Consider the following 258,965-nt stretch of genomic DNA (forward strand, 5'->3'; position numbering starts at 1 on the left):
CCTGCTCCAGAAGAAAAATGTTGTGATTTTAACATGTTAACAAAATATTCTGGTGACTGTTTCAGTTAAAAGAGTTAGTAACATCTTCTGTTTGTGGTTTTTGCAGACATTACTACCTTTACTTTTACCTTTGTGCTTGAAAACAAAGGTAGAAAGTAAAGTAAAAACAGTAAATGTAAATCTAAATACATAGCATAATACATAATATAAATACATGTAAGATCGTGATAAAATCGAAATCGTGATTTTCTAATTAAAAAATCGTGATATGATATTTTTGCCATATCGCCCACTCCTACATTAAATTATTCTTTGCTTCATAATTACTTAACAAAATATAGAACATAAATAGCAGGTGGATAATTTAATAGCTCAGATTATGTGCTTGCAAAAATATCCTTTCTGTCCTGATTCTTGTTCAGAACTTTGGGACTCTAAATTAGGGAATAACTCAGTCTTATTTCCCTCCAACGTTTGTTAAATTTTTGTCCTTTTGGCCTCTTAAAAACAGGAGTTTTTCTCCTCACATCACTGCTGCAGGCTGAACAGAAGCAGTCAAAGCCTCCCCGTCTCTTCAGTCACACACTTGAAGATAAGCACGCTTATTTTTTGTTTTTGTCTTTTTTTAAATTACTCTCCATAAATAAAAATCTAGAAAAAAAAAGAAAATAAAGACACCCCTCCTATAAATAAAATAAAACAAAGATTTCCAGCAAAACACAGAGATAAAGATCTGTATACAAAATAAATAAAAAAGAAAAACTTTTAAAACCCATATGAACAATATACAGTGTTACTAATATCTTGTTAAACCTCTGCAAATAGATTAACGTAGTGCATTTTTTTCCATTCACCACAAGAACTACGAATTTTATTTTTGCCTTAGCTTTTTTTTTCTTCGCAAATCTGCAGGCAAATTAAGATCCTAATGATTATCCAAAGAAAATGAGGAGATGCGAGGTTTTTTTTAGCGTCACGCGGACGCTTCGTTGGCATGTTTTTGTTGCTTACAGTTTGCTTGAGAGGATTTACAGCTGGGAGATGAGTGTGGATCTGTGTTTTTGTATTTTCCGACGGGTCTGACTTTGCGAAGACACACACAGACGTCTCGGGAAGGTTTTTCATGTTGCTCTGCGGGCTTTTCGTGCTGCGATGCGTCTAGGTGTTACCACTGCTACTGACGACGGCCTATCATCTACGATACAACGTCACGACAATCCTACGACACGGCGACTCCCGTACGCGACAGCTTTAGCTACAGAGAACGACCCTCACCCCTTCCCTCCCTGATCCTCACCTCTTGGTGTGTGTGTGTGCGTAGTACCGGATGGGTTGCTGCTGAAACAGTCCAACAAAAACAGATTCTCTACTGGCCTCTTGTAGAAACACACACACTCGATCTTCTCTATAGCTTTAAATAAAACGCCTCTCGTCGTTTAAAACAAGAGTGCAACTTAAACGCGAACATATGAAACTGCACTTGTCTGTCCTTAAAAGGGGGATGAAGACCACTTTAATGGACAGTTTGGATTATTTGAAGAGGGGCTGTATCAGGTAGTTTTTGTAGTCAGTGAAAAAATATTTTTTTAGCCACCTAAAGAAAAAAAATCTAGATCTCCTTTTCCCATTTTACCTCACAGAACACAGGAGTTACTGCCTGGATCTGTTAGTTTGCTCTGTGAATCCAAACTATCCTTTTAAGTCAGAAGATGACGCAAACAAACTGACAGATCGAGGCAGCGGCAGACCAGATCTATAGCAGCTCGTACACTGACTATGGTTAAGTACCTCACACAGTCCCACCTCAAATAATCTGAACTATCCCTTTAAGTCTGTGTCAGGAAATGATTAAACTTCCAGAATAAAAATCTAGACATCTACGTTACATGTCCGCTCTCGTCACTTCTGTCCAGAAGAGAGTCGGTTACAGTGTAAAACTGGGTTCTTCTTGAGCCTGTCCATTAGGCCGGGGACAGCCCCCCCACCCCGTGTGTTTGTGTGTGTCTATGTGTGTGTATGTTTGTGTGTGTGTGTGTGTGTGTGCGTGGCCTTCAGGCATGCCAGTCCAGTGCAAACCTACCTAAAGAATAAACAGTTTCAGATTAGACCAGGGGGAGGTGGATGGAGGGGTAGAAGTGGAGGGGGGGGCGGGGCAGCTGTCAGGAAGGTGGGCGTTTGTTTGAGTCTCCTTGGTCCCTCGCTGCCCTGAACCTGCTGACAAACAGGCTGGCAGTCTCTGATATGTGCAGTCTACCAAGGCGGCAGCAGAGAGGAAACTCATCTGCTGCGAGTTTAAAGTCGAACACGACTCCCTTTGTTGATTCAAGTAAGTTTACACGGCTTCCAGGACCTGCAGCGCCACCGCTGGTGAATCAGAGGGGTGACGGATGCTCGGGTCGGCTGCTCTCACGTCCGGCAGCTGAAAAAACAATAAATATGATGAACGTACGCGTCCTGTGAATGTTTCTCTGACCAGACAGCTTCCCACAAAAACAAAAAAAGTCTTGTGTTTGATTGACAACACTCTGACGTCATTTAGACCCCCAAAACCTCCGCCCAATCCTCCGTCAGCGCCCCCCTCCTCCCATCAGCCCGTGTGTTGCTGCTATAGGCAGTCCTTGCACAGCGCCACCTGGCCCTTCATGTAGTCGCGGCAGGGGCAGACGCGATGCAGTGACTGGTGGGCGCCCGCGCAGCTGAACAGCAGCAGGTCGGACTGGAAGATGCAGTGGCGGCGAGCCTCGCTGTAGGCCGGGACCACCGTGTCGGCGCTCGACTCCACCGTCTGACAGTCCACACCGAACCTGACACAAAGACAGAGAGGGAGAGACGGGGTTACATTTAGACTTTTAAAGACCTTTTTAATACCGTGTAGGATGAAATTTAATGTCAACTGACTAATCTGGATGCATGAAAATTAAAAAAAAAAGACAGATACCAGGGAAAACTGAGTGGATTCAATTATTGTTTATAAAAATTCTTCATCAATAAATGTTTAAAAGTGAATGAGAAGAGAAGACATGTTCCTCTGCATCATTCATTCATCCAGTGAGCAAACTGAGCCCTCTAGTGGTCATGATGTGACACTGCAGCTTATAACACTTCATAAAAAATTCACCCCTCTGGATGACAACATATGAATTCAAAACTGGTGCAGTGCTGCCACCTAATGGACGCTTTCAACATAACAACAACAACAACTCAAGAGAGTGTCAGTGGTGTGTGTGTGTGTGTGTGTGTGTGTGTGTGTGTGTCCGTCCTACCTGGCCAGGTCCTTGTCCTTGTTGAGGTGTTGGAAGAAGGACGGCTCACAGATGAGCTGCTCCTCCTGACACACCTGCTTACAGGAGCGTCCCGGGTCGGCCAGTTTGACCTGCAGGGCGCTGAGGGGGGGCCACATCACCTGACCGTGGCAGAAGTCCTGACGACATGACAGAAATTCAACACTTCTGCGGCACAGACAAGCTCTCAAACAGCTGCCATATCGCTGACGAAGAAAAAGCTCGACTTTCTGTCTGTGAGCAAAGGTTTTCTATCTGCTGTGACACAAATAATTAAAAATCATTCATGCAACACCTATTCTAAGAATTAACGGAATTAAAATTACAAATCCCCAGGCTGCTAACAAGATAATATGAAATAATGTCACTGACAAAAAAGGTTTACAGCCAGGAGGGTTTTCTTGGAAAGATCATATCAAAGCCATTGTATGGAGAAGATCAGGTCTTATTCTTCTTACATTATTGGGTTTGAACGCTGCAAGCAAGTTTATAGTTCATTCAAAATTATTCACCGTTTTCTGAAACTTGGTTATAATGGAAGTCAATGAGAAAATCCTTCAAACTCACTCGACTTCACCCTGTCGCCATGAATTCATACATTCACGCAGAAACTCCATTCCAACTCTCAAACGCTTACAATCCTGTGGACTTTCAGTCACCAATTCAGATTTTCAGTATCTCTTTTAGTTTTTCCACAACAGCAGTTTAAAAAACATGAAATTTTCATCTCTTCTCAGACTTTATAATGGGTGTGCATTTTAACCAGAATTCAAATATTTTACTAAATTTAAATATTAATTTATTTTCATGGCAGCTATTCAGTGTGGCGTCAGCCTTTCAACAAACATTTAAATCTTTCAGACTTCATTTTATTCAGGGCAGCATTGCAGTTTGGCTTCAGCTTGCGGCATTCACACCCGCAACTCCTTCAGAAATTGCTTTTCTAGTTATAATTAATATTCATCTGTTTACACATTCATTTATTATAAATCTTAACTTGATATTTTCCCCACAGTATTTTTAACCCTTGTTGTTGCTTTAGTACTAACACATACTTGTATAAATGACATTTTGATATTCTATATGTCCTGTATATGAGGCAGATTTGACTGTGACATCAGTGTGTTGTGACGGGGTTATTAATCTATGCAAGTGACTCAACAGAAACAGCTGACATGTTTGGCGTTCAAATCTTTACGGCCCTGAAGACGCCATTTAAGTTTCTGCAGAGCTGAGAGATGCAGAGGAAGTACCTGGTTCTCAATGAAGGCGTTGACTCTCTGCAGCATCCCCTCACAGGTGAACTCGTAGGGCAGGTAGGGCTCAATCTGATCACACAAACACAAAACACAGACAGGTCAAACACTCTGCGTGAGTTTGTTTCACTGTGTTTGGTGAAACATCTTTGCACTCCTGTCTTTGGAGTCCTGTGGACGTCCACTGAGGAAAACCTCAAGCAGGGAGGACCAACAACCGAAGCCTTTGTTGTAGCACTAAGTCGCTCGCTGCTCTCTCTGTGTCTTTGTGTGCGGGGAGGAAGACGAGGAGGAGGAGGAGGAGAGGGAGGGAGCGCGAGCCAAGCTGGAGCCTGGTAGGCTGCGGCTCGCCACGGATCACAAAGCATATGAGGCTCGGCAGGCTTGTCCGGTGAACAAAGCCATTGTTCCGACCCGCTCGGTGGAGCACAACGCAACACGAGGTCCCGAGCCCGGGATTTAAATATGCATGGGCCCGGATGTGAAGACGGAACAGGATCTCCCTTTCTTCTCCCTGCGCTTTCACTCAGCCTCAATCATCCTCTGTCTCTGGTCGTCCAAGAGTTTGTGTCAGTGTATCTGATTTTGATCATCGATTCCTTCTTCTCACAAAGCTGCCTAACATTTCCTCGTTCCAGCTCCTCAGCTCTGATGATTTGTGGCTTTTCGCTGTCACAGATGATAATATATTCAATATCTCTGAGTTTGAGGAAACTGTGGCCGCCATTGTTCACTGTTTTCTGACATTTTATAGACCAAACAATGATGTAATCAGCAGATTAATCGATAGTTATAGTCATACGTTGCAGCTCGACAGCAGTAAATGTATTATGGATTAATGGATTATGTATAATTGAGAGTATACAGTATATGTTAATGTATCTCTGCCTGGCCACAATGATTTCATGGACCTCCAACATTAATTATTTGTGTTATTATTCTACTACAGTTCTCATTGTTTGTTCTGTCAACATTAACTAATAAAAGGTTGCTACCAAACAAAGAAATCACAAGGCATTTTTTTTTCTTTATGTCTAGATAAAAATGCCTTTGTACTTTTAAATATAAAAGTCCAATCAAAAATATGAGGTGTGTTTATGTTGGCTTGAACCAACCAATTTTAAACAATAATATCATGACATCTATTCATCAATCTTCAGCTTTTAGCAGCACAGAGCTAACATTAATCAGTTAGCTTGCTGGCAAGAGCACGGTACGTTTCATTATGACACGCCCACTTTTCAATTGTCAAATCAAATATCTCCAAGCATCCTGTCCCACCTGCCCATCCTGTTTAACTTGGAAATGTGTCACGCTGATTAATGGACTGAATCTCTATCAAAATATTCTAACAATTATCTCGTGCGTCTTCTTTTGTGTTTACCTTCTGGCTGAGGATGGAGCGGATGGCCCTCTCCACCTCAGCAGAGTTCTCGATGTCCACTGTCCACACGTGGGGTTGACCGATGTACACCTCGGCGTACGGATGTTGGGAGGTCAGCTGCAGAGGGAGCAGAGGTTAGCAAAAACAAACACGCCTTCTGAACGTCACATCTTGAGCCTGCAGAGTGATGGCGTCCTCTTCCTCTCACCTCTCTCAGCGTGGGTTTGCCCTTGAAGAAGTCGGTGTTCTTGCTGCTCTTTGGCGGGTTGAATTTGGGGTTGAGGAAAGCACAGCCGTTGGCGATGGCCTCCAGGGGGGCGGGACCCTCGTAGGGGAAGGACAGACCCACGAACAGCTGCAGAGGAGAGAAAACCAAACTGATCAGCCTCCATATGCTTTTTTTTTTTTCTAAACAAAATGAAAGTAGAGCTTAACTGTAAGGATAATCATGAATTACAGGAGTACATCTGTGCAAAAACTGCTGCTAATCTAAGTTCAGGAAGGAGGCGGCTTGTGGGAGCCAACAGTTTGCAGCTAATGAAATAACCAGAAAAACAAAAACGCCACTTAGAGGAGAGATGGGAGGTGGAAAAGTTCACTGGCTGTGTTGAAGAGTTTCTGTTGTGTGCTGATAGCAGCAGTTAGCCCTTGTTGAAGCAAACCTCCCATGTTATCAGCACAAAATACAGTCGAGGCAGCACATTTTCTCTATAAAACCACGCAGGAAAAACAAGCAGAATAATGTGAAGACACCTCTCTAATGTTTATTCCTCCCAAAGGCCGCTGGAAGTTTGGTAAAGAGGGAGTGCTGTGGATAATTTGCAGATGGAAACACAATGAACCTCAGCAGCCCGACGGGAACAATTAGAGTAATGCACAAAGATGTCGACAATAAGACCATTTTACAAATCGGAAATGACTCATTTAAACCAATATGTACACACCTCCTGAGCTCTATCATTAAATCTCAAAACAGCCGTGATCTGATCTATTTTTGTTTTGTTGATTTTATTTGTTGTGACTCTTTAAAACCAAACAGACAAGGGATGTTTACTTGCAACAAAATCATCCGTCATTTACAGCAAGTTTGTTTGATAAACACTTTGGTATGTGTATATTGCTTTAATTGATATTTTTGTGTCATTTAAAGCCAAGAAGAAATGTCCAAATTCTCTGATTCGCTCAATTCAGCTTCTCAAATGTGAATATTTTCTGGTTTAGTCATGCATTAAATATGCGTTGAATGCATGCATTGAATATCTTTGGGTTGTTGGGTAATAAATTGTTGCAGCCTTAGTTAGGCGCCTTGCTGGAATGAGGGAGAAGGGCAGGTGCTGCTCTTTTACTTTCCCCACCCAGATTTATCTTGCGGGTCCAGGGATCAAACCGATGACCCTTTGGCCACAATCCTGCTTTTCTTACAGTTAAAGGAGTGGCTTCATATTTACTGTCACTCATTTTACAAATCTGCTGGGGATTATGTCTGTGTTTTAAGACAGACTTGAAAAAATGTGAACCTATCCTTTAAAATGTTAATTAAAACAAGCAACTGTGGTGCTTCGTAATCAAATAGTTCCTCTTCATGTTGTGTCTGTATTCAAAAAACCTCCCACAGTGGTGCTCAAATATTTAAAGTAAATACTGTATGTATAGAGAATTAGAGGGGGGAGCTCTAATAATAAGTTCACTCCTCCTGGATGTGAAGAGCAAATATTTGTGAGGTGGCAGCAGCTTCTCAACATGAGCATGAGACAGAAACACAGGGTGGAGGAGGTGGTGGAAATGGGCGAGTGGCTCATTTACTGGAGGGTCAGCGGAGTCTGGCAACAATGACGAGTCTGTGTGTGAGAAAGACCACAAAGTGTGACAGGCCACTACTTTCTTTCTTTAACGCACAACGCAGTGCTGCTGTACCATGAAGTATCTCTGCACGGGCTTGAATAACCTCAGCTGTCAGCAACAGACTTCAGCCAACAGGTGGCAGCAAAGCACACGTCTTCTTCTCTGTGTGTGTATGTTATGTGTGCATGCAAAGGCTCCTCAATGCTGAGAAACAGTCACCCACTATTTATAGGGAGTGAGGAGGGGAGGGGATGGAGAGAGGAGACACCGAGAGTCACGGAGAGACAGAGCTTCTGTGGTGGAGAAGAAAAGAACCCATACAGGCCGAAGGACTCAAAAGTAGAAACGAATAAATGGTGCCTGCGTCTCCCATGTGCCTGTTGAAGACGGTGTGGTTTTTACCTGAAAGCTCTTCATTAGTGTAGAGAATTCATGTTCAAGGACATTCTGCTTGTAAGATCCAACGCTACACATCAGAGCTGCAGTTCTATTGATTTGTCCTCCCTGTCTTCGTCTTAATTCATTTCCTGATCCTAACACACTGGCATACGCAAGTGCAATAACATCCAGGAAGAAGGATGACATACTAGAGGAATTTAGTATATTTATGTAAAAATGTGTAATATAGAAGAAGTACTCAGATCATTTACTTAAGCAAGTGTAAGTCCTGCATTCAAGATTTTATCTGAGTGGCTGCACATATTTCAAAATGTTCTTAAAGTATGAAAAGTACTCATTATGCAGAATGGGCTCCTCTAAAGTGTTAAATTGACCCTTAGTAAGTCCTGCCCCGCTTGAGCACTCAGCGGAGCCTCGGTCAGCTTTCTCCTTTCCTGTTTCCTGTACTTATATACGCTATGTGCTGGAAGACGGTGCTGAGGGACCTTAAAAGACACATATATATTGTCACATATTAAGTGAGGCAATTTTAGCAAATTTCTAGCTAACTAGCTAACTAATCCACATCAATCAGTAGCTAGCTAGTAACATTTGATAGCTAATTGTTAGCAAAACCTTCAGCACGGCACATCTAAGTACAGGAAACAGGAAAGGAGAGTAATGACAGAGGTTCCACCGGGTCTCGACCGTCATTAGAAAGGGTCGATTATGACGCCCTCAAAGTCCTTAGGCACCGCACACAAATTCTTGTGCAAAATGTTGAAAAATTAATAAATAAATAAAAACAGTACTGCATACTGACAAAGAGTACAGTCTATTAGTGTGAAAACTCTCGACAGTGTTTTATATTACTTATAAAGTTTTCCTATAATCATTCACCTGCAGGGCTTCAATTATCAGTTAGTTCACAAAAGCATTTGTATGTGTGATTGTCTCAGCTGCACACAGATAAGGACAGTTATCACAACTGACAGAAAAAACAGGCAACACACACAAAAGGTGAGGAGCACACATGGTGATGAAGATTACACAGAAAGAGGAGCCTCTGCTATGTATATCTGTGACTCACATGTAAATTTAAGTTTATGAGGTGACCCGACTGAGGGCTGTAATGCAAATGATGAAGAACAAAGACGAACCAGCTCGCTGTTGCGCTCCCACACAAGATATTTGGAGCCCGTGCCACATCTCATAAAACATAGCGGTCGCGGAGTTTAATGAGCCAGTGAGTTAATTAGGCTGTTTTTTTTTTCTTGGAATTTTCTAATTCCAGCACCTGTCATGGGACGTGTTTGTTTTCTATTATACGGAGTATAATGACAATAATGACGCATGAGACAAAGGAAGAGCTGAAGTTGGGATTCTTCCTTCTGTTCCATGCAGTTCTATGGTTAATATACGATGCAGTGTGTGTGTGCAGGAGTGAGAAAGTGAAAGAAAATACAAAACACATGTAAGACAAACCGGAGACAGACAGTAGAAGGCAATTAAGCAGAGTTAGACAGACATACGAAGTGAAAGAGACGCAAAGTCAGAAGAATCAAAGACCTCTGACTCTGTCAGCCTGCAACATGACGCAGTAAAGCTCTGCCTCACTGCAGCGGTTTGATCACTGACACTCTTCCCCCGATACAGAGCAGCACGTCAGAGTTTATTTCAGGAAATTTTTGTTTGAGAGAAAAAATCAAATGTCAGTCGTCAACGGCGACACGTCTTTTCACAGAGGTATTTTTACAATACCTCTGTCAACAGTTAAACCCCCCCGAGGCCAATTAGCTCAGGCAGTCTGATTGCAGGTTAACAGAGAATGTGTTGTTTAAGCAGCACGAGGAAAAACTGCGCCTGCAACACCTCCCGTTCTCCTCGTGAGTGCTTAAACAACACTGCGGCTGAAATGTTGGGGTTTTGTGGGATTTAATGGGCCGTTCCCCTATGGGTTTGCATGCAGAACCACGTGTAATGAGAGGATATGGAGGCTTATGCTGCATCCACGAATCGAGGAAAACCAAAATTCACTCTGGCACCGATTGTGAGTGCTGTTTTCTCTTTTAACACTTCAGTGATCTGCTCTACTGCTGAACACACCTTTGTTCTCCTCTCTACATGCCTCCAACATCACTGGCTTCCTGGCTGTAGGTGCTCAGAACAGAGCTGGATTTGCCGGCCAAGAATCTCTTTCTGACTGAAATAATGCTCAGAATCTTTTTGGTACAAAAGGGGGTTTAAATCTCAATCCATCTTTTTTTTCTATAAAAGTCTGAATCATGATCTATGGCTCCCTTTCTCGTTTTTTTTTATCCCTGCTCCAGCTCTTGTCTGATATCTCTCTCCTCTCTCTGTCTGCCTCCCTGATAGGAAAGCGTCTGGTTTCAGAGGTTACAGAAATCGAAGCTCTCTTCCACCTTATTGTTCTGGAAAGGATGATGACTGGAGCCAAAATACAGACTCTGTCTTTTGATGCCAGCTGCACTAATGATGGTTTTCACCTTCAGCAGACATTGTTTTTAAGGACCCTGTAATCTTAATTCCATTCCCCGATGGCAATGGGTAGGGCAGCTCCATAAAATTTAGTGGAAATTCACTGCTTTCCCCGCTGTTGTGAGCATAAAAGAAAAGTAGGTCCTGTGATTTAATTGATAGTTAAATCCTTTCCTTGAAACAGCAACTGTCCGATCTTAGCTTAGCAACTATAACTAGGCACAGCGGCTCTGTCAGTGGTGCATGAGGCTCTAATAAGATTTGAGATTTCATAAGATTTGAGCAGTTCAGAGAGTGATGTCTTTTTATAGCCTTTCTGCTCCAACATCTTCAAATATTAGCATGTGTGACTAACTGACACAAAGCCTACAGCAGCAACCTACTTCCAAGGCAAAGCGGCACATCATTAAATAACTACATTAGTTTGTAGGATTACAGCTTAGGTAAAAAAAAAAAAAGCCATGTTCACATCTAGCACATACGCTGTGTTGTATTTCCTCAGTGTGTGATAGAAATTCTTTGACGTGATCAGAGTTTTAGCTAAAGTTAACAGCGCTGTCTTACTCTTAATTGGATTTGGTGAACTTCAGCTAACTGTGCCCAAGAGAGCCTTTATGTTAGCCAAACACATCAGTTAGTTCTCATCCTGAAAGCCTTTTCTCTAAGAACATTAAATGTGATAACGCAGTTATAAAATACAGTTTATAAGAGGCTAAAAAGCCAGATGAGGTTATGTTAACATGGCTCTAATTAAAAAATGAGGCGGCATGGATCACTATGAAGCCAGCTGTTTTCAACCAACTTAAAGAGCTAACTTCAGTCTTTCAGCGCAATAACATGTAGCCATTAAGACCCCTTTAACATGACAACTTTTTAACATTAAAAATTCAGCCAGATGAGGCTTTTTCAATCATCTTATGGAGCTAATTTTTGCGATATTAGCTAGCTAGCTTCATCAGTTGTAGGAAGGCAGGAATTTTCATAATTATCGTAAACTGTTAATTGTACACCCTGAGATAAATCTGCATAAAAATAAAACAGAGCTGTTTCTGACATTATTGATACCTAACTCTGTTTGGATGTCTTGTTTTTGCTCTAACAGCCCTCACTTTTGTGTGGCATATATTTGATTAAACCGGTTTAAGGCGACATGCTGTTAACTCTGAAGCCTTCAGTGCACAAAGCTTTTCATGCTTAAGAACTGAATACACATCCTGAGAGCTCGCTCCACGCTGTACAATCCAGTGTGGCTGCAGTCTCTGTGGCTGTGTCCTTGTCTTTGTGAATGAGAGTGGTTTGAGTCGTGAGAGGAAGGGACGAGTCATGACATGAATGGAGAAGTGCTTCAGCGCTGTGCTGCTACAGCCACTCGGATCAAGGTCCTTTCAGAAGAGGACCTCTGTTTACCCACAACAATACCCAACATCTCTTTTCAGAATCGCATTTTTACTTGTCTTTTACTCTAAGTTACATTTTAGCACTGGAATGTGCTTAAAAGTTACGACTGCAAGTGAGGCATCTTTTCATTTTTAATATGATAAAAAATGAATTCCTCAGCAGGTAACAGGTAAAGTCTTTTGTAACTGTTATATCTGAGTGATCCTATTTATTCCAGTTCATTCAAAAAAACCTTTTCAAGCTAAGTGCCTCATAGTAATGTTCAGAGCAGCATCCACAGCCTCGGTACATAATAAAAGGCCACGGTTTGTGAAAATGATAGTGTGTCCTCAATATTCTGCAGTTTCTTGGTCATTTTTAAAGAAAACGTCTTTGTGGTTGTTTTGTGGTTTTCATTGCTGTCTAATAAGCAGTGTACACTCACACTTTTATTTCCCTGCAGGGTCGTTTTTTTCAGCGTGAGGCCATTTACAGCAGGGCAGACTCACCTTGGTTTCTCGGAGGAGGAACTGCAGGTCTCGGCCGCTCAGGATGCCGTGGTTCTTGACGTAGCTCGGGAGGTGCACGGTGCTGGTGCCATGGACGGTGCCGTGGACCTCCATGTAGCTGTGGATGGTGTCCAGGTATTTCTTTTTGTCCTGAAACAAACAGATATATACACTCAATTTTTACACTCACTATTCTTTCTTAAGAAAGAGCCACATAACACTACTACACTACACTACTACACTACTACTTTTAGAAAATTAAAACCATTTAGGTTAAACTGGTGTAATCCAGAAAAATCATCCTTGAATGAACGGTTTTGAATTCTATTTTTCTGAAAGGGGATCAGTACAGTATCATTACTTTGTTAGGCGGCCCGGTGAACTTTTGTTCGAGCTACCTGACTGACCATCTGGCCACAATGGCAGGCCGAGCTAAAAATAACCCTGTATGAGGAGCATCAGCGCACACAATACCCTGCTATTGTTATTAAAGTCTACCTGATCCGCTATGTCCTTGATCCAAAAGACAATAAAGCATTCAAAGCGTGCCAATAAAACCTGTTTCCTTTATCTGAAAAGTCATGTCTAGCCTACTTCAGTCTCACAGGAATGTCACCCAGCAGATGTTATAGTGGACGAGGTCAGAAGTAAAACTAGGAAATGAAGACACGTTTCATTTAATTGTCATTTCTAAAGGGGCCCTCCGCCTACTGTTTCACATCAAGATAAGTTTACTTGTCAGCGGGTGTGTTTCAATGCTTCAGTGGTCTGATAAAGCAAACCTGATGATCACAGTGATGTCATCAGGGTTATACAGCGGCTTGGGATTGAGATTTATCAACAGTTTATCGTCTGGGGCGAATCCAGGAACCACACAAATCAGGGAGCTCATGTTTCATTTGCTCTGGCAGGTATGTCTGGCCTACCTCCTTCAGATTTCAGACCGTCTTCGGGGAAAATCACAACAGTTTATTCAGTATTGACTGACGGAGGAGCGTCACCAGTCCAGATTTGAACACACAACATTTCGCATGCAATGCACCAGGCACTCGAAACCTTGATCAGCACTTCCTAATTTGACATTTTTATCTAATACGCATCCAAATTCGATTCAATTTGCATTATGCCAGAAGCAGGCTCAAGCAGTTTAGGGCGGCCCTTCATATTGAGGCAGTGTCATTCAGAACTTGTGTGCCTACTATTGAGGAGAAAATATACAAAACATAGTTTACGGTAAGGAGTGTGCCTGGAAAAGTGTAAGGGGCGAGGGTTTGTTGGTGTAAACTCTTGTTGCTTCTGCCAAAAGTGCAGAACTCGAAGCCCAGCTAGATGGATTTTCAAGTGACACGAATCCAGCTGCCTTGCAAGGTAAGTATACTGCCTCTCCAGTGTAGGTGTAATCCACTGGTTTTTATTATATCCACCCTGACAAAGACCCTGTGAGGTCAAAACCGCTCTTTTTAAAGTATTGATGTGCCTCAAAAATAGATGTTTTTATTACGAATTTTAATCTGCCTTTCATCTTCAAGGGCACCCCGAGGATTTCTGAATTTACTGCAGTGATTGCACTTTGCCTCTGCATTCTTTCATGTGTTTAAAGGGTTGTGAACTCAGTCCAAGAAACAACAGTCCAGCGTTTACTGAAGAATAATTCAAAATGATATCAAGGATACTGTAAAATATCGCAAGTGACTCAAATGTGTGGGTGAGTTGGGGTTAAAATGTATTAATGAAATCTCATAAAGGCGTGGAGGTCAACAGTTTATTGGACTAACCTATAATGAGTTTGAATATCTATTTAGTTTCTAAGTTTCACTTTCATAGAAGCCACACAAGCGCTTCTTTTAAAAAAAATATGAGTCATGTTAATCAGTTTGGATGGATACATTACTTCCACAATAAAAGGCCTCTGATCGTCCCCACGCTGAGATTGTCACAGCAGGTCTTTGATTTTCAAAAACGAGGACATGACTGCCGTATAACCCAGCCAAATTTGCTCACAAAATAACTGAGCTGAAATGCGGCGCAAAATATGTCTTTTTCAATTTGTCCTGTACCTGCTGAAAACACCGAGCCATACGGGAGCAACACACAGCACAGTTGAACATCCTTAAAGCCGAACCCTTCAGGGAGGCAGTATAGATGAAAGCTGACCGTTTTCTCCATAATGACAAGATACCTCACAGGCAATGCTCACACACAATATTATTGATTACCAATGGTTTCCACACTCAGGGGGCAGCAAGATCTCATTATTGTTACAACCTACCTGCTTCGAATTTACACACAACTCCTACACACAAGCCTGCCTTTGAAACTGTTCTGCCTCCAGGACATTTCCTACTCTGTGTTTGTATGTGTGTGTGTGTGTGAGAGAGAGAGAGAGGGTTTAAGTGTGTATGTGTGTGTCTACCTCAGTGCTTCCTTTTCGGGTTTAAATTTCAGGTAGCCGCTCGTCAGGGTCCCTGGAGGCCTGGCTATCAGATGCCTCCAGCCAGCCTGCTGTAACTAAAGCAACCTGGTGTGTGTGTGTGTGTGTGTGTGTGTGTGTGTGTGTGTGTGTGTGCATGTGTGTGTGTGTGTGTGTGTGTGCGCAGGAGAGATGAAGTCCTAATTAGAGGGTGAAATCACTATCCTGTAATCTTTTCACTCAGGAGGGCTGAGCTAGGATTTATGTGTGTATGAAGGGATTTATAAATGAAGGTTACCTGAGGAAGAGGCACACCTACACACACACACACAAACACACTTTAAACAAATCTATAGAGGATTGTGCTTGAGATCAGAAAAAAGCAAATGAAAAAATCATAGCTGAGAGATCTACATTGTGTTACAGTAAGAAATCATACTGGTGACACATTTACAGTATTTTCATACGTGACGAGACGAGTTGAAACTTGCAACTACTTGCAAAGCGTCGTCCTGCAACATATTTCAACACTAACTGCAGGATGTTCCTTTTTTTGTGGTTGGATATAATTTATGCACAGTGATGCACCGTGAAGTGAGTTACTTGCTGCAGTTGCATTTTTAGTATTAATTTAACAGCGAAAACAAAAAAGGTGGGAGGGAGTTGGCCATTAAGGTAGAGACTGAATAAGGTGAGGGAGCGCTTGTGGTGAGAGAGCTGGTGAATCACGCAAATAAAATTTTACTTTCTGATTGTTTCACAGCCGTTGTGTTGTCAGCATGAATAAAGACCCCTGCATAGTTAAAATAAATGGAATTTAATGAATAATTTGAATGACTACTGTTTTTCATGATGGCTTTGATGCAGAAAGTGGAGAGAATTGAACTAATGCAACTGTAAGATACCATCAAGATATAGGAGAATAAAATCAAAATACATTTGCAGTAAAAATGAAACTCTTAATATCAATATTTAGACTGACAAACTCCAACACAAACCTTTGTTTAAATGCCTTAAAGAATTTGTTTAATTAAAGGCTGCAGAATACAAGTTTTCAACAAGCTACCAGCAGCATTTATTAATGAAGTTAACTGTTAAGTTAAATAAATAAACCGAGTTTTTATAAAGTAAATACACTAAAATAAATAAAACTAGTAAAACTTCAAATTGAAATTTGAATCCGTCTCTCAAAGTCCCTGTCCTCAATTTGTAGTCCCAATTCAGCACCAGGCTGTGGGGCAGAAAGTAAAGTTTCTCAGCAGGCTCTCCGGAGACAGCTTCCACTCTCATAAATATCTGTGGGTATGACTTTAGGCATTTGCATCGGTCTAACCGGGGAAACTGAGAACGCTTGTCATCGCTGAAATAGCTTATAAGATTGTGATGTTTATTGCAGCTTCAGCAGTATCATCGCTTCACAGGCAGAGCCTCTGCGGATGCATTCCTCTTTGGCCGTTTGTGGCACAGTATCCTCCAGCATTGATAGGCTGTTAGTTGTGATGTGTGACCAATCAGATCGTGTTGTGAATGGGACACTGATAGAGGCTACAGACAAAGAGAGGTGGCTGCATCAGAGACAAAGTAGGCATTTATTTTACCTGATAAAAAGAAAAAATATTCTGATAGCTGAATATTTGCGCTGATAATCGAACAGGACAATAACCTGTCAACCCCAATATGTGGATTATAATGAACATTTTAGGGTAGGACTGTGGCGAGCTGCTGCACATGTGACGTGACTGTGATCGCCTGAAGATGAGGGACTGAAAACACTACTAAAGGAAAGACATGATAAAGTCTCTTAAGGCAGCAGGATGTGTGTGATGTGTGTAATTTTGTCCGCTTGAGTGGATGTGTGTGTACAGGAGAGTGGACCGTGATCGCGATGACCCTCGGAGGCAGACGCCACACAAAGCTTTTACGGTCAGAGGACATCACTTGCCAGATGCTCCCTGGAGCACGTCTCTCTCACATTCACAAAAGACACACTTTAAATAAAGGTGAGTGTGTTTAAAAAAGACAACATAGAAACAGTTTGAAAAAAGAGTCCTGGCAAAGACCAAGAGGAATACAGAAGTGAAAGAGAACATGGAAGAGAGGCATGTTTCCAAGGTGCATTGCCAGTTTTAGATCCAATGTGGATTTTCTTTGCTTTTCCTTCGCGCAATGATTTTGTTTCAACTTCAATTCATAATCCTGTCTCAGCTGTCAGCACCCTGTGAAGTAGAAAGAAGTTATGACTTTGTAACACTAACAGGCGTGAAGGCAGACTCATAACATTACAAGAGAGTTTTTCCTCTCCATGTCCTTGAACAGCCCACGTGGTGTTCAGCGAGCGGCGTGCGCGTATTCATCTGTTCCCTATGTGAATGTATACATCTCTGAGCGCATGCAATATGCAATCTGAAACCAGGAAGCAGATCGATTGCGGCAGCCTTGTACAGGAGCATGTGCTTAGGGAGTTATAAAATAACTGCTTTAGCTGGAGAGGTTGATTGAAGCAGGAGAGACGGAGGAGGAGGAGGTGAGTTTTATGACCTTGTAAATCAGAGGGAATTTGTAAACCCTGGCTCGGAGAGGAAACAGGAGAGGCGGTGGCGGCGTCTGCTGCTTTCTGTCGGTAGAGGGAAGGGTTGAAGGATGAGTGTCCGGGGAGGAAAGCTTACTGGCTAAGAGAGACAACTCCTGAGATTCACAACGAGGAAGTAAAGGCAAAACGATTGAGATACAAGGCTAACTCGCAACTGATGCTACTAATCTTTCTTTATGACTGCATCAGACCACTTACAAATGAAAAGCTGCAACGTTTTCCAACAAATACATGCCAGGTTTACTATTTATAACCAGCTGATATCACAGAAAAGCAATTCAATAGACTGAATATTCAGTTAATGAAGACTTTAACACTTTAACGCGCTGACGTAAAAGCATCATAGTGAAACGTTGTACATAGTTTACCACATCACCATCTTCAATTAGCCTGTTAGCATTATTACATTACTATTACTATAGTAACACTTTGTAATCTGGTGATTGGTTTTATTTATTTTTATTCATATATATATATATATATATATATATATATATATATATATATATATATATATATATATATTACCAGATGATGTAAGTTTTATAATATATATGATAATAAGGATTTTCTCCTTCTCCATTTTATAAACAGAATAATTGTTGTAGAAACTGTATGTGTAACGGACAGGACAGAAAATATGCATTAGACTTACTTTTGGAGTGTTATGATTGTATTAAATATAAAAGAGTATTTATGTTTTCTCATTAAAAATTGAGGAAGTGACCCTTCAAAAATTGTATTTCCACACTTAGTACTGTTTTCTGAACTTGTGGATTGCCCCTGGTACCTTGTTATTTTATTTCATCTATTTATTTTGTTGTCTTTATGTTTCTATTCGTGTTCTTTTTTCAGAGAGCAATACAACTAAAGTAAAACAAAAAAAATTACAGGCAAAGAACAAAGTGTTACCTCAGCCAAAGAGACTAAAGGTATGTTTATCAGCTTTTTAATAATGGATTACAGAAATGAGGACGAGATGTATCAGCTCTCTGAAATAAACAAGCTTGACTTGTGAGTGAGCAGCACCGTTTTGCTTTTTATTCAGAAACTTCTGCTCGCATCCCTGCAGCTACGTCCCTATATGAACACACAGAGAGGAGATTTTGATGTTTCAGCACTTTCTCTTGACAGGTAGGGGTGTCAAGACACCAGGGATGCAGCAGATGACGCACATTTCAACAGAAACAATCAACCTGTCCCACAACCTGAGATTATATTTGATACAAACATATATTGTCTTCCTTTTGTTCACTTCTTATGTTCTTTCTTTAATATAAATTTTATTGTATTTTGTCACCCTTTAGCTTTAATGTTCGTCTTGACAGTGATTGTGCCGTGGTCTTGAATAAAAAAAAAAATATGAGCAAAGTATCTCATGTGCAATAGTTTCTGACACCACTGCAGTGCCCTGAAGAGGCGAGAAGAGCTTTTGCCTCATCAGAATGCAGACAGGTGCGCTTGGTTTGACTTACTCAACCCTCAAACTGCCTTCGACATCAAACATCAAACGCACCTCTGATCATCTTCCCATCAGAAATAATTTCCAACTCGCAGGCTCTGGGGCCCCAAAACTGGAAGCTTGTCAGTCATGACAAAAATCCCTTCACCCATTCTTCAGAGAAGGGCGGAAAAATCTTTTTTCCCACATATTACTCTTACATGCAGAGGCAATTATACGCGTCTCTGCAGTGATGTCATAATGTCGGGCCGGTCAGAGGTAACGGTTGGTAGCGCTGATTTGCACAAGGGCACTTTAGTGAAGTTTTGGCGTTATCAGGCTTGGCACTTCTGCAGTGTGTGACCTTTTGTCCCCATGGTTGACCTCCATCTATATGATACAAAGCCGCCTTTGACAGTGAGGACAGAGGACAGTGAGACTGATGCTTTAAATATTTATGATGATCATCTGAACTTTAACTGATTCCTGTGCAGCAGCATATACCATTAATATACTGTAATAAAGCTTTTAACAATCCTTTATGTCACACTTTAATTATTATATGACTGCACACTCACAGTATCTTGTAACTGTATACAGCAGAAAAAAGCCATTCTGACCTTAAAATGCTCAGTATGACAAACCAATTAATTAAGTCGCATACTGTGAATAAGCTCATTCTATTTACCTCTTAGCTGGATATGAGATGCATTTAAGTCTGATGCTTGAGTATTTTCACGTCTATCGCATCTCTAAGTCAAGCAATACTTTAACGTCAAAGAGTGTTGATACAACTAACAGCATGTCACACAGCATAAAAGCTCACAGCATGTTCCTCAGGAAATACTTTTGATTACCATCAGTAGAACTATTGCACAATTTCAGTGTGTGTTTTTTTTTAAATATCTGATCGGCAGAAAATGTTTCACACCACAACAGATAAAAAGATACTTAGTCTAACAGATGAATGTATAACAGATGTACTTGTAAATTAACAGCTTAAAGGATGAACTGTAAAACCCAACAGACACTTTGACAGATACTTAAGAAATCCCCAGGGGAACATGGCCTGGTAAAACAGTATCCAGAAGTGCTTGGAGCGCAGTCAGGAGATGTTATTTACTTCAGTGCCTTGCCACGCCCCATTAGACATAACAGTGTAGAACCTATTGGAGTTTGGTGGCTGGCCATGTTTCTGACTGTCAGACAGTAAAGGAGGTGCTACGTGATTGCTGAAAAGTGAGTCCCTGCTTTCTACACGTGGGCCGCGCGATCATCCAAGTGTAACAGGCTGAGCGCATATGTGAGGAAACATCAAGCTGTGAGCCCAGTTCAAGAAAAATAAAAAAGAAACACATGCAGCAGCTATAATACTCCCGCCTGTCCTGCAGCGATGGAAACACCTGTAACGTCATATGCTTCATTGGGTGCAATTAAAAGCTTTGCACCTTGTATACGGAAGCTAACGGCACCAGGGGGATCTTAACACCAGCGCCATACATTCAAACTACTACTTAGTGAAGCATGCATTGAATAAAACAAGTGCCTTCAGGAGGAGTCTATATTATTTCAAGCCTAATTATCACAAAATTTGCTGTCTTTGTTCAATGTGGTATAAACAGACATGGGCTGCTTGCTCAATAGCCATTACACTTTGTGTAACTGTTAATAATAGTGCCTTTCTGTTGCACGCTCATATTTGTTGGTTGCATCCTGCCTTCCGCTCATAAATCTGGGTAACTCATTTACTGCTTCTGTGAATTATCATGGAAGCAGACAGAGTTGACATTCAGTGCTCTTGTCCTCCTTTTGCTCAATAAAATCAAAGTAGATGGAACACGATGTCACTGTGTCCCCATGCCAAGAAAGGAAATGACTCGCCTAAATGAAATCAAAGTTCAAAATGTTCAGCTCATTTGGGACATCTGTACCTTTCTGTCATCCATGCTGTGCACACTCAAAATATTCAGCTGCTCTCAAATCTTATTCTTCAATTGATATCTCTTTATTTTCCAGGAACAATTCAACCGCTTTAAGCACTCGCACGTCAACAAACAGTTTCACTGATTTAATCGTGTGTTTCCGTAGCAGAGTTTATCTGTTATCAATCTTCACATGTCAACTGAGACTCAAAACCCTTTCAGAGCTTTATCTGAGAAACAACAACAAAACCTGCATCATCTCTTCTAAGTCTCACACTGTTCAATCGGGTGTGGACTCAAGTCACATGACTTAGTCTCGATAAAATCAGAAAAAGGCTTGCTATTCATATTGCCTTGCTATGGGCCTTTAATACTGATCACTTGAGCCAAAAGATTAGATCATTTCCTGAATCAACTGACATTACTAACACTAACACTATTTATTCACATTTAATTCTCCTCTCTTCTGTGCCAATAAAATTATGTGTTGGTCAACAAAAATAAATTGCAGCAGGTCAAAAAATACAGACGGAGAGGCCACAACTTCAAACTTCATTAATATTTGAAGTTGCACAATAAATCAACAAGTCGAGGCTAGTTTTATAGTTAGCAAGCTAATGCTTAGCTAACATTAGCTTAACAGCTAAGTGACTGCAAATCGATGAAGATGGAAACTTATTGTTACATTATGAGCTGTTTAGGTTCAAAACTACCTTCAACTACATTTTACTATTTTACTATTTCAAATTTTAAGCAGTGAAAATGGCCTTTCTGGTTGTAATATACTACAGATATGTGGAAAACATAATAAGATCTGAGTTGAAAAGTAAAGCAGTAACAAACAGCACCTTCTGGAAATGCATTGGGTCTAATTCAATAAAACATCTGTGACAGAAAGAGTCGATTTAATAACTGCAATAACATTTCCCACTCCAACCCTGCTCCTTCCTCACACGTCAAATCCAGGTTTCTGCACTGGCACTCACGCTACTTTAATGGCACAAGGGATTGCTTCATCAGATCAGACAGCCACAGTAAAACTAAAAGAAGGTTTAATGTTCAGCTCAACTTGGTTATCCATTATGAAAGGGGGATGAAACACACTGTTGTCTGTTTATGAGCCTGCAAGGGTAAGAGTGTGGGATGGTTGCCCTTCCTGCTCTGCATATGCCAGCACTGTGTCTATGTGTGTGTGTTTGTGTGTCCCTGTCAGCTCAGTGTGTCTTTCTTCACCACGTCCTCTGATCTGCTGCCAAGGGCCTGCAGCTTTCCCTCTCCGTACATCCTACTCATTCTCACCTTTCTCCCATGTTCCCTTCTGCCTTCATCAAATACTTTCTTACACAGTGTACGCTGAAAAACAGGGACACTGACCGATTTAACGTAGAAGTGCACTGATGAGGCGAGTCCAGGTAAAGTGCCTTATTTGATCTATATCATAGAGAGAGGCGATGTAGATTGAGATAGGCTGACAGGATGACAATGTGACTTCACTTGAAGTGGCAGAGCAGCGTTACACACTAACGACAGAGCGAAACATTAGCTGCTTTGTGTAGCGTCTGTATGTATGGAAAGAGACAGAGAGAGGGAGAAAAGACAGGCAGTCGCTCTCAGCTTCCTCGCTCTGCCTTTCTACTCCTCCTACTGGGTCGCCATGGAAACGGCTCCCTCAGAGGTGGTCTGGCCATTTTATTTCAGGTCTCACCATCAATGCCGCCTCTTCAGCAACACGATAATTACTCGCCATGCCAGTTCTTCAGTCCGCCAGGATCCCCTTCAGGTCAGGCGAGCGGCCGGCCGCGCGAGGAGTCCATCGCAACATGAAATCTAATTTCTGTCTGGATTGATTCGCTACAAATGATCCCACTTTAATCACAGGTTTGACTTTCACCACTTTTCCCTCACAGACAAGTGCAGACACTCTAAATCCTGCATGAAGGTGTCACCTAAGAACACTATCAGATGTGGCCTTCTCTAATGTGCACAACTGTGTTTTTTTTTCTTTCCTAGTGCATATCCTCTTCTGAAACAAAATCTACAACAACAGTCATGACAAAAAAATAATTCCAGGACCTGGTTCTGAAAAATCAAAGTACAGTATTGCCCACTAAGAAACCTCATGCACAAAAAAGTGGATATATGGTCCAATTTAATTTTTAAACACAATTTCTGATTTTTATCCATTTGCTTTAGTAACTGGGTGTTATAATTTATGAGCACCCTCGCTCCATTAAGGAATAGCTCACTGCACAAGCCAGAGAGAGAGAGACGTTGTTGCTATGCAGGCAGATGTGCTAGCAATCGATTAGTAGTTAACTGTGAACACAGCAGTGAATGTAAAGCTCAAGCTGCAGTTAATCAGTGGATAAATGCTGCAGCGACTCAAGAACCGAGCGAAGTGGCAGAGTTTTGTTTGCCAACTGCTGAGTAAAGCGACAGTATCAAAGTATTACAGTATACCAAGATATTTACACATGCTGAAGGTATGACTTTCAATAACATAACACTCCTCTTCTCTCTATTAAACTGATACTGAGATGCTGTATTGAGGTGAGATGAAACACTAACTGACATTATTCACTATTGTTTTTTGACATTTTACAGACCAAGCAACCAATAAATCAATTGAGGAATCAATCAACAGATTAATCAGTGATGAAAATAATCATTACTTGCAGCCCTAGAAAGTATGAAAACACAGAACCCACCTAAGACCAGTGATGGGGATTAATCACAACGTTAGGTACAACTTCAACCCTGGAGCAGACAAAGTTTCCCCTGTGCTTCACAAAAACCGGTTAATTAGCTCACAATCATTTCCAACTGCAACCATTCGGCCAGGCTGACCTTAACAGGCATTAATGTTTCATGACACAGGATAGCACCTCTGTCCCAAGTCCTCCACTGTCCAAATGAGACACCAGACACGTGTCCTCTCCTGAGAAGAGCTGTATAAAAAAAGGACTGAGAAAAACAACTAAGGAGAGAAACGGCAGAGGACATCTAGGACAAGGGTTGGAAATGTGTTAATATCTGTTCTTCTTCTTCTTCTCTTCCCTTTTGACTTTCAGTCGTGTAAAAAACTTGCCATAGTCTCCCTCACAGGCCGGTTTACTCCATAAACTGGTGGGACGAGTGTGACCTGAGTACCTTTGCATACTGATCAGGGAGAGAGCGGGCCTTCCAATAGGCTGCCACATTAACCTACATTAACCCCTTCAAATTAATCTCCAGGAACGAGACATTATTTGGCGAGGGAACATTTCTGGAACGATGCTGGCTCAGGCACTCTGATGTGTCCTGTTGTGTCCACACATTTCCAGTTTCAATATCCACAATTTTCCACACTGTTTTTGTTTTATAGCTCAATAAAGCAAAAAAACGTGATAAGCATTACCTGGAAATATTGCTTCCAGTGCACAAAGTCTATATTGATGAATGCTTTCCTTATCTAATGTTTATTTTAATTTGTTTTATGAAGCCCATAATGCAGACAATAAAAAGGCCTACGTGTGAAATTGCAAATGTCGCTATTAGGTTGTTGTATAAGAGGCTAAGCGCTTGTGTAAAATTGTAGTTTTTAGAGGGGAAAAGAGGAGGAAAAGAGATTGGAAAATGTGAGGCAGGTACAGTAATGGTGGCAAAAATGTGGAGGGAAAAAAGGAGGGACTAATATAATTCAATTGCTATTTAAAAAAAAACTGACTGCACCTTCTTCAAGTGCTAGTTGGTGAGTCTTCAGATCATTAATCTCATAACCTGAATATAATTCCATTGTGAATTTTACCTTCATGCGAGAAATAGTTTTCTTACAGGGGTCCTACTCTCTATTTTAAATAGTGGATACATCATTTTGAAATGAATCCTCTCAAGCGAAGTAAAAGAGATCGAAGGACAGCACCATTTGAAAGGAAGAGGGAGGGAAATGGAGTAAGCCAGTCTGCTCGTTATCAGGCGGCTCCAAAATGGCCCTTTAATTAAAAGCAGGAGGTAATGAACACGCTTGGGAGTCTGATTAGTAGCTAATGCCCCTTGCTGTGAGCTGATGGGCTCCTCGGTCTGCCCTTTTAAAGCTAGACTGAATGGTTCTGACTCAGTACTAGAAGTCATAAACCACAACAGCACACCAGCCACTTCTGGATTAAAAAAACTGTAACCCCTTGAGATTTAGAGCCTTGAAATTCAAACCGTATAAGTGTTGTCCATGATACATTTTAGATTAGGTATGTTTTCATTTTGGTGCCGTTAATAGCAATAACACGAAATGTCCTGGTGCTGGTTCAGTGACCTCTCAGGACAATTTGGAGGTGACATATATGGTACGTCTGCAGTAAAAGAAAAAATAATGAGTCTAAATTTATTGGCATCACTTTTCTGATCATTTTAAGGACTTTCTCATCCATGTTTGCTTAAAAGTGAGCATAAATGTTTGAAATGGTAAGCCAAATATATTAGATAAATGGTTGAAATATCTAAAACAATTAGTTAAAATAGTACTTATAACAGTAATGTATACGGATCAAATGTTCAGCTTTTGCCACTTTAAACAACAACTTTAAATAAGTGTTAAATAACATCTAGTTTCAGGAGTTAATCTGACTGGAACGTGGGGTGCTGTGAACCACCAGGGAGCCCCTGCTAAGTGGTTTATGATGATTGATTTCTGTTTTAGAGTGTAACCGCGTAACCTATCCTGTGCAAATAATGCATAAGCTATCATTACCAGCCAGTCAGAGGTTTGAAAGTCAATGAGTTGGTGAAGTTGCATAAAGCCAAGTGGAAACAAAAAACATAACTGCCTGATGGAACAATTTTTGCAGGATAAGATCATTAGTGAGTTATGTTCTGCTTATTATCTAATTCTATACATTGTCATCACGCCTGATGTGAGAAGGCATCTGCGCTACAGGCATGTAACATGAAGACAATTCTCTCTTTTGGTCTTTATCGTCATTCCACCAGAGTTACTCTGTCAGACATCTTAAGAGTCAGCTAGATGCAGAGCGACCCTGTCTGAAACATACATGGTGTCGGCTGAAAGCTCATCAAGGCGCGGGCAGTAATCCAACCATCCATGGCATGCCAAACAATGTGCAAATCTCTCCAAGTCTCTAAGTCGTTTTTGTCTAGGATACAGTAATCCCTTGGTCTCTGTGCCGCAGTGTAAGCATGCATTTGAATATATTAAAAACTCCACGGAGAGGGCGATAAGCTGAATTTGAGCTCCTAAACCAGACTGTTATTAAGTTTCCTGTGAAAGTTTTACCCAAGGTTGTTCAAAGAGTTTCACTGCAGAGCTCTCAGAGGTCTGAAAATGGGTTATCCTTGGTGTGCTGGTGTTCTTTGGCATGCCTAGCCTGTCACTTTCATCTTCAGAAGGAATGCATATGTATATATGTGTGAATGTTTGTGTATGTCAGAGCGTATGAGTGTGTCTGTGTCTCTATCTGTATCCATCCTGTATGGATGCTTCTGTGGGTTTTTCTCTTTATCTCTGTGGTAGACCTGCAGAAGTCAGAACTACTTTCTCCTCGGTAGCATGGTTTCATAAGCCTGTTGGTAACTAGAAACAACAAAAATACCAAGAATACAGTGCAGTGAACGTGGAATACAACAAACTTAACTCTTTCAAAAATGTCAATAACTAAATATACTCAAAAGTAACCCTGAAAGGGAACAAAACGTCCTTTGATGCTGGTTCTAAAGGGACTGGTACAGTCTGTCAAAGCTGTATTTCGGATGGTTGAATATCTTCAGACACCCCCTTGTCTGGGCTGTGTCCTTTCTAGTATAATAAAAACCATAAGTGTCAAATGCACATGGCAATTAATTCTCTTTCAGTCGACTATTCTTTGCAGCTCTAAATGTAAATCTTTCATGCATGCGTGCAAGTGCATAAAAAAAATATATTGTACCTTCCAGAAGTTGTCAACCTTCCCGTAGACTAATGACTGGTTCTGTCTCTTGATGTCATCGATGTGCTTGATGTCACTGGCGTTGAGGTGCTGCTCGACCACGAAGCCCAGGAAACTGTTGTCCGGGGTGTGAGCTGCAGTAACATAAATGAATAAGAATATATAAATACACAGAAAAACTTTTCTATTGAAAACCACACATCCTTGAGAGTGTTGCTAACTTGGTTGATGTTGATTGATTAATAATTGATTAATCATTGCAGTTAAACCAGCAATTGTTTCATCTCTACACAAAAATAAAAGGAAATGTCGGCGGTCTCAAAGGCCTCGTTTCCCCTTCAATATGATGTATTGAAACATGGTTTAATTGTGTTTCAGCAAAGCTAAAGTAAGGAATGAAAGACTAAGAGAGAATAAAGAGAAAGAAAGAAAGAAAAAGACGTCAGGAAAAAGTCAGTGATCACCTCTTTCAGTATAAAACGACAAATGCCTTCAGGCCATTTTCCTTAATTCATGCATCACTGAGGCAAAAACAAAAATACCTCAAATAAATCTTACACAAGTGTCTGCTTTTCAGAGAGCACAATTCAGCTGAATAAATAAGCCCATTTCATCCTCAGCACAGATCATAATTCCAGAGAGAGACGGGAACAGTTGCACAACACGACTGGGCTTTACAGTGCTGCAGAGACTGTAATGCCCCTTGAGGCAAATTTGTGATTTGTGATATTGGGCCGTATAAAAAATAAAATTGACTTGACTTGACATGTCGACAAGCACTCTGGGTTTTTGTTCCCTTCCTTCCTTATTGCCCGGTGATGACTAGTTACTATGGGAACTGCAGGACGAGCAGGTCAAGTGTGGAGCTCGGAGTTGGCAGCACTTTACCTCGCTGCCATCTGCCTTGTAAAACCAATGTGAAGACATGGGTTTGAAGTGTGGACAGCAACGATTTAGCCACAAATTAATGTGCTTAATAATCTAATTGAAAATGAGTAAGGAATAGTGCAAGCAGACTGAAACGCTGCTCTCGTCATCTCGAGAAGTGAATGAAACGGGCTGTGAGGGAGGTGTTTTGGTCCACAGTTGTGGTTTGTCTCGGAGCCCCGGGGGAGCTGTTGTGGTCAGAGCTCGTTTTTTAACCACAACGTTATTACCACAGAGGTAAATTAAGGTCAGTCAGTCAGGGGAGATGGAATTCACTTCAGTGTAGTAAATAAAAGGATTTATTGAGACCATTTCGGCAGAAAAAGAATCTCGACACAGCAGTAGCAAATTAAGCCACCTGGCAGCATTTAAACATGTTGAACTATTGCAAGTATCCTCTGGACTCATCTCGCCTTATATAATCAGTGTTTCTGCAGGTTTCAACAAGTTAAATATACATCTTTTGAAGTATCCCTGCACTTTCATTCATGCATCTTTGTTCTAATGTTACTTTACTGTGCATAAATAATTGCAATGATTATTCAGTTACAAAACTGCTGCATGAACAAAGTAATGTTTTTACATAAATATTTCAAAGTTTCACAGTTTTAGCTACTAAAATGTAAAGTAATGTTTGCAATTAATAAATGTCTACTATCAAAATCATCTATCAATAGCCAATCAAAAATTAAGTTTGATGATGCCTCTACATGAGCAAACATGGATTTGCCTTGAAATCAGATGAAGCAAGTCTGTGTTTCCATTTTCCCAGGCAAGGTGACTTTAGATAAATGTATTTTTGATTATGTAATTTGTGGTTATTATAAACAAAACAGCAAAGTTCCTCATAGTAGCTTTAAGGACATGTGGAAGAACTGTAACTGTAACATAACAACAGAAACAACGGCCAATTGTAGAAGTTAAAGTACACTACAGTAGTTTCAGACATGCGGTTGATATGTGGTTATCAGGGTGTTGGCTGGAATGTGACATTATCTAAAGCCAGTGTTTGCACATTTGATCCCTTCAAACAGTTCCAGTTAGTGTCTTTAGGCAAACATAAAAAGGAAACAGAGAACAGGAATGGAGTGTTATGCAGAGCAAATGAGCCCAGCACCAGTCCAAGCAATTACTGAACAATGACGAAAATTTGCAGCGTCATTTTTTCCTAAATGACTCTAAAAGGGCATGAACAGAAGTCTTTTATACAGCCTTGTACTGATCATAACTCACATCACATAACAATAACACATGTTTAAAGTATCACTCAAGTTTCAATTACACTATTGAAATGTTTTTGGATGCTTATCAGGTTGCAATGAGTGTTACACTATCATGATTACATGTCTCCAGGATGCAAATTGAGTCCGACTCCTAATCCCTTGTATTCAAGTACTGTTCCTGTTCTGCACCTCCGAGCATTACAATGCACAGAGGAACCTTTCACCCACTGATGACTGTTAGTTCACTGTGTGTTGTGTGTTGTGTGTGTGTACGAGAGCACAGGAATGTGTGAGTAGATGTTATGAAGATATCACCAGATCTGTGTGAGGTGTCAGTGTGGACAGGAGCTGAATGTTCCCAAATTACCTGCAGTGTTTCTCTAATGCTGCCTGATAAAACAATAACATTAACAATAAGAATGTTAATGGCTCAATAACACTGCTGATTGCACAGGTTTCAAGTGTCACTCCACAAATATCCAAAAAAAGACATAAAGGAAATAATAGTATAATAAAAAGATGCTATTAAGTTGCAATATGGGAATCCAATTTTGTTGAAACTTGGCCCATAACAAGAAGTAAAAGTCAGAGTATCTTTGCATCTGCTGCTACGATTATTTTTCTCTTGTGAGTGTCTCCAAATTTCATGGCAGTACAATGTAAATATCTGGAATATGCCTTTAAACTATTGCACAGGGAAGAAGCAGGAGTGGGTAGATGGCTGACAGCTGATTCACAAAGAATACTGAACATGTGCAGAGTGACTTTTATTGTGTTTTACTTAAATTTGCTAGTTTTTCTAAGGTATATAACTGTTCTTCTAATTAAAAAAGAAAATAATTAAACCAAAGGGTTAAGGTTAAGTAAAGACAATCAAAGTCCTTGCTATATGGGGCTACAACATACTAATTCAAAGATTATGGTAATTGGATACACTCAGAAGAAGAGGAATAAAAGAGGGAAACCAATTTTCAGCACGTTTTTAAACAAATCCACGCAACACCTCAGGTGGTTACTAATAACTGAGATGTGTTCCTGATGGCAAAGAGGCAGAGATGGTCCTTGGCACTGGGAGGAGGCAGCACTAACACTCATGTACCAAACTAACTGTGTAAACAGGACAGGCTGTTAATTAGTGTTCAGCCCTCTTGATGCATTTGGCAACAGATGCCTCCTCTCCCACTAGAGCCGCCACTCAAAATGTCACTCAACGTGCCACAGCTTCATTCGCCATTAGCTAACAAACAGCCTGGGAGGACAGCGTTGCCGGAGAAGCAGCTGCTTTGTCGCTCTTGACAAACTTGTGAGTGGGGGGAACGAGTTTGTTTTGTGAGGAATCTTTACTTTCGGCCCTTTCAGCCGAGGCCGTGCAATACTGCCGGTCGTCATTACTGCTTTGTGTTTTTACACGGAGCCAAACAGCGCAACTATAATGCCGTCTCAGTGTGTGATTTTAGATAACATGTTGGCGCTGCAGAAGCAAAAGAGGTGCGATGTATAACAACACTATCAGTGTCGACCACAGCGGTCAACAAGAGATTCTGATCATCTGCTCTTTTCTAATCTCACATAGAGCTGATAACCTTATGGAATTTATAAGTCAAGTGAGTTTTATTTGTACAGCACCAAATCATAACGGGGCACTTTCATACAGAGAAGGTCTAGGCCGCACTCTTTATCATCTAATCTATGATGAGAAACCATTTTGGGGCGATGCTTTTTATGTATTCTTCAATAAGCAGGAGCCTCCCTTCTTGTTGCAAAATCAAAACTATTTTTTTTTTTCAGATATTTCCCTCTGACCTTTAGTGCTATTAATGCATACAGAGGTGCCAAGTTTTGGTGATCTCGGCCATAGAGATGCCTGCCTTCTATCAAATCTAATGGAACTAGATGGCACTCGGCACCACAAGGAGCTTCTGATAGACTGGAGGTCAATACTAGTATAAAATCTATGAAATGAGTGGAGGAAGAGGGCAGGGCTGTATGCAGGGTTTTAGAAATATCAAAGTCTGGCCCTCAGTGACCTCAATGGTGGGCACAGTCATGCAACCGGGTGAGGAAATGTCGGTAATACTTAAGGCCAGGATATCCTGTCAGACAGGGTGAGAGTGACTGTTCAGGAACTTCCTTTGTGCCCTTTAAAGAAGCTGTGAGTCTCACTAAATCAGACTATACTACACCATCACACAATGGTACCTGCACAAGGAAATACACCAGAAAAAGTAATCCCAAGTCATAGACTAAGGATTATGTGATTAATGTTGGCCCAACACTTGAGAATGCAGACTGCTGGCCAGACAGGAAAAAAAAAGACTTCAAACTTTTAAGATGCATCATCAGCACTTTCCAACACTTTGAAAACTCTATATCAAAGGCTTTGTGGTTCTACAACTTATCTGAATGGGCCTGAAGGGTAAGGATAAATAAACGAAACCTGAAACGCTTTCACACGAGCACCTTTGAGATTTTAACTGATGAGCTTTTCAGAGATCTCTGAAAACTTCAGCGTGTGGTGAAGCTAATGCACTGAATCTCGCAGGCAGTCCCACAGTCCTGCCAACTTCACAATGATGAAAATTAAGTGAGTTTAATCTCAAAGTTATTCACTGTAATCAGTAGTTATTTCCATCTCTCTAGTAATTAGAATATAAATGTTACCATCTGCCAGAGAACTAATGATTGATGATGTATGCCTATTATACCAGCATGTCCTTCAATACTGCTGAGCTTTGAGTTTAGTATCCAATTCTGCAGCAGCAGCTGGGTTTTGAACTTGTCTGTCTTGGAAATGAAATGTAAGGAACAGTTTGCGTTCTTGCCAAGATTTAGATGAGAGAACTGATACCACTCTCATTATTTCACACTAACTATGGAGCTAGAGCCAGCAGACAGTTAGCTTAGCTACAGGAACAGCTAGCACGGCTCTGTCCAGAGGTAAAGCTCACAAAATGTCTCACAGACTGTCTCATTTAGCTCAAGAGCAAGGTATATGAGCATATTTCCAAGCTGAGCTGTTGCTTTAAAACATGAAATATGAGACTATCACAAGTCTCAAACATATCTGCAAATTGTTTGCATTGTCTCTGTTACTGTTGTTCTTTAGATTTAGCTAATGCTGGCCATATTTCATACAGTCTGAGGACAAAACAAAGACTTGGCCCCATTCTATGCATCAACTAATAACCACACATCCATGTAACTGGATCTGACAAACAACATTTGTAGGCACAATATGTTTAATTCGCTTTATAACTTGTAAATTAAAATACTAAAGTTAAGTATTTTTGGAAAATGTGCAACTGTCTTGTAATGATAATTCGTAATAATGTAACAGCCAAATTCTGATTAGTCTTCTAAGTGAACACTGTTGTTTTATGCATAATGTGTCATGGGATTCCTGGGTAGTAGGGGAATGGGGTTGGGATGAATGGATAAGATGTACTGGTAGTTTTGCATTGTTTCTTTTTGTGTTCATTTTTTGTTCTTATCTATATGTACACTGCCTTGCAGGACTGCAACTAACAATGATTTTAATTATAGATGGATCTGCCGAATATTTTCATAATTAATTGTTTAGTCTATAAAGCCCTCCTCCTCAGAGAGCTGCAAGTGACGTCTTCAAATTGCTTCATTTCTCCAACCAGCAGTCAAGAACCCAAAGACTCTTAATTTACTGTCATAAATGTCAAAGAAAAGCAGCAAATCGTCACATTTAAGAAACTGGGAGCAGCACTAACAAACGTTGACTTTTTTTATTGAAAAATGATTGAAATGATCGAACGATTATCAAGATAGTTGGCAGCTCTACTGCCTTAGTTCATCATGCCAGGGTTGGAGTGCGGGGGTGGAGTGAGTTGGCAGGAAGAAAACCAGGTAAAAGGGGAGTGAAGAAACTGTGGTATTAAACTTTGCCTTGTTTGTGCCACTTCAGTGACCGTGATGTTGCCTCCCCTTCCTTATATAAACAGTGACTAATTGATCACAAAAAATCTGATTACTGCTGGTCCTTGCCCTGCCCACGCTTAGTGAATACATAAAAAGACACACACACAGCTGGACTAGATTCAAGTGGTCATAATATGTGTCTCTCCAGCATTTCTGCACTTTAGTGTTGGAGCTCTCTGCAACCCAACCATTATGCTAATCTGCCGCGATCAATCAAAGCAAGCATCTGAAAAGGTTTCAACTGGAACAGGGTAGGAACATAGCAAGAGGTGCTCAATTACAGCAAAATTACATCCTCAGTATTTCCCCCCCTGCTATGAAACAGATGTAGGCAAGTGTCCCGGGGTCGGATGTTCTTGTTTAGCACCAATGTATCCAAGGTGTTTCATCACAAGATGCGGTGAATGCAGCTGAGTATACAGACAGTATATACAGGTAGGGTGACATCTTGAAAGCCATTAGTCTACATTTCAGTAGCTTTTGATAGGACGTGTCAAATGATGTTTAGCTCATTTTCAAAAGATTCGTCCTTTCTGCCAAGCAATCCTGGTGATATCATTTGCTGGAGCACATTTTTGTTTTTGAGGTGTGTGAGAGACACAGTCAGAGAACACAGAACAGAAGTCTATTGATCCCATGCAGATGGAAACAAAAAAAAAAGATAACCTTTAGCGAGTGGGTGCGCCAGCGACGTTATCAATCAAAGCTTTACAGGCACTATCAGCCTGGCAGATCTCAGGGTCAATTACGCAGTTGGCAATGCTTCTAAGATAAATACTATCTGCTGCTATGTTCAACCTCTGACCAGTATTATTCATCGTTTCCATAAGCATTCAGCAGCAGGGATGAACACGGAAAAAAATGTACATCAGCAGCCATATGGTAACACCTGCTACTGTGCAGTATGTTTTCAGTGGACACAGACTTTCTGCAGCAGCCTGATTTCTTAAACCTCCTGCATGAAATGATGTCTTTAATTGTGGCAGCGGTTTAAGAAACACCTGGTTAACGAAGCTGAATTCCATCCTCGGCCATTTCTAACCTTCACCAAGTTTATAGTTTAGAGTATAGATGTCAGAGAAAATTTCTCTGTGACAGTCATGCAGAGGATCATTATTCATAGTCGTCCTTGTTTCAAAAATAATTCAATATCAAGTCTAAGCATCCCTGTAACAAACTTGTTTTTAAGTTGCTGCAGTCTATAGTAAATAAATCGAACCTGACAGGACTTGAATCCTTACGCATCACCCTGACCTACAGGAAAAGTTGACTATATCACATTCCAATTATAAATGACTTGTTTGAAGAAACGGAGCCAACTCAACTAAGACGAGCAGCCCATTCAAACACAAATAGTACACCAGAAAACAGTCCCTGCTATCCAAACTCTGATATGGATTAATGAGGTCAATTTGGCCTTGTCTTGTCTTATTGGCCAGAGGCCACATACTCCCAATTCCCCCAACCAGTGATTTATGGACCACTGCCTAATCGTAACAAATGGACCAATCCAAACCTAGGATAAATTACCTGTGAGCACCTGATTTGTCTATTTTTACATCTACATTAAATAGGTGAGAATCCAAATTACTTTTGTTGTTGTTGTTGTTGGTGAAAAAGCAATGTTTTGTTTTCTTTTTTAGCATAAGAGAATATTGCACGATCCACTTATTTCTGGATTTTATGAAACTTAAATTCTGATATTTGTAAGCCTGTATATTGGATTGAAATAATGTGGGACTTACAGGCACCTAAAAATGTCAGTCCATGCTTTTCCTGCAAAGACTGAAAACTTTGTCGTACACTTTTTTTTGTAAATGACAGATGAGGTTCTAAGCACTCTCCTTCTTTTATCTCCTCTGTTGGGAAGAAATTCTGTATCTTAGGCACAACATCTGAAAGATTTTAGCATACTGAAGACTCCACATGACTGAACCACCTTCTGCCACCACATATGACATTTGGGTGATTTGTATTAAAATACTCTTATATTTCTTTGACCATGCTTGCTGGTGGGATAAATGTGGGACTTAAACACGCCTCTAGACAACTACATTTAGGAGTTTCAGGTCCTGACACCATGACTAAAATATCCTCAAGCAGTGAACTCCACCCTCTGTAAATCCAAGCAACACCTGCTCAGAAATATTCACAACTCGTATGTTTATCTCAGTACCTTCAGACGTCTGTAAGTCTCTTTGCACTGGCCTTAATTAATTCTCCTCTCTCTTCAAACCGTCTAAAATGCTGCTGCTAGGTTCTTAACACAATCCACCAAATGGTTATTAAACCTATTTTATCCTCTTTGCACTGGCTTCCCGTTAATTTTAGAATTCATATTAAAATTTTGGTGCTCTCTAATAGAGCCACACTCTAAAAGGTTATTCAGAGAACCTTTTACCACCACTTCATTAAATGGCAAGTTTCAAGATAAATATTCTAATTTACTGATTTAGATACACCATTTTCAGTAGCAGACATTTAATGTTGGCAATTACATCAACTTAATATTGTGTGTCATTTACACTCTAATATCTGTGTTTCTTGATTTAAAACAAAATTCAAGCTGTGGTAACTGAATGAAACTGGCTGTATAATTTATTTTTCTACACAAACTCAGTTCAAAATAAAAAAAAATATTGACTAACAATTTTGCTGGTGAATCAATAAATTTCCTCAAAGCTATTACATAAAATTACTAGATGTAGCAGCTAGTAATTAGAGTTAATTGAGAGTGTACATGGCCGGGCTCCACAGTATATTACAGACCTTCTGCACCCGACACTCTCAGGTCCTCCACCCAGGCTTTTCTAAGTTTATCTCGGAAATGTTTCAAGGGAAATCGTTCTTTCCAATCCCAAAATCTGTTCAGGCATTTGTGCAGCATATGGTATCTTATGTTTTAATCTTGTGCCTTATGTCTGTTCCCTCTTTATATTTTATTTAATCAGGTGTATTATTTAATTCTGTGATTTTATGTCTTGCACTTGACTGTGAAAATCTTTGATAATCCATTTAATGGGGAAATAATAACCACGTTCTCTCAGGTTGGAGTAAATACATCCTTTCTGCATGTCTGACCCACGTGGGAATCTGTGACATGTCACAAACGAGTTTCCAGGAGGGATAGAAACTGATCAGTAGCAGATACAACTTTTCTATTAGAAACCTTAAAAGATTTAAAGACAGTAATATTTGTTCCCTGGAAACAAGGTCCATCTTGAAAATTATCAGGCGGAAACACTCACTGGCTGGTGGAAAACTAAAAACCACTTCTTCTTTTTCTGTTAAATTTCCAGCAGGTGAGACGTTTCACAATGGGCAGTAACAGTTTGCACATGTCAAAAAAGTTATATTCTGATTAATGCTCTGGGGCATGTAAAACACGTGTTTTATCTGATCACTTTATTTAGCAACAATGCAACAAATTATTTTAATCAGACTGAGGAAACAACATCCTTGAAAAAGTCAGTGATAGGTGCTGTATAAATAATCCGTGCTTGCTGATTTGCTAGCGACGTGCAAACATTAATTATGGCTGCTCTGATAACAGTAAGAAACTTGAGATATCTCCTTCATCACTCATGGAGGTGTTAATGTAATGCGCTGTTTGAGTTGCAGGGCACACATACGACTCTTTAGCCTGGAGCTAATGTGTTGAGCAGCACAATGCAGAGAGAGAAAAAAACCCAAGTCTCTGGTGCCTGGAAGTGATGCCATTCTGTGGTTTTAACACTCGGCCAAGCCGCGGTGCACTTGTTTCACCAGTGATATCATCTAACCTAGCGACTCTTAACTGGATTTTGTGCAAAGGCCCCAGTGTGCTATGAGAAAGACATACCCTATTCAGAGAACAAAGGGCCCATTCAGGTGCAGTGGTATTCTGGATAGCTCCGGGCCTCACCTCGCAAACGGGGACTGCCGGGGTAACATTTCACTTTCTCTTAGCCACGGGGAAAAGGTCAATACCCCGGGGGGGACTGGCGCCCCTCTCTTCTCTGCTGCACCGCCGCCACCGCTCATCCACCTCAGCAAATGTGGTTGACTCCAGTTACAGAGTGATCTCACAGTAGGAATGATGAGCACACACACAGAGCAATAAAACCCCCACGTCCTACATTCATAATCACAGTAAAATGAGGAGCTGAGGGTCTGACCTCTTACTTTCCTTTAATCTGCTTGATGATATTCCATTAGCAGAGCAACGTGCTGGTTTTTCAGAGCCTCTTTTTATGACTCTCTTCCAACCAAAACATCTAATTTGAAGGAGAGAATTTAACTGGAACTATGGATAGGAAACAGCCTTGGGTGTAATGATAACAAAAAGTGATTTATACAGCAAGTAGCCATGTTTGGCAACTTGACCTTATTTAAACAACAGAGTGTGGAAACTTGGTGAGGTGGTGAAATCTGTGAGAGTCATGTGGAGAAGATGAGTATTTCTCAACTTTACAAGGCAACATAGTTGAAGAATTTTGTATTTTGGATGGATCAGGGATCTTTTTGCACTGATTTTTTTATGTGGGGTTGTATGTGGTACTTAGACAGTGTATTGGCTCCAGCTAATACCAGTTTACTTTACTGTCAGATTAATATAACAGTGGTTTCCCACCAGTAAATGCTGTCTAGCAGCAAAGTAAAGCAGTGAAAATATTCTAAGTATGGATGTGGACCTTTTTTAAGTGGCTAAAATACCTTTTGTTGCTGACCCTGTCCACAGCAGTTCATTGCTTGCCATGTTAGTACTCCCTTCTCTGCTTCTGCATGTCAGCAGTCATCTACTGCAGCCAATACACTGACTACGGATAAGTACCTCATACAACCCCACTTCAAATAATCCAAACTATCCCTTTAACTGCAAACCAACCATCAAAGTTCCCTGCACTGGTCTTTATTACACAAACTGTGGTAAACTGTTTTTGTAAATCCTGCACTCAGGCCAAATGTCCTGTTTTTAAGCTAAAACCTTCTATCGCTTTAATGATGGCTGACAGTTGGCACTTTTTGGAGAGAGTGTGCAGCGTGTTGGCCGACTTACGGAACATGGTATTGAACTGCTGCGGGTTGAGGTTCCACTTCCCCCAGGGCGTCTTGTGACCCTTGGACTGGGCGTAGTGGGCGTGGTTGAACTCTGGTTCCGTCCCAAACGAGTCGAGCACCCGCAGCATACACCTACGACGTCGCACAAACACAAGAGCGTTAATGGCTGCTCTGCGCCGGAAGCACAGAAGTGTGTGTGATAAGCTGCTCAACATTAACACCAAACTGTATATTTCAATTACGTTTGCTTTGAATCCTGTGAAATCAATGAAACCCAGAAACACTGTTATAAATCATCTCTGCACAAATGGACTCAGTGTTGTTATATTATGTGCTGCAAGAAAAAAATGTTCACACCTTGTGCACACAATTACAGTCACCAAGAGAAGCTGGATTGAAAAACAGAAGGCTTTTCTCCCAGTTATCTTCACAGCAGTCCAAAAAAAACAAGGTTACTTCATTTTACATCCATTTAAACCAAACCAGCAAGCCTGAAGACCTAGAAAATGAACTAACCTGTTCCAAGGTGGATAATACTGTGGAGCAGTTACAAGGCTTTATCGAAAGAAATACACACTGAGGTTTTCTTTATTTTGGATGAAGCTAAAGATGAATAATACATCTATTTCAGTGCTGTAGAAAATGTGTTATTTGCGCTTATTTGCACGACTGTGGCTCGGTACCATGACATCTGAAAACAGGGCATTACATTAGTACTGATGAACAAGAGAGGCTCTGTCTGTTATGTGAGCCATTCAAAATAGAAAATGAAACGCACTTCATTTTACACTGTTTATATCGTGATCTAAGAATGAGCTAGGACTAAAAAAGATGACCTAACACTTTCTATGAATGACATATCAATACTCCACTGCATTCATAAGACATTATAATTCATATTTAAGGCTTCATAAAACTATTTTTAAATGTTTCTTATCATGCATGACAACTTATAACAAGGTTTATTAAGTATTATAAGTGGTGGATATATATATTGTGAGTTCAGCATTCATAACGCTTTATACCTTCATGCAAAAGTGTCCTGGTGACACAGCACATTATAATTACCACAACTTGAGCCAGCTATAAAGACAAATAAAGGACTGCTGTAATGTATCATAACAGATTATAAATTCAAAGTTTCTGAAATGGAATAATGTGTTATGATAATCAATAATATGCCATAGCATGACTTTGTAAGCTTTAAGTCAAGTGACAGCACCGTAGGTTATTAGCAATTGCATGATACTACTACACAATTATGAAATAAAAATTTCCGGTGCTTTCATACGGTTCTTAGTTTATCGGATGCTTGGTTTCAAGACAGATTATAGGTTGAAAGTGGATTCTCCCGACTCTGTCTCGTCTGAGGATTTCACTTTTATTTTACCCAAAAGGGTTCAGTACCTTTATGACGACATAACTTCACACAGATGGAAATTTCATGCTTAAAATGCCCAATTTCCTTTGAAATAAAACAAACTTTAAGAGCTGTCAAAATCAACTTTTTCCAGAGATGTACATGCACCTTTCTTCACTTTTTTATACAAGCATTTGTACCTAGGTTTTTTTTGTTGTTGTTGTTGTTGGAAAATTTGAAATGACAAAATGAGGGCATTTTTTGTACTGTGTTTGATTTTTATTTTGTTTCTGTGTAAAAAATATGTTATATCTTATTCTCTCTGGTTCAAACGTCACATACAGTATGTGGTCTTCAGCAATGATTTGTATTCTATTAGAACATGCATCTCAACTACTACTGAGTCATTATTTCTATGAGGCATTATTGTGTGCCATGTAATCCTATGTGGGAGGATCATTTTATTGGCAAGAAATAAAGAATTTATTTATTCAAATTTGTTATTTTTGTAATATCAATGAATTGTGAGTTATGACCGGCTAAAACAGTCCTGTGAATACACTGCGCCAACATCTTTAGTAATATCTTTCATAATGTCTGCAGTAACACACAAAAGTATAATGTATATATATATTTGATGAAAAAATGTCTTTTTAGACAGTTTCCAGGCAGCTCCATACAATGCGATGAAACCACGAGAATTAAGCCTCCACTCTCCGACAGAGTGAAAGCCTGTCCTGTGGAGGTGTGAGACTGTGAAAGGACATCATGGCTGACTCAAAGGTCACAGCAAAGGATTAATTAGACCACAACCGGGAGAGGGGATGGTATATATGCAGAGAACCACGCGCTCATGACCTTAAGCTCCATGTGCTGCATTTACTAACTGGCTCATTGTTACTCACTTCTCTCTTGGAGATGCTGGTTTGGTTTATGTCTGATCTGCCCTGTCCTTCACCATCTACATTTTTCCATTAGGAGGGCAGAAGGCCAGAGAAAGAAATCTGTTGCCTTGGCCACAAATGCCTAAATCTGTCTCTGCCTCTCACGCTATTCATCTAATGCTTTTTACTGATCTGTTTCTCATAGGAGCTCAGTCTCATTCTAATTCATCTTGACTGCAATAAAATCCTAAAATTGTGAACGTCTTTTATTGGCCATCTTGAGCCCAGGAACAGGAAAAAAAAAAAAAAGTTGGGACATTGTGTAAACTGTAAATGAAAACAGAGTGCATTGCTTTGCAAATGCTTTTTCAAACTATATTCACTTGAATACAGCAGCCATTCCCAAACTGAAGAATACGACGGCCCGATTAGAAATCTGCAAATCTTCTGTGGCCCACCCAAACCTTTAATCACAACTGTGATCAACATACCAACAATGAGATATAAGATGTGCTCCAGTGTTAATGTGCCACCAAATACAGTGTAACCCCTGCTAAACTCAGTCAGATGAATGAAGTTTTATTTATTTATTTTTGGTGACCTCTTCAGGCCCATCTACACTGAAAATTAAGCGACTCCCACTTTGGGTTACGGTGGAATAGTCAGCTGTAATCATATAGTCAGAGGAAGGAGCCAGGTGTAAACAGGCATGCATGCATATACACACCCAGTCTCACAAACACAACGACATCTGCACCTAAAAATTCTCCCTCAAACTCAGTGATCGTCTCCCCGCCCAGGCAGATGCTGTGCAGCTGGCTGTGTGAACTGTGAAAGGCCCTGAGAGAGCGGGGAGCTGGGAAACACATCCACCATGAGGAAACTTTAGACCGAAAGCAGAACAACAACAACATGCCCACATGCCATCTCCACTCGCTCCAGAGAAAAACAACCTTCATCTGTCCCCAGTAGATATATCCTCAACAGATGGGGGAAGTGTTGTTGGTGCCATAACATGTTGTAAATATAGCTGCAGCGAGGCTTTCAGCGCGTATTCGGAGTCCGGTGAGTTGACAGTGGGCGTCATGATGTGGCAGGAGTTGAGGCTGTTCAGCTCAACAAGTACGCACTTAGTAACACTTGCTGCAAAATCACAATCGAGCAGGGCTGAGTGGGGATGCTGTTGTCAAAGTAAAAGTGTAATTTATTTCACGACAACATAATGCACCTGAAGTGATCCCAAATGAATAATATAGAACTGTGGCTATTATAAATGAGAGGTTTCTCTCCTGCTGTGATTATCTCCCATGTGCAATCAGCAATAAATAAAATGGCTCCATATGGGCCATTACAAAGCAGTGCTATCAGATGGGAATTCCTGTTTATATGAATCCACCTGAGGCTCTGTCACGTGTCTGCACATCCCTAAGGCTAAACACAACAGCTGGAGACATATGAGTTAATGAGTTGTCTTATAAAAGCATTAGGCTGAATTACTGCCCAACATCAGGGTTTGGTTTAAAGCTGGCAAAGATTTACTCCAATATGTTATTGATTATATTACTGGGATAATAACATCTGATTATTTTCAGATACTTTTGGATTAGGATTCCTCCTCGTGAACCATAAATATTCCATTTTCTTGTTCTATCCAACAGACTTTGACCTCACAGCTATTAACAAGCAATAAATTAACACCTATAAAACTTTGATGAGCTCACAAACTTTGTCCTTAAAACATGAGTCATTTGAACAACTTCACTAAACCCCACCCCTAATTAGCATTATGCGATGTTGTGACACATTTTTACAGCTCCTGAGATATGAATATTCCACTTTGCCATACTGTGATTTTGACAATATATTATACTAGGGCTAACACAAGAAAAAGGTCATGACCTGACATGCCATGCTATTGCTCGCTAGCTAGGTAATGATTCTTAGCTTTGTGACACTAAAATGTTAAAAAGTAAAAATCACGTCCTGTTTGTCATTTTGCACAGACTTTTATACTGTTTTTAGCACCACTGTTTATCACCCTGTCTACCTCAGTCATCTCATTTGTATTCTTTCTTCCTCTTTATTTATCGAACTTAGTTTCTACCATATTTTTATATTTGTAAAGAGAATAATTGAGAGAGAACTAAGAATTGCACTGCATTGTTGTTGTACTTGTTTCTGCATATGACAATAAAGCCTTTGAGTCCTTTGAATCCTTGAAAAAGGCATGTTTAATTCCATCTTACCACAAGTTTTGAGTGGTAAATCTGCCACTCTTATCATTGCAAAATTGCATTATGTGCTGTGCTATAAAGGCTTAGCAACAGTAACTAAGGGAAGCACGGCTTAATTGTGACATTAGTAACTGTGCTACTATATGATGTGAACGATCAAACACTGTGGCGTACTAATAAATGTTCACGGGAGCATTATCTAGTGAGAAAACTCTATTTTTCCATGTCTGACATGTACCGCTGTCTGGCACCTAGTGTTTATTTGGATCTGTATGCTTTTGCAAACCTTCTGCACAATCAAACATTCGCCAAAGCAAGTTGTTGTCTTGACAGCACCACAAACACCTCAACAACTGACACTGTGGCATAAAATCACACACCCACACACACACACACAGGCAATACACACAGACAGTGGTGTGTCAAAACAAAGTTCTTGGCAAAAGAAAAAAAAATGAGGGAGAGGCAAAAGGATGAAATCAAACTTGTGGAACACACGCAGCTGATGACTAACTTTTCATTTGTCCAGTTTCATTTCTGCATTATTGTAGAACTATTTTACACTGGCGCGTTTTTTTGCAGCCTGGCTCATGCAGATGACAGTGCATTGCCCGATTAAGTTATTGGATGAAAGGATTAAATGAAACAGAACAATAGGGCAACACTGGCTCTGGTTTATACCCAGAGAACAACAGCTCAGAGTATTCCCATTCCTCCGGAGTAGTATGAAACACAGCGATACCGTACTGTAAGACAGATAGCCAGAAGACTGGAGCCATAACAAAACACATTAATCACAAACAGGCCTGACAGACTTGGCTGCTTTGTCCCCAAACACAAAAAATAAACTAGAAAAAAAAGAACAATAATGGCACAGTTCATTGTTTGCGAGAATTTGGGGTCTAATATGCAATGTCTGGCATGGTCTGCCCATAGGATATCTTTCTCCCTGCCTTCCTGTATGACAAATAAAGTCAAGAGAAGAATGAGATGGTTTCACAAAAGCAGTCACAGGCCACAAAGGAAAGGACTGTAATTCACTTACTGCAGACAGTAAAGTAGAAGACGCTTTGGCAGAAAGGCAACACAGGGAAACTGACTGGGTTAGATTTAGTGAAAGCAGAAGGAGTAAAGAAAAACCTGAAGTTTAGGTCCTCTTTTACAACACTCCTAGAATGCATACAGTGCTATAACGTGCTCTGACACAAGTGTTCAATAACGGTAGGAGAAATAATGCAGAAAATAGCATCTGGACCTTACATTGCGCCCGAGGCTGAATCAATTTCCTCAGGGCACAAAGGGAGCGGATGCAGTTTAAGGTGTTATGTCGCGGACAAACAAAACCTGGTGACAAGCAGGAGGAACCAGCGGGGCCATTAGTGCCCCCAGACTTATTGTTCCTTCTCTTTTCCTGTCAGTCGGAGCTGATGAGAGCTTCTTCAAAACAAACTAGGAAGGCCTAGTCCACAGTCCTCAGCGGAGCAATCAGAGACAGAATAGCCTCAGTGGGTGAAAACATCACGAACAACAGACACCGCCGCAGCCTTTTGGGAAATTGCGGTAATGTATGAGCGGAAAATAGACTCATTGTCCCGCCGATAGCCAGACAAGCGTCAACCCAATGCCCTCTGCACATGTGAGAGAAGCTGTTAAACGACAGTTGGCAGAGGCGGCATAAGGTTAAAGAACTGTACAAATGCCTGAATTCACTGAGAGGCTGGCGTGACGATTTGAAGAAGAGTAAGGCCTTGCGCAAACATAAAAGATGCAGCGCAAGAAAATTAACGGTCGATAGCACAAGCAGAGCCACTTTTAGAAAACTGTGGGAAACGGAGTGGGAAGTTACGCAGTGTGAAAACGTGCGGGGAGTTTTGAAAGAGGCTGCATGCTCAGCAAAATCTCCCTGGGTAAATAAAGTTAAAGATAAAAATCAAATCACAGCAGCCACCGATTTCATGTGTAGATTTGGCAGGCTGTGCAGCTGCCTCACTGCAAATGGCTTTGTTCCTAATCAAATCTCGTCTTTGACAGAATTTACAAAGTGAAAATGTTTCTTGCCATACAGAGCTCGAGTTGTGTCTTACTGAAATTACCACACAATATCAGACACAGTTATACTGCTTCCCATATCAGATAATTAAAGATCCCTCTACTTGTTTTGGCATCGTAGGCGTGCCACCTGCTGAGAAAAGGCATCAAAGCCCCCACAACCTTGATTTCAAGTAATCTTCTGTGCCATGAAATACATGAATAAGCAACAATCAAATTTAAAGCTACTACAAGGGGTTTTAACCGGTTCTGATCTCAATTTAGTACTGATACTTCTATATGACCTTCATAAGTTCGGGAGACTAGCTGTATCCAGGATAGAAAAGCCAATGTGGCTCGCATCCCAGTCACCACAGTCTGGTCCTGAACCCCGACTCTCCAGGGGATGAGTCCCACGTTTAACTCACTCTGCAACCACAATCACAATCTGTGCAGACAGTTTATTGGTATTTATAGATAACCTAGGGGGGCTGGGTGTGAATAGTTGCTGTGTGCCTATTTTCACCTGTGTGCAAACAGACATTCAGTAAAAGAAAATACAATATGAATGTACTTACTGGTAGTGGACCCATGAGGGTCCCAGCGTCTTCTTGAACTGGGTGAGGCCCACAATGTCAATGTAGATGAGCTCAACTATTTTGTCACCCTGGGTCGGGCAACTGGACTTGTTCCCCATGACCTTGCGCATAATCCTGAGGAGAAGAGTTTGGAATTAAATTCAACAAATGTAAAAAAAAAAAAAAGTCTGCTGCTGTTGGTTCTTTGTGGCTGCATTTCATTTTACTAAACATGGTCAAATGTTTCTCTAAGAGGCCAGTGGTTAAAGCAAAGCAAAATACAACTGCTAACAGTAACATTTTACTCGTCTACTCCTCTGGAAATAGAGCTCAGAGAGCCGCTTTGGGAAGATAATTTTGTTCACTCTAATAGGACATGAAAATTTCAGGCTTTTGGATATAAATATTTTAAAATCTAAACAGACGAAAAAATCTCTGGTCCAGTTCTTTGTCTAATGCAATTTTTAAGATGTGCTGCTATTTCTGAGCACAGACCTTCAGGAATTATGGTGAATTCAGGTATCACGATCATATAATACAGGTTTAAAACATGCAGGTTTACAGCACGCAGTAATCCTGTTCCCAAACTGAATGCATGATCATCGGCATGTGATAAAATGGGACCAATCTACAAAGTTGTGGAGAAATATTTGTTCTGAAGTGGACAGATTATGTAATAGCACATATGTTGACATTAATACTAAACTCCAGTCAAGACCTTTGAACATTAAAAATATATTTATTTCTTGCCTTCATGTGTATATGTGCCTTAACAGGGAGCAAAAGACAAATATCATCCTGGATATAGTGAGGACAGTAAAGGAGCCTTTAAAGCAAATAGTATGCACCCACTAGACAAAAATACATATCAAGACAAACAACATAGAAGCTACCTTTGTTTAACCTCAGTCAGATAACCTTAAACAAATACTGAGAGGTGGTTCACCTGAAGAGAGGGTGGTAAACTAAAAAAAAGAGGCACTGTTAGTTATTGTTTAATTTCAATTTTACCAACACAGCAAATATGATTCAAAACTCTTATTTGGAATCGAGTGTTTCTTCCCTCCCAAACATTTTCTATATTGGACCAGAAGTACATGGACTTCTTATGAAGTTTAAAAATCAAATGAAAATCTATGCAGCACAACCAGAGATACAGTTAGGTAACACTGCATGAGGTAATTTATCAGACTTATCTAGCTGTGATTTTTGTCGACTCTGTCTAGAGCAAACACTAAACAAAGCTGAATCTTTTGAGACTATGCATGATTATCTCCGGCAGTCCCAGTCCATCTCAGGACAAGAGGGACGTGTATGACAGGTACATTTTCTTAACAAGGTGCGACTCTAAATGGACAAGTTAATATCCTGGTACTGGTTGCGTTTGGGACTCACTCTTTGAGTTCGGCCAGGGACGCCGAGATGCGAACATCATGTCCCAGCAGGTACAGCGTGGTTATGAGGTCACTCCATTGGACCAGCTCGCCCAGCGGGCCGCCGCTGAAGGCGTTTTCTGCTATTTTGAAACCAGACTCCTTGGTCAGCAGGCCCAAGTGCACCAGGATCTGATAGAAGGGAAAAAAATATGGAATTAATTAAGAGATACTAGTACTACTAATAATAATAATTCAAGGACAGAATAACACATTTATTTAATGAGACAGGTGCGTAGGAGAGGGACGAGTGGATCAAAAGCTACAAGCAAACTGTTGTACACTGCCCAACCTCAGGAAGGAATAATAAGAGGAATAATTCAAGGAAACACTTGATGTGAAAGTTGCACACTTGCTGAGGGAAAATACAAGTTCTGGTCAAGGCTAGCACAAGAGAAGCTAGCTTGAAAAAAAGCTACAGTTAAGAGTGAGCGATGTGGGTGTTCTTTGAATTCAGGGTGAATATTTAATGTAAGGGAAGACGGAGCAACAGTAAAAGATACCCGTGACATCTGGACACCTTGACTTTCCAACACATATGAATGAGGGGAAACACGAAGAAAAACTGTGGACAAATAATTCAAAGACGCCCCACTGGTTTTGTATTTGAAAAGACTTAAATGGAGGAGAGTAAAAAACATGTTTATCCAAGCAGGGGAGCGTGAAAGCAGTTCCACTTTTTTCCCCTGTATGCCGTGAGGTGCACAGTGCACATGCTGAGAAAAACACACGCAATTTAAGTAGCGCACACAAACACACACACACACACACGGATGATTTTCAGTGGCAGAGGGGAACACAGTGTTCCACGGCAGGAGTAGGAAGTAATAGCGGGCTTTGTTTGAAGTGACCGACGCATTTTTCATTGTTGACAGCCAGCCCCAGTCCCAGAGCGCACACCAGTCAAGGATTAATATGTGCGGATTAATATCCAAAAGAGATTAGCGGCTGAAATAAAGAACTGGCTTTGAAAGTATCTGGATGAGGAAGGGGAAAAAAACACTCTTTGTTTAATTATGCACTAGACAGATTAAACCGAGAAACGGAAAAGTAATGAAAGATAGATACAGTAAGATACCATAGATAGATTGATACATAGACGAGGGTTCTTGTTTCTTGTATGCTCTGCTTTGCTAAAGGGGATGCTGCTTTGCATCAGCACCAAGGTATCATGGGAATGTGATGTGAATTATTCACAAGGCCAGTGGAAAGTGTAGAGTACATTATTCAGTGCTGGGAGCAGCTACCAGCTTGGGACACAATGGAATATCCATGTCAGTCCTTTTCCCACCACCATTTTTTCCCTGAGCAGAAGTGGGGCGGTCTACAAGTGTGAATAAGTGTGTGTGTGTGTAGGAGTGGATGAGTGTATTTCAACAGGCTGAAAGCTAAGGGGATGTGTTTTCAGAAAGTTCTTGACAGGATCACATTGCTCTCACTTTTAGGAGGATAAACATGAAAATTTAATATAATTGGTTATCTAAATTTGGAATTATGCTCATTATATCTGCTTGCACTTGGTCTTGTGGCTGAGTGTGTGTCTGTTGGCTGGCTAAAGTAACAATCTGTGACAATTTATATATGGTATTATGTCTCCAGCTGATCTATTAAAGGGATAGTTTGGATTATTTGTGTGTACTAATTGACATTGATAGTTGGTGTACTAGTATCAGCATAGAAATTGTGGACAGGGTCAGTAACAAAACATACTTTTGTAATAATACACAGACTATCGATAAGTACCTCATACAAACCCACATCAAATAATCCAGACTATCCTTTTGAGCCAATAGCTTTATTAATATTCACTTGTGATATTTTGTGCATGAAGAGGAGTTGTTTAAACAAGTTGCCTAATTTTGGAATTGCACTCATTATAACTGCGAGCACCTGTTTCTGTGGCTGAGTCTGTGCTTGTTGGCTGGTTGCGGTAACAATCTGTGAAAATTTTATATGGTATTCTGATCCATTATTATACCTACAGTACATCTAGTTCACAAAAGCTTTTCATTCAGTATATTTAACACTGTGTCTTGTACGTCTTTCCTGAAAAAAAAAAAAAATGCTCTGGCGTAAGGGAAGTGACGCATTTAATGTTTCAGGAAGCAAGAACAATAGTTTGTTGGGAATAAGCTCAAAACATGAATGTGAACAACCTAAAAAGAGCAGCACAACACAAAACTCATGGGAAAAAGAACTTATAATAACAGATGGGCAGTGATCTGTGATATGTGACAGATTTTGCCAATAAAAATGTCAACAAAATGCCACCCAAGTGCTGCTAACAGACTATCTCTTTGCCGGGCTCCCACTTGCTCTCTCCAGTGCGGAGCGGTGTGTTGTGTGTATTATGCCCACCTTCTTCCTCCGACGTCGGGCCAGGTTCTGCTTGGCTGCCAGCGAGCGGATGGCGCTGACCCACGGCTCAGCCATGCGTTTGATCCTCAGCATCATCCAGCGGAACTCCTCGCGCTGTGACATCACACGGTAAAGCTCCTCAAAGCTGGTCCGGATCTCCGCCTGCACACACCGAGACAACGGCGACGCAGTGAGTGTGACCCCATACTGTAAAGGTATACGCGCTACTCCTGAACAGCATCTTCCTGTCAACTGTGACATTTAATTCAAAGCTGTGAGACACTGTAACATTATGTTTAATTTGTTATCCTGTTACTTGCTATATTATCTTCAATAACTGTATTTCTCTCAAGTGCTTTTATCCTTCTTTCTGCTGCTGCTGCCATGACATAATCCCATGAGGATCTTTAAAATTGTATCTTATCTAATCTAATTTAAGATTGCAATGTTGACTGTGGCACGTTCCAAATGGCTAAAGGCTGTTTTCTTGGAGGGAAACCCCTTTTAGAAAGCGCTCAAAGTCAAACACTGCATGCTTAAGGATAAATGGTTTATCCAAACTGCCTAAATCTTCTATTTTACCCCCCTTAGACTGGCAGATGGATAAAGAAAGGAAAGTAGGGGTGGATGAATGAATGTTCAGTGTTTAATATGTTGCACCATTTGTCAAACTCTATGTGTCCTATTTTTTCCTCTCTATAATCACTGAAGCTGGAGTTCAAGTGGTTCTGTTCAGGTAATAATAACCATCATAAACTGTCAGAGACATCCGTGGAGGAAATTATACATCGAGGGCACATAAAAATGTGTCTTTGTGCTGACAACGAATGTTTTAGATCTCTCCTGAGAGCAAGCTATCAAAGAAACCTTCGTATAAATCTGTAGAGGAAAAAAAATTGTGAATTCAGAAAGGCTCCGTATTTATGGTGACACGAACAACAAATATGGAAACATTCAGAGTGCCTCGATGTTACGACGAGCCAACAGGAGATCTGCTCCGACTGTATAGTCTGAAAGGAGTGAATACATCAGTCACACCATTAATAGATCATTTATGAGAATGAGAGGAGAGGAGAGGAGAGGAGAGGAGAGGAGAGGAGAGGAGAGGAGAGGAGAGGAGAGGAGAGGAGAGGAGAGGAGAGGAAACAGGTAATGAAAAAGGTAAGGAAAAATAGAGGAGAGGAGAAAACAGGAAAGACGAGCAGAGGAAATGCATGAACACAGTATGTTTGCTTAGGGAGCCAAATTAAAAGATTTTTATGAGTAACAGTAGGATACATTAATGGACATTACGTCCAAATGTTTATTAAATGAGTTGTGATGGGAAGCAATTCAAGCATCCAACTGTGTGTGTTGTCCCAAACCCATCCTGTGTTGTAAGACTGGTGACTAACTGGAAGTCAAAGTAATGTGACACAAAAACAGAAATGAAACCGAGGCTACTGCTGGACACATTTTCAGCATTTGTTGAGTCACACTACACCACAATAACAGCTCGATGCCATTATGGTAAAAAATACATTATATACACAAAGTACATTTGATTTCTGCATTTTTCGGATGTTGTAATTCAAGGACTCGTGGACGGCCGAGCGAAAAGAAGAGAGAGAAGCAGTGAATGGTTCAGAGCCAGTGAGAGAAAGACAGAGCGTGCGGAGGAGAAACCACAGTGCCATTACCAGCTGCTAAGGTGGCTGAAACAAGGCTGTTGCAGGGCATTAGCATCCCTCATCACGACAGGAAATCACTTCCGCAGACTGAACCTATTAAAATCTGGGCCTGAATTAAAATCTCCAAAGCCTGTCAAATGGCATCTCCCCACCACCGAGAGCTCAGTGCTGTTGATGCATCCAGAGAGGGGGATGAAGAGTGCTTAATATTGATTCACCCGCAGCAGAGGGGAGGGCAGGGGAGGGTGTGTTTTCGAGGAGCACTGATACTGTGGACTGTGCACAAGCCTATCGGCCCCGCAGACGCGCTCTAAGTGGGATTTGAGTGAGCTGCCGCATTGGCAGGGATAGAAGATCATTATTCCAGATTTGTCCCAAGGTCCCGTCACTCCGGCTTTGGTCTGCGAGAACTGCTCGGCTCTTTTATGCCATCGAGGCATGTTGACACTGTGGATCAGCCTCAGCCCGCCTGTTCATTTGCTGCCTCGTTTTGAAATATCACACCTCTCACTTTACTGCCATTTGAGCACATTTTAAACAATTAAATATTTAAAAAAATACCCATATTAGTGTTTCTTGGAATTAAATATCCCATTAAATGGCATTTTCTTCTGCGGTGTCTCGGCATTAAACAGGATGATGGAGTGGGACTTAACGTCGAGAGGGACTCAAGTTTAAAAATTTATGCTAATGGAAAAACTCGCTGTCACAAAGTCGGAAGTTGTCACACACACATACAAGCCTCTTTGAAATTAATACATTCAAGCCACTTGGACCACAAGTGTGACATCTGATATGTAATCTGACACCTAAATACATCCATTTTCTGCTAAAAATGCTATTTTAAAACAAACCTACATCAAGAATGGCTTTGTTAACTTTTACCGCTGAGTGTGTATTTGGACCTATAGCGGGTACAGCAGCAAGTGCAAGTATCAGAAGAAACCTGTGTTAGTGTGGAGAGAACTTTAAGTGTCTTGGTACAAGCGACGTCCTGTGATGGGAGCCCTCCAAAGACCAGCTGAAGCACTTAAAGTGTCCATTATGTTTCTAGTTTACAGTTAACAGAAGCTGTTTGCTGTGTTTCTCACCTGTCCCCTCCGGTCTATTTCTTCATTCAGGGTCTTTGTCCTCCAGGGCAGACGGGGACACCAGTTCTCCACCTGCAAAACCAAAAACAACTATGTAGTTTCCTGGAGACTAAAAAAAAAATGAGAACATAGCAACAGAGATGGATAAGTCAGAAACCGTTGTTCAAATTGAGGCCTTGTTAGAGTCAGAGGAGGATATTCACTAAGCCTGCTGCGAATTACTGCCAGAGGTGCAAATATTTGAAGACAGGGATGTACCGATTGTAGAATTCTGGACAGATGTGACCCAATGCTATATTTTTTATTGCTGTTATCTCTTCCTCTTTTTGTGCAAACAAAGAAATTGCCATTGTAAAAAAAGCAGAGCTCCTGTTGCCATCTTCCATCAAACCAGAGTTGTGCTCCACCAGCGTCTTCTCGTCTAAAACACAGTAACTAATTTTTGGTCAAACTGAGTTATAACTAAAAATTAACTTCTTAATATCTGGTTTATCTTATGACAGTACATTTCACATTTCAATTTTGCTTTGTTTTAGAGAAATGGCTGTTTTAAAATTGTATTTAGCTTTAAAGCCATTTTTCTCAGTTTTACCCTTTCTGTAGATACTGAAGTTGGGCTTTTAGGGCAGGTTTAGTGCAGTGCAGTTTCATTACAGCAGTCAACAAGGCCAATATCAGCCAATACAGATGTGTCTGATGTTCAGCTGATAATCAGGAATAACCTTTAGAACTGCAAAAATGTGTTCATCCTGCAAGAAGAAGGCTACATGTGAGGAAATATTAGTTACACAGCCCTATGCACAGCAAAATGATCACTGATTGAATGAGTTACAAAACAGAACAGAAAGTATTATCAGTATTGCGGCCTGGTTTAGTCAGATGTTACTGGACTTGAGCTGCTGTGATCCATTAATGTAGGAGGCCACTGAGGGAAAAGAGTTTCCTGTTGTTGTGCTGAACAGAGAGCTATGTTAAAGTAATTCATGATTCATCTTTTAATTTGTAACAATATTCATGACTACGTGTCACTATTGTCTAATGTCTGATGTTATCTTTCTCTCACTCACTGTGTTGTCCAACAAACAGGCTCACCACCTGTGTGTGTGTGTGTGTGTGTGTGATAAAACACTGCTGCAGATTTCCTCAGTAAATATCCCCCATAGACCATAGAAGCAAACAAAGACGATGCTGGTCATGGTGACCCGGTGTAAGTGCTTATGTCTCAGCACAGCTCAGTACCAGCATGAACATTATAAATGCTTACAAATGCTCAAAAAAAAGGGTGGGACACAAGCAAGAGAAGACGGTATTAGGTGGATGATTTATTAATGTCAAACATATGGCACCCATTAAATTGTAGGAGGCGCTCCCTTTTAAACAAATAAATTGTCTTTATTGTTCCTGCATGGTCGTGTTAAACCATGGTCTGATATCTGCTGTGACAATAAAGACATTTTAACTGTTTAAAAAGAGTGCCTTGGATATTTCTTGTGATTTTTTTGTGTCCTCAAACAGACTTCTACTTCTTCTTCTGCAGCACATCCTTCCTCTTGTATCAAGCATGATGGCTGTTTGACCACAGGCAACCTGCCCTTTAGGGAAGTGGCGTGTGCGTTTTGCCTATCTCAGCATCAACAGACTAAAAAAACTACCCGAGACAAGGTGTGTTTATTCTCCTTCACACACACACCATGCGCGTTGAGCCCTGACCTTCTACAGGCTGACATCCATCATGATATGCTGCCCTCTCTGGTTTGCCCCTTTGCAAGGTTAATGCGGTGGTCGACAAGTATGAATTATACATGGATAAGCATGTGTATTTGAGCGCCCGTGTCCGTGTCTGTGCTCTTAATAGACGAGTCTGATCGCGGCCGTCTCTAAATGGAAACGCATGCTTATTGCCATGGCAACCGCTGAGATCACATGACCAGGAGCGGAGGCTGAGGGCTGTTCAGATTAGCAGGATGGAGACGCACAGAGAGAGAAGATGCATTTGTGTTTCTGTTTGTTTCCTGTTTTCTAAGCCGTGGACGGACGTGAAAAGAGAGCAAGAGAGAAAAAAGGTTTCTCTGCTCCTAATGGATTTTGCTGTTGTCCATCTCACTTCTATTTCCATACAGAGCAGGCCAGGCTTTCTGTGTGCCTTCTTAATTCACTGCAATGCTTTCAGCTCATATACAATATTCATAACAGGAGACTGACCTCTCCAGAGCTGAGGCCACGGCAGAGATCTCACTTTTCTAAACAAACAAAAAGACAAGGAAGAGCTCTCCAACTCTCCAACATAAAATGTTGAATCTCACTTGAATCAGTGCTTGAAGGAACAATTTATTAGCATGGACGTTTTTCCAAGAGAGGAGAGGGAGAAAGAGAAACACACTAACGAATCAGAATCAAGCAGAATAGTAATCACGGCTATGATCTGTGAAGGATCTTTGAAATGATAAATCGCTGTTGGATCTCATGGGAAGCAGAGATGTTTTGAGAATCTGAGAATGAGTATTTAAAGAGTCATGAAACCAGCAACTCATGGGAGTGGGATTTGTATTAAAGGGATAGTTCAGAGGTTTTCAGAAATCGTGGGTGTTGTGTCCTCCAGCGCTACCTTCAAAAGCCAGCATCTGTGATGGTACGGGTGTGTGTTAGTACCCATGGCGTCATGGGTAACTGTCACATCTGTGAAGGTCCCATTAGTGCTGAGAGGTACATACAGGTGTTGGAGACATATGATGTCATCCAGACAACATCTTTTTCAGAGACATCTCTGCTGTTGCAGTCATCAGATTCAGAATGAGTGTATATTTACAAAAATAATAAAGGTTATCAGTTTTTTCTTAGTACTGTATTCAATTGAATATAGGTCACAAGGATTTGAAATCACTGCATTACATTTTTATTAAATTTTTACAAAGAGTCCAAACTTTTTTTACAATTGGAGTTTGTAATACACTGATTATGGAGAAGTACCTTACACAACCTCACTTCAAAAAATTCAAACTGTCCCTTTAAGGATGATGCTGGGAAACGTGTCACAGCAAATCATTATGAGATCAGATTTTAGTTTAGTTTCAGGGATGAATGAAAGTAATTTCAAAGAAGCTGAGAGGAAAATATTAAAATCTTTCCCCCAAACTTGATCCTATAAATCAGACTTTCATTAGAATTAACGACAAGATTGATTTCATCGCTATCGAGATGAATTCTGGCCATGTTTGCTGGTCTGGCAAAGACAAATCATGCAAAATTGAAAGTCTCAAAGTGTCCCTTGAAGGAACACAAGCTTCTATATGTTAGTGCTCGTCAATAATGTACGACTCCTCCATGCTGCTTTCCCCTCTTTGCCAAGGATATGAGGAGACTGAGGCAGGGAAGCAAAGTCATTCCACGTCTTCCCTTGGAGGCTGAAAACTCATCTCTTCAAGAAGTACCTCACACCACCCCTCCGCCCCCTCCCTTCCCACTGAATCGTCTCTACTTTCTCCCACACCGTCCTCCTCAACACACTCTAATTTGCTCTCATTAAAAATGAAATCCCCTCTACCTCTCTTATTATCTTATTTTTAGCGCTTCATTCTTATGTGATCATTCTCAGGTTACAGGGAAGTTGTCGGGGCGCTCCGCCTCTGAACCAGCCATTTTTCTGGGTTGTCTGTGCCGGTGTGCTGCAGAAATCCCAGCGAACTCAACTCGTGTACTCACTGTACTCCTGATACTGGGACTAACGGGGGCTAAATTATTTAAATGTTAAATGCAAATGTTCCCATTAGAGTTCCACTGATATGGCATTGTTGAAGGTTGGCAGACGTTTTAGACTTAAGTTAAAGGATGAGTCAGATATTCAACATTTTTCTTATTATCAACAAATCCCAAGATAAGACCTAAAGCATTAAGAGACAGGCGGACACATTTAGAGACTCAAACATTGCCAGACATGTGATTTAAGTTCGGCAGATACTTTTTATGCCAGAATATTAAATTTCTTCTCCGTTGCACTATGAATTTTATTTCAAACCCATTTCTGACCCATTAATGACTTGTTGGTGGTTCACTTAAACTGCATTGAGCACAGGTCGCCTGCACATCTGGATTTAACTACCTCACAGAAAATGAGTTTCCCTCCACCTGCTTTTATAAACATTTTCAATTTGCGTATAAAAATATTTTTACTTGCCAGAGGTGGAAAAGCTGGTGCATCAATAAAAAGCGAAATCACAAGGTGCAATGGAAAGAGATTTAGCATGTAAATCATGAAGCATCGGACTTAAATATCACAGAGGTTTCTGCTCTACTGGAGAGAAAATGTTAAGTGTTTATAGACGCGAAAGGAGAAATGCACAGGGTAACGTGGACTTGCTCCCTTTTATGGCGTCTGTGGGTAACCATAGCAACAGGCCGATTTAGAAAGTGAAGTTAGACGACGAACACGCATGCTATAACACACAGATTGCTCACCTCACTGAGGTAGATAAAGAAGGAGCAGGTGGATCCATCCACGCCGTAGTTGCCGTAGCAGGAGTCAGAGCGCCACATCTCCTTCATCCACTGAGAAAGAGGAAAAGATGAGATTAAATGTGAGCCCCACATGCGTTTTTAGCCAAATCGCCCCCTCTACTCACCAAAATTTGAATATCAGTAAAATTTATGAGCCCACTGTGAGACTTAGTGGCTGTAAAATAACTCTACTCTGGCAATCACACTGACAGTCAAACAATTGTCATTTGGAGATTTTTTCATTCTAATAATGGAGGTCTTTGGATGGATACAAAAAAAGTTGATGCTGAACTTTAGCAGCGTCTGCGGTGTGTGTGTGGGCAGGTTGAGATTCCGAGAGAATACATAATGCACAGTTTCAAAATCTATAACACTAGCTACTTATCTAGTCCTCACTATCCTCATGGAAATGGTCCAGGCTGTTTTTCGTGGCTCAGATGTGAGAGAGGTAGGATTAAAAGTCATTGGCTTCAATCCCTGGAATCAAATGGAAAATCTGGGCTTTGAAAAGAAAAGGGAGATAATTTCCCTTTCATCAAATACATGTGCAAGTCATCCAGTGGAAGTGCTGCTCAGTGGCCAACAGGAAAAGAGTGAGGTTGTTCTGGAGTAGCTCTCATGTGTGGAAATAAATCAATGTGAAAATGTGGCATTCTCCACTAAGATAGAAGAACACGCATCCTCTGTAAAATTTTCTAAATAAATAATAGTAAAAATCAAAAATGGAAGAAGATGCAACAGCATTTAGACATGGACCTCGAAAGAAAAAATGTTCCACCGTCTTTTCTCTTCCAATTTGATCCCTGGCAGGCAGATTTCCATGGCACTATGGTGAATGACATGCCGGGATACATGCAAAGTGGAGGGGCTGCTGAGCCAAGATGTGGACTGACAGCTATCCTGCTTAGTTCATAGGCTCGAGCGCATCATGCATGCTGACTTACAGTAACCTAAGGGAGCAGTGTGCAGGGAAATATAAAATCGAGTTTTCAAAGCTGTTCACAGAGGGGAGACCTGGCAGATGGGCTTGGATCAGAGTCGCTTGGATGGCAAAGGCATGAAGATTGTACTATATTTGTTTAAACGACAACCTAAGAGCTCTTTAAACTGAGAAAATGAATTTGTCAGATGTTACAAACTGTGTATCTGTAGTAAAACTGCTGTGGAAAACCAGTTTAGTCGATTCTGATGCCTTTCTGAAAACACTATGTGAGTATGCATGTGTGTGTGGGCTGGTGTGTATATGTGTGTGTGGAGCACGCTTTGGCATCGCCTGGCGCCCAGTTGGAAATGCTGACAGTATCAGTGGAGGACTGGGACTGGCTGAGCAGATGGTGTGTATGATAGGGCCCTATCAGCTCCAGGGAGACCCGCGCACACACACAGAAAAACAGAAACATTGGACTGGAAACATGCGTACATCTGTGTGTGTGTCTGTGTGTTATTTGTGTATGCACCTGCGTCTGTGTGTGGGCGCAACAGGGGCCCTAAAAGTGAAATTAAACCTGTCTGATGTAAGACTTTCCTGCACACTTTCCTGCACATGGACTGCTTGTAAGGGGATTTAAATTTGCAGCAGGAGTTGGTCAAATAAACTAGAGCTAACATTGGTCACCAGTCAGGCTGCAGTCCTGATGCTCAAGTGTTAGGATGGAAATAAACAAAATCATTGTTTATATATGTGTTGTTTTTGCTCTGCTCCTCCCAGAGGATCATTTGTCAGTCAAACAGTGTAGGCGTCTGAGTACAAAAAAAGTAGGTTGAATTTCTGTAGCTGGTGCTCTTTTTTCTTGTTCAGGTTACATATCTAGTTGTTCCTTTACTTATTTCAAACTGATCTATTCAGAGATATGAAAACAGTGTGAGAGAGGGACACAGAGAGTGAGATGGAGAAGCTGTCTTTATGTGTGTTTGCTGAATATGTGCGATTCACCTTGAGCTTGCCCTCGCAGTGAGGGAAACCTTCCAAAGGCGGCAGCTCACACTTCTCCTGGGCTCCGTTTAGGAGGTCTGGAGGAAGACAGAGGAGGAGAGAGGGAGATAAAATCGATAAGGTTAAGTCAGTCGGCTCCAAAATTCTTTAACTGTCTGTTGCTCTAAAAGGATGTATGATCCTCTCTCTGGAGGTGAGGCGGATGCAAACTTTAACATTTCAGGAACAGGAACACACATTTCTACCTTGCAGTTCAAAAACATTTTCCCTTCAGAGTTTTGAACAGGAAGAAAGAAGAATCTGTGTGTGTGTGTGTGTGTGTGTGCATGGAGGAAGGGGAGAGCTCAGTGATTGATTTCTATATCAGGTGTGTATATATATATTGGATGTGTACATATCTCTGCAGTTGTGAGCGTTAGGTTAGACTTAGGAACCACTGTAGACCAACAGGATGCAATCAGCCAGTAACAACAAGCGATAATGCAATGGACTGAACTGCAGCCATCACAGCTGTGTCACAAATGTATCATTCCAGCCTCGAACCAACGTCAAAATCTTCCTTCACAAAATGTTGTGTCTGTATTATATTGCCTTTTCTGATCTTAAATCTCGCTCCTGACAAATACTCCACATATTATTGTGTTTTTGGCTTCGGCTGTTAGATGAAGAGCTGAACATTTAACATCAGTTATCCAATACTTTGTTTGGACTGAACAGCAAGATCTGATCAAAATCCAAATTTCATCTGCTTTTTTTCAGTTTTATCGCAGCTCACCAGCTTTTTTTTTAGAATTGAAAGGAACCTGCAAACATACAGAGTGGCTGCCTGCCAACGTAGCTTGTACATAAGCAACTTGTAGAATAAATTGTCATCCCCTGGCCAAGATATGGGGTCATTTGGCTGCTCGATAGTGTCAATTCCCTATCCAGCTGTTTTTGTAAAGCCAAGGTGATACAGCAACATCTGACACTTTCTTCTTCATGGCTGTGATTTGAAACTCGAACTTCTTCGTGTTTCCTCTTGCGAAATAACAAAGAGACACACAAACACATCAGTAAGGTATAGATAGAATAAGATAGGAGGACAAACATTGTATGCAAAGTGACAACCAACATAGTTATGTGAAGAGGCGAATGAGGATGTGTATCTCCCAAGACTCAGCTTATTGCTTCAAAACATCTCTCAGGATTTGTAGGTGATTTGTATTATGAGCGTGCTGACATTAGCACTTAACTGTAAGCACCAGTGTAGATAAGTACAGCTTTGCAGAGCTGCTAGCATGGCTGTAGTCAGGCGGTGCAATCTCAGCACTTGAGGCCTGTTGCATCTCTTTACGCTAGTCTTGGAGTGACAGCTGGAGACTGCCCATTACACTGTGGTCAGGGATGACTGTCAGCCAACAGGATCACCTTTGGCTTGGCAATCTTAACTGCGTAACAGCAAAAACCACAAAGAGCTAAGAGCCGCGCCAGTGGAGTCCACAATGATGCAAACACGGGTTGAAAAAAAGCATTTAAGACCATTTTTTCTTAACTGTTTGCTTTCTACAATGAACAAAGTTCATGCTGCTGCGCTGGGGGGAGGGAGTCACTGATGTCTTTTCCATGTTGCCTTCAATATCACCATAGGATTAACATTCAAGGCTTGCACGCAGGCTTCCCTTCCATATAATCACCTTTTTGATATCCCCATTCAGAGACGTTAACGTCATCACCACTGACCTTTATAGCCAGAATATAAATAATGCATTATGGTAGACTGTGCGGTGAATAGATAAAAGCTCAGAGGCAAACAGCAGACTGATGTAATGAATTTGTGGATGGTGTTTTTGTGTGCATTTACAGAGGTGTGTGTATGAAGCTGATCAGCGTCTCCAAGACTGGTTCAGATGTCTGTCGGGGTGGGTGGAGGGCGGAGCAGCAGAGACTCCTACACGATGTCCATCGCTGATTCTGTTTATTTGCACCAACATGCTGCTTCAGTAAACAGATATTCTACTGGTAAACTGTTTGTTTCTCTCTCTCCATCTTTCTGCGCTGCTCCCAGCGAGTAGATTAGTGTGAAAAACATATTTCACTGATGCTCTCTGGCTCACTCCCTCAGCAGAGTGTATCAGGGAAGAATGAGACATAAAAGAGCGGCAACGACACAACACAGAAAACTGGAGCTAGAAACATCACCGGTTAGATGGAAAGCCACAAATAAGTTTCCATCCACTGTTTAAGTCACTGTCTGGAAAGGGAGAAGAAGGGATATAGAGTCTACACATGATTGTATATGAGGCTTGAGACACAGCATGACATTGCCAGAATGACCCCTGTAAAACTTAAATGTCCCGTCACTACAACCTCTCTCTGCCTATAAAACCCAGAGCAGGATCAATGCTGTTAGCAAGCCTCTGATGTTTAGATTTTATGATCTGTAGTCAGTTAACATCAATATCTAACTACAAAATGAAACTGTTGGCCGTTATCTAGTAAACATATCACAAGCCGGTGTGCGCCCCACCAAAGATGGTTTGTTATGGAATGAAATACCACCCTGATTCATCTTGATATTTAAAATTATGGTAAGTTCAGAAAGCATCTTCCTGTCAATAAACAATCTAGCATTAGCTGCAAGCATACATACACTTTTTAGCTAAGTAGTGACCAACAGCTAACCCTGGTGGGTACTTTTAAGCACATCCATATGTTGTTGATATTGGAGGCCCCTGTGGACAAAAGCAGTAGAATTTCCACCACCATAACCAAAAAGTCTAACATAAACAAACATATATCTAAAAAAAATAATTGGTGAGGATGCACCATTTTCTCTTAATTTGTACATTTTGGGTGTTTCCTGACCTCTGTCAGATTGGATACAAACAGCTCTTATGCTGATTCATGGATGGAAGTTGCTATGTTTTTTATCAAATGTGGAGTGTAGCAGCATATGAGAAACTATGTTTCCTTTTATCTTACAAACGGTGTCATTTGCTTATTATGTAGGCTTAGGCAGGCTTTAGTATTCAACTGAGACTGATTCATAACCAGTTAAAAACTCCTTATAGGACATTTTATCATTTTAATCAGGATCTGTGGAGCAATCAGAGCTGAGCAGCAGCTCGTTCTGTCAGTCTGTGAAACAATTATTAGCTTAATGCACCTTTTTCCTTTTAGCTCAGCAGCAACAGCGGAGATTGAAAGATGTTAATGGAAGCAATTTACCAGATATCTCATATCTTCATTTTTAATTGTCAAAGGTAACTACATAGCAACACTGCATTGTCTATATATGTGGCACCACAGTCACCACAGTTGCACCAGGAAATATATATTATTTAATGTATTGTCGTGAGGATATTTAAGTTATTACTAAATGTTAGTGTCAGTAAATTAGTCTGACTTTGTAGCTTCACATTTTGAAGTTGGCTTCCACTAAAGAATAGATAAAATGTGTAAGCAGCACAGTTTAGCCTTGATTAAATGTAGGGATCACAATGTTTTTTCACCTTATGTCCAAAAATTAATATTTCTTTTGTGTAACTGAAAAATGCCATTGGTTATATGTCTAATACAGCATGTTGAATATCTGTTCTCATATTATTATTTTATTGCATTGAACAGGTGTTCATTCTTGCAGTATTGTGTTTTTGTCCCTCCTGGGTTGGATCAGTAATCCCCCAGATAAGTCCTAATGGGTTCATTGGACCCCTTTCCAGACAAGCCTGGCTCAGACACGGTTATATGCTGTGTATTATAGTTGGTGTATAATGTAAAATCAATTGCGCCTATTATCTCTGAATATGCTCTGTTCCTGCAATCAAATGTATTTTCAATGTGATCTCCAGCTGCAAGAAAGAGGAAATTACTAGTGTCAGAATAGTGGAAGTACTCCCACTTCTTTGATTTTTATCAAACAGATGACAAGTACATTAGACGTCAACACTGTTTCCATTACCGCCCATTACCGCTGGTCCTGATAGGTAGATTTACGGGTACAATGGAAAAGTAGTCTGAATTACAGTTCTTTGAGAGCTGTAATAACCAACTAGTAACACCAGTTTTGAACTGAAAAACAAGAAAAGTGTTTTTTCCATTTCTGGTGATTAATGCGATTTTAATGCTTTAGGGTTAAAAGAGAGAAGAGGTGGGAGGCCCGTGAGCCATTCCTGATGGAGTCAGCTAGTCACAAGACGAATACAGAACACAGTATAGGCTGCTTATTGTTTCCAAGGGCTGCAGGAGTCGAGCAACAAATGGGAGGATTAAAGCCTTTTTTTCTACCAGGACAGCTCCTAAAGATCTGTATCGTGCTGATTCAAGCATATGGATCAGTATTATCTAAAAATAAAGCTGTTTGAAATCCAATCCTTTCTTTACTAAACTCCACCGCGTTTCGTCCACCTCGGGCTGCTCGTTTCGCAGCACTTCACCACAGCTGGGCTCTGCAGTCGGAGCATTTTCCTGCATACAGGAAAGTGAAAACTGAGTGTTAATGTGAAAAATTATTCAGTTGCATCTGTGACTGTCTCTGTTCTGACACCCCGTTTGTCAAAATTCACTCAGCTCTGATGGTGACAACTCTGTTATCTCTCATCTGTCTTTGTCATTAGCACAGAACAGGTCACAAAACAGGCGGAAGCTTTTCTTTTTTTAGCCGCCACTCATGTTTAATCATAGGTATCTGATCATATTTGATGAACACTCAGGTAAATATAAGAATCGGATGGGAAGCTGAATCAGACACACCAAATATTAAAGGATTTAGATCAGAACGGGGTTGTTTCACAGACAAACAGCTTTATTATTAATTTGATTATTTTGTTGGGGGAAGAAATTATTTTTAAAGCTGCTGACGTGGATATCTTGAATATTAAACATGTTTGCATGTCTATTGAAAGTCTCTTTATTATAGAATAATGCACTGATAAAAGAAATTATGACCTTAAAAACACAGGGAAAGATGGGGATTTATTGAAGTTTATGGCAGGAAAAAATAGATAACATTTTCTCATTCTTGCTTTATATACGACTTCAAGTGCTCAACAGTCAGGGGTCACTGTCGTCGTATTTTGTGCTTCATAATGCACCACAAATTTTCAGTGGGAGGCAGGCCAGTGAAGTACCTTAACTCTTTTATTACAAAGCCACGGTGTTCTAACATTGGCATTGTCTCGCTAAAATATGCAGGAACATCTTTTGAAAAAGATGGCATTGAATATCGCCCCAAAATCTGGATGGCGCTTTTCCTCTTAAGTCCTTTAGTTTGTATTCATTATTTAGTTTGTCCTTTGGTGAGTTATGTCAGGACATTTTTTAACTGTGAAAGTCAAAAAGAAGAAACATGTAGACGTGGCGTGCATGTAAACACTCTCACACAGACTCCAGCTCCTCTTGTCTCATCTTGTTCATTTGGTCATCCTTCTTTATTTTTAATGCCTTTCTGTCCCCTGAGTCTCTGAAAAACACACCGTGGCAATTTCATTTATTGAAAGTGCTGCCTAAATAAAACCTGACTTGTGATTAGTTGTTTGGTTAAAGGGTTGACTTGTGTAGCGCACAGGAGCCACACAGCACCGACTGAGTTGCCGCTATCTCATCCTTCAGACGCCCAGTCATCCCCGCCAACCGACCAACCGAACAACAACCAACCAGGCAGCCTGTCATTCACATTGTCACTCAGCCAGTCGGCCAGCGAGCGCCAAAGCCACCAGGCAAATCTTCTCCTAGCTTTAATCAAGCAGAAGAAGCTGCTGCCAAGGAGAAGCTAAATATAGCTCCCTTCATAATCAAACTCAGCAGAGGGAAACAATTCCTTGTCATTCACCTCCAACATGGATGGACTTCAATCCAGCCCAAACTGTTCACCTGCCAACTTCACTTCATATCCATTTACACTTTACACAAAGTAACCTCTCCAGTCACTAGTTGCTGTGCATTAAACCTGAGCGAGGCATGGTTTACGTAACACACCCTGGCAGAGCGTCAGGGAGAATTAGTAGAGCCTGTACAGACCACAAAATTCACAGCCACACCATGGAAGCTGCCCGTTTTACTATCAGACATACAGTTTGACCCTGAATAGTGTGAGACGAAGTGTGACTGACACGCTTAAGCAATGTTATAAATAGAGCACCAACCCACACCTCTGTGCAAACACTGCAACAAAGAAACCAAGGTAAAGAAACACAAACAGTACATACAACTAAAATGACAGACATTCTTCAAATAGTATTCTGTCAACAGCACAGAGTGTGCAATGGCAATCAACTGAAAGCATAATAAAGGGGTTAAAGCAATAGTTCAAATGTTTTGAAGTGGTGTTGTATGAAGTACTGATGGATAATCAGTGCACTTAGTAAGGAGAAACACAGAAGAGGACCAGCACAGAAGTTGGGCAATGTGCTGTGGACGACGTCAGTACCAAAAGGTATTTTAGTTACTATAACACAAACTAAATAACAGATTAAAGCAGCAGTAGACCAGCAACTCCCGCGTCGTGCAAGGTTAAATTACTGATTTTGCCTATGGAGTTTGGTTGGTGTGGAGAGAGCAGTGTTCGGTTTAAATATAGGCAGTTTCCTGCTGTCTGATGGCAGCATAAAGCTGTGAAAATATAAAAAAAATAGTGCATAATTAAAGTGTTATAGTTTTTTTTTAAGTGGCAAAAACACTTTTTGTGGCTGACCCCGTCCACAGCAGTCCTTTTCCAAACTGGAAGCAAGCCGTCGAACCCCACTTCAATAATCCGAACTATCCCTTTAAGGTGTAACAGATAAACACATGACCATCACTATGGGGTAAATGCTATAAACAGAGGGTAAGCAGCATATAAAAGTGAAAAATAATGAGGTAAAATACGCATTAAGACTTGAAATGTACAGAGGGAACCAGAGGCAGAAAACAGATGAGATCATTTAAAGTTGCGTAAGACGTCCAAGAGCCTCTCACAGTACTGAGGTCACCACTGGCCAGTTCCTAGCACACACTGTTGGCCATCTGATAGCCCTTAAATAGCATCATCTATGAACAATAAGCGATACTACACACACAGGGTTATTTTTCCCTCCAACTCCCAATGTGTGTGTGTTTGTCCAAGTCCATGAGGTAATCTGACATTTGACAACTCCAGAATTGGATTGAGGACATCTGGTTTATGTTATTTTCTCTTTTGTGTACTTTCTCTCACTCTTTTTCTCGCCACATCTCACTCTGGCCCTCATTGATTTCATTCTCAACCACACTGAAGTAAAAACATGAAATCTGCCAAGGCCCAGCTACAGTGACACAGTTAGGGCAGTGGAAACCAAACAAGTGTGATACTGACTAAATGTACTGGCAGAATCTGCGTTGTTGAAAGGTTGTGGCTATTTTGAGACAATTACACTACAAGTTCTCAACAATACAGTTTTCTTAACAAAGATGCCTCAGCAACGAGCAAATGTGACTTAAAGTAAATTATGTGTCAGTTGTCACCATGGTGATTCTGTAGTGAAAAGCTTGGAAAATATTAAGAAAAAATTCTAGGGTGAAAAGTGCAGCTTTCCTCATCTCTCCGTCCTCTGATCCACTGGCTTTGAAGCACTAATTTTAGATGCACTTTGCAAGAAGAAGCAGAGGTATCGGCATGTGAGTTTGTGTGTATTTGTTTGTGTGTGTGTGTGTGAATCTCTGCAGCAGCTCATCAATTAGACAGAAGGCGGGCTGGCTGATGGACGGTCTCCTCTCGGCTACAGAGTATCAACAGCTGTGCAAGGTGGAGGGGAGTCAGCGAGATAATCGCATCACTGACACAGAATGAGAATAATTATTATATAGTTTTTTTTACATACAGCTGGCCTTTTCAACTCATTCAGTTTTATTTTACATAGTGCTTTTTTGTGACATAATGGACTTGAATCAAAACAGTGGAAACCAATCTGTTCCTGCCGCCAAAGCAGAAAGGAAAAGACAAAGTTTGTTCCACAAAAGGCCTGAACAGAAGACACGAATACCTGACGAGGTGCATATGATCAAAATTTTGCACTTGTATTATATAATTTACTGCCTAAATTAATCCTTATGTTTGGTAGAAGTCCTGATTTAAACCCAGAGCTGCCATGATTAGTCAATTAATCGATTAGTCGAACAAAGTTAATATGGACTAAATATTTTTAAGATTTTTAAAGCAAAAATGACTAATAGTTGCTGCTCCCAGCTGCTCAAATGAGAGGATTTGAGGTCTTCTTCTTTCGTAGTAAATTACATTTTTGACAGTTGGTTGTTACAAAACAAAACATTTGAACACATCTGTGGAAAATGATAGCAGGTATTTTTCACTATTTTCTCATATTTAATGATTAATTAATTGATAGAGAAAATAATCGGCATATGAATCCATAATCATTAGTTGCAGTGTCCCAGTGGACATTGTTTCTCCATCACTGACATAATAACCGTAGTAAGTGATTTTACTTATGTCTGTATTTTTAACCTGTAATTGTAATAACTTGTAATTTCATTGTAAGCTCAGTACTTTTGTCCATGTTGGGATCTTGCAGGAATGATGACTACATTTTTCCAGTGAGTTGATTTGTCAGTGGTATAATTTTTGCCACAGAGTCAGTTAGTTACTGTATGGGCTACAAACTTCTTTTTAGTCTGGATTTGTTTACATTTTTGCAAAACTTGCACTGTTAAAAGTAAGACAAATTAGCTATTAGCACTTCCTGTTTGTAAATTGATGTACAGACAAATATCACTGGATTACTCTGATAGTGAAGAAAACCTGAAAACATGACAATTCTTAAGCATGGTCTGGATTTACAGGGAGTTTCTTTTTTCTGTGACGTTTTCTATGATCTCTAACCTTTCAGTTTAAAAAGCTGCTCCAGAGAAGGGTAGCCAAAAAACCCAAGTTAATCCCAAACACAGCTTTCTGACCAACTAATTTCTCTGTCATACAGACAGCAGCTGAAGAGATTTTGTTTTGTTCTGGTTGGGCCATTAAATTTTCAGTCACTTCCTTGTCACTTTTATCGCCTCTAAGGAGTATAGAGAGGAAGAACATGGAAATAGCTCATGAAGCAACACAAAGCCCAACTGTTTCTCTGCGTGTGGTGAGATTTCATTGTACACATCTGATGAAAGCCTCAAACCTTATATTACCCAAACCCACTGGTCCAGGCTCTGCCACCTGAAGGCACACAGTGGTGTAGCACACACCAGAGGGGCTTCCCAGCATGAGGGGGGCACGTGTTTGGAGCTGGTCAAAACACATGTCTCGCTCTGCCTCTGGTCCACACAACTGTTCCACAGAGAAGTCCTGGAGGCAAAAAACCAAATCCAAATTTCCCCATGCAACCCTGCTCTCCTCTCCGGCCCACGTTGAATTTCCTCTTTCTCTCCGTCCCTCTGCTGCACAGAGCACGACGTCTGTTGTCTGGCTGTAATCAATCCCTCTTTTGTGCTCGATGCAATCTGATCAGCCCACTGTTCTCTCTCCGAAAATATCCGAGAGGACGATTCAGATTTTGCACCAAGAGTGGCGCAAGGACACGAGGCAGCCAGAATGCCTTGATTAGCTCTCATCATTGCAGAGCTATGACTAATGTTCCACTGTTGATTTGTGACAAATGGTGGAAAGCTGTGAGTTTAAGCTGTGAGACACGCTGGACTTTGAAAGGTTGTTGTTGTCATGAAAGGGGCTTTAAATGAAACAAAGAATACTCAACAGGGTTTCTAAACTAAAAGCAGCTACATGCAAGTTGCATAGACATGTTCCATTTCCTCTGAAAGGCTGAAATTAGATAAACATTTTTTCGGTCACCTGTCAAACATGTGCATTTCCTGTAAACAGCCAAATGAGCTTCAGTTTAACTCAGGCACTGGAGCTGAAAATATTCTGCGTGTTGTCATTAGCGAAGCAGCCCAAGAACCACAGAGCTGCGTAATGCAGAACCAGAAATACTACCTCACTCTCTTCTCTCTTTACCTTCTTGTGAAGTGTGAATGCACATGTGAGCCTATAACACATCTGTGATCAAGTATGACATTATACACTTATCAGTCAATCTGTATTTTCATTCTTCTCTCGATTCAAGTGTGCATGCATCTGCTGCTATATCGTCTGATTTGGATCTCCTGCCTAGAGAAAAACTATCCGCAGTGAATGTAAGATGAAGCTGGAGGTGCTGTGGATGTTTGTGTATATTTTGTTCACATGTGCGAGTGTTTGCATGCGGATTTGCCTGAGGAAGTGGATGATATTTGGGAAAAGGAGGCAGATTATAGCCCTACAGGGCCCAGGCTGTGGCTTTAAGCAGCATGAGAACAATAGTGCCACGGAGAAAGAGAAGACAATAGAGGGAAAGAGGATGCAGAGGGAGTTGGAGTGCAGCATACCAAGAGAAGTGAAGCTGTACAGTATGCAGAGAGGACAGAGACAGAGAAGGGAAGCACAGAATACAATGAGAAAGAGTGTATGAGGGGAAGAACAGTGCCACCATACCTCTCATGTTAAGCCATTGCTATAGAGGCCCAAAACACACCCTGAAATTGCACAATATCCCTGCAAAACAGTCACTGGTTTGAGCTAAGGAGGGAGGGAAAACATTAGTCGAGAGTGAGACGGTGAAAAAGTGGGGTGCACGTGTCCTAGCCAGTGGTGTGTTAGCCCCAGATGTTCCTCCCTTCCCACCCCTGCCTCTTCAATCAGCCGCAACCTCAAGAGGGGACGAGCCTGCCTGCCTGTGGGGAGAGGAGCGGAAACAGAAAATGTGCGTGTGTGTGTTTGTGTGGATGTGGTGTCAGACTATGGATATATGTGTGTGTGTGTGTGTTTTCCTGGAATGACCTGGACTCACCTGTGATTTGCCTGATTCAAATTGATTTTACAGATGAATACCACCATTATGCCGCAGCTTGCTCTGACCATTTCTCTCTGTGACACAGCCATATTAATGCTGATTACCTGATAATTATCATTCATTGTGTCTGATAATCAATTCAGTTCTAAAAACCTTTAAATCAGTGACACAGCAAGTAACTTTAACTTGAACTTTTGCACATTCCCTGATTAATTCTTTGCACATTCCTAAACAAAACTGTGCAGCCTTTTCATGTAAATAACATTTTGTGAATAAGTATGTTTTAGTGTAGTTTAATTTTTTGGTTCAACAGCTGCATTTGCTGTACAGCAGAGAGCAGTGCCCCCTGCAAAAATGGGTCAGTGGAATTTGCTTCTGCTACTCAGATACATTAAATATGATTTAACACAAAAATGGCTCCATGAGCATAAGAAAAGCCTTAAAAAATTGCTAAATACAGGTTTCAACTTAACAGAGAGTGATTGGGCTTTGTTTATAACCACGTCTGTACTCACTTAAACATCATGAATCAAAGCGAATCTGCTCCAGCTAGGGATGTCACAATACCATAAATTTAATAGATAACACCAAAACTAGTGAATTTCCCCGATTCTCGATGTCTTATTTCAAAGAATAAAACAGCCGTTGTTGCTTTTTCTTTGCCAACTAAAATAAAAACTGTTCTGAGCTTCGAGGACAAAAGACTGAGGGGGAGATTTACCGAGGCTGCCACAAATCACTGTCAGGGGAGCATGTTGCCATGTCTGGAAAGTAATGCGAAAGTGATTTCTGTTCAGATATTAAGTCTGATGCTTTTTTCCTCTCATTTTCTCCCTCTTTTTCCCTTCAGATCTTAACAGTTAATTTTAATGATAGTAGAATTAAATATCTGCAGGTCTATGCTATATTTCTAGTCCACTGTTTGGCTGCACAGTTTCAAGATTCAACTTGATTTGTTGTTTTTGGAGCACTGATCAGCTGCTCAGAGCTACAGCACTATGCTGTCCCTGTCATGTCCAGAAGAAATGCATCTCTGACTGTAACACTTACAAAAAAAAGTGGCTGCAATTATACTGGTATCTCTGGTATGAACTGTATGAATGAGAAGCTTGGTGCTGCTAGAAACAGGGCATATCCTCAGTTTACCTTTTAGTCTCCAGATTAAACAACAGCTCCTAACATGGCTGTGGAGTAGCATTTAAAATATGTTGTATATATTAACATTCCTGTGCCAACATTTTTTTGGGATTTGACTGAATGCTTTCTTCCAGGAGTGGTGTGATTTAAAGCATTAATGTGTGAAAGATAAGCGTGTGATGATGGAATGAGCCCTGTCAACAACGCCTCAGGAAGCATTCCCAGGCTCTGTGCAGTGCCAGGCACAAAAACTTAATGAAAGCAACACTGTCTGCACTTTCTTGCTGTTTGTTTACAACACTACTATAAGAAGATCTGATGCACTCCATATGGGAGGGATCTCGAGGGACCTGCAATAGCTCAACACAAGATGCAGGCACAGATTCGCTCTTGAGTGTGGGGTTTGAATGCGTAAATGAAAATGTGCACACATACTCTGACGGTCGCAGTGGAAGAGCTTGTCTCTGCTTGTCTGTTGGAAAGTCCGGGAGAGGCTCTGTCCTCTCTATTGTATCACGTCAAGCTCTCCAACAGGCAGGTGAGCACAAGATGTGGAGGCTCTGGAGCAGAGAAACACTTCTCCAGATCTCCGCATCAAAGGCATCAAGATTCAGGTCCAGTGGCTCCAATTACACGCTCTGATTTTCATGACATCAAACCCCATTTTTGATACTGTTTATGACCAATTTTCTCTTTCCTGTCATGTTGACATTTGAATTCTAAATCAACATTTGAATGGCACTCAGCTTCTTTTTTTGCATGTCAAATCATGTAGTTTAAACCCAGTATTTCTGCACAGCTGAAGATAAATATTATTAGTATTATACTATTTGTAGAATTAGATTCAAGTGGTGGCTGCATAGGTTTGTTTCCGACTCATTTCTAAAGCGTTGTTAAGGCTGAAGGTCAAAATTTAATGAAAAAATAAGATGTGCTCACTTCCAAAATTCACAACATGTTTTCATCTAACAAAATATTCTGCTTCAGTCCATAGCTGTTGGCCTTTAGCCTTTCAAAAATAAATTTTTCATTGTGTTGAAAAAATATTCCCTCAATCACTTGCTGCACACAAAGGGAGGCACACATCTGTATTAACAAGGCAGTCTAGCAGCAATCTAACAGCACCGATTGCATTTATGTTGACAAAACTGACGAGGTGTGTTCATGAAAGAAAGTTAATTTAATTAAGCAAGTTTTACTCTAAAGTTTTGGAAAAGTTTCGCACCAAGCCAAATCAACAAGGACTAAAAAACTCCCCCAAGCATTTCCAAGTGGAATTATTGTTTGTGCTGCCGTCACAAAGACAACACCTGTAGACAACACCAGATCGCTTTACATTTTCTCTGAAAGAAGATAGCAGCATGTTCAATGAGGAGTTAAATTGGAGACTACTGGAATGATGTGCACTGGATAGTAAAAACACAGTGTATTGCTTGCAAAAACAAGTAACTACAGCAGGGGTCAGGGTCGAGGGGCGTAACATTAGAAGAAAGCATTAGGAGACGAGTTTGCTCATTAATTAAGTCTATAATGGAGACATAATTTTTCTGGGAAAAATCGTCCCCAGTGGCAGAAGGTTTTCACAGTGGGTGCTTTCACACCTAAAAATCTAAACCAAGGTTCATATTTTCCATCTGGTTAGTTTTGGTTTCACATTGCAACTGACTGGTTGCCCGGAAGACATTCCGACATGTCATTCCAGAAAACTCACAGGTGTATTAATGACTGCTGCATTACACTTCAGGGAGGTCCCTCTATTGTGCATGCTGGCTCACTGTTGCTCTTAGTGGCACAGTTAATGGAACTGAGCCACAATTACCGTTATGAGGTCCACCTGTGTTTGTCCAAAATGTCTACTGTGCAACCAGCCCATTATCCAAGCAGACTAAAAGAACTTCACATGGTTCAGTTTGATCCGGACTGAGACTGGCTCTTTTCTCCAGACCAAAGTCCAGCTTCTTGGCTTGGACTGTGATCCGAGGGAGGTTTCACACCTGTAATTTAGGTCTAAAACAAACTGAAAAGTGGCTAATGGGAAAGCAGTTGAAAAAAGGATTACATCTTTAATCTGCAAGAAAAATAACAGCTATAAATAATTCCTCTGATTAATGTCTTCCTGCAGTAACTTTGTTGCGGCAGTACAAAAACATCAAAGGTGAGCAAAGTTGAAAAAATAAAACACTATTAAGTTTAAATCACTGTCGCCACAAAACTAATGATTCTAATTCTGCTTTCAATTATGCTGCTGCAAAAATTCACATTAAACTGTAGAGTGATGAGTGTCGATACTCATGCGAGTGTTTGAAAATGCGTAGGAGCAGACAGCATCTCTCAGCAACTTATTAGCACTGAGTGGGTTTGTGTGTGTATGTGTGTACTTTATTAGTATTGATCTGCACGCTGAAGAAGTAAACAGGCCTTTCAGGACGTAATGGAGACCACAGACTCTGCTCGAAATCGACAAGAGTCCCACAAGATGTTTTTGACATTAAAATGGTAAATGTACAGTGGTCTTGCATTGATTCAATTTTTCAGGTTTTGCAGGAAAAGAATCAACCTTCTTGTCCTTGGATACTGTAAAGTGCGAGGACCAATGAAATCACAAGGTAACCAGGTCACCTGCAATCCCCAGCAGAAACTCTGTCCTTGTCCCTTTCCTTTGTTGACATTGAGACCTCGGATCTCATCTTTCACTGTGAACGGCGAACAGAGATGCGAGAGGATCAATAGTTGAAAGAGACAAAGCAGTGAAGAAGCCCTGAGCTGTGAAAGCGCAGGTCTCTGTTTACCAAAAAAAGCAAAAAAAAAAAGACAGGAGGCTACAAATCATCCAAATGTCACCAGCAGCATGGCTGATGTAAGGGACGTTGATAACTTTAAACACTCGCAAGGGGTGGAGAAATACATCATAGAGTGTACAAAATGGAGAAAGAGGGAAGCGAGGGTCCTCTTGTTAGACTGCTGTAAATCACCACCTGACCATTCATTACATTTGTCTCTACGCCTGTGTGTGTGTGTGTGTGTAGGGGGAGATTACATTTCTATGCCACGGGCCAGCCCGCAGATGAAACACTGCTGGGGATGTTGATTAGCCACATCAGTGAGACATGGCAAGACGAGGCATCACAGACCGCTGCTGGAGCGAGTCCCATCTGCCTCCTGCTGAGCAGCAACCAAGGCCAGATCGACTTGTTTTGATCCTATAAGGGGCTTCTGTGCCCGTTGTCCTTGGCTAAATGCAACAGCACACAAAGCAGAAGCTATTACTGTGTGTACACAGAGCTAGCGTCGCAGCAAATACAAACGTGGCATGTTAAAGGTCCAGTGTGTAAGATTTACAGGGATTTATTGGGAGGATTGGGCAGGAATTAAATATAATATTCATAAGTATGTTTACATACTGTACAATCTCTTAAAAATAAGAATCACTGTATTTTCGTTACCTTAGAATCAGCCATTTATAAATACAAAGGGGCACACCGGAGGCCACCATAGTGTCCAGAAAGGACAAACCAAACACAGCTCTAGTTTTGGCCTTTTGTTTTTCTCAAGTCTCACGGCCACTGTGGATTTTCCTACAAGCTCGGAAGAGGAGGGTGACATGAGGTGTTCACAGTCTGCAAGCTCATTGCTAGATGCCGCTGGATCCTACGCACTGATCCTTCATAGTCAGATGAAATGACAAGAAAAAAGATAAAGGAAAGACAAACAAGACATACTGGCTTGTCACTATTAAGCACAAATATGTTTTGCTACACCCACTCACTTGGATTGAGTGCAACTGCTGGAAACGGCTACATGTCTCCAACGTATACTGACATTTAGCAGCTAGACGCCTTCAGGGCACAAATAACGCAATAGTAAGCAATCTGGGACATTAGTTTATGAACACCTTATTAACATAGCGTAGCATTGTATTGTATTGCGCAAATTATATTCTTTGAAAGCTCTCATAGGCCACGTAAAATGAGGTAGCAGGCTGGATTTGGCCGACAGGCCTTCAGTTTGATACGTGATCTAGAGTCTAGTTTCTATATCACATGGTGGATGTCATGATATCACTGCCTGAAAATGGTTGGTTCAAGCCAACATATGGCATTTTTTGTTTTGTAGGATGAAACTGGATTGAAGAATAGGATTTTGATACAAGAATACAAATTATTTAGTATTTCTTTGTCAAATATTGTTTAATAATGCAAAATATGATGTGATCTGAGAGGGTTAAAAGACATTCATTCAGTCATTTTAATGCAGTTTTCACTGCACACACAATGGTATGTGACTGTAAAGCGATGGGAACAGACCACATTTTTGTGAGATGACAAAAAAGGAGTGTTCTACAATGTGCACACAGCTGTTAGTTCACAACAGCAGCAGGAAGAAGCAGATCACACGTCACAATGAGGCTCAGTGTGAAACTTGAGGTTTTGTTGTGGAGTATATGTTGGAATGATAAACCAGTCTGTACTATGCAGGCGTCACAGGATATCCGATGCATGTTTTAAAACTTTTGTCAGAGATTTTTGTCATTTCAGCACCGTAAGGAAATCAGCAGAGGCTTTGGGACTCGTCCCAAAACATTTGCAGTGTTTTTACTTTCAAAATAGCCTAAACCATGTTTGTGTGATGTGGGATTTCAGAGAGCGAGCGCGGTGGGAAATTAAACCGTGAACATGTTGGGCATTTTTTAAGAAACAAAGAAGTGCACAGAATTACACTGTATCATCCTCTGAAAGGGCATGTATGTGAGCTCTTGTACGAGTTTCTGCTGATGAAATGTGCAATTTCTTTGACTCACATATTTTTCTAATTAATTACTGAGCTGAAAACATATTTGAAAGTTGCAGCATTCCTTTCCTTATGAAGTGCAGGTGTGATGGTGGTAATTTAAAAGTCACTGTAATCTATAGTAAATGTCCTTCCATCGCCATGTTTTCATGTGCATCATCAATGTGCACATATTAAAAAAAGCCAACATATTAGAAAAAAAGTTTTTTTCCCCACTTGGCTGAGATGGAAAAGCTGGTGTATCAATAAAACAAAATGCAGTGTGATGGAAACGGAAAAATTAATCATAGTGTAAATGAATGAACCATGTGACTTTAACGTCCACTGAAGCTTGATGAGATTAAAGATGGCAGCAGAGCAAATCATCAGAGCTGAGGAGACCGTAACCTCCTCCAAATTGATACATGAAACAAACGCCAAAGCCAAATTTCCACCACGTTTCCCATGTCATTTGTGTTCATTTGAGATTTGTCTTACACTGCAGTGGTTCACCATGGCAGAGTCCTTGGCTAGGAAAATGTATACAATCGAGGTGAAAACAGTGCAGTCCCCGGGCTGCTGCTCAGCTCCATCTTGATAGTGGCCTCTGTGAAAGCCAGGCGTGTTCCCCTCACTGTCTCGATTCTTATCTCTGTAATTGCCTTCCAGTCAGGGAGGAGCACTAGCGGAGCTGGCAACGGCGCTGCCTGCCATCCACTCCAAGACAGGAGACATGCTCCAATGGAGGCTCTGGAGTGCTGGGGCCTTTAGTTCATTGCCAAGAGAGATGCGGCTGCTGCTTTGTCAGCTTGACCTGCATTCAGGGTCCAAATGTTGTCTCTCAGGGGTACTGCTGGACGTTTTAAGTGAGCAGGGCACTGCGGGTCTATTGACATGTGTCACGGGCCCAGGTGCTGTAGCTCAACAACACAGGAGCTCAAGCCAAGAAGGCCTCGACAATGCTGTATGAGATTAGTGTCTCATCTCTAGTGTCCACAATGGCCTGATTGAGACGGGACAGAGAACCAACACATGTATACACTGACTCCTCAGGCAGAGACTAGGCAGCCAGTCACTGTTTTTAACTGATGACTTTTTTTTTTAGCCATTTGATTATTTCTTAGTTTAATTTTTATGTATTCTTAAATAAACTTCTTTTGCATAATTCTTATTACTTACACCAAGTAGTGTTTTTTTTTCGTGGCCATTTGTCTGTTTATCTGTCTGTCTACTGGCTCGACTTTAATGAAGCTTGCGGTGCTTTTCCATTGTCACTTTTGGCCATTTCAAGTCAAACAATGGCATGCCGATTTGCATTTCCATTACCTCTTATAATGTGCCAAGATAAATCGTGCCTGAGATGGACCGTCTCCAGAGTTGGACCAAAGCGCACCTGACACACCTCCAAACCGGCTGCTGTTTTTAAATAACAAAATAACAGGGAACTTTTTATTGTAAAGAACTGGCAGACATGTCGAGTCAAACCAAGCCAGCACACATGTATGGGCATGAGGTAGTGGTGGAAGCGTGCAGCATGGGCCAATCACAGGGCAGATACACAAATTATTTTTCATTTTCATTAACATTGCCAGATAAGGCTGATTTTTGGTAAGTTATTTGGTCTATAAAATTTAAATAAACAACAATAAACAAATTACATTCACAGTTTACAAGGTGGCATCTTCAATATCTTGTTTTGTCTGACAAACAGTCCAAAACCCAAAAGTAGTCTGCAGGATTTTTTAGTCCTTTATAATATTGAACAAATACTCACATTTAAGAAGCTTGAACATGTTAATCTGGCATTCTTGCTTAAAAACATGATTAATGGATTATCAGAATTGTTGCCAGTTTATTTCTGGTCGATCCACTAATCTCTTAATCAACTTATTATTTAAGCTTTATGATAGTTGTAACAGCAGTTAATGTGTTTTTAAATCAGAATCAGAAATACTGAAATACTGATTAAGAAAACATGCAAAAATAGAAAACAGACTGTAATTGCATCTACCAGAGGAAACAAGATAAACACTGCACTAGGTGCAGATAAAGTGAAAGGATGTGGCATTATAGGTTTGCCGGTGGCTTTCAGCAGAAACCAGGAAGTCTGACTTTCAAAACAAGGTACTACATGAGTCAGAGGGCTGAATCTATGTCGTACATTTTCTTGATAGGGTAACTTTCACATGTCACCCATTTATGACTAACTTATTTCTATTCAACTGAGGGACTTAAAAGGTAAAAAGTTACAAGGCAGCATCAACATTTGATAATAAATGGCAGTGCAGGAGTTGTCATTAGGATTAGATCCATTCAAATGTGACTGTTTGTAAAACTCAATCAGTCTAATCCAATTCTACATATATTTCTTCAGAGCACAGACTCTACATTCCTACTGTTTAATGCCGTGCAAACAACTGAGAGCAGGTCCCAGGATCCCAGAAAAACCAACACCTCGCTGCCTCAACTGGGCTGAATTCATCATCTGAAAGCTGGCAGGAAAATCAATGAAAACTAATAAAAGGGTCATGCAGCGTGAACGGAGGCCTTATTTGAATTATGTCCAAGGATGCGGTCTGGTCCTATAAAGTGCCTGGTGTGCACTGTGCAATACTGGCAGGGTTTAGCTGGTTGTATGCCTCGGGAATGTTTTTCCACTACAGGAATTTTTTTAAAGGAAACAAGGGTCCCAGAAAACAGCTACCATCATCTTATCATCATTTCTTTAATTGGTCCCAGCTATTATATGCTCACTGTGCACTTTCAAACCCTAAATAATAGGGTTTCTCTGGAATAATAAAATGTAGAAACTTCAAGATAAATGAGTCACAGTTCTGGGGAATAGCAGTGTCTGAAGCCAACTCCCTCGAAGAGGATGAGTCTGGACAGAGGCGGCTCTTTTGTGCCTTTTCTCTTAGAGCTCTGATCCTTTGGGACGAGATTTCTGCCTTTATCGAAGACCTGTACAAATCCAGACTCAAGACAAATCCCTTCAGCTTTCCTTCAGCGACCCCCTCAACACAACACGCATGCAAACTCTCCAACAGAAAACCTAACGCATACCTGCTACGTTAACTTTCTCAGAGTTTGTGGCACTGGGCGTGGCGGTGCTGGTGCCGTTGGTCAGGTTGCCCCCCGTGCCGTTGTAGATGTTTTCCACCTTGGACTCAAGCTTGCCCAGCCTCAGCATGATGTTATCCAGCAGCACCGCGAGGGTCTTCTTCAAGTCTGCAAGTAAGGATGGGAAACATGTTTTTTAATTTTCCACCAAAAACCTAGACCTAGTGCTATCTCAGCATCTACTTCTCTCTTGCCAGCTCACTAGTCCCAAACCACATACTTGCTTAAAGCCATCCACAACATATCAGCATGCAAAGAAATGCCTGGGTTACCATGTGCACTGCATACAGGGTATTTTACAGAGAAGATATCAATTATTAGTAATCAAGGAAAATGATAACCAATATTTGGAACTACTGTCAAATTTAGAGTAACACAAACTCCAACACAAAACATTGTTGACATGCCTTTAAGCATGCATTTAATAAAAACTAATTTTTTCAACATCATCACAAAAACTGCAGGGAGCTGCCAGCAGCATTTCTTAAAGTTTTAATTTTAATAACAAAATATCTCTCTGAAGTTTTATAAATTAAAAACAAATAAAACTAATAAGACTTAAACTTTTACAGAAATGCCTGCAGTTAGATTTTAAAAAACACTGATTATACAGGCAAATGTGCAAATGCTGAATAATCAGCCAGCCGGTCCATCAATCCCTTATTTACTCTGAGAAATCTTCGAAACTAAAATGGTTGTTTAAGAGGGAGACGTGCATCATCAAATGGAGCAGTCAGCATCAGCCAAGTAACGCTAGTGTGGGCAGCTACAGCTCCTTACAACTGAGTCTACATATGTGAACTATCTGAGAGGAAGAAATGCACACTGCTAATCATAGAGGGTTTTTTTATGTATTCACTATTTCTCTTTTTTTTTTTTTAATCAAACCCTGCAGTTTAAATAAATGATAGCGCAACAATGACATCAGGTTGCCACTGATTAGTCTGGAAATGGATGGGACATTAAAACCCATGCAGAGGATTTGCATTATGTCATATATAGCAAAGCTATATGACACTTTGCTCACCTTTAACCAGCAAAGACCCCCAGAATTTAATTGGTTTAAACAAATTCTGAATGATACATTACTACTGGAACAAATTAAAAAAAATAAGGGAGTATCTCTCTGAACGAAAAGGCCTCTCACCATCCACCCAGTCTAGTTTCCTGCTTTTATTCTTAATTTAAAGCCAACTGTTTTGTATTTTATTTGACTTTGGCTGCTATCCTTTTTTTATCTTATCGTTATAATGTGTGTACTTTGGATTTGTTTGTTAAATGATGAAAATAATGGATTAATTTAACAAAAAAAGCCTTTTACAATAACAGCATCAGAGTGGTCGTACAGACTTATTAAATAGATTCTTATCTGTATCTGATTAAATCAGCAATTCATTCTGACAAGAAAAAGCTTGCAACGCTTTCATTATCGCCCAGCTAATCATTACAGTGAATACATGCATGAATCTGGCTCGATGACAGTGTGTCTGAACAAACTGGGGACTCTTTATGTCCCACTACAACAAATCGTTGGACTTCAGGCGGTCGGATTGAGGCTCATTTAAATATAAAACTGGAGCCGGGGCGTCTTTGCGAGTGACCTTACTGTTTAATTTGGGATTTTGCATTTCCGTGGGCCTTTTTATTCCATGAGCATCTATCTGCATAGGACACAGCTAATGCTAGAACGGGCAGGAGGGCCGCTAACCAGTAATGAGATGGACAGGGCATACATTCAAAATGTTAAGGCATGGCATTTTTTGTGGCCTGATTTATTGTGGTATTTGTCAGATACAGTAGCCCGCAGCGACTGTAATGACATTTACAGAGAGATGTGAAGTTGTTTCAAGCTGCTGTAACTGCTACATACAGTACAACAACATTTTTTTACGATCAGCACAGGCTCAACGTATTGGCTTATACAGAACCGATCCCGGGTGCAACACGCTTGCTTTCCTCAGATGATGATAATTGCAGCTTGTCTATCACATACAAGCGCCACATTTTCCCTCACCGTGCTGCATTTGACACGCCAGCTTTCATCACGTCAGAGAGATTGGCAAGGGCACAACGAGGCCTGGCAGAGCACACCAGCCTGATTCGTGTGAAGAGGAACGCCAGAGCATTCGTCTGATTTGGGCGAGCTGTGTGCTGGGAGGAGCAGATGCACATGGGAGCAGCGCAGCGAGGCTGGGAAGAAACCAAACGGAAAGCTTTGGAGCGGCGGCCTTGCCAAGCTATTGGGCTGAACATAATTAGAAAAAAAAGGGTGAGCCCAGAGTTAATGCCCCCCTCTGTTCACCTCTGGCACACAGGCATGTGCCCACTGACTTCAGGCTGTGCATCAGAGAGATTCATCCAGCTTATTTAATATCTTAGCTCACACCTTAGCTAATGGCAGCACACTGCACCATGGGAAACTTTTTGAATCGGCTTCATTTGTTTCTTCACAGATCCGTTCATGTGACGCCATCTTTTTGAAGACAATAAATCTTAAGATACTACACTTTTCCTAAGTAGACTAAGACAATAAGACTCTTCTCGTTCATGTCTGTACTTGTGTTCTTATGGACCTGTTATACTTCAGTCACAGCCCAAGTACTGTTTCAATTCAAAGGCCACACTGAGCCATCTGAGTCCAGAAGTGTTTTTTTCTTTCTTTCTTTCTTTTACTGAGCCAACTTGAGAGAATTTTCAATAGCCAAGAGTCCAAGCATGCTGTTATGTTTTGTTTTACGGATATTTTTTCCCCTCCGTCATTTAAAAAAAAAAAAAACAACTGTCCACACCTTTTTTTAACAAAATATCTCAGTACAGACAAGAATCCAAAAACAATAACCCTAATATTCAAACAAGCCTGCCAATTTCTGAAAAAAAGTAATAATTTAACTGTTGTATCATCTCACATTATTTCACGTCACGTCGTATTCTTTGCACCAATTTTCAAAAAATAAATTGCTTTTGCTGAAGCTGAGGTTAAGCTTTATGCCTTTACTAGACAACTGAAGGTTGTATAACAGTGATACTTCTCTATTTCTGTGGATTTTTGACTCCTTATACTGACACTTCATCATACTTAAAAAAAAATGAATAAATATTTAGGAATGTCAACAATCAGAGGATATTAAGGCGTTTTTATTTCCCTTCCAAAAAAGTCTGTTAGTGGACTTGAGTTGCAATTAGTTTGGTACACAGTAGATCTACAGCTGTGTACGACAACCTGAGTGAACTAAATCAATGCTAAAATACATAGAACAGTTTGCTTAAGAGAAATGTGAATTAAAAAGCTCTGTCGATCTTGAGGTTTCTTCAATTTTTTCCCCAATATACGGTTTGTTTGTGGAGTTTTTCCTCACCCAATTGAGGGTCTCAGGGACAAGGGGTGTCTGTTTTCTGCAGTTATTTAAAGTGTAATAAAAATCTGTGCAAGTTGGTTAAAACAGACCATTATATGTGAGATGTCTAAAGTATATTCTCAAGTTTTTCATTAATTAAAAGTGAGGCATTTACTCCGAGACCTTCATTAGCCAGTGTGTTAGAAAAGCATCCATGGCCCTGTGAATAATGCTTCCACTTGTCCTTCTGTACACTAACAGTGCTGCCAGGTAACCAGATGAGTAATAGCACACCTAGGGACACATTTCTGCCTGTCACAATATTTCTTAGTATGGTGATGCAGTTGCAAAACAAATCCTGGAGCGATAAACACACTGAAATTCACTTTGCTTTTAATAATACTGTCAAATAAGATAATAATCTGGGCTCACAATGACCTGGGATTTTTCATTAAGCCCGTGAGCATTGAAAAAGAAGTGATTACAAGGGAACATAAGCCCGAGGCATTCATCGGTGATCCCTGTTGTTTATTGTCATATATATACACAAGGCTTCAACCCAGCCTAGCAGTGGTCTCCATATCCACCAACGTAATATAACAAAGAACAGACAGAAGAAGAAGCAGCACACAATGACCTTCCACCCAGGAGAGGACGGAGAGGATTAGACCAGCAATATAATCTGACACCACACCCAGACCTCGCTGCAGGCAGCTGGATTCTTCTGAATTCTGATAGTGGCCCTACGGTGCAGGGCAGGGGCCAAGAGTACAAGTGCGCTATGTGTCTGCGCCACAAAAGAAATCCACAATAGCCGCTGAAGTGTGCGTTAACAAGGCGCGGTGTCAGGTGGCTGGTCATGCCCGGCTGCATGGGTCAGTTTCAGGAAGAAGGGGATGGACGGAAAAGATCATATCCTTGTCACGTCCCATCTTACTGTGGGGGAGGAGGGTGTTATGACAGCGCCTTGATACAGGCTTCAGGAAGAGAGATGTTTTTGGTGCAAATGTAATGGGTTGACTTCTGGAATCTGTTGAATAGTGCTGCTCTTTCTTGGACTATAGATCTATAGACAGATTTTTGTCTCCTTCCTACCCAGATCACTGTCAGACAAACAGAAAGATGACACATTGTCATATCTAACTCATCCTTATAGAACCCTTGTACAGAATTAAAGTCTTAGGGAAGCTCAAACCATGATTATCAACGATTTAGCCAGATCAATCATAAAAGTGATCATGTTAAAGCCCATGGCAGGCAAAGTAAACTAAAACTAAATCAAAGTGCATATTGGACTGCATCAAGCATAAATCCTGCTTAACACGACTGAATGAACGAGGAAATGAAACAGGGGTGTGTCAGAAAGCTGCTACAGGAGGGGAGAGGTCAGAGAGTTTGTAGAAGAAAACCTGCCAGCGAGCAGGTTAGGTTTAGTGTCAGTTACCACCATCACAGACCCAGAGTTTAAGTTATCTCTCTTTCTGAAACGGAAAACCCGGTGTTTCCCTCATCTCAGGCTTAACAAATGCAGAGTTTTCACTTAGCTTGCTTTCTGAAATAGTAGGTCTGACAAAACAAGCAACTTGAAAATGTCCATAAAGTGGATGGGCACTTAATTTCACACTGTTTTAGCACATTTTTAGCAATTCAAAAGAATAATTTGCAGATCAATCAGCAGTGAAAACATCTGGTAACTGCGTAAAAGTTATCTAAAGACAAATGAGTAATTTACTGCATTTAAGGTGGATCGAATGGTTCGCAAGTTGTTTAAATACGTTACAAGAGATATGTCTTCACGCCCGCACTTATTTCTTTTCTTGAACAATACACAAACTGAATACAAACTCAAGAATTTACAAGTAGTACTTGGCAGGCGGTTGAACAGATAGTTAGATGGGTATTTCCCCCTTTTTTCAGTTTCCTTTTTTCTTTCTCTTCCAGTTCTTTATCTTTGATGTTATGTTTGTGAGAAGTTATAAATAGACAGTCCCAATTCTGTATAAATGTCAGGCTTTTCAAACAAATGCCTCTCGACAGAGAACAGAGTAGACTCAGACTCCATTTAAAATGTGGTCATCCTGAACAGACTCTAATAGAGAGAGAAAAGCAGCACCGTCACCAGCATGATTCACTATCAATTAAAAAACAGCTAGTGGTATAAATACACAGCAATATAATCACAATGTCCTAAGAACAAATGACAAAAAACTAATTTCAAAATTAATTTGTTTACATGCTTCAGAGACTAATTTATCGACATAATTGACATTCCTATTTTCACTTCCTGCCTCAGCATTAAACCACTGTGTAGCCAGCTGTGCAAAGGAAGGACAGAAGATAATTTTCTAACCAATTTACTATCAGCGAATCAAGTTTCAAAAAGTAATTGTCATTCATGCAAGACATTTTTTTCTCTGCTCTACTGATTTCCTGATATATTTCCTCGAGTGATAATTATGATGCACTGTGATCAGAGCTGGCACGTCGAGGACACTCATTCAGGTCAGTTCACCTATTAGACACAATGACACACAGACCAGAGACCCACGGCAGTAAAACCAGACCCTGAGACTAATTTGGACCAGGTCCATCAAAAATCCTGGGTTGGTTCTCGGTTCTGTGGACCCATGAATAAAACCCAACAATGTTAGACAGTTAAAAAAAAAAACTGTGCCAGTATTTCTTAAATGGACAGCTCAAGCTAAAACCAAAAATACACATTTTTATCATTTAACTGTATTGTTGTTTATCCATCTAGATAATGACACTTAGCTTGTGGTGCTCAAAGCGCCAAATTCAACAGCAAATGTCTCTTTACAGAAATCAGTTACTTAAAATGAGAATATACAAGTAAATTTTGGCCTTTTCTGATTTGGTAAGATGTATAATCTTGAAATGAAAGACTTAAGATGATGGAGGAGTTAGTTCATTAAAACTAAACTTAAAAAATTATTAACAGGTTGTAAATTTGGTTCATAATAATTCTTAAAAGGTTCATGATTTAAAAAGATTAACACATTTATTTCTGCTTTTTAAGAGGTTTGTTTCTTACAGCTGACCCACCCTAATGAAGCAACGTCCAAACTGAGCTCCAAAGGGCTTTTTCACTAGACACAATTATTAAATTCAGATGCATTAAGATTTTATGGGTCATTTATGGGTAAGCAAAGGAGAAAACCCTGTTCCCCCTTAAACTCATTACAAATCTTATCAAGGCAAATCACTGACCGAGTGAGTGAATGCAGGAAGCACCAAGTATCCTGCTGCCTCCCTATCTAATCAAGGACATGAAATGGATTTTGATGTGATATTGGACGGCGGTCAGCAGGCTGTGCTGCAGCGCCAACAGCACTGTGAAGAAAAAAAAAAAATCAATCCATCATATAAGGGAACAAAGCGATCTGGATAGGACGCTGTTCCCTGGATCTGATCTGATGATATTACAGGGAAATATATGGACAGGAATTGGATCACATTTACTCCAAATTATTCATTTGATTAATGAGGAAGATTACTCTTGTGTAAATGCAATGTAGTGTAATAGTTTCTCTTCTTGGAGAAAAAAAGTACATGTCTGAGGAATTATAGCTGTACAAAGCTGTTCTTCATCTTGAGTCATTAATGCATATTGAATTACACATTACTAATTGATTAAATATGCACAGATGTTGAGGTCTGATTTCCTTCAAGCTGCTCAAGCAAAACTGTTGAGGTAAAAGGAAAAAGTGCAGCCTGCTAATAACAGTTTGGGTACGGTGGTACTTTCCATAGTGGGTTAAGAGTTCTCCTTTTATTTACATGTACCTTTAAAGGGGTGATACGGGTTATTTGAAGTGGGGATATATAATGCACTTAGCAATTGTCAGTATATTCAGTCAGGAGAAGCAGGGAGGGGCACCAGCATGGAAGATAAACAATACGTATTTTAGCCATCTGAACAAAGGTCTACACCATAAAACTCTGCTTCAGTTTAACTGTATGGAAACCATACAGTGACAGGAAACCATTGTTATATAAGACAAATATGGCCCCTAACCAACCAATTGTATAACTTAACTTTTAAAGATTAGTTCACACTCACCGAAGTCATACAGTAACACAAGCAACCGAGGCAGCGGTAGACCAGCAAGTCCTGTGCTCTGCGAGGGGAAAATTACTGATTTCGCCGATAGAGTTTGGCTAGTTTGGAGAGATCAATATTTGGCTTGTATAACCGCGGTTTTCCTTCATGAAAGGTTGTCTGACAGCAAAAGAAAGCAGTGAAGATACACTAAATATAGCATACACTTAAACTGATATTGATTTTTTTTTAAGGTGGACCATTTTAGAGGCTAAAATGCCTTCTGTTGCTGACCCTGTCCACCGCAGTACATTGCTTAGCCTCCCTACATCACATAATCCCAACTATCCCTTTAAATAAACACAAGCAGTTTGATGCTCCTACAAAAGAAAGACCTGTGCAGCTTCAAATGCAACACAAGTGCTGCACTTATTCCTTTGTGTTCTTCAGCATCTTCTTTCTGTTCTCTGACTTAATCTCCAGGAGCTTTACTGTATCCTGTTGTTTCTCTGGGTATTACAGAACAATCAATTCCAATCTCAGGTTTCTAATGAAGCCTCCCATCGAGCCATACAGGTCTATTAATGGCATGAATAACTTATTGATGGGTCGTCTGGACCTATGCTATTACAGTATTATGCTCCAGTGCAGCCGTATCAGCGTTAAATCTCCCACGCACATTTTTCTGGAATATAGGCAATGCTGTGCCTGTTCAAGAGGTCAACAAGTGGAACCACTTGATGCAATTTAAAGAAGATGTAGAAAGGGAGGAAAGTTTTAAAAAAAACTGCCTCACATCATTAATCTGTTAAAAGTCTTGTTGTTTCATCGCCTGGTAGTGATCCAGTGAAAATGAAAGCAGTTGTGGCCAATGCAACACCAACTATTATATTAACTTTGTTATGCTAATAGCAGTAAAAACAAGAAACCTTTACACTTAACATTCACCAGCCTCCAACTCCTGCCAGATATGTCAGGCACGTCTTAATATTCTTTAACGTCAGGCCAACTGATAGACTTTCCCACCTGTAGTGACAGGTGACACTTTCAATGTGGCACTGTACTCAAAGTCACATCAAAGCAGAATAAAAGAAAGACAAAGCAGGTCAAAGACCCTGGTGTGGCTGTAAAACACTACGTGAAGAAATTAAATGAAAATATAAATTGTCAGTAACTGAGCAATGTGCCCTAAATTCTATATAGTGCAGCCTGCAAACATACAGGACTACAGTATCCATAATCTGGGGGAAGTAAACAGTAGAGATGGGAATCTCTAACCGTGGAATACCTGATCCATCAGAGTCATATGTCTCCGAACTTAACACGATGTCCAAGTTTTCTGTCTACATGCCATAAACTTGCAACAAAATGGCAGAGAGGAAGAAATGTCCCAAAGCATGGCTTCCTTTCAGGAAGAAAGATGACAACATTGCTCAACTGTAAAACGATCTTTTCAAGAAGCGTGGAATCACCAGCAGTATGGTGAAACATCTTTCTATGCAACATGGGCTTCAGTTCCAGAAACGTCATTTATTTGACACACAAGTGCCACTGCTTCCCAAGCAAGCAGCCTCACATTAACAAGGGTAAAAATCCAGTATAAAAACATCAGCACCACACAGAGAGACGCTTGGCAGATTTTTCTTTCACTAAGAAAACCTAAATGAAAATAAATGCTATATTCTCTCATTAATCCATTATAGACAATGACAGATAGACTTTTGCAAGATCTAGCTCTCAGGCTACAGCCAGCTCGACTAAAACTGATCAGGAATCAATAAAGGAACCAATAAGGAATCGGACCAATGAGCAGGAATGATTATGCCATTTGTATTAATAAAGCTGCATCACTTCCCATCCATAGTAAACAGTGAGGTATAATGTTGTCATGGATTCAGCTAATTAGCTGTGGGCTACAACTTATGGCCTGTTTTTTCAGCCTATACTTTAGATTGACTATTATATGCTGAATTCACTATCAGCAGTTCCTGTTTGCAATGTAACCATTATTTTGATACTGAAGAAAACCTAAAAACACAATGATTTTCAGGCACGTTGTGAAGTCATAAAGGTGTCTTTTCTTCTGTAATTGCTACACATCCCAATTAAAAGTCCATCAGAAATGATGATATCCACGGAGAGTACTACATCTAATTGAGCAGTATGTGCAGTCTGTGTTCAGATTTGACTGAGTTATGACTCTGAGAAGAGTAGTGTTTGAGGCAAGCTGCAGCAGTTGTTCACTGAGGATTTTTTAATATCTTAATTGCCTCTGTGAGCAGAGAGTCTCAGTCACTGCTGCAGCTCCAACTCTTGACAATGTTGATGAGTGAACCATATCAATGAAATAACTAACTTCTGTTATTTTGGTAACACTGCAACGCCCCTGTCAAGCGCTTGAAACTCAGGATGTCCAGTACACCAGAAATAAATTAGAATTCAGAATAGCTGCAGGAAACTGAGGAAAAAGCCCTGATGTCTGCCACCTCATAGTCTGAAACTGACATCAATCATGAACTGCAGCTACTCACCATACGCCGTCATGGTCCCCACATAGGGCCCGTCCATTACACTTTGGTTCTCCTCAGCCAGGGCCTTGATGTAGCGCTTGCTGAGGTCCAGGATCTGCTGCCTCAGCACAGCGCTGTTCTCATGGCTGGCTCGCTGCTGGATGGTGAAATGTAGCAGCATCATGCCCCAGATGAAGCCGAAGCTGACCAAGAAGAAGCCCAGCTTCTGGGATGACAGCTTCCACAAGAAGGGTGTAGCCATGTTGACTCGACAGGGGGGTTGTTGGGTCTGCTGTGACTCCGATGTGACAGAGGGAAGGTGCAGAGGAGAATCAGGAGGGCAGGCGGGGCATGGTCGTGTCAGTCGCTGTAGCTGAGGTGGATTTTGGGGGGTGGTGTACGGCTGGTCTGCCTCACCGGCGTGATTTCTTTTTCTGACCCATCCTCATCGCTCAGTAACATCTCAGTGGACTGAGTCCGACCTGTAACATCCTGCTGCAGAGAAGACAGACAGGGAGGAAATAGAGATGAGTGGTTAGCTGGGTGCTCACCTAAACACTGATAATGAGGGAGTTCCCTCTCCCAACCCAATCCCACATGTACATGATTACAATAAAAACACTAATAATTGCACAGTGAGTCAGCAGCGTTAGTCATAATTGAGAGGAAATTGAAACAAAAATGCAATAACTCAGGAAACAATTTAACTTGTCTGTAAGCAAGGTGATATATGATTAACTAAGTGAACAGAACTATTGCAAAGCCTGCTATACATGATAAAGCACAAGCTTACAACTGCTACGAGGAAGCATCATGAAGTTTGTTTGAATGGGTTACAGAGAACGAGGAATCAGCCATGGATGGGCGGAGGTATTCAGTGTGAGCGTAGTACAGCTCTCCAGCCTGTTTATAACTGCAAGCAGACCACACAGCACAGAGGCACACTGTACCCGAACTGGAGGCGGTTGTGTGTGAAGCTCCTGTGGCATGCACGATGTGTGACACACCAAAATGTGTTAATTTTCCTGGATGAGAGAGGTTCAATGGAGCCACACAGTACAGTGAGTCAGGCCGAATACACGAGGAAATCTTGTTTTGTCAATAACGCATGAATTTTAATTTAATAATTTAATAATAAGATTGTACAGGTCCACATCCGACTAAAATCGTCCTTCCAAAAAGGAGAAATAAGTTGATGGAGGGTGGTGGTGTATATTATGTCTGGTGTGGAAGCAATACAGACTTTAAGCAAGAATCCTCACTACCACTGGCTAAAAACAAGACAAGTAATTTAAAGTTTAATGCTTCTTTGAGTCTTGAAAGAGAGGCTACACAGAACAGCCTCGTCTCACCCAGCAGACAGTGTGATCTCTATGATTGATGGGGCTGTATGGAATTTATGCAAGAGAGTTTATAGTTCCCTCAAAATATAAACATTTGGATAGCCGGCAATTTATCTTCCTGACTGACAAGCGAGAACACAAACGGAATTTTAAATATGTGCCTTTTCTATTTTTACAGTTTCTTTTTTCTTACAAATGTTCAACAGGTTTTTCTGCGAGACAAATGAAGGAGAATGCCCCACTTGGACTGGGTTGAGCATGTGTGAAAAGGTTGAACTTTTACTTATTTACTCCCACTAAAGAAAATAATGTGTGGGAGGCGAAAGATCACAGAAAAGGTTTAACTAAGTTTTGTTATTCACAGCACCAACTCTGAAACTCAAGTAAACATGGTGTGGAAACTAACAATTATTTTAGGTTTAATGAAATTATTGATTAAATGGTTGATTGTTTGTCTATAAGGTAATGTCAGGAAATAGTGTAAAAGACCCATCACAAGTTCACAAGAGCCCAAGGTAATGTTGACAAATGGTTTGCTTGTCTAATCAATAGTCCAAAATTCAAGATATTTAATTTTTTTAATGATATAAAACAGATAAAAGCTGCAAATTGCCATATTTTAGAAGGTGTAAGCAGAGGATATTTGGTATTTTATTATCAAAACTAGTGGCTTTGGGGTAAAAGTGCCAACCGTGAATCTTAATGCCCCCGGCTCACATCTGGCTGATTTTATCTATCATTCACTCTTCCCTCGTTTCCTCTCATGCATCTTCATCTCACTAAAGAAGATATAAAAAGCTGCAGAAAAGAAAAAGAAAATAACATTTCTTCCTCTGATTAATTGTTTCAGCACTAAAAACAGCTGGTATCTGTAAAGAAGTGCTCATGTGGTGTCAGGGTTGAAAAATAACAGCAGGTTCTCTTTGCTCAGTAAAAAGATAAAAATCTCTTCCATGAACTAGACTGTTGCCCTACACAGTATGTGATGTAGAGCTGCAATGTGGACAAAACAAGACATTTGAGGACTTCTCCATGGGCTGTTGGGAAACACTGAACCAGAGGTGGTTTGATGCAGAAAAGGTGTAAATGTGTTTAACCGTCCAAGATGCATGCATGTCCAAGATTTTGCATGTCTACGATCTTTACTACGACTCTAACTTTGACTGTGTCAGAGTCTGTCTGCAGTGAAAATGGCAGCTGAGGTTATGAGTGAAATTAGTGGTTGTTTTTCCCCATTTCATTAAAGCGACAGGACAAAGCAGCTCCGGCGATTTCAACACATACAATCGTACAGGCGGTGCTTTTCTATCACATTTATAGTCGTACAGTCACATGCATTTACAGATATAGACCCACGTAAACCGCAGCCACGCAAATGCAAAAAGAATAAAGTGTAAATGAAAGTGTCTTAAATACCATCTGGATAGTATCTCTTCAAATGACGAGTGTAAACGGGGACAGAGAGTCGCATTTCGTGAGGAACTGAGTCATTTTGAGAATCACCAAACCACCAAACATTTCTTCATTTCCTGTCTCTCTGCGGTGCCTCGTTACTGTTGCATTTTATTGCATCTCAACACAATCTTAAACCCTTTGAGGCTGCTAGTAATTTCTACTCTCCATATATCAGTGCAATGGCAATGAGGTGTCTCATTTTACTGTTGCTCATCAAAGCTGTAGACTAAATTTAAAAAAAAAGAAATAATAAATACCTATAGATAGAGAAATATTCCTAAAAAGCCATCCATATCTCCATTGTGTGAGCAGCACCTTAGATCTGTGAGTAGAGCTGCAATAATTGGTTCATTAATCAATTGAAAGAAAGTTAGTTTCCAACTATTTTGATAATTCAATACGTTTTCCAAGCAAAAAAAATGCTGGTTTCATGCAAGGATTTGTCATTTATGGTTGTAAAGAAGAAGAATTCGAAGACATCAGTTTGGGTTCTGATAAATAGTTATGAGCATTTTTCACTTTTTTGACATTTTATAAAGTAAACGTTTGACTGATTTATCATGATAATAATCTGCAGAACTGATAATGGTATTAGTATCGATAAAATCTTTTTTTTTCCATCCTTTCCAATGAATGAGACGGCTCTGTTGCAATTATGAAGTTGTTAAATAGTTCATCAGATCTTAACTGACAACCTCAAGACAATCTAATGCACAGATAAATATATGCCTATGGCTTTAGGCATTAAGCAACCACAAAAGAAAAAACAAAACAAAAAACAAAACTTTCTAGCACGCAATCAAGCCAAAAGGAAAAGATGTTCTCTCATCTGCATTCAACCACTGTAGCTGTAAATGAGGCTAAGTGTGGGGAGGGGATTTCCGCAGCCTTGCTTTTGAACTGCGTCTCTCTTATGCTCCTTCAAAGCGGCTCTAACCAGGTCAGGACCACAGCCGTCTGCATGGACGCAACACCGCGAGCGAAACCCAACAATAAATGAAAAGTCATTCACTTGACTTGTCCATATTTCAGTTATTGTATTTATTGATCTCGGTGGTCAGCGCTCACAATGAGGCACAGCAAAGATACATCTGCATCTTCCCAAGAAACACAAGAGGCAGCTACACAAAAGACTCTTTTCACCTTACATCCATCAGCTTCATAAATAGGTCAGAGACAGCTGCAAGCAGCTTCCAACAGGGCTGGAATCTCACAGCAGGTTATGACACACCATAATTGTTCAGTCATTTAAGACAATAGCCGACACAAATCTTTTCATACATCTTAACAAAGCACAGATAAAGATACTACATTGTCTGGATTCCTGCATCTTTTCGCTTCACATTTAACTGTGATTCGCCTTATAATGTGTGCAAAACAGGATTTTTGTTGAGAAGAAAAAAATCTCTGCACCGCACTGTGAATTCATGAGACAGGCCCTTGGCAGCAGCGCTGTGCAATCTGCAGCGCTGATAACATCGGATGTCTCTCATTGCTCGGGACTGACTTGCTCGGAGGAGAGTAGGAAAAGGCTGGCAGCGCTCGCTGGGTTGGGTTGGCCGACAAGGATGGGGAATTTTGGGGCTGTTTATCAGAGAGGAATGCTGCTCAGCCTGCCCCGTGGTGCATCGCCATAAGAAGCACTAGCCAAAACCTACACAGAACATTGACTAAAATGCTTCACTTTCTGAATGCATACAATCTCAGTCAGAGCTGGCGCTCTTGTCTGGCCTGATTTTCTGCGTCCATCCATCTTATTTAACAGTCAAACCGATCACGCCACATCACTCCTTTGTTAGGAAACTTTCCAATTGCAGGCTGTGTCCTATAATCTGTAGACAAAGCGGCGACGCAGCCGTTCAGCCCCCAGCAGGACATATATCTCCTCTCAGTTACCTTCTGGTTTCTAATTCGGGATCTTAATTTGTCTGGCAGCGAGCCCTCTGGCTCTCAGCGGCAACAGCCCGGTGAAACTCTGCGTGTTGACAGCCAGCTGAGGTTGCCGAATATATGAGCCTTCACAACTTGAGATGATAACGTAACAACCTGCTGAATGGTTTTTTCATTGTTAGGAGAAGCAGCAGCAGCGCACAAAACCCTGCAGGTTCAAGAGGCGCTGAAGACAGAAACAATTGAATCATTCAGGCCTGGGAGTAATTTCTGTCCTCCCAAATCTGCTACAAAAGAGTTTTCCTGCTGGGGACAACAGAGCTGAAATTTCAGCTGTAAGACTGTATCTGTTGTTCAGTTTAGTATCGACCACATTGGAGTAAAGATACGCTCAGCTAGCCGTGGGAAAAGGAAGGTCTTTCTGACTAGAAAATAACAAAAAACACACACACACTGTTATTTTGGTCGACAAAAATTTTGACAATAAGTATTTGTTGGCATCCTTTCATTTCATGACTAAATTGTGACAACGTAAATTGACGTTTGACAACAATAATTGTGATGAAATCTGTGTTCATTACGGCTAAATTCCACCAGGCACAGCTGCAATACGCACCAAGTCTATTTTTGATGGATGCTGTATCAACCTGCACAGAGCAAATCGAGCAGGTAGCAAATCACAGACAGACCTGGTAGAGAGAATTCAGTTTATTTTGAAAATGAAAGACCCTGTGCAGACTCTCAATCGTAAAAAATAGACAAAAATGAAATGATTCAACTACAAAGCCTGTTTAGCAAGTCAACACAATCAGGTGGGCAAAATTCACCACTACTGAAATTATTCTGAAACACTGCTGGTGGCGTGGAGGATGGATCAAAACCAAAATCTATCAATCTTAAAAAAAAGTGTGTGCCTCATCTTCACCAGTGGCCTGTCAGGTGGGATGAAAAGAAAAAAAAGACAAGAAAGAGGAGAGATGAGCTGCGGACATTTTTCTTTTATAATGAATAAGAATTTGTGGATTAAAGATGTGCAGACAAAACAAATATCAGTTATGTAAGTTGATTGATTACATGTATGTTGATATCTTTGAACTAAATTTAATATTAGTATAAAGTTATACCAAAGTTCTATATGTAACATACTGTTAACTTTAACAGAGCTGAGCACAAAGTAAAACATCTCCTCCTTCTAAAAGATCATTTATGATTTCTTACAAGTATGTTTGGTCAGGTAATAAACATTATCAGCTCCTGAAAACCAATAATCATGCATCAGTAATGATTTAGACTATACATGTTTATATTTTCAATGTACGCTTACTTGTCATTGGAACTTTTACAGTCAGGAGAAATATCCTTCAGCAAAATCCATTACAGTATCATGAAACTGGCCGAGAAAATTATTGCTACAACATTGACAAGAATTAGACTAAAATTAAATTGACTGAATCTTGACTAAATTTGAAAATCATGGTTATTTCCACTCTGAAATTACAAAGTGGGTTCAAAAAGGTTTCGTGAGTCCTATTTCACAGCTTCCACACTGTGCTCCTAATGATTTTTGGGCTTTAATTGTTACTCTAAATACCTTTATATTTAAGCACTGCAGAAAGCCTCTACTCTACCAGAACGGAGTGGAAATCTACTGTAGGAGAGCAGCAACCAGGCAGCAGAAAACTCCAATTAGTGTTCAAGTGAAAAACAAATTAATCTAAATTAAATACAAATATAAAAACAAAACACACATAAATCATTACTGGTGCGGCTGATTGCTTTTTAGTAGTCGCATAATAAGTTGAATGGAGACCATCTGTTTATAATGAAGGTGTGACAGCTGATGTAAATGTTAAATACATGTGTATCTGGAAGGTCAAACAGCTGGTGGGTCGATCTTCCTGTCAAGAGCTGCATTATGAATGCTAAAAATTTCAAATAAATCCATTAAATGTTACTAGACTTAGAACAAATCAGGGAACGAATCCATGGCACCAAATGTGTCTGAGGATACAGTAACTCCACAGTGACTAACAGACTCTGCAAAGTGGGAGACAGACGCACTGATTAACCAGAAACAAACATAAATAGAGCTCATTATTCGGCTGAAAGTTCCAGACAAACTTGAGACAATTTCCAATGCAATGGAACAGAGAAGCCCCTGACTGAGCATTTACATAACAAAGCAGAACCTTGTTTTTCCAGTTTCAGCGTCTGTTCAGATTTACGAACTCCAGCAGGATTGCTCTTCGCCACATCAAAATCCAATATGAATGTTTAGAACGTATCTGTCTACGTTGCAGCTATCATACACACTCTGTATCTTTTTCCAGTGTACGCACATGAGACTGGTCACAGGGATTTAGAGACAACAATGATATCGCATCATTGTTAAAATAATCATCTCAGGCTTTAATATCTCTCCAGCAGAGTCCTAATCACGTCGCCTTTGCCCTTGTTCTGTCATATGCTGAATTGCTGAGACCGGGCCAGATGGCTCGGCGAGGTAAAGACTGTCCATTTCCTTTGCATCTGTGATTGGAGCTGAAAATAACTTCCTTAAAAGTGTAGCCAGGGGGACAGTCCATAAAGGTGAAGCAGGCTGAGGGGAGGTCCAGATTAATTCCAGTGCATTACTCCAGGTCTAAAAGACAGCGCATTCTACTGAACTGAAATAACATACACTAAGAGCTTGTTGCATAACCACAGAAAGCAGGGAAATATGCTCTAGATCTAGCCTTGGTCATCAATTATAGATCAGCTTTGAAAAAGTATCTATTTTTCTCCTGAATATAAATAGGCTTTCATAGAGCTCGACTTCTCACACTCAGGTAACGTCAGAGCTCTCTGGTGGTGACAGCCGAGCCAGCAGCCTTATTTCTCACACATGGTATGATAGTCTGTCCAAAACGAGCCATGCTATAATCCAGGGCTGCAAATAACAATTACTTTCATTATCGATTAATCTACCAATCACTTTCTGGATCAACTGACTTGTTGTTTGGTTCATAAAATGTAAACCCAACATCGAAAAATCAAACGCAATTTATTATAAATAATTTTCAGCCTCCTGTGAGCCTAAATATTAATTTACTCAGACTTACTCAGACCTTGATGAAGGCTCCATCAGCTCCACAATATGATGAGTATTTTCTATTGTTTTTAATGTTTTATAGTCCAAAGAATTGATCAAATGCATTATCTGCCGTAGTTCAGTTTATTTGGTGAAAACGAGACACTGCTGCCCTTCAGTTTTGTTAACGCTCACACTGGCCTTTTACAAACTAACCAACAGCTGTGGGCATGAAGTCACAAGGACTGACATGTACAGTAACCCATTGTCATCCTGCATCATCACTGCTGCATGGGCCCCACAGCACGAGGGGAAATCCAAGTCTGACTGACAGCAGTTCACGCTGCACATTACAGTCTTAAAAAATGAAGAAATTAACAATTTATAAGCAATATTAGTAAAGACTGCAACTGGACCTCATATGTCATAAGCAATGATGACCAGAAAGAGGACAAAAAGGAGGGTAACGTAATATTAAAGAGGGGTAGTTACTGTGTGGTTGTTAATACGTTTTAATAACAAACTCCCAAAATACATGGTTTGGAGTAAAGTAAATGTTTCCTTCTGCTTGAAAAATGACTAAAACTATTAATCAGTTATCAAAATAACTAGCAACTTTTTTTTTTTTTTTCAATCAACTAAACAATTAAGCAACTAAACGTTGCAGCTCTAGTCCAGATGTTGAGTCCACCCAAGAGTTTGGACCCTAAAATGTCTCAATCCAAATATTCAGTTTACAATCATAGAAGATGAAGGAAAAAATTAAATATTTTCGTTCAATGGGACAGAAGCAGAGATTTTCTGCCATTTTTTCTCAAAAAATACCTCAGCTTACCTTAATTTATTATCAGAATTGTTGCAAATTTTCTGTCAGTTCAAGTCTAATCATTTCAGCTGAGCTCTGGCCCAAACAACATTAAAACCTCACCCAAAACAAAAGCCAATTATCATGTGCAGACAATTTTATAAACATGCAGATTCAAGATTGCCTGATGCCTATTTAAGCCCATATTTTTGTCTTACTGATGCTGGGACAGCTGTCCATTGGACACAGATGGATTATTTTCAAGTACTGGTTCAAAAACTCATTCAGCAAAATTAAATTCCTCATTCCAAACAACGTCCAGTCATCCTTTCCCAGACTAAGACAGGGCTGGTTCGCCTGTTGCCTGGCCAAAGGAGACGTGATCCTGATAATGTGGCCCTGCTACCATGGAGACTGGTGTGACTCTGCATCTTAATGGCCTTCTTCACACAAGCCCCACGTCTTAATTATTCATCAGGCCTTCGAGAGAAACAGGCTTGCAGCTTCACCACCTTACTGGTGTGAATCCAGCTCGTAACCAGATATCAGGGGCTGATGCCACAGTTTGAGACAGGCTTTCCCTGCAGCACCCAGATCAATGTTAATGTGTTCTTTATTGAGTCGCTGATGGGCTCAAACAGCTCTTCAAGGGCACCAATTTCAAGGTTTTGTCATAGAAATCTTCATATATTACACTGATTTTTTTCAAGAGAGACAAAATACTATGAATAGAATGAAAAACAATGTGGTTTTGGTTGATCAGTCTTCCAGAAATCAGCTGATAAGAGCAGGAAGGGGAGAAACCGGAGCAACCATGTGACACGCGACTTCAGCTGGTGAAACCCTCATTTCCAGGAACACAAGCAGCACACATTTCATTTACCTGACAAGACACGAAAACAATGTAATCTCAAAATAAGCGCATGCTGTCAGCTGTCAAAACCTGTCCTTTTGTTGAGCGTTCACATCAAATGTTGTCACCACCACTTCTCTTCCTCCTGCCACTGTCCAACTCTGCCTCTGTCTGCAGTGAGTCAGTGGTTATAAAGACGACAATGTCGACTTATACAGATGCAGGAAAGTTATGCTTCATTTAGGCCATCCTTCCCCTCATTTCAAATTTGCTGATTTGGAAAGAAAGTTTGCAAAGTAACGTCATCACAATGTGACCAATCAAAGTCCAACAAATAAATGTTTATGTGCTGATAAGAGGACTCTAAAGTCTCTCTTTCCACACAGTCAATACTTCCTTTGTTTCAGCCAGGTTTTTTTATTCTGTGGGAATGCCCACAGCACATTTCAGAATGTTATAAGTAAGTAACAACTGCCAGATTTCAGCGCCATGCAATATTTATCTTGATGAACAATATAATGCAGTGCAGCGATTCCCAAATCATTGTAAACACTGAAACCTTTCACAGTGTCACCACTGGCCTGTCCTGAAATCCCCCACTTTGGGAAAGTCTTCTTCTGTTTCTAGCCTTTTATGTCTCCTGCCTACTGCCAAACAGAACTAAAGCACTCTGTGTTTGCTTTCATGAAGGATTTTAATCTCATAAAGACTTACTGAAAAGTTCCATAAATGAGTTCAGTGCAAGGTAAGTAAATTTGCTCAAAAGGCGACTCCATCTGCTTTCTCTTCCAGGTTTTTTAAATGGAAACACCCACTCATCAGTTAGCAAAAAGCGGCAATGTAGCCTGATGCCCTCTCCTCCCCTCCCTCACCCGAGGGGGTAATATGTAGCAGCACATGGGAAAATGTTTCAGATTTGAATACATAAGGAACTACTGAGAAATTGAATGATAGACCAGCCCTTTACTAATTATTATTTACTGATGCAAGTAAATAATCTCTTATCATGATCAGATAAAAGGACAGTGACACCTGTTATGCAACATGAGGTTATCCTTTCACGACAGGAATCAATGTTGGTGACACTTCACTCACCTCACTCCAACCCTGGACTCACCACACAGGATCCTGAGGTGAACCACAGATTTTAAAACCCAGCACCTGACAACCTTGACCTCTGCGGCAACAAGTCCAGCTCCACTCTGGAAGCCTAAATCCTATCAACTGTGACTGCGGGGGACGGGTCAGCACCGAGCTGCAGAGCTCCTGGACTGCTGGCGTTTCTCCCACACTGGTGAGAATCAGTGAACCCTTGACTGCCCTCACAAAAAGGAATCACCTCAGCACTTTTGGAGTCGGCTGAAACAAAACATGCTGAATTTCACACCACGGTCATGGAGAAGAGGCCACAAAGGAGGTGACCCAAAAAAACTTTAAAGGCTTGACTTTTTTTCAGTTTTAAATTGTGTTTGTAACTGTCTTGCTTTTGTGGGTTTGTGGTTCTTTGTTACTAGCAACACAAAGTAAAGACAGACTACAAAGGAAGCACAAGAAAGAACAGTTGGTTATGGGTCTCATTTACAAAACAGGAAGTTCTTATTTTTCAGAGACATAGATGACCACCAACACTCAGCGAATACTCAGGAACTGCAGCATTCACTTTACTGGAACTGCTCTTAACATTTGACACATATAAACAACATTCAAGCTCTTAGCATACCATAAAACGTGATATACCAGTTTCTTATGTCCTTTGTTGCCGTGAAGGACTTTGTAATAGACATGCTTGTTAAAAACACTTGATAAAAAGCCATAAAAACACTGCCAAAGCATGATTTGCCTCAGGCTGAACACTGACAGCTTTAACCTGCCGTAACATGCGATGAGATGAGAGGGAGAGGAACAAGACCACCATGAACATGACCTGCATGTCAAGAACAAGCCGGGTGACAAGTGTGGGGAGGAATCGTAAGTGAGGGGCTGAGGGTAAAACGTGGCACTTCCTTTTTCCTGTCACCACCACATACAAACTCTGCTGTTATGATAACAAAAGTTGCCCTTGTGGTAATATCTAGAGGGTCAACACTTCTGATAAAATAAAACCGGTGATTAAAAAAAGATGCACACACACAGGCATCATATTTTAAAAGCCTGTGCATAAAAGTTTTTTTTTTAGCTAAGACACCAACTCTTTAAAAAAAAGTACAGCATTTAAGGGGAAAAACACTGTTATGCAATGATAGGTATGCAAACATATACACACAGACATAACCATGTTTGTTAGGACCTTCACTGACTACATTAAAACCAAAAGCCTACATGCCAAACTCACAACACTTTCCCCAACATAAAACTAATCCTAATTCTGGTCTTCACTCTTAATGCAATCCAAATCCTCTAAACCCCTTAAAAGAAGTCAGAAATGCCAAATGTCCTCTCTTTTTATCCCAATGACATAAAAAAAATAACAACACATACTTCGTTTGCATCCTCTTTCTGTGGAAGAAGCAATAAATTTCTCAACTATAATTGAGTAAGACAATTATCAGTCAGTATGTATAAAACAACATGGCCTACTGATTTAACACTAATAATGTATTGAGTGACAGTGGTTTCTGTTGGCTCACTGGTCTTACCAGATTGCTTGGGTTGACTGAAGTTGTGGTTCCTGTAACCAATGTATTCTCAGACAAGTCTGACAAGTTACTCACAGTACAGGCAACACTGCTACAGATTTAAATGCCTCACACCCTCGGGACACATTAATGTAGTTTAGTTTTTTAATGCCCTTCCGTTAAGTTAGAGGAGTTGCCAGAAAAAGTGAAAAGCAAAAGAGACTACAATTTTTGCAGCCAAAGCCAAGATATCCTGACTTTTAGTCTAAAATCCTACATTTCCCACAATGCAGCCTTTTCATTAGACTGTTGTTGTTCAGCAAATGTCCATGTCTTTTAAACTCTATGTGTCCAGTTTATTAATGAAGACTTTATACAAGGGACTACTTCAGTAAATATACTGCATATTTCTCCTTTACATTAGCTTTAGCACTTTGCTAAAGCAGTCAAATACAATGTACTGTGCCAGATTTATAGAGTGCTGTATTTGTTTGCTTCTTAAGGTCACTGGTGTTTCCCCCTTTACATGTATTTTTTTCCCCATACCTTGTATTTAGCTTCAATTTGGTCAGATTTGGTAACGTGAACCTGCATTTTTGAAGGTTTACCCCTGTCAGCCATGCAATTACATTTGCATTACATAATTTATTTATCATTATTATTCAATAACCAAACAAACACTGTCAAATGAGGCACAGTTACTTCCACTTCTAGACTATTGCCTAAACACAGATTATTTCATTTTTAATCTGTTAACAGCTATTAATCAATTAATGATGAACATTAATGTTCCCGTGCCGTTTGACAATATCAAACATAATTACCTGACACTGGCAGCTTCGTCGTAATTATGGAGGGGTAAGGAATTTGAAAGTGCCAGCTATGTTAGAGTGAATTAACATCACATAAATGCTGATAGCAGCACCAGTTGCCAAGGAGCTTATCAATATTTCAGTACCAACCGATCAGAAACCTGTACCAATTTAGTACCCGGTCACGATACCCATCCCTCAGTTGATTTTCATGTGTAAAACTGGCAGAGTGCCCCTTTAACAGCAGTTCACGGTTCAATATTCCATCTATGAGAGAAATCTTTCAATAGCCTCTGAGACAAAACCCAGGCATGAAATTGAGGACGTGATTAATGTTTGAGGTTACAGTAAAGGCCCTTTGAAAATCCCTAATCTTCCTTTTATTACCTCTTCAGTTTTTTTAGTCATTGCCCTGGATATGAAAACAGCTTTTCAAGAGGATTTACTGTAGGCTTTGTGACCAATGCACATCTCTCCACAGCTCAGATGTGCAGAATAAATGAGCGCTTTGCAAATGCAGAGCTCCAAACAGTAGACCGACTGTAAAGAGGCGAATGTGTGCTGCGTGATGGTAAAGAGCCTCTTCAGAGTGGAGTGCCAAGGTGGAGTGGGGCTTCTGGGTAAAAAGGGCAACTAACATGGCACAATCTTCTTCCAAAATGCTGATTTTATACCTCCGTGTGACCTCAAGTAAGAAAGGACAGGTGTGTGTGTTTATGTGTGTGTGTGTTTGTGCTGAGAGAACAGGAGCCCTTTAATCACAGAAAGGCCAAGTGTTCCACTTCCCTGCATGGCATCCATCACCACAGCCCAGTTCTCCCCGATCCCTCCATCTTCAATCCCTCCACTGCCTCTGCTGGCTCTCCACCCAACCGAGCCCTTCAACGCACACCCCTCCCCTCACACACACACACACCCTCCAACGATTTCTTGCCAGTGAAGCATGCCACCGAAGCAAAGCTCCTTTTCCTCAGGATTTATAATCCCAAGGGCTCCGGCAAAAAAGGTGGCTGAAAGAGCTCTTTATAAAGCCGGGGGCAGTTGGTGGCTCACCTCGGGATGGTCACTACGCTCAGCATTAGCTCTCAGCCTACAGTCGAGGATCATGAGCAGGGAGTTTGTGCAGTGTCACAGCGAATACGATAAGATATACTGCAGGGAAATTTGTCCCAATCACAACCATCTTTAAAGACATGACGACCTTTTGACAAGCTGCTCATTGAAGGAACACACAATCGCATTTGGAGCCTGCATGATAATGACCCAAGATACATCTCATATAATCAAATCAGCATGTCATAACCTGATTACATGAGTGCAGACTGAAAATTACTGGACTGCACTGGTGAGCTAAGTGCTTCAGCAATGAGCCGGAGTGACCTAATACACGCCAGAGCAGAAAATCAAGCTTCTCACTCTCCCTGTATCCTTGTTACTGAATGGTGATTACACTTAGGTTTCACTAATCTTGCTGTTCCTCAACAACCAGCAGGAAAACATTCGACTAAACCGTAATTAATTATAAAAGCTGTAGCAGGCAAGGTTCCACAGGCATTTACCTTCATTTAAAAAAAATGTCTCATTAAAAAAAACTGTTAGGCGATTCATGTAATGCTGGCTAAAAATACAGATCCTACCTTTTTTTTTTCCAACTAAGCTTTTTTCCTTGGCCTACAGGACACGAATTAACATGATTAACTTCCACAGCCTGTTATCCGAGACTATGTCACCAAAACGCAACATGTAAGCTGAAAGAAAACCCCACAACAAATGGATCACCTGCTCTGCCAGAGGTGGATAGAATAGCCAAAACTGTACTCAAGTAGAAGTAAAAGTAGTTATCTGAACTGAAAAAAAATCTGTAGCAAGTAGCTTAAGATTTTTAAGAAAAGCAAGCACATTACTGTCTTCCACCTCAAGTCTTTTATTTGATGCGGATATGACTTTAATTACTTCAACAACACACAGTCTTCCTCAGGCAAAGATAAAGAAGCAAACATACAAACGGTAAGTATTCTGATTATTATTATATGTGAATATTTTCTGGTTTCTGTAGTCCACAGTATTTGGGTGGTGTGATCACTATTTTTCAACATCTTCAGATATTTTTTGGACCAAACAACTGAAAAAAATCAAAAGAATGATTGACAGATTAATCAATAATGAAAATAATTTTTGCTGCAGCCCTAACCTATATTTATTTATGATGAAATGTGAGATAACTTGCCATCTTCACACCAAGACAATATTGTATTTCTCTCAAATGTGCTGCAAAATTTTACATTGATATTATGAAAATACATTATTTGCTTCTTGCCCCCTATATAATACTATATGATGAGCTGGTAAATAAAAAAGAAAATTGTAAGCATGTGCATAATGACCCAAACAGTGTTAGCAGCATGGTACTATTATTATATTATCGGATGTGTCTGTCAAAACTGTTGTGAGATGTCAGTCAGTTTAACACCAGGCTCTCAGTGTGCTTGACAGGAAGTCAATAGAACATCACTATAGGTTTTGCGTTTTGTTGTCCTCGTTTTAAACCACCTTATGTCTTCTAATGAAGCGTGCTCTGCCATATGCACAGTATCACTATTCCTTTTTCATTCATTCATGCAGCTCTCATTACACCTGCCCTGAGACCGCAGTTGGAAATTAGCCAAAATGGCTAAACTGGCATATTTACAGAAACCTTAATTCACGTGCACTGTCCCTGAAACTTTAAACTGCATAAATAATATTAAAAACAAAAACTAGTGCAACTCTGTCAGGGTCTGTCGTCTGTCACTGACACGGATGAGAACAGCTGTTACCTGCTTTCTCCGTGGTGAACAGTGCACACATAGCGGAGTCATAATAAGCACTTATAACAGCTGAGAGGAGCACTTGTGGTGAATTACAGCCAGTAGCTTCAGAGGCACATCGTTAACGAAGCACAGCTGGAAACATGCAGCTCAATGACTTCTGTTATTCTTGACTAACCTGTTCGAGACATGAAACTGAAGCAGCGATGCTATTCGGCCAAAGGCGATGTGTAATGCTATCTATCACTTGTTTTATAAGCTAGCTAAAGCTGCCGTGTGGTAACAATGGGACCCCCTGCTCCTGCTCCTCGCTGCGGCGGTTAACGTTTTGATTAACTGGCTGTTGAAAAAAAAAAAAAAAAAGCTAGCGTTGACGTTAGCTCTTCTGCTCTATTACCAGCCAGGTCCGCTTTTATGTGGCTAACCGACTTACATGGAAGCTATCACCGTTTATGGCTACATTAGCTTTGTTTTAAAGCTTGAGACGGCTAGCTGCCTCGGTCGACCACCGCACAGTTCACAACAAAACACACACGCCACCGCCGCAATGACAAGTCGCCCACTCCCGAGCACACACACACGGCTAAACGCTGCGCCTCTTCTTCCAGCATTATTTCCTCAACAATGGAGCTCAAAACGAGGTCCGGAGCTGCTCCCCTGACAGAGGTCGGGCTTACCTTCTTAACGTTTTCTGTCGGCAGCCCACGGTGGTGTTCAAAGGTGGGAATAAGAGTTAAAAATCCAGGTAGAGGGCGAGCAGGGACGTCGTTGTGTTGGGCAGACTGGAAAGATGAGATTCAGCCACAGCAGCGCACCAGCCTCTCTCTCTCTATGTGTGTGTGTTTGCTCTGCCCACAGCAGAACCAGAGTGACGGTTAGGGACCGTCTGCGACTTCACGGCCCGCAGAAAAACGAAAAACTCATCGTGTTCACCACTTAAACGATCCAATAGTGTATAATAATAATAATAATAATAATAATAATAATAATTTCTGATTACAGAGCCTAGAGGACGTTGCACAAGTGATAAAATCCTTTTCAAATCAATAAAATCATTCTAAAATCGATATTTTGTGTCAAATTTGCGTACTTTTTTCGTTTATTTACTTTCTTTTGTGCACAAGAATAACAGAAACCTGAGACAGCTGTTACAGGGTTTGTATTTCCATCTATTTTGCTGGTCAAACAATTTAAGTCAGTTAAAATGAGTTTCACTGGAGTACACTGACAAAGCAAGTGTGAAATATAAACCACAAAAAAATTTACATAATAAGAAATGTGGTGTGTATTTTGGTGCCAACAAAGTAACAGCTGGGTGAAAATGTGTACTTTCCCTAAAATGGATCCATAAAGACTGCCCTCTTCTTAAAAATATATGCATATATAAAAATAAGCTTTAAAAAGTGCAAAACTTACTGACTAGGGAAAAAAAAAAAAAGTTGCTAAGACAGTTGAAGACTGTTGATGATTGTTAAATAGTTGTATTCACTATTACACTGGATATTTACAATACAGTAGTTCTAAGTACATAGGTGATCATGATGGTTGTATGGTTGTTGTTGCACAAACACTAACAGCTTTTGCTCGTTTTTTGTTATCTGTTATGCTTTTAATGTTTGATCACTACCAAGCCTGTGTGGTTGATAGAAATGTGGCCAATATGAGTGACTGATGTTCAGCAACATTTGCCACGATCCCTAACTACAAGCTCATGCTGTCACGGACCATTCAAAGCTTTGTATTTGCTGCCATCTGCTGGCTGTTAGACGCTACAGACAGCAGGGAAATAGTAAAGCACTGGCCAGTGATTCAGGGACATGGTCATGTTTGCCTTGTGCTGTGCTGTCAGTCCTCCTGGTTATGCTTGCTGGGCATTTTCTGCCTCACAGACTGTATATAAACCCTGGAGACTGATATTCATACTATTATTCAGATCATACAAATATGTTAATGAGCCTATAGATCATGAAGAATTAGTTGAGGTAGATTATTTTGTTGTTTGTTTTGTTTGTGCAGGATATATGTTTTACATTGCTTAATATATGTGGCACAGAATGCATGTTTCAAAGACTCAGAAAGAAAGATGCATCTACTTGTGACATGACTTTGCATGTATTTCCATAAACAAATCAGCATCAAAGCTTCCTGCTCTGTTATTGCTGTTTCTGCTGGAACATTTGCACCACGTAACACATTACCATCTTTGCTGGGGGACACGCAGTCAATATCCATTCTCATGTATGAGTAAATCACATCCATGCATCAATGAGACAGTTTCCAGTGAGAAAAAAAAAACACAACTCCCAAGCTCACTGTCTGAGAAAATAGATTTATTATTCAAATAAACGACATAGTATACACAGTGGGTTCATGGTTCTAATAATCAGAAAGAATATTAATATAGCTGAGCTACAATCATTTACAGAAATATTAAGTTTATATTATGATCATGCGGCTCCACAGGGCATGAGAAATCCTTTGACAACATCAATAATTCACATTCATATTACATTCAAACATATATAATTTACTGCATAGACATAAAGAGCTGAAGGCAGAGGAGAGCTTGATTCCCAATAAGGCACTCGTGATTAAAATGACATTTACTACCATCAGTTTGCACTCAATAACATGACAACACAGCAGCTGGGGTAAGTTTGGTGCTTTTTCATGAACGGCTGATCGTATCAAACTTTTAATCTTAAATATACTGTGAGACTGTGACCATTTCAGACAAGGATCGATAGGATAAGACACGAACTGTGGAGGCAGGCTGTAAAAGTAAGGAAACTGCATTTCAAAAGAGATAAACAATCTCCAAAGAAAATCTATCCCCATTACACTGAACTGGTCAGTCATTGCCTCATGAAGAAGAGGAGGACACAATCTATAAAGTCTATAAAGCCGAGACTGCCCTAATAAAAGACAAATTACTTTGGCTGAAACACATTCTTAACAACATTTTTTCTAACAACACTTCCTTGTCTACTAATTCGACCCTGCAATGAAATAATACAACATAATCCACAGAAGAAAAAAAACAAAAAAGCACAGGTCAAATAATCAAAACCTGCTTCATGGAAAATAAATTAATGATATAAAGCAGATTAACTGTGAGCAGAAATGCGTAATACTTCAGTAGAGCTCAGGAGAAAACAACCTCCATCATTGGCTGCTGTCACCAGCAAAATTGTATTATTCCTCCTATACGTCCGGTTGACCATTTGTTCACCCTCACTACGCCCGTCAAGCTTTACGTTCTCACACAGCACATACAGCATGCAGTTTACAATCATAGTGGTGGCTTTTTTTTTAGCCTCTCGAAACAATGGCTCCTTGATTTCAGACAGAAAAACATTTCTCATTTCTCTTTATTTCACAGCGGCCATATTGATATGAAATAGCAGGGTGAACACAGGTGTTACCAATGATACTAATTAAGGTTCCCTTGCATTTACAGTAGCAGAGCCTTAATTAGTATCCATGGTAACACCTGTGTTTGCTCTACTATTCTGATTGGCTGTCCTGAACTGTAGATGACAAAGCAAAATGTAAAATCAGACTGTTATTAATTCTAAGGAAACAGTGTTTGGTTGACTGGTCTTAACTTCCTGAAATCCAATAAAGAGCGGGGCAGAGCTGCCAGCATCACCCTGAATAATAATGCTGTTAGCATTCAGGAGCTACTGTAGTTTTGAACTTTTTTTTTTTTTTTTTTACATAACCTGTAACCCCACAAAGCTTATGTAAAATAAACAATGTGTTCCTGGGCGTTTGAAGTAATTCTTTGCTGGCATGCAAATAATTGCAGTTTATATTAAAGCAGGCAAACCCTGTTTATTCCATTCTTTACACCAATATTAATCTTACCACTTTAACATGCTGAGAAATCCAAAAGCTTGACAGACCTGTCGAGCCTATCACAACCGCTTATTTTCCCTCAATAAATAAAAATCACATTTTTTTAAAAGAAATATCAGCACACATTTTTCAGCCTCTTCCCTTTGTTTATAGTCAGTTTAATTACAGATGGAGGCTTCAGACTTGAGAAAATCATTTTTAGATTGTGTCTCCTCTTTGAGACTCGTACCACTGTGCTACAGTTAAACGTGTTTTAAATGACTCATCCTTTGGAAAGAGTGTATATGCTGTTTGTCAGGAGCGTGATTTGTATTCATTTTCCCAACCTCTTAGCAACGTCCTTATAGGCTAGCTCAATTTCCGCGTCAGCTGCGCACGTGTTGGTGAACTCGTCTCGGCTGTAGGCGTTGCCAAGGTAACGCCACACCCCTCTGAATTCAGACGGGATGTCATACTTTCTGTACTTCTTGGCAACCACCTGGTAAAAAAAAACAAGTAATTGTGAATACTACAGCCAAGTACAAATGAACCAAACCAAACAAAACCAGTACAAAGTAGGTTACCTTGACGACATGGAGTTTGGGCAGAAGGTTGCAGTCAGCCAGTGTCAGCTCGTCTCCGTCCAGGAATTTGCGCTTGGATTCGCCACTGTGGCGTCCTGCCTGAACATCGTCAGGAAGGGGACTCATCAGATACTCGTCCAGCTGAGCCAGAGCCTTGTCTAGATTCTTCTCTAGCGCTGAAACACACGCATGAAACACACTCTTAGAAATAAAGGTTCCAAAAGCGTTCTTCCTGAAGGTCTAAGGTTCTGACCAGGACCATTTTTGAAGAAAGGGTTAGTCAAGGGTTCTCTGTAAGGCCAGGGGTTCCATTACGAACTGTTTTCATTCGAAGAACCTTTTGTAGGTTTCATCAGGGTTTCTTTGTACCGTAAACCTTGGGTAGGTTCTCGATAAAACCCTTGGAATATAAAAGGGTTCATGGCAGAACTACGATAAAACCTTCGGAATATTAAACACCCTTAGATGATGTTAAGGTTCTGAAAGGATGGAATCCCCTGACCACCAAAAAATGAACTGATTCGAAACCTGAAAACTTCGTTCCTGGATGGAACCAAAAAAAAAAGCAGGTCTTCCTTGGGAACCAAAGTGGGCGTGTCATATTCTACAGGTTGTGCAATGATTCTAAGGATCATGAATAGAACCAGTAAAGAACCAGAGCTTATTTGATGCACAAGGGCCTCAAGGTTCTGGGTGTAACCGTTCCACCATAAAAAGGTCCTAGGTTTAACCCTTTATGTTGGGTTCTAGGTAGAACTCCAATTCCAAGTGTAATCTGTATAAATAAATTTCACCAGGAACCAAAAAGGGACCGCTTTATGGTTCTACTTGCATCTTATTCCTAAGAGCACATTGCTTTGGATCCTGTATGTTTACTGGATGTACGTATCAATTGGTTTTGTGTTTAGATCCTCACCTCGATGTTTATCTGGTCTCGTGTTTTTGACGTAAGCTGAGAACTTGGCAAATATGTCGTTTCCTGCTGTGTTGGATTCACGGTTCTTCGCTGCGAGTTTGGGATACCTGCAAAACAGGACGTCAACGAGGTGTTAGTTACAGTGCTGCTCGCCCTACTTCCTATTCCCCCGTGTGCGTCTGTGCGTGAGGCCTACTTTGGTGGCGCGAGCATCTCCTCCAGGTACTCCTCGATCTTGTTGACGTCGGTGAGCACCTCCCCCTGGAAGGTGAGGAAGGGCGGGTGCGTCCCCGGGGCCAGGTTGTGAAGGTCAGCTGGTTTCCTAATCAGAGTGGAATCACTTTACAACCTCCACCATAAATGTGTCACGGAGCACTATTTCACCACCAGTGATAATATAGTTTCCATTCAACAAATGCCCTCTCGCCATGGTGGCCATAGCCGCTAACGCCAGCTACCTTGGGCCTCATTTCTTAAAAATAATTAGTGTAGCGTTTTTAAATGTGACCCTCTGAGAATCTGTTCATTACCTTCATGTATTTCTCAAAGCAAAACTTGGAGCCAGACCATAATTAAATGCACATCTGAAAGCTGCTTTTAAGCTATATTTTAACTGCTTAATCAAACACTAAGTTATGTTTAGGTTCAAGTTATACTTTAAACAAATGTAAACACAAACAATAAAAACAATATGTACTTACTATATGATTTTTGAAGTGCTTGTACGGGACATGAAAGTATTTTTTTGCCTCATAATTAAACTGACATGTGTCTGTGGGTTTAGTAGCCAACCAGGACTGTGTGAAGTTTGTGCTGATATTTATTTACGTAGTTTAATATATGATGTTATTATTACCTCTTGAGGTCAACGGTGGTGACATTGAAGACGACACCTTTCAGCCAAAGGATCATAAAGAGACGCTGAGAGAAAGGACAGTTTCCGATGCTCTCCCCATCACTCCCAGCCTGTACACACACAAAAGCACAAAAACATGATAAGACACAAGTTTAGTGATGCAGAAACACACTTTCATAGCCTTCCTATGCTGACTTACTTCTCTTATCAGACATGCACACACAAATTCACAAACATACTGACAGGGACATCCAAACAAACTGTACACTAAAACAGACACACACTGATTCACACTCCTGACGACTGAACCAGTAATCAGTTTAATCAAATCACACTTGTTATACAAGAAGAAGCAGAACAAAGAAAGAAGAATCAGCGTCTTCTACTTGGTAGCAGTGAGTTTGAGGTTGGGTCTGTGTGCGTACATACTGTACAGAACACACATTTATAATTGGCATGTGATCGAATACAGTAGGATGAATGGGTGCACGTGTACTCGAGTGTGTGTGTGTGCGGGTGTGTGCACGCTTGGGTGTGTGCGCAGCGCTGCAACAGGACACTGTAATGAGACACCAAGTCCAACATGAATAATCCACAATGCTTCCATTAGCCGCTTCACTGCCTGTTTGGGCTTCTGTATCAGCTGTATCATCTATGGAAATCATATAATCTACTGTCCATAATGCTTGTCTAAAGAAATTATGATACTGACACTTCTTTTATGAAATTCCTGAGGAGACAAGTCCAGTCATCTCACTCCGCTCGGCAGCCTTGCTGTGTTTTACATTTTAGCCCATTTATGATTTATGTAAGAGCTAACAACTGTGCTGTAATTTAGAAATTTAAATGATTCATCCATTCTTTTCAGCACAATATGAAAGTTAACTAAGTGTATTAAATGAGCTGCATTATAACTGTTTTACAATGCAACAATACTGTGCAACATTAATTTAAAAATGTTAAGCAAAACTGTGCAAAAAAATCTGAGTAAATACACACTCACACTAATTTCCTGCCAAGACATTGATCATTATCACATCTGTACATCAAGGTACAACCAGAAGCCAGTTAGCTTAGCTTAGCTTAGCATAGGAAACAGCTAGCTTGGCTCTCCAAATTAACAAAGTCCTGTCAGAACCTGTTGTTGCCAGGCAACCAGGGGAGCTTCCAAGAAGTCACTGCATCCAGCTCATGGATGTATGAAGAGAGCTTCATTGCCAGTTTGTCTAAGTAGAAGCGTTTTCATCGTGGAACCCGTATTAAAGTTTCATATTTCTTAAACTTTCCCAGAGCCTAGAGACCAGTGGGAATGAGCAGGCAAGGCCATGGAGATAAATAATACTGGCATTTACTCTGGGTGCATAACTTTGATTTAAAAAGTTCACAAAAGCAGACACATCCAAAGGCGATACAAACTTTTTTCCTTTATCGCATATTTTTCATTCAAATGAATAGGCGCTATTTTGAAATCTGGTATCCAGTTCTTATAAAACATTCAGTATCTGATCAAGAAATAATCTGAAATAATTTCATATTTATCATACAGATGTGAGTGGAACAGATCTTCTCGTCTAACTCTTTGGAAGAAAGCAAATAAACAGATTTCCATAAATGTTAAACTATTCCTTTAAATAATTTGCACTTCTTGTTTTAACAATTTTGCAGATTTTCCCATCATGAGTATTTTATGTTATCCTGCGTACACTAAACACACACAACGCATATTGTATCATAACCTCAGAGCATTTAAAGCTGCTTTTCTCAGTACTGAAAGGACCCCAGTAATAATTCATTAGGAGAGAGAAAGAGAGAGATTGTCCATGCACGTGGGTGTCAGGTTAACACATGGAAAATCAGCACACAACAACAACAACATGGCATGCACACGCTTAAAGGAGCCACCCCAAAATATATACGAAAACAATATTTAGAGTGTGCACATACAGCTCAAATTTTACTTGCACAAAAATAACATCTGTCATAGGCCGAATGCAGGGTGAGATAGTGAAGTTTGTCGAGGAATGTAATTTAGGAGTGAGAAGAAAACCGATCAAGTGTCAACTTGGGATGTACACACACTGTACAAACACCAAAACACACACGCCAAACTTCCCACCTTGACAAATAGCTCAATGTCAGGGTCCTTGTCCTCCTCGGCTGCAGTATCCGTCATGGTCAAGAAAAACACGCTTTGCTTGTGTGTTTTGCTTCACGAGTGTGTAGATGTGTGTGTGTGCGTGCGTGTGTGTGTGAGCAGTTTCGGTTTACAGCAGATTTTACTCCAGGTCCATGTGGTGAAGTCCGCTCGGTCCCATCGCAGCTGTGTCAGAGTGTCAGCTGAGGACGAATGCCAACCAGAGAGTGTGTGTGAGTGAGACAGAGAGAGAGAGCGTGCGTGCATGTGTGTGTGAGGTTCAATTTGTACCCGAGGCCTCGGCAATGGGGCGTGACAGTGTCAGGCAAAAATAACCCCCTTGGGTGGGGTGGGGAAAGGGGGTGTCACTGAAAGCACTAATGTAGAGAGGAGGGAAAGGGCAGACCAAGTCACCCAAGGGTGCCTTCCCTGCCCCTCCCACCTCGTGCAGCTCTGATTGACAAAACAACCAAGTGACTTTGAATCATCAATAGTCATCGTCTCCTTCTCAGACTCATCAGCACCCGTGGGTCCCATGCTGTGATGTGTCTGAACTGCTTACAGTGTCGTAGTCTTTAGAATACAGCAGTTAAAAGGACAAAAATATTTCTGTTGTTGTAAAAAACATCACATGAATATGAGGAACGTTTTAGGCAGCCAGGTTATAGAAAATCCTTCAACATAGACGTGTCTTTTTATCTAGTTCTTACAGACGGACCCCTCAATTGCTAACATTAAAAAAAAAAACATTTGAAAAAGTCAGCATGATAAAAGTTTAGAGCTGCCAACAATAAACCTCAGTCACTCTAATTCTACTGCAATGACATCCCAAATGTTATTCTTATTAATGCAGATCATTTAGTATTAGTAAATGATTTATTATCCATCAATAAGCCAATAGTTGGAGCTTATAAAACCTTTTATAAAGGATGAATAATTAAAAACTGGTAGGCAACTAAAATGTTAGCTGGCAAACAATTAAATCATAGACTGCTACTGACCTGCAGTTTAAATTTAATGGGTAATTCATTGCAGATGAAAGTAGATTTATTTCTGTAGTCGTTGCATGTTTGGCAAACAGTCTAATGAGATAAAGTGTCTTTTTGCTGATGTTTGATAATGTTAAATTAGCCAATGCAACGCTAACACCTCAACAAAACATTCAGAAAATTAAGCATGAAAATAGTTTGGGCGTTGCGGGGCTCGGTGCTGCCAACAGTAAACCTCAATCACTCTAATTCTACTGCAGTAATCTCAAGTTATATTGGTATAATTTATACAGTTGTAGTGTCAAAGTGTCAGATTTATGATACCTGTATACTCCAGTGCAAATGGACTTTAGTGTTGTATGTGCAGATTATGTAATAATGCTAGTTAATGTTCGTGTTTAGGTGTGGAGGTACAATGTGTAGCTTTGATTGATAGATAGATAGATACATAAATGAATACATAAGTAAATACATTTTTAATTTTGCCCACCAACCAGCACACTTGGCGTAATACACACACACAAACACACACAGAGGAATTCACATGGCCATGCGACAGGAACCATCCTCAACTATCTCAGCACTGAGTCAGAACATTCTTGTCAGTTCAACTTAACTTATATTTAGAAGCACGGTAACACACACACGCACACACTCACGCGCACACAGAGAAATGACTAAACATGATGACCTATAAATAAAAGTGTGTGTGTGAATGGCACAGCGAGGTGCGTGGAGGGCCCAGACAATAGGACATAAAGTCCAACTCTGGATGTACCACAATCACATTCTTCATACACACACGCACACACACACACACACACACACACACACGCATTAGGAGATACACACTGACCTTGCACACTTGTTCATAAAGAACTGATATGAATGCGATTACGACTGGGATTTATGAGGCCTACAGTTTAGTTCAAAGAAAGTTTACAGGTGTGAGCATGCAAACTGCATGTCCTTCATGTATTTGTCTGTGGGTGTGCAATATATATGCACACACACACACACACACACACACACACACTTGATAAAACGAGATATAGATTAAACTGAAATCAATCACCTAATGCAGTGAATGTAACCCACTTCTTCCCTACCTTCACATAAAGTTGGACTACAGGCTGGTCCTTTTCAGGCTCTGGCTTCTCCTCTGCCTCCTCTTTCTCAGATTCTGATGAAGATGATGATGATGAAGATGAGGACCTGCGTGATGAGTTCCCCCCGTCCGCCTCAGGCTCTGGAGACCTCCTCTCCCAGCTAAGATCTCTGCTGCTCTCCTCCTCCTCTATCTTCTCCTCTTCTTCTTCCTCTTTCTCCTCCTCCCTGTTCCAGTGCTCAGTCTCCCCTTTGTCTTTTTCCTCCTCAGCATGTGAGGAAGACGAGGAGGACGAGGAAGAGGAGGACCTGCTTCGCCTCTCCTCGGACGGAGGGCGAGGTGGTGGGAGAGAAGGGGGAGCCGGTATTTGCTTTTTGGTCCATCCAGAGTTCTCGTACTCCGCTGTCATTTCTGAGGGTTCTGCGTACGGCCTCTCGTAGGTGAGGTCGTACACACCTGACGACTGGTTCTGGTAGGTGGACTCAGGGTTCTCGTACATGTTCTCCTCACGGGAATCCATTCTGTGGGGAGAGGTCAAACAGAGGTCGCGCTGAGATGGTGGAGAGCTTCAAGGTGTAGAGCAGAGTGACTGTGATGCCAGCGGTGCCTACCTTATCACAAAGCACCCAAGGACTTTGGACAGGGAAGGCAGATAGTCAATGCCAAGAGAAGACAGTTGTGATCCTTAAAGGAGAAGACAACTTGAACAGACACAGGATATTATTGCTGTTGCTGAGTGGAGAGAAACTCGCTGCAAAAAGTTAATTATTTTGTGGCTTTAAGTACAAAGTGCATCTTTTAAAGGACCATCTTCAACAATTGACAACTGCTTTTGTTGTCTGTAAGTTATGCTGCAGGTACTGCACATGCAAGCAGCTCTGAAAACATTTTGGTGGTCAGACATCATCAGACATGGAGAAAAGACACCCTGCTACCCCGCTATGTGTATCTATGTTTTGATCTTTCTGTTTTGGAGGGTGAACACGCTCGGTTTTGTTGGAATTTTCTTGTCATATTGATGATGACTGGAGATTGAATACTGCTGAAAATCACACATCTTACCTGTTATCAGTGAAACTGTGCTGGAGAGTAGATACCACCAAACTGTTTTAGGTAAACTACATTTTTGATAATCTTGTATATAACGTTGCATGTGGATGTGGACAATTTGCCTGCCTGGAAAATTGCAAGACAATGCTGCAATGTAATGCTGAGAGGTATGAGTTAGAGTTGGTCATGCACTTCTAATCTAAACTAATTTACCACCATATTGTCTCATAGTAGACGTATTTTACTAAAAAGTAACAGCAAAATATTGTGTTATTCTAATCACAATTCAACTTCCATAACCTTTACAGATTTCCTCATTTTTAGCAAAGGTACAACAGCTAATTTTGGCATCTAAACAGACCACCCACGTTCGTCCCGCCCCCCAAATCTGAACGCTGATTCGCTGCTTGAACTGCCAATTTAGCTAAGGCGTCAGTTGACTGTTACGTAAAGGCGGCCGCGACAAGAACAGAGGTGCGCCGATTTTCACGTCAAATTAAAAGCATTATGTTTTTAAAACGCAGAAATTTAATCGACAGTATGTATTATTAGGTTTCTGTTACTCATAAATCGTCAACTTAATTGCTATTCATATAGAAAACGAAACTATAGATGACAAAAATAGCATTCTTTTACATTCTGAAGAGACGGCGTTTCAACGAGGAGTTTATTTTGAAAAGCCTTACCGGAACTGTCTGATGATAATCATATCCAGCTCGACAACAGCCTCAGCATTTGTGTATTTTGAGGAGGTGCATTGATGATGTTGCGCCGATAATAGACGGAAATAAAAGTTATTTAATTGTACTCTGTGGAGGTCATCTACCTGTCAACTTTGAGAAAGGTAACGCTGTTAAACGGACCGTTAGCATTTTGTGATCGCTGTAACATTTGTAAGCTAACATAAGCTACGCAGAGGGCTACCGGTAATCACCTCTTTTGACAATGAAAATAACATTTATTTTTTTAAATTAAACCTTTAATTATTTTTTCCCAATGATATATCACTCATTCTTCGATGACTTATCTTTATTAATTAATAATAAAATAATTATAAACAATCATTCTTCGGTATTTTTCATCGAGAACAGTGCCTTCCTGGTTGTGCTCTGTTTGACATGAGGACTGTTGACAGAAAAGTAAAATTTCAGTTCCGTTACTGCCTTATTTGTTCAAATGTAGGTTTGTTCAAATGTGTGAAAGAGTAAGACGCCATTCACATGTAGAGAAAGAGACAGAGGCAAAAAAAAGAGGTCAAAATATAGAAAGAGATGTGTTAAAGTTGCAGATTCTTAAGTAAAAGTACTAATACCACACTGTGAAAATACTTCACAGTGTACTTGACTTCAGTGTGCAGGTTTTTGCATTTTACTGCTGTAAATATTAAAGGTTGAACTAATTTTGCTACTTTATAACTGTTGGATAGTTTAAACTACAAAAATGCATTATATTCTACTAGAACTGGACAATGTGTCAATACTTTTTGTATTGATAATAATAATAATAATTCCAGCAATATTTCATTTTTCATAAGATCTTCATGTGTATGCTATTAGAGAATTTATTGTGGCATAGCCTGAAAATATTATTTCTGGTGATCAAAGGAACGCTTCGTCCTTGTTGAGATTTTGGTCTTTAGCAGTGCAGAAGACCATATTTAATTTTTGTGTGTCTTACTTCTTCCACAGTTTGCACCACTTTATTTGAGTTTACTTTGCTAATTCTGTGAGCTTCTTCTGAGGCAGAAGTGACAGACCAAAGTCTTAAAGGCTAATGAGTTTAATCAAATGGAGAGAGAAAGATGGGGACTGAGATTCAGGCTGTCTGAGTCTTCCAGTTGTATCCATGGTGCATTTGTTGTCAATCTAATTTACTTAGATTTGCCTCAATTTCATGCATCTTTTAGATCACAGCTTGGGATGTTTGCTTTTGGAATGACTTAACTCCCTCAGTTCCAAAAGTAAATAAGAAAATTAGCCAGTTCTGTACTTGACAGAAGTGAGTGGAATGGGAAGCGAGCACTGGGAAAGTTACATTAGAGGCTGACTTTTGGTTCTATGTGTGTAAGGTAAACTATTATGAACATTTTACTGTTTCAAACCGGCCTGGAAATGTGTCTCTGTCCTGTCACACCAAATAAATAGTGCCCCGAATGGACCCAACTCTGACTACAAAGTTTACAACATTACTTGGCAATGTTTTTACAAGACTTCTACTTCTTCTCAGGTTATGAACTGTAACCATAATGTAATGCACTGAAAATGCTGTCACTAGAGGACATTGTATTTCAGTGAGGGCTATATTTAGAAATTTCTAATCGTGATGAATTTTGTTGCTCCATCGTGGAAGTTGTGATTTTTCTTTCCTGATGAAGCGTCTTTTTGGAGCTGAATTTCTCTACCAGCTTCTAGCTGCTATTTGTAGGTGAGCTCTTACCACACAGGATGTGTGTATGAGTAAAAAGTTTCTGTTTTTTCCCCTTTGTGACCTTTTTTTGTGTGTGTCTGTCTGTAGTTTGATGCATGTGATTACAGGATGTTTCTGTGGAACTTGAAATGTTTCAGATCTATTTAACTGAGCCAAAGAAAATCCTATATACAGTTTACTTGCTGTTGTGTCAATGCTCATTTTAATTCATATGAAAGAATTACAAAATTATATTCATGTAGTTTGGAACATACAGTGTGAACAAAAAAAAAAGTCACAGACAACAAAATAAACCTGAATGGCTATTTCGATTTGCTGTTGTATGTTTTATCAGGAAAAGTTCACACTCTTTTGAAAATACTGAAAATACAGCCCTTTACACACATTATTCTTAAACAGACACTAGAGATCATGATAGAAATCCCCCACTACATACAAACATACAGAAAACACTCCCAAAACAAGCAAGACAAGTAAGTTGACACAGGTTAACAATCAGAAAATGACCCTCTCGCTCACACATGTAGTAGATGAGTTGTTGCCTTCCGGTAGAGCAGGAAGAAACCACTATTAGTTTCATTTCTTGTAAAGCACAAGTGATCGACCAAAGAATATTTTTGGCATTTACAAAAAAAATCACTTTCTCTCCACAGTAAGTGCTTCTGTATGTGGGAATGATGGTTGGCAAACACATGTTGCTGTTGCCCAGCCAGGCATTTGTTCTCAGTTCCTTTTGGGTTTTGTAGCGTGACTCGTGGTTTTGTCTCTTGCCAAGCGGTTTTCAACCAGCGTGTCTTGTAACGACGGTTTAGGGATGTGAAAATTTAAACTGCACTGTCCACAGCTTAGGCTGTCCCTTTGTTTCAGGAGCAGGCTCAGTAACTGATCCCTAATTGTTGGTCTCTTCAGAGTTCAGCAGCGTGGTGGCTCTTGGGATGGCTTTGTTGGTCTGCAGGTCGGTTGGTCTTGTCCACCATTTTAGTTCCAAGCTGCGATATCTGTTTGATGAACTTCCATAAAATTTAGTGCAGGCGTTCCTGCTCACCACAGAATGAATTTGAATAACTCTGGTTGATCCTTAACCTTGTCGAACATTTGCTGGTTTCAGCTTCTTAAATTTAAGGATGTGCTGCTATTCTTTGTCATTCATACGAGTAAACAGACAGTCTTTGGACAAAAGAAGCAATTTGAACAAGTCACTTTGGGCTCTTGGAAACTGTGATGAACATTTTTCACCATGTTTATGACATATTCTAGACTAAACTATAAGTCTGCTTCAGCCTTAATAATCCATTATCAGTCAGGCCCTAGTTAGTTAATTAGTTAGTTAATTTTTAAGCCTATTTATGAGTAAATACCTACAAAACTAGTGTCCTTCCCATCAGACTCAGTTGTTTTTTTGTGCTAATTATCAATTATCAGTAGCATGATTGCATTGTCTTTTAGCATTGTCTTAAAACAATTTTCTTGCATGTCCTTTCAGGATGTTACTGACAATACTGCTGGGCCTCCTGTGCGGCGTCAGAGCTTTGGCAGCAGAAAATGACACGGCCCACCAAGGTCTTCCGCCGTTGCTGCTGGTGTCGTTCGACGGTTTCAGAGCGGACTACCTGAAGAGGTTCCCCATGCCGAACCTGACGCGCCTGTACAAGGAAGGGGTCCTGGTGGAGCAGCTCACCAACGTCTTCATCACCAAAACGTTTCCCAACCATTACAGCCTGGTAACACTGCCGCTCGTGCTTCTTGTGTTGCGAAAGATTAGGAAGGAAACAGGCAAATCCTTCAGAAATCGCCATCTCACGTTGTCATTGTTTTTCCTTTTCCAGGTGACAGGTCTGTATGCTGAGTCTCACGGCATCCTGGCCAGTAACATGTACGACCCTGTCAGCCATAAGCACTTCCATGCTGGCAATGACACAGACCCGATGTGGTGGAACAAGGCGCAGCCCCTCTGGGTGTCTGCGCTGGACTCCGGCTACAAGACGGCCGCCATGATGTGGCCTGGCTCCGAAGTGACCATTAGGAACCGCACTGCAACACACTTCTTTCACTACAACCCCGGCGTGACGTTCCAGCAGCGACTGGGGAACGTGACAAACTGGATTCGGGGTGACGGAAAGGTAGAAAAGTTACAGAGAGATTTCACACTACTTTTTGTGTTTTGCACATGAATGTCTTCCAGTATTTCCATTTCCAATTTGGTCCATCACTGCTCTAAAAATGTATTAATGCCACTTTAGTGTAGAAGGCAGTACAATTCAGAAAGTCTGAGAGGGTTTGTAGCTATTGTCTGTCATTCTATACCATACACCACATTCCACCAGGAGCAAGGAGTGATGTTTGCAGCTCTCTACTGGGAGGAGCCAGACCGGTCTGGTCACCTGTACGGGCCTGACAACACCACCGCCATGGGCAAAGCACTGAAGGAGGTACAGTAATTTGCTTAAGGCTTAGGTTAAAATGTATGCAAAATGTATTTGCTGGAAGCATGTTTTACTATTGCTTTTATACTTGGGTATGTGTTTATACTGCTGCCTCTTACACCAGAGTTTATTTGTAGATATTGTAACCTGAGGTTAGGTTAGTGTGATTGTTTTTATGGCCTGTGCAATGATTTACAAAAGTGGTTTATGTGTCACCAGAGCTGTGTTTGATTTGTCCTGTCATACAGGTGGTTACATTACCATTTCTCACTTCAATAGAAACTACTAGAGGATGAACAGGCGGCACCTGCAGAGTGGCAAAGCAAAGAAAAAAAAAACACTTTTGGTCATCCTTTTCAATACAGGGAGATTATTTTGGAATGCATTACCAATGGAAATAAAACCCAAATGGATCTGAAAACTCTTAGTGAAAAGGTGAAACACTGGCTGAAACAAAACCAAACCGGTGACCACTGAACACTGTCTGTTCATGCATTCTTACCACCTAGTATGCACTTCATTTTACCAATGAATTCTTGTTTTTGTAATGTAGAAAAGCCTAACCAGGGACAGGTTTTGCATATTGTCATGGTTACCTGCTACGGTGTTTCTCGCATTGTCGCTGATGTGACCCTGGTCCGGTTTTCCTGCTATGATAGGTCAGGTGTGTTTGTCTAGAAAAAAATCTTGCCAGACTTGAACTGTGTGTTGTGCAATAAACCAGTGCTGATTTACAACACTGGGTCAGAAAAGGTGAGGGATGAAACAGTGGATGGATCGCCATGACACTTTGACTTTAGTGCTAATCAGCAAATATTTGCATGCTAACACGCTAAACTAAGATGCATCAACGTACAAGTCAGCCACCAGAGCACCATTGCAGGCTGGTTAGCATATATCATTGACCCAGACTGGCAGTGTTTTCATTGTGACAGTGTTAGCATGTTACCCTGCTCGACTGACACGGTTATTGATGTCTGTGTCTCTTTTATATGCGATCAGGTTGACGACAACATCGGGCTGCTGGTGTCAGAGCTGAAGCAGGCCGGCCTATGGGGTCACATCAACGTCCTGATAACCAGTGACCACGGCATGGCTCAGTGTTCAGCTGATCGCCTCATACGTCTGGATGACTGCCTCCACCCCGACAACTACACGCTGGTGGACCTCACACCTGTCGCCGCCCTCATCCCAAAAGGAGGTGACCCAATTCACATCAGCTAACATGAGATTTTTTGACATATCTTCACAAAGACGTGCAGCTTTAATGTTCTTTATGAAACAAATAAATCCAGATTTATTTAGCATTAATGTGAAGTAATGCTCCATTTGTCAGTGGTGCGCTGCTCACACTCTTTCTGTCCCTGTGCTTTGCAGACACAGAGACCGTCTTCAACCTGCTCAATAAGTGCCACGCCCATATGACAGCATATATGAAAAAGGCCATTCCTGATAGGCTTCACTACAGGAACAACAAGCTCATCCAGCAAATCATACTGATTGCTGATGAGGGCTGGACCATCATACAGCGAGGGAACAAGCTGCCAAGATGTAAGTCTCTTCACTGTTGTACTGTACTTTTTAAATATTTTTGTTTTTAAAGGACAAGACTGACATTTTAGGATGTTGTAGGAAAAACAAACTTGACCGTTCCGAACACTTTTTGCTCTGTTATCTGTTGGAACCTCAGTCAACTTTCTTCTTTTCATGTAAAAGCTACATATAAGGTCACTTCTTAATTAAGTTAATGTTTGAGCAAAATGATTGATGTAGATTAGCTAGCTAGTTAGCATGCATTTTGCTAACATTAACAATTTTAATATGATTATATGTTGCTTATAAAGGTCTCCCAGCAACGTCTTCACAATCTGGTTTCCTGCTCCACATAGATAAGGCTAACACAGAGCACATCTAAGGACAGGAAACAGGAAAGGAGATGGTTGACTGAGGCACTAAACTTGCTAAACTGATACTGGAGCACAAGCAAAAAGGGGCGGGACACAGGAAGGGTCAGTTGACGCCAATCTTGTCATCTGACTTTGGCTGCGGCAGAAGATACTACTTTACAAATAGTCATTTTGAAACTTGTGAACACAAGTACAGCAAGAAAAATGTCAAAATTTAAAGCAAACGTACGCTTAAAGCGTTTCCACCCATGTTCTCACTTCCTTCCCTCAGTGGGCGATCACGGCTATGACAACTCCTTACCCAGCATGCACCCCTTCCTGGCAGCGACGGGGCCCAGCTTCCGTCAGAATTATCAAGTCAGCAGTTTGCAGAGCGTGGACATTTACCCGCTCATGTGCCGCCTGCTGTCGGTGCCCCCGCAACCCAACAACGGCACCCTGACCGAGGCCCGGTGCCTGCTGGCTAACGAGACCTGCTGGGACGTCCCTCTGATGGTCGGCCTGGTCATCGGCGTCTTACTGCTGCTGAGCACAATCACTGGTGAGTCAGCGTATTAACATGTGTTACTCCTGTGCATAATTAATTAAATTTTCCCACCAAATAATAAAATTCCAGGAATCAACAAACTAAGAGGTCTTGTTTCTCCCCAGTTCTGTTCAGGTTGCTGAGCCACCGCCGCCCGTCAGGCCCCCGGCCCTTCCAGAGGCTGCAGGTCGACGACGACGACGACGACGACCCCCTGTTGGAGTAAAACCAGTCGGAGCTGTCTGTCACCGCACATTACTCTGCGTCACCTGTTCGTGCTCCAATAGGTACTCGACATGTTGCACTTTACTCACTGAGGCCCTTCCTTCCACTGGCATGTGTGCTGTATGGGTGTGTACATACAGTAGAAAGATCATTTTATTTTTATTTTTTTAAAAACGTCAGACCGGCTGACAGCTGCTGTGGAGGTGTGCACTGGTGTAAAAACTGCTGTAGTGATACTACAGTTGTTACTGACTCTCCATAATGTTACTGTTGTGATAGACTTGAAAATGTGACAACAAGCCAGTGGTCTTATAGAAGAATGTAACTTATTTTGAGGAAATATTTGGGAAAGGAGGATGATGACAGCGAGATTATTCATTTTATTTCTAGGAATTCTGATTCAAGACATTTATTTTGTAGTTTTCTGCGGGAAATGTCCTCGCAGAAAACTCTATGTCATGTCTGTGTATTTAATTTTCATGGTGTTTGTAGTACGACTTTTAGTCAGCAGAGGGAGCCAGTAGCTCATTTAAGATTCACACTGTACCTCACTGAGATCCACTGTTTCATGAAGAGGAAAGCTAGAAAGATTCCTAGATGGACTTCTTCAAATCTTCTTTATTTTTCTGATTTTTTTGTCTGCTGTTACTGTTTTGGCTCATTTGAATTGTTACACCGAGACTCAGATGTCCCTAAATTTTCCTTTTATCCATATTTGCACTTTGAAAAACTGAAATTTGCAATTTAAATTGATATATTTTTACTAATAAATTGCCATACAATAGCCAAAATACTACAATCATGAGAAAAGGTGTTTTTTAGGGGATGATTTCTATGCAGATCGGTCAGAAAGTGTAGGTGTGTCAGGTATCCATTCTGAGTATTTATGTGAATTATACCAAAGACTATCAGTTAGATGCTCCAAAGAGATGTCCACCATCTTTTTTTTTTTTCAAATTAAAGCATACTGGATCACCTGGATTTAAATTGAGATCAAATTGACATAACGATTGAAGTTTGATAAAATCATGTAGGTGTTCATATTTATCTGATGTATCTCGCAAATCCCATGAATAGACCAAAGCTAACGATGAATTTATCCCACTGAAAAGTATTTAAAGTCTGATTTATCTGTGCTGTAGTGCTCAATTTTCCCCCCCAAAAATTAAAAACACCATACAACCGTCCTACTACTGTAAATATTCAGTAGTAGCATCCGCAGCTGAAAGTAGTCCCCAATAAATACAGTTTTTTTTATCCTGTTTGAGTAAAGTTTGCTAAAAACTAGTGTCCAGCTCTTACAGGAAAATCTTAAGTCTTTTTTTTTAAATAATTGAAATAATACATTTGCTGTCTGTTGGTCACGTTTCTCTCTGTCCTCCTTTCTCTCTTCTGCTCTGTGCTTCACCAGTGCACACACATGGAGACAGGCAACATTACTCAGGTGCCAACAACTCGTTGTGCTGCTGCAAAAGCTTTCCAGCGAGAGTAATTAATTAATGTAATCCATCTAAAAACCAAAGATAGACAGATGTTGACCCCCCCCCTCCCCCACCCAAACAAGTGTTTTACAAGATGTGCAGGAGAGCAGAGAGAGAGAGGTTTTTAAAAATCTGTGTTCACCTCTGAGCCCTTTTGTCGCTTTAATCTGAATCTCTGTGGTCTGAAGTTTAGTTTCTCTCCCGCGCTGCTGTTAGTTTTCAGGTATTTAGTTACTGCTGCTGTTCCAACATTAATAAAAGCTAAAACAAAAGGGAGGCTTTTATTGTGAAGAACTCATAGGAAATTAATCGTCCACAGTTTTACAGCCGCTCGACTCAAGACAAGCGTGTCAGAAAGTACTGAGACAGACTAACACGTTGTTGGTTTTGGTCTTTTCATGAGTACAGAATATTACCAGTCTCATACTTTATGCAGTGCCGCCTGCATGTCTGTGTGTGTGTGTGTGTGTGTGTGTGTGTGTGTGTGTGTGTGTGTGTGTGAGTATAAGTAGAAGAAAAATTCCCCATCCAAACTTTCGACACATTCTCTTCTTGCTTCTGCTTACAGCTTTTTTTTCTTTTTTTTTTAAATATCAGTATGTAAAATTATTTGTGATGCCTTGATAGAATCATCATTAACAAATGATCGACAGGACTGAATCACTGTTGGTTCACGTGACATTTATCCTTTTGGATGGAAGTTTTCTTCTTACTGAGGAGGATGAACATTTCATTTCTCTTCCTGTGATGTGTGTTATACTGTAAAGCGTTATGATTTTGTGCCATAAAGCAGCCGCAGTGTAAAATTCATGCCATGTATGGTGTAAAATGCAGTATAGAAATCTCAAGATGATGGTCTCATATTTATGTGTTTGTGATGTTTAAATGCTACACGCACGCTGCGTCTTTGCACTCCTTTTGTGTTCGATCCTTGAAGTGACTGTTTTTTTTTGTCTTCTAGTTTTGAGAAGTATAAAAAAAACGTCCTTTACTATGCAAATCCTGCCTGGCCTGTAGAGAGATTCCTGTGGTTTAATGTCATTCTCAGACCGAATAAAGCTGATTGAAATTCTGATTTTTTGTGTTGTGATTCACGGGGCTGTGAAACACCCCCTCCCTCACATCATGTCCTCAAATGGAAAGCAGAAGCGACACACGTTTGGAAAAATTAATTTATATTCCTTTATATTTTTTTTCTCCATCGCAGTCACAACATTACAATGTAATAAAATGGTAAATATATAAAATCAAACTCAATACTGACGCATATACATTTCTGTATCGTGTTCAAAACCAAATGAACTGTACATGTTTTCATTTATATCTGTTTTACATCATTTAAAATCTGTCATAATTTCTATGTAGTCATCTGTATTATTGTAAATCTTTGTCTCTTCACAGATAAATAGACTTTTATTTTCAGGAGGTATTGTAACAAAAATAACACATTTTTCTAACGCTGGCCACCTGGAGCCATTGAAAATATCATTCAACTCTTCCCCAGAATGCTTTTGCACTGTCGTAGACACAGAATACACAGACAAACGAGAGGTACGTCTCGTTTCTCTTCCGTTTCGTTTGTGGTTGGTCAGAAACATTCGGTGTGAATCTGGGAATCCTCGCCCCCCTCAAAGAGCGGAGAGGATTCCTGAATGGTGTTTTTATGAGCTGACGCAGGAGCGGTTTGAACACGGTTGATGACGGCAGCCATCATTTCTACAGTGAAGTTGGGAGATGTTAGCCAGACAGCCTCCGCTTTCATTCCTCCCTAAACATTTTTAAAGCTTGAAATATGTATTGAGCTTTTTTTTTTTTTTTTTGGCAAATATTGCTTCAAATATTTAGCCAGGTTTTAAGATATTTGTCTCTGAGATTTCTGCTTCCACCTTAATGTAGTGGAGGTGAATGGAATTTCATCTGCTGTGATAAACAATAGTTTCAAATTAACTATATTTTATTCTTTTTATTGTGAAATTTGTGAGAGCTTTTTTTGTTTGTTGCTTTTTGAACTCTGGACAGAGCTAGCTTGCTGTTTCACCCTGCTTCCACTCTTTGTGCTAAGCTAAGCTAAGCGACTGCTAGCTCCAGCTTCGCATGTAGCGTCCAGATATGAGAGCTGGAAAAATCCTCTTCCCCACGACAATTTTGACGCAAAATATGAGGGGTTAAAATCAACGCAGACTTTTTCACTAACCATTGCTTGTGACAGTCTTTCTTTGCAGAACAATTAAGAAGTGTTTTTATGTTCATCAGGAATGAGAGAGACAAATATTGCATGTCTCGTTATTCATCTTTTTGTCCTAATCTCCCAGAACCGACGTTTGGCCGCGGCTGTGTGGCAAATCACCTCCAGAAACTTCATCCTGCCTACAGATCTAATATCAGTGTGCTTATACTCAAGACAACACGATGGCACAGACTCCTACGAAAACACAGTTTCCAGTTAAGCCGTTATTTTTCTTCTCTCGTCTTACATTCTGGATATTTATAAAGAACATTTACTACCAGTACATTTGAAAGAGCCATCTAAGCGAACTCATTGAACATAGACCCAACTGAGGAGGAGTTACCAGAAAAAGGTATTTACAATCAAAATGCCAACCACGAGAAAATAAAAGGTACTTCTGCACATCAAAATCTCTACAGCTACTTTTTTTTTTTTCAAGCTGAAGAACACGGTAGAAAAAAGCATGACCCCGACAAAATAAAAGCTCATGGTACATCTTATAGATACATCCACATTAAGGTTTAGTTTGACCCTGCCCTGTGCTTATAGAAGCCACACCCGAGTCAAACCACTGAAATCCTTCCCCATTCGTTTCCTGTGATTGAATCTGAGTATTTGTGCCAAAACAAACCCTTTAGGTCCCAAAAGGAAGGATTTCATTGGTCGCTGGACTCGGCTGCGGTAGAAACTGGTTGAGATCAGAAACAGCTTAGTGTCTGGCCTCGATTTCTACAAAACCGTGATGAGTAATGAGAATTTCACAGCTCTGGACCAAGCAAGTAAAACTTTGGCTAAAAAAAGCATATGAAGCATTACTGACACATACGGTAATTTGCACTCGCACACACACACACACACACACACACACACACACACACACACACACACACACACACCCATACACAGCCTAACAACAGGCCTCATATGCTTTGCAGACCCTGATAGTGGAACATTTATGTTTTTCCAGAGAACAAAAAAAAAAAAAAAAACCTTCTGGTTTTACACATTCCTGTGTCGGGAGGTCCATCCTGGTTATTCCCAACGTAAAGGTACGTTACACTGTTTTTTTCCCTCTTCTCCCGACCAATTTTAACCCATCAGCACACAAACTTGATAGAGAAAACTGTAAATTAACTGAAGCGATACGCAGGATTACCAGGTCAGGGTTTCTGCAGGTTTCAGCAAGTCACATTTAATTTACTTTAAGAATCAAATTTAAAACCTATTTCACATTCTTACTGGCAAAAAAGTGAGGCCAGGCTTTGGCCTCATGTTTTTCTGATTTCCCATGTGCCCCTACTGCCTGAAAACCAAAGTCCCTAATTAGTTTCCTGAATTTGTTATTTTCAACAGGCTTCAACCAAGAATTAATTGCCTTTTTTTCGAGTTTGCATTTGTGATTATTGGTTCAATGTTGGATTTATTTTGTAGATGTTAATAGTGTGATCAATACATTTTTTCCCCCAAAAACCCATTTAAAATGGACATTAAAATTCATAAAAGTAATGTTAACTTCATGATCCAATCAATTTTTAAGACCTGTCAAAATTGTACTTTGACATATTCTGATTACTTTTGTCACAATTTAAGGCGTAAAATTTAAATGATTGGATTTTATACATTTTAAGGACCTACAGAAACCCTGCAAATTATCGTAAAGAAATGCAAAAGTTTTCAAAACATGTAAACAAATGTTATATATCACATGTTTGCATTGTTGCACATTGACACTTTCTTCACCACTTCTTTGCGAAAAGGCAAAAAAAATGACATGAAAGAAGAACAAGCAATACATCAGAACAGTGATATGGTATTTTTTTGTAAAGGTTATCCAAGCCCAGAACCTTTCTGCGTGTATCCTTGCATAGCTGTGGATGTGTAGCCATACAATAACACTGACTGGATTTGACTTTCCGACAGAGCGGGCCTGGCTAAGGCTCTGGGTTTTTAGTGTGAAGGAGGAAACTTTTCACTTGTAGCGTGCAGACTCGACTGTAGAGTGTGGATCCATGATTACAGGCTGATATGAACGATAATCTGATTTAAAAAAAACAAAATGTGAGAAGGAATGATACCTGCAGTTTGATTATGAGGCTGCAGCCGAGTCTGAAAGCCACACATGAATGTTTCCGTATAAAGAAAGAGCTGTTTTTTTTTTTTTTGGTTGTGTCTGACCTGATTTGGCTGTGTCTAAAACCTGATCTGTGATTGGCTGGAGCTCTGGGTGCAAAAGGGGCCATGGTTTGGGTCAAAAAGGTCAGAGGTCAGTGCTAGGGAAAAGCTAGTGGGACAGCTGCTCTGGAGCTCAACATAAATCTCCCTTTAACAACCCAGAAGCACAAACGAAGCTGTGCGGTGACCACTTATTTTCCTAGGAGCACGTGTGCCCTCGAATCTAGAACATTCATGCAAGAAATTCACGAGCACGATCTGAACAGAAAATGTCTGACTGTGTTCTCTAAATGTCACATATTCGGTTTTTTAGGACGACGTGCTAACACAGTGTGCCTTTTTTTCCCTTTGATTTCTGTGCTCTGACACACTGAACCCATGCCTAACATACAGTAGAGTGCATGTTCAGATCAGAGTGTATCAAAACTAGCACCACCCTCCGAAAGTTCATCTTTTTACTCGGATTTCTTTTTAAAAAAAAATCCACCTCCACTTCTGTCAAGCAGATAAGGCATTGTAGCTTTTATGTGTCACTCTGTTTCCCCGGGACAGAAGGTGTTGCTGTTTTTACGCACACTCTCCACATGAAGATTGATCGAATTACACCATTCATCAATCAATCTGAATGTGAAACTCTCTGAACATATTTGGCTAAATTCTTCATACCACTGTGACCACAACGATACAAAAACCATCCAATAGCACCATATGAATATTGTTCCCAAATTATAAAGGGGTAAGGGATTATTGGACATTAAGTGTGTTTGTGTGTGTGAGTATGTGTGCGGTGAGGTAGGGATGCATCCCATTGTGTCTGCATGTGTGTAGTGACTAGCATATCTCCCTGCAGTGGAGGAAAACCCTGTGTGTGTGTGTCTGTGTGTATGTGTGTGTGTGTTGTGAGCACTAAGCACATCTCCTCGCGGCGGAGACTTGCATAGCTTCTGCAGGACAGGAAGAGCAGTTGTCCATTTGGACGGAGCCTTTGGCACAGCCTTGGCCGATAACTGAAGGCAGTACTCAAGTTGCACCATAGAATTCAAAGAGACAATCTGCCCTTATTGCACCATTAAGTACATGTGTGTTTCATATTTGCACCATATGAAGTGGGATTAGCAGCCAATTGACTCTGTAGCTCGAGTGTGTTGCACCATATGAACACCGATGCTGCTGCTGCTTCTGTCGCGCGTTTGCACCTACTGAGTCTAATCGCCAGTTTGCAGCAAATTAACTGATTTGAGTTTTTTTTTTTAATCGGCTAGCACCACGGAAAAGTAATGTAAGCTCACTCTGTGTTCACACTGTTCAAACTTAAAGGGATACGCCAACATTTTGGGTGTTAGTCTCCTTTTTTCACCTGCCTAAAAAATGATACATCTGTTGATCAATTTTAGATTAATCAATTAATAATTTAGTCTATCACAGTGGTTCCCAACCTGGGGAAAATATAAATGAAAGGGTTCAGAACCCAGACAGTTTGTTATGAGAACCATAACTTAGGTTTTCTTTGACGTGTGCGCTGTGCATGATGCATCCTTGATTAGGATGGTTCTGCTCAAAACTGGTGGAAACAGGAGGTAGCACCAAGGTTCCAAGAATCATGAGCGGAACTGGTTCAAGAACCAGAGCTAATTTGGTGGAAAATACTATAACACAGCTTCCAAAGTCAAAGCAAGGTGACTGAGCGAGAACGTGAGGTTGTTTCAGGTTTTTCCAGTGAGGATGCACATGCATCAGCGAACAGGCTAAGCGTTGTGTTGCTTGTTTGAAAAGCCACTCGCCCTGGTTCTATTTTTGCAAATCCCCTTTGCAGAAAAGGAAAGCACCCTTTATTCTAATCTTTGCTTTCTTCTCTTGTAAATTACCAAGTAAGTTCATGTCTTTAGGGCTCTGAAATTATTCAAAGAATACAATGACAAAAAAAAAAAAGACCTTTCGGTTGTGCTGATCCCAACTAGTGGACAAAACTGGTGCTGAGGGGTCGCAAGAAGATTAAACTTTTCAAGGGTTTTATGCTTCACCTTCGAAGGGAGTACTAATTCAGGAATACAGGAATTTGTGGAATAAAATAAAATGGTTCTGCTGGCATGATTTTGACCTATTTTCCATACTGTCATCGGTGTATGATCCTAAATCAGTAGAGTACTCTTTTAAGGGGTTACAAGCCAAGAAGATTGGGAACCACTGGTCTATAAACTATTCCATTTTTAATGTTATAATAGCAAAATATGATCACATTTGGTGGTCAATTAAAACAAAAAAATGTAGCCTCAAACTTGCTTTCAGCTTTAGTTTCAATAGCCCTGACTAAAAGGAAACTTTTTCTATGATTTCTCAAACCTGCATAAGAAAAAATGGTGCTAAAATTCCCCCTCAAAATGTTGAAGTAACCCTTTTAACACTTTTTGCACGCACAAATACAATATCTTTGTTTCTCTTCACCTGCTCGATCCACTTGGCCAGCAGCAATAATAAGAAGCGTGTGTGTTTGTGTTCATCTTTTCTGACGGCACCATTTTAAATGGCTCATGGCTGGGTTTCACCTGCTCTACCACTGACACCGGACTGGAGAGAAGGTGTGGAGTGCTGGATGGCAAAAACACTTTCACCACCTTCCAAACCCTTTGTTTTTACTTGCCATCGCGCGCTGTTAAAGGCGGTCCCCTGACGGCGTGTGATTTCAGGAGCATCGTTCCTGTCTGCGGGCCGATGACTGATATCCTGGCTCGTTTGGTGTCGCCTGCCAACGTAACAGCTTGGATTACAGGGATAAACAAACAAATAAAAAAATAAATAATGAGCCATACATCACAGCTCAGCCGTGGGTGGCTTTGGAGGCGTTGATACTGGACGTTTATCAGGAGAGGACAAGTCATCGGGAGGGTTGTGACGATTGAAGTCCAAAATTTGTTTTATATGAGCTTCAGTGGCAGCACCCTGTTAGCGTGGGACCGACATGATTAAGACATCACACACTGGTGGGTGCTGGTAGACATAGATCAAAAATAATTAGTCTTGCATCTACTTTTGTCTGTTGTCTCATTTCTCTTTTTTTTTTTTAATTGTCTAGCAACGTAATCCGACGCAAGCAGACATTTGCAACTATGGACGGGACAAATAAAGAAAATCTAACTCCCACAACCCCTTAAAGCATAACAGGAAATGATGGAGAACAACTGTAAGACACCCAGGTGGCACAAAACAGTGAGATAAGCATGTGCTGCCTTATGTTCCTCCCTGTATTCTGTGAGTTGTAATACAATAGCATGTTATAACCATACATTATTAATACTGAAAACATCAGCAGGTGCTAACACTTCTTCCATGCACATGGAAGTTCATCGGTAAGGTGATGGTGCCACTTTGTTTTGATTGTTCTCTGTTTGATTCGGCGGCAGCAAAGAGAAACCCCTGCTCTGCTTTTAAGGGTATTTTTTAATGTTCAATGGCTTACTTTTATACTTTATAAGGTTTGAAAAACCCATGGGAGATTGGCACATTGACTCGTGTACATGTTAAGCGGTAAGAACTGTAGCATTAAAATCATCTGTCCTCAGTAGATCTTTAGCTCCGGCTCCATGCTAACACCTTAGCATACAAGTTCTAGCTCCATGGGAACATCTTAGTATACAAGCCCTAGCTGTATGCTAACGGACATACTTACAGGCCTCTTGGCAATGAAAAGAGCTGCTTTTTAGCGTATGGTCTATAGATACATAATGTTTAAGAGTGTCTGAGCTAGCTAACCCAGTGTAGCTGATGTAGCTAGCTTTGTTTTTAACACTTTCCAGGTTGGAAACTACTAATTCTTTTAATACACAGTCATGTTTTTCATATATAGTTTCACATTTCCAGCTAGAGTTTGTGGGTCTTATTTCGAGCTGCTACAACGTCTCACGTTCTCAGTCTTTAGAGCCAGCTTAATGTTTCTAACTCTTGCTAAACATAATGTATGCTCAAGTGTTAGCATTCTTAAAGGAATATATTGACGTTTTATTTCTAGTGGAGAGTCAGATGAGAAGATTGACACTTTTTTTTTTTTTAATCTTAAATGTCCCTCTTCAGAAGCCAAAAGAGTTCACGCCCCCCACCACACAATTACAACCAATCATTAACAACAACTGGAGAAGCAACTGATACTCTATGTTTCTTGTCTGAAGCTACAGTCAGGAGGCTATTTGGCTGCATCGGCAAAGACTGACATTTTAATTTATGAGCTTTAGAGGTGCTGGTAGGGAGATTTCTTTAACTTTGGACATAGCGAAGCTCGCTGTTTCCCCAACTTTGGACTGAGCTAGCTAGCTAGTTTCACCCTGCTTCCACTCTTTGTGCTATGCTAAGCTAATCAACTCCTGGCACTGGCTCTTTAATTAGCATGCAGACATTATGGTGGTATCAATCTTCTCGTTTAACTCTTTCCAACATGTCAAACTATCCCTTTAACAGACTGTTGTGCAAATTTAGAGTGATATTTTCTAATTGTTTGAGTAAATGCCAATACCCTCTTCATCTCTGTCTCCATCTTTCCCATCATGCTCTGTTACTCTCCTCTGAAACTTTGTCAATCAACCCCCAAAACCGACGTGACCAACTGCTCTATCTCCAGTCGACAACAACGTAACGGTACATAAAAAACACCCTTCTGTACATATAAAATATATACACTACCTTTTGACTAGACTAACCACAACATGTTCACAAACTCCTTTTATTAAAAGTGACATTTGTTCTTTCTTTGTGTCACGTCTTTTTATTCTACTGAAACCCGTGAAAGTGTGAGTGACGCAACGTAAACGGCATGCGGCGGTTAAAGACTCCAGTGTGAAACTTTGGCGCTCGTTTTTTCTATCTTTTGTTTGTTTTTTCATCTTCACGGCGGAGCGCGGCGGACGTGTGAAATTAAATCAATGAGAACAGATGAAGAGCGGTCAGAGGGGGTGGAAATAGAGACAGAAGGATAAAGAGAGAAAGAGATGGACTCGCGCTGAAGCAGCTTGTTGAGTCATGGCCATGAGACTCGCAGGTCGTAGGTGCCCGCAAGGAATGTGTGTGTGTGTGAGTGTGTGTGTGTGTGTGTGTGTGTGTGTGTGTGTGTGTGTGTGTGTGTGTGTGTGTGTGTGCGCTTATAATGACAGATTGCTTTTGTGTCTGTGTGCTTACATCAAGTGCCACATTGTGTTTGTGTTTCTAGATCTTCTCTGAACTCTGAACATCCATGTTTACATACATGTCTCTTCATTGTGTGTGTGTGCTTATGTGTGATGACATGTGTGTGTGTATGTGTGTGTGTGTGTCAGAGTGACGACTCATACTGCAACAGTTCATACAGCAGGGGTCCGTCACGGTAGCGGATGCCCACTGCGGCTGGCGTTATGTACTGCAGGATGTTTATAGTCCTCCGCAGGCGCCTGTCTACGTAGTGGGCGTCCCACGCTGGGTAACGCTTCCTGGGCATGTCGATCTTTATAAGAGGGCCCTCGGGCTTGGCGGTGGGGGGCGCCGACCTCACCTGGAAGACGGGGAGACACGTCTCGGCCACATCCTCTTCCGTCTGCGACTTGGTCATGTGGGCCGGGGTGGGCGGAGCGGTGGGCGGGGCCGACGGAGGGAGGGGGAGCCCCCACAGCAGCTGGGCGCAGCAGGATGAGGCGGGGCTCGGCTGGAGGTGGGTGGTGGCGGGGTGCAGGAAACCGTAGTACAGCAGCATGACCAGGACGCCGCCGGCGAACGTCAGGTACACACCGCACAGCGCCGGGACAGCGTAGGAGTCGGTCAACACCGGGTCCCTGTAGGCGTACCTGCATGATGGTGGAGTAAATCTTTAAAAGCAGGTCAAAAATACATGCTTTTTTTTATCAAAGGCTAAATATTTTCCTAAAACAGCTGGGCACTGTTGTTTTTAGCAAATGTTACTCACGCAGAAGTAAACGGGGACTATTTACGGCAGTGGAGGAATCCACATTTGGTGCTCTAGTGAGTATTTGTGGCAGCAGGCTGGTGTATGTGGGCATGAGTCAATATAAACTACAGTGTTTGTACCCAGTGCAACAGAGTGGCTCACGGTTGTGTTTTTAATAGTTTTTGGACGACAAAGAAGCCCTGTGGCACAGAGGAATAGGATATATCAGGCTTTAGACACACAATATTTGTTAGCAGCCTCAGTTCATTGTTGGTTTTGGTCATCCTGTGGGATCTGTGTATAAATAAGAAAAATATAGAACATCACCACAGTCATCCTTTAAAATTGGGTTTTCAAATGTGAGTAGGAGGCTTGGACAGGCTGAAGGGAAGCGTTTAATTACTCTTTAAAGTAGGAAGATGGAACATGGGAGGTTAAAAGGATCGTTAATGTTTTAAACATTAGCGATTTAAAATCAGTCCCTGGATAAAACGTTCTAAAACAACATTTAAAGGGTTTATCTAATTTGCTGATGACACTTATGCTATAACAGTTCTACAGTTTATATACATTTCATTCAGCAGGCGGACCATTTCAACACCTAAACCAACATCCTCAGGAAACAGAGCTTCTTTCTACGAGTCCCACTTTAAACTCCAAGTGACCTCGGGGAGGCAGGCTCTCTGGTGGTTTTCAAATCCACACTTGAAACCTCACCTCTTCAAGGCTTTCTAATTTTGGTTAAACACTCTCTACAGTGTGAGAAAGGAGTAGTGAGGCTACAGTTATAATTTAATTAGTAGTTTTTGCAATATTTAAAGGGATAGTTCAGAGTATTTGAAGTACGGTTGTATAATCTGTGTATCACCTACTGTAGATGAAAGACATGTTGTCTGATGAAGGGCTGGTGCCCGAAACGTCACATGTGGTGATACTATTAAAAAAGTCCCAGCACTCATCAGTTATGGATGTGCGTGCTGTTTTTGAGTCTAAAATTTCTAATTTTGCCAATGGAGTCTGCTTGGTTTGGAGAGAGCACAGTCTTTAAACTGTGGTTTCCTGCTGTAAAAGGCTGTCTGGTAAAAGTTTGGGGCTTTGTGGGCTTTTTTTTTTGCTTGTCTTCTTACACCTCATTACATTCAACAACATCATTACATTCAGCAACACTTGTCTTTGGTTTAACTCACCACAGCCCGGTGAGGACGGTGTTCTCGGCCAACACCACGGTGTAGTACGCCACCATCCTGTAGCGTGTGCGGCCCTCCTTCACGTTAAACCAGCAGAAGATGTAGACAATGCCGACCACCATGTTGAAGAGCACCTCCTCCCACTTGGACATGCAGAAGTCGGTGCCTCCGTGCACCACCCAGAAGGCCATGGCGCACCAGTGGACCACCACGAAGATGCCGAAGTAGATGTGGAAGAGGGAGGCGAACAGGGCGAGCGAGAGGACGCGGGACGAGATGGTGAAGAGGCGCCAGAAGAGGTGCAGCAGCGCCCCGCGGTAGCTCATGCTGCGCTGGTCGTCACGAGAATCTCGCAACAGTTTGTGGTAGGAGGCCAGAACCCAGGCGAGAGACAGGAGGGAGCCCAAGGAGGAGATGCCTACGGAGAGAAAACAAATCAAAGTTTTCAGGTTCGTGAGATAAAAAGTGCAAAATTCTGAGTCACTGGAGGTGTTCTGAGTAATAATGTGAGCATAGCCTTACATAAAAGTGGTGTGTGACACGACAGAAACATTTGGTGATGACGATTAATGTTACAAGTCTGAAATCTGAAGTTATTTTTAATGTCCCAGCTGCTGTTTGCATCTACCCCCTCCACTAGTCACATATTTGTATTGAAGTAGAAGGTGTCCCAAAACTCCAGATTGATAGGGATGAATAACACCTGTGGGTGGCTGCCTGGATGATACATTTCTCTAGATGAATAAGAGGAGGCTGATGGACTTTGGCTAGCACATCCCCCGAAACACTTGTGATTGTGCTTTCTTTACCTGAACAAAAACACAGTGTGAAAATCCAAAAGCAGCACCATCTGCAGCCACAAATTACTGAGCATGATGTGTGTGCAAATTGCTAATTACTGTTTGTGCAGCTGCTGATTTGTGTGTGCTTTGTGGACTACATGAAAACATGGTGTTAGCTTTGTAAATGTGGCAGCAAGTCGGTTGAGTTAAAGGGATAGTGCAGATTATTGGGAGTCGGGTTGTATGAGGTATCGATAGTCATCAATAGTGGTGATTGCCAAGCCCCCAGTTTGGAGAAGCAGAGCAACTTAGCCACCTAAACAAAAGTCCACCTAAAAAAATTAATAGCAGTTTAACTGTATGCTATATTTATAATCTTTTCAATGCTTTACTTTGCCATCAGACAGCCTTCTCTGTCAGAAAACTGCACTCTTTTGAGCCAAATATTGCTCTTTCCAAACCAACCAAACTCCATAGTCAAAATCTTTCATTTTAAGTCACAGAACACAGGGGCTGCTGGTCTACCGCTGCCTCAATCTGTTAGTTTGTCCATGTTATCGCGCGACTTCTGCTTTTTAAAAGGACAGTTTGGTGTAAAACGGATCTTGGGACTCATTTCCACTGCTTCTGGGGGTGCAATCGGATTTCAAGATACTGGAAACACGTAGCTCGAGAATTGAGTGGGATCTTTAAGACTACAATAAGAATGGATCCAGCGCTATTCATACTAGGGTTGCCCTCCAAGGAAGTGGCACTCTCCCATAATCAGTACAAATTATTGGATAAGCTTTTGCTTCTCGCTCGTAAATGCATCCTGTTAAAATGGATTAAAGAAACTCCACCTACAGTAACACTCTGGTACAGAGAGATTTTCAGTGTTTTGCCTCATGAAAGGATAAGTGCGGTCCTGAGGGATAATGAGGAGTCATTTCTTAAAATATGGAATCCCGTCCTGGATTATTTACCAGTTGAGCTGAAACTTACTCTGTTGAAAGGTCAGTACCCTTCAGAGTGGAGGCGCGGTTTGCCTAGTGCCATGTAGAACCTTCTTAATATTCCTCTCTTGTATCAATTTATTACTCTAAATTACTGTGAGAGTTGGAGGACAATACTCCTATGTATTGCTATCATTGTTAAATCTTCCCTCTTCTTTTTTTTTTTTTTTTTTTTTTTAATTTATTTATTTATTTATTTTATTTTATTTTATTTTTTTTACTCTTGTATTATCCCTTGATGTCTACATATGTGTATATGGAGGGGGGGTGGGGGGGCCTGACGGATTATAACTGTTCTCACATCTGATATGTAACACCGAGCCTTTTTGTTCTGTTCTGAAAATAATAAAAATTTGTTGTAAAAAAAAAAAAAAAAAAGGACAGTTTGGATTCACCGAACTCATACAATAACACAAATTAACTAACCAATCAAGGCATCAGTCAACCAGCAACTCCTGTGGTCTGTGAGATAAAATGATTCGTTTCGCCTATGGAGTTTGGTTGGTGTGGAAAGAGCGATATTTGGATTATATAATGGTGGTTTTCCCATCAGAAAAGGCTGTCTGATGATTTTTTTAGGTGGTCTGTTTTTAAGTGGCTAAAATAACTTTTATTGCCGACCCTGTCCACAGCAGGACATTGCTCTTACAACTCCACTTCAAATAATGTGCACTATCCCTTTAACGTAGAATTGTTTTCCTTGGATTTTCGGGCCATCCAGTATAATCTGTGCTCCACCTACACTGCAGTGTCTCGGCTCGGTTCTCCTGGATCATGATGCAGAGCTGCAGGACCAGCTGAGGTGCAGACTCCAGGAAGGTCTCCAGCAGCCGCAGCATGTTGACGTCTGCGTACTCGAACATCATGGCCCAATACCAGCGCCGCTGGTGCTCCTTCTGCCGACGCGACATGATGCCCAGGTACAGCGTCCTGATGTACCTGCAGGGGGGGTCACAGGTAAGAGTGCTAATTAATAGATATACTCCATGCCATTTTTCAATCTTAGTTATTTTTCTTCTTGCTAATTCTGTGTTTTTTCAATCTGGATATCTTTTGGTTTGGTACACTGATTGGATAATAAAAGCAATGTGTTACCTCTGCAAAATTATAGTGGTCATCTTCACTATTTTCTGTCATTTTCAGGAAAATAATCAACTAATTTACAATCAGTAATGAAAACACTCGACGTTGCCCGAATGCAGATGGTACAGTGACAGGTTCCCAGATGAAAACAGCTTGCTTGGTGACAAAATGTTTGTCACGTACACCGTTTCTAATATGTTAAAGGGACACCACTAATTTTACACACACAGTTACCAGACAGGGGAAGTCCAAGTTTCCTTCACATACCCGAACTTTGCACTCTGGCTGATACCAAGAACCAATCTGACACCGGTGTGTTAAAATATATATGTATATGCACACTACTAACCCTGTATGGATGTGATATGTGTGTTATCATTGTTGTATGGCCCGGCTCAGGTTTAAGAAATGGTGTATGCAACATTGCTGGGAAACAGCAGGATCCTGTTTTGTGGATAACAAATTATGTGATACTTGATCGTTGCATAGACGCACGTAGTCGTACTTGCTGATATCCGATCCAGCATTTTAGGCTGTATCGGAGGCATCTCTGATACTGTATCAACTTCAGTACAAACCTAACTGTATCCCCAAACTTTGTGGAAATGCAATACTTAATCACTGGAGTATCCCTTTAATATTAATAATGCTCAACAATAATGGCTAAATTGGCAACATAATTTTCAGTACGGGCATGTTTCTTATTTAGGCCTATCTGATTTGACCGTTTAATTTTCCATTTATAAAAAAAAAAGTATCATTTGAATGCAACACTGTGGGCAACAATTAAAAGTCAGATCATCCCACCTGCACGAAAACCTAAAACTCAGCAGACAAAGTGAGATCTCAGCAGGGGGTAACAGTTGCAGAAAACAGTGTGATCTCATAGTAGGAATATTATAAGTATACATACTAATAAATTATTAATCTCTCACTGTCTTCTCTTACCATGACACACAAAACAAATGCAATGCAAAAAGCTATGGACCAACTGAACTTGTGCTAAAAAAATATGTGTGATCTGATCATTTAAAGAATCTCTCCATGAACAGGGTTTTGATGCATATATGCTGAGCAGATTTCTAGATCTGGGAAACTACAGTAGATGTGGGTGGGATGTAGGCAGTGATTTTAATTGAAAAAGCCTCAGGGCACTCACAGTGTGTGTGCGTGTGTGGAGACATGTATGTGTATATGTACATGTGTGCACCGTACTCTAATGATTTCCTTCTGCTTCCCCGTGTGCATTACTACTGTTCTGTACGTGCACGGGTGTTGTTGCGTGTGTGCGCGCATGTGCTGCTACATTATGCATGACTCTGTATGAACAGCTATTACAGCCAACATACAATCTTAATTCTCAAAACATAAATAATGCACCATCCGCACTCCACGGGAAAACGCCTATACGTGCATGCAAGCACGCCACACGTGTATTGTTAGAGAGTCTCACATCAGGTCTGGCGTGATGCGGAGGACGGGCATAAGCAGACGCTCAGCCTGCCAATCACAGGAGGAGCACTCCTGGCTAATTAATGATGTAGCGAGGAGAGAGGCCTAAAAAACTCCAATGTGGGACGCTTTACAAGTCCCATACTTGGCATGTGATACTCCACCATGTGTGTTCTGATGACACTGTAAGTTTTGTACATCTTTATTTTAGAAACAGAGTTTTCACTGCATTTTTTGTTGTTTTTTTCATGTTTTCCTCCTGTACTGATAATACACATGCCCATAGCACAATGAAACATGAAGTAATCCATCCTGAAATCTAGACAGATAAACAGCACTACATGTCAAAGGGAGGATGTATATTTTTCATTTTAGGCTGATCTGTCCTTGTAGCTTTAAAATGAGACAAAAACACCAAAATGCTGCTTGTCCTTGACACAAGAACAATGAAGGGTAAATAAACAGCATCATTTCTTTGGCTATTTTAAAATCTGTAAACAGGAAGTCCTTGTATTCACGTTCACATTTAGAATTGAGGCTTCAAGGCGCAGCATGGCAGGCGACCCTGACAGCCTGTTAATGCCGAGACATGGAGGGATATGTTTCAAGCCATATGTACAGAATACAGTAGATCATCCATCCCTACCCCCACCACTCTCACTCCCACTCCTCCTTTACCCTCTCTCCTCTGGCTCTCTTTCTACTCCCCTCCCCCCTTTTTTTTGACTCACAATCTTCTCTCCTTCCTCCATCTCCTTCCTTCCTTACCCCTCCTTCTCTCCCCATCTCGAAACGATCTGTCTCAATAAGGCCGTACCATTTCCCCCCTCCCCTTCTTCTTCTTCTTCTGCCCCTCCACTTCCTCCAGGTGGGAGAGTCGATTTTGCAGGCTGAGAGGGGGGATGATTACTGGGTGGGGTGAATGGAGATAGAGGAGGGATGTGTGCATGTGTGTGTGTGGGGGGTTGATTTAACCCTACAACCACAGAGAGACTGAAGCTGAGTAGCACAAGAGGATGTAAACACACACACACACACACTCATTGCTCTACTCTTCCTGCTGCCCTCCCAGAGGCAAGCGGACACCATTAAGGAGTCTTCTTAGAGAGGGGTGGGGAGAGTGAGCGCTGTCCTTGTCCTGCTACTACTACTACTTCTGGTCTCAAAGCTACACACACATACAAAAGCAAACACACACACACAGGGAGCAAAGAGAGGAAAGAACCTATAGCTGCATTTGAAAGATGTGTGTGTGTATAAGAGGAAAAGGGTGCCTGTGTGTTTCTGTTTTTTTTTTCCCGCCAGTGCTTTTAGCACTACAATTAGCGCCTACCCTCATCCAACTGTGTGTATATACAGTATGTGTGTGTGTGTGTGTGTGTGTGTGAGTAAGAGAGAGGGAAAGAGTGAGATAGAGGGGGGAGATGTGTTGCCAGAAGCGCAGATGCTTTTCCTCTTTGTACTCTCCATGCATGCTGACACTCATGGGAAGAGGCGTGACACCGTTTTTCCACTGGTCACACACATGCTGACACGCAGGAGCCTACACACATGAATATTCACACACACACACACACACACACACACACACACACACACACACACACACACACACACACACACACACGGGTTTAACCCCCCCTGTTTCACAACTTAAGTGAAGTATGCTGTCCATGGTGCTGAAAATGTCTTCAGCACCATGGACAGCATCTCAGTCAGCCCCAAAATCACATGGTGGACTGTGTTTAGTTCACATATTAGAGGTACTATTGACCTGTGAGTGGGCTGCAGGGCATCAAAAGAAAGAAAAGAATACTTTAACTTTTGACAACAAAGAAAGGAAAAAGAGTTGGCCATTTGGATTCACAGTGATCTATAGTGATCCTTGTTTGATCACTGTTAAGAAATTAACACATCATTACCCTCAAAATATTATCAAAATCCAATCACTCCAACTCTGACCAATCATCGTAGCTAGTTCTACCAATCACAGCAGTGCCCTGAGTAAATTTAATGTTAAAAAACACTGCAATGTGAAAAGCTGTTGTGAAATTCCTCAAATCCTGGAGGAACTGAATAACCAAATTTCAGAAGCTGCAATTAAAGCTAAAATGTGAGACAAATGAGCATTATAATGAAGTACTGTAGTGCTGCAGAGATGCCCTGGACTACAATTCTTGTTCTACAGATGTTTGTTTGGTACAAACCCCAGTAAATCTCACATTATTGTGATTTTAATAGTTTTTTTTAGTGAAAATGAAGACTAGGATGCAAAAATGATGATTCCCTCTAACTGGGAATCATATTGAAATTACAATATCTGTCAAAATAATCACAATATGATTTTTTCCCTCATTGTGCATACTTAGACGGGATTCTGTATGACAAAATCCTCTTAAACTGGGGTTCCATAGTCAAATGTGCATCTATTTTGGGGGTCCTTGCCATGAAAAGGTTTGGAAATCTCTGCCAAAGTATAGTATAGAGTGTAGAGACATACTATACCAACACTGTGGTTACTACAGTTGACAGTGTCAGAGACTCCTCTCAGGCACAAATTCAGGTCTTTTCGACTCATGACTGTTCAGTATGAGTTGCAGAATTAACTTTTCATTAGCTGACCCAATACAGAAAAGAAACTCAGAGAAGTTTGTCTGTGAAAGTGTCTCTCTGACTGTCTCTCCTAATATCTGTCTGTCATTCCTAGATAGTAAGTGAAGCACTGAGGAGGTCATTGAGAGCGTTTCCCTGTCCTCCTCCTGCTCATCCTCTCCTGCCTGTCAGTGTGAAGCAGGCTTTGCTTTCTTCCAACAACATCAAGTAGACACCTCGCTCTACCCATTAGCCACATTAAGTGAGTGTGTGTAAGAGAGATAAAGGGGGAGTGTGAGAGTGTGCCCCCTGCCCCACATGTCTAAAAAGTAATGTTGTTTATTAATGAATCATTAATTTGTTGTAGGTTTATCTCCTCTATACATACCATATTCTATTGTTATATTACAATCTAAAAGTTTGTATTAATATTCTTTGGCAATATTGCAGTCATGCCAGTTAAGCCAGCTGAGTGTGTGACAGGATCAGGTGTGTGTTGTTGTTAGTGCCCCCCCCCCCCCTCTTCCTCCTCCTCCTCCTCCTACCTCCACACTTGTCCCAGCTGGAGGATGTGTATGGTGGCCTGCCACAGCCATATGGTGGCCAGCTGCAGGCGATCCCTGCCGGGGTACAGGCACCCCAGAGCCACCGCGCCCCGCTTGGTCAGCCCCTCCACCTCCCCGAGCCCCCCGCCGGTGTAGTCCTGGACGAACCAGCGGAAACTCAGAATCTGAACCAGCACCGAGGGCACCAGCACGAAGAAGAGAGTGAGGCCGAACCAGAGGTAGTCCTGCCGCTGGTAGTAGTCCACCGCCAGGCACAGGTCCGTGCCCACGTCCCAGAAGAAGACGAGGAGGGCGAGGATGATCCAGAGGCAGTCCAGCCACAGCTGCTCCCGGGGCGGGCAGTGAGTCTCTCGGATGCCGACCCCTCCAACGGGCTGGCCCCCGCCGAGCAGGGAGCCGAGGCAGGCGGAGCGGCAGCCCCAGTAGCAGGCAGAGGTGCGGCAGCACTGACAGATGTGGATGGCGGCGGAGTCCAGCGGCTCCTCCGCGTCAACATCGTACAGCTGGGCGAACCCGCCGGCTTTGCCGCCGTCCGACTGCGCGGCCATGTTCCCCTTCCCGCTCCTCCCGCTCCTCCTGCCCTCCTGCGAAACGCACGACAACCGCACCGTGGTGCTGATAGCACGTCACTTCCCACCAGATACCTGCTGTCCCCTGCTTCTTCCCTCTCGCGCCGCGCAGACTGCTGTGTCTCTGTCCCGCCCGGGGCGCGAGGAGCCATCAGAGCCGGTGGCCGCGCGCCGGCGGCTCCTCTTCTTCCTGCTCGGCTCGAGACCCCGCCACCGGGCGCTCGCGAGCAGCAGCAGAATCAGCTCTCGTGCCAGTCCAGCAGCCCTGCATCATCCCGTCCTGCGCGCGCGGTCATCTAGGGCGACGGGAGGCTATGACGTAATGCATCTCCCGCTGTTCTTAAGACGTGAGAGTGTGTGTGCGTGAGTGTGTGTGGGCACGCCGCGGACACCTATGGACACCTGACTTTCTTGAACCTCGACTCTTTCTAAATAAACCCTCCTCTTCAGTCACCCGGAGGACCCCCGTCTTCCGCCTCTCATCACCCCGCTCTCAGGCTGCAGGTACCCGGCCTCCGCTGCTGCCTTTTCCCGCTCCGCTCCTCTCCGCAGCTCCAGCCCTCTGCAGCTCCAGCAGCTTCCCCACTCCTCACTTTCTCACTCTCACTCCGCCCTCTACCGGATGAGAACCTCAACCCCCAAACCACATCTGCACACGGGCACGCGCACACACACGCGCACCGAATTATAAGGGTGGACACTCATGGGACCTCGGAAAATAACACATTAGTTAAAGGCGAAAGTAAAATATTTTCTGTTACCGTTTGAATTTTGCCATGAATTACACATGACGTTTGTCAATTTAAAAGATAATTTCAGAAGTTAAGACTACAAACCCAGAAGTCGCATCTGTGACGTCATGAGTTTACCCCTCCGAAAGCTAGTTAACCCAAAGTTAGCCCCTGAAGCTGCGGTACCAGGTTCTTTCACTTCCTGGCTCATAAAAGGACCAAAGTTGTTCAACGGTAAGACAATGTTAGAGGCAACAGTAAGACTGTGTTGATGACGTAAATTGTGCAGGACGAGAGATGTAGTTCACTGAGTGAGTTCACATAAAAATAATCTATAACAAACCTACCACAAACAGCAAGCTATCCTAGCTTTAGCAGCTAGTGTTAGCTTTTGGAAGGACGTCACTAATACAATTTATGGAGGTATAGTCTTTCTAATTATGTTTCTTCACAGCCTGATACACAGCCAGTTTTATGTCAAACAGTGACTTTCTTGACATATAAAATTATCTTTTAAATAAGACATCATATGTGTAATTCATGGCACAATTCAAACAGGAATAAAATATAACTTGTCTCTTGACTACCATACTTATTTTTCCTTTATTATAGGTCCCATGTAGCGTACTGGTAGAGGAGGGACTTCCGCTCTCTGGATGGAATCAGGATCATCTTTCTTCAGGACCCCCCAGAAAAATCAAGTTGGTAATCAAGATCCCCTCCACCCCTACCAAACACACTCAATAAAATCTATTATAAGGCAAATTATATCACTAGTTTTTACATGTAATGTAAAAGTCTAAAATACTACCCCCATTTACCATCATGCTTGCTGGACTGAGTAGTTTGTGAAGGTGCCAATTTTATGTTCACCAGACTTATTCAGATGTCAAACAGTTGGTTGAAACTAAGTTCCCATGTCTCACTAGACAGATAGCCAGTAATACTTGAGGATAATAGGGCCAGTCAGATTTCAGGGGTGGCCAGTGCCTCCCTGGCCTCCTCCCTCTAGAAACGTGCAAAAGCCCACAGCGCTGTATAGAATCAGGGTGATTGTTTTCCAATGAAAACAGACAGTTTCCTCCCTCTGTAGAGGAGAGAGGAGGAAAAATGAGATTTCCTCCATGTGACATTCATCTTCTCCATCAATCATCATCTTTCCTCAATACTCCCCTCCATCCATCCTTCTCCCTTTCTCCCTTCGCTCTCTCAATCCATCCCTCCATCATCCCCTCTAGTGGGCTGACTGCCCTGTGGCTCTGCCAGCCTAATCAGCCGTAACATATGTGTGCGTGCCAGTGTGTGTGTGTGATCCCTGCTAGGCAAGCATTTAGGATTTAGGAATGTGAGAAACTGGGATGGGCACTGTGCATGTGTGTGTGTGAGAGGGAGAGAGGGGATGGGGTAGGAACTATAGGGGAGCTGGGAAGCTGAGAGGCTGTAGAGAAAGAGGGATGGATTTAGGAATTAGAGGAGAGATGAAAGGAGTGTGTGTGTGTGTGTGTGTGTGTGTGTGTGAGAGAGAGAGAAAAGATTATTCAGGCTGAAGCTGTTCCAGGGGATGAAAAGATTGACAGAAAGAATGCAAGAGAGAGGATGACGGGAAGATTTAGGAATTGTTGGAAGGAGGAAAAGGGCGCGTCACAGACATAAGAGGGAAAAAGAGAGGGATAAAGCCACAAAAAAAGAGCTGGAGAGAAGAGGAAAGGAAACACATAAAGGAAAAACTAAAGAGATGGGATTAATTTAAGGAAAAGGAAGTCACAAGGTAGTCTAAATGAGGATTTCTGTTTGGGATAATGAAGGTCAGAATTAGGAAATAATGAAGGAAAGTGATGAATTCAAAGGATGGAGCTGAGGAATGTAAAGGAAAGATAAGAGGAAATGGCTCTATCATACAGAAATATTCTGTACACCGCTTCAGTAATGATTCCTCCTACAGAAATGCAGTCAGCATGACGTTAAATTGAGGAGGAATGTAAATTCACACACAGGCTACATCACAAATATGTGTCTGCTTAATTTATTTTTCCTTAACACACACATTCTCAGAAATATGCAAGCATGCGCAGCATCTTTTTATCGCACACACACTTTCTCTTCGTTCTCAGAGGCACGTTTCTGTGCAAGCTCTCGCTCCCTCTCTCTCTGTCCACTGGAGATTAGCCTCTCTGTTGTCATGACAACCGTGGCTGTGCGGCTGAAGGACAGGGAGAGCGAGTAGATGGTTGTATAGCAGTGTCTGAGTGTGTGTGTTTGTGTGTGCGAACGAGAGACAATGAGAGTGAGTGACAGTTATTCAGCCACAGCAGAGCGTGGGCTTTTTATACCCTGACACCTGGACTTACAGGCTAAAATCTTTTTTAAAAAATGCAGAGGAATATGACCTGAACACCTTGCGGAGGCATGTGTCAGCAGAAGGGTCGAACGAACTCTAACTTTTTTACTGTTTTGTTGCAAGTATGAGGCTCAATATGCCATGAAAAACTTTGTTTAATTCCTGGAGGCTTTTAACAGAAACATCCTGTCTTAGGTCTTCAGTTACGAAGAGTCTAAGAAAGGATTTTTCCCAGAAGCAAATCCTTACTAACTTTAGGAATCCTATTTTATCTCACTTCATCCTGTCTTAACTCGTGTAAGGACATCCTGATTATTCAATTCAACATCGCTTAACAACTTTTACATCTGTTACCTAGCAACCAACACTACTTTTCTTATCTCATCAAGCTAAACCACTTTGTAACTGTTGTTGTTTTTTTTAACATTTTGAAACACAGTGAGTCATACAAAAAATGGAGCAAAAACAAGAATGGCCATATAACTTAGAGGTTTTAGCAACATTTATAGAGATGGTTGTGTATGTTCATGTGTACATGAATGCAAATGTGTGGTTGAAATGCAAGTATATCTCTGGCGTTAGCTGCTGTTAGCGAACACTACCGTTAGTTAGGCTGTTATGATCTAGTTAGTAAGTTAGCTGCTGCTACAGGTGGAAAAGTAAAACTTATCCTTATCCTAAAGTTAGGAGAGATTAAGTAAGAATGCTTGTGTAATATTTTTTTTCTTGTCTTAAATCAGACTTAGACTTAGTTAGCTGTTAATCTGTAATCTTAACTCTAATCATTATGTCTGCCAAACAGTTAAAATAGGATCTGCAAATCAGGAAGTTTCTGTAATATGGCCCCTGAACAGCAATGGAAGGAAAGTTAATGAAATTGTAGAAATAAAGAACAAAAATGACACATGTAAGCAGTAAAAGTCAAACCTCTCCTCATGAATCAAAGGTTGCAGCTGCGGCCCCACCGTCCAGTATTTATCCAAATGAATAAGCAAAAACTCCGGAGGACTCGGGGTCAAACGCTTCTTGTGTGATGATGAAGTGTTTGTGCTATTCGAGACAAAAGTAGGCAGCGGCGGCAGCAGCTCCTGGATCAGCAGGAAACCTCAAAAGGCCAAAACAATGACGCTGTTCCGAGTTGATGGGAATCAGGAAGGCACAAGATGAGAGTTTTAATCTGACTGTGAGGACAAAGCGAGATAAGAACACCTCAATGCGGAAATTTGTGCATCTGCAGCGAGGGCTTTGTGAGAAAAACTCCATATAAAGCAGGCGAATTAAATAAGAGCCATGCAATTAACTGCACAGGAGAGTTTGAGTTTCAGTTCATTCAGTCAGACAAATTAAAGAGAAGCACTAACAGTGAAAAAGTTGTTGGGGAAAACACAAGGTTAATTGGAGCTTTATTTGGCTCTAAATAGAGTTGAGGATAATGTGAGTACAGCAGGGAGGACGACTGGGACAACACTGATGACTTCCAACACCTAGTCTGACAGTGGTGGAGAAACTGTTCAGGTCCACAAGTACTTAGTACTTTTACTTATGTAAAGGATCTGAATATTTCCTCCACCACTGTTAGCATTAAGTCAAATATAGTGGTATAAAAAGCACAATATTTCCCTCTGAGGTGTGAAGTAGAATAAAATATAGTACAATGGACACCCCCTAGTTAAAGTAAAAGTAATTGTACATAACAGTGCTTAACTAAATGCATGTAGTTTCATTCCTCCACTGCAGGCTGAAGGCACTGTTTGTGCAGCCTATTATAGAGAGAACATGCCATCCTGACTGTCACGAGAAGAAATATTTGACAAATGTTGACGTCTGATTGGTGAATGAAAATACATTTTCCCCAGCAGAATATATGAATGTATACAGAAACCTAAGGGACGCTCACGGTCTGGAGCTATGGAAAAGTAATTATACAGGCTTGTCATGCCATTCTGTGTTCATTTTGTTCGGCTCACAGAGGCAGTTTTATACCCTTTTTCAGTGAAAATTGATGTGTCACCATTTCAGTGCTTTGGCAGTGTAAGAAGTCTACTCTCGTGCTGTTAGAGCTTATTTGGATTTAGAACTGAATAAAAATAAGAGACAGACATTTATATAATCATATGTATAATGTATTTTAATACAATGCAGGGAGTTTTCAGAGTGTTTAGGATGCTTGGCGTCCAAAGATGACTGAATTAATTAATTTCTGTTCCAGGGTTTTATGATTATGAGAAGAACCGCTCAGGAGTTGAAGACTTTCCCTGCTCCTTTTGGGGGGTGATTGGTCGAGAATTAAGAACGACCCTGAGACCGAAGCTGGATGGAAGCGGGTCCTGCAGCTTCCTCAAAATCGAAGGACCTCTCGTGGTTTGGTGCCAAGGTCATTGTGCAGTGCAGCGCTGCAGCAGGCTTGACTTGAATTGAGACTTTCGGGAACACGAGGATCAACTCAGGTCTAGTAGAATTTATTATTTATGAAGAGCTTGAAAACATGTTACTGAGATGCAAAAGGAACTAAAATGGAATAAATAACTATACCCTCCAAATTAGGCATTAAGAGAACAAAACACTGTGCTCGAGATTGTGTAATGTTTAAATTCAGACATGGTCATTGATTGGTCAGTCTGCTGCGACATCATTCACAGAGGATAGTGAGTTCATTTGCAGCAGGGGCTGCATGCCTCGGTGCTCAGACGCTTGTTAAAGGCAGGCGTTTACATTTTAAATTGCTTGTTAAATTCCTGCAAAAGCGAAAACAAGCAAAAGCAGTCAGAATGTACTGCAGGGAGTGGAGCAGAGATGTCCTGTGCATCTCTGCCTCTTCACCATCTGTTTCTGCTTCTGTGGGAGAAAAGATTATCACTCAGGTTAATTGAAGAGTCAGCTCTGACCGACCAGAGTTCCCCCCCGGCTGAAAACTGATTTGGTTTCGGTTTAAATGCCTGAAATAAGGTCCCTGAGAGTTTCATTTTGTCTCTGAGATGAAATCCATTTTTTAACATCTCACTTGTGAATTTTTGAGCTTTTGTGGGAAATAAAATAGCTTGACAATGATTGTTGTTTTTAGTTGAATAATTTTTCATTGTGGATGAAAAAACTGCTATAATTAATGTTTAACAATTGAACAAATGATTATTCTGTATGGAAAGGGATTCAATTTCACTTTCAATGCACCCATCAGCTGCAACAGGCAGCTATTTCAAGCAAAAAGGCAAACAAGAGACATAAATCATTATTTAGCTAATGTATCATTTGCCTGAGGCTAAAAACTTTTTAAAAGTTGTTACCTCTTCATGTCAGCAGGTTGGCTGAGCTTTACCTTTACACGATTGCGATCACTTTTGCTTTCAAAGCAGCAGCTCTGTGTTCTGTGTCACGATGAGGCGAGTCATCCTCACAGCCCTACGCACAGCTCTGGTGTTGGCTGACTCAGAGAGGTTTAACACCAAACTGTACTTCAGATGTCTGATAATATTAATAATCAGCGTGAGCCAGTAATGAGTCGTACAAATGCATCACTGAGACAGCCGTGGGCTTTTACAGCGTACACTAAATCTGTTTTGTGGGGGGACAAATGAGGTGACAGGAGTTATGAAGTGCGAGGAGAAATATTTTTCTTTTTTTTTGTTGTTGTTGTTGATGGAACATGATTTGAAAAATGTCCTTGCCGCTGTGTCACAAACAGAAATTAGCCGACAGTTATGAGAGACAGTAGTGGGAGTTTTGGAGGAGTGAGGCACACTGCAGCAAACAGTTTGACAGAGTCCAGTGAAAGTGATGAAATGCATTAGACTCCACAATCTGCTGGGGTGTAAATATTTTCACGCTGCCGAGAGTCAGTTGGATCTTTTGTACACTGTGGGGTTGAAAAGCATGTTTGAAAATGATGGAACTTGTCAGAGGTTTTTATCTATTGCGATCCAACGCTCCCAGAGCTCAGATCAAGGAGGATTTCTCTTTTTAAATGTGCTGAGTTTTTTTTAGTTTGATCTACATGTTTCGACTGGTTCGGCTGTAGTGCATGTTGTGATTTAGCAATCAGGGATCGGTAATGTTTCATTTCTGCTTCTCTTAAACTGAGAGAAGTTTATTTCTCTCCCATTTCCTGTAAAATAGCTGCAAGAATGACTTCCGCTATTAATCCACAGATACTCTGGGTGTTTGTGCTGGTGTGTAGCAGAGAAATCCATACTTCCTTTCACTCCTCGGTCTCAAAGGTCCTTAAGTGAACTTTGTCACTACAGATAGAGCCAAGCACTTTGTGGTTTTCATTTTAAATCCCTGCAACTGACAAAAAGGAAACTGGCTGCACAGAGGGACGCTTCCTGAGACAAACTATCTTTGACGGGAAAGGACAGACTCATGCACAATGGCAGGATCAGACTGGACTTGTAGTCTCTCCACTATGCGTGCGTGGGAGGTAAGGCAGTCAAATTTTAAAGAAATGTGTAATTCTTGCTCAGGTTTAGATGAGACGATTGATGCCATGATTATGTCTATGTGGTAAATATGAAGCTACACTGTAAAAATAATCAATGTTAGTGTTTGGGCTGAATTAAAAATTTAAGTTTACTGCACTTGAAAGGACAAGTTGAGGTAATTTAAAGCAAATAAAATGCTCTTGATGTTAATTGAGTTGTTTGCACCAAGACGGTATATGTGACTGCTACCAGTGAATTAATATCTTAGACACCGAGCAAGTTTCCATCATATGTTTTCTCTAAGCTATGAAAAGAAGGGTCTCAAGAGAGTTTTATGCAGTTTTAATGCATGCTGAAAATAAAAGTGTTGATTTAACACTGTACAGTACGTTCATTCAATGCATCAAGTTCTGAGTTCTGAAAATAAATACCTTAAGTTTTAAGTTTAAATAACTAGAAAAAATATTTTAAATTCCTGTATGATTTTCTTCACAGCTTAGCTAGCGTCAACACAGGAAGTCTGTAGCTGGCTAAGAAATAGTTTGCCACACAAAAGACAAATATCCACCCCAACCACAGCCTGTTAATCCTGCTGCCGTCTGGCAGGAGATACAGAAGTATCTGCTGCTGCGTTACCAGACTGAGGAGCAGCTTCATCCTCAAGAATCCACCCTCCAAAATAGTTTGTTTTCTTTGACTTCTACTTATTCAACCAGGTGACATAATTTTAACGCTACGCTTACAATGTAAACTCATTGTACAGCCCTGTGTTGTAAAAAGATGAATAAATCTACCTTGTACCTTGTACCTAATTAATGAGCTTTAGAAGTGCCGGTTGACAGATTTTGTTACCTTTGGACATAGTCATGCTAGTATTTTCATTAGTTTCTTGTCTTTAAGATAAGCTAAGCTGCTGACTCAAGCTTTAAATTGAGCACACAGATATGAGGGTGGCATCAATCTTCTCATATAACGCTCCCAAACTTCCCAAATTTCAGTTTGCACTGTGTCGTAATGATTAGATTGAAGCTGGTACGGCAGTTTGAAGACAGCAAATATGTTGAATTATTCTTTAAATTGATGTTTTATGTTTCTCAGTCCCCGGATTACGAGCCGTCACTTCCTGTTTCGGAGAAGTCCAATCCCCTGACGCGTGACATCGACCGAGCTTCAGCCGACTGCATTGTGAGGATGTTACAGGCCTGTGACGCCCAGATGTTTCAAGAGGAGACAGGAGACACCTACCAGGTACAAGCTATCTCAGAAACAATGAGAAACTTTAAAGTTTCTTTTAAACTGAAATGGTTGTTCTTCTTTTTAGAGGCTTTCGAGTGAACAAGTGGTGGGGACGCTGATGGAGGTCGCCAAGAGGGTGGAGCTCATTCTCAAGGTATCCTCTCTCCGTCTCTCTCTGTCTGTCTGTATTACTATTGGTCAGTCAGGCATGTTGTAAGACCTGTCTTCTGTCTCTCTAACAGGATCCACAGGACAGCATTGTTGTACTGAGCGGATGTGGGACTTCTGGTCGACTGGCTTTCCTCGTCTCGGTAAAAGTGGTCCTGAAATACCCCCCACATGATTTAGCCCACTGCACACCTGGAATAAGGAAAAAAAAAACAACTGCACACCAAATATTCTAGAAGTTATTTGGTCTCATTATTATAAAAAAGATTGTGGAAAGTGATATTGTAAAGGAAGGAAGAGCAAGTCAGACTATGCCCGTAATATAGGGATAATGACACTTAATGAAATCATCTGCTCTAATCTCACTTGTTTTATGGAAAAATGACTTCCTGTGTTGTGTATTTTGCTTGTTTGTGTGTCGTTAGTCATGTTTCAACAGAGCGCTGAGGGAGCTTAACCAGAATTCAATCTACTCGTACATCATAGCAGGAGGAGACAAGTATGTTGGTGTTGTGTTACATTGAAAAACACTGAAATGAAGCACCGTATTCACTTCATATTGACATATTCTGTCACTGGTTTTGTTGTTTTAGTTATAAACCATCTTTACCTCAGTAATCTTAAAGACAAGATCTGTTATTTCAACCTGTCTGAGTGAACTTGCTGCTTTTCTGTTTGAGAAAAATGCTTAAAACCCACCCAAAGAGAGGGGAAATAACACTATGCAATTAATACCTGAGCAATAAAACAAATTTTGCTGTGGCTTATGGTAACTAATGTTAGCAAGCTGCTGGCATTATAATCTTTCTTTCTTTAATCAGAGTGAGCAAATGTGCATTTTATAACTAATAAATTCAGCTTTTCACCTGTAAAAGCATGAATGTGTTATTTCTCCTTTTAAATGTGTTATTGTCTTAATATCAGGTATGTTAAAATCAAGTCTTTCCCTCATTTTCCTCAGAGCTCTGCTGTCCTCCCAGGAAGCTCCTGAAGATGACCCCAGAGCGGGCGTGCTCAGTCTGAGGAAGGTCAGGGACGTGGTGTGGAGTGTAATGTGGTACATTATTTTAGCAAACTCCAGCATTTGACCACTGTGTGTTTTTGGCGCCCTACAGGTCTGTGAGGGAAAGAGGCGGGTCTTGTTCATTGGTATTTCCTGTGGATTATCTGTAAGTCACTGTTACCGGTCAGAATCTGAATTTTGTGTTGGACAGGATGTTAATTTATGAGTCAGGAACTTGTACACTTGACTAATAAAATGTGCTACTGGTTGTGTAGGCTCCATTTGTGGCAGGTCAGCTGGCCTTCTGCCTGCAGCACCCTGAGGTCTACACTCCTGTACTGGTTGGTTTCAATCCTACACATCAGGCCAGGTGACTTGACGCTCATTCCATTAACGTTAAATCATTAAACGGTTGGTAAATTAGTGATATTTTGTCACGTCTCTGTGGGTTTCAATAGGGATGAGCCCATACCGGGCTGCACGTTCACTTTTCGCAGTTTGGTGCAAAGGATGCAGGAGCTCGCTAAAAGTCAAAAGGCCTTCCTCATCAACCCAGCAGTTGGGGTAAGAACCCCTACTTGTTCTCGTTGTCCTCAAGAAGGCGGTGCATGTTTATGCTTTCGCTCTTGACTCTGCGCGTGAATGTGTGTGTTTTTTTGTGCTCAGCCAGAGGCCATCAGTGGCTCTTCCAGGATGAAGGGAGGCAGCGGCACTAAGATCCTCCTGGAGGTTGTCCTGTCTGCTGCTCATGCTGCTGCCTTCACAAACACGCCCATCGCACACAAGTGAGCATGCAGGAACACACAATGATACTGAAAGGAATAGTTTTACATTTGGGAAATATGCTTAGTATTTTTTAACATAAGAGGAGCTAGCTGTTAGCTAAACTACATGACTAATGGTCTAACCCTGAATTTACAGGAATAGATTGGCGTTTAGAGCTTTCACAGTTCCAAAACTGTAAATGACTAGTTTGAATCGATTTATTCCGCTAGGTTGACAGAACTCCATCTTGCACTTAGGCTGCGGTCCTCTCTGTGGTGACCTGAAGTTACCTCACCTCATAGCAACTCTAGTCTCCCACTCTGCACCCAAATGTACAACCTGCAGCTTGTTAAGTGCTTCTTTGTGTTGACAGCTGTTGGCCTGCAGCTGAGCCACCTGAAACATCTGTATGAAAAAAAAAAAAAAGACTGGACATGATTTTCACATTACTAGTGATCGGTGCAATTAGGCGCATGAGTCCCATACTGACACATGTATCAGTGCATCGGCTCACACTTTTGAAAACACACGTGCTGTTTGTGATGGTGTTAATACAGAAAAGGCACAAATAGCTGCATGTGCATTGGCTAATTTTGCATCTGTATGTGTTTTTTGAATTTATTTCATATATATATAAATATAATAGCAAACTGACAGCAGCATTTTCATTGTTTGATTCTGTTGTGTGTTGCTGACCTCAAGAGGTCATAGCAGAGATGAGATTCTGTGATTGTACAATCATTATTTACTGCTATTTATGACATTTCAGATTGGACACCATTTATTGTAATGACTTCTACAAATACCCTTTATCTTCCTGTGTAGCAGAAAAATCTGAAGCCAGCTCCTTTGTGTTTGTTTCTTTCCGCCAGAGGCATCCTGCAGCACATGAGAGCGTACGAGAAAACTCTGGATATCACTTACGCTCAGAAGGAGGGGATAAGTGCTCTGGTGGAGGCAGCTGGGCGGAGGTGGAACATCCTGTTTTACAAACTTACGGTTTAACCTTGAAATTTTTTGCCAGTGTTGCATCAAACATTTCACAGAAACAGTGAAATAAAAGTGATTTAAAACAAGCAGTAGTGAAAATACTTCTGAAAAATGGTACATTTTATGTGTTGTGAGGTAGAAATGCACTCACTATAAAGACATTTGTCAAGGTGGATTGGCTGCTTGCAAAGCTTCCAGTGGGAGAGAAAAACTACAAAACTGGCAGCTCACATAGGTGCAACATGAGCTATTAAACACTGTGTTGCAGACATAAAATAAATATAATTGCATGTTTTTATTTCTGAGTGAGATTTGACCTGTTTGGAACCCTGCTGTGTGTGTTTCAGCTTGCGGTGTGGCAGGCGGGTGTGTTACCTGGGCTGGGGCTCCCTGGCTGTGCTGGGCCTCATCGACGCCAGCGAGTGTAACCCCACGTTCGGAGCAGGTGAGAAGAGTGTGATGTACTCATTAGCAGCAAAACAACGCGGCTTAATTCGCATCTGACTGAACAAATTGTGTAAAATCACACATAAAAGATCCAGTAAACCTAAAACAATCTGTGGTTAATGACCAGAGATGCATTTTACCATCTATTTGCATATTATATATCCTTTATGTTTGTGTTTGTGTGTGCGTCTAAGACTACAACGATGTTCGAGGCTTCGTCAGTGGGGGATACGGAGAGCTGAACAACAATGACGGTTCCCTGACTTCTCTGGTATGTGAAGGGAAACAATGAATTGCCATCTGTTTAAACAAACGATGACAATGAGAATTAATGAACATGCGGTTATCGCAAATGGAGAAGCTGACACGACGCGCTGTTGCAATGAAAAACTGCCACTGTGCAGGAGATCTAACATCCCTCTGAACTTCTTCTGCAGCAGTGCTGTCAGTCCTGGCTGACTCCAAACATGGAGATTTCTGCTCTGGCTCGTCTGTGAGCCTTAAACAAGTCCGCAAAAATCCTTACACGGCCCTGCAAAGTATTAAAATGTCTGAAATCCAGTCAAATCCAATTAAAGTGAAATCCAGCTCTTATTTGGCACCATGTAATGGCACATCTGTCTGTGCTGAACCTGACTTGTAGATTAACCCGGAACAGGATTAGTATGAAATACATCCTACTGTACCTGATTTATGATGTCTGTTTTCAATTAATCTGCTTTAGTCTTTTTATTAGACTGCAGGGAGGTTTAATTCAGCTTGGCGACTACTTGAATTTGGCCTTTTGAAATTTATTACTCAGTATATTTTGAGACAGAGATATGTTGATCAGGCTGCACCACTCTCCTGTCATCAAATCATACAACATTGTGGATGCATTTGTTTTTACTTTGTGTGAAAAACTTGTTGAAAGTGAGGAACACTAGCTAGTGTGGACACAAGCAAGAAAATCAATGCATTATTCAATGAAACATTTACAAAGACAGCAGCTAAATTATGGGACTACGTCATTACGTGACATATGTGCATATGCCATCTCTTGCTCTCTCCTTCTGCTTTGTCTCCTGTTTGTGCATGTGTCATTTCCCATGAATCCCATGTGCACGTGCGCAGCATTTTTATTCAGTGCTGGAGTGGCGGACTCCGTCACCGATGATGCACGCTGCTTTATACAAAGGAGACAAGCGATGACAGACAAACCAAATCGAAGATTGAGTTTGATGTGATGAAAATCTTTAGGGTTATATATTGCTGAATCCTGATTGGTGCTCCAGGGTACTTCACACTGCCTTTTTTGGACTGAAACCAGAGAAAAACAAGTGTTCAAACTTTCACTTGTTCTTTTTGGACCCTGTTAACTTTGAAATTCACTATTTGATGGATTAAAGAAGAATTCATATTGTAAGGCAGTATAAAAATAATGATCTTTATGTATTTTAACCAGTCACAATTACTAAAACTACAGTTTCAAGAATACATAAAACTACAGGATGTATGCTTAAAGCAGGTGAATAAAAATACCATGTGTTTTATTTTCTCCAGGGTCCTGACTTTTGCATCGCTCATGAGGATTTCCTGCGTCAGGTTCTGCCCTCTCTCACCGACCAAGACGCCGTCCTCCTTATCTACACACACTCCGGTGAGACAGGACATATTTTTTTTTCCCTCCACGTTTGGATTACGTCCAATTCAAATTAACATATGTCTTGACGGCTTCTCTCTCCGCAGACGATGTCAGTGAAGTGGCCAACTTGGCACGCAGAGTGAGAGAAAAGACATCCAGTCTCCACGCTGTTTATCATCAGATTCATGGAGACACTGCAGCTGCTGTCCAACAAGTATCTATCTATCTATCTATCTATCTATCTATCTATCTATCTATCTATCTATCTATCTATCTATCTATCTATCTATCACGGTCTGTTTTTTTGCAGGACGACATCGATAAGTTGTGTTTATCGTCAGTAAAAATCACTTGGCCGTCACCTGCTTCAGGGAGCTTACTACACATGGTACAGCACACACACACACACACACACACGTGGACACACACATTGATTCAGTGACTCATTGGAGCATGAGGAATAACTGTTTAGCCTCATTTACTCTCTCTTCCTTCGTCTTCAGCTCTCCTTCAACAGAGCGTTTTGCCATAAAGAAATAAATACGCCGGACAGGAAGTCTAATTTAGTCTTTATTGATTTTCAGTGTTTTCTTATTTCTCGTGTTCTATAGCTCTTATTTTAGATGGCAGATTACTTTTTTATGCTTTCATCGTTTGCTCTCAGAGTAGCTTATGTAAATGCGGAGAGCAGAAAATCGATGCCGCCTCTCTCTCTCTCAGCAGTGGGAGCTGTCCACTAAGCTGCAGCTGAACGCCGTGAGCACCGGAGCTCACGTCTTAAAGGGGAAGATTTACCAGAACCACATGATCGACGTGCAGGTCACCAACAGCAAACTCTACGGCAGGGCCACACGTTTACTGCAGGTATATAAATTACACCCAGGATTTTTTTTTAATCCACTGAATATATTCATTCAGTAGCAGGTCATTAGTTTAGTCTCTTGGTGTTTTCCATGGTTACTACTCATTATATTCACTACACACTGTGAAGAGGATGTTTGTTGGTTACTATGACCTGTCTTTAACGTTTTAATGGGTTAAAATCACAGCCTGGCTAACCTGTTTTGGGGCCTCAGGGCAAAAATTCGCTGTTAGGCCCCTGTTGCCTTCAAGTTCCCCTCAATGCACACAACTCACTTTAAATGACAGTTTAATTATAATTTGCAAAACTTATACTGTAACTTTATATTGGCAACTTTTTTTTCAGAATAAATTGATATAATTAAAGGTGCAATATGCAACTTTCAGTGGTTGTCATAGCAGCTTCTTTGTTTATCCGGGACAGCCACACATTCATCTCAGGACATGTGAGTCCCTCTCTGTCCTCCTGCATCCCTTTTTGTTTTGACAGCGAATTTCGAGAGCCTCTGTTGGAAAGCCAAAATGGCGTCTGCTCGGTCACAATATTTCTCGTCTAGTTTGACTGTTTGATCTCAGTTTCGGGAGGCTCAGTTTCCAAGCAGGGCACAAAATGATGGCCATGTGGTCAAAATCTGTCTCACAGTACAGCTAAACAGTACACTGAAATATATTTCTGAAAAGGATTTAAGCTTTAAATGGTCAATATAGTAACAGTCTTGATCTATATTTGAAAAGCACAGCCTAGTTTTACAGTTTGAACTGAATTTTGTGAGCAGTATGTGTTCAGACACCACTTTATTGTTTTTTTTTCAGCTTTAATGAATAAACAAAGCATGCATTTGTGTGGATCTGAGGTGCCAGTGGTCTACTGTGATCTCTAGTGGCAGTGAATGTCACTTACAGCACCTTTTAAGGTTGTGGACCTACATTTTCCCTCCACAAGATGGAGCCACAAGATTATGTAATAGAGCAGGACCTGTCTCAAGTCATATCGTACTGAAATGCTGGGGCTTAGACCCTAGGGCAGTTGCCTGCTTTGTTTGGATGGTAAGCCACAGATGAGTGCCTCTGACTCTTCTCTGCTTTTGTGCTCAACCTGAAAAGCTTGTGAACAGCTTTTCTCTTTTTTCCAAACAGAAGTACTCAGTTAACCTCTGGGGATTTAAGATCTGTGGACACATAAAAAAGCAGCTCCACGTTTATACTTAACCTTGCTTAGTTTGATCTATTTTTTCCATTTTAGATGATCTAGAAAGAAAAGTATGTATATAAACTTTACTTTTCTTTACCCTACTTTCAAACCATGTTGGCGCACAACAGCACAACTGATTTGTCCCTGAGTCTGACTCTGTGGACTGGGAAAGGAGACATTAAGCCGCCTCCATCACAGACAGTGAGTCGTCTCCTTCTCCTTCCAGAAGCTGTCCGGTTGTCCCGAATCCCAGTGTGAGGAAGCTCTTCTGAAGGCCATTTACCAGGCGGACAAGCTGACAGTGGACATCGCATCATCTGACGTCACCACACACACACTCGCTGCCAGAAACAGGACCAAGGTGAGGAGGCGGTATGGTTCGTAAAGTACTGGAGGACAGAATGGCTGGATGTTGGTTGGCTGTATTATATTTTCTCTCCCTGCGCATAGGTGGTCCCGCTGGCTTTGGTCTGTTTGCTGACTGGTTGCTCTCTCGTGGAGGCGGAGTCTCATTTGGAGCAGCAGCCAATCGTGAGGGAGGCTGTGGAGGCGTACCTGCCATAACTGACATCGTCAAGCCCATGTACACATACACTACGTTAATGTACTCAATCAGTCCTCTATTTCCTCTCTGCAGACAGGTCAAAGGTCAGCTTTAATGTCGGTCTTGGGAAAACTGATTGCTGTTGTATTCAGTGTAATTATGGCAGGTGAGTCAAAAGTACAGGTGTGATCATAAGCTGATATTTATTATGAACCCAAATGTGATGTTTTTAGGCAACAGTGTGAATTTTGTCACCTGCAGCGGGAGGCTTTAAATGCAAAACCATGTTAGAACACTGAGGGGCAGACTTGGCACCTCAACCACATACTAACCTGCAAATGTACTGTCAAAACACACTGTTCTTTGAATAGACAGTGTTTGTTTTTTCAAGTAAGATGTAGGAAATATTGGAAAATGCAGCAATAAAAATTAAAATCCTGATGTATTTAACTCCTCCTGACCCATGTTTTTCCCTTTTCCTTTTACAACTGAATAATGAACTCGAATATATACTAATCTGAACTAAATGCAGTTTACTGAAGAATGTCAAAAAGTCTCAAATTTATCCTGCTGTGATGTTTGATGTCTCACTGACATTTTCATCCCGTGTGCTGTAACAGTTTTCAGGAGGCACAGGCTCTGCCGTATTGGTCCGCGTGATGTAAGTCAGCCTCAATCCCTCTGTGGCGCAACGCACACACACACACACACTCAGGTGGTGGATTAGCGTGACGTGTGTGTATCTTGAGAGCAGTTGAGCAGCTTTGGAGACACCTTTGGAGTGGAGCCAAACACAGTAGGGAAGCACAGAGCAAAGGCAGCACAGGAAGGTGAAGTGCACATCAGATCTGGATCAGAAAGCATTAGCACATAACTCTCAGTATGTACTGTTTATGAACACCTCTGACGTCATAAAAAAAGAGGAGGGTTTGCCACCTGGACACGGATACTGTGCACCATTTGATAGTCAAGTGTAGTATACTGCCCTGAAAATGAAAAAATAGTGCTATTAGTGGTAACCACATTGGATTATTGGGAGTATTTCCTTTTCTTCCAGGTGTTGTGTGAATACAGCATTCAAAGAGGTGCTAGCAGATGTAGTTTTTAGCTTTAGAGTGGGACAGGTTAGCTCTAAGCTAAGCTAAGCTAATTGCCTGCTGGTTACAGAGTAGATTATACCAACATGAAGTAGCATGTATATACACCAATCTATTTTAGCTAGCATATACTCAGATGAAATAATATGAGAGTCACCATCGTGTGCATTCATTTTATTTATATCAGCATCATTACAGTCATATATTCATGTGCTCTAGGTACATGATGTTCACTTGGTGATGTCACAGAATGATGGACAGCCAAACAGACCAATAGCAGCATAGGCACACGCGCACCCTCTTGGTACCACAAATAGGAGGCTTTCTGTCAGACTAAGCAATAAGAGATACACATGTTTTGCTTTGTTCGCGCTCTCCTGAACACACACTCACCATTTGCAGTATAAGTACAGTTGGGGAGTAAGCCTGGAGGCCAGCTCCCTCAGCTTGGTTTGGGTTAGATTTGAGAAAATACTCCTTGGGGTCATAAAAAGTATATTTTTCCAGCATTTTCAAGAACTGCTTTGATCCATTTCAGCCTCTTTAACAGACTCTCTGACTCTGATTCTGCTGGAGAGCCACTCACAGAGAGAGAAGATGTCAAGAAACAAAAGACAGCCACTTAGCCACGATCTCGCCTCTGTTTTTGTCGATCTACCTTCATATAACCATGGATACAGTAAGGCATCAGTAACACACTTCACGCTGTTGCTCCACATGGCTGGTTATGCAAACCCCACCTGAATCTACAGCATGTAACACACACTTAAGAAAAGCTCTTGACTTCAAGCAGCAGAGAAAGGTTTACATCACCCTGAAATTCAGACGTTCGCCTCCCGGCTTTTACTTTAGATATTTATGTGTGTCAGAAACACACAGATATGCTCAGTGTTAGGCCTACATTGTGCTCTGTTGTGCAAGTTTTTCAACAGGATTCCTGGGAAAGAAATACATGTAGAATAAATGATCACAGTAATTAGACTACATAAATATAATAAGGTACAGTTAAAGAAAAGAGTTTATACATGAGCAGGTTTAAAGGGAAAGCACATTTTAAATGTCAAAAATTCAAACATAATATAGTAAAGCTACTAAAATACAGGTTGTGATTTGGATTCAAAATATTATTATTATTAATATTATTATTTTACAATTAATTCAGTTCCAAAGTGCAGCCACTTTTTGCTCTGTGCTCCAGAAACAGTTGGTACCCAGAAGAACCCTGGTCAGCTTCCTCATTTCCTGTTTCCTTATGCTATGTGCTAATCTCACCTATGCTGAAAAGAAAAGACGAGCTACACTAGCTATCAGATGTAACTAGCTAGCTAACAGTGAATGAAAGCTAAACAGTTAGCTAGAGTTTTGCTAACATTAGCTAACTTAAGATGCAACTATAAGAGCCTCGCACATAGTATATCTAAAAACAGGAAACAGGAAGGAAGACAGAGGGTTCGGCCGCACCAAGTTTTGTCAACAGTTATTGGAGCACAGAGTGAAAAGGGTTGGTACTTAGGAAAGGTACATTTTGGAATAGAAAGTACTTGAAAAGTTATTTAAAAGAATAGTTTGACATACTAAATATGCTGTTTTACTTTGTTTTTGAGAGTTGCATAAGACTGATACTACTCTCGTGTCTGTATGCTACACATGAAACTACAGCCATGAGTTGATTGGTTTAGCTTAGCTGGCATTAAGTATAGAAGACGGGGGTAGCTTGGCTCCGTCCATACGCATATTTAGCCTTAACTGGTGAACTTTGAAGTTGGAATTTTGTTGAATTTTGAGCTCTGTGTGCTAAATATGAAGCTTGGTATTGTCCAAAAGTCAGTGTGTTAATTAGTAACCTTTAGAGTTGCAGAGCCAAGCTAACTGTTTCCCCCTGCTTCCAGTCCTAACCGTCTCCTGGCTTTAGCTTCATATTTGGCGTGCAGACGTGAAAGCGGTATCACTCCTCTCATGTAACTCGCAGCAAGAAAGTGAACAAAATGTCAAACCATTCCTTTCAGGTAATCAGGTTACATCATAGAGCTTTAGTAGATTTAAACAGAAGTCTTCTTTACACTACAGACTTAAGGAAGTAGTTCAGTAGAAGCTTAGAGATGACCCTGAGAATACTGTCTTAATGAGAGAAGTCCAAAAAATAGACAGAAATTGAACTGATACATAAACCAAGTATCAATAGACGGGGTCTGAAAACACTACTGAAACAGTCGATTAACATCTAATAGTATATCTGAGGTACTTGGTATATTAATGGCTATATGAGTCAATAAACCATTAAACCTGTGGTCCACTGAACACAAAACTGAGATCACATAATTCACCCATAGGTGTCAAAATATACCTTATTCATACACATACAGTACAGGAATGAACATATCCCTTCATACATACAGTTAACTTAAAAAATATAGATATAATTCATAAATAAGGTGGTTCAAGTTTCAAGATTCTACATGTAGATCGCTGTGACTCCTCCTACACCGGATCTGGAGCGATAAAGTGCTTCGAGTGTTTCAGTCTTTTGGTTACAGTCTTTTTTTCACCTACACAATTATTCAACCTGCGAGGGGGTTTATGGGAGTCTTTGTGAAGTCTGTGAGTCTACTCCGGTTTCTGTGGGAGTCAAATGTCGTCCAGTTCCACGTCGCTCTCCTTAGGTTTGCGGCGTTTGACCCTGGCCGGCGACCGGCTCCTCCTCTGGCCTGCGCCGCCTCCGCCAGCAGCCATTTTGGGCACTTCTATAGAGTGTACAGGGTTATGGGGTGAATCTGTGTTTACGTCCTCCAGGGAGCCCGGCTGGGACTCCACGGAGGTCCTGGTGAACTGATGCAGGAGAGCACCCTCCACCTTTTTCACCCCCTCTTCCTCTTCCTCAGGCTTGACCTCCTCAACTGCATCTTCCTCACCTCCATCTTCTTTCTCCTCCTCCTCGTCTCCTGTGGTTCCAGATACCTCGCGTGCTGATTCGTCCACGCTGGTGTCACTCGGACGTTTGCCGTCGGTGTCGGAGTCTTCGGCGTCGGCCTCCTCTCCCTCAGTCACCCCCTGGCCCTGAGGATTAAACAAGATAACAGTAAATTATCTCTGAACAGTTGTAATTAACTAAATTGGGTACCACATAAGGCAGCCAAGTGTAATTACAGCTACATGTAGGATGCACAGCAAGTCTTGCAAATTAGTTTCACTTTATCAGTGCAGGAAGGCTGCTGAGCGTTTATATATCACTGTGTTTCAAATAAAATGGGAACATGCTGATTTAAAACATGAGAACTTTTTTTTATCGACAGACAATAACAGCAGACGTCCATCAGTGGAAGCTCTGCGTTGCTGCCAAACAAAACAGATTTGTTCAGTCTGTCTAATTGGATAGCCAGATTATCTTTTCCCACAGGCTTAGACTTAGTGTTCAGGGCTACAGTAGGTCAGATTCCTCTTTAAGGTACAGTACACTTTAACCCAGCAGTCATGTTCGGGCACTGCGGTGGTTAAAAATAGGAGGCATCCATAACATGAATTTACCAACTTATGTGAACAAATCTACTTAAAAAGTTACTTCAAAGTCACTGTCATTAAATTGAGATTATTTTTTTTTTCTGTGGGTTCTTCATCAATATTCAAAGCTTTCTAAGAACATGGCAGTTATTTTTGTAGTTTTGATAAAAAGTAACTGCTGACATGTGGGAACACAGCTTTGACGTTTCTGCAACATATTGCAGTCCGACGGGCCACAGCAGGATGTAAACAAACTAACAGTTTAGTGAGATTATCGTAACCACTTTATTTGGAGGTATTACAAGAAGTGTGCACACCTACAATGTAAGTTTTAATCGCTCATTGCACAGAAATACTGGCAACATTTGATTTGAAGCAGTATAAACAATGTTTCTGGAGCTGTGTGTCACTGTTCATTCACAGATTTGGGTGAAACTGGGTCATATTTTATAGAGAAAATGTTGTTTTTCCTTCTGATGTCCTCTGCCTGCTCAGCTTAAAGTCAGTGACAGAGTGTCCTGATGGACAGTAGCTTTAGTTACTTAATCTCTAACTGCTAATAAGTGCACCTGTTAGCTGCTGCTATCGAGCAATTAATCCAGACTCAGCAGCCTCCCAGTGAACAGAGAATACTGAACCAAGGTCATTTATGCGGTTTCCTGATGGAACGGTAGCTTTACTTGTTTTTTTTTTGCTTTAGACATCAGACATCTTTTTAGCACTGCCATGTTCCCAAGAGCTCTGCAGTTAATTTGTTGAGTGCATTGTTGTCGTTACTGATATAAATGATGGGTTAAACTACTAAATAATCGATGGAATTACTTTCTGTTTCATAGTTGTTGGCCTGGATTAATGCTTTGTGTTCTCTTAGTGTTTGATTGATCCTACCTGTGGCGAGGCGCTCTCCTCCTCTGATGCCTCTCTTTCCTGCTCTTCACTCTCTCCTCCTTTTGCCTCTTCATGTGACTCCTCCTCTCCGGTGCCATCATCTCCATCATCCTCATCCTCTGCCTCTGCTGAAGCGCTGACGTTTCCCTCCGCAAACTCCTCCACCGGTGTGGATTCTTCATTCTCTGCACTTTTTGCAGCATTATCATCCTCCGTTTCCCCGGATGCCTCCTCTTCTCCACTTTCCTTGGCGGTCGTTTCTTCTTCCTCTTCTTCTTCTTCTTCTTCTTCCTCAGGCTTAAATTCAGTCACTTCACACTCTTCTGCTTCTGCCCCCTCCTCTTCCTCACCTTCACCATTTTCAGTGGTCTCTCCTTCACCTGCTGTTTCATCTTTTCCTGTTTCCTTGTCACTCTCCTCTTCCCCGGTTCCTGTCTCTCCTTCATTGCCGCCTGTCTCCTCTCCATCCTCTGCGCTCTCCTCCTCTTCCTCCCCTGCTTTCTCTTCATCATCTCCTGTCTCACCCTCTCCTGTGTTGTCACTAGTTTCCTCAGCATCCTCTCCCTCTGCTGTTTCCTCCTCACCCTCTTCTCCCTCGTTTGCTTTGTCACTCTCCTCCTCATTTTTGGCACACTGGCATTGGCATTGTGCCTCCTCTTCTTCCTCCTCTGCATTTTCTGATGTCTCTTCTTCCTCCTCACCTTCCTCGCAACCTGTCTCTTCCTGCTCCTCATCACCCGCATTGTTTTCCTCTCCTCCTGCCTCTCCCTCATCTTCTTCTTTTTCTACTTCCTCATCTTCCTCTGGGATCGTCTCCTCCAAAACAACATCGGGTTTGATATCCTCTTTAGTTTCATCCTCCTCCTCTTCCTCCTCCACTACCTCTAAGTTCCTCACCTCTTCATTTACAATCTCGCTATCACCTTCCTCCTCTTCTGCAGGTGGTGGCGCAGCTGCAGGCGTGGGGCATTTCTTCAGCTGCAGTATCTTCAGGAGGTCAAAGTCCATCATCACTGGTGCTTCAGCTGCCAGCGGGTTGGTTTTGAAAGGCCGGGCAGCCATTTTCTTGCGGACACAGGCATCGCAGGGGCAGTACTCGTCATCGCTTCGCTGGTCGCTGTAGTCGCCCGTCAAGTCTCCATCACTGAGGGAGTCAGCAGTTTTCACTGACTGGTTCTTCATGACCTGAAAAATAGATCAAACATTATTTTTTGCCTTTTAAGCAGCAGTATGAAAGTATCCTAAGTATCCTAAGTCCTAATTATGGATCCTTGATTTTATGAGTGTAGATTCAGGTGACTTTTTTTCAGGTGCTGTTCAGAGGACGGTTAATTACCTTCAACATGCGACGCCTCTTCTCCGTCATGGTGGACTCCCTGGAGAGGTTCTCTCCTTTGGGCGGCCGAGGTGACCTCCCCGCTCTGCCAGCACGGCTCTGAATCTTCCTCATCTCGCGCTCGATGCTGGTCTGGATGCGCCGGCTCACTTCGTCCCTCAGCTCTGAGATCATGGTGTCCAGGATGAGGCTGTCGTCCAGGTCCCAACGCACTTTGAACTCCGCCATGGCGTTGATGTAGTGGTTCATGAACTGTTTCTCCAGCTTCTTCAGAAGGTGCAGGATCCACACCGGATCAGGGTCTTGGGATGCTTTCTTTGCCAAGGGTGCTCGCAGGACAGTCGGGGGCGTACCTGAGCTGGAGTCCTCCATCGTCTCTCGCTCATTATCAGTGGGGGATTTGGAGCTGTCGTTAGCAGAGCTCTTGTCTGATGATGAGGGGTTCTCTGTGGCTTTTGGGCTGTCCAGACTTTCAGGGACTGTACTTTCTTCTTCATTCTGTACCGATTCCTCTGCTGCATCTGTCTTAGCTTGCTCTGTGGATGTCTCCTCTGGCTCTGCCACTGCATTTCCCTCGTCCTCCTCTTCAACAACTTTCTCCGCTTCCTCATCCTCATGTACAGATTCAGCCTCATTTTCTTTGTCTTGCTTTGTGTCATCTCCACCTTGATTTCCATTGTCCTTTCCTGATCCCCCAGAGCCACTGCTCATGTCCACCCCGGATGAGGACCTCGGCGGAGTCACCTGCTCTGTACAGACGTCCTTGGTCTCCTTAGCTTCGATGTCCTTGGGTTCAGTGAGCCAGAGGGATTGAAGGATGTTCATGATGTCCTCATACTGCTGGTTCCGGTCCTTCTGTGGGTTGCTGCCAGGGCTCACTGCAGGTTCAATGAGCTGGAGCTGGGCCAGACAGTCCAAGAAGCCCCTGGCTGATGCGCTCAGTCGGCGACCATAAACTGGAGACACCTGCAGAGGACGGCACAGAATACAGGCCATGTTACATACATAATTATTCAAATAATCAATTTTAAATCTTTGCAAATTACGGCGTGTTGAAGGGCACTTGTTTCAAATGTAGGGTTGTACGAAAAATCTAAGAGGCTGCAAAAATGTATGATGGCTATGCAGAATTTTTTTTTTTCAGGTGTTTTTCTAAAGTAAGATTTTTGCCTCTCTGAATTCCTGGATAGTTTGACCTCTTCATGCTTCCATAAGCTGCCTTTCCTTGCATTGTCCCATGAATAGTGTTTTTATGTGACCTGTGCTGTGAATAAGTGGGCACTTTTTGCACTGAACTCAACTGAGTTGCATTTTTTGACTATTAATATTATATGTTTTGATATTTTTCTATCACACATACATTGACAGTTTGAGCTTTTTTTTGCACAAAGTAGTTTGACCTACTTTCTCTCTGTAGGTTTAGTTAAAGCCTCTGAACACCCACACAGGTGTTTTCAGTTTTTTTTCTGGCTGGTTAGACCTCTGCTAAGGCCTGCTAAGGCTAAAGATGGGCTTGAAGCTTGAATGGGAATTTATCAGGTCACACATCTACCAATAAGACGGATAACAGGTGCAGCAAAGCTAACAGACTGAGGATGATGTCAGTCAATTACAGTCTATACATGCCCACACAGTCTTGAGCAGAGGTCTGATCAGCCAGATTAACTGAAAATACCTGTGTGGGTTTTCACAAGCTTTAACCAAACTCAAGTCTGTTATATTTGCTATATGTTTTCAGTAGCATTTTAGTGCTAATATTTAGAATTGCAAAATACAACACAAAAAATATATTAAAGGGAAAATTCACCACTTTTTATGCAGATATCCAGTCAGTGCTGATGTCAACTGAAGCAATAAATTTCTCAGTGCGTGCTTGCAGAGCTGTGCCAGTAGTGCCTACATGTACCAGGATGCACTGTGAACATGCCTCTGACACCCATGACCATTTTGCCGTATATCACCACCCTCTCCTATAGCTATTACTTTGTTGGCAAAACATAGGATTAAGTGACAAATACTTGTTTAGCACAGCCTCTGGCTACCCAGAGGTGGACAAATCCAAGCTGAAATAATCCATAGTTCTTCCGTAACATAAACTACATCACTGTGACATCACTGGATGCAGAAAGACTAAACAGATTTTGCAGCAGGAGAACTCAGTTTTCTCGTCGATATTCACCATTAACACTGACTGGACATCGACATGAAAAATTATGAGTTTTCCTCTAAGTCATTGTCTTACCTCTGGCATGCTCTGACATCGACCCAGAGAGGTGCTGAGCAGAACTTTCATCACTGCAGCTGAGGAGTGCCAGTTCCTGGGCAGAGACTCTGCGCTCAACAGCAGGTTGTTGGGGCGAGGAGACTTCCCCTCTTCATCACCTGGAGCTGGATCTGAACTCTTCTGCTCCTCCTCTGCTGCATCACATTCATCCTCCTCCTCTTTCTCTTCTTCCTCTTCAGCCTCCACTTTCTCCTCCTGTTCCACTTTCTCCTCTTCGGGATTCTCCTCCTCCTCCTCCTTTGCAACTTCCTCTTCAGGTTTCTCTTCTTCCACCTTCTCTTGTTTCGCCTCCTCTTCTACATGCAGCTCATCACCGAGTGCAAGCATGCTGCTGTTGGCAGGAATGCTCCGCAACCAGTCACTGACAACCTCATTAGGGGAGGCATTGGGCAGACAGGCTGGTGTCAGCTCCAGCTCCTCCTGATTCTTCTCATCCCTGTTCCGCTGACATTTTACACTTTTCTCACTCCTGGGCTTGTTGCTGGTTTTGCTGGCCTTCGACTGGCAGCTTTGTGGACGTGCAGCGGCAGCAGCCATAGTTTCCTTCAGCAGGTCAGCAGCAGACAGAGAGTGAGACAGAGTGCTCTCGCTGCATGTCTCCACTTTGCTGCTTGGCCGGGTGTTGTGTACGGGACAGGGGCTTGAGGATTTGATGGATGGCTCTTTCTTTTGAGAATTGGATGTTTTGACGCTGCTGCTGGATTTGGCCTTGTGACCTTTTGACGAATCTGAGTGGGCTGAAGCTGCCGACTCAGGCCTGAGGCAACAGGGACTCTTGGAGTGGACACTGGCCGCCTTGTCTGTGTTATCTTTCTCGTCAGCCTTACCACCAGCACTTGTAGGGGACTTGCTGTGAACTTTATCACTCGCTGATGACACTGCAGATGAGGCTCTGTTGTCAGGTGCATCTGTCTTGCTAGCTTTCGCCGTTGAAGCAGACTTCACGCTTGCTGTTTCAAGCTTTTCAGCTGCTAATTTGACACTACACTTACAAGAGGACTTGTGAGACTTGCTGCTTTTGGCTGACAGTGCACTGACCGCTCTTACTGGTTTATGCTCTCCGCCTTCTTCACCTTTATCGTCACTCTCCCCTGGTGTTTCAATTTTAGGGATATCAACTGCTGGATGATTGCTAGACACATTGTTATTGGACTTTTGAGACATGGCAGACTCTGTTCTCACCGCATCCTCCTTCATGGTGGACTGCTCTGTGCTTTTGGGGACATTAGGTGTTGCTGTCTTCCCTCTGCTCTTCTTCTCAGCGTTAATGTGAAAAGAAACATTGGACTTGCCACTGTCTGAGTCCGCTGTTTCTTGGTCTTCTGGCAACCCAAGAGAAACTGACCCAGAAGAGTTTCGACTTAGAGGTTGCTCTGTGCCTCCAGACTCCCTCCTCTGTCTTTTGGTAGAGGATGATGGGATACTGGCCACCTCACTTTTTACCTCCTCATTATCTCCCTTTTTATCCACCTCCTCCTTTTCTGTCTTTGCTGAAGCGGCTCCACAGTGACATTTGGATCTACTGGATTTTGCAGAGGTTTTGGAGTGAACTGACAAGGCACTGGGCCCTCGTGTCTCTCCAGGCAACAACTGTTGCCCAGGGGATTGAGGACTGCTGGGAGGTGTCGCTGGGGATTTGGGTGACCGTGTCCTCCTAGGTGAGAGCATTTGGCCATCATCTGCTCGGTTATGATTGGACTTGTGTGATGAAACATTAGATTTTTCTGATTTGGGTGATGCAGCACTCAGTGCTCTCTCTGTTGTATCACTTCCTTCCTCATCAACCTCTTCTGGTGTTTTAATCATGACTACATTTGGACTTGGTGACACTGATTTGCGAGAAGTAGCAGACTTCACTGATAATTTAGACTTTACAGACATGGCACTAGCCACCCGCTCTTGATTTTGTGTCTCTTCGCCATTTGTCTCAACAGAAGGACCATCTGTTTCATTTGGATTTGGAGATGATGCAGTGCGGTTTGACTTCTGGGACTTGGACGACTTGGCAGAGGTGTGTGATTTCCCCGACATGGCACTAGGGCTTCTGTCCTCTGTCTTTGCTGTGTCTTTGGCTGGAGAAGCCACTCTTGAACTTGCGTCACAGTTTGTGTGGTGAGACTTTGCAGAGGAAGCTGATTTACCGGATAAAGCACTGGCAGCCCGGTCCTGAGCTTCTTCATCGTCTCCTGTATTGTCTTCAATTTCATTACAGTTGGATTTATGAGATTTAGTTGACCCTGCACTGGCTGCCCTCTCTTCATTTTCCAATTTAGCTGACAATGCGCTTTCTGCCCTTTCCTGTGGTGCCTCTTCTACTGTCCCAGTTTCTTGTTCTTCAGCTTCCCCTTGGTTCGGAGAGGCTGGAGTTTCAGACTTGCATGACTTTGATGACTTGTTAGATTTAACTGACTTGCCAGACATTTGACTTGCTGCCCTCTGTTCTAGATCTCCTCCATTTTCTGATCTGGGAGAAAGTGACCTTTCTGAAGCTTTGGTGGACTTATGGGATTTATTCGACTTGGCAGACACGTTGGACTTGGCTGACATGGCACTCGCAGCTCTCTCCTCTGCCTCAGTTCCTTCTTGTCCTCTTGCTTCGATAACAGGTTCATCAGCTGCTTTAGCACATGGAGATCTTGCACAATGACTGCAAGTAGATCTGTGAGATGTGCTGGACTTTGCTGACACATTAGATTTAGCTGATTTAGCCGACTTAGCAGACACGATACTATCAGGTCTTTCTGACTTGCCAGAAACATGAGACTTAACAGAAAGGGCACTGGGAGTTCTTTTATTTGTGTCATCCTCCTCCTCAGCTGTATTATCAGTGGGGGAGGCCACCTCAATATTTGGTCTGGTCTTGGTAGAAGCACCAGATTTGGCTGACATGGAGCTAAGTGGTCTCTCTCCACCGTTCTCTCCCTCTGCTTCCTCTCTTGTCTTGATGTCAGGAGCCTCAGCCGTGCCACTGTAGTTCGTCTTGCGAGACTTGTTGGACAGAGCCGACATGGCACTTGGGCTTCTATCCTCTTTTTCTGCTGGAACTCCAGTGCTGCCATTACAGTCAGACTTGTGCGACCTCTTTGACCTGTGGCTCGTGGCTGAAGCTGCACTAGGAGCCCGTTCTTCCTCTTTTCCTGTTACCTCAGGATCAGACATTGGGCCCTCCAGGACATTTGATATTGCAGAGAGGCGCCCATGGTTAGTGAGGTTGGTCTTGTTGGATTGTGTCGACACAGCTGAGTCATCTGAGCCATCATCATCACTCCCAGTATTGGCATTCTCTTGGTTGGAGAGGGGTGTGGAAGGCTTGGGAGATGCTGGCTGGGAACGATGGGACCTCTGTGATGCTCTGCTATTAGAAGCAGAGCTGACCCCACGTTTGCAGCCTCCACAGTTAGGACACACACTAGATGCCCTTGAGTGCAGAGAGCCTGTGTGACCAGACAAGCCACTAACGACCCGCTTTATCTCCTCATCCTCATCATCTGCAGCACCCTCTTCCTCTGAGTTTGGGATGTTGGCTTTGCCGGACCTGCAGGAGGCTCTGCTCGTTTTGGATTTGGAGCTGGGAGCTCGATCCATCTCCTCTGCCTCAGCTGTTGAGTGTGGGGTGGCTGCACCACAGTGACAGGAGGAGGCTGCAGATACAGCCCTGCTTCCTCTCTCTTCCCTATCCTCATGCTTGTCATGTTCGGTAGAGTGGACGGAGGCATTGGTGGTTGGTTCATCATTTGGGTGATCCTCACAGTTTGGGGTTGGGGATGGTTCATTGCTATGACAGCATTCTGAGGCGCTGGGTGGCAACTCATCATCCTGGTCCTCTTTCAATGACTGCAAAACCTGTGAAGAACTGCTGACTGCAGACAGTGGACGTTCTTCCTCTACTGACTTCCGGCTCAGTGGTCGTAGGTTGCTATCCACAGCAACTACCTCACTGCGGCTGCAGCACCGGCTCATCCTGTGCACCTCTACATGGGTGTCTCCATCCTGCTCCACCGCAACTCTGCGCTCAACCTGCTCCGTCACACACATCTCCTCCTGGACCAGCTGGCTCTGCTCTGAACCTGAGCCTCCGCCGCAGTTGGTGAGTCGGGCTCGACAGCGCACCACCCGCCTGGAGTTACATGATGAAGAAGAGCTGGAAGAGTGTGTATGTCTCATCATGTGGCTGGATGTATGTGGGGGAGGGATAGGAGGCTGTTTGTGGCTGTGTACTGGATTTTCCCACAAGTCATACTGCTGCTCCTGTCTCTGGTAGCAGCAGGGGCAGTGGTTCGCCTCCGAAACTCGCTGCAGAGGTTGGCTGGAATAATCCACAACCTCTGGGTCGAAGGATGTGGAATCAGGGTCGGAACAGCTCTCTGATTGGCCCTGCTGCAGGTAATGGGGCTGGGCCTGGCTCAGGGGGCAAGATTCATTGCTCAAAGATGGGGATTTTTTAATCTGTGTGGACCACTGGAGGGTCTCGTCATTCTGTAGGCGAAAACGCACCCTCATCTCCACTGAGAGGCTGCCGTCTTTATTGACCAGGACACGCTTTTCAATGTCTTCATTTGCAATAGCTGGTCTTGCATGGGAGTAGGTGCTGACACCATTGCCGTATGACTTCTCTGAAGACAAGGAGAAACGGGTGGAGCGGTTTGAGGAATCTGACCGAGGGTGGATGATGCTTTTTTTGGTTTCCAGACCAAAGTTAACTGAATGGAAAGAGAAAAAAAACAAATATAAATGTAATGTATTTTACTTTTTCTTATTCTTTCAACTAGTTTAGGCTTCCAAGTTGAGTAAGCTTGGTACCTGGGAGAACCTTGATCAACTTTCTCTTTTCCTGTTTCCCATTTTTAGACTGAGGGTCCACTGGGACTGCCAAGCTTTGCAAAAGCTCCAAGCTTTTAATTGGAGCACAGGGCAAAAAGGAGTGGGATTTGACAACTTACCATTTTTCTTGCTTTCATGTCCTTCACTGTACTCGCTGGCTCTGGACTGAGCACCATGAGGTGGGGATCTTATTCCTTGAGTAGCAGGAGATCTGGCCCCGTTTCCAGGGGTCCTGGGACCAAGACCAGGGGACCTGGTGCCCAGACCAGGCAGTTTTTCCTCAGAGCTCTTCCTGATAAAGTTCACCAGCATTGGACTGAAGGCTTCCCGGCCGACACACACCAGCACACCAGGACAAGTTATCAGGCTCTGCACGCTGTCAATCTGGAAGCAAATGTACACAGTGTCACAGAGTGTTGTCTGCAATAAATCATGGCCATGTCTTCAAAAACAAACCACTTCTTACCCTGCGTCCCTCTGCAGTGTAGAGTTTCCGGACATGAAACTGCATCACCTCCGACACCTCATCTAGAAAGGCCCTCAGGCTCCTGGTTGACCTCCTGCTCAGCACCACGCTCCTCCTCATGCCCGGCTCGCTGTTCTTCACCAGCAGGATCCGCCGCTGCCTGTAAGGCAAATGGCCGGGCGGTGTCGCGGACGAGGTTTCGGGCCGGTGGGGCCTGTGACTGTGATGGTACCAGATGTTTTGCCGTTTGCTGGCCAGCTCCATGTTGACTGGCTTTGCGTGCCGCCGGTCAGAGCAGAGGTAGCAGCCGCCGTCCTGGAGCTGCTCCAGGTGTTTGATGGTGTGTATGCCGCGGGGAGTGGTCACAGTCCGCACACCGAATGGCAGGGGCACCTGTATGATACACATGTGCATGCATACTTTATATACAGCATATATATGCATTTACCTGTTTATTTATACATTGTGTACTTAGCATATATTTTGTTAAATTAAAGCTCTTTTTGTATGTGCACATTAAAGTTTTGTGTGCAATCGGATGACTGAACTTAAAAGTTGAGTAAGCAAATTGGTGTTTACAGTGCAAAGTTTTAGTTAGAAAAGGTTTAAATGTTTTAGAATGAGAAGTTTTCCCTAATGAATAAGAGGATTGTCTCTTAACAGATGAAAGTTTAAGGACGTAGAGTGAATGCTGTTGCCAAGTTGAAAAGATTAAAGTGCGGCACAGGTGCATCATCACAGTCAGCTTCAAAAGAAATCTCCACATCACAGCTCTGACACCCGTCACACTAACCTTTTGGGAAAGGTCGTCCAGCAGGGCGTCGAAGCATTTGAAGCTGCGCTTGTGGACCGCCATCCTGATGCCCCCGAACTGGCTGTCCCCGCTTTTGTAGAAGGTGATCCGCTTGGCTGGGGCGGCTCTGGTCACATGAGCGAGACGTGAGTTGGAGAGATGTGGCGGGGGGAGGGGTGAGGCATGTTTAGATGGGGGGCGGGGGTCCCACATCCCTGCCTGGACCGAATGCATGCTGCGATCTCACACACACCTGAAGGATAGAATCAAGAGAAATTGTTATGTGTGTTATGTGTTTTGTCACCTCCGTGCCTGGCTAATTACTTAAACTAAACACACATACAAATTATTCATTTTTTCAGTTTATTATTATCTTTGCCTTTCGTTTTTCTGTTGACGCATTTTCTAATCACGTTCACAAGGTCACAACTCCTAATCAGGGTGTTTGACTGAGGATTCAGGACAGGACATCCACTAACAGGACTATCTGACACCTAAGGGTGTTACATGTGTCATTTGGCTGTAACAAGGGAAGCATTTTGTCCAAAGTCATTTCCAAATCAGGCCTGCAAGCTTCCAGCTGAATGGCATGCGATATGATTAAACTAGAAATGTTTTCTTGCATTCTTTCCTGCACTGAATGGCTGTCATGCCTATAGATTTCCGGTAATTAATTAAAATAAATGTTCTTTGCGAGCTTCTTTCATCTCTAAATAAAACACATCAATATATGCTGAATATACCACCATTTGGCTGAAAGAGCAGACCACTGATGCTCACTTTTAGTCCGTGTCTGGACAAAAGATCCATGAAGTGTGCAGTTTTCAACAGCAAACAGTTACATAATGTAAACTTGTGATATCAAATGCACTTCCATACATGTGCACATGCACAGAATATAGATGTTAAAGACAGAGCTTCCCACAGCCTTCTATATTTAGTGGCGTGGCCTAGCACAGGGCGAGAAATCCTATTTGGAACGGACGTAAAACGTTTCTGTCCTGCTTCTGAACAGCTTGCATAATATCTAAACAGTGCATAATTCACACTTTGTCTTCGCTCACAATTTACTGACTGACAAAGTAAAACAAAAAATAGTACTTTTCTTTGTTTTGGAAGGTTTCACAGGTATGTGTGTATTTGGTTAACTGTAGTTAGACACATCCTCACAGAGCTTATTATATAGTTTCCTTCATTTCTGAATAAAAGACGCAGGTCTGATTATAGACACTGGATTTTTAAATAATAAAATCACTTTTAAATTAATATTTTATGTCAGATTACTGATCATTATTGTGAAATAAACCCCGACCGTGTGATTTAGGACCCTGATGCGACTTGTAAATAAAACCAAGTTCAGAGTTAAGCTTAGAAACAAATCACATCTCTGACATGAGAGGTGGTACAGGTGACTTCATCAGGACTGGTAAAGCTGCAGTCAGCTAGGTTGGCATCATTTTGCAAATGTTCCATTATGACCTTTAAGCATTATGCAATTCAAGGAATCTGAGTTAAAAAATGGACTTCTGCTCCTCCTCTTGGCTCCGTTTTCAGACTTTAGAAAAATCTACCTAGCGACAGATGACTTTACAGGTGAGATAGTTGATTGTTGCGTCCTCAAACGCCAGTATTTCACAACCTGGGAATAAGACTCAACAATCAACCAACTTACTGCACCTTTAACTAGGATGACTTTCAATCAGCTATGAAAAAGGTGAATGTCATCAGGCTTAGCGGGCCTTTAATTCTTTCGAGGCTAGACTACAGGCCAGATCACTGCTCTTAGCTGTTTGACTCTCCCAACGTGACGCTGTGCTCCTTTAATCCCTTCAGCTTGGTCTCTCTTAACAACTTCACACCTAAAATATCACGTCAGCCATGTGATTTCGAACTGAATGTTTAACTTCATGATTTTTTTTTTTTTAATGAGTTGTGGCAGCAAGTGATTGGTTTCCACGGTGACACAGCACAGACGAATAGTTCTTGAATCTCATTCAGACGAGCTGTGAGACTGACTGAGATAATCCATTCGAATAATAAATTTGAAGTGGGTGACGAGGTTGCTCAGAGGACACATGAAGCTATTTATGGTCCAATCGTTACAAAAGACAGAGCGAAACAGTGACGAAGGAGAGTAAAATTAGCTGCTGGACTGAAAGTAGGCCTTAACTTTTACATTTAGAACTCAGCTTTCAATTATTTTCCTTGCTGAGGCCTGAAAACAAGCCTGTGAACATCCATTTCAGAGATAGTCTCATGAAATTACAGTTTTATTATCACAGTTTACATTTTCTAAGATTTAGGAGACAATAAATGATGCAAAACACCATTAACAGCATTAAGTTGGAGAACTTTTTAAGATAAAACATACTTAATAAATAATAAGATATAACATCAATTGTAGAACCATTTTTAGCACATTATATCACCATATATTATTTTCCACTATGCAGTTATCACTATATATTAACTACAGACCCATATTTATAACTTTAATGTCAATTAAATAACCATTTTTACCACTTTTCATAATTTAAGACTTTTTAAAATAAATTAAGAACAGTTTCTACCACTAATTTGACCACTTAACAGTTATTTTTTACAAGCATAAACGCCATTATTGCACCAGTTTACTCACATATTCAGGAAACATGATCCAAAGAGATGTGAAAAAGCTGTTCCTGTCCGTGCAGGGTCTGACCACTCGAGTCAGACCAGGAGTTAGGCCTATATGTTTGAATGTGTGCGAATGTGTGCCGTCTCTGCAGGTTGAGTCATGCACTGAGATGCACAGCAGAGCCCCTGGTTCCACAGCTCTCGGGGCAAAATGGCAGTTGGTAATCGGGCTCACACACGGGGGAGGGAGGGGGCGGACGGACAGAAATGAGGAGAAGACGGGAGGAGGGGAGGGCTAAGGATAGAACCAAAAGCCTGCTTAAGGACCTGTGTGTGTGTGTGTGTGTGTTGGGTTGCTATGGTGAGGCCAAGATGGTGGTGATGTTCTTATGCATGCTGCACCTGACCTCTTGGAGAAGAAACACATGCTAATTTGCAGTTTTGATTGAAATTTTTATTGTAATCACAGACAAAAAATATGAAAGGTAATTTGGTTGTTTGTTAGATTATTGTTTCTTTGTTATTAAAATGTTCCTAAAGTTTACCTTGTTTAAGTAAAGGGTAAGTAAGGGTTTTTTATCATTTTTAGGGATAAAATTTTCAGATTCTCGATGTTAGGCTGCTGCTCTGTCTCTGTGGCCTTGCTTGTGGTCTGGTGTGTGTGTGTGTGTGCGTCAAAGTGAGGGAACATCTAAAGCTTTTACTTTGAAATCAGAGATCTTAGGCACATTTTGCTCCCTCTGTCATGTTTATGTGTCTCCTTTCTGACACACACACACTCACATGGTTGTAGTCAGAGAGGATTGTAATTACAGACAATCTGTCTGACAGCAGGGAGCCTCCTGTTTAGAAATCACTGAAAACACCAACTGCTCCTATTGAACTGCGTCACGGCAAACTAATTAGTAACAATGGAGGAGTGGTGGAAAAAAAAAATCGATGATGACCGGTGGGTTATCACGCCATTAACAGGAGCAAAAAACAATTACGATTGATTTTTACACTTCATATTTTCACTCTGTTGTTGTCTTATCCCTATTTTGTTTAAACCTTTTTCAGTGAACATGCATTTTAGGGCAAAAAGCTGTATTTGAGTATAACCTTTTGTAGAAAAACAAATTCTAGCTGTGCAGGTGTTGTGTAATGTAGCTTGTGGACAGGCGACCTTTTTCACAGCCGCCATATTGATATGAAACAGAAGGGTAAACACAGCTGTTACCCATGATACTAACTAATGCCATCTGACTGTGTTTGACCTGAACGCAACAGAGGCTTAATTAGTTTTATTGGTAACACCTGTGTTTACCCTCCTATTTCATATCAATATGGCTGCTGTGGAAAAAAAAGGTTAAACATGTAAATTTGTCTCACTGTCACAGGAGCAAGAAAAGTGACGAAATAGGGAGATGTCATCAGTCATGCAGAGTCCCGAGAGGAGCTGCAATCAGGCAGTAAGTAAAGTATTTGTCTGTATAAAATTTAAATAATACATACAATCAGATAGTAAAACCTGTTCTGCATTTAAATTGGTGACAAAATATGTTGCCAAAAAAGTGTAGAAACAAGTGTCGTAAAGTAAAAAGGTGTAATGTGCAAGAAAGAAGCATCTTTTTGTCACGGCCAGCCATGTTTTTTGTTTACTTTTGGTGTCGTGCACTCAGAACTCTTCAAAGTTAATAATGACAATAAGTAATGACCAGTCTGTGTCATTATTTGATATTAAAAAACATAAATATACAAGATAAGCGAACAGTTAACATGTCTTATATGCTTAAAGTTGGATTATGAAAGAATTTTTTGAGGAAAAACACTGCAAAATGAATTGATTAATTCTGGCAGCTCTCAAGGTTCTGACTCTCAAAATAAATCTACAGAATAAGAACAAGGTTGAAGAACTTTTGTTGCAAAAGAAACAATCTGAAGGATTATTCGTAGCCCTTCAAACGTTTTAATTCAATCAAAGCAACGTCTCCTGCGGCTGTTCAGGGACACCATATTGTGACATTAACTGGAGGCTCTTTAAAATCAAGTTTTCAAACAAACGAAACGAAAATAATCTCATTAATTTATCTTTTCCGATCTATAATGCATTCTTTCTTTGCTTTTGAAACCACGAAGGGCAATTTATACAACTTATTATTTACATTTACAGGGCAAATTATTACATAATTCATATTTATGTAACTCCTTATTTCATCAACATTTATCTGCTTCACAGCTTTAATGAAAGACAGACAGAGGGAGTAGGTGGGCCCTGGAGGATTCTGGGTAGACAGGAAGTCAGGGATGAGTAGTTCCTGTGCTGACAGGAGCCAGGCATCAAAGTGAAGCATCAGGCAACAGCTCTCTGGAAAACTAGTGGGAATTCTTTGTGGATAAATCAAGGAAATCATTACTGCTGCAGTGCTGACATTACACTTCATCCTGCAGCAAATTTAACAACCAACACTCGAGTTTTATTAGATACTGAATGATAAAACTCACTTTTCTTCTCCTTTAAAACTGAACCAAAACTAACTGGAGTTCTGTGAATGCTGAAGCTAATTGGTTCAGTCAGCGGGACAAAAGAAGAAGAAGAAAGCAGAGGAGAGATTATATGCTCTCTGTCTCTCATCCCATTAACAGGTGCATGTGTGACTCACCTGATCCTCACAACTGGATCACACAGTGCGCATACTGAGCCTACAGGCCGATGTAAACAGTTATAAATAGAGTTATGAAATGTCTCCATACATAAACAACTCGCATACACAGGTGGGGACAAAGACATTGACCCCCCCCGCTGCAGATCTTATAGTTTAAAGGTGCATTTTGTTGTCCAGCAGCGGGAGTTTGAGGGAAAATAAAGAGGTCAGTCTTACCGTTATGGACGCATATCGACAGCAGTGATGGAAGATCAATGGTCGATTATAGATCCAGAATTGAAAAAAAAACCCAAAAGAAATTCAGATGAGATGTTGAGGTGAGCTTGGACAGACATGTGTTGGACCGCTCTGTCTCACACACATCAGCCAGAGTAGCGCCGCGCGTCCGCCAGTGTTCCCCCGGAGAGCGGAGATATGAAGCGCATGTTCTGACGTGCGTCAAGGCAGCGGCTTCAGCACCGGAAGTACACGGATTTGGACTTTCAAAGTAAAGACAGAGTCTAATAGATTTTAAATATTTATTTTCTATATATATTATCTAGGTAATATATTTCATGTATTATTATTATTATTATTATTATTATTATTATTATTATTATTATATTTTATTATATGTATTTTTTTAATTTTCAAAACCATTTAACAGTGTACGATGGTTTGGCGTCACCTTTAATATATGACTGTAGCAGTGGCTCCCAAACTTTCCAGTGTCCAGGGTCCCCACAAGCAAGAGGTGGACATGAGACCACGGACCCCCAATTCATCTTAAGGAATCCACTGTTCCACAATGCTCTGTTATTTATAAGCTCGATGATAAAACCATAAGGTGTCATAATCAATAAATGTAAAAAAAAAAAAAAAAAAAAGGATTGGACTATAAATTCAATCAAAATAATAGAAAAGTATATATATAATATGATATAAATTAATAAATTTATAGATACAGTTTCCTAATGTGTTTCTTCTCAGATAAGTGAGCCAAAATGATTTCTTTACCCATTCTGTTCTTCTGCCCAACTAACCTTTTTTCAAATATAAAGCATGTTATTTATCAGTTAAATTCAGATTCGCCTATCTAATGTGATTAATATACATCATTTTCAAAAAGAGCTTTTAAAAATTTATACAACTGCATAGACTGGTAATTCAACTTTTATTTTTAAATGCACGACCGGAAATGCGTTATTTCTGACATGGCTACCTTGACAAAATCCCCATCCGTTATCTTAAGTGAGAAAACCCTCTTTACTCTTTCTTAAAGAAGCATACGAGAGAGGGGGGGGGGGCAGGCGGAATAAGAGAAGAAGAGGGAAGAAATGATGAGGAGGTAGAGGAACGGGGTGAAGAGGAAGAAGAAGAAGAAGAAGAGGAGGAGGAGGAGTGGGATTCACGTTAAAGAGGATTAGACCTGAGCCATCTGTGACCCCGGACTGATGATAAACCTGGTTACAGCTCCACTTCTACTGTTCTCTAACAAACTTACACACAGTTTGAGAGCCTTTGTCGAATAAAACAAAACTCTGAATTAACAGGTGTCAGCTGAACTCATCAGGCAAATAACTGCGATTATGTCAGAAAAATTTGTAGATAATTAATTAATTAAATATTAAACTATTTCCCTTCACTTTTCAATTTTCTATTTCATATTTAACAAGTCAGAAACAGAAAAATATAGCTCTGTTCCACAATGAATCTGTATGCGGTCCCTCTATCAGCAGCTGTACGTCTTGCGTACCTGCCACGTAAGCACGCACAACCTACGTACCCGCGTCCGTTTCCAATGGCAACCAAGCGCGCCTGTGTCGCTTATCAAGGATGGATTCCCTTACAGAGAGTGAGATAGCACAGATAGCGAGGCAGCAGGTAGGCGAGCAATCAATTAACACCTGGATTATATTAATGTTCAATAAAAAAGAGACTGTCGTGTTATTATGGTGCTTTCAAAGTCTGCAGGAATTTTAAATACGAACATAAAGGACGATTCCGCATAATGAGTACTGTTACTTTTTATGTATATTGTGTTGATATTGTATTTTAAGTTGTGTGTGTAGGAAAAGTGAGGAGTGTCTCTGTGTTTGTCTGTGATAGAGAGACGCCGGTGTGCAGAGGCTCAGCCGTCACTTCTCCTGGCCTGAGTTCTGTGATGAACGGCAGTGCTTCCATCAGGAGTTTGTGTACGACGTCGCCATGTTCGCCGCGGCCCGTGGCTTCTCCTGGCCTGACGTCATCCGGACAGCTGTGCTCGCCAAAGGCCTCTTCCCACAGCTGGACGACGGTCAGAGCAAACATCAGTGTACTTTGTAGAAGCCGTGCAGGTGACACAGTGCTTCACCTGGAGGCCACGATCAAGGACCTTTAACACAGCCATCACAGAGAGAACTGAGAGCAAAAAAGGCTTAATTTGCCACTGACTCAGCCTATTATTATGTTTTTGAATTTTTGCTACAATAAGTGGTGTTGAAATGAAATCTCCAGGCTCTTTGTTCATGCAACTGCATGGCTACACAAAAGAAATTAGGTTCAAATTGCCTGTGATGTGGGTGAAGTTCAAAGTTGTATCTGTTTTAAAAAGCTTGTACTGCAGAGCACTTTTCTGCACAAAACTCACACAGATGCCTGGATCATCTAGTATTGATGTTCTTTTCTACCCTGAAACCCAAATTTGAGTGAGTCATTTCCAGTGAGTCATCTCTTGTGTCTTATTAAAACATTCCTCACGCAGTGTTATTAATGCAGCTCCATTACACTCAGGACTGGTAGCTATTCTGGGCTTCTTCACTAAGCCACAGAGCACAGATTTGATCTTATTTTGCTGAGGTTTGGTTTAATACAACTCCACTTTATTGTGTTCTATCCATCAGGTCTGGACGCACCCAAACTGTTGTCCTTGCTGAGAGACGTGCTGTTTGAGTGTTTGCCAAACCTTAAACCTGTCCACCGACACGAGTTCACCCGGTTCCTCGCAGACACCTGCATCACCCGGCGGAGGCTTTTCCAGGCGGTGGTGGGTGGAGGTGCGGACTTGTCCATTGCTCAGCTACACTTGGAGGTGGAGCTGCCGCCCACACCCTGTCCTCTAGCACAGGTAACAAAACCCTCAGTGGTAGCAACAAGGTGGCTGTACAGATGGGGCTCAAATATCTGATGATGCCGCAATGAACTGATGGGTCTAAACTTAAGTGCCCCCTACTGATCAGTGGACTCTACTTATACTGCAGGGCACAGATGTGCATGAGTGGGAGCATCAGCGGCAACAAACTGAGCTCACCTCCATGTTGCTTCAGAAGGAGAAAGAGCTGAGGGAGCTCCGAGATGGGAGCAGGGTCACTCTGGAGGAGGTTGACATTCCTGAGGATGAGCAACTGGATAAAGAGGTACAGAACAGAAAACCAGTGAGAGCATTTGGCAGTGTGTTTCATGACTTCACTCGCATCACATCTGCCTTTCTTTGTAGGGGGTTTTGGCGCTGGTTCGTGCAGCGGTGAGGGCCACAGAAGACCAGATGATGGCCAGTCTGAGCCGAGAGGCCTCCCTGCTCAGCGACATCCTGCAGATCAAACTGCAGCAGGCGGCATTGGCCACCAGGAGGCACCACATTCCTGTTTCTTCCAGTACAGGTCACATCGCCTCACATCCAGGCACTCCAGCAAAGGCAAAGCCACACTCAGGAAAAACAAAAACAGGACTGAAGGAGTCTGGAAACACATTGTGAGGACAGAATTATTTAATCCTTTTGGTTAAATTATTTAATCCAACAATTTTAATCTCTCTTGCTTGTGTTTCTGTTGTACTGCTGCTTTATTGTCCAGTGTGGGATAACCTATTATTGTCCATTTGTGGGCTACTGTACTGGAAATCAGGTTAATTCTAAAAAAAAAATGAGACCAGACTTCTCAACTACATTGAGGTTCATGTGCACATGCCATGTTTGTGAGTGTTAATGAAGATAAAATCATAAGAACTGGTTTCATACAAGTATTTATTTTAAAAAAAATTAATTCTTTTGATTTGACAGAAAAATCTGGAAAAGAATGACATTAAAAAATAAGACATTCAAGAAAACAATTGGAGCTTTAATGCCCACTCCCTTCATTCTACGTGTCTCTTTCCCCGAGCTAACACACAGCTCCGAAATTCAATTTTCCTGAATTTATAGATTCCACATTCATAAATATTTAGCACCAAGACTGCAGCGTCTAAACAGAAAAGAACAATAAAGATACTTAAAATAGAAACAGAAGTATTAAAAACACCTAGTGCAAAGGTCGAGTACCCATTTCCCTTCCTTAAAAACACAACTATTCACAGGCAAGCACCGGGGAACTATCCCTACAGTACCACCAGCTAGGGTTACCTGTTGCTATAGTAACAGTACCGGCAGTATGGTCACAGTAAATATTGGTGACCAGTCGGAGTGCATTTCTTACTCAAAGCCATATGATTTTCACGACGGCAAAATGCCACAGAACATGAAGCAGACGCACATTCAGTAGGCTGGCAAAGTCATCTGCATACAGATAAAATATAACATAAATATATAAATAAAGTACATTCAGACAGAATTCATCTCTCTTAAAAGTTCAGTAACTCTAACCAAATTTCACACAAACGCTAGATGGAAGAACAGAGGAAAAAAGAGATGAGAATAGAGAGAAAAATATGTAGTAGGGAAGGTTTTTATGCCTTTTATATTAAGGTTTATATTTTAGTTTAGTTTAGTTTAGATATTTGATTGATCTTAATCCTAATCCCTAAAGTCCCCAGAGTCACACACTTTCAGGTAAAGCTTCGTTTGGAGTTGCTACAAGAGTGCTACTAACAACTCAGTTGGCTTGTGCCACCTGGTTGCCCGTAGTGATGTGAGTCAGCATAGTCTGCACCAGCTCTGGGAGGTCATACTCATGTTTCCAGCCCCAGTCCCGCCTCGCTGCGCTGTCGTCTAACGCCATTGGCCAGCCGTCCGCTGAGAACAGACAGAAAAGACATTTGGTAGGACTACAGATGACCATCAGTCTACCACTCATCCCTCCATTCTCTGAGTTATCTCACCTATAGCCTGCCGGACAGGATCCACATTGTAGGTGACCTTGAGGTCAGGCAGGACTTTTTGTATCTCCCGGGTGAGGTCACGTGGTGTAAAGCTCATGGCGTTGATATTGTAGGTGCGACTGAGCAGTGTGTCTGCCGGAGCCTCCAGCATCTCTAGCGTGGCCCTGAGACAGTCGTCTGAACAGGAGGAGGAGGAGGAGGAGGAGGAGGAGGAGGAGGAGGAGGTGAAGATGACGGGAGAGCAAAGTAATGCTGTATGAATGTAATATGAATGTCACTCGGAAAGTTAAAATGTTGACAGCGAAAACCACAAAATTCCATAATGTTCTGACATTACCGATGTACATCATAGGAAGCCGTGTGTCACTGCGCAGGTTGCACTCAAAACAACCGGTCTTCACAGCTGCATGGAAGATCTGGACAGCATAGTCTGAGATATGGAGACAGACAACACCAGAACATGTTACATCACATCTTTTCAATCAGTGAGCTTTAGAAGTGCTTGTAGGTGGATATTTAAGTTGTCCTGCTGTTTCTAGTGGCACATGGGGTGTTCAACAGCATGGTTTAAACTCTTTATAGCATTCTTAAACATGTGCTCCTCAGACCCGCTCACCTGTGGTTCCTCCTCCAGGCTGGGAGTCAGCCGAGATGATTCCTGGATACCTGAGACAGCGGAAATCCAGCCCGAACCTGTGGTGGTAGTACTGACAAAGACACACGAAACACCAAAACATCTGGCTTTACGGGGCCACAGAAGGGAAATGTAGGAAGGTATTTTCAAACTTCGGATGCCTTCGTGTGCGTCTGTCAGTGTCTCACCTCTCCCATCAGCTCTGCGTGGACCTTGGATACGCCGTAGATGGTGCGCGGCCTCTGCACGCACAGCTCAGGGGTGGGGTCTCTGGGTGAGGATGGACCAAAGGCACCGATCGTGCTGGGGACAAACACACGCAGACCATGTTTGGTTGCTATGTCTAATATGTTATGGAGACCTACAAAGAGACAAAGAGGCTGTGCATAAGTGTCTGTGTTGAAATGGCTCTAAATACTGTGGAAACATACCCTCATAATCTGTTATAAAGTATCTTAAGTAATATAAATGTTATACAACTGAATGTGCATGTACCCGTGATGTTGACCTCTTTGGCCAGTGCGACGTTGCTCTCTCCCACAGCAGACAGCACGGCTGAGTAGTGAACCAACCAGCTGATGTTGTTGTTGACCACGATCTCCCCAAGGTTCTTATAGTCCAGGATGTCTGAGAAGATGAATGGACCTGTGGAGGACACACATACACAAAAGTTGCTGTGTTTGAACAGTGTCTTCCCACTCATCTGTGGACACTTTTACCCCAAGAGCCTTGTTTTAGGGACATATGTTTTATATTAGCTTGGCTCACACTGACAGATTCACTCGTCTGTTGTTGTTGGTTTGTGTCCACTAAAGACCAGCGGGGGGCACCAAAGGGAAACAACAATAACAGAAGGCTATTCATTATTGTCTAATGATAAGAACCTAGAGCTGCAATGAGCAAAAGTAGGGTTACCTAGAGGCTTGTATATGAAGAGATTTAATAGATGTAAGCCAAATGCATCCCAGGAATTATTTGGTAATGATATAATAATTTGCATACTATCTTGCCTGCTACCTCAAGCAGTCTACTCTAATTCAAAGGTTATTTAATCAAATAAATGTAAATCCTACTGCAGCAAAGCATACTGTGTCTTGAGGCTGTCTCCACTGAGGCCACTGTATGTGGAGAAACTAGTATCTCTGCCTCTTTTATTGTGGTTTGATCCCTTTCTGAATGTTTAACATTAGTGCAAAAGATCTGCAATAAGTCTATAAAAACACAACTTTGGAGCATCATCAGAGTGGCAACTATTTTATCTTTCTTTCTTAAAATACGCACCGTTCTGGTAGACGTGGTTGGGGGGTCTTCTGATGTCAGACAGGATCACATTGTTTTTTCCAAATCGTCTCCTGAGGGTGAAACATCTAAATGTCAGTTCTGACAACCAAAATCATAGGCGACAAAATAGATCAATTAACAGTGAATAAAAGACTTGATTCATCAGGCCTTAATGCAGCACCCTGAGACATTTGTAATTACTGTTCTCACAGCCTTTTTGAGCTAATGATCACACCCCAGATTATACAGTCTTAGGCAAACAGGTACTGTGTCACTCTCTGATCGTGGCACTAAGATTTTGTCTTGTGACTCTTCACCTAGAATAATTTGCTACTGAACACAAAAACAAAAGAACTATGCCACCTTTGGAAATAGATGAGCAATTGAAATACAATAGGAGGTACAGTAAACTCCTTACCTCAGCAACTTGGCAAGCCCCACCCCGAGCTGCCCCAGGCCTCCTGTAACAATAAACAGAGAAGAAAAAAAAGAGTTTCCACGGCGATCAAATGTCAGATCAGGAAAATACAAAGACAGAGAGAAAATAACCACTTTAGAAAACACAACAATGATATGATACAGACAACCACACAATGCAGAACCAACCAGTGATGAGGATTTTGGGGGGATGTTCAGTGTCAGTGCTGGATGAAGCAGAAAACTGTCGTGAGGATGAGCTGATGCCACGTACTGCCGAGATCAGTCGCTCGCTCCCAGCATGCTTCGCTGCACCCCTCAGCAACTGTATCACCAGCATCCTACACCTGCTGTGACCAAACACATGCATTAACAGCAACAATGACAGGTGTATTTATCTGAAGAACTTTAAAGTGCTGTGAGTGCATCTACTACAATGCTTCACAGCAGGTAAGGTACATGCCTGTGTTGTCATTCTAGATGCTGTCCTGTACAGAACAGTGTGCACCCTCCAAGTGTTTTTTCACTTTTTGTAGCTTCATCTTTAAATTAGCCTTACTGACATGATTAGAGGCAAGAGTTTAAAGGCACATGCTGCTTAATTAAGTTGGAACAGTCAAAATAAACATATACACTACATGTATGTTAATTAAGTCTTGAACAACCTCCACACCCATGTCAGATTAGCTTCTTACAGCCTGCTGCTGACTTGGTCTAAATATAAACTACCTCATCTATACTTCAGACCACCCTTAAGCTTATAGAGGCAGATTAATGTGACCAAATCCGAAACACTAACCTCTACCTTAACAATTACAGAATAATGCAGTCTATTAGCACTGTAATAAATGTTACATAAAGTGCAGATGCTAAATGAAAATACAGAGTTCCCTGACGATTGTTTAAAGTGTGTTATATATTATTTTAGTGGGCGTTTTCAACTCTAAGTTCGGTGTCAGAGATATAAAACACCTCGCCTGAAACAGCACCTGCTGTAAAAGAAGACCAGTGTGACCAGCTAGCCGGGTGCTAGCTTGCACTGTCAGTACGTTGATAAAGAAACTGGTATCTGTGCGGCCAGACCTCCAAACATCTTAATATCTCTTCCTGCTGCTGCTCAACGTTAGATAACAGTAACATGAGCTTGTACACTGCACCGTCATGGACATATGCTAAATAAGCTAGCTAAAACTTAACCGAGTCAACTGTAAACGGTTGCAGTACAGGCTACATAAAACGTTTGATAAAAATGACATTTGTTTCTTACTTTAATGTGAATATGACACTCCTTTACCCCGGCCAGTGTTTGTGATGGAACATGAATGTGGTCGCGTGTCTGTGGAGGAGGTTCGTTGCACTGTGATTGGTTTACAGCTCGGGAGGCTTGACGACCGAAAGTTATGCTTAGAAGGGAATCCTTGATTTGCGGAACTCTCGCGACATTTGCATATGTTGTCTTTTCAGTGTGTCCAGTGCACGAACTAGTTATGTTTTATAACGTGAAAAATCTGTGGTTAAAATTTAGATAGGATTAGGGACAGAAAATAATAAAAATTAGGATCAGGGAAAGACCATGGTTTGGTTTAAAATTATTAATCTCGCGAGATCTTTCGTGATTTGGGGTTACCTTCGAGACACGACCACGACCAAGCCTTCCAAAATAAAATACAAACTTCCTGTTGTACCTTTGAGGTTCAAGAGTACTAAATGAAAGGGCGAGTAAATGACTTCCTGTGCTGGGTTAATAATAATAATAATAATGATAATAATAATAATAATAATAATAATAATAATAATAATAATAATGTACAAAAACATACTTGAAATGATTAGTGATGTTACTGAATTATATTGAACTATTTTGATCACTTCACATAGAGGAGCAAAAACACATGAAAGTACTGTAATCCAATGCAAAAGGCAAAACTACAGTTAAAAAGTTGCCACGGAGCTGAATCAATACCTCCCCATGTAGGGAAAAAACGCAAATAGCTTTTATTAAAGTATATTATATTATATTATATTATATTATATTATATTATATTATATTATATTATATTATATTATATTTGTATAACTTATAATAGAGTATATATTAGTAATGCTATATTATTATTGTTAAAGTTAAATGATATACTCCACATTTCTACTCACAAGTGCCACTGACTCATTGTATACAATTCTAAAGGTTCCTACATAGATTTCAGAATTGACAGTCGAAAATAGCTACTGTACCTTATTTAATTTAATTTAATTTAATTTAATATAATATTTGTGTTTACCCTGGTATTGTATAGCTATGTCTATTTTTGTGACTCTGAGAAAAAAAAATCTTTTTTTTTTTTTGCTGTTTCCGTAAGTGGGTCAAACAGCGCCCCCCCGGGTTGTGTGATTAAAAGACAGCATTGCAGTCTTACTGAAGTCCACCAACAGTGAGGGAGACCAGGTGAAGCTGAGTGAAAAATATGAATTATCAAACAAAGTGGTGTTACAGTCACGACACTGTGAAACTATGAATGGATGTTTCTGGAAAAGTAAACTCTAATTGTGAAGTAAGACATAGTCTAGCCTATGAACAAACCGTGGAAATTGTATTTTTTTTTATGTTAAAAGGTCAGAGCTAGCTTGTTTTCCGTTGTTGCCATTGATATTAGCTAATGATATTAGCTAACGTTACCGGGTTTTGTTTTGTGTTTTACGTAAGCTAGCAGCGTTTGAGAGAGGAGATAAGTTTGGACCTTTGTCGACCTACCAACCAACAGGCCATGAAGCCACAAGTGCAGAGGGACATTATATGGCAAGGAAACTTCGTCTAAAGGAAAGAGGAATTAACTTGGACTTCAAAAACGTGAGTCAGAAACACGTTCTGCTAATTTGTCTCTCTTTTTGCTAGCTTGTTTGTTTCCTGTTGGGTGGGATAAATGTCTCTCTATGACTGTGTATTTAACGTTATTTTAAGTATTCAGTACTTGGACCCTTTCTACTTTGTCTGTTTAAAAAACACACAAGTCATGTATCTCTGATATGTGCGTCGATGTGTATATAAACATATAGCTGTTTTCCAAAACAGCCATTTTGACAGGAAACGGGTAATACTAGGAAAGGTTAAAGAGAGTCAGTGTGCTGGTATTGTGCAGGTTGGCTCACTGGGAAGGCCTGCTACACTAAATCGAACGGGACCATAATTAATTTAATGTCATGCAGCATTATGTATTGTACCGCAATGGCGCAGTCCTACAGATTAAATTCGATGTTTTGGGGTAGAAATCTGAATAATACATTTTCAAATTGCTGGGATCTCATGTTGGCAACTTAGTCAGGGGCAATGTTATGACTCAGTGCCTGTGAACACTTCAAGTTACATCCTGTCTGAAGACATATTTATAGTTTGGGCCCCTCAAAGACTCTTTAATTTTCCTGAGAAAGAACATTATTGTTAAGCAAACCAATCCATGATTATTATTACAATCACAAGTTCCCATAAGAAGTGACCATCCAGTTGTTGTGAACATTAACCAGAACAATGACAGGTGTGATTAACTCCACTGAGATGTGTTCATGCAAACCCCGTAAAATTAATGGAACAAATTTCCCTCCTGTAATTAAGATGAAATTTGGTGTCAGTTATAACATTGCCCCTGCTAATTATGCAGAAGTGATTTATTCTCTGTTGCACGCAGGAAGATTAATCTGTGTCTTGTATCGCTAACTGAATGGTGGACAAGTGTGTAAACACACAATGCACACACGTACACACTCTTATGTAAATGCGTCTGTGCGTGCATATCCACTGAAGCGCTGATGTGACAAGTTCATGCTGAGCTGTAGCCTTGCAAGTCCCTCAGTGGTAGAGGGTAGCCTCCAAAACACCAGAGAAATTCATCATCATTGTGCACAGAACAGGGCTCAACACTAGTTTTTAAAAGTGGTTTGCAGTTGAACTTATTCACCCCTTAGTTGCACCTTCATCTTCGTCTGGTTCCATTTTTGACTGTACAGCAATATTTGAAGATCATTATTCCAATAAGTATTGAAAGTTTATTCATTTTGGGGTGCACATTTGGTGTTTTGCTGTCTAATTTTTATATGTTAAAAGCGATGGCAACTAAAGACCAAGAACTGGCTGCAAATTTCTCAAAATGGTTGCCCCTGGCAACCTGGCAATCCTTACTGTCTATCCCTACATAAATACTTTTTGTTCTTACTGCAATACAAAAGTGTGTTGTGTCTGTATCTGCCCTCTGCCTATATTTCTCATTGTTTTTCTGCACTGGGACACTATACCAACCCAAAATGTTGGTATTTGACGTCCTGGAAATGAGACAGGAGAATAATTTATCTTTCTGTTGTATTTATGAAAAGCTCAGACAAATCTTACTGATTCTACCTTTAAAAGGTGCAGTTTTAATGAAGAATCAGGCCCACTGCATGACTTGTAATATTGGTATATTTTATTTTTTAACTGAAAATAAGATCTTAAATGATTACACAAAATTCACTTGACATTTAAAAAAACACATCTGGAAAAACGCTTGCAGAAAATAAGCAGGGTTGTGCATGTTTGTGTTTGCTTCAAGCCACCAGGTGGCACTATATACCAAGAAATCATAGAAATCAAGCAGCTTGCCTCTCTGTGCCAGAACTGCAGGCCCTGCAAATACAAAGATATTAGTTATATTTTAAATGTACTTTACTTGATATCATTTGCAAGCTTTTGCTGTGACCACAAATGCTAATTATCAATCATGACACATAACCGACTGACTGGGTGAAATTCACAGCAAAGTTTGCAATTTGCATGTGTATTTTCAGCAACATTTCCAAAATGCAATTCTTAGAGTTGCTTGAACCTCTGGCAGGAACTACTGGACGATTCATGAACTTAAAAGTGTATGTAAAAATGCACAAATACAGTATTTTTATTTAGCAATAATCGAGGCAGGATTTATTCATTCTGTCTACCTCCGCATTCCAAGCTTTTGGATATGAACCAAATTTTTCTTCTGGATTCAGTTCCAGCCATGCAGAATGGGCCACAATGGATGATGCATGTCTTATTGTTCATTTGCTTAAATAGCCTCTGGTGTTGTTTGCCATTTTGGAGGCCTGCCAAATATCTGAATACGTGCTATACACAAATTCCAGCCTTGTTTTGCTCATTGTTGCCCTGTGTGCAAGTTTGAATTAATGGGACGCCTCTCTCGCTGTGTGGCAGAGTCGGTTCTCCACATGAAAAAGAAGATATTCTTTGTTTAATGTGGAAATGCAGAGTGGAAATAATTATTGTTTACATACATACACATGAATGTAATTACCAGAACCTCCTGGTTGAAATAATACAGTAACACAATGAAGTGATGCCCTATAGTATTATTATACACACTGACAAAACAAAACAATTTACAATAAATGAGCTTCCCTGCAATGTGTTATGTTGGAGAACAGGGTTTGTTACAGAGGGGCCATACAGTGCAGAGGCTGCAAAATTAAACCACAGTTTTGCACTGCTGCTTCAACATTTGAGAAACTATACTATAACTTTTCAGAAAACAGTACTTAGTGTATGTCAAAGTCTTATTTAATATTAAAGGGTACTGATTTCACCCTAATCTTTGTTGTTGTTAGCATTGCACTCCCTAAATAGTGTAACTGGCAGTGTTGGAAGCAGTATTAAGATCTTCAGTAAAAGTTAAAATACTACTGTGAAGTCCTGCACCCAAAATCTTACTTAATGTGATTATACAGAAGTATTTGCAGCATAATTTACTTGCAAAGTAGTCCCGCAGTAAGTAGCATCCTTGAACAGATAAGCAGTATTTTCTGTAGTCACTGTGAAGCTAATCTTAATTACTTTACATATTGTTGTTGTTTGATTGTGATCTATAACAAGTCATCGTATTTTGTAAATTGATAAAATCTGTATCTGAAAGGTGACTCCTAAGTATAACTGTGAAATAAAGTAAAAATTGCAAAGTGCAATATTTTCTTTTGAAATGAAATACTATAAAATGTGTATATGAATAAAATGCTGCCTTTAAAACAAAAACAACAACAAATAAGAAACTGCATTATATTCTGTTTTTTAAAGAAAAAAAAAAAGGCCCACATATACCCATGGGTATAGCTGTGCCAGGCCAATATTGATCCAATAATATTGGCACACTGATATGTTGGTCTGGCTCTACTTTGGACACTTAACTGCAAACTATCCATGTCTCTCCTGTTAATAGTCAATCTTTGATCAACATTAGAAAGCAGTTGGTTATGATTAAAATGAATGAAGCTGTTATGTTCATACGAAAACTCTCAGTTCCCACAATAGTCGACCATTTGGCTTAAATGTAAAAACAGCGCTGGCTGTTTGGAATTAGTAAAATAAAAGCCTCTCAGACACAACACATCTCTATTAATTTGGAGCTCTCTTTTCATTCGGCCTCCTCCTTGTCCTCCTCCTTTCAGCACAACATAAACCGCTGATATATTAACACAGTCTGTCATCTAAGAACATACAATGGCCGTAATGCATGCTGTTCTCAAAAAGATATTTTGAATATTTATGTGATAAAAAGGACAGTTCAAAGAAAATGAGTACAGAGTAGAGCTGCAAGACAACAAATTAAAAATTCATTGATTCCAGCATCTTAAATATGAATATTTTGTGGTTTCCTTTTTCCTCTTTGTGCTTTGGGGATCAGCGATCAACATTTTTTCACCCTTTTCTGATATTTTTTTGGACTAAACTTACCAAACCAACTTATCGATTAACCGAGAAAATAATCAACAATAAAAGTAATTGTTAGTGGCAGCCTGACTGTGTCACTCTAAGTAACAGAGCTCATATTGTGAGCTTAACCGCGGTGCCATCCCAGCCTTTAGTTGCCGCTCTCCTAATTCACCATCATGACTCCTCCGACCACTAATGGGATTGCAGTCAGGCCTATTTATTGCCATTAGGGAATTGAGGCTACATACAGTGGGTGAAGGGTTAATTAGAAACAACTGAGGGGGTCAGAGGTGTATATATATATCTGTGTGTGTGCATGCGTGCATGTCTGTGTGTGTATCGAGCACATGTGGTCATGAGAGGGCCGGACCTTTTGGTAATGGGGGTGGATTTAAACGAGGGAGAAGATTTATCCGCGGGGCTGTGACACGGGGACAAATAGCGCTGATAGGTGAAGGCCTGTCGCTGTAGAGTCCAGCCTGGATGACAAATAGCTTTGGGGTGTGTGTGTGTGTGTGTGTGTGTGTGTGTGTGTGTGTGTGTGTGTGTGTGTGGAAAATAGGATGCCAGAGCGTATTCACTTATCACTGAGTCAGGGCCTTCCTCGAATCCGCTCTTTCTTGACATCCAGCGGGGACCCATTCGCTTCTCTCTCTTGTTTTGCCGCTGCCTCTCTTTCCCCCTATCTATCTCTCTTCTCTTTAATACTCACTTCCACTCCTCCCCTCACCTCCTCTCCTCTCCTCCAGCGCTCTCAGCAGTATCTCCCCAGCCTCTCAGCTTCCCATATTACACCGCCAGATAAGAGAGGAGAAGGCCCCGACTGACAGGAACCCCAAATTAATTTACAAGCAATGATGCCGTTCCTGGGCTGATAGAACAGTCTTTATACAATATGAAGGGATAGGGAGTGACGCCTCGGAGCCTCCGCTGGGGAGGGAGCGCGGCCGTGCTATCTTTGTAATTATAGGCAGAGACCTTGATCCTTCTCTGTCTCTTTCTGTCTCTAAATAAATGTTGTAGAAAGAACCCCAGAGACAAATCCACGCTTACTGCTCTCGTAGAAATAAGGGTTCCGTAAGGGTTCTTCCTCAAGGGCTAAGGTTCTACCCACAACCATTTGCCTCTGAAAGGCTCTGTCTTTGTTCCATCAAGAGCCCTTTTCGTCCGAGGAACCCTGTCCGGAAGAAATGATCGTTGAAATCTAGGGATGCACGATTTAGTAAAAAAGTCAAATTGCGATTATTTTGACTGAAATTGCGATTACATTACAATTAGTGGAAATTATCAGTTTTGCATCACAATTTTAATGTTCACTGACAAAAAAAATATTAAAATTATGATTATGTGATATTTATTGAGGTCTGTACCAAACAAACACATTTTCTTTAATCTGTCCTTTATCAAAAAATGCAGTTTGGTTCTGGTTCTGCGACTCGGACATTGCAATTGTCCATATTGCGATTTTATTCCAATTGCAATTAATTGTGCAGCCCTGTTGAAATTCTTGAAGAACTCTGTTGTCAAGGTACAATAAAGGGTTCTCCATAGAATCATCTGGGTGGGTTCTAGATAAAACCCTTGGAATATAAAATGGATCGCAGTAGAAGTCCCTCGGTGGGCTTCTTTGAAATATAAAAGGGTTCTCAATTGAAGCTTTAAATGAAACCCTTGGAATATTTTGTTGTGCTCTGGGTGGAACAGTTGCTCTATTGAGGGGTTCTTTGGGTGAAACCTTTGCCAGATAGTCCTCTGTATGACCCTTTATGTTAGGTTTTATGTCTGAAAGGTTCTGCCAGGAATCAAAAAGTGCTCTCTTATGGAGACAAGCCGAAAAACTCTTTATGGTCTTAGACAGCACCTTTATTTCTAAGAGTGTGCCCTGGATATATCCAATGAAGAAATCAGTTTTCCTTCTTCTCGTGTGTTATATTGCTCATGACTTGATCTCACATTACAGACTGTATTCGGAGACAATCGTGCCCCAGTTGTTCTGTCCTCTTCAGTCTCCCACCGCTGTTACTTTCAACACTTATTGGCTGATTCGCCACAGCTCTCTGGCCTAATAGGCTTACCAGCACCATAGAATCTAAAGAAATGTAAGTGGATTAAGGAAATCAGTTTTCCAGTTTATATAGCATTCATTAGCCACTGCCAACAGTTGATGTTGTACCAAAGCTTCTACTATGGGAGCTATTACACCCTCAGTTTTTGGCGTACACATGCCTCAAAGTCCCCTGACAATCGTTCCAAAAATGAGGAAATAATAAAGGACGTCTGGATCCAAGCCGGCGCTCATGGTTTGCTCTCACACAGTTGAGGACTGGCCCTTGTCGCTGAATGGCTGAGCAACATTGGTCTTAAAGATATACAGAAGCTGTCTGTAATATACAGACAATTGTTTTCTCTAGTTTCTGGCTGAATAAAGAGCCGCAGGAACGTCCTTTAACATAGTCATCATTGTTTTTATGTAAATGTATGTTGTAGTTTACTACTGTGTCAGAATATGTTGTTTGAATGAATGTTAGAAAGGAAGTAAAACAGCAGCTAACTGGTCAATGATGCTTTATTTCTTTCATTCAACCAGGGATTAAAATGTATAGCTCAGCATGCATTAAATGAACTGATCTCATATTGTATTTGAGTTTGCTGTGGTGTTCTCAGTGCACAGAATGATTTGGGTGAGTTGTGTACTGCAATTTCATGAGACTTGGCCAACATACACTAGCTCTACTAAAATCTCGTTCAGCACATGTGACAGATATGTGGATGACTGACAAAATCAAAAAACGATGATTGGTGTTGACTTGGGATAATAAATAAATACTGAAGAAACAGTCAGCTCTTGCAGTTGATGCTTGCAACCCTACCCATGATTTTTTCCTGTCCCACCTGCTTTTTACCTCAACGTGAGTAAAATTTGATAGATGATATCTGGCCTGACCTTGTTCTCCCAGAGACGCAAACAGCACAAGGTGGTTGTGCTTTACAAGCTCCGACAGCACAAACAATTTGAATTTGAGAACATGATTACAGGTGGAATATCCTTTGAATGGTAATCTGAGCTTTAATTAAAGTGACATAAAGTGATATGCATGTAATGCAAACAGAAACTTTTGTGATTCACGATTCCTTGTAGCAAACGACACGTGCGCCATTTTTCACTATACAGACAGACTTCATAGTGACATATTAATTAAAGGTTTTAAGTAGCAGCCAACAGACCAGACTCTGGCTGGAGAACCGGGTCCATGGCATTAGGACGACTGATAGAAATATTACCTTCACATGTGAGTGGGTGTCCTTCCAAAAGCCCAGGAATGGATTCGTTCTCATAGTTTGGAAGCTAAATGCTTTGTGGGCTGTGAAATGGATAATTTGTTAAAGCCAGTGTTTGGGGGCAGCTGCACGCAGTTACACAGTCCTGCCCTGATGGCGGTCCAGCAATCCGACACAGACACAACTGATTTAGGTCCAGTTAACACATTAATGTTGGGATTCCCAGCATTATCAGCTCCGGCTCTCTCTGGGTCACAGTGTAATGACGGTTCATTCAGAGGAGGGCGATGATTGCCCAGGACATGCTGCCATGTTGGAGCAGAGACAAGTATGAAATGTCCCCTTTTTGACAGATTTTTGAACACTTCATAACTGGTCCTCTTTTTGTGTCTGAGGGAGCTGCGACACTTTGTCTGGTTTTGCTGAAGCTCATCCAACATGAGTGACTATCTTTCATGCTGTTGATATATGTAACCTGCAATAATGTGCAACTTTTGTTTTATTACTCCTGGATATTATAGAGAAAATATAAGAGCTGAAACGATTAATTGATCAACAGAAAATAAATGAATGCAACAAATTTGATAATTTAATTTAATTTCTTATGCCATTTTTAAAGCAAAAATGCCAATAATTCACTTGTTCCAGCTTTTCAAATGTGGATATTTGCCTGCTTTCTTAGTCTGTTGTGTCAAAAAATTGAAAATCTTCAGGAGAAGGATAACCGTTTATATTGAGGTGCTTGTAATAAAAATTAGTTAATAGGTATTAAGGCCTTTATACATCCTTATATGGTGCTTATTAATATGTGTGAAACTTTGAAACATTTAAACCAATTTCTAATCACATAACTTGGAAGTATTTAGTGGATATAAGTGGATATATGCTCTCAAGTTTTATTTTTATGAGAGTAATCTGGGTTTAGTCCAGTCAGAATCACAAACTGATTTCTGAATGCTTTAGCAGACATTTTCGTAAATAAGAAATAGGGGTTAACAATCCAATATCACTGATCTTTAATAAAATTTATTTCATCTTTAAGATACATCTTCATTTTGAAATTCCCGTGACACGTCTGCGTCACTCTCTCTGTCCAAGTGCACCTTCTTCCTAAACATTCAAATAATGCTAATGCCAGGCAGATAATGGCAAGCAGCCAAAAGACAATGACGATATTTACTTCCCTCTCTGGAATAAATCAGCAGTATGGAAATATTTTGGATAAAAAGACTAAATACTTTATACAAACAGAATTGAGCCTTGTGCTAGCATTTATGTGTCAGATGCCGCCTGCTCGCCAGCTTTGACCAACTTTTTCCTGTGAAAACTGAATCTCGTTGAGTATCATATCTTTCTTTTTTATTAAAGAATAGAAAAGAAAGAATCAAATGTTTTTTTTATCTAAATGTCTGGATGATTTCATTAATAAAATTGTCAAATTATGTTTTAGTTGCTTTTTTGTGAGCTGATAAAACTGATACTGCCTCATTGATGACAGGCCTGTGGATCATATTGAATCCAAATAGTATTGTGGCAGACTTTGTGATATTAGTAAATCATATCGTGTGTATAATATCCTATTGTGATGATTGATGAAACTTTGAGTGATTTACACCTCTAATAATAACACAAATAAGGGCACAGTCGCACAATAAAAGGATTGGGTGGAAAAAAGGATAAAAAACAAGCCTGACTCTGGGGTTTTTATGACCACAAAACAATAAAAAAAAGAAAAATGTCCAGCAGACTGTGGATCTCAAATCTTTTGGCTACAATCTTGGGGACCCGTAACCTCTGATACGCTCCAAACAGCATGAGGTAGACTGGGTTGAGCCGCTATTGGCAGTGAAGCAAACATTACTTGGTAACAGTTGCAGGACGAGACGTAGCTGCCACAGAGGACGTGCAGCGGCCAGCTTGTGCTTATGTGCGTCTCCTGCGCTCCTCCTCCTCGCAGAGAGGAGAGAAGTGTAAATCCAAAGCTGAAAACTCCATTAGGCCGAGTCAGTCATGCATCCGTGTGCTCCAGTGCCAGACAGCTCTGTAAATCAGCTTCCCTTTTTCTAGCTTCACTGAAGAAAACAATATGGGTAGTGTCTGGGTACTGAGCATCGGGCCCTTGGGTTACACACACACACATACACACACTTAGAGACAGACACACACATGCACACACGCCCTAGGGGCCTGGCTGCTACAGAGTGAGACCAAATGCTCTGATCCAGGTTGAACTAACCACTGACATGTGCACCTGTCAGACATGGACTGCTGAAGGTGTGTTTGCATTTCTGCGTCCATACAGTAGTGTGTGTGTGTGTGTGTGTGTGTGTGTGTGTGTGTGTGTGTGTGTGTGTTTTTCCTTTCCTCTTATATTGTGATTTAATGTCAGTGTTAGGCCTTTTCGTCTTCTTTTTCTTTTTTGTACAATCCATACAATTAGAGTATTAAATTAATCGCTGCAATTGAAACTTTTTCTAATGAAAAAATGTAGAAATTCTCTGATTTTTAGCTTCTCAAATGTGAAGATTTTCTGGTTTCTTTGGTCCTTGAGGACAGTAAACTTAATATCTTTGGGATGTGGACAGAGATGGCAAAAGTACACACATCCTGCCCTCAAGTCTCCCTCTAAAGGACATTTCAAACGGCTTTTTGTGCAAAGCTAGCTGAACATCACCTTTTCTCTGTAGTCAGGTGTTGCTCTATGTCTGATTTGTCTTGTTACGTTGTTTTCTCTTATGTCTTGATATGTCTTTTATGACATTTTCATCATGTTACATATTTTTACTTAGTTTTTTTCTTGTTATTTTAGGAGTAAAAGTAAAAAGTTATCAGAAAAAGAAATATTCAAGTAAAGTAAAGCAATTTCCAAGAAGAAGAAAATGATCAACAGATTAATTGATAAAGAACATAATTCTAAGTTGCAGCCCGAAAAACAATATTTAAGCTCTTCATGTACACTGATGCTGACAAACTTCCTTCTGAAAATGGATTTGGATTCTCTCTCTCTCAGACACACACACACACACACACACACACACACACACACACACACACATGCAAACACACAGACTGTAAAGTAAACGGATTTGGAGTGTGTCCGCCCGTCCTAATCTGTTGGCCAGTAAAGGCTGACTGAGGCCTAGCAGGTGCTAGACACTTGTCTGTGGAATGTGGAGGGCCAGACCTCAGACCTCCCACCAGGACTGAGCTTCCTCTGTGCTGCAAGTGTGTGTGTGTGTGTGTGTGTGTGTGTGTGTGTGTGTGTGTGTGTGTGTGTGTTGCATGTGGAGGGTGTGTGGGTGGCGGTCACCACCTGCTCTCGACCTAATTTCAGTTTTTTCTCAGGACCAGAACATTGCATTGCAGTGTGTAAGGCTTTAATCTAAATTATGACGGATTGAATTGCAAAATTGGAATGAAGTGAATTTCCTCAAAATCCCAAATGTTTTGTTTTTTAAATACAGTATATGATATTAGGCTAAAATCCATGTCTTAATATTTTAAAATATATTAATATTAGTTGAGATTATATACGTCTGATATGATTTTCCAAAATTCAGTGCTTGATTGCTATTTCAACATTGCTGATATTTGCATTGGTAAGAAAGAACCTCAGGATATCAAACAGTAAGTGGACTGAGACATGAAACAAGTAGTATTAAAAATAGAAAATTACTATAATCAGCATAAATCCTTAAATAAATTAGAATAAAATAATAAATAATAATAAATAAATTTTTCCACTGAGATGCTATCACGCCATAATATACTTAATGTACACTATAATACCCATGATACCTCAGCGCAGCCTTCAGCTGCCTCGTAGCAGACCAGATTAACCTGCCACTGACCCCCTACTGACCCTTCTCATGTAAGCATCTATCTGGTAATATAATAAGGTATAATATTTGTACTTGTTTACTGAATTCAAACATATTTTCTCTTTTCTACTTACATGTGAATATGCTGCCCATGTACAGATGTATTTTTATTAGTGAAATGGTGAGTTTGTAGTTAGAAAAAGTCTAATAATCGTGATATCTTTTTGCATGTGTGCGGCTCAGACCACAATGAGTTAACTGCAGACCAACCTCTTGTAGCTCAGCATAAAAAGATACTATTAATCCAAGCTTATCAGCGTAGCAACACACAGCATTAAATGAGTGTGAATCAGCAGAAAAGCGTTGTGCGCGCTGTCTCCAGTGTCTTTAATGTAGATTAATGCTACCTGCCTGCATTTTTGCTGCCTCTCTGGACACCAATTAAGAGCAATAATCACCTTTTCATGGTCTGCTCTCTTAGTAGGTCATTACCCTCTTTCAGTACCTCGTAGCCCCCCAGTACTTTCACCAAATGTAAGATAATGAGGAAAGTTTGGAGGGTGTTGATGTTATTGTGTGCTGTATTTTTGTGGGCGTTGTTGTTATTCTAACCACTGAAATGCATGAGTCAGAATTTTCATAAGTAAGATAAATTCAGCTTGTGTTTTGACCAGGATGTGTGAGGCATTTCACATAGATTCCACCAGAATTCAATGAAGGTAAAAGGTTGAACCGCTGATTTATTTCTCTTCCTCCTTCCCTACCTCTCTCCCTTTCCCCCCTGTTCTTCCTTCCTCTCTCATTTTTCCCGCGTCAGAATGACTGATGGCGGCCAGCAGAACCGGGTGTCCGGCATTATACATCCGACAAATGGCTGCAGCCTGCTCGGCCAGGCCTTGGACCGGACAGAAATCAATATTTCACCATTTAAAATCTATCAAAAGAGGATTTTTGAGAGCGCTGTTACAGCTGCCTGCATTCCCTTCCACCCACCACCAACTACCATCCCCTCCTCCTCCTCCTCCACCCTGCCATGCCACAAACACTGAATCAGACACTTTGTAGTTACAACTAGTAATCAATAAGCCAGCACCTTCACAGATCTTAACCGCGGTCGCCTCGGAGCGGTGATGGATGGCGAGGAAGGCCGCGATTCATTTTGTCAGGCCATTACGCCGGCGAATTCTGTCCACTTCATCCTGCAGACGATCATTTTTCACACTTCATAAGGAGCAGAAATGGGTTGCGATGGAGGGAGAGGGAGAGCAAAAAGAGAGGAGAGGCAGACAAAGAGAAGGCAGAGTTAACCAAATAGGGAAGAAATTAACAATATGGGAAGAAATTGAGAGGAAAGGGGGAGGTGGAAACGAGAGAGTGATGACAGACGGTATGAGAAAGCAAGAAAAGGAAAGAGAAAGCAGAGATGTAAACCAGACTGAGAGGCTCCTGCAGCCATTTTTTATTATGGTGGAAAAGACAAATACACTACACTCTTAGAAATAAGGTTTCTACTAAAAGGCTGAGGTTCTACCCTAAACCATTTGAGTATTGAAAAAATGCCTCGGAGTAAATATTCAACTTGTGGTTTATATTTTTGTGAAGCTGCTCTGGATGTGTAAATAGGAGCATCATTCAGGAACCAGTATAGAAGTCAAGGCTTTGCTATTGGTACCAGTATCGAGACTCGTTTTGACAGAAAAAGTTCTTTAAGCTGTGTCATTTCATCAAGGATTTGTCATGGGTTCTTTGTACCATAATATAAAAGGTGGAAAAGTTCCTGATAGAAGATAAGTGTGTTCTAGATAGAACTGTCTGAAAGGATTCCAAGTAAAGGTTCTGTCAGGAACCAAAAAGGTTGGTTGTGACATGTGACATAAAATCATTAAAACCTCAGTTTTGGTTTCATTTTCATGTTTAAACGTCTATTGAAAGATCATCTTAACCTGCACGAGCTGTGAAAACAGGGACTAATCCACAAGAACAACACAAAAGTCCGTTTGTTAGCTAAAAACAAGACAACAGAGAGCTACACTGTGTTTATGCTGTGTGTAACCAAATCAGTCAGGGGGGAAATTGATTTTTTTTTCTTCCCCTGCTGAAAGCATTTTATCGCTATAAAGCACACAAGGGCAAAGTAACCATGAACAAGTCCCACTAGTCAAACGTATTATGTTTACAAAACAGCAAAGTGGTAAATTAGTCGAGCTAAAACCTCCACGCGGTAAAATATAGCGCTATTACTTTGCTTCATGTTCAATTATAAAAGCCATGGAGTACTTTGTGTAACATATCAGCTTGTATTAGAAAGTGTAATGGTGGCAGGGAATTAATGGACTTAAATTGGATTCCTTTCCTCCTTCCTTCTATCCTTCCCTCTTCCCTTCCTTCCTTCACCTTCTGTCATTTGCATTAATATATCTCTCCCTCCCCTCTTCTCTCTCCCACCTTTCCCTTCCTTCCTCTCTTGGCGTGGCTCCCCAAGAACCCACGGCGCTCTCGTTGGATCGGTCTTGCCTCGGAAAACAAGTGACAGCTGCTATGTGTGTGCGTGCATCAGTGCGGTTGTGTGTGTGTGTGCGTGTTCGTGCTGTCCGTTCCTCGTGGTCTCGCCCCATATGTTGGCCCTCACCTGCTGGCGGCTGAGGATTATGAGCTACAAGCCCCTTATTAAAACTGGATTTGTTTACCCTCCTGCTTGCACGCGGCGACAACAAAAACAGTATGACCCGGCCGTCGCTGGGCCCACCGCCCGGCCGTGAGAAAAGCCACGGCGAACCCAGCCAGCCGGGGGTAGAAATCTGGTGCAAATGCACAGACAAAGGTTGAAGCTCATTTGTAAACAGGCAAAAACTAGAGCCCTTTTCTGAGGATGCATCAAGGCTTGTGTCCTATAGAGTTCTTCTGTGCCAGTGCCACAGATATTAAAGGGTAACTTCTGCGTTTCTCGACCTGGACCCTATTTCCCATGTTTTTGTGTCAAAAGTGACTTCTGAGCACAATAATTTTTTATATTTGTCCAGTATAGTTGGAGACCAATGGCACCCTCAGCTGTGAAACATAGCTAAATAGGATCCAGGTTGAAAAATACTGACGTTACCCTTTAAGTCCAAAGCCTGAAGGCTGCTTTTAGAGCACAAAACTCAACAATGTTGTCTGTGTCTGATGTATCACCTACAGAAACAATGGTACTGTTCATGATAAATGGGTGACCTCACCTGCTCCAAAAACTGACAGGCTTCTAGCAAGAATTTATGTGGATTTGAGATCTGAGGTTTATTTCCTAAACGCTATAAACAGTTGATGTTCATATATGCCAAACTTCTACAGGTTTTCACCACTGATTCACATCAATAACTGCATGTCTGCCATTATAGTCTAGTATTATAGCAAGCAAACACTATAGTTTAAATGGGGTATATCACATTTTATATGTAAATATTAAGATACAAAACACGTATATCTATTTACTTAGATATTTAACATTATATAGCAGGGTTGGATTTTGTTATATTTCATGTAGTCTATATTTTGTGATATAGGACAGCTTCTTGAAAATCCTTCATAGTGTGCAGTTCAAATTTCAGTTTTTGGCTAATCTAAGCCAATAAAACAAATTTATATAATCTAGTATTTATGTGTCATATCTCCCACTGATACACAGCAGTACAGTATGAGTGACTTTTCTTTGAATCAATGTTGAGATGAAAGAATCTTTTCATGACACAATTAAAGTTCTTTGTATTCTCTATTGTTGTAGTCAGCACGCTTGAGAGAGAGGCTTGATACACTTTCCTCTCTTCTCCAAATTTTATTGAAGTATTGTTTTGTCAGCAGAGGGTTAGGTATAATCTGTTGTGTTACAACTCAGTGACCTTTCTATTTCTTTTTTCTGTTTCCGCATCTGTTTCCTGACAGGGAATAAAACCTATTTCTACCTCGTTTTTTTTTTTTTCACAATCTAAATCTCTGCATTTCATTGCTATCTGTTGCCTTTCATTGTATTTCTTTTCTTCATGAACTCTCATTGTGTTTCTGTCTCTTTATGCGTCCTCTCCTTGCTCCTCCTTCCTCTTTCCTCTTCGTCATCTTTTCCTCTTGGCCTCTCACTGTTTTTTCTGTTTCCATCATGATAATAGGAAGCCATCAGTTGCAGAAGTTTGGCCTGCGAGTCTCCTCCTCGCTGCCACCAGTTAAAGCCAACGTTAATGGACACAATTCCCATGGACACACACACACATACAGTTCATAGATATACACACATCCCAATGCTGCCTCACAAACTGAATGACTGCAAACTCAGCATCTTTTTTATGGAAATTAATGGGGAGTGTGACAAGACGGGGGTCAAGACGGGGAGAGGAAATGAAAGGAATGAGAAAAGAATAAAACCAGAGAGGGAGAGGAAGGAGAATGGGTAGAAGGAAAGATGAGAGGTGTAGAGTCAGAGAGAGACTGGGAAATAAGGTGAGAAGAAAAGAGGAGGAGAAAGCAGGTGAAAGTGAGGGAAAAATGGGAAGAGATAAATGGGAGAAATGTGGCAAGAGTGAGGCACAGAAAGGTAGAGCGGCAAAGTCAGCATCTGTCATGGAAATTAATGGGGAATGTGACAAGTTATGGAGTGGAGACAGAGGGAGGGAGATGGAGGTGTAGTCGGAGAGTCGACTGCCTCGTTGGTTCCCAGAGTACACAGAGGTGACACAGGGGAAGTGGCTGATTTGGTTCTGATTATGTTGTTTTGCCGAATGTTTTTCTTTTTTCTTTTTGTTTTTGGCACCGTTTCCTGACCGTGTTGCACTCAGCAATCTGCAAAACAGTCCTGTTTCTCTGTGTTTTGTATTGGTACACTGTAAAAAAACAAACAACCTATTTGTTTTAACAAATAAAGGTTAGTGTCCGGACTTCCTTCAAATTTAAGTTGACTGAATTTGAAAAGACAAGTTGAGGCAATTTTGTAATGATTCAAAACAAATAGCCTAAACTTTTCTACTCAAACAAACTTGTTCAATAAAATTAAAATACTAAGATTAACCAACAACTCTTCAGTCACACTGATAATGACTTTACAAACAAGTTTGATTCCCTTTATATTTTCTCAGTTATTAAATCTTATTGTGAAATCAAATGACCATGACTTATTTTAAAGTGTAGGGAAAGTTTTCATCATCATGTTTTCATTAAGCTATAAAACAGAAATGTCTGTGCATGCTGGGAAGTCTGCTAATGTGCTGACCATGTTTCTTTCGAAACTTAATTTAATGAGTTGAGTGAACTCTGTACACTACATTTAATGCTAGAAACGTGCGTTAAATTAACTTGAATAAATAAAATATGTATTTAGATTAAATTAATGAGCAAAGATTAATCGATTCCTCTCATTTCCTGTTTGTTTTTGTACAGTGTAAGGCTAAAGATTAGACAGGTAATTTAGGCAAAGGTTAAGTTTAAGGAGTTTTATATGCATATGCTGAGCTGGGCAGATAGACCGTTTTCACAGCAGCCATTTTGACATGAAACAGTCCAGTAAACACAGGTGTTACCAATGATACTAATTAAGGTCAAGCAGAGTCAGGGTGCTGCTGTTACGCATGCTGGCTCACCGGACGTTAATTAGTATCATTGGTGACACCTGTGTTTACCCTACTATTTCATATTAATACGGCTGCTGTGAAAAAAAGGTCTATCAGCTGATAAAATATGATGCATTGCTGTGGTTAAACTACCTAACAGTGTATATAAAGGAAGAATAATAGCTCTCTCTCAACCAGATGCAATATTAAAACACTGCTTACATGGTAATGTATCAGCAATAATAATCTAATTTAGAAAATAAGTGAGTATTTACTTTATAGTGCTGAATATGTGTTTAGGGTTGCTGAGAGACTCTTAACAAAGTAATGTAAATTGTGCAAAAAAAAAAAAAAAACACAAATGAATCTGTGTATATCCTTGTGGGAATCTAATAAGTTGTGTGCGTGTGTGGTTGGATAAAAGATATCACCACTGTATTTACAAGCTTGTCTCATTTCTGTCTGTCACAGCTGTATCAGCTGGTCAGTTTTTGCCAGAAGGGGGCACAAAACTCCTGGCTTAGAGTCAGTCCAGGCCAAACGGAGAGAGGAGCTTCAGGCCTCCACCTCTGGCCGGCTGGCTGGATTTTAATTCCAAGCTCTGATTTGGAACATTTTTATTTTTATGGAAGCATCACCTTTTTTTTTCTTCTTTTTTTTTTTTTAATGGTCACCTAAAAAATTGGCAGGAATTAGGGGAGACACTACTTTTACTATGACAAATCATGTCTAATAGAATAAATGAACAATGTCTTTTGAGTGTTTTATAAAGCACTTTGAATTGCCTTGCTATTTAAAGATGCCATACAAATTAACTTGAGACAAAATATAAAAAAACTCATCTAAACAATGTAAAAATACATATAAATAAGATTTTAAAAGTGTAAAATTAAGTCATAGTACTTAAAAATTAGCCTAATTAAACACTAACTTCATCAATGAAAATACAGCATTAAAAACTGCAGGGCATTTTATAGCAGAAAATTAATACAATAAACGATGAGTATAAAGTGATAAGAAAACAAAAGCTATAACAGAGTGTTTGCAACAGTGTTAAACTTCCAGGAATATCTAAAAAATTCAAGGAAAACCTTGCAATTAATACAGCAAATGGATGAATTATACTACTTAAAAAAGATCCTAAAATAGACAAAAATGTAGAGCAATTAATCAATTAAACAATCAGTTAAGAAGTATTGAATTATTTGCCAACTATTTTGATAATCAGTTAATTGGTTTGAGTAATTTTTTTTATAAGAAAAAGTCAAAATTCTCTGATTGCAGATTCTTAAATTTGAATATTTCTGGTTTCTTTACTCCTCTATGACAGTAAACTTAATATCTTTCAGTTGTGGACAAAACAAGACATTTGAGGAAAGCCCCGATTTTCACCATTTTCTGACATTTTAGATCACACAGTTATTCAGGAAAATGATTGACAGATAATCAACAATGAAAATAATCATTAGTTGCAGCCCTGCAAAAATGTAAATAAAGGGGAGTGTTTGTAGAAACGTTTAAAGCATAACCAAGGCAATGAACCATCAAGCAGTGTTTATTTTAACTGTGCATATTTGTGTCAGTCACACACATGGTGTTTTAGTCAGTTTCAGTTTTAATAAATGAGAAATCAGGCGCAGGTTAAGTAGCTCAGAGGCAGGGACAAAAGCCAATTTCCTTTCTGCTTGTCACCTTTTGTGCCAAAGCACATTGGAGGATTGAACCTGTCAATCAAGACCCGAACCAGCATGTTGCCCCTGCAACAAGACAATGACAAAACCCCCTCCTTTTTTTAGGCTTAGCCCTTTGAAGGGGCTTTTAATGGCATTTTAGTGAAACAAAAACTGACACTGCATGTGAGACACAACACAACAAGCCATGTCACACATACAGAGATACAGTGAGTGCAACAGATCACAAAATACAAGTGTGTGTGATCTCTTGAATTCACGTTGATAATCCTAATTTCTTTGCCTCTTCCTCCAATTGTTTTTTGTCTGAGTTTAATTATAGTGAAGTCTTAAAAATCTCAAGGTTTGTGGATTTGGAAAATCCAGCTGTGGATTTGGAAGTCAAGCTTTTGTAAATAAATCAATGGCAAGAACAAACGAAAAGCCTCTGATTAATTCATAAAAATGTAGCACCAAAATTCACCAGTTCTCAGACTAATTTCAATAAAAAGTCAGTTTTTATGATTTAAAGTTAAACACCTTAACTTCCATCAAAGTTTCCACATTAACAATACGAGTTTGAACTTGGTGCTGCATGTTTGTGTGCAGAGTTGTGCATAAAATATTCAGTCCCTTTTTTATTTGTGAAAGTTCACAAATCCATTTAATATAATATTAAAGATAATCCACTGTACATGCAGAGAATAAAAGTAATTTATCACATTTTTGTAGTTTATTGGTTTCTCAGCAGGAACGACTAAAAGTGGGGGGAGAAAAGAGGGAATTGGGTGCTAAAAGCACAGATTGAAAAAACTTCCCTCGGCCGGCCAAGCATCACAGACATCAAAGTGAAGACATTGTTTGGGAGGAACAATGGCTGCCGTCACAGTCCAGGAGTTTGTGTGTTGTTGCGTGTTTGCACTCCCAGAATCCCCCTCTGACGGCGAAATCACTGGATTATCAAACCAGCAGATGCAAACCACAGAGAACAATATCATCCGCAGCCCTCAGAGAGGAATCCTCAGAGGCCCGTCTGCAACAGACACACAGATAACATCAAACAAAGAAAGTAGGTACTTCTGCTCGAACCAAGGAAACTCCAGACCTTTTTTAAATGCATAATTTAATACAGTATATTAAAATCCAATAAAAGTAGATAAAAACTATTAAATTTTATCTTATTTACCTTTTAACCACATGAACATTTGAGTTTTTAAATTGATATTTGAGAAAACGATGGTGTCACAACATTGCAAAATCTTTTAAATTTGCATGAAATTACTGACTACGAATTTAACTACTTTACACTTAAACCTGCCTTAAAATTACTGTGATTTATTAGCATGTTGCTCGAGAAATACGCAAGTAAAAGATCTGACTTTAAACCAAGCACAACCATTAAATTACAAGAATAAATCATATAAACTTACCACAGTAAAGAAAAATATTCAGAATGTGAAGATTTTTAAACTGGTTGCCCTTTCAAACCTCATCAAATACCAGCGAAGCAGAGCCCCTGCAGAGTGTAAAGACATGCTGTAATTTTAATATGTTTTCAGTGGCTTGTGTCAACCTCACATTAACATTTTAAAACTTAAAATGCAATGTCTGCGTGTGGAAAAAGTCTTATGAGGTATAAACATCACAAAACTGGGAACATTCACATTTACATGGTATACAGTATATTCCCTGTGGGAATGGAAAGGCACAACACTTCTTTCTTTTCAGAATTATGCCGGCTTTTTTGGTCCTGTAGGATCTAGGTAGCATTTAATGATTAATTCCTGCATCATTTAATTATATATAAAGTATAGAAAAAGAAGTATAAGAAGTTTTATGTGCCCAAACCCTCTCCGAAGGGAACACCGTCGGGCTAAGCTCGTGTATGTACTCTGGAATGGACTATCCCGGTCAGCTGGGAGCATATGGGAATGCCATCAAACTGTGATTTGCTGTGTCGACATCCTTATAACCTCTGGGATGCTTCAGCCATGGAGGTCCGGACTACCAAGCTTCCCTGACACTTCAAAACCACAGACAGACTGGTGGGGATAATGCAAAACATAGAGACGAGACTTTGGAAGGGAGAAAGAGAAACAGAGGATAAAAGGGATGAGAGATACAGTTTTTGAACACGCTTTACAAGTTTTCATGTGATTACAATTATTTCCATAGTTGCCACTTTGGAAGACTGCTACGATTCTGAAATAGTCTGTTTGAGAGGCGGAAATCCTCTGAGAAAGTCCACCTGGACATCCACTGGCCAAACAGATAATCAATACAGATCAGAGTAATGGCAGGACACGCACAAACAAATATACACAGAGGTCCAGTGAATAAAACTAACACTAATCACACCTGATTAGCAGAGGCTCAAGTGAACGCCAACAGAATCGATCTGTGGGTCTGTTAATGGGAGTCATTAGCGTTTTAATGAAGCCAAGTTTGGCAGAAAAAGAAGGTGGAAGAAGAAGGAAAGAAAAAGGAGTGAGCTGACTCACACAAAGGTGAGACGAAAGATGGGTTTAGGTATAAAGGGAAGAAGAAATGTGAACATGTGATGGAGAATTGAGTGAAAAAATAGGTCAAATTATTTAGTTCAACTTAATGTTAAACGTTTTGCTCAGACGTGCCATAAATTCAGAAAATAACATTCAAATTATATTAAGGAAGAGTAAAGAAGTTAGGCAGGTCTGGCTTTCTGCACAATCAAATCCCCCTGTTCCCCATGTTTCCTATTATTAGCATGTAGCTTGTTAGCTCAAATAAACTTGTTATTGACAGAGGCCGCAACTTGTTGAAGGAAACAATGTAGGAGGCCACGGCCAAACTGGCAACAGTCAAACACCAGTGTATTCCAGCAGAGGCGAATACATTTTTATCTGCATCCTTCGCATCCTCTTCAATCCATTAAGTATTACATATAGGAGAGCAGCATTTCTGAGATGTTTTGTCTGTGATAAATAGTCCTTCTAATCCTTATTTAATCCTTTTTTATGACCGTGGTAAAGATGGGTGCTGCTTCCTTTTAAGGGCAGTGTGAAATTAAGTTGCACGCACTCTCTTCTCAGATCTTTAAAACCTCCGCCCTGTCCTGTAAAATCGTGTAAACTTATCCTTGAAAATGCCTCTCCCTGGCATTTTCAAAGTAAATTAAAAGTTTCTCTCGAGCCATTTGGAGCACATGCGTGGTTTTGGTCTCTTTTGAAAAGTAATGCTGTAATGGAATCTTCTCCCCAGCAGTCAGAATCGCTGTAAGTGATATCGGCATTGAGTAATAGAGGTTTGAACACACTGAAATAGAAGGTTTTTTACTGCTGCTTATTTCTGTGATCATTATTGTAGGCTGTGGACAGGACATGGAAGCTCCTATTGGTTCATGTGAGGTGTTGGTCAAAAAGTCAGAGTGCAGCTGCCATTTTGATCCCAAGACATCGCCAATATTTATATGCTTACTCATTTGTTATGACAGAAAATATGTGGAAGATTAGGACATCTGCTGACATGGACATCTGTTGGATATTCATTGGTGTAATGGTGTGTTTTGGACAAAATTTTTACTGGATTTGATCAACCTGGTCTTTGCCAATGCAGCAAGACTTCGTAGGCTTTGTAGATTAGTTGCATGTATTTTGTAATTGTGTGTTTGTTGATTGGTAGCATTAATTTTGGGAATCACAAGAGTCAGTTTTAAAAAAACTGGTCAAAATCCCTTGCTCCTACATTTCCCATAATGCAACACAGTAGCATATTTTTTTAGACTCCCATGTGTTGAATTGGTAGAGTGCTCCTTTTAAACAACAAGCAATAGAAAAAAAAATCAACCTTTTGCTCAAAGTCTGATGGTTTTGTGAGTAAAGTCTCAGGTGTTTAATTTTTCATACTTGATTTTGGCCTATGAAGCATTTTTCCCATCTAGTTGTGTTTTTAGAAGTAAAACTCCAATCTGAGGAAAAAACAATAAAACAGACCCCGGGACCCGACTTGGAGAAACGCTGACATATACAAATGCAGTTTATGCATTTAGCTGACACTCTTATCCAGAGCTACGTAAAAATAAGTGCAACAGTAGGAAAAAATCTGAGATAACCAAAATCCCAAGCAGCTGTTGTGCACCCAGACAATAGATGTGACAAACATTTGTCTCCCCCTGAAATGATGACGGGAAATAGAGAAGAGTTGGGTGAAGAAATACGAGCTGAGGCGCTGTGGCTGCAGCATTTATTTTGTCAGGAGTTTTTCCTGAGTGCTCGTACACGAGGAAGAAGATACAGGAGGAGGCAGAGGAGGGCTGTGATTACTACAGTGTGCCAACAGTGAAGAAAAATGAAGTGCATGTAATAGTTTCCTGTCTCCTGCAGTAGCTGATGGGGTGTTTTATGCGTGAGCAGTGCCTCTGAAAACAAGAACTAAACACTGGAGGGTTTTCATCCACTGGACAGTAAAACCATTGAGTTGTGGAATGTAGTGCCACCAGTGTTTAGTGATAACCTGCGAGTGGGTCAGATTTTTACCCAGTAATGACTTTCCTTTAGTTTCTTATTGCTAAATAAGGACCAGGCTGATTTTAACTGTATTTATTCTTATTTTTTTTAGTACTGCACAGGATGCAACTAGTGTAATGCAACTCAGTAGGGCTGTGTTTACACATGAACTCTACCTTTTGTAGGTACTTCATCATAGTATTTGTTGTGTTTCTTCTACCGTTATTTGGCATGCAACAGGAACTACCACTCTCTACTTTGTTTCTGCTGCAATTGCAGTGCAGAAGTCACTGGCAAAAACTCAAATCTCTGTCTGTATTTCATGATTTTACTCAGTCTGGTCGATGTTAAGTGTATTTATTGCACCGCTGTGATGTTGGTAAAGGCAAGTAATAAGCTCACTGGTTAACCCAGCTAGCTTGCCCTGTACCGTTACTGTGAACACACAGATAACGTGATTACTGCAGCAGCTGTTTAGCATTCACTCAGTCACACAGAGAGTATGCTGATCTCGTTTTACAGTCCTTAAATGCTTTTAGGTGCTTATGTTTTAGCATCAAAATACTATTTTCTCAAGCCGCTTTGACTTCAAAGTCAAAGTTTGTTGAAAATAAAGCAGAATCCTGTTTGTTCCCTTTTGTCAAAGTTATCATCACCATGGTTACGATAATAAACACACGGTTATGGTTAGAGGAAACTAGCGTTGACTGTTGATCGACAACAGCGGCTTCTCGTGTTAAAGTCTGACGTTTAGTAAGACATTTTAGCATATTCACAAGAACGTGATGTTTTGATGTACTAGCGTACGTAGAAAATAAAACAGAAACTCTGATATCCCCGCAGATGTATTTTATGGTTCTGCAGAAAATGCTAACAGTTCTGTCTTTCAGGAGGATTTTGGATGATAAAAAGAGTGACCTAAATATCTGATGCATCTGAGAATTTGGCCATGTCCAGGACAATTATTAGCGTTTGAATCTTAACCTCCCATATGTTTACTTTTTTTCCTTTACTGTTGTCTTCTTGTCTGTCTCTCCTTGTCTTTTCTGTTCTCTTGTTTTGTCTTCTCTTTTGTTTTTCGGCTCCCAGTTGCTCGTCCTTGGCTTTGACCTTTTCCACATCCAATGCAATATTTTCTGGAGCTGAATGTCAGCAACCATCAAAAATGACTCTCTGCCCAAAACGGCATCAATTTCAGCCTTGTTAGGCCCCCGCGCTTTTATGTGCTCGCACACTCGCACACATTTGCACACTCTCTCACACACACATTAGTCGGCCAGCAGCAGACAATGTAAACCAATCCCTCCATTGCTGTCAGCGAACAAGTGGCTACCCGCTGGGTGAAAAAAGGGCACGGTGAGAAATGCTCTCAATCACTTTCAATTAATCCCCCCTCCTCCTTTGCTTGAAGGGACAGTTTTTCCACGGGGTGTGTGTGAAGGGGGCACTCTGGCTGTGATGGCACACAGATATTGATTTATTATCCTCTTCAACAATATTTATGGCAGGCAGACCTCACACCCAGACCTGTTGGCATCAGGGAATCATTAAGAAAAGACTGGAGTGCGTACAAATATTAAAAACATTTTCTTCCTCAATAATCTCTTTCCTACAGAAAAATTCCCCCTGTTGTGCTTTCCAGACAGTCCTTATCTGATGCTAATAGTGTGGATAATGATAATAAAAGAGAGTGGATGTGTGTGTCTGTGTGTGTGTGTGTGTGTGTGTGCGCGCGAGATCAGGAGCGTCCCTGCTTGAAATGATTAGAAGGTTGGGGCCATTATGAGCTCCTCTCTGCCTTTTGTATCTGCTGTAATGAATACTGAGGGGGGTATTTGGAGTACTTTGAGGAACTAACAGCCTTTTTAATCCTTTAATCCTGAGGAAAACCAATTTCACCCTTATACACACACACACACACACACATGCACACACGCACACACATCATTTGAAAGGGGTTTCACTGAAACTACCGTGTGTGTTTAACCTGCTCTCGTTAATTTCCCGGCTCAGAGACCTGGTGATCCTGGAGATTAGGTTCATTAAAATCACATATTGTACGCACCGTGGTGTGTTTGTGTGTGCGTGTGTGTTTGCATGTGTGTGTGTTGAGGATCAAGTGAGCAGATAGTGATGGGCCATCGGCATTGGTGTTATCGCCCTTGTAGGTCCTACCACACACACACACACATATACACACACTTCCAGATGATCCCCCCCCCGTGGCTGCAGTCAGCAGCGTTTGCTGCAGTTTGACCCTGACAGGCGCAACTCCTGCCAGTCTGTGAAACGCCCCACTGTGACAAGTGCTTCTCAAAACTATAAGCAAGTTTTATCATTTAACCTTTACCTAGCGGGGGCCTAATCCTGGGTCCTCTAATGTGCATAAAACCCTGCATTTCAAAATTTAAACCCAAATACACCTTTTATGCACCTGATATTGCACAAAACATGGCCCATGCTTTCATTTTTTAAAATCGTTATAACAAAAAGAATAAGTCAAATACTTGCAGCAAACTATAACCTTTATATGGTTGTTTAATTTGTACAGAGACTCCAGGCTTTTTTTTAATCAAAGTTTCTTTAAGCCTTTTTTAGCTGAAAAGATTAGTTGATTAATCAATTAGTCAGGAAACTACACAAAATTATGATGATGATTTCACTCTCATAAATGAAGGTCTTACATGGTCAGGCAAAAAAGCTGCGGAAGATATAAGCAGATTATTCAATAATGATGGTTTGATCTAGCTCTACTTTTGCATCTCCTTAGGTTGTAAAAAAAAAAAGAAAAAAAGAGCCATCCTCAATGAAAAGATGTACGTATGTTTGTTCTGAAAAAAGAATAGTTACCAGATCCTGTTGGGTATGTACCCAGATTTTAGGTTCTTTTGCATTTCAGCTTGTATGTCGTTTTAGGCCCGACTTAACTTTTTAATGGTGCCGGGCCGCTGTGCAGTCCTTATTGTTGGACCCTGTAATTCCTTGACATATACTGTATGATTTTTGTATTCACTTGACATCCCACCCGCTCATTAATAGCAGGTTATTAGACTCGTCTGTTGTGTCAGGTATGACTCATTCCCTAATGAGATGACACAGCTGAGAGCGGGGGATGAAAACTGCAGTTTGAAAAGTTTTCTGTAAAAGAGTCTACATATAATATATAAGAAAACTAGAAATCTGTATAAAAAGCCACACTTCCAGCCTCTGATCCAACATGGGAAGCCTGTATTATAAAATATCATATCAATGACAGCTTTCAGGATTATGCTTAAGACGAGCACATGCAGCTCACGCCGTGGTTACTGAGGAAGCTCGATAAGGCAGCAGGGGAGGAGAGTGTGTAAATTCCTTTATGTGCTTGCAGCATTTGTGTGTATTTCTTTTATAAGTGTGTATCTGTATGCCTGCATGTGTACGACGGCAGTGAGTGTGTGTGTGTTTTTGTGCATTACTCCAGGCAGCGCCTCCTATCATTGCTTCATAATGGAGGAGTGTCTGGGGAGTTTTATCACTGAGCCGGGCTGTTCGGGGGACTTAGGGGCCAGGGGGCCCTGCTCAAAGGGCCCCCATGATGCTGAAAAGGTGACTGAATTGAAAAGAGGGTAGGGAGAGCCTGCTTGTCTTTAAATGTGTGTGTCTGTGTGTATAGGAGAGACAAGAGAAGCGATGTGTGTGTGCAAAAGTCAAGAGGGCAGGACACAAGAGAGCACCAGAGAAGAATCGTCTTCCCAGCATGCCACAGGGCTTCCCTTACTCCCTGCATAGGTGAGTAGCAACATAATTAGACAGATAAAAACAGTGAATATGGGAGCTCAGATAAGGTCTAATGAGAAGGAGATGGGACAGAGAGACAGAGACAACCAAAGAGGAGAGGAGGGAGGGGAAAAAGAAGAGGAGGGGGGAAGAGTGAAAGGAGGTGAAGCAAAGAGGTAGACATGAGGAAGGAAGGGGCAGAGGATGAGAAAAGGACAAAACAGGCGAGAGATTCAGATCAGACGAGGGTTATTAGTGTGAGATGACACATCCGAGGAGTCCGGGACAGGCGATCTGATGTCTCTGCTTTCCTGCCGCGCGCTCATCCTCCTCTTCCTCCCGCATGGCTGCTCACTGCAAAAAGTGTCCTTCATTTTCAAGTCATTCAGTATCAAGCACTGACTCTCACCTCTCTGAAATGTTGCTTTTGTAATGTTTCAACATTAATAAATCATTGCTGTTTAAAGGGATAGTTGTGACCGGGACGCTTGTTTGATTAAACAGCCGGGAAAAACGCACACAAGCACCATCTTTGAAAACTGACAGGAGAGTAAAGCAGTGAAAATAGTACACACTTAAACTAATATTGATTTGTTTGGGCTAGTAGACTAGTGGTGTGCTAACTGTCATCTTTAATAATACACCAATACACATTTTGAAAAAGATCCTGAATCAGTCGCTTTATTTGTTGACCCTTCTAGGATAGTGAATATTCTCCTGCACGTGAAACAGCACTGAAAACAAACTGACTTAGCATTGAAAAAAAAGATAATGAGACATTTTTTGCAGTGTTCCCTCTCATTCTGCCTCTCTCCCCGTCTATCTGCTCTCCTTCTCTTCCTCTCCTGCTGCCACCAACTGCTCCGTGTCCATCTGGGTACAACATCCGCTCTCTGGGAGGCGTCGCTGTTTATCTATATCATCCTGCAGCAGATTAGCTGACACCTCTCACCCCTCCTGCTCTGACCTGCCCTGCTGTCTAACCCCGATGCACATTCTTCTACATGTCAACAGCTCCATTCCTAAACACTTTGTAACCTCTCTTTGGTTCATGGTTTTTAGCTATTTTCAAAAAGGAACCACGCGGCATATGGTTGTTATTCATTCAGTGTGTAGTGTGATGATTATTTTGTCTGTTGTTGTTGTTGTTGTTGTTGTTGTTGTTGTTTTGGCTCGATTCCTTCACTCATTTGTGGCAGATCATTCTGATGTGACTTGAAGACATAAACATGAAATGGGCCAAACGCTCAAAATAAACTTAACAGTCATGATCGAAATTGTTCAGTCAGTAGACAAGTCATCATCGTACCTGCTGTGTAATCTGCTTTAAGCATTTATTTTGAATTAGGATAATAAATGCATGTAAATAGGGAGAAGTTTCACTTATGAGCTTTTTTCCATCCAAAGCTCAGGATTGTAAAGTGGACTTTGAGTTAATGTTATGTACAAGGTCATGATAGAGATGACACTTAATGTTTGAAAATATGAACGCTGTCCTCTCACTTTACTTGTGCACCAGTTTCATTCAGCCATCATGTAACTTACCTCGCAGTCGCCATCAAAGTCAGTTAACTTTTAAGTAGGTGTGATTTGGGATTTGTCACTTGTCTCTGAGGATTTTTTCTTTGTTGTACCTGTTCGATTGATGGGTATCCAGTGAATGTCTTCCAACACACCTGTTTAATACACTTTGAATGCTCAAATCTCAAAGCTGGCAGAGAGTTTAGCGAGAAGTTAAAGCAAGTGTTTGAATGAAGTGTCTGATAACTGGTTTAAGTATTTGAAGCCATTCTCACATCTTTCTTTCTGTGGCTCCGGGTTCGTTAACAGACCTCTGTTTAATCCGGAGGAGGTAATGGTATCGATTAACACAACCAAACCGGTTGAATACCCAGCAATAAGATGATCAATCATATCTTTAGGAGTTCTGGGCCACATGTTTTAGCCCCTGCATTAATTCAATCCCCATTATCCGGGCTAAGGAGGAGGCCGTAATGGATTTGTGCACTCTAACAGAAAATGGCTTTTTGAACCAACACACAATTAGCGCAAAGAGTTTTGGCAAACCATACCCATATTATCAACATAATGGGAAATAAGCCTGCAGCTTTTTAAATGAGTTAGAAAATGGGGGGTTAATAATGTGTACAGAAAGTTTTCAACTTTAATTTATCATTCCAGGAGAGGGCATTAATCAAAGCGACTGTGAAGTGATGTTTTTCCTATTGATTTTAATCTGTTATTTAATCCTTTTAGTTAATTTCCCCACAAACTACTCTTGGTGATTTTTTTTTTGTTTACTTCTGCTCAGAAATGGGCTTCATACGTATGTTTGTCCCCACAGCATTACAGATGTGAATACGAAATGCAGTGAGCCTAAATATGAAGGTAAAGTTGGATGACAAACTTTGAAAACTTTGCAGCATGCGGTCGTTACAGGAGTGACAAATGCTGCTTCTGCTTAACAGAAGATTCCCAGTTGACTTTATATACGTCTGCAACCGAGTGAGCTCATAGGCTAACTCACCCTTTCCTTAGTCTGATGATATTTTAGTCTTGAAATACAAAAAAGCAGGACAGCAACTTGTAATTTGTGTCAAGCCAAAATTCCTTGTTTCCTTCTTTCCGTTATGAGCTACAATCTTCCTGCCATACAAGCACCTGTTATCACACGACCGCAGATGATCACATGATGACAACTGAGCGATCTTTATCTGCAGGTTGAGCATTAACTATTTTCTGACTTGGTAACTGAATAGTTTCAGTCTTGTAAGTCTGAACAGTTTCAAATGATAAGTATCTTAAATAGATTGAAATTTCATTATTAAATCCTTATTGGTTCATAAAAGTGACATCATATTTTTTTCCAGCTGAGCCCCACCCACTTCAAATCAGTGAGACAAATACAGGGACAAATTAAAAACAAGGAGATTTCTCATGAAATGACCAAAACTGTTGCAATTTTGGCAGATCTTTGAGTGATTATGTAGGAGCGCATCATTTACAGTAAGAAGCCAATTAAGAAGAAATATTTTCAGGGCCTTTACACTGCATATAAAATGTTTGATTAAGTACAAGTGAGTCTCCTTGTCTTGTTCTCTTATGTTTGTCTCAATGCTGCGCCAAGAACCACATCTCTTTTGAGACGAGGGTTCAGTGTCACTGAAGTAAACCAAGCAAAAGCAAAAGAATAGTTCTAATACAAGTGGCGTAGGCAGAAAGGAGAGGAAAATGGAGGCTAGTAGGGATTTTATTAAACATGATGACTTGTCTGTCGGGTAAACAAAGCTTCCTCGCCTGGTGGCCTAATACTCTGAAAAAGTGCCAAATCAGCCGGTGAGGATTCAGTGTGTGTGGGGATTAAAGCTAAAACCCGCGAGGCCGTGGCACCCCTGTATGCAAACACAGTCCGCTACGTTAACCCAGTTTGATATCACAATGCATAATCTCTGCTTTTTTTAAAAAAAAAAAAACACACACACACACACGCACACTCACACAAACAGACACAGGCATAATCTCTTCTTCCCGCAACTGTCGGGGTGTGACCTCCACGGCCTGATGCCTGCTGAGTGACGGGCTGCTCATCTCTGCACAGCACGCCGTGTTAGGATCATACACACACACACAAACACTTTTGTACATACTGAAACGACATCTAGTTGTTTTGTGTACTGTTTTTTTTTTTTTTTTTTTTCAATCTTTGACAGCACATCACATGTTACTTTTAGGGTATTTTCACATTCGTAAATTTAAAGAGGAGTGTACCATTTTTGACAGCCTGAAGCCAAGTCCCTGTAGCAGCTAACGTTAGCATGCTTAAAAAGTTAAACTTAACCCTCCATCGACGACAAAACTTTTGAGTGAGGCATCAGAAACTTTGTCAGCATCTTCAAGTGATTAATGAACTTGTTCGATAAATTGTTGCACAGTTTTGGTTGATGTTAGCTTAGCATTAGAATAGCGTGTGGGATTTATTAGTGCGCCCTAAACCATAGTATGAAACCAGTAGTTCCTGAATTGCTTACTGTTAACGGGCAAATATTACAGTCATCAAGCATAACAGGAAGACAGAGTGAGTAATGTCCCAAAAAAATGTACCGTTGGGTACCGACACAGAGAGTTTCAGAGTTTCAAAGCTTTTAATTAGCAGAAGTTAGAGTCTTGTTTCCTCGTTAATCCACACACACGCTCACACTTTGTAATTATCAATCTCAACTGCCAAAGCTCATCATTTAGAGCTAGTTAAAAGAAAACATTTTCAACTTTTTAAAGACTAATTAAACAAATCCTCACATTCATACTGCTTAGTTTGTCACTCATCCATTGCTGCCGCTGTTGTTCTGACTTTGCCCCCACTGTGTGTGGTTTCTTAGATTATGGCTACCTTTTCAGTCTTCCCGCCGGTGTGGCATTTAAAAGACAAAATGAGGTGACACGGAGTGGACGTAAACTTGGATGCGTGGGCTACTTTCTATTTCCAGCAGTTGAACGTCAGTGCAAGCTGCCACCTTGACGTTCGAACGGTTCACCAACTTCCCCTTCACATGAGCACCTGGCACACATCAGACCTGTGGACTGACGGCAAATATCCATTAGTTAATATTTACACAGCGTTTGCAAAGCCACTTTTCCAGTCAGTTATAGGTGCTCTGCAGATGTTTATCATTGTGGGCATTGATCCATGTCTCTCCATGCAAAGGTTGGACCCCGGAAAGGTTAATTGGAAAACAAGACTGCAGAACAGTTGAGGAACTTTCAGTCATGCTAAGCTGAAAGTTTGTCGGATTGGTGTATGTTCTGTTGGTGCTTTAGAGGTCAGTGAAAGTGATTGTGGAGATGTAGTCTTTAAGTTTATTGCATGTCACACATAAAATAGAATAAAATCTTGGTCACCATCATTGTCAGACTGTACAATATCAATTTTGAGGCATGTCTAACTTCGTTTATGATGCATGATAGGAAAGCATGATGGTGGCTAGTGCAGGGTTTGAGTCCAATCCTATCATTGCTACAGTTACCCTCAGTAAAACCTTTGTTACCACCTCTATGACCAGCTGACCCCCTTTATTTTGGTGCCATACACAGCTTTGCAGACACTGATGTTGTCCTGTGAGAAGCATCTATGTTTGTGGGTGAACATTAGGAGGCTTTCCTCTATGTTGCAGCACGAGACAGTAAAATGACCAAACGTTACAGGCAATTAAACGTTCTTGTGACTGACGGCTTACCTGACACTATGTGAATGGTCCAATTGCCTCTCTGCGAGCCCAGAACTGTTTGCAAACACTGTTCTTTCGAGCTTTGTGCTTTATATCACTTTGTGGGAACCTGAAACTGGAGCCAAAACAGGGAGCTGAGAGGCCCTCGAGCTGAAGAGGAGCCACTTTACAAGCAATTCATCACCTTGCTGCGGCCTGTCTCTCCTCTTTCCCCTTACGTCTCTCTCCCAATCCCTCTCTTTCCACTCCTCTCTTCCTCTCTGTTCCTACAAAAAAAAAAAAAAAAAAAACACCTCCTCCCTTCCAAACCCCCTCATCTTCCTCCCCCCCTCCTCCACCACCGTCTCTCGGTCTCTGTCTAATCCTGGAGGAGAGAGCTTCGGTTCTGTTATGGCGTATGGGTATCTGACCTCAACATCGCCTCTAATCCGGCTTAGTTCACTTAATGATGCCACTTGTGGTGCCACGAACGCCACCGAGAAGTCTATAAAAGCCTTCCATTAAAATGCAAATCCGACCTGGCGGAGAGAAGCTAAGCGACACAAAAGTGAGAGAATTTGACCGCAGACCCCTTCTTTTTCGTCTCTCAGCTATGCAGCCGATGCAGCAAACGCTCCCTCCAATAATAACTGATTCTGTGATTAGGACCTCTGCTGCATGTTGGCGATGAAATAGACTCTCGTCCACTGCAGAACAAAAACGAGACAGAGAAGGAAAACTCAACCTATCCCATTTTCAGAGGAGACTCATGCATTTTTTTTCCCTGTTGTTGTCAGGAAATGAACAAATGGTTATCAATGTTCGGAGGGTAAATCTCCCATCTCTCCGCCAGGTTTTCCCAGCTGATACTATTTTCTCCGTACAAGGCAGGAAATGAAATTTCTCTGTGCCGCCGTATCACCTCGCGTCGACCGCCCCCCCTCATCTCTTCTACCTTTTTATCAGGGTATCCTTTGCGGAGGGAGAGAGGAAAGAGCCTCCTCTCCATCTCCAAACAGAGAAGTTGTCTCGAGCAATAACATGCCGTACACATCACGGCTGATACACGCCGCAATAGAGTAGTTTCAATTTACAGAATTATTTGGTGGAGGACGGATTTCTGACCTTTTTTTTTCTAAAAAGGGGGGATTATACCATATTGTGTCTACTGTGTGTGTACATATGTGTGTGATAGTGAATTAGTAGAACCATATCAGTGTGCTTTCAGACTCGTGTCTCTTAAGGTTGAATTTAAATGAAAAATCGTGATGCAAGTGAGGTTTTTTCCATTTCAAACTTCTTGTATCTGGATGTACAGAACAAAATATCATGTAGTTTAACTTAAGTCCAATCTGAGCTTTTTTTTCTCCATGGGTGAAGTAGCACAAAAAGCCTGTTCATCTCATTTATTCGAGACCAGAAGTGTCCAAAAGCAGAATATATGCACTCATATTGACATTATTAATTCATTAAATAATTCATTCAGCCTTTTTTTTTTTTTTTTTTTAGCAAAATACATTGAGGTCTCATTTACAGTGTAGCAGAGTTGTAAAATGAAATAAAAGATTCAGATATACAAAACTTTTATACAAAAATCACAATAAAAACAATAAAAGCCTCATCAATAAAAGCCATAACAATGTATGAAAATAGTTTAAAATTAAAGCAAACGAATCGACTGAAACCAGAACAACTGGAGATGCTGCACGAGATTTCATGTAGAATTTTTCTACAATAATTTCCATGAATGTTTCAGTTGTTTCTTTCTTCTTTTAAATGTAAATCTAACAGATTTTATTCACAATTAATTATTAGCAAGTAGTTAATCAATCAGTGAGCACCTGTCTTCAGTAGAGCTGCAACAATTAATTAGGAATCATTTATTAAATTAATTACCAACAATTTTGACAACTGAACTTGACTTTAGTCATTTTTAAAATTGTAAAGATTTTCTGATTCCAGCTTCTTAAATATAAATATTTTCTGTCCAGCGAAGGCAAAGACTCTTTATTTACTGTCATAAATGACAAAGAAGCTGGAACCAGCAAATATTTGCTTGAAAAATGACTGAAACAGTTAATCAATTATCAAAATGGTTGGTAACAAATTTTCTTTGACTCGACTAATCGATTAATGACTAATCACTGCAGCTGCAGTACAACAGCTACACTAAATTAGAATGACACGATGTACATATACGTAACTTACCTGATAATGCATATTAATATCCTTCCAATTAACTAATTGATTATTTGACAAATAGTTTCAGCTCTTTTTAGCAATTTTAACCTGCTTTGAAAAAGGGCTAGTTGGTGTTTACTTCATGAAAGTTTGGATAATTTAACTTTTTTCCAGTCATTAGTTTGATACTACGTAGTATGTGACAGATTTGAGATTTACACATTTTATTGTCACCCGCTGCATCATATAACCTCCTGAAACTAAACAACAAAAATAAAGACAAATCAAAGAAAACAGACTGGGAGATTAAACCACTGCAAAAATTTATTATACACAACACAATTTTTTTGCTTTTGTTTTCAAGGATAATGAGTAATTTTGAGTCCTTGGTTGCCAAAATGCTAACATTTTTATCAGCTCAGGCAGCGCTCCTCACTCCAAACAGCGTCTTGGAATAGGAATTCTTCAGACAACACACAAACATTGTTTTTGGCAGCGCAGGGGCGATGAGGCGCTGTTGTTGGCTCTGCAGTGAAAACCCATTGAGAGTCAGGAGAGTGGATTTTGGGTCGCTTCACTGCCCCGTTGCTTGCCAGTGATTGGCCTGATTCCTGCTTTCAGAAACGTGGTCATGGTCAACACACACACACAAACGCGCTGAACAGAACTTCTTTTCAGGGAATCTTGTACTACTGACATAATATTTGCAGAATATGTGATAGACTGCAAAAAACTGAGGTTTGGTGTAACATGAAGTTATTATTTAGATGTTTTCTATAAAAAGGACATTAAATAAACCAACATAATAAAAATCTCTCTCAGTGGAGTAAAATCAGGCCTATTATATGATGCTGGCAATATTTCCTCTAAATAAACTTCAAACATGCAGTATAAAAAAATTTCTTGCACAATGTTACCACCTACTGCTTCAAAATGTTCGTGCCACATTTGACAATACAGGCCCAGCAAATGTGTTTCTAATCATTTGGTGTGAAAGAGAGCGAAAAACATTGGGAGTCATGGGTGAAAATCATCACTTAAACATGCCAAAGCAGTAATATTAATGGCATAAAGAGGTGGATAACCCTGTAACTTTCTTTTAATCCCATTTAAATCTGAAATTTTAAACCTGATATATGTTTTCACATTGCAAATTCTTGCTTTATATTACAGTAAGAATTTGTAATTTGTTGCAAGCTGCATCGTGTGTTACCACTTGATTTATTACTGGGGTAATGTACTTCTGCTGCTTGGTTAAAGCCTATAATATGCCAAATTACTCAACTTTTCAGGAATTAAAAACACACACGCTTATCTGGACGACAATGCATTTTTGTTTACATAAATCCCAAAGTTGTAGAATTTATTCAAGCATGTAATTATTGAGCCCACATTACAGCCTTAAACTTTTTTAACATTTTTAAATATGATTAAAGGTGATAACAGTTGTGCAAAGAAAAAAAAACAGTATACAAGTCTGTAAAATGACAAATAAGTTATATTTGTCTTGTATATTTATTTTAAAAAGTTGCAGGTGCGTTCCTCAGATGAATATGTTTTCGGTGACTTTCAGCACTTGGTATTGTGCGAGGAGACAAAGTGTGGTATTTAGAGTGTGAAACAATAATTTTGAATCCAAATCAGTCAAATGAAGTGTTCCAAAGGACTGAAAATGTCCCATCTGTGCTCATTTGGCCTTCAAGTGCCCAGAGGGAATTCTGAGAAATTAACAAATGGCATTTACTCAAAATTGCACCATAACAAAAACTTAAACTTATACCACTATACGCATGAAAATGAATACTGAAAATTTTAAAACATGTAAATGGTTAAAATATGAAGTGGGCAAAAGTATAATGTATGTTCAGATTTCTTCTGTTTTCCAAACTACATTGTCAGTTAAATACTGAGAGCATAGGAGCAGAATTTCTTGACTCCGTTTTAAATTAAAATCAGGTACAATAACTTAAAAAAAAACTAAATGTACTGTGCGCCTTTTGTTGGAGCAGCAGTGTTAAGTTAGTTGTGGGAAATGGAGGGTGTAAAGTGGGAAGGGCACGATGAGAGAGAGAGATGTGGGGAGCATCTGCCTGTGGTCATGGTTCATTCACTTTCGCTATGGCCTCTCAGCTCTTTGAAAATGCAAGATGGTGAAAGAAAGAAGGAAGGAAGAGAGGGGGTAAGAGGGGGTAGTGGTAGAGAGTTGGCATGGGACAAAATCTCCCCCCATTTTCATCTGCTACATTCATCATATCCTCGAGTCGATCGCTGCTTCCACTTTTTAGCCGCCCTCGTCGCCAGAACCCGAGGTCTCGGAGGAAGTAAATAAAAGACGGGACCGAAGTTAGGAAGGATAAGCGTTTGATCTCGCAGCCTGTGCAGCTCAGTGGTGCTTTGCTCTTTGCTCTTTTCTTGACTTGACAGCTTCTGCTGTTCATGCAGTGTAAAACGGGGAAAAACAGCCAGAGCAGTTCTCACAAGGTGAACGTTGGATCTTTTATGAGGTTGGGACGGACAGGAAATTCAAACAGGTGTTATGAAGGAGCTCTTTTGTAGGAAACACATATTCCCTGGTCCCTGAAGAACTTGCACGTCTTCAAAATATCTTGTTCAAGCTTGTTCAAGAGAGATAAACGGAACAAATGCTTCGAAATTCAGTCGCAATTAAAAGAGGCTCCATCATGAGTTGTCTGAGGCTCCCCTCTGCTTCTTGGATAGGCCCGGGGGTTTAGGGCACCGGAGGGGGCGGGGAATTGATCTGTGTGTACGGCGTGACAAAGGCAGCGTGTTTGCATGTTAAAGAAGACTTTTTTGGGGGGAAAGAGAAAGATGTGAGGTCATTGCTTCACTGTTTTTGGAGGCCTTCGGCGCAGCGCTGATAAGACAACACAAGCCGGGGCGTTCGACAGGGGAAGATGTATCTGCTTGTGATTTAGCGTCGCACCCGGCCCTGCCCCGCCCTGGCCCCGCCCTAACCCGCTCTTACCCGCCCCCCACCAACCTCACATCTATAGCGTCAGGAAGCAAACCGTCACTCTTCCGACTCCTTACCAATCACGTGTTGACCTTGAGGGCATCAACGCTCAGAACTACCCCGAGCAGAAATCACAATGTTCGACAAGACAAGTCTACGAAATCAGCGCAGTCAGAGGTTCAATATCCCGAATTGCTAATTTCTTTTCAAAACTGAAAGGGTGCAGCCAACACTGCTCCATGTCTTATGAGCACAATGCACATTCAGAAATATTTCTTTTATACTTCTTGAGAAAGCTTTACACATTCGGACGTGAGGTCTTTGTCAGCGAATTGTTGTTGTTGGTTGTGATGGTAATGGCTGCCAATACAATGACAAGATAACTGATTAGGTAAAACGAGTGATTATGTTGTAGGGGTAAGGAGCTGAATACAGAAAGAGGCAAAGTGAACAAGCAGAGAGAAATCCTGACATCATGTCTTCGAGGAAATTATTTTTGCACTCCAGACTACGGCTGGGCGATATATCAATATCTTTATTTTTTTTCCCATTCTCATTTTTTCCTCATTCCTTCCTTATTTTTTTGTGTGAAGTTTAAGTTCCCTTGTTGAACGAATGTCTCCACCAGACAAAACAATATCAAATGAGGCACAGATACTACCATTTCTACCCCCCACCCCTCGAATAAAGTAGTGAAAGTAGTAACTTTTATTTTGCATTATACTCTGTTACACCTTGAATTGTCACCTTTCTTTTTCATTTACAGAAATAAAGACAGTTTCACTATAAATTAATTCAGAAATGGCACATTTTGGTGCCAGAATACAGGAAATCCACTCTGAATATGTGTTGAAATGAAATTAAATCTTTTGATGGTAAATTACTAACGAAGAATGTGTCCCAACATTGTCCAGCAGTTGCTGGCATCGATCAACATATGTGTTGTCTCTTGAATCTCTGTGACTAATACACATTCATATCAAGCCATTTGATATTGATCAGGTGCATGTGTTCTCAAGGCTGTAATATACATAAACATAAATCATCAGATGTGTTCTGTACAAACTAATATAATCCAGGTTACATTCCACGACTTTGTTTTAAAAGAACAAAGGCCAAAATAACATCCATCTTACTTTCGATTGTTGAGCCAAGATCTCTTGCAACTTATCTTTTATTAACGTTTTCTCCAGTCGTATCAAAGTAGACAGTATATCTCCCTTCTTCTTTCTCTGTGCTGCATCTCTCTGTTGGCTACACTCTTTTATTTGTGAGTCCTTTGTCCTCTTGTGCGCCTCCGTTTTGTCCCATTAACTCAGACGTGTCAAGGCATGCCCATTGCTAGCTGTGCCCAAGCCCGAGCATGGCAAAGCAGGACAGATGGTTGCTAGGGAGGTTGCCAGGGCGGATCAGTGGGCCTGTGTGTGCGGCTGTGTGTGTGTGTGTTCAGTATCTCAAAGCCACGCTTCACCGTCGGACAATGGCATCGCCGGCCCACACCGGGGTTGGGTTGTGGCACCAAGCCGCGACCCAATAATGCCGGTGCCGCTGAGGGTTGCGACCTGGAAACGGGGGCCGACTGTGATAACAGCTTGGCCGAGCGGCGGGGAGGACACCTTGTCAGTGTCGCCACGTCGTAACGCGTGAATGTCACTGTCCTGCTTGCCCGCCTGCCCTCCACCTCTTTTTTTTTCCCAATCAATCCCCCCCCCCCCCCACCTCTTTCCAAACCCACCACACATACTCCTCCCTCTCTTCCTCTTCCTTGCAAGTCTGCGCCTCCATCTTGAGAAAAACAACATGCCCCAGTATGATATGAAGACCAGAACCAGGAGGGAAATAAAAGGATTCCCGTTGATATACTGCACCGTTCTATTCTCAGCTCGGTTTTGAATCCACGCCTTGGCAAAGGGCTCGATTCGCTTTGATGACCCTTTCTGGAGACTGTAATCCTTGTCTTTTGGTTTATGGCACGTTGTCAGTTTCGCGTGTCTTCATCGAGAATGCTGTTTTGTGTGTAGCCATAATACAGACACCAGCAAATTATAAGATTAGAGACCTGTGTTTAGGGGCCTGTGGTGTCTCTCCTATCTCTGAACCGATTTTGAATACCAACACAGACTTACAAGAAAACCATCACTCTCCAACAAGTGGATGAATACGAGGAGTCAGTAATGATACATGTCAGAGAGTGAGACGTAATTATTCTAAACAGGAATTAGATACTGCAGGGTTCAACGTGCAGGTGGCAATTTTTACTTTGCCCTGTGCAAATTGTTTCATTTATCATCAGTTATCGAATAACAGCAAACAACCTTCATATGATATCAGAAAATAGTGTAAAATGTACATCCCAGTTTTTAGTCTAAGAGGTGTTAATGTCTTGTTTTGTCCAAAATCGAAAGGTTTTCAGTTTCATATGATAATAAGCAGTCAAAAGCTGGAAATCTCCATGTTTGAGAGGCTGAAAAAAAGCATTTCTGCCATTTTTGCATGAAAAATTACTTTAACAATGAATAGATTAATAAATGATCAAAATAGCTTAATAGTTTAATTCTTTTTTTGCTTCTTTTTTGGTCAGGCAAGTGGGTTGCTTCATTTATTAGCCTGACATTGTTTAGCCTTGGACTGGGTTTCAGCAACAAAGATTAATTCAATCTAAGATGAGTTCAGATCAGGGCTCAGCAAAACGGCACTCTGCTGCAAAATTAAAATTAATCTCAATTTAGTAAATCCAACTGATGTGAACCTAAATTAATTAGTGTTTAATTAGTATTTAAATGCTTTCTATCTGCTCTGTGTTCCTTAAAACATTCAATTGTTTGTGAGGGAAAAAGTAAAACAAAAGGGATTTATTGTTTCCTAGGTAGCTACAAACAAACAAACAAACAAACAAACAAAAAACTGTTATATGGTTTGCTAGCTAGCTAAAAGGCTAAAAAAAATGTCACATTGTTTGCTAGCTAGCTAAATAATTGGTTAGCATAGTTAGTCCACATATGATGGCTCAGCAGAAAATTATTTATGTAGTTAATACTGGATTACTTTTTAAATTTTGAGTTTAAAGTTTTGGTGCAATAGAATTCAATTTAATCTAGGTTTAGAGTAAATACTAAACTGAAGAGGTTAAAATTTAATCTTTCTTAAATTTAAGCTAGTTTTAAAGTTTGCTGTAAGACAAATTAAAGTTAAACCATGATTTAATCATAGTTAAAAACAATTAATCCTTGTTGGTGCAGCCCGGCCTTAGTGAACCTGAACACATCAAATGCAAAAATACACTGTAGGATTAAAAAAAACAGCACAGCAGGAGTGTATGGATATATATCCAGAGTGTAAAACCCTCACCGCTTAACGTGTGTTTCTGAACAACTCTCAGTAGAGTATGCTGGATGAGGAGGTGCAAAGACTCCAAAGTATGTGTAAATTTAAACTTGGCTTAATCTTAACAGGACAGATTACACTCAGCAGGTGAGTCTGTGGGTAACAGGGACAGGCTGCTAGCGTTGGCACGCCGCCCCACCAGCAATAACTCTAATGGAGCACTTTCAGTGCTCCTGGGAGGGGAAATCAAATGATGTCAACCATGTCATAATCCAGACCTGGCTCTGTGTAGAAAAAAAAAAAAAACTACAATTTTAAAAGAGAGAGAATGGTTGGGTTGGTAGGGGGTCTGCAGGGCACAGACTTATCATGACTTCTCTGATCTGACATCTGTAACGTCTGATGTACATGACTGGAGAAATCACTGTAAAGCTGACAGTCTGGAATATATTTGACCATCAGCATTTCAGGGCTCACTCATATCTCTTCCTTTAAGGGTTTAATTTGAGATACCAGAAGGAATCGTTTAACTTTTCTTGCCTTAGAACCGGTTTTTACACCAATTATACAAATAAAAACACAATTTCTGGGTCTAAAAACACAGGGAATATTTATGTTCAGCTTTAACATACTGTCAGTCGTCATTGCAAAAAGCCAAGCAGATCATTTCCGCACTGAAAAGACATCTTCAATCAAACGAAACACTGTGTAAACAAACCCAGCAGCGGGTGACAGTGTTTCAACAAGAGTCTTCGCTCTTCAATTACGGACCTCAAGCCTTTAAAACAAAGATATTGTTATCTCTGTCTCCCCGTTACAATCCATGTCTGATGTCTTGCTCTCACAAGTAGCTCCCTCAGGTTTTTCTCTGACGGATTGTAAAGCCGCAATCTTGTGTTTTCTGAAGGTGGTGCACTGTAACCACAACAACGTGCTCGGTCACGACGCAAAATGGGATCAATCGCTTTGTGATTATGAGGTCTGTGGTTGTTAACTGTAAGCTACATCTTATTTTCTCAGTATTACAGTAGTATTGTAAAGGGAACTAGCATCTTGTTATAAAACCAGAACAGTGAAAAATTCCTGACAAAAACAAACTTGGCAATGCTGGAGGAAGTTGTAATGACGTACCTCATGAGACGGAGGCAAAAGCAGAGGCAGCGTGTGGTTGTTAAATGCATAGTGACCTTTGAGGACGTCATCATGGGAAAAAATAATTGGACAAATTAATTGACAAATGAAAATACTCCTTAGTTGCAGCCCTAGTTCCATGTTGGTGGAAAATGCCTGTATAATGCACTTTGTTGCACATCTAGGATTGTAACAGGACCCAATATTTGCAGTTTTAAGGAGAAAAAGCTGTACTCCTGATACACTGTAGAAAACCGCAAAAATGTTCCACAAGTAAGTAATTTCAAGGATGAGGTTGGATTAAGAGAAGGATTTGAGTTGGGTTTAGGTGCATAATTAGCTTTCAAGTGTTAAGGTTTGAGCAGAAATTGTGGTTGTACTCTGCTGTAAAGAGACAGCCAAGAATCGATTGATGAACCGTCATCCACATGACATTAGCACCCTCTCACACTGAAGAGGAGCAGGGAGAGCTGTCTGTTGAAGCACCACAGGGTGCCGTCAGATCCTTCGCTCTGATAGGGACACAAACCACCAACCTGTGTGTGTGTACGTGTGTGTGTGTGTGTGTGTGTGTGTGTGTGTGTGTGTGTGTGTGGGTGTGTGTGTGTGTGTGTGCGCGCGATCTGTCCTCTCACTCGGACCATTCAGCCAGTGACTGATGACGTTCCCCTCCAGCACCAGGCGACATCACGGCACAAAGGGCCACTCCGGGTGAGACAAAGACCCTCTAATTGTGCCTTTGAGCAGGCCGCTTGGTCAGTCAGCTGGTGGCTGCTGGGTCCCTCGGGTCCGGCAGTCCTGCAGATTGGCTGAGGCCTGGGCTGCTGGACTGGGAGGAAATGAGGAAAGAGGAGGCTTTGTGTCTCCCAGTGTAGCTGTCTCTGCTGAATAATAATAATAATAGTAATAATATTGATAGTAGTATAATGGTCAATTATCCAGATTTTAATTCAAGAGATCTCACAGTGTTTAATAATATTTCAGCAACACAATGATCATAAAAATGCAGCTTCAGGACTATTTTCAAATCAGACACACATGCAAGTTGTCTCATGGGAATCCAGGGGTAACAAAATGTCATAGACACATTCACCTGAGTACTTTAACGTGGGTGCAACAGATAGGAGACAAAAGCACAGGCAGGAGAGAAATAAGTGCAAGTTTCCTGTCACATATGTCGCACATACTGCAAAAGAATCTAACAGTCAAGTACGCACAAAAAATTGAGATTAATGTTTTGCCTGATGTTGTGTTTGAATGCACCATAATACACCTGCTGTTGTCTGCTTTGTGTACTTAAACACACTGTATGGTTGAGGGTCCTCATGGGACCATTACTTTCATGTGATCTACAGCAGTTGTTCTCAAACTTTTTCCAGTAATGTAACCCCTGTGAATAAGTACCCCCTGACCAGTGTAAAAAAAGAGGTGCATTACATCAACTGCAGTAACAGTATAATCATTTCAGGAATAATGTATGGTTGATCTTTTAAAAAAATCTCATATACAGTACCTCCTGCAGTGCTGAAAAGTATCCACAGGGGTGTTAGCATCCTTATTTGAGAAGCAGTGATGTACAGTATGCCTTAAAGACTGTTTTCTATCTGAGATAAAAGGAAAATCTTTGATTTCAGCAAATAAATCTTGTTGGAAATCACTGACGTCAAAAATGGAAAACGATAAGAATGACAGTTGTTATTAAAAATCACTGTATTAGAACATCATGCTAATTTTAGACACTTTAATCCAAACTTCCCCCAGTTTTATATTTATATTTTAGCATGGCCACACGCTGATTAAAGAATAAGTCTGACAAACTAATTCCATGAAAAAATGAAAAGAAGCATTGTGCGTGTATCCAAAGCCTGACATATCTTATTCCTCTGTGCCATGGAGCTCCATTGTTGTCCCAAAACTATTAAAAACACATCAGTGAACAACACTGTCACGCCGGGCGACATGTTGCTTCATTACTATGAACACACACACCGTGGTTTATTTTGTTTTTATTTTGTTTTAGGAAAATACTAAGATTTTGTTAAAGATGAAACTTCATATTATATTATATATATCATTTTGAGGTGTTTATAAAGACTTCTATCTTTAGGGCTGAGTGACGCAGACAGAGTGAGGAACTCATTTTACAAACCAACTTATTTGCAGAAAACAGTTCAGATCATCTTAGTTGAACGGAAATATTAGATCATATAACATCAGCTCCATATAGGAAGCATCCTGCCAGGGAAAAAAGACATAAATGAAAAGTTTTCTAAAATAGAAGACACATTTTCCTGGTGGTTATATTAGTTGACTGTTGGTAGTGCAGTAATAGCAGTTAAAACTATTTTAAAGTGGCAATATATTATATGTATAAAAATGACAATGACTCATGAATAGCAACCATCTCAAACACAAAATGGACATAAAATACAAAGGCAAAACAAAGCAGTATGGTGACAGCGATACTATGTCATCCACCATGATTGACTACAAAATATACAGTGGCTAAATGTGGCGCTCAAAATAGCGGAGTCATGTCACCCAAATCGCCCAGGACACCCGGAGCGTCCTGACTGTGATGGCTGGTGGATGCTGGTGGTCTGTTGTTGTGGATGCAGACAAGCGGGCCATTTGGTCCTATTGTTAGCCATTGTTAAGAGGGGCTATTGAAGACTAACCCTGGCTCTCTAGCTGAGGTCAATGAGGTTTGATGACGGTGTAATGGATACTAAATGGCTCTTTAAAGAGGTGAAATGAGAGCAACCTGGAGTGTTTTTACTTCTAATAAACTTTATAGAGAGCAGCTCTTACAAATAAAAGTAATAGAAACATAATTTGATTTGTCATACTTGAATCAAAACAAAAGGAGGCAGTTTATAGCCAAGGTCTGCGACGGTTATTCTTATAACAAAACCTCATAGAATCCGCACCACTGCCGTGACAACTTCTCCACATCAAAACATGTTTTCTTCAAAACCAGGCGGCTATTTGTGGCGTCTCCCATGTAGCGGCATGTCGCAAGGAGAGTGTTTGTTGTTGCTGTGAAAAGACAGCCTGCTCTCAGAGACATATTTGTGTGTGTGTGTGTGTGTGTGTGTGTGTTAGTGTGTGAGAAAAGGCCGGCTGCTAGGGTGAAGCAGCGACAGACAACAGACTGAGAGGCAGTCTGCTCCTGCTGAGCTCACACTGCTGTGCTCCGAACACGCCACTAGAACGTGCTCTTCTGCAGATTATACATCGCTCGCTCATAGTCCATACTTCTGTTTCACACACACACACACACACACACACACACACACACACACACACACACACACACACACACACACACATTCCCATGCCTTACACAGACCACCTCTCCTTTCTCTCTGAATATTAAGCTTTAAACTTCAAAAAAAAAAGCAAAAGGAATTCGATTCATAACCAACTTACCACGCTTTTGTGGGTCTACAGGCCAAAATCAACTATTTATAATCTTGTTTGGGTTGGAGTGCTTCCTCGACTCACATTTGATGTAATTTTAAGGTCGAACATGACGATGCCAGACGATGACAATAAAGGCATTGTAATTATTTTAAAAGAGAGTACCTTGGAGGTTTTTTGTAATAGTTTTAGTTCTTATAAACCTTCATGGAGAAAGTGTTGCAAGTACAGTTTTTAATACACTTTACACCATCGATCGACGGATTCTTTCGGGACTGATGCGGATAAAGATATTAGGGGGATATCAATATATTGGCCAATATTCTTTATACAGAATATAATATAAAGAGTACAGAATATATACATGAATTATTTGTAATGATTCTCCAAAGCCTGTGACAGAGATATGTAATGGAGGCAGGATGTTTTAAAGTTAAACAATAAACGTTATTGTCCAAAATAACATCCGGGCACAGAAACAGTAAACTTTCACGGACATTTGAATAATTTAATATCATTTAATGATTACAAAATAACTAGGCTGTAAATAAAAAACACAAATAGAGCAAAATATATGTATAAATTAAGTGAGTGTCTTAGAGTTTTTTGTGATTTTTGAGTAGTTTATTGGATCACCTTTATGAAGGAAGTGTTGTGGTACAGTTTTTATTACATTTGACGCTATAGCACAGGAAAAAGAAAAGAAGAAAAATCCTAAATAATCATAATTTGCTATTTCCAGTTTGAATAAATACAAAACAGGTCTGGAATACTTATAGCATCTCTTCAAGCAGTGTAATTGCGCTAAATACAAAATGTCAGTGCGGGATCTGTCATTTGGTGCATTGATTTCATTTGTCAGCGGCGGACAGATTTGTTTGACATGGGAGATAAGAGGTGGGGCTAAACTCTGCAACTGAAAGGCAAAAGGGGCGAGTCGAGTGTCTGCAGAGTAAGATGGATGGAGAGAGGGCTTTCATCAACTCCATTCTCATAAAATCTATCTCTGTTTTTGTCCACATTTCACCACCAACCTGACATTTAGCATTTATTCTGTCCAATCTGCATTATAGTATTTTTAGGAAACACTCCATGAAATCGCATGCTTTAGGCCTTGTGTATGTTTTATGTGCTCTGCGCCTCCTTAGTAAGCGGGGTAATAAATGTAAATAACAGTCTGCAGAGAGATTAGGGTCTCCATGCTAGGCTGCACTGCCAATTGAAATCTGCTGATGAGAATGGTCAGAGCACCAACTGTTCCTCAGACAAACACCGCCGAGCCACCAATCCATCGCCATTTGTTATCGTCGGCGTTCATACACACAACCCAGCCTGCTGGGATTATGGTCCCGGTCCCTCGGGACTGCGGTGTGTCTGGGTTCGTCTGTTATGAATATGTTAAGTTAAATTTAAAGTTTGTACACTGGCAGTACATATACAAGCCAGTGTGTGCGCTTGTGATGGTCAAATGTGTACAGGTAATAAATAAGTGTGGAATAAATGTGTGTCGATCCCATTGGGTGCTGACTGGATGACAATAGAAGAATTCCCAGTGGACCCATTGACTCCCACTGAAACCTCTTTGTCCCAGTGGAGTCCCGTATCTCCTCGACTCCCCAGTGTCTCCTCCATCACTCTTAAAGACAGTAATTATTTCTTCGTTTTCAATTAGCAGCCATCACCCAGTGTGGACAGAGAGCCCACAGAGGACGTGGCCACTTACAGGAAGCTGCAACACCTGAATGAATCCTAATTTTCACCCAACCAACGGCTGAAAAGCTTAAGGGAATATTTGGACATTTTTAAAAATATGTATTCACTTTCTTGATGCTCATTTAATAATAATAATAATAATAATAATAATAATAATAATAATAATAATGACTTTGTTCTGTGTTTGAACCAATAAGTAGTGCAGCACATAAACCTCAGTAAAGCCACAAATTATTACTTTTACATTTGGGTTTTTGTGCCGATTAAAGAGATATAACTAACTAACTTTAGAGGTATTTGTAGGCATGTTTTATTACTTGCTGTTTCCTTTGTTTCTCATCGTGATGCTAAGCTAATCAGCTGTTAGCTGTAGTTTCCATACTTATACAGACGAGAACAGTATTGGTATCTAATTCTCGGCTGGACAGGAGAGTGAATATTTCCCAAAATGTGGAATGATACCTTTAAAAGAGTAGTTTTGACGTTTTGAAGTGAGCTACAAAAACAGATATTTCATTTCACTATTCTTGAGGGGTCACCTAATGTGCCACCAAACATACTGTTGTATTAAATGAAACACGTACTACTAAAAGATAAAGTATTTCAGTATGAAAAACTGTGTTTAATTTGAACAAGAGTCCTGTATTATAAATACATGTCTGGCATTTGTAACAAGCCAAACCCATTAAATATCGGTAGAAATTTAGGTGAGTTATGATGATTTTAATTGTGGGTAGACCTCCTGCCTCCGTATGCCGATATGGCGGCTGTGCTGACTCACAAGATTCAACCGTTAGGTAAATGTGTTTTGTTCTATTGAGTCACAGAAGTAAGAAAACATGTCTGACACATCTTTTACTGGAGGCCGACCACCAAACCTCCAGAGATTGCTCCACAGAAAGTCACACCAAAGGCTTATGTCTGTGTGTGTTTTGCGAAACTTAAAAACATAATTTATGATTAGCTGCTAGGTACTTTCAATACAGATTTATTATTTTATTTATGTGAGCCCAGGGATTCTGCAGGTCCTTAAAAAAGTCTGATATCCAATAATTTGAAATTTAGGCCTTAAAATGTCTCAAATTGTTGTAAATAAAACATGAATGGGTTTTAAATTTAGATCTTTTAAAAGTTAATTTTACTTTTATAAAGTTGGATTTAACCTCAGTCTTGCTTTTAAATATGTTTTGGGGAAAAAAATGTATTAATCACGCTGTAACAAAAGCAAAATCAAAGAAACATTGAACAAATAAACACTAATGCAAATGGTGCATGTACTTTTTTTTTGCCAGTATGGATGTGAAATAGGTCTTAAATTGCATTCACAATGTTTTTTTAAAAAAAAGTCTTATATGTAAAGTATTAAATTTAACTTGGAACCTGCAGAAACCTTGGAGCCAGACTAGCTTATCCCCTTCTGGTCTTAATGTTAAGCTAAGATAAGCTAAGAAGTTCCCAGCCAGCTCCACGGTTAATGTGCAAACATGAGTGGTATTGATCTTTTCATGCAACTCTTTGCAAGAAAGCCAAAAAGTATTATTATTTTAACTATTATTCCTTTTAAACATCTGTTGTTTTAACACCCACCATCTGGACTGACTTTGCTCTGTTTCAGCTAAAACTGCGCATTTGTTTCTGGCTCACTTGCAATGAATAGAAAATGAATTTACCATCCCAGACACCATGCCGAAAAAAAGACAAACAGGCCAACAGCGTATTCCTGGATAGGCGATGCTTCTGCAAAAACCAGAGGACCTCAGAAAATACCTCTCATGATGTATATATTTTATGTTTTTGATTCTTCTGGTTCTATTTTTGTAGTTCTAAAGATATGACCCCGTGCTGACATGTTAAAGCCTGAGTCAGCAATTGGTGTCCAGCTGCAGAAGAAACCACATGGTTCACATTTGAATAAAGAGTCTAAACACTCTGCTACATGCACCACAATAGGAATCTGGACCATGTGCAACACCGCGGACTGGAGCTTTAACTTGTCGAATTTTCACATGAGCCTTTTCCAGTTGGACGCACTATTTGATGACTGAATTCCTGCTGAGAACCCATTTAAAAAACATCAGCTTCCTTCTGAGCATTTTGAAATCAAGTAAACAATTTCCACATTTGCACATTAAAGTCGTTCCCTGGCAAATGTTAAGCATATGTAAGAAGTAGTTTAGTAACACATTAAAAGATTACTCAATGCAGCCTCGTGCACCTCAGAGGAGCCGGGGCTTACACTCCATTTCAATTCAAATGGGGTGGCAGGATCCCAGAGGTTTGAGAGCTTCTCCGTGGACGATCTCTGGATTGAATCCCTCGTTGGAAACTCCTCTTTTCCTCTGTTAACAATTTCTGTCAAGGTTGAACCAACAATGCACTTAACCCCCGGTGGCTCCAGCGGAGCTGCCACAGTAGAAAGACTGCGGTTGTACTTTGTGCTGGGAATGTGCGTGTAACTGTATGAATGTGAAGAGGGATGTTGTGGAAATGGAGCACGAGTCAGCTTCCCCTGGTTTACTAAAGTAAAAGAGCTTCAAGTTTGAACCTAAGGTAAAAAAAAAAAGAGAGTACCCAATTTTAACTCATTTTACTTTTATTTTGTACAAACCCAACTTCTCCAAAACTTGTTGCACTGTGTAAAACATAAAAAAAACTGTACTTGCAATGATTAGCAAAACATTTTCAACCTTTATTCAATTCAATTAACTTTATTGTTCATGTAAGTGTGCACTCATTCTGAATTTGACACCTGCAACATGTTTTAAAAAAAGTTTGGACAGTTTATCTGGATAGCAGCATATGTTGCTATAAAACCTGCATGTGCCTTTCAGCATTAATGGGACCGTCACAGACTTGCAAGTTACCCATGATGCCATGGGCACTAACACAGCCCCATGCACGGCACAGATGCTGGCTTTTGAACCGGGCCTCATTCACCAACAGTGCGTACTTAGGAACGTTTTAGATACAAATCTGGGATTCATCAATATTTTCCTCCCTGAATTTGTTTGTACTCTGTGAACAAATTTAGAACCGCCTCAGACCATTGGCACACGCGAATGATGACAGTCTGACTGTCTTAGAAAATGTTGAAACGCACATGTTAACTAAATTTAAAGCATATCAAAACCGCATTTAATAAAAAACAAACAAAAAAAAAAGGTTTGGTAGATGTCTTGGAAGTATTTCTTCTTCTGGTCTGATTTTCGTTTTAACACATCAACTTTCACGTCAAACCGTTTCTGTTTCATCTGAGACACAGTCCGTTGTTTTCTTATATAGAGAAAAGGGGGTGTGTCGGTATGCAGCCTGCAGGCAGCGGGTACGAGCCTGTCGGTTTAGAATGATTCTGATTCACAGACGTACGTTTCATGAATCAAACGGTGACTTTGCGAGGGAACTTAATTTGTGCACACAGTAAGAATATTATAAAAACAATCTGAAATGTGGACTCGTCAGACCACAGCACACTTTTCCAATTTGCGTCAGTCCATCTCAGATGAGCGCAGGCACAGAGCAGTCTGCAGCGTTTCTGGGTGTTGTTGATATGTGTCTTTTGCTTTGTATGGTAGAGTCTTAACTTTTTCACAAAGTGGGGAAAAAAGCGTTTCTTGTAAACAAGTGAGTCTTTTGAGGATATATCCAATCATGATACTGTCACCTGTTATCAACTTTTCCAGTCCTTTGTTGCCCCTGTCCCAACTTGTCTGTAACATGTTGCAGGCATCAAACTCAAAATGACTGTATATGTACATTAAATATTTTATCTGTGTTCTGTATTCAGTTCTGTTTACATTTTACACAGCCTTCCAGCAATTTTTGGAACTGGTGTTTATAGGATTGATGTACAAAATTCACATTATAAATAACTTCCTCTGTCTCAAATGTAAGTTTGAGTTTGTTCAGGTGTTTAAATTCTGAGTCGTGTGAAACTTTGACGCATGACGAAGCATAACTTGGAGATACTATCCCACTGTGAATAAACTGGTGTCTGTGCTCTTACGGGAAATGTTGCCGGCATTATATTTAATTAGCTTTCCTTAGCGCGTCTATAAAGAAAACAATTAGTCTTAATTAAAATCGCTGCATGCCGTTGTGTGGTTTCAAAGTAATAAAGCACCGGCGCTGGTGCGCACATACTGAGCATAAATAAATAATTTCCAGTCGTTTCATTGAGCAGTCACTTTACATTTACCATGGGGAAAACTGTATGCAAGCTCTCCATATTTATCCTAATTGGCGTTGCTTATGTTAGCATGAATAATTGATAGACTTTAATGAAATAACATTTGGCTAAATAGAATATAGCTGTGGTTCAGCTTCATTTATATTTAATTAATTGTTTCTAGCCTTGTAAGTGCTAAAATTGCATTTATTTGTTTCCTCCTTACAAAGTATAAGCTCTAAATATTTGCCTTTATTTAACTGTCACTGCTGCTTTACAGCACTTATATTCAAGTCAAATATTACTACTAAGTATAGTATGAATTAATTATTGCATTCATTGTTTTTAATGTATTTTGCCTCAGCTGCTCCTGTACAGTAGCTGCAGAGGGCTGTGTCAATAATTTATTTTTAATAGCTGAGAGTATTTATTTTTTTACAGTGTAGGAGACTCCGGCAGCGCAGCACCAAACACAATAAACAGCGCAGGCCTGTAACGAATGAGAAGGGTAAATATTGTGTATGTCGGAGAGCTGCTGAGGCGAGGCAGTAGCCTAAAGATTTGCTGAAGAGGAGAGGGACACATGTGTGCATACACACACACACACACACACACACACACACACACACACACACACACACAAAACACACATGAATTTGGTTTAATATGTAGCTTCTCCACATGGGAAGTGAAGCAGAACCCTTGCTGTTCTCCCACCAGAAGGTTAGGAGAATACTGTGTGTGTATTTGTGTGTGTGTAGATTTGACTCTATTATTCAGGCTCTTCATATTCTTCAAATTGCTCCAGGAGGGAAAATACGCAAAGGGGCCCTGGAAGGCTGTGAGAGCTACTGTATTGTTATGATTATTATTATTGTTGTTATTGGATGAGGTGGAAGTAACGTGGAAAATAATTTAAAAACTAAAACTGTATTTCATCGAGAGATTCATTCACAGGTAGTCTTGCCTTGCATGCATATACCAGTATTCTGCTAAATAATTTCTGGTAGCACGGAGATTGGTGCTGCTATCGCCTGTGTTATCCCATTATGACTGTGGTACTTTGATGTATGCTAATATTTTTGATGTGCCACTGTATCTGATATGTTGTGAGGCTGACTTTTATACCTAGAAACCTTCCTGCCTTCTCGTAACTTTAAAGTTATAAATCAAGGGCAGCAAAATCAAGTCAAAATTGATGTGACAATGGGAAAAGCATATCCTATTTATGCAAGTGTAATGCTATTTGGGGGCCCCATTGTGCATGAATATTCAAATGCACTATCTTCAGAATAGGAGATATAATATATACTGCAATATATATAGTGCTGCATAAAAATAGTGTATTAAAAAACCTGTATGTTTTTTCCCCAAACTGTGTGGCATTAGCATAAAGTGGGTCTGTTAAGTGGGACTCTTGAGTGTCTATAGAATTGATTTTCATTCAGATATCTTGAGTTGAGAGAGTTAAGGAACTGATTTGAAAATGGCTGTGCCAGTTTTTCCCTTGTCACAATGTAGCCTAACTTTACTTACTTCACAACAAGCTAGCCTGACATTTTTGGTACCAGTAGATGCTAGCTTCAAAACTTGAGTCTGAGATAATAAACCCAGATGATACAGAATGTGGCACAGGTCAAGCCTTATCTTCTTCCCTTCGCACCTTGTGCTTTACTTTGCTCCCAGATTATGCACTTTTAATGAGCAAAAGTGATGTTTGACATGATCTAAATGTGCTAACCCCATGCACTATATAGCAGTTAAATGGTCTTTATGGGCCAGCTTTGGCTGTCATTTGAAGCGCAATATATTCAGAGCCACTGGTGGGCTGCCACAGGACTGCCCTCTCCTTCCAGTTCCAGTTCCACTTACTTCTTGGCCACATTGTCAAACTCAGGTGTAATTTAAACTTTCACCACTTCAACATGTGGGTGCCTTTCAAAGAGCTTAATTAAACTAATTATCCAACCAGGGCTATGTTAGATAGGCAAAGTGATTAAAGTTTTAGCCCTTCTGATGGCGTATTATCAAACCCCTATAATTTTCTCAGTAATTTAGAATTAATTGGAAATAATATGTACGGTGCACTGGGCACATAGTGTGGCCCTCTAATCTGTGGCCTTTGTAAGTGGATGAGATAAAGCTAACCTTTTCCCCCTTCATGCAGGTTCAAGTTAATTAAATCTCCTTTTAATTGTATTTTAATACAAAACGCACATTACCTCCGTTAATACGTCTCCTCGAGCCTGAGCCAGAAAAAAAAAAGCTAATAGAGGGCTTGAATTAAGAAAAAAAAAAGCGGAAGAGAAGGGAAAAAAGTAGTCATTTTTTCCCCTTCTTCATTTTCTGAGAGAAGTGAAGTGTCAGCGAATTCGGGGTGGCGAGGGCAAAATTAATTATTTCAGCTTGATAAAGCTTTTCATCTCCCTGACTCCTTGCACTGAAAAAGCCAATTAATGATGTCAAACATGCTCTCCCTCTCCGGGGACAGCCTCCTCTCTGATGAGTGTGTTTACTGCAATGGGACAGACTGGGTGAGCCCTAAACGTGTGTGTGTGCGTGTGTGTGCGCTACCTCCATGCCCACCACAGGACCTTCCTTCCTAATCAGAGCCCACCTGTCAGGCCTCTGCCTCATTATCTATGTACAGAGAGGCCATTTTGTCAGGGCAGCTTCCTCAGCAGCCAGCAGCCTTCTGCCCGCCAGCAGGAATGTATGGCACTGTCCTCTGTGAGATAATTCACTTAATTATAGGGTAGAAGTGGCCTGAAGCAGGAATAGGTCAACACAAACTGACATGTAGCTCAGTGCATACAGCTTCAACTATGCGCGGGCTCTGAGACAAGAACATACAAATTTCCCCCATCTGACGAAAGGTTAACTTACTAATTAACGGACTGGGAAAATTCTCTTATCTCGTGCTCCTTGTGAACTGCAAGGTTAGAGGTCAGAGTCACTTACAGCTGCAGCCCTGGAGCAGGCATTTAGTATTTTCTCATGCACCTTTATGCATTAACATACTGAAATGCATGGTTAAACACACTTAAACCTCGGTTTCCTGGTCAGGCTGACAATCAACTGTTGGAATTAGGATCCTTATTCAAGCCTATAGATTTAGCTCACATACCGTAGACTCAAAACTACATTTGTATTATATTCTATAATTAATTGTTGTTAAATTTCTTGATTAAAAAACATGATACCCTCTTTGTAGATCTGTTCAAGGTTTTAATTTAATCAAATTTTACACTGAATATGCATTTTTGATGATTGTGCTTACAGCAAGTTAAAATCAAATCAGACAGTTGTTTAGACCCGGTGTTTTAAGTCAAATCCCCAGATGATTGATAAAGGTGTTCCACAAGGATCAATGCAAGGCCCATATACAATTTGCTCTACACATGAATGTGCCGATGATAGTATTTTGTATGGCAACTGTAAACCAGGCACTCTGTTTACACTCCGCTTTTGGCCACTCCCAAATACTAGTCATTTACACTAATTATTGATATTTTATTGATGCATCTAAGATGTTACACAGACACCCACCACTAGCAGGAGGGTCCACATGCCCAGATGTAAATAAACAAGATGGAAAGTAAAGGCGACATGTTGTAAAACCAACACTATTTGGCAGTTTTTTGAACTAGAAAATGAAAAATAAGGTCGTATGTGGGATGTTTCAGAATAAACTGGCACATAACCACCCTGTCAGTCAGCCTGGCAGTCACTGCTCGCTTCACTTCCAGCCACCCGACGCCAAAGTAAAAAAAAAAAAAAGAATACAGCTCTGTTCCAGATTCAGAGGAACAACTTGATTCTTGGGTAGGTCACTGTCCTCTGGCTCTGAACTGGATTCTGTCTCTCGTGGCTGCATGTCTGCACAAGTCCAATAAAGCTGCGAGATGGAATATCCATTTTTCAGGTCTTAGTGGTATTTTAGACAGCAGGGCGGACGACCAGAGGTTTTAGAGCAGAGGAAATTTGCTTATTTGTTCATGATTTTGAAACCTAATTATAGACACTTGGCATTCAGATTTGGCTGGGTGGTTAATAGCACATTTTTTTGTGGCGTGTCAAACTCAGAACACATTGTTTTACATGGACTTTAAAGAGATCTTGACTTCCTGAATCTTCAAATCAGCAGATCACATCAGCGTTATTTGTTAACATCTTTATTGGCAAGTTGCCACTGTATTTGTGCAGCTATAAAGACACCAAGATTAACCCTGAAACTAATAAATTATAGCAAAACAAAGGAGCCACATCAGCATCTCTCCACAGTCCGTTCTCATCTTTGTGTTTTTCCTCTTGGAAAGTTCTGGTTTTGGCGGGTGTACTTTTGAATATGTTGAGAGATTTGTCTTTTTATTTCCTTAAAGGGTTCTGCTGATGAAGTTTGTGGTTCTGTAGGTAGAGGTGCATTTTTTGTCAGTTTGCTGAGTCGTACGCCAGCTATCTGCAGCTTACTTATTTCAAACCAACCACAACCTGCATAAAAAATACTTTATCTCTCCTCTGTATCAAATACAGTAGTTTCTTTCATGAGCAGTGATTTTTTTAGAGATAGACAAACAACGTTAACAGATCAGGAGACAGTATAATGTGCTGGCCATGTCCAGCGTCACCATGTTAAGCTGTATTTCTTTCATTCCTGTTTATCTACTTATTAATGGCGTGTGTGTTTGCTATGATCCACCATGTGTTCAGACAGATCATCAGCAGGATAGATCACTGTAGCATGTGACCCACATTGAAATGGTGTGTGTCTGTGCGTGTGTGTGTGTGTGTGCATGTTTGTGGATAAATATATTTGTGTGTGTATGTGTGTGTGTGTGTGTGTGTGTGTGTGTGTGTGTGTGTGTTGTTGGACAGGGTGAGAGTGAAATATGGACTTGGACAGGGAGATGAGGGTGCTGGCGCTGATCGCTGACAGCGCGATCAAGATGTACTTGACTGCTGTGTGTGTGTGTGTGTGTGTGTGTGTGTTTGGGGAGTTTTGAATGTGTGTGTTGGCGTCTAAATATCTACTGCACCGGCACCCCCCGTCACTGCCCCGACCCCCCAAACTTCATCCATTCTTGAAGACGATGGTGATTTAAAGTCACCTCCCGCCAATGCAACACACACACGCACACGCACACATCAACATGTACAAAAAGACAGAAATACACACACTTATGGGAACCATGTGGGACAGACTGTCTCTGACATTACAACCATCATCTCACTCACTCTCCTACCCATGTCTCCCTCGTTAAACCTTCATTTGGAGAGGTTGTGTGTGTGTGCGCGCGTGTGTGTGTGTGCGTCTGTGTGTTCAACCATCTTTTGTAAAAAGCCCTGCTTGTCAGGCTCCTCCGAGCATATTGATAGAATTAATGCCTGCTCGTTTATGGGAATGAAGTTCTCTCCCTCTTTTGAACCTGATTTAGTCATCAGTCAACTGTACTGAGTTTACACTACACATGTGTGGGCATGTGTCTGTTTGCATTTGAGACATGTAAGTTATGTTTCTGTCCGGGATGCTATATCAAAATAACTGCTATGGCTTTTTTCCCCTCAAATTCCTAAAGGAAGCGGAACCAGACGGACGTAAAAATATCCCTCTGACATTGGTTGAAATATTTGACCTCACTGAGGTGTGGTTGACTTGTTTTGTCAGGCACTAAAAGGATCTACTTCCTGTATTGTTTATCACCCGCCATGCTTGTAAAAAATATTAATAACTTCTAAACTGCAGGAGCCACGTGGATAAAGTCAGAGGTGGCAGAGAAAAGCCTGGTAGACTTTCAAATGCTTGTTTTATCTTCCACATCAGTTACTGTTATCTTAATAAAGAATGGGAAGATTTGTTATGTGGTCTTTTAAAGCTATAATATGTAATATTTACATGTTAAAATGTATAAGATTTTCATGAAATCTGCGCTGTATTCAGGTTCAGGTTGTCTTCACATGCACGTGTGATTCAATGAAGCATGCATGCAATCCTGATAAGTGTTATACTGATAAGTGTTATTAATTTGTCTACTATGTTCACATCAGCAAGTGTAGAAATAGTAACAGAAACACCTGTCAGGAAAACGCAGTGCAACTCAACAGCAGCACAAACTACATCTTCCAAAATGACCAAACATTTGAAACAGCAGCTCTCTGAAACTGTTGTGTTAGACTGAATCAGTTTTCGCTATGGAAACTTAGCATATATCCAGTGTTATATTTAACACACCATTGCCCACTTCAACACTCTCAAGGGTTTTGTTGCTACAGCCTTACCGTGTTTGGCCTGACCAGACGCTCGTGGTGGCTAATGTTAGCAAACATTTGGTAAATATTGCTGTATAATGTCAGTTTGCTGAATTTATGACTGTCTGTTACAATAGCCATGTTAGCTCAACGGTGACGAGCATTTAGCATGATCCCGTAATTGTCATTTGTAGCCGCAGTGGCCGCTGAGCTTGTGGATTGCAACCAACTTGCTTCACAATCCCTTCCCAAGCATGTGGGAGAGCCTACAGTGGCTTGTAAAAGATGAGAAAAGCCCTCTCTAGAGCCAGTTTGGTTTGTCCTGCGCCTTCTGTAAATACGAACAGCTCATTCAAGGGTAATAAAAACACAACTATTCTTATCTTCTTACAGAAACGTGCTTGTGAATCATTTCTGATTCATCTTCGGCCAATAGATCCTCCTGAATCTTACACACTGGACCTTTAAATGGAAGTCACACCAAACAGTTAATAACCGTTTTTTCACACTGTGCGAGACGAGATAGACAAGATTTAAACCCCTGTAATCAACCAGTGTACAGGTTATCCGCCATTCGCCAGGATGCTCTTCCTCGTTTATTTTTAATTTTACTGTGAGGGGGTTAACCACCGGCTGCAATCGAGTCATTTTATTTTATTATGCAGACATGTCTGAGTGTCACGGTGTAGAGTGGCTGATGACATTTAACACTTTACAGTACACTTTCCCTGCCCACCAGTACTGTGTGTGTGTGTGTGTGTGTGTGTGTGTGTGTGTGTGTGTGTGTGTGTGTGTGTGTGTGCATCTCTGTCTGCATATGCTGTCAGTCAACATCATGTATGTTCATGCATCAAGGTATGTCCGCCCGCATGCCAAAATATCCACCTTAACAAGTCATTTAATTTGAGCTAATACCAGTGGAATTTGAAACTTGATGAGTTCTGCGACCCACAGAGTCCCTCAGTGGCAATATTTTACATGAGCTGTCTCAAAGCCCTCACAATTAATTTGAGAATGATGAGGTTAAACATTATACACGCAGGGCTTTACATATGAAGTCTTACAATAGCATTTTTAAATCAGCAGTCAATGGAAGGAGTTGAGTTCTCTGCATAATAATGTTTGGGAAACTTGTCACGCACAACAAGTTTTATGAGACTGAACAACTTGTTCAGACAGACATGTCTCTGACTGACATGAGACACCACGGTCCTCTTCTCTGTGAGACAGATTGGACATTTAAAAACATTAATAATAATAAAATTTACATGCAGACAGGTAATCTTATGTACAGTATAATACGCATTGACCCCACGATTGTATGCAAAGGAGAAACTGCACAATGAAGGCTCCAGATAAATATTTTATTTCTGTCTCAGGACTGAGGAAGACCATGTATGTAAAAACACAGAGAATGTCTTTTAATTGAAGCTGAACAGTGAGCAGACTTTTTCTTTTTTGCATTGCAGCTGCAGGTTTTAGTCTGGACGTGCGCACACTTGGTCTCTACCCCACGGTTGTCTGGAAATACTTGTTGCATCACAGTTAATTTTCAATTGCATTACATTAAATTTGTTGTAGAATGCTTTTTTGTCCAGTTTTCCCCATTTTTGCCAAGAGATGCAGGCACCTAGCCACGGGTTTTTAGCCAGAGAAGGATGAAAAAATAGAGAACAGGCGTGTTTGTTGGGAAACATTATACATTAGGCCCATGCTGAATGTGTCTGATGACAAATATGACAATCAAATGCACAAGTCAATACAACAAACATGAAGAAGGGCTAAACAGAAATACCAAATAGATGATTATCTGTGGTTTGGATTGAGTCAATTAGAGTTTTTCTGCTGAGCACCGCCTCTCATTTCTACTACATGCATGCAGTTTTTCTTTCTGTACTCTGTCATCACGTCATAAAGTGCTCAACTCGCCGCTCTTTTCCTTTAGACATTAAAAAGCTGTTTGCTGACACGCTCCAAATGACAAATCCCGCCAAATGAATCTCTTAGCCTTTTTGTTTTTCCACTCTGATCCACTGTTGATAGACATTACTGTCTTTATTCCTTGTTGTGTCTCTCTTTCTCCTGGTTTCAATTCTCCTGGTGTTTGCTCTTTTGGCATGAATGAAGGGGAATGCCACGTATTGCCAGTGTGGAAGGTGATAAAATGAATTATGTTCACTAAGAACAGATGATCCAAATGATTAATATTCATTTAAAGTTCCTGATCATTCTGTGATAAGTGATAATTCCCATTTAACCACAAAATAGGGAACATTTTAGGGTAATTTAGTAATAAAATTATATAAATCAAGTCTTCCTATTTCTCGATTATGGTTTTCCCCTCTCTGTCTCTCATTCACTGCCCCTCTCTTCATCTTTTCATCACTTCTTTTTTCTCCTCTCCCTCGCTGCCTTGCAAAGCCGCAGATCATCAGAGTCCTCAGCGCGACACACTGATCGCTGGCGTGTTTGACATAATATGTCAAAACAGGCCACACTGTCTTATTTCAGCCTGTGACATTTTCTTTCTCTTTTTCATCTCCCTCCCGCCCCGACAGCATCTTCTCTGTACGATTCCGCTGTGCCAAATTCCTCCGTGAATGTCCAGAGGCAATCTTTTTCTTACGAATGACAGATGCAAACAGCCCTTGTGAGATGGGTGGCTCGCGTCTCTCGACAGACTTCCCAGTCGTATCCTCATTTGAACCTCGGAGTCGTCTGTGTTTTGAGATCCGCAGTTGTTTTTTTGAACTGAAGCTACGCCTGGCAGCTCACGTTAACCCGTCTTATAAGAAATTATGACAGACTGAAGCTGACAAAGTGTGGTGAAGAGTTATCAGCCAAGTCAGAAGTATAGCTGGACAAATACATCTCCAGTTGGTAAAAATACCACCGATCTTTCCACTGTGGTTGTTGATGGGTCTGTCGCTGTGATGGAATTTCCCCTGCAGTTATTTAGGTTTGCTCAGCAGCATGGCATGCAGTATTAGCGCCATTCTTTTGTTTGTTTTTGCAAATTACTTACTTAAATAAAGTAATATGGTAAGCCTGTTATAATGCTATGTGTGTTTAACATCTGTGGATGTCACCTCACCGCCATTAACCTGTGATACAAACACTAAAACATGGCAAAACTTAAAGCTTGTAAAGATAAATTAAATGAATGATAATGATAAAATAAATTAAAAGCAGCCAGCTATTATAATAATTAACCATGTAATATCACAGTAGATATTGTTACAGTATTGAGGCGTACTTTTATTGCAATATTTGATCTATTGTTACATCCCTAACTGTTATTCGTCGTTGTATTGCTTGTTAACTTATCAAAAAACTCAATTCATTAACTTTATTCACACTGAAGTGGAAAACAAGAAGGGGAAAAAGAAAAAAAAACTTTTTTGCGGTTGGCTTGTTAATAGTGTGGTGTTTCAAACTCGTTGATGAAGACGAGAGACGGGCACTTAAAGATGAAGAAAAGGTTGTGAAACATGGTGACTTCCCCTTGGCTCAGTAGTTCACTTTGTTGACAGAATTATGCTAAATGCACAGTAATTTCAGCCCAAATCACACCAAAAACTGAATCCTAAGTAGCTGTTTCTTTCTTTCGATTGATGTTTATGTCTTTGGTTTTGGTGATGATGATTGTGGTGATATATTTTTTTTTTTTCACAGTGGATGAATCCCCTGCAGCCAAACAAAATACTCTGTCTACATGTAGGACAGTTGTTAGTTCACACAACACAGTAATTGTCTCTTCATTGTTAATGGAAAGTGTGAGGGAGGGGTCCTAGACAGAGATGATGAAGAAGAAGATGAGGAGGAGGAGGGGGGGACGTGTGTGAGGGGGTTGGTGGCAGTTTAAAACCTCAGTAGTGTCACAACTGCCAATTTGCGGCCAGTTTGAGATGTTGACATCTGCATTCTTTCACGTTCTCTATAACTCTCCGCGCTGAGCCCAGAGACCAGCTTTAGATTGCTTTATTTATCTCGACGCTCCTGCGGTTAAAAGGATGCTCCGTCCTAGACACTGTGTGAATGTGTGTGTGTGTGTGTGACGAGAAAATAGAGACACAAGAATGTCCCAAAAATCATTATACACCAAACCTTTTTTTTTTTTAGGAGAGAGACTTCTGATACGACAATCAAGTTTTCAACAGTTCTGTGCTTTTATTGGTGCTACTTTTTTGTCTTGCCTACAAACTTTTTGACCTGTAAAAAACGTATAAAAGGTCAGCAGACAGACGCTAAAAAAAATTCATCAATCTCCTGAGGTGAAAGTGTCTGACACTAACACTATAAACTTTGTATTTTCACATCAGTCGTACACCCGCTGGCTTTAAAGTGAAATGAGCGTCAATGGAGAGAAATACAATCAGAGATGTTTTGGCAGTCAGATGTACGACTTAAAATACTCAAGTATAGCTTAAAAACAGTGACACCAGTAATGAGACAGAGGTCATGAAAGATAAGAGAATATATGAATGATTCAGCTTGTCAAATGAATTTTAATAATCCTTCGAAAAATGGCGTGAATTTGGTCATTTTCCATCAGCTGCTTTCATGCAAAGATACAAAACAATTAAACACGTCCCGAAAGGAAAAGGAAACCCATTCTCCGTCTATTTTTTATGAACTGGATTATCATATGTTATTTATTCAGTTATATATTCAAGTATATTGCCTGTAAATGTTATTTTCCAGCCTAAAGGTCAACCAGCTGCCTCCATACTCCCAGGAATTCAGTTCTAGTGAAGAAATTTTCCACTTCATAGGGCCTTGTATTGAATCTCAATACATCCTGAGTACATAGCATCAAGTATCTGTCTCAAGTACCTTTGCTTGTCTGGAAACATCTCTAACTTTGATTTTTGTTGCCCTAAAAGCTGTCAAATAAAGGTACATCAAGTCTGAACATCCTGACCGTAAAATAATGTTGCAATGTTGAAAGGCAGGACAGGCTGATACAACTAATGCACAGCAGCAAATAACATTTTTTAGGGAAATGTAATGCAAACAGAGTTACATTTTCTATTATTATAACAAGGAAATGTTGTTGAGCAACATATCTAACAAGTCACAAAATGTTGATATTGAACTTACCTGTAACTTGGTCAATGAGGGTGCATTTAATTTGTTTTCTGCCTAAAAACGGCATCCTTGCAATACACTATCTAGAACTGCACAATTAATCTAAATATTGCCAAAATTACAAACTGCAGAAGCTACAGTTTTTTTGTGCTGTAATGCTGCAGAGATGTCCTGGCTCACAAAATGTGTTCTGCAGATGTAAGAAGACATGTTTGTTTGGTACAGACGCTGAAAAATGTCACATAGTCACATTTTTTTTTTTCAGTTAGAATGAAAATTGTCACGCAAAAATAATCATTCCCACTAATTATGAATCATCTTCCAATCACAACATGATAATATTTCTTTCCATATCATGCAGGCCTAACTTTCCTTATTTTACCTGATCTTAACCAAAGTGCTTTTCTTGCAGGTGTCTGGACGGGAAACCGTGACTCTTGTGTCAGTCCTGCATTTGACCACCTGCCATCCGTCCCGGCCGCCTGCTTGTAAGTCCAGCACATTATAAAAACGTGATGTTTGATCCACTCAAAGAAACTTTGTCTCTAAATGTTGTCAACACAACGTAAATATGACAAGACAAAAATTATTTACAAATGTTGTTTCTTGGAGACGAGGTTGCTTGGAGATAATATTGGCTCTGCAATTCTGTGAACATACGTCATTGTGCATGTCTCCCGGTTAGACAGTATGTTCATGCAGCAGCATTATTTTTCTCCAAGGCATGACATCAAGTGGATCCATTTTCATAACTTTATTGGAAATGTCTGATTTGGTTAGCTTCTGTCAGGGATTTGAGCTTCTACTGGAGTTAAAAACTGCTATGCAGGTCAACCTGTATACAGTATACATTTTATGATCTCCAAAGGCTGTAAAGGTTGACATCAGCATTGCTCAAATGTTCATTGACCGCTCTCAAATTTCCTGAAATGCCCCTTTCAGATTCCTGTCCCTCTCCACAGGGGACCGCTGTCCTCTTACAGCTTCTGTCTGGTTCCCATGAGCTGTGAAACAGGATCATGGCCAGACTACAGGTTTAACAATGCTTTTTGATATATGATGTTTCCTGTCCTGACACATGATATGTCTATTTTGGGGGAAATTATGACCTAAAGTTCAACATTCAGTGTCACCGGGAGCCGGTCTGTATAATTTAGTAAGTCTTTTTTTTAAGACAGGAAAGATAGTACTTTATTTATCCTGAGGAGAACTGTTAAGAGTACATGGACAGCTCCATTTTGGTTCTGTGCCTCCACAGAAATGGCAAAACACTTGAGAAAACCTTCTGTTAGCATGTTGTTAGCCAGGTAGCAAGTAGACCTTTAAGTTAAAGATTTTTGCCAGAAATAGTTTTCCACTTTGAACCAAAATGGACAAAAAACTTGCACTCTGTCTCACGTGTTTTCTAATGCACATACAGAAAGGCAGTAATACAAAATCTCTCCTTTCTGTTGTAGCTCCCCTTGTGTTGCCAAAAAAGAATTAAGATCATGTTTCTCCTGACTGAAACAATAACTTGGCAGATACTTTTTGAGATCAGATGGTTTACTGCAGGGAGGTTTTTAACCTCCACCAGTACTGAACAGGGAGTCATCGGGGAGAATAATAAAGGATAAATAATACAATGTGAGATTTAAATGTTTTCTGATGCTCTTCTGATTGCCTAAACCAGTGGTTCCCAAACGTTTTCTGGCATGGCCCCCTTCAGAAGCTGAAAAAAAGTTCATGCCCTCCTATCCTACAATTATTATTAATCATTAACAATAATTGTGCAAGCAACTGCTAAAAAACTGATTCAAGTTGAATTTGTTTGTTTATTTTAACCCTCCATAAATCATATTCATTTAACTTTGTTTCACTCTATATTTCTGCAATGGCAAGGGTTGAGTTTGGCGTCAAAGTTCATCACAGCTAAACTTGACAATGACAGATTCTTGTGGATGCTTCACCCAATGTGAGCTAATCTGCTAATCAAAGCGCATACTTTGAAATTAATTTCTATTTATCATTAAGTAGTTGTATCTTCATCTTCATCCCAATCAGGTGACAAGGTTTGACGCACCAAGCTAAACATGCTAATTTGTTGTGATATTTTTCAGTGAACCACAAAGCGCTAGAAATAATCTTAAAATGTTGCACATGAGTGTTGAGAAACATTGTCACTGAACGCTGTCCTGGGTTTAGAAGAATTCGTCATTTCAACGTTCTGTCTGCTGTTTGAGTTTCCGTGTTTTGCTCGAGGACACCTCAGCAGGGTTTCTGCTCGCAGACAATAAATGGGGCTTGAACCCACATTCTCTGGTTGAATGACAGTTCCTTTTACCACAGAGCCATCCTGCCATCTTTCTTTTCCACTATTCTGGGATGATCTGCCAGTAACCCGCGCCAGTGATTGCAGGCTGCTACATTTGATGACCCAAAGAATGTAAAGCGATACGTATCTTCATATCACAACCAGATTTAAGAGGAGATTCGAAGAGTACACTTGCATTCAATACACATCTTGTCTTTTGCTATTTGTATGTGTGTCAGTCATTCAGTCGCTCGGTCTCTCCGTCTCCGTGTCTCTTTGTAAAGTATGAGAGTGATTACAAGAAGCTGACAATCAGGTCCAGGCCTGTATCTTCCTCCTTTATCTTCTCAGGAAAGTCTCTGTGCGTGCATCTCGCCGCGTCAGCTCCGATTACTGTGATTTCCTTTCATTTGTCCACCATGCACACATGAAGACGCATGCAGACAGATACACACCACACACAAGCGCACACACTGAGATACAGAGATGTACACTCACCCACCCACACCATTCCAAGCACTTCCAAATGAGAGGGACAGTAGTGATGCCACAGGCCACAGGCCACCCAGTGCAGCAAATGAATACTCTGCAGTACATCATACTTCATCTGTCTTTCCGCTCCGCGACCAACAAGCTTCTAGCGTGTGGCTGAGTGTGTATGCATTGCACATACTTGTATCAGTGATTGCTTACACAGCGTTCATAGATGATTCTTGTTTGAACAAATTTGAAGCACCAAATGGACGGGGTTTAGCACACTGGGACAGTTCAAATAGTACCAGATGATCTAGATCTATGACATTTTGTACTTCATTTACTTGCAAATGGGTCTTCTTTGAGTTGGATGTGATGTAGCAAGTGTGCTACATGTCTTTAAAGCTGCTTGATGGGTCAGTTGACTATAATTGTCTTTCCATGCACCTCTTTCTATGCAGATTTTTAATTAGAGCATTAAAATCCTAAATGGAAAGACCAGAAATTCTAAAACAAAAAAAAGTTTAAATATTGCAAACAGTATTTACGCTTAACTGAGTTAAAAAAGTTAAATCGTGACATACATGAAGCAGGTGATTCTGTCCAGTAAATTAATAAATAGTCTCCTTATTAAACAGAAAAAATACAACTGTATACCTTCTGATTTCAGGTTTCTCTCTTTCATCAAACTAAGACGAGCTTTACTGTCTTGTTACTCATCGTAAGAAAAAACGTGCTTAATTCAAACCAGACAGGAAAACAAAATAAAGTCAACAAAACCATCTTGATAACTCTTTCCCCAGACGATTGCTAGGCCGCGAGATCTCTGTATCGCTGGTTATGTAAACAAATAATGCTTGCTGTGTTAGCTTAAAAGGTAGCATCTCAGTCCGTTTGTGCTCCAGTGTTTTCCAGCTTTAACCGAAAGTGGCCAAAGAAAATCAGTTAATGCACATAAAGTATGTAGCGTGTACAAACAGTCTCTACATGACACAGCTAAGTGACTTTGTGTTGTATTTTTTAGCAGCCGTAGCAACTTTCCCAGTCGGCAGCGCTGCTTAGCATAATTACAGTAAACAAATGAGCCCACCGTTGTGACAACCGGCAGCTTTTATCTCATGGCAGTGCTGCTGTTGGTGGTAGTGATTTTCAAAATTAAGACCACATTTCACATGATCCCTTTCTTCTCCTGCTGCAAGGAGGATGTTACTAATTGTCCTGTTGCTACATGTATTTGTTTTTCTGTTTGGTTTTACCTAAGAGGACAAACATGTTCAAAGCAATTTGTTTCCCTTTTGACATCTTTAGCTCCTTTAGCGCTGATATAACTGGACCCTCTTCTTGTTATGTTCTGGTTCAAGATGTTTGACTTTTGGGCTCCATTCACGACGGGAACAGGTACCAGATATTAGAGCGTCGGCGATCTTTCCTCGGTCCTGGAAACATTATGAGTCATTTCATGAACTCTCTCTAGCTTTTATTCTTCTGACTCCCTTTGTGTTTCCCCCCTCTTAAATATCTGCTGTAATTTAGCTCTGAGAGCTACAGGCTGGATGTCGGGGCACAGAAGGGAAAAAAAAAAATGCAGCAGCAGAAACAACCCAGGAATGTCATCCAGCCAGCCAGTCAGCGAGGCCAGGGCAGGCGAAGTGCAGAAGGGCCACAAGCCTTTGAAGTCCGCCTTGACAGTTGTGGACCCTGGACGCTCCCTGGCACAGCGCAGCGAAACCTGATCACGTTTCATTATTTTGATGGGAAAATCAGACAAACGGTTCACTTGAGGTTTATTTTAGCGCTGCTAACCTCTTGTCAAAGCACGGGGAACTTCACAATAGTGCATGAGTGTGCACACACATGCACACACACTCCTGAATAGCACGTAGAGTTCACTTTAGATTAAGAAACAAAGAACACATTCATCTTTTTAGGGCCGGTTTGATGTGTTCCGGTCTGTTTTGTGTTTTGTTTTATTGTGCTGTTTCCTATATTGTACACACACACACACTCACACACACAAACGCCCTCCTAACATCTGTAGTGCTTGATTACATTACTTTTGTGTTCGACTTAAATCAGAAACTTGTGCACTAAAAGGTTGGCATGTTTTATGGACATGTCCTTTACTCACCAAATTAATTCTCTTGGTTTCTATCTGCAGTTTATAATTCCATAAAATATAATTGAAAACTGTATTTCATGTCTCTCACGGAACAAAACTTTGGGAGAACCTTTGATTTCTCCTGGGTTTTTTGTGTGTGTGTTCTATGAGCACATGTTTCATTGACATCACTAAATCAAAGACCGTTTTACTGTCAGTGAGTTTGATGAATTTCATTTGAGAGCAACATTACCACATCAGAACTAATGAAAAAGAATAGTTTGTCATTACTCAGCCTCACTCTGACATTCATAAAAGACGGAAAAGGAAACAAAAGCGAGAACTTAAACTGCACTAAGTACTTAATTTAGTTGTTAATCAAGCCACCTGTTGCTTGAAAACCTATCACTGGTCATAACACAAGACGAGTGTAGCAGTTGTCTGATTATTTGGGCGTCGATCTTAATTCTGTTGACTAGTTTAGCAAGTAGCCGAGCAGCCCACCCATGTTTGAACCTGACCTCACAGGATGTTCATGCCTGTTCGTGCAAAGAGGAGGAATGCCTGTTATTTGCAAGATTCTGGGCACTGTTCAGAATTAAATTTACCGATCAAAATCTTTTTAGCAAACTGGCCATAAAACTGTATAAGATGCAATGGGGGCCTCTTTAGGAACGAAACAAACAACCAGTAAAATTAAAGGAGAAATATGTCACAGCATGTCCAAATATGAGTGCTACAGTCCAGATAGTGAGTTGGAGCCACAGACGGTGTTTGAAATGGGTTGAAATCATATTTAATATACAGCCTCACGCTTCAAACGAGAGGCTGCAGGAATGACAAGCGAGGATGAGTCCTACACTGTATGATGAGCTGTTTATAACTGTCAGTTGTCTGTCAATGTAAAGTTAAGCCCGTTAATCTTCTCCAAAAATACAAACTCTGGAGTTTGAGTACAGTGACTACCTGCCAGACTCCATTAACATATTGCTTAATGTAACCGTTATAAACATGAACTCCTTCTGAAAGGTTATGAGTCATAAACGGACACTCATTCTGCATTAATTTGAACTCTAATTAACATAAAACAGATAAACGAGATCAATAATTAGAGAAATAAAAAGGGCTGTCAGCACAATTTGTATTTATAATAATATATACTGATAATATTTGTTTGTTGACAGACTTTTAAAGATATTTAAAAGGTAATAACAAGAATTTTCTTCTATTTTGGCGCTTTCTTGGGAAACAGTTCTGTTGTTAGAGTATAGCTTGTCTTCTCTGGTATTTTAGTTTTCACAATAGACAAAAAAAAGCATTAATGTCAGGAGTCACTGCGGCAATATCAGCAATATTTCTAGTTAAAGCCTGTTTATTAATAAGCCTGGTTTATTTAGCAGTGTGTTACAGGAGAGTGACATACTGAATCGCTGCTGTGTGACGGTGTGTGTGTGTGTGTGTGTGTGTGTGTGTGTGTGTGTGTGTGTGTGTGTGTGTGTGTGTGTGTGTGTGTGTGTGTGTGAGGAGGGGGCAGTAAAGCTGAAAAGACAGGCCCTGTACCTGTGACTGACAGGATACAAGGCCCTATTAGATCTTACATTTAAAATGCCTTGTCCAATCAAAGTGTCACTCACAGTGTGAGGGGAGGGTCAAAGAGGGATCCCATGTAATTTTTTTTTTCACTGATTGACAGGTAACAAGCTCCTATTAGCTTTTCTGTCACTCACGCCGCCGCTGTTTGTTGTTGCCCTCGGGCTGTATTTTGTTGTCTGTCTGCGGCCGTGTTAAAAATATCACTTAAATGTTTTTAT

General features: G+C 40.9%; 8 protein-coding genes and 1 long non-coding RNA gene across 14 annotated transcripts in view; 4 read left to right on the forward strand and 5 right to left on the reverse strand.

Moving 5' to 3' along the window:
- Positions 1-813: 813 nt before the first annotated feature.
- mgat5 (alpha-1,6-mannosylglycoprotein 6-beta-N-acetylglucosaminyltransferase) lies at positions 814-104,270 on the reverse strand. Of its 2 annotated transcripts, none has more exons than XM_084713618.1 (17): positions 104,091-104,270; positions 87,785-88,255; positions 77,802-77,966; positions 58,003-58,079; positions 56,031-56,120; positions 51,579-51,650; positions 48,818-48,979; positions 46,422-46,591; positions 45,027-45,161; positions 37,941-38,074; positions 26,805-26,938; positions 12,527-12,676; positions 6,130-6,276; positions 5,922-6,038; positions 4,535-4,609; positions 3,264-3,421; positions 814-2,804 (listed from the first exon to the last, which is right to left on the reverse strand). In XM_084713618.1, the coding sequence occupies exons 2-17, from the start codon at positions 88,023-88,025 to the stop codon at positions 2,606-2,608; spliced, it is 2,226 nt and encodes a 741-aa protein (XP_084569744.1). In that variant the 5' UTR covers positions 88,026-88,255; positions 104,091-104,270; the 3' UTR covers positions 814-2,605. The 2 variants fall into 2 exon arrangements, with proteins under 2 accessions (XP_084569744.1, XP_084569743.1); XM_084713617.1 differs by having other exon boundaries at positions 87,785-88,258.
- A 3,001-nt stretch (positions 104,271-107,271) lies between these two features.
- On the reverse strand, positions 107,272-114,444 carry clic5a (CLIC family member 5a). 2 transcript variants are annotated; one of them, XM_084713448.1, is made up of 6 exons: positions 113,842-114,444; positions 109,610-109,719; positions 108,950-109,075; positions 108,754-108,860; positions 107,838-108,013; positions 107,272-107,752 (listed from the first exon to the last, which is right to left on the reverse strand). In XM_084713448.1, the coding sequence occupies exons 1-6, from the start codon at positions 114,358-114,360 to the stop codon at positions 107,588-107,590; spliced, it is 1,203 nt and encodes a 400-aa protein (XP_084569574.1). In that variant the 5' UTR covers positions 114,361-114,444; the 3' UTR covers positions 107,272-107,587. The 2 variants fall into 2 exon arrangements, with proteins under 2 accessions (XP_084569574.1, XP_084569575.1); XM_084713449.1 differs by lacking the exon at positions 113,842-114,444 and adding an exon at positions 111,726-112,002.
- A 1,141-nt stretch (positions 114,445-115,585) lies between these two features.
- On the forward strand, positions 115,586-123,197 carry enpp4 (ectonucleotide pyrophosphatase/phosphodiesterase 4). 2 transcript variants are annotated; one of them, XM_084713446.1, is made up of 9 exons: positions 115,631-115,734; positions 118,227-118,272; positions 118,801-119,038; positions 119,144-119,437; positions 119,642-119,746; positions 120,743-120,941; positions 121,118-121,291; positions 121,919-122,188; positions 122,299-123,197. In XM_084713446.1, exons 2-9 carry the CDS (start codon positions 118,253-118,255, stop codon positions 122,397-122,399), a joined length of 1,401 nt encoding a protein of 466 aa, XP_084569572.1. In that variant the 5' UTR covers positions 115,631-115,734; positions 118,227-118,252; the 3' UTR covers positions 122,400-123,197. The 2 variants fall into 2 exon arrangements, with proteins under 2 accessions (XP_084569573.1, XP_084569572.1); XM_084713447.1 differs by lacking the exon at positions 118,227-118,272 and having other exon boundaries at positions 115,586-115,734.
- A 7,280-nt stretch (positions 123,198-130,477) lies between these two features.
- Positions 130,478-144,020, reverse strand: xkr6a (XK, Kell blood group complex subunit-related family, member 6a). Its single transcript, XM_084713796.1, has 4 exons — positions 142,814-144,020; positions 137,884-138,080; positions 135,365-135,782; positions 130,478-134,076 (listed from the first exon to the last, which is right to left on the reverse strand). Exons 1-4 carry the CDS (start codon positions 143,380-143,382, stop codon positions 133,572-133,574), a joined length of 1,689 nt encoding a protein of 562 aa, XP_084569922.1. The 5' UTR covers positions 143,383-144,020; the 3' UTR covers positions 130,478-133,571.
- Positions 144,021-150,629: 6,609 nt separating this feature from the next.
- Positions 150,630-160,162, forward strand: gckr (glucokinase (hexokinase 4) regulator). Its single transcript, XM_084713465.1, has 19 exons — positions 150,630-150,886; positions 151,986-152,135; positions 152,209-152,277; positions 152,366-152,434; positions 152,717-152,790; positions 153,253-153,319; positions 153,407-153,460; positions 153,570-153,664; positions 153,753-153,858; positions 153,961-154,079; positions 154,932-155,030; positions 155,397-155,494; positions 155,691-155,767; positions 157,039-157,135; positions 157,225-157,334; positions 157,431-157,508; positions 157,841-157,984; positions 159,400-159,534; positions 159,624-160,162. The coding sequence occupies exons 1-19, from the start codon at positions 150,836-150,838 to the stop codon at positions 159,735-159,737; spliced, it is 1,806 nt and encodes a 601-aa protein (XP_084569591.1). The 5' UTR covers positions 150,630-150,835; the 3' UTR covers positions 159,738-160,162.
- An 809-nt stretch (positions 160,163-160,971) lies between these two features.
- rp1l1a (rp1 like 1a) lies at positions 160,972-180,561 on the reverse strand. Its single transcript, XM_084713464.1, has 8 exons — positions 180,375-180,561; positions 174,898-175,150; positions 174,105-174,497; positions 173,758-174,022; positions 168,776-173,517; positions 166,534-167,499; positions 165,198-166,382; positions 160,972-163,868 (listed from the first exon to the last, which is right to left on the reverse strand). The coding sequence occupies exons 2-8, from the start codon at positions 175,129-175,131 to the stop codon at positions 163,440-163,442; spliced, it is 8,214 nt and encodes a 2,737-aa protein (XP_084569590.1). The 5' UTR covers positions 175,132-175,150; positions 180,375-180,561; the 3' UTR covers positions 160,972-163,439.
- c24h8orf74 (chromosome 24 C8orf74 homolog) lies at positions 178,815-184,185 on the forward strand. Of its 2 annotated transcripts, none has more exons than XM_084713462.1 (5): positions 178,815-178,964; positions 182,247-182,433; positions 183,020-183,243; positions 183,377-183,532; positions 183,613-184,184. In XM_084713462.1, exons 1-5 carry the CDS (start codon positions 178,920-178,922, stop codon positions 183,868-183,870), a joined length of 870 nt encoding a protein of 289 aa, XP_084569588.1. In that variant the 5' UTR covers positions 178,815-178,919; the 3' UTR covers positions 183,871-184,184. The 2 variants fall into 2 exon arrangements, with proteins under 2 accessions (XP_084569588.1, XP_084569589.1); XM_084713463.1 differs by lacking the exon at positions 178,815-178,964 and adding an exon at positions 181,924-182,021 and having other exon boundaries at positions 183,613-184,185.
- Positions 184,186-184,224: 39 nt separating this feature from the next.
- LOC146304799 (L-threonine 3-dehydrogenase, mitochondrial-like) lies at positions 184,225-188,924 on the reverse strand. Of its 2 annotated transcripts, none has more exons than XM_084713940.1 (10): positions 188,807-188,924; positions 187,729-187,886; positions 187,541-187,583; positions 187,123-187,193; positions 186,337-186,486; positions 186,030-186,202; positions 185,824-185,914; positions 185,545-185,637; positions 185,208-185,384; positions 184,225-185,121 (listed from the first exon to the last, which is right to left on the reverse strand). In XM_084713940.1, the coding sequence occupies exons 2-10, from the start codon at positions 187,877-187,879 to the stop codon at positions 184,982-184,984; spliced, it is 1,089 nt and encodes a 362-aa protein (XP_084570066.1). In that variant the 5' UTR covers positions 187,880-187,886; positions 188,807-188,924; the 3' UTR covers positions 184,225-184,981. The 2 variants fall into 2 exon arrangements, with proteins under 2 accessions (XP_084570066.1, XP_084570065.1); XM_084713939.1 differs by having other exon boundaries at positions 187,729-187,889.
- A 1,090-nt stretch (positions 188,925-190,014) lies between these two features.
- The window catches only part of LOC146304800 (uncharacterized), a 114,293-nt gene continuing 45,342 nt past the window's right edge, over positions 190,015-258,965 (forward strand). The window contains exons 1-2 of the long non-coding RNA XR_014769337.1: positions 190,015-190,387; positions 252,702-252,777. This is a non-coding gene — a long non-coding RNA (uncharacterized LOC146304800). The remainder of the gene's footprint in view (positions 190,388-252,701; positions 252,778-258,965) is intronic.

The sequence above is a fragment of the Lutjanus erythropterus genome, chromosome 24, assembly GCF_056507025.1.
Source record: "Lutjanus erythropterus isolate fLutEry1 chromosome 24, fLutEry1.hap2, whole genome shotgun sequence".
Taxonomy (NCBI): domain Eukaryota; kingdom Metazoa; phylum Chordata; class Actinopteri; order Lutjaniformes; family Lutjanidae; genus Lutjanus; species Lutjanus erythropterus.

Excerpts from the sequence above, each read along its gene's own strand:
- c24h8orf74 (XM_084713463.1), top strand. The coding sequence starts at position 181,974 with ATGGATTCCCTTACAGAGAGTGAGATAGCACAGATAGCGAGGCAGCAG. Across the intron at positions 182,022-182,246 it reads CACAGATAGCGAGGCAGCAG|AGAGACGCCGGTGTGCAGAG; the intron begins GTAGGCGAGCAA and ends TGTCTGTGATAG. Across the intron at positions 182,434-183,019 it reads CTTCCCACAGCTGGACGACG|GTCTGGACGCACCCAAACTG; the intron begins GTCAGAGCAAAC and ends TCTATCCATCAG.
- clic5a (XM_084713448.1), bottom strand. The coding sequence starts at position 114,360 with ATGGATTCCCGTGAGGAGAACATGTACGAGAACCCTGAGTCCACCTAC. Across the intron at positions 109,720-113,841 it reads TAGTCCAACTTTATGTGAAG|GCTGGGAGTGATGGGGAGAG; the intron begins GTAGGGAAGAAG and ends GTGTGTGTACAG. Across the intron at positions 107,753-107,837 it reads CCAAACTCCATGTCGTCAAG|GTGGTTGCCAAGAAGTACAG; the intron begins GTAACCTACTTT and ends TTTTTTTACCAG.
- rp1l1a (XM_084713464.1), bottom strand. The coding sequence starts at position 175,131 with ATGCATTCGGTCCAGGCAGGGATGTGGGACCCCCGCCCCCCATCTAAA. Across the intron at positions 173,518-173,757 it reads ACATGAAAGCAAGAAAAATG|TTAACTTTGGTCTGGAAACC; the intron begins GTAAGTTGTCAA and ends CTTTCCATTCAG. Across the intron at positions 163,869-165,197 it reads AGGAGAGCGCCTCGCCACAG|GGCCAGGGGGTGACTGAGGG; the intron begins GTAGGATCAATC and ends TTTAATCCTCAG.
- xkr6a (XM_084713796.1), bottom strand. The coding sequence starts at position 143,382 with ATGGCCGCGCAGTCGGACGGCGGCAAAGCCGGCGGGTTCGCCCAGCTG. Across the intron at positions 138,081-142,813 it reads CAGCTGGGACAAGTGTGGAG|GTACATCAGGACGCTGTACC; the intron begins GTAGGAGGAGGA and ends CCCCCCCTGCAG. Across the intron at positions 135,783-137,883 it reads CCGAGCCGAGACACTGCAGT|GCATCTCCTCCTTGGGCTCC; the intron begins GTAGGTGGAGCA and ends TTCTCTCCGTAG.
- gckr (XM_084713465.1), top strand. The coding sequence starts at position 150,836 with ATGGCAGGATCAGACTGGACTTGTAGTCTCTCCACTATGCGTGCGTGG. Across the intron at positions 153,859-153,960 it reads TCATCAACCCAGCAGTTGGG|CCAGAGGCCATCAGTGGCTC; the intron begins GTAAGAACCCCT and ends TTTTGTGCTCAG. Across the intron at positions 155,768-157,038 it reads ACGGTTCCCTGACTTCTCTG|GGTCCTGACTTTTGCATCGC; the intron begins GTATGTGAAGGG and ends TATTTTCTCCAG.
- enpp4 (XM_084713446.1), top strand. The coding sequence starts at position 118,253 with ATGGCTTTGTTGGTCTGCAG. Across the intron at positions 119,438-119,641 it reads GGATTCGGGGTGACGGAAAG|GAGCAAGGAGTGATGTTTGC; the intron begins GTAGAAAAGTTA and ends ACATTCCACCAG. Across the intron at positions 120,942-121,117 it reads CGCCCTCATCCCAAAAGGAG|ACACAGAGACCGTCTTCAAC; the intron begins GTGACCCAATTC and ends TGTGCTTTGCAG.
- mgat5 (XM_084713618.1), bottom strand. The coding sequence starts at position 88,025 with ATGGCTACACCCTTCTTGTGGAAGCTGTCATCCCAGAAGCTGGGCTTC. Across the intron at positions 77,967-87,784 it reads GGGGACCATGACGGCGTATG|ACTTGAAGAAGACCCTCGCG; the intron begins GTGAGTAGCTGC and ends CCTTACTTGCAG. Across the intron at positions 51,651-56,030 it reads TCTTTATCTACCTCAGTGAG|GTGGAGAACTGGTGTCCCCG; the intron begins GTGAGCAATCTG and ends TTGGTTTTGCAG.
- LOC146304799 (XM_084713940.1), bottom strand. The coding sequence starts at position 187,879 with ATGCTGGTGATACAGTTGCTGAGGGGTGCAGCGAAGCATGCTGGGAGC. Across the intron at positions 185,915-186,029 it reads ACGCAGAGCTGATGGGAGAG|TACTACCACCACAGGTTCGG; the intron begins GTGAGACACTGA and ends TGTCTTTGTCAG. Across the intron at positions 185,122-185,207 it reads TCCTGTCCGGCAGGCTATAG|CGGACGGCTGGCCAATGGCG; the intron begins GTGAGATAACTC and ends GTCTGTTCTCAG.